Below are 288,358 nucleotides of genomic sequence, written 5' to 3' on the forward strand. Positions count from 1 at the left end.
CATACAACTAAACACAAAGTCGTAGGGATAGTTTAGCAGCATAAATAGATAGCACATATTCTAAGGGAGCATTCAAGGTGATGTGGACCTTTAACACTCCTGTAGTCTTAGGACACCACCCTACCTTCCTAGAGCCAGTAACTACCCCAAACACACCAAGAAATCTGTTATCTACAGCCAGGCATTTGGATACCACGGAATATGCACTGAGGATAAAGTCCAGGATGTTACACCTTAACATACCAAAAACAGCCTTCACCAAACAAGGACACTCCACCAGAGAAATGGATCACGTTGAGGAACAGGCCACCCAACTACCCTGAGAGAACCTTCTTCAATACATATCAACCCACACTGGAAAGTATATGGATATCATCAAACAACTACAACTCGCACTCAATGGGAAATCTATCCGGAAAGAAATTTTTCCTGAACCCCCCCCTTCTGGTCTTCAAACTACCCCCCAAGCTCTCCAAGCTCATCATCAGAAGCAAGCTCTCCACAGACCAGGATGCACCAACTCAAAGAAACACCAGACTCTGCCAGAACAATAGATGCAAAACCTGCAGACATATCTCTACTGCTACAGTGATCAACACACCTTTCAAGATCCATGGATCCTACACCAGCCTATCACAACATGTGGCGTACCTCATCCAGTGCACTAAATGCCCCTATAACAACCAAGTGGGTGAAACCAGATAAATGCTACACTCTTGAATGAACTCACACAGGAAAATGATGAAAGACAAAAACACCACATTACCTGTGGGTGAACACTTTTCACAAACAATTGCTCTATTAGTCCCCATCCTACAAGGAAACCTACACAACACTTTCAAAAGTTGAGTTTGGAAGCTTAAATTCATAACTTTGCTAGCCCCCACAAATCATGGTCTTAATAAAGACAGTGGATTTATGGCTTATTACAACAATCTGTAAGGCACTAACTCCCCCTTTTTGTGCTATGGCTACAGGTCGGTTAACAGGCCACTTGACCTTGAATGGTCCCTTAGAATATGTGCCAACTACTTATGCTAAACTATCTGTTCAAACTTGTATTTAGCTATAACAATCTGAGTACCTTTCCCAGACCTAAAGATTGGACAAATGACCAGGGATGAGTATAAAAATATTGCTCGAGAATGCAGGAGTGAAATTAGGAAGGCCAAATCACACCTGGAGTTGCAGCTAGCAAGAGATGTTAAGAGTAACAAGAAGGGTTTCTTCAGGTGTGTTAGCAACAAGAAGAAAGTCAACGAAAGTGTGGGCCCCTTACTGACTGAGGGAGGCAACCTAGTGACAGAGGATGTGGAAAAAGCTAATGTACTCAATGCTTTTTTTGCCTCTGTCTTCACGAACAAGATCAGCTCCCAGACTACTGCACTGGGCAGCACAGCATGGGGAGGAGGTGACCAGCCCTCTGTGGAGAAAGAAGTGGTTTGGGACTATTTAGAAAAGCTGGACGAGCACAAGTCCATGGGGCTGGATGCGCTGCATCCGAGAGTGCTAAAGGAGTTGGCGGATGTGATTGCACAGCCATTGGCCATTATCCTTGAAAACTCATGGCGATCGGGGGAAGTCCCTGACGACTGGAAAAAGGCTAATGTAGTACCCATCTTTCAAAAAGGGAAGAAGGAGGATCCTGGGAACTACAGACCAGTCAGCCTGCCCTCAGTCCCTGGAAAAATCATGCAGCAGGTCCTCAAGGAATCAACTCTGAAGCACTTAGAGGAGAGGAAAGTGATCAGAAACAGTCAGCATGGGTTCACCAAGGGCAAGTCATGCCTGACTAATCTAATTGCCTTCTATGACGAGATAACTAGTTCTGTGAATGAAGGGAAAGCAGTGGATGTGTTGTTCCTTGATTTAGCAAAGCTTTTGACACAGTCTCCCACAGCATTCTTGCCAGAAAGTTAAAGAAGTATGGGCTGGATGAATGGACTACAAGGTAGATAGAAAGCTGGCTAGATTGTCGGGCTCAACGGGTAGTGATCAATGGCTCCATGTCTAGTTGGCAGCCGGTATCAAGTGGAGTGCCCCAAGGGTCGGTCCTGGGGCCGATTTTGTTCAATATCTTCATAAATGGTCTGGAGAATGGTGTGGATTGCACCCTCAGTAAGTTTGCAGATGACACTAAACTGGGAGGAGAGGTAGATACGCTGGAGGGTAGGGGTAGGATACAGAGGGACCTAGACAAATTGGAGGATTGGGCCAAAAGAAATGTGATGAGGTTCAAGAAGGACAAGTGCAGAGTCCTGCACTTAGGACGGAAGAATCCAATGCACCGCTACAGACTAGGGACCGAATGGCTCGGCAGCAGTTCTGCAGAAAAGGACCTAGGGGTTACAGTGGACGAGAAGCTGGATATGAGTCAACAGTGTGCCCTTGTTGCCAAGAAGGCCAATGGCATTTTGGGATGTATAAGTAGGGGCATTGCCAGCAGATGGAGGGACGTGATCATTCCCTTCTATTAGACACTGGTTAGGCCTCATCTGGAGTACTGTGTCCAGTTTTGGGCCGCACACTACAAGAAGGATGTGGAAAAATTGGAAAGAGTCCAGCAGAGGGCAACAAAAATGATTAGGGGACTGGAACACATGACTTATGAGGAGAGGCTGAGGGAACTGGGGATGTTTAGTCTACGAAAGAGAAGAATGAGGGGGGATTTGATAGCTGCTTTCAACTACCTGAAAGGGGGTTCCAAAGAGGAGGGCTCTAGACTGTTCTCAGTGGTAGCAGATGACAGAACAAGGAGTAATGGTCTCAAGTTGCAGTGGGGGAGATTTAGGTTGGATATTAGGAAAAACTTTTTCACTAGGAGGGTGGTGAAACACTGGAATGCGTTACCTAAGGAGGTGGTGGAATCTCCTTCCTCAAAAGTTTTTAAGGTCAGGCTTGACAAAGCCCTGGCTGGGATGATTTAATTGGGGATCGGTCCTGCTGTGAGCAGGGGGTTGGACTAGATGACCTCCTGAGGTCCCTTCCAACCCTGATATTCTATGATTCTATGATAAAGAAGAGCTTGGTGTAGCTTGAAAGCTTGTCTCTCTCACCAACAAAGATTGGCTCAATAAAAGATATTACCTCACCTACCTTTTCTCTCTAATATCCTGGGACTGACATGGCTACAACAACACATTCTTCAAATTTAACACTTCTATACTTTTAAGTTATTGGAGGGACATAACAAAAGCTAAAAGACTTAATAAAAAATGAATAGAAAAACCATAGTACTGCAGGTACTAACAGAATAATACTTTCAACGTTATGGCCATACTGTGTCACCCTCCACACTGCTTAGTTTGTTGTTCTGTAGTTGAGAGAAAAGACTCTTACTTGGAACTATTTTAAAAATTCCAAAGATGCAAACAGCTCACCTGTTCTTGGCAAACATAGGTACAAAGTTTGATTGCAGTTTAGCTTACTACTGAATAATTTAGACACACAATAGTTGCTGATGGAGAGTTCAGGTAAGGGCCAAATTCTGCCCTGTGTAGTACTGTTGAAGTCAGTTGGATTCCAGGGGTGCAAATTAGGGCATATTTTTATCTCCTTTGGGAGGAAGGTGTGCTTTTGATAAATGCAAAGGTTGTGATACTTGTGTAGATGAGTGATATGTGAATTCCAAATCCCAGGATTCACCCCTTTCCCAGCTCTTTCTGCAGACTTGTTCTCCTGAATCTAAACTTTAATTTTTAAAAAGTTGTTTCTAGCCTTCATGTTTGTGAAGAGAGACACCTTAAAAACATGAACCAAGTGAAAACCAATCCAGCATTGTCTTCCTGAGTCTAGAGAGTCTGAAATGATAGTTCGAAGTCATGCAGACTCTTCCTTTCATCAGTTGGGGTGTTGACTCTGAACCTTTAGGATGATATTGTAAATATTCACTCTTAACTATTGTAGTGCTGATCATTTTAGCAGAAACATTCAGCAAATGTGCTTCCCTCACAATTGCCACCTTAGGTACCAAAAGTCCCAGCTGTCCCATATCCAGCTGCCTACTCATCAAGTTTCTTCCCTGGCAGCTTCTACAAGGAAGTTGTGTGTCATCAATACAAAAATTCCGTGGTATACTGGAATCTGAAAATGTGGACACAGCATGAAAAAAATTAAATTTAAAAAGAAAAATAAGTAACACTGGGATTGCGATTGTTCTTTTTATATTGAGGTAGTGCTCAGTGAGTCCCCATCACTAGGTGCTGTTCAAACACAGAGGAAGACATGTTTTCTTTCAGTCTAATTTGAGCGAAGACATAGTAAAGAAGTATGCCAAACACAAGAGAGAAAGGGTAGATGGGTGGGACAGATATTAAGGGGAACACCAATAAGATCATGTGCCTACATAAGCAAGCTAAGTATGTGACATGTTGGTTCTGAATCTTTTTTTTAATTTAAATGTATATATGGGGGTAGCAGTGGGTGAGGTTGAATGGCAGAATGGAGGAGTTAAAAGCAGGAGGAGGAAGGAACTGGGGAATGATGGAGGGAGAGAAGGGGACATGAGCCGAGGAAGGTGGGAAGGTTAAGATTGGTAGGAGGAGGAAGGCTAGCAGCAGAGGCACAGTGGAGGAGGAGTGCAGACCAAACAGCCAGTCAGCAGTTAGAAAAGAGTTCAACTAGAGTTCAGTTTACACAATGTATTCCACCGACATCATTGGTCCGTTGGTGCTGAAGGTGACTCTCCCTGCCCTGCTCATGCTGAAGCTGCTCCGGGATGTTTGTTGCTGGGGAGCAGCTGTGTCTGTCATGGACAAGATGGTTGGCATACCAGAGACATTATGAGGCTGATAACCCAAGGAGAGGCTGTTCTGTCCAAATCTGTGGTGGGCACACAGAGTGATTTGTATTATTCATTTTCATATTTCATTATAAAACCTTTAAGTTCATTTAAAATGAAGCTGATGCAGAATTTCCAGACTGCCACACTAGTGTACCACAGAAAATAGGGACTTTACCATAGAATATAGGTCCAGCGTGCTGCAGAATATATAGGACCTGGTGGATGGTAATACTGCTCTGCTCATATGTGATCTTTTGTTTTGAGTGCAGTGTGAGTGGCAGTTTCTCAGCTTGTGTCAGTTTTATGGCTACCCCGGAATCAATCAGCAACTCCATGCTTGTAGCTGCTAATTGCACAGTTGTTTGGCGGCTATCAGTGCTGCCAGCTTGATGGATTGTGTACACAAAAGTTTCTTCCTCCACCTCATGTGATGCATCTTGATCAGACTCAGTCACTATCTACACAGTCACCCTTTTAGAAATGGTGGTTACTGTTTGATTTTTGTCTTGTATGAAGTTCCGAAGTCTGTTGATTTGTAATGATATGGGACGAGACCTATGTGAATTACTGATTTTTTATTTTTTTTAATGCACGGGCTGGACAGAAAAATTAAAACAAACAGTTTTCATGGTCAACCCAAAACATTTTTTTTCAAATTTTTCATGAACAAAAAAAATTCTACACAAATTCATGAAATGTTTTTGTCAACCTGTATCTGCATTTTCAGTGGAAAAAAAGTTTAGCCCAAACAAATTTGCCCTGCTCTGCATGGACTGTCACTTGACTGACTTCATCCTCATGATCTTTTTTTTTTCCTCACAAAAGCCACAGGTATTTTTCCTTTTCATAGAGAGCCCCCTTACTTTTAAAGCTATGGTTAGCCACCCATATAGTCAGGATTTTGTCTTTCTAGTAATATTCTCTTTGTTACCCATTTGGAGCTTGTTCAGTTCACCCTTTATTTCTGGGGGCTGGTCTACAGTGCACCAAAGTGCGGACTATGGAGGTGTGAATTGCAGAGTGCATGGAAGTGTTGCACTGTAAGTGCCTCGTGTGGATGCACAAACTAAAAGGTACCTAGTTCATGTCAACATAGTTGTGTTTGAAAGAGGACTATGTTAGCACAAACTAGGTACATTTTAGTTCAAGCCAGCTCTTCATGGGACAGTTACAGGACAACACTGTGATATGCTCTGCAATTCAAACCTCCATAGTCCACACTGAGGCTCAGAGTAGATGTACCCTAGGTGATATAGCTCCATATTCAGTCCTCTGCCAGGTTACAAGAGTTCCATATGAGTGATATCCGTCCGTAGATATTGTCTTCATAATTTCATGGATTTTCAGAAAGCTAATCCTCTTTCATTTCATCATCTTGCTCATAAAATTTCAATATTTTGGCTGTGTCCTCCTATAATGTACATACTCATTCACTGATTAGCATTGTGTGGTTTTGTAGATATAAAGGATTATCTGGTTTGTGATAAAACTCCAGGCATGTTAATCTATACCTGATAATTTTGATTCTGTGCAACTAGCCCAGTATCACCTGTGACTGTTTATAGCAGGGCCACTGACATTAGGTTTGTTCTAAAACAATAGCGCAAACTGTTGTTGCGGAAGTTGTTTTGTTTTTTGATCTGTCCAGAGTGATTCAGTCATATATCACATTTCTTTGAATATACATTTCAAAAACACTGACACAGAGACACTTCACTCATTGTCTTTATTGTGGCATTACCATTTGTTAATTTCTATGCCTTACTTATATGATGTTAACTAGCAGCTCTATCATAAAAGAAATTGTTGCTCCTTTCTTCTGACTCATTGAGTAGAACCCTTTGAATATGCCTATGTGTGGATTAAGGTACTACTCATCAGGAATAAAGGTGGGAGAATTAGATCCTAATTGGGCCAGCTATTACTGGCCAAATTTACCAAACTATGATATCCCAGTTCTCGAACCTGGAGAGTTCCCAAACAGCCACCGCATCCAGCACCCAGTGTCTACTGAAACCTGGTGGGCCGAGAAGTTAGTAGGACTAGAGCCGCAGCCAAGGCACCACTCATGGAAGCCCTGATTGGAGGATTGCCCAGTTTCCACTGATTGGTCCAACCACGTTATTTAAGACTGAAGGAGGCACAGGAAGTTGTCTGAGCAACAAGGTGATTTTCTGTTTTGAATGCTTTGGACCCTGCTTGTGCCCACTCTGCTTCTGACTCCTGCCTTCTGCCTTACCCCTGCCTTTGCTCCTGTTCCCACTGTGTTCTTGCTCCGTGCTTGATCCTTGCCTCTCCCCCAGTTCTTGCCCTTCCCTCACTTCCACCATCAGTTATCAGTCTTGGCTCTGACCTCGACTTGCCCATTGGCTCTGGCATTTGGTTCTCACCGTAGCTCTGGCCTTCATCTTTGATTCCTGACTCTGACTTGACCTCTGGCTCTGGTAATTGACAGTTGACTCTGGTACCATCCCTTGGCTTTGTTCCCCAGCCTGGCTGCCTGGTCCACCCACTAGACCTGACTCCTGCTCTGACTACTAGGCCAGTCTATAACACAAACTTGGGTACCTTAATCCATATTTAGGCACTTAATTACTGTAAAAGTGCCCTATTTTTCACAGGCACTGCACATCACTACCATTCTCTTCTTAGTAAATTGCAGATGTTCAGCACCCCTGAAAATTGGGATCCCATAGTATTAGATGCCTAAATATGGATTTAGGTATTGAAATTTAGGCACTCACGTTTGAAAATATTGGCTCTTAGTTATACTTGCACTTTAGTCTCATAGGAACAGGCTTGGTCTTATTTCACCTAATATCTTGGCCCCAAAACAGGCACTGCAGGTTACATGGCAGCTCCAGGACCAGAGGAACTCTCAATGGTGATAGTATAATTCCTTGTGTTTTTCATAAACATGATACCACCCTCAACCCAGTAGCTTAGTGCTTCTGTAGTGAAGTCTGTATGAGAGACATTCTTCTGTTGGGTGCTAGCTCTGGGTGTCAACCTGTGTTTCCCACAGCAGAGTGGTTTGATGTGGACACAAGTAAAATGAGGACAGACACATACATGGAATGAAGCAGCAGGCCACAATTTTTATTAAACTTAAACACAGGGGAGGGGCACTACCTGCCCATCACCCACATTTTCCTATATCAGGCATTTAATCAGTTCCAGTGCAGGGGTTACAGGACTCCTTACCATATAACCCATAACATGGGGTAGGCTCTCTTCAGCCTCCCCCCACAAGCCTACTCCCTAGCCTCTCTCTGAGTTCTAGCACCCTCTCCTCCATGAGAAGGATAGAGGGTGCAGCAGGGTGGAGATCTCAGCCAGTGAGGGCCACAAGGTCTGACCTCCATTCATGAAGGCTACAAGGTCTCACCCTATCACATGTGCCCAAGGCCCATGACCAAAATTCCAGGTCTTTTATCTCCTGGAATCATTCATTCTGTTCTCTGAACCTCAATAGAAACGAACTGCAACTTGCAACGAATGAACAATTCCACTCCGGTACCTCAGTTAGCTCCTAAGTGCATTACTTAACCTACTGTGGCTTGAAAGTGCTGCAAGAAGGACAAAAAACTCCCTGGTCCTCTGCAGTTGGCTCACGGGGGAAAAAAATCCTTCCTAACTCCCTAAACAGGAAATCATTTAGATCTGTACCATCTGTCAGCTCGGGTTCCAATTCCTAGTCGGGGAGGGTGAGGTGGGCTGCTGAAACAGCTAAAAGAGACTCCACATGGCCCCCCGGATGGATTAAATCCTGGGAGTTGGGAAATGCTGGCCAATCAGTTTCCCTCTGGCCAATGGGGGCAAAAGAGTTTCAGTGGGGGAGAAGCTACCTATTGGCCCTTGTCAAGTGTCTCCCTCTCTTGCTGCTGGGGTTCTCCCCCCTTGCACCACCAGCCCCAACAAGTTCCCCAACCCGTTGATGCGGGTAGGTGGCATCTATCAAAGCTTTCACCTTCTCCTTTGAATGATTTCCACTTGCATTTAAATTTTCCAAGTCACTCCTTCAGTCCTTCACCGCACTGACAGAGTGCAGAAGCTTGTCTCACATTGTATCCTGTTTGTTAGCAGGATTCTCTTTAAAGTCCTGGCATAAACAGGAAGGATAGTGATTGATGATTGATTATACCAGCCCTTGATTTTTCTGGTGCATTAAAATTAATCTTCCTATTATTTGCAAGTGTGAACCCAGACTATGATACCACAACTATTGACCTGTGCTGAAGAGCAGCATGATGAATCATAAAGTACCTGATAATGGACTGTCTCCAAGTAAGTTTCTTTTTTTCTTAAGGAAATAAGGCAATATTCATTATAGGGGAAAGAATAAACTATAATTCCAACCATGTAAAAATATTCAGAGCATTCAGAGCAAAGGATGGCCCATTTTCTGTGTGAACATTTTTTTTTCTTTCTTTCTTTCGATTGGTACACTCATTCAATAAATGATTACTGGATTCATTCTCAATGCTCCTTAACTTTATTCAGAAGCTATTTAGTCACTAAGTAATTTTCCAGATTTGTCTAACAGACTTTTATATGTCAGGTGTGCAGTGTAAACACTGGCTCTTTGAGGAAGGAAAAAGAAAAACAGGAAAATCTCTGTCACAGACTTCACTCCTAAACCCTTGTCTAGTCAGCACTTTAACTGTTGCCCAATGTTACACCACAGTGGTGCAACATTTCTCAGATTATCTTGAGAAAGTCTTGGGTACTAGGGATAGATTTCAAAGACTGTCCTGTTTGTGCTGGCTAATGAGAAGTTAAAGATCTGCCCATACTAAGGGTATTTTGGTAACTCCTTCAAGAGGCCTACTCCATGTTTGTGTGAGATTTTAAGACAATGGATCACGCATGGTCTGGTATTGTTTTCTGCCTCCTTTTGTCTCTTTTACTTTCCCTCTAATTAGGGAGGTACAGTAGAGTCAGATGGCTGCTCTCTTCCAGACTTTCCCAATTAGTAGACTTTCCTGGCTGAAAACTGGAATTTCCACTAGAAAATTTTGATTTATTATTTTTTTTCGTAATTAGAATAAAAAGCCAAAATTTCCTGTAGAATACAAATTCTTAAATATTTAAATTTGGAATGATCAAAATTTTTTGTTTAAATTTTGAAAAGGTAAAAACATTATGTTTTAATAGTGTTGATTCATTGTAGCTTTTATATTATATTAAAATATAGGATGTGTTTTATATCTTAAATATTATATAAATATAATTGTGTAATTTTACTGTATTATAGAAGTTGTGACGGGGCAAGGCCAGATGGCTATAGAAAAGTAGTGGGAGATAGATATATTAGCTCCAGGCCAAACAAATCCCTGGTACCAGGTTAAGTGAAATGGAAGCTGCTCCAGGTCAATTAAGACACCTGGGGCCAATTAAGAACTTTCCAGAAGGTAGGGAGAATGCTAGGTTGATTGGGACACCTGAAGCCAATCGGGGGCTGGGTTAAACTAGTTAAAAGCCTCCCAGTCAGTCAGGTGGGGGTGCATGTCAGGAGCTGTGAGAGGAAGTTGTGCTGTTGGAGAGGCTGAGTAGTACACACCATATCAGGCACAAGGAAGGAGGCCCTGAGGTAAGGGTGAAGTGGAGCTTGAGGAAGTGAAGGCTGCTGTGGGGGAAGTAGCCCAGGGAATTGTACATGTCATGTTTCTAAAAGGTCAGCTACCATAGCTGATACTATTAGGGTCCCTGGGCTGGAGCCCGGAGTAGAGGGTGGGCCCGGGCTCCCCCCACACCTTTGCCCCCTGATTAATCACTGAGACTGGGAGACAACCGAGACTGTGGAAGGAAGGATAACTTCTCCTCACCTCCCTCGCTGGCTTATGATGAAAATGGCTTAGTAGACTGTGACCCTTGTCTCTAGAGAAAGAAGGGTTACGCGGAGGGTCACAGTAAGCCTCTGAGGCTAGCGAAATCCGCCAGGAAACGCAGGACCCACGGAGACAAGGACAGAGCTTTGTCACAAAGTCTAAACAAAATTAATCAAAGTGATAAAGTCAAAGTAAAGCCTTTATCTTGCTGAAATGAAACATTTAGTCATTATTAAAATCAAACAAGAAAGTTGGGGAAAAAAATCAACTTTCTCCCATCAAAAATGTAATCAAATTCACATGTTCCCATGATACATTTTGATTTTGACTAAACTTCATTTTTTGACAGAAAACTGTTTTGTCAAAAAAAAATTCAACCAGTTTTACTGATTAGTTAGTTTAGCATCTGCCCCATTTTCACCAAATACAATAGGAAAATTGTCATTTAATTGCAATTTGGGGCTTTTCATTCCCTCTGGGAGCTAAGTTTCCCCTCTATTTGTGGACTATAAACCTAATCTTTCCATATTAAATTTGTGTTTTGAGATAATGAAAGGTCCTGTTATCCCTTCATTTAAGTTTACATGGCTCATCCCAAATCTTTACTCAGCCCAGACCACTTAGGAGCAAAAAAAAAGCTTCCAATTTCACATGGAGTTTCCAATCTCTTAGATCCAGATTCTGACCCCCTGGCACATTTGAGTAGTATCATAGAGATCACCTTAAGTAGTCCAATTGTCATCAAAACAAGATATACCAGACAAACAAAATTGCAGTTAAAATAGCAGGAGAAAAACAGAAAATTCAGAACTTTCGCAATCACATTATTTATGCAACATCTGGGTGTTTTAATAAATTACTGTCTTTGATTTTTCTTCATTTTCAATTCCTGCTGATGAAAAAAAATTCTTAATAAAGTTATTTACATTCTGCCTCTTTAATCTTTCTTGGATCCAAAGCGCTATTTAAGAAGAAGAAGAAAAAAACCCTTTCCTCCTGCAGCTTTGCTCAATCAGCTTTTACCTTTTTAATTGATGAAACTTTTCATGTTGTGCAGTTCAGATTTCAACCTAGCAAGGGTCTCTGTTTTCTTAATCCTCTTTGCTTCTTTCTCAGGGTCCTTAGAGTGGAAAAAAAGTCTTAATATCACTTTTTAGTTAAAATAGATAGGAGCATTTCCTCTCCACTTCTAGCTGCAGGAAAAAGGTTTTCCCCTGGGTATTCTGACTCTCTTAATTATGCTCCAAAATTTGAGTCAGGTTTTTGCTGCTCAAACTAATTTTGCTTTCCAATAATTAGAGATAGCATGGTATCCAAGAAAGTGTTTGAAAATTGTTCTTGTGGTGTGTAGTCAAGAATGCATAACTGCTGCTGCCTAGTGAGGAAAAATGACAAATGCTCAGAATAGAAGATGAGAGAAGCTTAGCAGGAGCAAGATAAAGAGAGGGAACTGCTTTCTCACTCTAGGACTGACTGATCTGCTTCATTTGCAAATATCATGGAACTGCCAGCCATGCCTAGTAGCTATGTGCAGTAAGTGTAGATGTAGTATGTGGCATTTAGTGAAGATGAATTTGCAATAGCAGAGGTTCTCAGTCAAAATTCAGAGTTATTGAAAGATTTTTTTCTCTCTAATCTGACGTTTATGATCAGTAAAAGATGTTGATAATGTAATGGTGGATCTTCAGAGCTCCCTTCTTCAAAGTCCACCCTCCTTTTCTCAGCTCATCATCCATGTGAGAGGGTGCCTCATCTTTCAGTGTTCTCTGAGGTCTTCTGCAGCTCATCCCAATGATCTCACCTGAAGGGGACCCAGTGGAGCCAGCCAATGACCAATGAGTTTCCTGTCAGGGTCGAGAGGTAGTACAGGGAGTCACTACTAGCTGAAACTCATTAGGTGTAGGTGAGCCCATTTAGGCTCAGCACCCTGAAGAAAGGAATGCTGTTCTGAAGGTGTGCACTGCCCAGGAAAAGGAGATGTGGGAAAACGTACCCGCTCCCCAGGGTGGTTTGTACTCTTTGAATGTATTTCTTATAAAATTGCATGGAAGCTGGAGACTTTTGTCAAATTATAGTCAATTTTGGTTAACCAGAACTCCTGCCACAAAACCCTATCTGGACAGGGTGAGTTTGTGTTCCAGGTCAGTCTTATGAGTCAGAGATCACATGTATGAGGTGTTCCATGCTCTGAAAGAGACTTGTCTGGATGGAAGCAAGGAATGGCTAAGCCCTATTCTGTACTTGAGAACACTGGCTCTGGGGAGACTGCATGTAGTAGCTGCTGCTTGTGAGCACATTTGTTTAGCACAACTTGCATCTGCCTGATTTACTATTCTATAGGCAGAATCTTTCCAGCAACAGCTGTCCAGATAGTGTGTCTTGATGACCCCCTCCAAGCACTTCCCCAATATAACAGTGGTTTTAGATCACTTTAATTTTAATAACTATCAGGCCCTCCCAATTCCATCCTCCTTAGGCACAATCCAGCTATTCAGATCTGATTTAGAAAAAAATCTTTAATACAGTAAACCACATTCTGCTCTCAATTATCCAATTAATTCCATTAAATCTATTTTGATCTTATTTCTGTCAACAGTTCTAACATATTCTGTACCAGGTCAAACCAGCAAGGTAAACTGCAAAACTCAGATTCCTGACCGATAAAATATGCATTGGCTGATCAGCACAGGTCAAAGGTTACAACAGAACTCAGCAGTAGGGAACGATGCAAACAAGGCATTAAGCATTAGGAAGTTACTTTCATTACTAACTAGAGTAAATGTAATTTATGCAATTTGTAACACTTTTATTCCAATTGACAGTTTTCTAATCTGGGTCTGAAGACTGAGATGGGGATGGGAAGTGCTAAGCCAGAAGCCAGTGCAAAGAAACTTTATTTTAAAATATTTGGGAACTTAAAATAGAAATGTGAGGAGTGGGGAGAGGTTGGATACTGAGTTGGAATAAGGTAAAAATGTTAAGAATTTGTTTCACTTGACTCTCTTAGAATGATAAACTGAATGAATAATGACTTGAATTTGAATAGCACCTTTAATTTAGAAGGAACACAACGCTCTTCACAAATGTATCTAAGTCTGTTTTCAGGGAAAACACCATTGACTACTAAAATGCCATCTCTTCTGTAATATTATGCAATTGTTTAGGTCAGGAGATTGAAGGACTAACACCCTGAACCTGATTTGTTTATTGGTTGTGACAAGATTATCATCCACAAATCTGGACTCCCTAAACTCATGCAGACTTCCATTGACTTCAGTGGAACTCTGCACAGGCTCAGAGGTCTGCACGAGGGAGATTGTGGATGCAAGATCAAAGCCTAATACTGTATCCACCTGAAACAGCACAGGAAATTTAGGACCAATTTTACACTATCTGTCTGGTCGGGCTGCTGTATCTGCATGGAGCCCCGTTGATTTCATGAAGTTCAATGAGGGTGCAGTAGTCCACCTAAGCACCTCATGTTGCAAGAATGGGGCTTTAGATCAGCAGAATATAATTTCCCAAATTCACCTTTTGATGAGGAAATTGGGGTGAACACCCCTACTTTTGTAAAAAAGTACCATGGAAACTTCAGCTACCACAGATGTTCCTGAACTTGGTTTCTCCTGTCTTACAGATGATGTATCCAGTAGCATCGAAGGGCATTGGTTCTGTAGAACACCAGAAAGAAGACTGAGAACTTTCTAACTAATCATTGCCACTTCTACTGCACCTAGCTTCTCCAATATGGACTACCATCCAACTACTGACCAGGTCTGAACCTGATTTGTTTATTGGTTGTGACAAGATTACAGCCTAAGGTAACATAGCTAAAATAAATAGTTTAAAAGTGTTTATATCAAAACAATATCATTCCTGCAGTGCATATATGAATTAATAATTTTTCTTATTTGAAATCTTAGCTACTTAGTACTTTAGAGAACTGTAGTTTTCCAAAGCCACAGTTTAAGATGGTGTTATTTGCCTTTGAGTAGATAATGATTTGGCTGTTTCAGCAGATGGCTTTTCTTTATTTTTAGACAATTCTCTTTGTAGTTCTGTTTGGGAGGGGAAGGGGATAATTTCCCCCCTAGAAGTGTGTCATTTCAAATTATTGCTCCTTTTACAAATTGTGAGAAGGAACTTGAAAGGACTTAGGAAGATTCACTGAAAACATTTTTTTCCTTCTTCTGGCCTTCTTCAGTGTCTAGACAACACTGAAATTATTGTTTTAAATACATTTTTTCTCCTTGCTCCAGTCATGAAGAGGGGAAACACATTTATTCCTAAAATGAAATTGCTTTTAGGTAGCTAATCGCTCTCCCACAACCAATCTTCAGCTGAGAGAGACAGACAGTTTTGGAGATCTCTCTAAGGTAAATAGTCCCAATCTCTTCTCTCTTAGAAGATGAGTTTGTTCATGCTCTTAATCTTTCTCATTGCCCATGTCTGAACCCCTTCTAATTCTACTATATCTTTTTTGAGATAGGATGAAGTGAATATGGTATTCCAGGCAAGGAGGACTGATTTTATAAATATGGCATCATATTTTCCATAGTATTCCCCCATCCCATTACTTGTGCATCCTAACATTGTGTGTGTTTGTCACAGCTGCTGCACATTGGGCAGAGGTCTTGATTGAGCAATCCACTATGGTGCCAAGATCTTTTTTTCTGACTTGATACACTTAATTTAGAATCTTGCGTTGCAAAGGTTCAAATTATTCCCTCCACACTCAACCTGTGGAACTCTTTGCCAGAGGATGTAGTGAAGGCCAAGACTATAACAGGATTCAAAAAAGAGCTATAAGTTCATTGAGAATAGGTCCATCAATGGCTATTAGCCAGGATGGGCAGGATGCAAAACCATGCTCTGAAGTGTCCCTACCCTCTGTTTGCCAGAAGCTGGAAATGTGCGATAGATCACTTGATTACCTGTTCTGTTCATTCCCTCTGAAGCACCTGGCATTGGACACTATCAGAAGACAGGATACTGGGCTAGATGGACCATTGGTCTGATCCAGTGTGGCCATTTTTATGTCCAATGTGAAAAAAATTTAAAATTGGAAGCACTGAATTTCATCTGCCTTCATTTTGCTCATTCAGCTAGTTTGGTAAGGTCCCTGTGTAGTTCCTCATAGAGTTCCTCACACTTTGCGCTGGAGCTGTAAGTTCCAGCTCAAAGAGACATACTTGTGCTAGCTCTGATTGAACTAGTGCACTAAAAATAGAGTATAGCTGCAGCAGCGGGAAGAGCTAGCTGCCCAAGTATGTAGGCATCCAAGGTACTAGGCTACATTCTATTTTTAGCCCCCCAGCTTGATCAGATATAACACAGGTATGTCCCCTCAATCTGGAATTTACACCTTCAGGGACAGACATACCCATAGCCTTCTCTAGTCTTGGCTGTCCTCAATAATTGTGGTGATCTGTAAATTTTGCCATCTCACTGCTTTTCCCAATAATTGATTAAACAATATTCTTCCCTGTCCAGATCTTTGTGTCACTTCAATCTTCACCTTTTGCCATGATTTAAATTGACCATTTATTCCTATTCTTTGTTTTCTGTCTTTCTGCCAGTTCTATTCCATCACAGTAAATTGCCTCTCACCCCATGACTACTTAGTTTCTTTAGCAGTCTCTTTTGGGAAACTTTGTCAAAGATGATTTGAAAGTCTAAATAAATTATATCAACGAGTTCCCCTTTCCCTGAGATACGTTTTATTTGTTTTGTTGACACTTTTAAAGAATTCTGATAGGTTGGTGACACACTATCTTCCTTTACAAAAGTCTTGCTTGTTAAACTCTGTAATATCATGATCTTCTAGACACTGTATAATTTTGTTTTTAATTATCACTTTCACCAATTCACCAGTTCTGATTCTAGAGATAAGAATTATTCTAAAGAAAAGAATGATATTCAGAGGGTATTAAAACGTGTTTGGAAAAGAATAAAGTTTTTTTTTAAAAAAAAACAAGTCAATCTTCTGGTTTTTGGGGCAACAAATAATTTTCATATATTGCAGAATTTTATTGCATTTATATGGTGAACTTTTTCTCTGTGAATAACTCAAGCAACCAAAGTAACTGGAGTCTGGTGGCCTCCATCTCAGAAAATTACAAGGCAGTTATGTGTAGTTCAGTGTCACTAGCACTATTACTTACATGTGTAGAATTCTCCTGACATCCCATTTGGTGGAAAGGTACTTTGGTTAATAGTGAAGTGACCCCTGATGCTGAGCTGTAGGTCTCTATTTTTATTACACTCTCTGCGTATTAAAGTTTGTTAAAGGATTCTAGAAAATCAAGGGTGTCGGAGCCTTTCCAAAAGTGGGGGGAGGGCCCAGAGGCTCCTGCCCCCTGAGGCCCCACCCCAGCCTCCAAGGCCCTGACCCATCTCTTTCCCCCAAAGCCCTGCCCCTGGCCAAGCCAGAAGCCAGAGCTGGGGCAGGGAGTCTGCCCTCCCCATCTGTGGGGGTCCCTAATAGCAGCCCCCTGCCTGTGTCCCTGACCCCGGGCCCTCCATCCAGGGCAGGGGGAGGGACCTGCTCCCCATATCTGCCTGCACAGCTCTCCCCGACCAGGCTCCAGCAATGGTGGGGGAGCTTGGAGCTGCAGCCTGGCCATAATAAGATGCACGTAAGGCTGGGCAGCTGTGGGGAGCCAAGGCAGACCCTCCATCTGCTGCAGTGCAGGGGGCTCAAGGAGAGCAGCCCCCGGCCTATGTCCCCACCCCGCGCCCAGGGTAGAAGGAGGGGTCTGCGGTTCCTCATAGCTTACCATGGCCAGGTTGCAGCTCTGAGGGCCGCTCCCCCACTCACCCCAGCCACAGCTGGGTCAGGGAGAGCTGCATGGGCAGCTGTGGGGAGCCAGTGCAGAGTTAAGGACTCTCCACCTCCATCTGCGCTGGGGGATGGGACTTGGGGGAAAGAGGAGGGAAAGGGGGTGGGGTGCTCCCGGGCAAAAAGTGGATGGGCCTTGGCCCCTCCAGTTCTGGCGCCACTGTAGAAAACAGTTATAAAACCATGCATTATTGTGCTGGTGCTAAAAGACTTCCATATATTTATTTCTTTAGACAAACTATTTCATCAATCAACATAACTGTTGGTTTACTGAGCCTTGAAGGCCAATTTGGTTGAAATGTCAAATGACTAATGGAATGGTGTATCTGATGAAATAAATATATGCAAGACTTTTAAAATAACAAACAAAAATTCACTAGATCCCATATTTCCCTCCATCTCCTATTCCATAATGTTTGCCATTAAAATCTTTACCATTTTCTCTTTGTAAGTAGATAGTAACTGTGATATTCACAGTATTCCGTAAGTTAATTGGGCTAAACCCTTAGTCCTGCTATGTATTTTTCCAGAGGTTCTCTGCTCCCCTTTTCTCCACCTAACACTCCTCTTCCTGTTTGCAAATATCACAACCTCCACATATTACTAAGAACTCTGCCATTGACTCATTCCCTGGGTTTGTCCAAGAAATAATTCTCCATACCTCTTTTTCCCTTTCTCTTGAATGGGACTGGTAATACTTGCGCAAGATCTGTAAAGCTCTTTGACATCCTTAAATGGACCATAAGAACAGCCTTACCTGATCAGACCAGTGGTCCACCGAGCCCAGTATCCGGTCTTCTGACAGTGCCCAGTGACATATGCCTCAAAGGGAATGAACAAAACAAGGCAATTTCAAGTGATCCATCCAGTCCCAGCTTCTGGCATTTGAAGGTTCAGAGACAGCGAGAGCATGACGTTGTGTCCCTGACCATCTTGACTAATTCCCATTGATGGATCTATCCTCCAAAAACATATCATATCTTTTTTTTAACCCATTTATACTTTTGGACTTCACAACATCCTCTGGCAATGAGTTCCAAAGGTGGACTGTACATTGTGTGATTAAGTATTTCCTTTGGTTTGTTTTACACCTGCTACCTATTAATTTCATTGGGTGGCCATTAGTTCTTGAGTTATTTCCTATTCTTGTGAATTTCCCACTCACTTTCTCCACACCATTCATAATTTTATAGACTGCCGTCATATCCCCCTGTAGTTGTCTCTTTCTAAAATGAACAGCACCAGTCTTTTTATCTCTCCTCATATGGAAGCTATTCTGAACAATGCTGTTCATTGTGAGTAGTCATTGTCATCATCATTATGGTCATCCTCGCATTATGGACAGAGAGAAGCAAAGATGCTTGTCTTACAGCTGCTTTATCCTAAACTTACCTTTTACCATTGCAGCTAGGTTACATAACACTCTTACCAGGCTTTCTAAGGATCCACAGTGAGGCATTATGCATTTATTCCCTGTGTAATTTCTGTGTAATTTCACAGCTGTACCTTGAAACAAAATATGCATTTATTTTATCCAATCTGAATTCAATCAAGCTGCTGCACGTTGGGACATACTGCCTGTTATCTTTACTGAACATTGCATTATTTGTCTTTTATTTGTACGGAAAAATGGGAATTAATTGTTGAGTACTGGCCTGATAGAGAGAAGATACTGGTTCAGAGAGAGCAATCCCCACACAAATTATTCTGGTGTTGCCTACAAGTAGGCTGGATACTGAAAGAGGCAAAGATGAATAGGGCAAGGATAGGTTAACATTTGACAGAAAACATAGACAACTATAAAGGGTTAAAAGCTATACTTACCTCTTTGAATGGCAAAGGCCCTGATCCTTCATACACTTATGCATATGTTTAAATTTACTCAAGTGAGGAGTCTCATAGACTTCAGTGGAACAACTCACATGAATAAAGTTAACATGTGTTTAGTGTATTGGTATAAATAACAACGCTTTATGATCCTCTTGATAGTCAAAGGATACCAACAATTTATGATCTAGGCAGCGCGAAGACTGAGTTAAAAATCACAAAAGGGTTAAAACCCCTAAAAGCTGTAGACAAAACGCACATCTACATATAAGATATAGCTCCCAAGTCCATACTCAGAAACTAATGGGATCCAGATGCATTTTGCTTTTGGCATTATCCAGAAATAGCCACCGATTAATCTTTTGGCTACATACTATGCTGCAGCTTAGTGTATATGATGAGTATTTTAAAATTCAATAGCATCTAGTTCCACCATGCATCACCTTTAAGCTATTTTTGATAACAGCAGAAACACAGTTCCGATGTGAATTTAAGGTAGAAAGCGTACAGTATATTTCCCACTTAACTTTGAACTTTCATTAATCTAAAGATTTTTTCACTGATGTTACTGATGGCCTCTTTGCATCAATTTTCGTGTATTCCCCTTTCTTCCTCATAAAAATAATGTTATGGGCATATAAATTTGAACAGAAATATTTTTTACATTTAATGTAATCATAAAATCATTTTTCAAGACTGTTTTAATGTAATTACTATATGTATTTACTACAAAACTTTCAGCAAGTACAAGGATTTAATCTAAAATCAAACACACTGATGCCTCAAAATAATTCTTCTCAGTAACAGCTTTCATTCGTGCTTGATAGCATTATGGCAAACCCTTCTGATTTAAACAATACAAACCATGAGCTAAAATTCTAAGTTTCTTTATGCATTCTGTCCATATTAATGAATTTAATATGCAGGTTCTGTTTCAAGAAAACACAGTCTGAATAATCTGATTCTATATACCTTTTTTTTAAGAACATATTTTTGTGGGTAAAGATTTAATGTCAGACTCTTGAAGGAAGCCAAATTCCCATGGCAGCAGACCACAGGAGGAAAATCAATTAAAAGAATTACATTACTTTTAGCAACTTACTGCTACCACTCATAATGAAAATGGTAAATTATATTTTCAACATGGGTCACACATATCCAGTGACATCTTTAAATGCAGCAAGAGCTGCATCTAGTGTAATCTGCCCCCACATCAGCTACAGTTTTACCCAAAAGAAGGAAACTCAACTGCATGAGTTGCTTTCTGTATTTTCCTTGTTTTTTTTAAAGAATCAGTTGAGCTGTGTACTGAGCTGATATCAGAGTGTGTCTTTTGACTTTTGATTCACTATTCATGTGAATATAAATAAATATGACTAATGCTTCTGAAAAGCTGAATATATTATAAGCTGTGCTTTCAGTTTGTTTTCTTCTACATTTCTTCCTTGTCTGTTTTATTTGTTATGTGTAGTGCTGCATCTATGTTTTATAGGAACAAGGTGCATGAGGTAATCTCTTATTGGATCAACTTCTGTTAGTGAGAAAGACGAGCCTTCAAGAAATTGGTCCAATCAAAGATATAACCTCACCCACTTTATATCTCTAATATCCTGGGACCACAGCTACAATAACTTTACTTTTTATGTCCTTTTTAAGGTTTATTTTCCTAACCACACAACCCTTCCTTTGACAGGTTTCAGAGTAACAGCCGTGTTAGTCTGTATTCGCAAAAAGAAAAGGAGGACTTGTGGCACTTTAGAGACTAACCAATTTATTTGAGCATAAGCTTTTGTGAGCTACAGCTCACTTCATTGGATGCATACTGTGGAAACTGCTGTAGCTCACGAAAGCTTATGCTCAAATAAATTGGTTAGTCTCTAAGGTGCCACAAGTACTCCTTTCCAACCCTTCCTTTGCAGGTCTTTCCACAAAATGGTGAAATGACCATTTCTTTAATGTCTTGTCATTTATATACTGTAAGCCTATTGATTAAAAAAGCCCTCTAGTAATGATACCACAGCCAACAAATATGGCCTCTGTTGATATCCAAGTATGTCTGTCCCCTCTTCCCCCTCAGAAGCTGGCAGAAGATTTGTCTGTTTATAGGGCAAGATTTTAATGAAGTGAAGACTGAATATATTACACACCTATTTTTATATATGCAAATATCATAATCATATGTGCAAATCTGCATGCAAAAAGGAGCCTAAATGCAGAATTCCTTATGTAATTGTGAGCCTGTTTGTTCATTGAAATACCATAATTTTCCATTCAAATGGAAATTTGTATGCACAAAAACTCCATTTTATCAAGCAATTATGATCACTATACAGCTAAATATATGCCCAGTTTGGGCCTCTGTCCTGCCGTCACTAATGCACGTGCATAAATGTATACATATGAGTAGTCCCATTGAAGTAAGGTGTGACTACTACTTTGTGTAAAATTAAGCATGAGCCTACATGTTGGCAAGATCAGGTACATTTTCCATATTCTACTTTTAAAGAAATTACCCAAATAGCCCTACCACTCATAGTACAATGCATCCAGATCATTATTTGACTTGTGGATTACCACACCAAATAATGTTTCCTAATAACTTTCTTCTTCACTTTTTCCCTGCAATGTACTTTGTTAGTTTGTTCTACCCTTTTTGTTCTAGTTAATCTGGTTTTACATACTCTGGCGCTCTTCGCTCTATTGCCAGAGACTAGGCATATCTTGCCTAGTTTTTGGCATTTTCTGTCTTGTGATGTGCCACATCTTACATACTCCCCTGTTCTTTCTGAATGGCATCTCTACAAGTTTTGTTGCAGCACTGATTGCTTTCATGGCCTTTATATTCCTTCAGGAGAATATTTTTGTGTTTGTTTGCCTTTCATTCTTCTAACACTATTTACTTTTTTGTCTGCTCTGTCTTAAACTTCCATGTCTTGGGAAATTTCTTAAACTTGGAGCTATGGGAAAAATTCATCATATAAATTTAGCCTCTTTGTGCTCACAAAATATCCACAAACACAAACGTCTTTGATTTTGTCCTGTATTCATTTGACAAATTGTTCTGTAAATGTTTTTAACTCACAGGATTAATTGCAAATTTCCTATTTGAGTTGTGTTGCTTACTTGAGAGATTGGTCAGACAAGGCACATGGTTTTGTTTCTGTTCCCCAGTTAGATGACCAACACTCATGCATGTGAATGTAAGCTTCAGTACCTATGAATATTCATGGTCTAGTGTTGACATTTTGTTTCTGTGAACATTTGTGCCGCTATGCACTAATATTTCGTGAAAAGTGAATGCAAGTGCCATGAACATGAGTGAAGGAAATTCAATTAAAATTAAATTGAATTTTCACATAATATTGTTCGTTTTATCCACTGAGTTTTGCATATTTCTTTGCGGCCTTTAAAGCTGAGTCCAGCTCTGAAATACATTTGTGGGGATTTTCATCATTTTTGAATTTTGTGGCCTGACATTAGGAATCTCTCTTTTATCATGTTCTAAGAACTGTCAAATGAGCCAATTGACACTAGCAACCTTACCAGTGTGACTCACTCATCTACAGTTTATCTTCTCCTGGCACCTTCATAGAAGCTTTTCCTGAAAAACAACATGACAAAACAAAACATTTCCAAATGCTCGATTATTTTTTTGGGGGTCTGGTTTGTCTGCTTCAGTCCTCTCCTCATGTGAGTACCCACAGTTTGACTCAGCCTTCAACTTTTGACCAGCACAACTCAAACAGTGCTTTTTCCCTGCGCTTACCATTTGGAGCCTGCTGAGCCTGTTAATATTAGCTCCTTCCATCAAGCTCAGCTTTCTGTTACATCCCTTGATTCTAAATCCTTATCACTTTGTCAGTCTTCTTTCTTTTAGATGTCCTGCAGAGCAAGCATCCTGTGAGTAATCCTCTGTCACTGCTCTAGTGCTGCTTCCCTCATCCGATTCCTTGTCACTCTGGAAGACTTCCAATTGTATAGTATATATTGCTCTTCTACACTGTGAACGTGATGATGCCCTGGTACCAACACTATACAAAAGTTACCTAGTAGCTCTCCTGATTTTTAAATTCAGCTATCTTTATTTTATCTGTCTGTAGCTTTTAAAGACGGAAACCCAATCTCCTTGTTCAACCATTGGAACCATCTTTTAGGACTTGATCCTGTAAGCCTTTATGCAGTATACAACAGGTTGCCTGCATGCAAGTGGAGGTTAGTCCTGGGCACCAAAAAAGTTAGGCACTTGGTGTAATCTTCTACATTTAAAGAGCCGTAACCTTGGAAGCCTTTGTGCTCCAGGCCAAGTAAGCAGAGCCTACTCAAGGCTGCATATGAAGTTAAGCATTAGCCATCGTATTCTACACTTAAAAAAGATAATTCTCAAGAATACAGAGAAGAAAAGGTGATAGAGCTTAATTAGGATCCTCATTATTCCCATAAGATGCTTAGCTATGTATTGTTATGCTGGGGATTGGGTGAAACCCTTTTGAAGATAGTGGGCATAACTGTTGCCCTTCCTTTAGAATAAATGTAAAAAGCAATTAGGCTTCTTTATGGAATAGAAAGTTGAAACAATAGGCCATATGCAAGACTAGAGTCTTGAGCCGTGAGATTTTAATCCAAATTGAGGCGGGCTGGATATTGTTTAATGGAGCTCTGTGTTTGTGAGGGAGTGAAAAGTGGCAGAAACACCACAGTAGAAGACAGGGAAGGCAGATAGGAAGCCCCAGAGAAGCGTTTGTAGCATGACCCTGAGAAAACGCTAAGAGAGGGAACTTTTTGGACAGAGTGCTGACTGAAAGGGGTTTGGAGGTGTTAGCAAAGAAACCATTTCCCATTTCATTCCTCCTGTATTCAGGGAAACAGCACTTTGTACGCTGTTTGTAAATAAACAGGATTGCATCAGAGATACCTGACTCGATCATCACTCTTTCCCCCTAAAACCAAAACAACGCGCAGGCCCTGAATTTTGGTAACTGCTTGGGTCAAAGGGGATTACATGATTATTACAGCCTGGAATATAGTAGCTGTGCAATTCTTAATACTTTACACTGCTCCATCTTGTCTTGTGGAAATTGGGAATTTGTTGATCTGCGGGGCATGTGCCATGGCTCGTCTATTTTCCTGGTTGTTTAGGCAAGGTTGAGAAACAAGATAATTTCTTCAGGAGAGTTCTTCTTGTATTTGATTGCCTGGTTAGTTGATCAGGTAGTTATGTGGATTGGGGTTGTGATAATCTTAATTTGTATGGTTTATTTGTAAAGCGCGTTGAAGCACCTAGAGGTCTAGAATAGATACTTTTGGTATCAAAAGCAATAAAATAGTTTATATGAACATCATTTAGCCACTACTGACACCATTTCCTTTGATTTTCATTGATATTTCCTTTGATTTTTCCCTTATTAAGAAAGGGCCAGTTCTGCCTGGATGTAAATGAGCACAACAACACTGAGGTCAATGGAATTGTGTGAAGCTTGAATTTGGCGCAGAAAGCCTGATCTCTTGAGTTCGTTGTCTCAGAACTAAGTATTATGACAAACCATTGTTATGGAAATGGTCGCATTTCCCTTTCAGCTACACCAATGCAATCCCACTGGCAATGCAATCCCACTGAAGTCAACTGAGAGGAGAATTTAGCCTCTTATTGCCAAGGCAGCAATTTTTTCACTAAGCAATCTCAGTGTCTTCTGAACATCAGCTTGACTGAATTCTATTGGAGTACAATTACACGAATAAACTTTCTCTTTTAACATCTTTCTTTACAAAAAATTATTTTGGCTGGAGATTTGCAAAACAAACAAGTCTAGAACTGGCTTTAACTTACATCTGTACTTCTCCTAAAAGTGCAATTTCCTATCTTTGACTGAAAAATAACAGACTGGAACTGGCATAATTTAAGGTGCAAAACATTTCAGTGAGTGTGAAGTGCCCTCTAGGCATTCTGTGTTTGATAGAGGCAGTGGTTCTCAAACTGATTTGATCGCACCTCCCTTCTTTGCATCTGTAGCATTCCCCCACGCCCCCAAGAATATATACGTATTGCCACCCTTACTTCTCTGCTGCTTCTGGCCACGGTGCTGAGTTCAGAGATGGCTGCCTGGCCAGCAGCTGCTGCTTTTGCTCTCCACTCTGCCTTCAGAACTTAATGGCCAGACACCTACTGATCTGTCAGGAGGAATCAGCTTTGCTAGTTATTCGTTGCTGTGATTAAAATGTGTGCAGTATGTTTTTCCCCCTAAAGCTTCTCACACACACCCAGAATATATTCCACACCCCCTAGTTTGAGAGCCTCTGGGTTAAGGTATTGTGCTGTTGTTGTATTCCAAGCCTTAAGACGGTAAGATCTTTGAAACAGATGTTTAGAAAATCTCATCTATAATATTACAGCAGGATACACAGTGACAGCACTATTTAAATGATAATAATTGTAGATGCTTACAGCGAGTTTCATCCAAATGCAATATCGTATAAACAAGAATTTAAGCCATAAAAATGGGAGTTTAAAATAAACTATAATACACCCTTTAAAACAGCACTGCTATTGTTGCTGCTCTATTGTAGTTAATAGGGTATTAGCATTGTCAGTTTTCCAACTTGGATAGATTTTTATGGGTTATAGGAATATGTATATGTCAGAATCTATAGCAGCTTTAAAAAGTTTTTATTGAAGATCATTTTAGGCAGGTCGTGTAATGAACTCAGCTGCCTGCTATTGGAAGAGGTCAGAACTGCTCAATTGTGTACTGCCAGTAGAGTTACTGCTAAACTAGTAGAGTTTCTTCTTTACCCCAAATGGTAAGATTGCGTGCTTTTGGAGGAAGAAAATCTGAGTTCAAAACCTGTTGCCACGAAGTTCCAAGTGTTCATGGCGTGAAGTTTAGTGACAACAATGAAATCTCAGAAAACAACAGATTCGTTATAGTAGATTGGAGATCTGGGCATTTGAGGTTACAAGGATATAACTGAGAGCAGAATTTGGCCTTTTATTTAGGAAATTCTCACTAAAAGAAATACTCTGTGCAGTTAAGATTCTTTTTTTGGGGGGGGGAAATCATATTACAAAAACATGAAGTTCCTTTTAAGAAGTAATAAATAGGGCTGACTAGAAAAACTGCAACAAACCATTTTCCATTGGAAGATTCAGTTCTGTCAAAATTGTCAAAATTTGCAAAAGCATGGATTTTTCAGAAGATTCATGTTGGAGAAAATGAAAAAAGTCTGAATCAAAACATCTCATTCTGACACTTCCAGAACTAAACATTTTGATTTTTCCCTTTGAAGTAACTTTTTGGTTTGTTTGAATTTAGTATTTTATTATATATCATCAGGCAAAAAGGTAAAAAGTAAAACAGAATGATTCACCTTTGTCAGAACAAAACAATCTGAAATTATTTTTTTTTCTGACATGTTCATTCACAGAGAATTTCAGAATCTGTGGGTTCTGTTCTAAATCGAAATAAAACAAATTTTGAAATCTCAAATTCCTCCACAAAATGGATTTTTTTCATTTTCCACACAACTCTAGTCCCAATACGGGACACTGTAATAAAGGACTACCCATATATACTGGGAATGTTCATATCTGCTTTCCTGATTAAAGCCACCAACTGAAATCATGAATATTTCATCAATATCTATAAAATGGAGGCCAATCTAACAGTATTGGTGGGTGACATCATTACTGGGTGACATCATTACTGGGTCAGGACCTCTGGATATAGAACCCAGGTTTGCAGAGCTTGGGACCCCTGACATTGCCACCAGAAGGGTAGGTAGAACCACATCCAGGGAATACTGTGGAGATTGGGTACTACAGGAAGTACCGCCCAAAGGGTTCAAAGTGACAGTACCCTCTGATTGGTCAAGTACATTATTTAACCTTGGAGGGTACCCCAGGAAGTTGTCTGGGCGATCACACAGACTTCTGGCTTGCTATGACTCCTCACAATGTCTTGTCTTCTGATTGCCAGTCTCCACCCACGACCTGATTTTGACCCTGACTTTTGCTTATTGAACCAGGCTCTAGCAATTCCTCTGACATCTGCTCACAGACTGCCGTCGTGTGGCTGTCCTTGATGTGTGGACACAAACCCAGCAGTGAGCACTAGGCCAGGTGACCTACCCCCCAGTCCCATACATATTAGTTCAATGTTTCATTTTATTTCTCTTACGTGCACCATGCAACATGTAATTTTATAGTATGAGGTTTAGATGCACGTATTTTATGAGCTTTATATGTTGTGCTCCTATAATTATTATTTTGCACAAAATTTAGAAAAAGGCACTTAAAAAAGAAAAAAAAGGAAAATTTGGGAAATAGACTATTCCCTAGTATAGATAAAAAAAAATAAATGACAGGGACTGTAGGAATTGTTAACATGTTCCTGGTGACTTTTTTCCATTACCTTATTGCATTAGAAGAGAATATTTTCTCATTTTATGCTTGTTTTGTTTTTCTTTCAGTAGACACAGTCCTACCCATTAAAGTACCGTGGAAGCTCAAAGCTGGAACAGAGTTGCCTTCATCTCACTCAGTGAAAATGCTTTTGATGTATTTCGGTCTTTATTTGCCTTTAAAATGTCAAGCAAAGCTGTTGCTGCTGTCACTGTGCTTGTCCTTCGCCTCTTTGTTGACCAGCCTGTTCTAACATCCCTCTCTTGTACCTGATGTACATTTTGACCTATATTATCAAAACATAGTATGTGAGCTGCATGCATAAAATGTTTCAGATGCTTCATTGTTGCTCATTGAAATTGGAAGCATGTGAAGGACCAATGTCTGAAAAGTGGGTATAACAGATCTGTAAGTTATACTCCAACATATGAAATATGTGCCTGGTAACTCAGAAGGAGGAAATGGGATCTTGTGTTACACCTATTATAGCAATGACTAAAATGTGTAGGTATGGCTCTGCTATTATTATTTGTTTACCATAGCACCTAGAAGGCCTAGTCATGGGCTAGGATCCAATTGTGCTCAGTGCTGTACAAAACAGAGGACAAAAAACAGTCCCTGTCCAAAGTGCTTACAAAAAAAGTATAAGTCAAGCGACAGCACGTGGACACAGACAGATGGGGGAGTGAAGGGAAACAATGAGACTATATTGGTTAGCAGTAATCTTAGCACCCAAGCAGCCTAACCCTTGACCAGTTTTTTTTTTTGTAGGCATCATGGCAAAGAAAGTTTTGAGGAGGATTTTGAACGAAGAAAGAGATTTGGAAGAAAATATATTAAACTGGCAATGAAAATGAAGAAAAACTGAGAAGTGAAAAAAAAGCCCTAAAGCTGTAATAGTTAAAGTTTGTTTATTTAATTTCAGATATTTTTGTTAACATATTTTATGTGGTTTTTTTTAAATATCAGTGTTTGGTGTTGTATGCAGGGTAGTTGTACCTGTGTTGGTCCCAGGATATTAGAGAAACAAGGTGATGAGGTAATGTCTTTTACTGGACCAAAAGCTTATCTCTCCACCAACAGAAGTTGGTTCAATAAAAGATATCTCATTCACCTTGTCTCTCTAGTGTTTGCCGGACAGCCCCACAGCGCAGGAGCGGGAGAGACTGAGGGGAGCTCGCCCCAGCACACCCAAGGCAGCCCCCAGCCATGACACCAGCCGGCCCTGCCCAGCTTCTGGGGCAGAGGAGGCTGCTGCTGCCAAGGGCCTGGCTCCCCGGCCCTATGTGGTGCCCAATCACATGGTGCCTGATCTCCCTGCCCAGCACAGCCGGTCCTGCTTCTTGGGCCGAGCAGGAAGCAGCATGGAGCTCGGCCGTGGCTGCTGAGGTAGCATTGGATCAGCCTCTGTGCGCGGGGCCCTGGAGCGGCTGCCCGGATGGCTGTGCAGCGCAGGTACCAGCCGCAGCACGGCCCCTGCCCCAACACAGGATACAGGGCCCTGCAGTCCTTCCATAGCCCCGTACCCCCCCAACGGCGCTGCTCCATGCACCCCCCTCCATGCACCCCCTGAGCCCCTTCTCCAAAGGCGCTGGCTCTAGGATTTTTGCTGCCCCCAAGCAAAAAAAAAATGTTGACTGCTCCTGCTTCTTTTCATGCCAGCCCCTTGCTCTGCCCCTTCCCAACCCCTTCCCCAAATCCCTGGCCCCGCCTCCTCCCCCAAGCATGCCGCATTCCCTCCCTCCCTATTGCTTCCTAAGGCTTCCCCCCGCAACCTCCCCCCCTAGCTCACCTCCACTCCGCCTGCTTCCCTGAACACGCCACCACTCCGCTTTTGCCCCCTCCTTCTCAGGCGAGGGAGAGGTAGCATGTTCAGGGCATGCCTTCCAGCGGTGTCTGGGACAATGCTTCTTGGACTTAACAGTGCCTCAGTTAACATTACTCTACTTTGAAAATATTATTCTGTAATGCACATGTCAGTTTCCAAGAGTGAGTTCCATTAGCTGTCAGGATGTGTATATCCCTCTACGAATGTCATCCGATACAAACCTGACTGTGAGTTTCTGTTGTCTTTATTTTATTTTCTTCTTCCCAATATTATGATGAAGTTTGAATAAATAGACGTCTGTGTCAAACATTTCCATATTCTGTGCCTTTTCATGTGGTTACTCAATACTGTTTCCAGAGATGATGATAAAATCTGTATAACTACGGATGCTGAAAGATCATCACTGCAGGGGAAAAAATGATCATCTGACAAAGATTTCACTGTATACGGTCTCATTTTGGATTGCAGCCAACTCTTTGTTGGCAACGTCTACTCATTAAGAGATCGATCCTGCAAAATGTTTAGTGCTCTGGCCCTGATCCAGACAAGCACTTAAGCACGTGCTTGATTTTAAGCAGATGAATTGGCACATGGAAATCAATCTGTTTAAATACTATTCAGGTGTTATATTGAGTTTGTTTAAATCATTAATCAACAAGACATCAAGTGGTCAAGCTCAATTGGTTTATTAATTAAAGATTAGACATCTAAAATTAATCAGCACGATACAGAAAGAAAATACACTCACCAATCTGGGGTCCAGCACCTGAAGCCCACGATGATCTGAATTGCTTCACAGTTTTATGGGTATTATAGACCACTTATTTACTTGTTTCTACACTTTGTCATGAATTATGTAACTAACATTGTCCAATCAACAGCAAAATATGGTTGCTGGGTCTAGTGTGTGGGTGCTGTTGCTGGCCTGTGATATACAGTGGGTCAGACTAGATAATCTGGTGGTCCCTCCTGGCCTTAAATTCCATGACTTTATGACTCCCCTTTCCCCCTCCCCTCGCCCCTGGTTGAATTGATCTGGATGTGCAATACAATAATCAAAAGCTTATGATCTGTAGATGGCAAAAGTGGCTTTGTTTTATCAAATCAGCCAGCTGGTAACTAACTGGCATCACCAATGGAGGTCATTATGTCTTCTCACTGGAAGACTGTTTGCTTCATAAAGCTCACCAGAGCACAAGTTTCCTTAGCAAAACCATAAAAAGCTTCCATGTGACTTTTAATAAGTGAGATTTTATGTTATCTCATTCTATTTCCTTCTGTTAATTAATACAAATGGAATTTTATTTTCTCAAGTACACTGAGCTAAGAAAATTCAACAACAAATACTTTAAAACAGTCTCAATATTGGCATAAAAACAGGATGTGACAGAATAACCACAAATGACAAGAATTGTTAATCAAATAATTTAATATAAGACTAACTAGTTTGTTATAATGCCTTGGGGAAAATGCAAGACAATGTTTTAAGATTCATACTACACTAGTAGTTGCTGTACAAGTCTGGTGGTTTATAGCTTTGCTTTTTTTATGCCTCTTTGTTTTGTGGTAATTGGCTTATTGTTATTTACTGATGGCAGTTATAGGTTTTATAAATTTCCATTTTCCTATCTTCCTTAATTTACAGAGACTAACAAGACTTGTGTTCACTGAAGATAACACAAATACAAACAAATTAATATTATCCTATTTTAGGGTGGATAAAAATCAATGATTTTTTTTTAAAAAAAGCAAAAAAATCGTTTTTTATTTAAATTAGATTTTTTGATAAAATGCTTTTTGAGGGGAAAAACCTATCTAAAGATAATTTTAAGATACAATGTAAGATAAGATAATTATAAGATAGATAGTTATAAAATACATTATAGCTCAAAGATATCTCATCATGGAATAGGGATTATAAATTCTAATTCTATAGTATGAGACAATATATTAATGTAATGTTTAAGAAAAGTTTTGTAAATGAGTTCCAATAGTTCATTGATTAGGGACCCAATCTTATGGGGTTCTAGGGGCTTCTGTATAGATTATTTAGGTTAATCTTTCTATCTAGTCAATGGGACTCAGTGCTTAGTCTAGAAGATACCATCAGAGATGCTTACTTTTGCAGTTCTCAAACTGTGGATTTGTGTCTCCAGAGATAACCTGTTTGTTAAAAGCAAAAATGTTTTAACATAAATAATATAGAGAGGTGAGAAATAACAGACGTCAACCCTATTGTCCCTCTGCAAATTTGTGTACATAGAGTCAATCCCTTACCTCTCTCTGAAAGTGGAAAGCTTCAAAAAGTTTAATGAATAGAAGATGGTTGGGGGCAGAATAGATATGGACAAGGAGAAAAAGTCTGGAGGTAAATGTGAGAAGGGAGGGACAGGCAGTAGAAACAAAAGTGAAACTGTTTGAGCAGCATATTCCAGAAGTCTTGAGGTCTTTCTGAGTGTAGCCTTCATTGATTTGAGATCTACCATACCATTCTCTCACTAGAAGGGAAAAATCTATAATGGCAGCAGACTGTAAAAGAGACCCAGTTTGGGAATAAGAATTATTCAAGAAATCTATGTTTGCTGATGATGTTTTAAAGAAAGTCACACCAGTGAACTGGTGGAAGTCACTTAAGCATTTGGATTCAGAGACTGTTGAAGTGATAATCTCACTTTAAACAGCAGTAGCTTCTTCTGCCAGTGTAGATAGAATATTTTTCTTCTGTTGGACTAATTCATTCCAAATTGAGAAATCGTTTGGGACCTGAAAAAGCAGGAAAGGTTGTTTTTCTTTTCCAGATTATGAACAAAACAGGAAAATGAAGGTGAAGACAACTGAGTTAGCTGCAGAAGTCAGTATTTAAGTTTCTCATGTTGACCTGGCTGACATAGTTGATTTAATTTTTGTTTGTTTGTTTTTTTTTTCAATTTCATTTAACTAATTTTAGTTAAATACAATTTTAGCTAAAACAAATCTGAATTTAAAAAACTTGAATGTTTAATGAAATTCAAAAATTCATATGCTTGTTTTGTTAAAATATTATATATGTTTGCTGTTGAAGAAAAAATCCAGAATATGTAACGTTGTTGTTTTAGTTAAATAAAACAATTTAAATGTCTGTCTGGTGATGTTCTCCTCCTAATACAGAATGGCAAGAAAATCCTCCAAATATTAATGATTAACCTGTTGAATTGGAGATAGTTCACTTCCCAATGACTTCATAAATATCTGCTTCAATTACATTTGGTAAATGAAATAACCAAACAATCATTCATTTTCTGATATAGCTGTAAAACTAATCTGAAAAGTTTTCAAAATAAATCACTTTAAAAATGTATAGTGTGTACCTTCTAAAAATGAAACCTACATCTACCTGAGTCGTGAAGAATATGTATTAAGGTTATAACAAGCAACAAGAATGCACTTTTATGTAGAAATCCATGATTAAATCAAGTCTTCCCAACTAGTGATTTAAATCAAATCCACCCTGTCATATTTAAAATTTAGTGGCAACACAACATTTTAAATACATGAGAGGTACTCTGATACTACAGTGAGAGGGGGCAGATAAGTACCATGATTAGCGAAAACGAGAGAGATTAGATAAATTCATTTATCATTTAAATTATGATCCCAGTATTTTCTAAATTTTCCATATTTTTCTATTTAGATATTATGCATTTACTGAGTTGAATGATTGCATGGTTTATAAGCTACCTTTGATCACATCTTAAATTGACAGCGCTGCTGATTTTGTAAACGTGGCAACCTCTGCATCACCCCATCACATCCCGTCAGAGAAAGAGAAAGGGAAGAGAAGGGTGATCATACTTGTCCACTCATCAGCACTTCAAAGAATCTATACTGAGCTTATCCTGAAGTTTAGTTGAAGTTTGTTAGCTTAGAATAGCTATTAAAAGCTACACAACACACAGAAAATCATCCAGCTAGCTAGATTAAAATCCTTTATAGATGTCAAAATACTGAAAAAACACAACTGATTTAATAATCCCTTACCACCAGCGGGTCCTAGATGCTTGCCATGAAAATGTATTACCTTTGTTGCAGGAAATACCAGCCAGATCCTATTAGTGTTAAGTAAGTGAATTTCCAGGACTTTCAAAACATTTCATATCTATATCTTTGACTTTTTATTTTTTAATAAAAAATATTTTGCAGGCATTGAGAGAATTTCTCTAGAGTGAATTAGAAAAAATATTGGAACATAGGACATAAAAACTGATATGCTAACAAAAAAAAAGTGATAAACTGTTCCATCCCACTAGACATTGATGATTTGCTGCCCTTGTGGGACAAGGTATACAGAAAAGGGGCTTGGTTCACTTCCAGATGGTTTTTGCTGGTGAAACCCAGGGTGTAGGATTCCTGTGGCAAAAATTTTACCTAGAGGTGGGTTGCAGCTGGTCAATCCACCCATAACTCCTGCTTTGCTAGGTGTCCAGAACTGGACTCACTGTTATCTCAAAAAAGCACAGCAAGGATGAGACCAGCACAGTGCTTCTTTGGGCAGCTCCCACTAGCAGGGTTTTTCTGCAACCCTCATTCAAATTTAAAGAGACTTTTCACTGGCAGAATCACTCAGACGATGGGAGTGCAAACAAAGTCTGCCCTCTCTGGGGTACTCACTGACACAAAGGGTGCAATTCAAATCAACATGTGCTAGTAGTGATGACTGTATCTGTGGAGTGTGTAAATTCCAGTTTTTGAGCAGAGGGTTAACTGGAGTCTGGCATTGAAGAGCCTTGCCATTAAGGAATGGGGCTGGGCCCAGCTAGTGAGCTAAGGAACTGTATACAAAGGGAGAAATCTCTTTTGTATTTAGATATTTTGATTGCAAGAAGTATTATTTCTTGGTTTAGTTGGAATTCCTGCTGCAGAAAGCCATTTACTTTGCATTATTCTGTTGACACCTGAATCATTTTCAGTGCTCGTGAGTGATCATTTTAACTGTAGCCAATGGAATCAATAGATAAAGACCCTCTAATATAAATGGAGTATTAACCTTCTGAACACTGACACTGCTCATGTGACTGGAAAGCGATTTCCAGTTTCCTGCCAGCAATCATAGTCTAGCCATTCTTTCTTCTGTCTGCCTATGTGTGGGCCACACTGAAGTCAGTAGGAGCTGCTGGGTGCTCAGCACTTTTGAAAATCAGGCCATTCATTTAGGCACCTAATTATGGACTTGGGAGACTAATTTTAGGCAACCATTTTTGACAATCTTGGCAGAAGTGTGTTGACACCAGCACTGTAAAAACAATCTTTCTTATGGGTAACAGCAGTAATCCAAGCAACATTTGTGAAGGTTTCAGAGTAACAGCCGTGTTAGTCTGTATTCGCAAAAAGAAAAGGAGTACTTGTGGCACCTTAGAGACTAACAAATTTATTTGAGCATGAGCTTTCGTGAGCTACAGCTCACTTCATCGGATGCATACCGTGGAAACTGCAGAAGACGTTATATACACAGAGACCATGAAACAATACCTCCTCCCACCCCACTCTCTGCTGGTAACAGCTTATCTAAAGTGATCATCAAGTTGGGCCATTTCCAGCACAAATCCAGGTTTTCTCACCCTCTGCCCCATCTCCCCCCAACTCACTCTCCTGCTGGTAATAGCCCATCCAAAGTGAAGTAAATAATAATTGGGCAGGGCATGCAACAGTGTCAGTTGGTGGAACAGAAGTTTACTACAAAGTGTAATATGTCTGCTCTGAAGAAATACAAACACATGGGCACAATGGGAATGCAAGATATCAGCAAGGAGAGAGGGGTTTAGCATTTTTAGGGTTTCTCTACACATGAAAGTTAATCTGGAATAAGGTAAACTGTGAATTTAAAACAGATTTACTATTCCCAATTAAACCTCCATATGCTGATGCTCTTATTCTGGAATAAGAGTGTCTTAATTACAGATGAGTTTAATTCAAGTGAAGGGAAGACTGTCATTTTGTATAGAGGGACTTTGATACCACAGACGGGGAGGACTACAGTGACCTGGCTGGAGGGCTGAGTCACGAAAGAGCACCCTGATTCCCAAAGGAAAAGAGAGATCACAGGGAGAGGAACCGACAGAAGGAGGCATGGAACCTGTGAAGAGCTAATCCCCAAAGAAACCAGAAGGAGGTGCCCTAGTGGTGAGTGGGCCACATGACACAACCTAAAATCAAGATTGCAAGAGCTCAAAAAAACAAAGAGGAAAAGTCCAGAAAGGACCTGCCTTGACAGAAGGCCTCCTTGGCATTGTAGACATTTAGCTAATTACAGGACCATTTAACTGATTATCTTAAGCTATTTACATTTAATTCATCTGTTTTCTAATTCAAAGACTTCAGTAACAAGAAGTCAATGATACATCAAGTTATGAGAACAATGCATCAAAACTAACCTGCTTTAGCTGATTAAGTACACTGAAAGGAGAGTATCACAGCCTTCAGCATATCAAAAGAGATTAAGTCTTTTTTCATTTTCTCATCTCTGTAACATTGGGAAAAGAAAAAAGTTGACAGTTAACAAAACTTCTAACTTTGATAAAACTAGGATTAGAAAGAATATAGAAACATTTTGAAAATTAACATGTTAAGAATACGGTAACAAAGGCAGCCTTAGGTTTCATAGAATATCAGGGTTCGAAGGGACCTCAAGAGGTCTTCTAGTCCAACCCCCTGCTCAAAGCAGGACCAATCCCCAACTAAATCATCCCAGCCAGGGCTTTGTCAAGCCTGACCTTATAAACTTCTAAGGAAGGAGATTCCACCACCTCCCGAGGTAACCCATTCCAGTGCTTCACCACCCTCCAAGTGAAAAAGTTTTTCCTAATATCCAACCTAAATCTCCCCCACTGCAACTTGAGACCATTACTCCTTGTTCTGTCATCTGCTACCACTGAGAACAGTCTAGATTCATCCTCTTTGGAACCCCCTTTCAGGTAGTTGAAAGCAGCTATCAAATCCCCCCTCATTCTTCTCTTCCGCAGACTAAACAATCCCAGTTCCCTCAGCCTCTCCTCATAAATCATGTGTTCCAGTCCCCTAATAATTTTTATTGCCCTCTGCTGGACGTTTTCCAATTTTTCCACATCGTTCTTGTAGTGTGGGGCCCAAAACTGGACACAGTACTCCAGATGAGGCCTCACCAATGTCGAATAGAGGGGAATGATCACGTCCCTTGATCTGCTGGCAATGCCCCTACTTATACATCCCAAAATGCCATTGGCCTTCTTGGCAACAAGGGCACACTGTTGACTCATATCCAGCTTCTTGTAACCCCTAAGTCCCTTTCTGCAGAACTGCTGCCTAGCCATTCTGTCCCTAGTCTGTAGCGGTGCATGGGATTCTTCCGTCCTAAGTGCATGGGATTCTTCCGTCCACTGCACTTGTCCTTCTTGAACCTCATCAGATTTCTTTTGGCCCAATCCTCTAATTTGTCTAGGTCCCTCTGTATCCTATCCCTACCCTCCAGCATATCTACCTCTCCTACCAGTTTAGTGTCATCCGCAAATTTGCTGAGAGTGCAACCCACGCCATCCTCCAGATCATTAATGAAGATATAGAACAAAACCGGCCCGAGGACCGACCCTTGGGGCACTCCACTTGATACCGGCTGCCAACTAGACATTTAGCCATTGATCACTACCCGTTGATCCCGACAATCTACCCGGCTTTCTATCCACCTTATAGTCCATTCATCCAATCCATACTTCTTTAACTTTCTGGCAAAAATACTGTGGGAGACTGTGTCAAAAGCTTTATTTGCTGACTTTATTCGCTAAAGTCAAGGAACAACACGTCCACTGCTTTCTCCTCATCCACAGAGCCAGTTATCTCGTCATAGAAGGCAATTAGATTAGTCAGGCATGACTTGCCCTTGGTGAATTGAATTGATTTGCTTCAGAATTGATTCCTTGAGGACCTGCTCCATGATTTTTCCAGGGACTGAGGTGAGGCTGACTGGCCTGTAGTTCCCAGGATCCTCCTTCTTCCCTTTTTTAAAGATGGGCACTACATTAGCCTTTTTCCAGTCTCCGGGACCTCCCCTGATCGCCATGAGTTTTCAAAGATAATGGCCAATGGCTCTGCAATCATATCTGCCAACTCCTTTAGCACTCTCGGATGCAGCGCATCCAGCCCCATGGACTTGTGCTTGTTCAGATTTTCTAAATAGTCCCAAACCACTTCTTTCTTCACAGAGGGCTGGTCACCTCCTCCCCATGCTGTGCTGCCCAGTGCAGTAGTCTGGGAGCTGACCTTGTTCGTGAAGACAGAAGCAAAAAAAGCAGTGAGTACATTAGCTTTTTCCACATCCTCTGTCACTAGGTTTCATGTTAACATTTCTTTATTTTGATTATCAGTCTGTAATATTAGCAAATGTTGGAGGCTTGAACTACAAAGTAAGCTTCAGTCTAATCAGTCTTACTTAAGGTACCAACATTTGGGAAAAGGGACAAGTACAGGTGTTTGAACATTTCAAAGTCAGTGGAAGTGTGTGTGGGGAGAGGAAGGTGGAGGGGATGGTTTTTAGATTTACTGTGAAACAGTTATTCTCCTGTGAATTCTAAATTCCCTCTTTACTAAGGATTAAAGGCATAGGTAAATTCTGTATGTACAGCAGTTGACAGTTCAAATGCTTGGAAGCTACTCTCTCTGTGTGTTTACTTTTCATTCTGTGTGGGGAAAGCCAGCCATATGTGGTGCCTATCTGGAGAGCAAAGAGGGCTCAATCTAGCAGACTAGACCATTCCCCAAATAAAACCACGTTGCATGTCCTCTCCTTCCCTTCCAGGGGACTGCGAGGCAGCCAGCCAAGGAGACCAGGTGGAGTCCACACAGGCATAGTTTACCAACTATACCAGTCTGCCCATGCAATCTTTAAACTCTGGGGGAATTCCTGACACTGAACAGTCCGAAACCTTGTTCTTGAAAGGCAATTTCCCAGACTAACAACAGTCATTAAACAGGACTTAAAGCTGTAAACATTTATCAGTTATTTTGGGTGGGCAAGGGAGCTTCAGCAGAACATAGTGTATCAAATCCTGAAATCTTTGTTATCTTCTTATTTGGGCAAAATTCTACCTGAAACCAATAGTCCTGTATTTTTGAGCACACTAAGTTCTTTTAAAGTCCCCCACCCCATTTTTTTTAAAATATAGATACCTACCTTAACTCTAATTTAATGAGTTTTTACTTGGAAATTCAGGATATAATTTTCACTGAGACATTAAATGTTATAATGATTTAATTAATTGTATTGTGGTAGCACATAGGAGCCTCAGTCATAGACCAGGATCCCATTGTGCTGGGAGCTGTACAAACACAGAACAAAAGGCAGTCCCTGCCCCAAATAGCTTACAGTCGAAGTCGCACTGTTGAGCCCGATGATAAGGTTGAGCGAGTGCAGCTGAGAGGCAAGTCAGAGCCCAAAGGAAAATATGTATGTCATGATAGTTAAGTTTCTACATTTCCTAGAAAAAGAAAATGGCAACATCTTGCACTGTTAGCCTGCCACCATTGACCTCTAGTTTAGTTCTCATTCCAGACATGCCCCCAAATCTGAACAAATAAAATTGATGTTAAAAAATTCAGTGAGGAACTAAGATGTGTGTGTAATAGTAGTTCCCAAAAATCCCACTGGGTGCCTACCTGCAACTTTAAGCATCTAAATACCTTTAGAACTCTGTCCCAAAGAACCTGGTATCCAGACACACTAATCTTTCTGCACTATGGAAAAATAATTTTCAGTGAACTACTGAAAATGGAAGGCTTTTATTAACAGAAATCTGGCAAACCTGAATCTATACCTACATATTGTTTCTGGAACTTAACTGAAATATTTAACTGTGAGAAATAAAAACTGCTTGTTTGGCCCCCAAATCCTAAAAATATTTAGTATGTAAAAGTTACCATTTTTTTTCTTGTCCTTCATATTTAATGTGTCTAGAGAGAGAAATACACATAATCACTGTGACAGAATTTTGGTAATAATAGCAGCCTAGAGATGGCGATTTTTGTATACATTTAAAAATAAACAGAGCTGTATTAATACCCAGGGGTAAAAATAATAAGTGGACAACTTGTTCCTATCTTGAACTAGTTAATTATTAGATTTTATATACAGAAAGTTTTACAAAGTGTCCCCACCTTCTGATAAGTGTTTTTTTGGGATCACCCAATAGCCCCACTCAATACAAACAAGTTTTCTTGTAGTGAATGCCATGCAAGCAAAACCCTGCACCTGTGCAGAGCCCCAGTATAGTCAGCTGGACTCCCAAATGGTAGAAGGGTCAGTTTGCTCAGGACCCATTGTGCTATTAGGGCCTAATCTTTCATTTTATACTCTAATTCACTCTGTTCTACAAGGAATGTTGTGTTCTGTCAGGCAAATACCAACATAAAAATCATTCCTTTCCTGCACTGCAGAAGGACTCTTAAAGGGCCAGGACTTGAAGGCTGGGATTATCAGAAGTGCTCAGCATTAGCCTAACTCTGCTCCTACTGAAGTTAATGAGAGTTTTACCACTGACCTCAGTGTGAATGTAGCTAGGCCAACATTTAGCATTTCTGAAAATCACACCTCAAGTTTTTTTTTTTTTTTCAGTTTATGATTTTGAGTAATTTTCTGACTCACATCACTATTTTGCAAATTATCAGGAGTGAAAAATAAAGTGAAGGTAATTATTTGTTTAAGGCATACTTGCCTCTAATTACAGCCATCTGATTCCTTGTTGCAGCCAAATTTTGCTCTTCTCATCTTTCCAAGAGGAAATAATTTTGCCCTGGTATATATCTGAATCCTTCTGTTCCCAGCTAAATGCCCTCCCTTCTATCTTTTCATTAGGTCTCCCATCACTGTGGTAACTGACTGCTTACTACTTAATCTACAAGTCAAAAACTCAAACAGAAAAAAAAGAGGCTCGAGAAAAAAAAACTAGATTCTAATCAAATTAAAATATTAATTTTGGTGAGGTCTCTATTCTAAAAGACAATATGGCAGGAAAGGTCTTAATAGTCTAATAGTTTTAATATAAGCTATAAGTTCACCATGCAGAAAAAAATGGATTTGTGATTTTTAGAGAATCTAGTGAATGTAAAGAAATGTATAATAGATATTCCTGCCTCTAAAGCTTGTCCGTTTTATAAGTTAAATGTTATTTTTAATAAATTGAAATGCTACTTTTAATAAACATTATGATAGTGTCACTGTCAGAAAGCCATGAGAGATAAATCTGGATGTGCTAAATATGGCCATGAGCTTGCACTGGATCTGTTCAGACTAGCCCATGTCTTTAGTGGGCCTCTGTGGAGGTATAAGGGTCTACACATGGTTCCAGTTTAGAGGCTGCTGTTTGGAGGTGTTAGCTGGACTCCATTTAAACACACTTTCAATCTAAATTCTATTTTTAAAAGAAACTGTGGTTTGCAAATATTATACATCTTTAATTTTCCTATTAACCCACTGATGTAAAATAAATTCTTTCATTTTGCATTAATGCACTTAACAAGCCCAACAAAAAACAAAACAATATGAAGTTTGGAAGCCAAGCCATTTTGATAAGCCATTAACAAGAGTATCAAAAAGTCAGTAGCAAGTAAATGTTTTTAAAACATTATCATTCAAAGGTGTCTTCTGATTTTCCCCTCAAACTTCACTGAAAATTTCAACCTCGGTTATAATGTATCATGTGGAATTTCAGGAGGATCAGTTTGTTTGGGGAGAATTTTGGGGATCTACTTTGTAAATCCAGCTTGTAATGGGCAGCCAGCTTTGCCTCTAGCTATGAAGTGGTTACTGTAGCTCCATAATATTACTTTAATGCTAGCCAATGTTCAGCAACACCCAGTGCTCATTTGAGTCAATGGGAGTCTTTCCATTTATTTCAATGGGAAGTTGGAAGACTTCTAATGTCTGCTCCAAAGAGCTTAATTCTAAAAGAAGAAACATGTGAAAGACAGGTGACTGCATACAACATAGAAGCAATTTTTTTTTATACAACTTGTGAAAAAAATACTATGAAAAATAAATTTGTATAAGCTTAATAGTTGATACTAAGCCCTGGTCTACACTAGGAGTCGGGGTTGAATTTAGCAGTGTTAAATCGATTTAACCCTGCACCCGTCCAAACGATGAAGCCTTTTTTTCAACTTAAAGGGCTCTTAAAATCTATTTCCTTACTCCACCCCCGACAAGGGGATTAGCACTGAAATCGGCCTTGCTGGGTCGAATTTGGGGTACTGTGGACACAATTAGACGGTATTGGCCTCCGTGAGCTATCCCAGAGTGCTCCATTGTGACGGCTCTGGACAGCACTCTCAACTCAGATGCACTAGCCAGGTAAACAGAAAAAGGCCTGTGAACTTTTGAATTTTAATTTCCTGTTTGGCCAGCGTGGCAAGCTGCAGGTGACCATGCAGAGCTCATCAGCAGAGGGGACCATGATGGAGTCCCAGAATCACAAAAGAGCTCCAGCATGGACCAAACGGGAGGTACGGGATCTGATCGCTGTACGGGGAGAGGAATCCGTGCTATCAGAACACCGTTCCAGTTTTCGAAATGCCAAAACATTTGTCCAAATCTCCCAGGGTATGAAGGACAGAGGCCATAACAGGCACCCGAAGCAGTGCCGTGTGAAACTTAAGGAGCTGAGGTAAGCCTACCAGAAAACCAGAGAGGTGAATGGCCGCTCCGGGTCAGAGGCCAAAACATGATGCTTCTATGATGAGCTGCATGCCATTTTAGGGGTTCAGCCACCACTACCCCAGCCATGTTGTTTGATGCCTTCAATGGAGATGGAGGCAACCCGGAAGCAGGTTTTGGGGATGAGGAAGATGATGATGATGAGGTTGTAGATAGCTCACAGCAAGCAAGTGGAGAAACCGGTTTTCCCGACAGCCAGGTACTGTTTCTCACCCTGGACCTGGAGCCAATACCCCCCAAGCCCACCCAAGGCTGTCTTCCGGACCCGCCAGGCGGAGAAGGGACATCTGGTGAGTGTACCTTTTAAAATACTATATATGGTTTAAAAGCAAGCATGTTTAATGATTAATTTGCCCTGCCATTCGTGGCTCTCCTGGATATACTCCCAAAGCCTTTGCAAAAGGTTTCTGGGGAGGGCAGCCTTATTCCATCCACCATGGTAGGACACTTTACAACTCCAGGCCAGTAGAACGTACTCAGGAATCATTGTAGAACAAAGCATTGCAATGTATGTTTGCTGGTGTTCAAACAACATCTGTTCTTTATCTCTCTGTGTTATCCTCAGGAGAGTGATATCATTCATGGTCAGCTGGTTGAAATAGGGTGCTTTTCTTAAGGGGACATTCAGAGGTGCCCGTTCCTGCTGGGCTGTTTGCCTGTGGCTGAACACAAATGTACCCCGCTGTTAGCCACGGGGAGGGTGGAGGGGCTAGCCACGCGCTGGGGGGAGGCAAAATGCGACCTTGGAATGAAAGCACATGTGCTATGTATGTAATGTTTACAGCAAGGTTTACTGTGAGTGTACCCATTGTTCTATAAAATGTGTCTTTTTAAATACCACTGTCCCTTTTTTTCCCACCAGCTGCATGTGTTTCAAGGATCACAGGATCTTCTCCTTCCCAGAGGCTAGCGAAGATTAGAAGGCAAAAAAAACGCACTTGCGATGAAATGTTCTCTGAGCTCATGCTGTCCTCCCACACTGACAGAGCACAGACGAATGTGTGGAGGCAGATAATGTCAGAGTGCAGGAAAGCACAAAATGACCGGGAGGAGAGGTGGCGGGCTGAAGAGAGTCAGTGGCGGGCTGAAGAGAGGGCTGAAGCTGAAAGGTGGCAGCAGTGTGATGAGAGGAGGCAGGATTCAATGCTGAGGCTGCTGGAGGATCAAACCAATATGCTCCAGCGTATGGTTGAGCTGCAGGAAAGGCAGCAGGAGCACAGACCAACGCTACAGCCCCTGTGTAACCAACCGCCCTCCTCCCCAAGTTCCATAGCCTCCGCACCCAGATGCCCAAGAACGCGGTGGGGGGGCCTCCGGCCACCCAGCCACTCCACCCCAGAGGATTGCCCAAGCAACAGAAGGCTGGAATTCAATAAGTTTTAAAGTTCTAAACTTTTAAAGTGCTGTGTGGCCTTGTCCTTCCCTCCTCCACCACCCCTCCTGGGCTACCTTGGTACTTATCCCCCTATTTGTGTGATGAATTAATAAAGAATGCATGAATGTGAAGCAACAATTACTTTATTGCCTCTGCAAGTGGTGATCGAAGGGAGGAGGGGAGGGTGGTTAGCTCACAGGGAAGTAGAGTGAACCAAGTGTGTGTGTGTGGGGGGTTTCATCAAGGAGAAACAAACAGCCGTAGCCTGGCCAGTCATGAAACTGGTTTTCAAAGCTTCTCTGATGCGCACTGTGCCCTCCTGTGCTCTTCTAACCACCCTGGTATCTGGCTGCCCGTAACCCGCGGCCAGGCAATTTACCTCAACCTCCCACCCCGCCATAAACGTCTCCCCCTTACTCTCACAGATATTGTGGAGCACACAGCAAGCAGTAATAACAGTGGGAATATTGGTTTTGCTGAGGTCTAACCGAGTCAGTAAACTGCGCCAGCGCGCCTTTAAACGTCCAAATGCACATTCTACCACCATTCTGCACTTGCTCAGCCTGTGGTCGAACAGCTCCTGACTACTGTCCAGGCTGCCTGTGTATGGCTTCATGAGCCATGGCATTGAGGGATAGGCTGGGTCCCCAAGGCTAATTATAGGCATTTCAACATCCCCAACGGTTATTTTCTGGTCTGGGAAGAAAGTCCCTTCCTGCAGCTTTTGAAACAGACCAGAGTTCCTGAAGATGCGAGCGTCATGTACCTTTCCCGGCCATCCCACGTTGATGTTGGTGAAACGTCCCTTGTGATCCACCAGTGCTTGCAGCACTATTGAAAAGTACCCCTTGCGGTTTGGGTACTCGCCGGCTTGGTGCTCCGGTGCCAAGATAGGGATATGGGTTCCGTCTATGGCCCCACCACAGTTAGGGAATCCCATTGCAGCAAAGCCATCCACTATGACCTGCACATTTCCCAGGGTCACAACCCTTGATATCAGCAGATCTTTGATTGCTTTGGCTACTTGCATCACAGCAGCCCCCACAGTAGATTTGCCCACTCCAAATTGATTCCCGACTGACCGATAGCTGTCTGGCATTGCAAGCTTCCACAGGGCTATTGCCACTCACTTCTCAACTGTGAGGGCTGCTCTCATCTTGGTATTCTTGTGCCTCTGGGCAGGGGAAAGCCAGTCACAAAGTTCCATGAAAGTGCCCTTATGCATGCAAAAGTTTCACAGCCACTGGGAATCGTCCCAGACCTGCAACACTATGCGGTCCCACCAGTCTGTGCTTGTTTCCCGGGACCAGAATCGGCGTTCCTCCGCATGAGCCTACCCCATTAGCACCATGATGCCCACATTGCTAGGGCCTGTGCTTTGAGAGAAGTCTGTGTCCATGTCCTCATCACTCTCGTCACCACGCTGACGTTGCCTACTCGCCCGGTATCGCTTTGCCAGGTTCTGGTGCTGCATATACTGCTGGATAATGCGTGTGGTGTTTAATGTGCTCCTAATTGCCAAAGTGATCTGAGTGGGCTCCATGCTTGCCATGGTATGGCCTCTGCACAGAAAAAAGGCGCGGAACGATTGTCTGCCGTTGCCTTGACAGAGGGAGGGGCGACCGACGACATGGCTTACAGGGTTGGCTTACAGGGAATTAAAATCAACAAAGGGGGTGGCTTTGAGAGAAACTGAATGGCCCCCTCAAGGATAGAACTCAAAACCTCAAGGAGAGAACTCAAAACTGGGTTTAGCAGGCCATTGATTTCACAAAGGGAGGAGAAAATGAATACAAACCAAATCTGGTCTATTTCTTGTTTTGAGCCACTTCATCTATCTTTATACATCTTGCTGGCAGCAGACTGTGCAGTACAACTGCTAGCCATCGTCATCTCCTAGGTGCTCGGCAGAAGACGGTGCAGTATGAATATTGGCCATCGTCCTCTACTAGCTGCAGATTAAAAGACAGTGCACTGCCGGTAGGACTCCATCACCATGAGACGAAACAAGGGAAATGACCTGGCTGAGTCACTCCCATGTTTGCCCAGGCGCCTGGTTAAAAGAGCACCCAGGACTATGTCGACGACGGCTACTAGTCATACTGCACTGTCTCCTGCCAAAAGGCAATAAACTGCTGCTGTGTAGCAATGCAGTACCACGTCTGCCAGCACCCAGGAGACATATGGTGATGGTTCGCTGAGCGGGCTCCATGCTTGCCGTGGTATGGCGTCTGCACAGGTAACTCAAGAAAAAAGAGGCAAAACGATTGTCTGCCCTTGCTTTCACGGAGGGGGGGAGGGAACGGGAGCCTGACGATATGTACCCAGAACCACCCGTGACAATGTTTTAGCCCCATCAGGCACTGGGATTTCTACCCAGAATTCAAATGGGCGACGGGAACTGTGGGATAGCCACCCACAGTGCAACGCTCCGGAAGTCAACAGTTGCCTCGGTACTGTGGACACACTCTGCTGACTACATGCACTTAGAGCATTTGTGTGGGGACACACACAATCGACTGTATAAAAACGCTTTCTACAAAAGCGACTTCTATAAATTCGACCTAATTTCGTAGTGTAGACATACCCTCAGGAGCCACAATGGTGTGATCTGAGAATGCTGTGAGCAGCTGCTCTTCCTTCCCTGCTACATCTGCTCAGCGGGTCAGCTTCTGGGAGGGAGGAGAGGGAAGTTTTGTTTGCTCTATTGCCTGTCTCTCTGGTGGGCTGCAGGAGCCCCAGGAAGAGCAGGATAAGATCTTGACTGGCTCTGCCTGAGCCGAGGGAAAAAGTTAAAGCATAGATTGTGACTCCTTGACCTTTTTGAAATAGTATGATCAGCCCTCAGCTGGAAACGTTTGAACACCACTGAATTACAGTATGCTTTGTTTATCTCCTGATGCCAGTTGACAGGTTTGAAATTTGTTGGCCAGGCAACAAAAATGACTTCTAATTCCATGGCTTTTTATGGCAAACTGCTCCACTTCATCTTAAAAATGTTACCCAATCTGTTTAGATTAAATATTGCACTGAGAACACTAGCAGTATTTTATGAGCCTTGCTAGTACTCAGTGAGCATTTCGGAGTTTTTACCTCCTTCTTTGTGTATGCTGGACATAGAGAAACCTTTCTTTCTTTAGACTTTGAGAAGCTAAATTTTTGGCCATCTAATTCAATAACCATGTTTGACACCAGGAAAAACTAACTGATTATCTTAAGCTTAATAAATGTACTGACTTCAATTCAGATATGACAATTTACACCAGCTGAGAGTCTGCCCCACTATTTATAAGGATAAAGCAACAAAGTTTATGTAAAACAGTTCACTTTTTCAGAGTATCAACACTGAGAACTAAACTGGATCAAATGTTCATTCCACAGAAACAGGAATATGTAGCATCCAACTATACATGTGGGGGTGAAGAATGTAAAAACAGCCCCAAAGTGAGACCAGTTCTCTGGCTCTACTGTAAACAATGTGTAAAATCTTTCTTTCACCAGACGTGAATGTGTAACATGGACCTTTTATATCATGGGTTATCTATTTCATGGCTACTATTTCTTCCTTTCTGATTCTGAAATTTGTGTATGACTTTCATAGATTATAAAAAGAAGCTAAGAGCAATGGCAACTACTTTTATATATCCTTTATTTATTTTTATTTATTTTTTTTGCCGGAAGTTAGTTGTTTTGTATGGAGAGAATAAAATAATCCCCAAAAGTGTTTTGATATCTTTAGATTAGTGGTGAAATGTAAATACCATATTGTCCCATCCATTTTTAAGCAAAAGTCCCCAAAGAAGTCATCCTGACCACTTGCTGATATGTTTTTATGCTTTTCTTTCACCCTTACCAGTGTATTCCAGATTGTAAACTTTTAAGGCAGGGACCCTCTTTCTAGTATTAGTACAGTACCTAACATAATGGGGCCTTTTGGAATTATCAAATATAAACAATAATTATTTTATTAGCATAATAAGGATACAGAAGGTGCCAAAATGTAAATAAAGTATGATTAGATATCTGCCCAGGACAGAGTTTCACAATAACCAGTTGCAAGCTGTTACAAACAAAACACCCTCATAATATGTTTCTTTCACTTCTCCCAAAATTATGCTTACTTTCCCTGCCTTGCTTCTGAATGGGAGCTCTTTATTTTTCTGGCATCAGAAGTTGTAGTAGTATATTTCTTTTCTGTTCAGTTTTAGAATTGCATATTAAGATGGTCTAATACTTAGTTCTGTCTTGAGTTCAGGGAACTAGACTAGAAGACCTCTCCAGGTCCCTTCCAGTCCTACACTTCTATGGTTCTCTGTCTACTGGTGAATAACAATATCTTCTGTGTAAAAGACAACTTATATAAAGAATATCATTTCTGATCAAAGTTATCTTAGCTTCTTACTCCAGTTAGTGACTGAATGTCTTTAAGCTGGTAAGTTTTGATCACAGTTCTTAAAGCAAAGCACACATTTCTTATGCAGAGGTACATAAATGTTTTGAAGTTTTAAAAACAAAGCCGTTTTTGAGTTATCCAAACACAAGTGACTGAAAAATTATTTAAGTGAAAAATTCTTGTTAAAAGCTCTTTCTGTAATTAATAAATGACTTATGAATGTTTATGCAACCTATAGAGAAAATAATTTGGAATGAGGCCAAGTGTAAAATAGGGTATAAGTTTTGGGGTGAACTTTAGGTTGCTAAAAATAGGAGTGTAGAATGGAGCTATCCCCTTAATTATAGTGTTAATATTATGAAGCTATGACAAAGCTACACAATTATACAGCTGCTAATAGTTTATAATTGTGCCAGAATGTGAAACCACTAGTTCACCCCCTGTGGTTCCAGTCACCTCTCTCTTATTAGCATTATCTCTACCCTTTCATCTGTGTATCATGTCTTGCCATCTACAGTCCACTGATTGTCCAATTAGTTCAAACAGCTGGTCCCCAGTGTCCATAGGACACTGAAGTCAGGAGAGCTCTGCACCACTGAGCTAAATGCAGGTTTGGTGCCATGACTAGAATCTTCCAATGCCTGTCTGGAGAACTTGGGCATGATTTTTGCTCCCCTGGTACCTCAGAAGGAAAAGAAAATATCTGGGGAAGAGGATGGATGCCACTATGGGACAGCTCTGGAACTCTAGAGACATTAGTGGTGCTGTAAACTCTGGCTTCAGTAGCAAAGAAACAAAGTTGAGTAATATATTTATCTTTTAACAGAGGAGTGTGGGCCCAAACCTAAAGCTTGAGAGGTTCTTCCTCCCCAAAGCAAATAACTCCTGTGTCTATATCCTACCAACTCTACCAGCAGTGAGTTCATACCCTGCAATATTGTTTATTTGTACTACTGGACCAGGACCCCATTGTGCTGGGCACTGTAGAAACAGAACAAAATCATGGTGCCTGTTCCAAAGAGCTTTCAATCTCAGTATAAGAGAAGGGACAACAGCTGCACAGACAAACTGATGAGGGAGTAGGTACAGCTCAAGTTTAAGCAGGTCATCACTTGGAGAAGTGGGGTAGTCTGGTGTTAGATGCCCATTATAATATCTGTGTTAGCACCAAAATATTCTAAGCAGGGACATTTCACGTGACAAATAGGTACCTTGACTCCAGTGAGATAAACTAGATGAGTGGAAATCTGGTAACTGTTCCCCTTCAGAAACAGGTCTGGCCCACCGAAAGAGGTTGAGTTAGCCTATATGAAAATGTAAGAGGGGTTGGTGGGAGGTAAGGGAGGGTCTGGAAAAGAGCAGACCCAGGCACTGGCCATCTGGTATAGTGAGTGGTGTGGCAGCCGGGTCCCTACCAGAGCTGACTCCTGGCCAGGGGAGTAGCAGAGCAGGTGCGGGTGGGAGGGTGCTGCAGGTTTCCTGGATGCGGTTTGTAGGGGGGAGACAGAGAATGATATCCGGAGCGGCGTTGCCAAGTCCCTCGGCAGGCTTCACCGGTTAAAGGCAGAGCACAGTCAGCAGATCTGCAGGGTGGCCACCTATTCAGCGGGGTAACAGCGGGTTTGCACGGACAATAAGCCTCCAGTAGCGTCCCGCGCAGGGACCCGACACCGCGGGCAGCCCCGGGAGCCACCTCGCCGCCTGACCCTCTCCCGCGTGAGGGCTGCTCCCGGGTGCCGGCCGGCGGTGCCCTGCAGGGGGCCGCGTGCCCGAGCGAGGCGGGGGAGCGTGAGGGCGGCGGCGGCTCCTCGCCTCGAGGCCTTCGATGGAGCCGGCCGGCAGCGCGGGCGTCCCGGGCTCCTCTGTAGGTGGGTGTCTGCCGGAGGCGCCGGCGGGCGGTACCCGATTGCCGCCCTGAGGGGCGCAGCCCCGGCAGCCGGGCCCCGAGAGGAGCCGGGGCTGATGCCGGAAGGGCCGCGGGCGCCTCTTAGGCCTTGCAGACCAGCCGCCTGGCCTACCGCGGCCGCCGGCCCCGTGCGCTCCCGCCGGGGGCCGCCCGCGGCGCCGCTTCTGGGCTGGCTGGCCCCGGGGGAGCCTGAGCGCTGCCCAGTGCGGGCTCCCGCCGGCTCTGTCAGGGTCGGCGAGCTGCGCGCATGGCCGGGGTGGGTCCGCCCCTTTGGTGCTGGCAGTCCTGGACTCATGGGGGCTGCCCCTTTGCAGAGGGGATACAGCAGAGTTCTTAGCTGTGGTCAGTATCCGTGAAGAACCCATGACATATTTTCATAACATTAGGGTCTGTATCCTGTGTGTTAATCCCAGGCCTTCTGCTTGTAGAAATTCTCCGGGCCCTTTCAGTTGATAGAGCCCTGCAAATCTGTAGATAGCTGCTTTTTATCCAGGGACCATTTTTGATCGTCGGGTGCAGGTACAAATTTTCTATCCACACAGGGCTCTATCATTTGGGTACAGCATGCATCGCCATGTGTACTGATCTCTTGCTATGGGCTGCTGTTAACTGCCTCTTTTGATCCCAGTAATTGCTCTATTTAGGGTCTAGGTGAAGAAGTTCCTTAAATACCACACAAGGATGTTGAGAGGCCTAATTAATCTCTGTAAATGATATTCTTGAATGAAAGGTCTTATGGTAGTGCAAGGCATTGTAGATAGTAGAGATTCAGACATTTTAGTTCCGTGTATTCTTTGCTTATTTGCATACTGTAGGTAAATCTGCAGTCAAGGTCTCATTCTCCATCCCTTTGCACCAGTGTTAAACCTGAGCAATTTGCATCTGATCTCAAGACATCACTATTCTATCTGCCACAACATACACATTTCCAAAAATATCTCCAGCACACTCTTCAGTTATCCCTGTTTTGCCATTGCCACATGACATTTTCAGGACAGATTCTAGCCACTGTACATTAGTCACTGTAACAGATTCCCAGCACCCTTTTTCTCTCTCTTCTACAGATACTTCCTCATCTCCAAGCCTTCCTGTTTTACAGTTCTGTAGAGTTACACTGATATATAAAATGGGTGTAACAGAGTAGAGAATTATGGCCTTAAATTCTGACAAACTGTTTCTAGTAAGAGGAAACTCATTAACAGATGTTAATCTGGTAGATTTGTAATTGGTGGGACATAAGATTCTTGTTAAAATTTAAACTTTTATAAATTAATTATACAATCATATAACACTTGTCAGTGTTCACTTGCAGAATTATCTTTACAGCTGCTAATCTAATAATGCATGAATAATGGCAGTGTCCACCAGCTTATTTAAAATTTAAAATGGGAATTAATCCAGCAAAGTTCTGTTCCTTGTAACTTCATTAAAACAAAAAAGTTTCTGAACTGAAAATTGGCATGTGTGTTCTATACATAGGAGTGAATATCTTCATTCTCCTATGTAAAAATGTAAGCCAACAACTTTGTCATAAATTAGATAAGTACAAAAAAAACCTGGGGTGGAATTTTTAGTCTTAAACTGGAGCAGTTTTTCTAGAAATGAGACAGTCTTTGAAAGTAATAGGAGTAACAGAGACTAAATGCACTAAATAATTTTAATGTAAGCAGTGTCAGGATGAGCTCCACCCTGACATCTGGTGGTGAGGTGTGGCAAGTTGTGGAAAAGAACTTCAGGGGCCGATCTTATTTGCATAGGCACACCCACCCCGCCTAGAATGAGGCCATAGCTGCCCAAATGGTCACTTTGGCTGCTGTGGGATCCCCAGTGTCTCTGTTATTGGGGCAGGAAGAATAAATTGTTATTACCCTGATTATGGAAACTGTGCTTGGAACTGTAGTTGGCCTTTTGTTATGATGGAGGGACTCACCATCAACTAAGTAGCACTCGCTAGGCAAGGGTCATGGGTTTTAAAACTGTGAATTGAGAGAGGCTGGGGACAAGTATTAATACTTGGTGGCATAGGCCCCCCTGGTGAGGGCCTTACATGCTAATTGCACTTCCTCCTCTCTCTACTGTGGCATATGAGAGCTAATTTTGATTCTATTAGGAGTCTAGTTACAGGCTGCTGAGCTCACTTTGGGCTAATGGTGCACCAGCACTGAGGCTCCCCTACTACAAGCTGAATTCACCAAAGAGCTGAACTGACTAAGAGCTGAAATCACTGAGTGTAGTGCTAAGTAGTGGGGGAGCCTGAAGATATATTGTGGAGTAGTTTGCAGGAGGGCTGGAGTGCCTTGTGGACAGCCTGGTGGAGCAGTTTGTAGGATGGCAGGAGCCGCTGGTGGGACGCGGAACAGTTTGTGGGACGGTGGGAGCAGCTTGTGGGCCGCGGAGCTGAGTGAAGGAGTTCGTGGGGCGGCTGGCGGAGCGAAACGAAGGCCTATGGAGCTGTGGGGTGGTCAGCTTCAGATCATGTAAGGTGCCTCTTACCCCCGTCCCATCCCCACCCAGGTTGGGAGGTAAAGCTCCGCAGATAAAGTTTCGAACTCTGGGGCTGCCCTGACCAGGGACAGAGACTTTTGGGTCATTGGACTTTTGGGACTGTGGGTGATTTGGGGTTGCTGGACTCAAGAACCAAAGGGAAAGGGGCATGCCCCAATTTGCTTGGGGTGGGTTTTTTTGCTCATGGGTTGTGTTATGAATCCTGTTGGTGGGGTTTCCCCAACATAATGCCACATTGTTCCTCTCTGTTATTAAAAGGCTTTTTGCTACACTCAGACTATGTGCTTGCGAGAGGGGAAGTATTGCCTCTTGGAGGCGCCCAGCGGCGGTGGTATATATTTGTCCCAGGTCACTGGGTGGGGGCTCGAGCCGGTTTGCATTGTGTTATTGGAATGGATCCCCTAGATATTGAACCCGGCTCTTGTTGTTGCCAACTCTGACGGGCAGAAGGGTTACATTAGTATAGTCAAACAATCTATCACTGTCATAAAAATAAAGGGAAGGGTAAACCCTTTTGAAATCCCTCCTGGCCAGGGGAAAGCTCCTCTCACCTGTAAAGGGTTAAGAAGCTAAAGGTAACCTCGCTGGCACCTGACCAAAATGACCAATGAGGAGACAAGATACTTTCAAAAGCTGGGAGGAGGGAGAGAAACAAAAGGGTGTGTGTGTCTGTCTATATACTGGTTTTCTGCCGGGGATAGACCAGGAATGGAGCCTTAGAACTTTTAGTAAGTAATCTAGCTAGGTATGTGTTAGATTATGATTTCTTTAAATGGCTGAGAAAAGAATTGTGCTGAATAGAATAACTCTTTCTGTCTGTGTATCTTTTTTGTAACTTAAGGTTTTGCCTAGAGGGGTTCTCTATGTTTTTGAATCTAATTACCCTGTAAGATATCTACCATCCTGATTTTACAGGGGGGATTTCTTTATTTCTATTTACTTCTATTTTTTTTATTAAAAGTCTTCTTGTAAAACACTGAATGCTTTTTCATTGTTCTCAGATCCAAGGATTTGGGTCTGTGGTCACCTATGCAAATTGGTGAGGCTTTTTACCAAACCTTGTCCAGGAAGTGGGGTGCAGGGTTTTGGGAAGTATTTTGGGGGGAAGGACGCGTCCAAACAGCTCTTCCCCAGTAACCAGTATTAGTTTGGTGGTGGTAGCGGCCAGTCCAAGGACAACGGGGGGGAATATTTTGTACCTTGGGGAAGTTTTGACCTAAGCTGGTAAAGATAAGCTTAGGAGGTTTTTCATGCAGGTCCCCACATCTGTACCCTAGAGTTCAGAGTGGGGGAGGAACCTTGACAATCACACATCACAAATCCGATAACATTTATGTTAAAGATAAGTCAGTATATTGACACTGAGTGGGTTTGACTCTTTCGCTATTTATTATAGGCAGGTCTGGCAAGAAACTAATTGTTTCTTAAGTTTAAGGTGAAGATCAAGGCACATGGAAAGTTATATCATGGGAGGGAGAATGGAAAGTGAAGAGACACTTTTTAAAATATTCAAACAGGCATTGCTTGTATTTCGGGAAATAAATCTGGGCGACAGTTTGACACATTTGCTGATAAGACAGAAGGACAAACTAATATTTGGCATATTTACTGTTTTTATTTATTTCTATTACTGTTGTGTCCACAATATGCTAGGCCTCTCCAGAGATATAGTGAGGCACATCACTCCCCAAAAAGCTCACAACTGAAGAAAACAAGTAAAGGGGTGGATGGGGAAGAGAAGTGACAACATACTATCAATCCTTTTAGTATAAAAAAGGAAGAGACAGTTATCGCTAATTGCTGCTCCAGCTGATTTCTTGTAGGTGTTATGGAGGAAGTGATCGTAGTAGGGAGGGGTTGAAGGAGAAGAGGTTAGGGGCCTGTCTTGCAGACCAGCTCAGGAAGAGCATTCAGTGTAGAACTGTGGCTTAGAAAAAGAGGCTGAAGGACCAAGACTGGCATAATTGATGGGGCAGAAGGGTGGGGACAATGAGAAACGACACAAAATCAGGTAAGAAAGGAAACACAGACTGTCCAAGTTTCTCATCTTCACCTTCAAACCTTTAACATGATTTGTTGGAAGATGGGGAATCAATGGAGAAATTCAAATAGGGAGGTGACATAGTGAAAATGCTAGGTAAGGAAGAGATTAATGGGGTTTTGGTCAGTGTATTGATTTGGTATTGGAGAAGGAGAAATGCAGTGACTATCAGTTGCAGGTCTGTATCCTTATGTGAATAACCCTGAAGGCTGATCAAAGCACAGAAAGAGGTTAAGGAAGAATTGTAAAGATCTGCTGTAAGTGGAGTAGTTTCTTAAGCATGTGGAGCTTGGTATGTACCACAACATTCTCCTTCTAATATGGCACTATTCAAACAGAAATAGGGGATATTATTTCCCACAGTCCCAAGTGGCTTTTGTAAACTTAGTCTTTCTTTTTTCTTCTTTCAGATTCCACAGTGGCACTTTCTGTTTTACCTTCTCCAGTATTGACTTTCTCCATATTACTGTGTTTTCCTCCTTTCCCTAGATCTTGACTTTTAGTCATAGTGACCTCTGCTCACTTTTTATTTATCTATCAACAGAAACCTTCTTTGACTTTTAATTTTTGTCAGTCCAGATATATTTGCAAAGTTAATTGTAAAATGAACTAAAAAAGCATGTGTGAAGTTAATCCTAGGATCAATAATGTCTGTTACAGTCTTATATTTTATTATGGTGGAGTTATAGTTTATCCAAAAGAATATTAGCAGCAGGCTTGAAACTAGGCACATGACATAGGGCCTGTGTTATATGAACTGTCTTACAAAGCTATGATAAGAAATGTAATTTCATGTCTCCAAACAGAACCGGTTTTAGGCCATTTCAGTTTTTAAAAAAATGTTATGCCTTTAGAGAGAAATTCTAAAGGGTTAGATTAGAAACCTGCATCACTAAGTCATTCTTTAATTTCTGAATAGTGAACTTTTGGGACAAAGTCCCTGTGTAACTGTATTTGTGTGTAAAAACAACTAAGAGTACTTGTGGCACCTTAGAGACTAACAAATTCATTTGGGCATAAGCTTTCGTGGGCTAAAACCTACTTAATCAGATACATGGAGTGGAAAATACAGTAGGCAGGTATATATACACAGTACATGAAAAGATGGGAGTTGCCTTACCAAGTGGGGGCGGGGGTCGTCAGTACTAACGAGACAATTCAATTAAAGTGAAAGTGGGCTATTCTCAACAGTAGAATACCAATCACTTTTGTAGTGGTAATGAGGCCAATGTAATCAGGGTGGCCCATTTCAAACAGTTGACAAGAAGGTATGAGTAACAGTAGTGGGACATTAGTATGGGGAAATTAGTTTTTGTAGTGACCCATCCACTGTGTGTGTACAGGTGGGGCAGGGGAAATCTGTGGTAATGGTGCATGCCAGATTCAGTAGATATCATTCTAAATGACACAGCAAAGAGAGCTTGTCATGGAAGATAAAAGGAAGAACAGTTTGTATGGAGAATATATACATAATTTTAAATTGATTAGAAATCTCCAGCTTACACTAGGATTTTGATATTTGGTCTATTCTAATGGGAATCAAACTGAAAAAAAATCCTTTTATCTCTGTAAGGCTTCAGTAGTGCACACAGTCTCCCTTGCCTCAACACTTTTAAAAGTCTTTTCAATTATTGAGGGACTTGAACTCTTGAGTGACTACATATTCTTATATGTAAAATTTGGTATGATGTTTCTCTGGTGTATTGTGTTTAGTGACATGCCCACTAGAGATATGATAGCTAGGAAACCTGTCAGCTGAATCTGATCAAAAAGCACTGGGCCAAACCTGTCCAAACTTCTGGAGTTAATTCAAGATGTATCATAGAGTTGCAGTAGCAACATTATTTTTATGCATCTTAAAATAGGGGTTTATAAACTTTCTGATGGGGGAAAAAATCACCTTGAACTAAAATTTTCTCATATAACCTTTCAGTCCAAATGCATGTACCTTGTGCAAGTGGGGCAAAGTAAGGTGACCCATGCACTTTTAATTCTGTTTTTTTGGTAACTTTTAAATGCTTGATTTTTTAACCTTAACTTTCTTTTTCTTTTTGAGGGGGTTTTTGTGTGTGTGTGTATAATGATTCATTTATGGATTTGTATTTTTAGTTATTCAAGGTGTAGGTTAAAATGTTCAAAAGGGTGTGATTTTTGGAGTTCAAGTCTCATTTGGTAAAGGAGTAGCCACATTGCCACCTAAGTCTTATTGAAAGTCAGTGGCCTTTCTACCAATGTGATATGTGCCAGCAATGCCCCTCTGCCATGTACATTGGCCAAAACTGGACAGTCTTTATGTAAAAGAATAAATGGACACAAATCAGACGTCAAGAATTATAACATTCAAAAACTAGTCGGAGAACACTTCAATCTCCCTGGTCACTTGATTACAGACCTAAAAGTGGCAGTTCTTCAGCAAAAAAACTTCAAAAACAGACTCCAATGAGAGACTGCTGAATTGGAATTATTTGCAAACTGGATACAATTAACTTAGGCTTGAATAAAGACTGGGAGTGGATGTGTCATTACACAAAGTAAAACTATTCCCCCATGTTTATGCCCCCCCACCCCCCGGCTGTTCCTCAGACGTTTTTGTTAACGGCTGGAAATAGCCCACCTTGATTATCACTACAAAAGGTTTGCCACTCCCCCCCCGCCCCCCGCTCTCCTGCTGGTAATAACTCACCTTACAGTGTATATCGTAACACCCATTGTTTCATGTTCTCTGTGTGTATAAATCTCCCCACTGTATTTTCCACTGAATTCATCCAATGAAGTGAGCTGTAGGTCACGAAAGCTTATGCTTAAATAAATTTGTTAGTCTCTAAGGTGCCACAAGTCCTCCTTTTCTTTTCACTTAGAAAGTGTGTCATAGCCAGCCAGTGTGCTGTTTTTTGTGTTTTGTATTACTTTGTGAATAAACAGTACATGTCCAGATTATGAATGATTATAAACATGAATCTGATGAGGAACTATTGATTTGGAAGGTTGCATCTCTATTGTGAGGCGTGTAGCTGCCCCATAGCACCCCATCTTAGCAGAGTGTGGTTTTGGAGGTGCTCCCTGCCTCAATTTCCCTTCAACAGGCTTTTCAGTCTTAGGGATACATATGGCTCAGCCCTCTGGCTGGGTCCCTCTCACAGTTCAGTCCCCTTCCAGGGTAACAGAAGTCCAAACTATCAAAAGTTCTTCTCCTCCTCACTTGTGCTCCTCTTCAGCTTGTGCTCTGCGCTCAGTTCTTAGCTCCTTCCGGGTGACCTTTTCTTTCCTGCTCTGGGATAGAGCTCTGACTCCCCTGATTTTTCTTGACCCTGGTTTAGGGCCTGTTCATAGTAGCGCAACTTGCCAGCTGCAGTTCCTCTACCAAACTGAGTTCTCTGGCATTTTTTGAGGCCCAGGTGTTTATCAGGCTATCATCTGACCCCAGTTAGTCCTTCCCTGCTTAGCCTGAGAGGCAGCAAGTTATGGCACACATGGGCTTATTGAACAGGGCTGACTAGCCCCAGGCCTCCTGGTTCTTGAAGGGCCAGGCCACCCTATTCCAAAAACAAAATAAATCCTGGTTTTCACCACACAGAATTATTGCAAAGTAATAAGCAGACTATTAAAGATTAAAAAACAAAATGCAAGGTGCATTTTGCTTTGAGATGTATCTCAGCTCACTGTAGGTGCAAGTCATAGCAGTTTTTCCCCCTACTGGGGTTGAGTGGAGGAGATACTGTTGCAGGGAATGCTCGTGCCTTAAGTGGAGAGATGGATGGCTCAGGTCTCATGAAGGGGAAATTGTCCAGGCAATGTAATGGCTGCTGTGATGTTGGCCTTCAGAGGCTTTTCTCAATAATACTTCAGAGCATCTGAGTTTGCTGTCTGAGGATGATGTCTTTGTGCATTTCCTGATACACACCTTGGTCCTTCTGCCTTTCCTTCAGCATGTGCGCCCTCTATTCCCTGGCCTTGTGGGCTCAGAACTCTTGAGCCGGGCTCAGAACATGCCCTCCCTTAGCCATTTCTTTTCCTCCTTATCAAGGTCAGTCTTTCAGCTGGTGGGGTGAGAGTACCTCTCAAAGATGCCTCAGCTGAGGCCACTAATCAGTCAGAGAGCCCTTATTAGATTTAAGGGACTAGCAGACCTCAAATGAGTGTCACAACTACCTACACTTTTCCCCATGTATGAACAGGGTCACATTCACTACTGCTTGCTTTCAGGGATGTTCAGAACCATACAACATGGTAAATATATGGGGTTAGTTTTCAACACTCTAGCCAGGAGAGGTAGGAGGCTGGATGTAGAGTGTCCCAGGTAAATGTATAAATAGTTCAGTAAACACTACTAAGCTTATTACAGGCAGTGATGATCCTGGTGGGTATATTGCTTATGAGGGTGCCAAAGGCCCAGAGAAGGTAGATGGCGTGAGTTCACTGGAGCCATGTGCTACTGGCCTCTTCACAGCAATGGTGCCGCTGGAGCTGGTGGTAGAATGGTGTGGAGAAACAAGACCCCTAATCCACTCAGTGTGGTTGCAGTTGCTGGCACCTAGGGCTAAAGCAAAATCCATCAACAAGGTATAAAACTCTCTAATTTCCTAAACTGGTTTCCTCAGTTTAATATTCATGCATTTTACACAAACAAAGATGAGATCATCTATAAAGATTTGCACATTTTCTTTTTATCATATCCATATCTAAACATCACCAAAGTATACTTTGAGATCATCACGTTAATGAACGGATACACCCATTATTACTAGCTCAAAAAAGAGAAACTACAGACACCAAGGCACACCTACTTTTATCTCTGCAAATTTGGAACTAAAGGGCTTGTTAACATGAGAACAGGACATATAGCAGACAAAGGAGTGAGCAATCTATACTTGAAACTTTAATTAGAACGAAAACAAGGGACTCAAGATGCATCGGAAGTAAATGTATTCCAAGTTCAGTCCAGGAAGCAAAATGCTCTAATAGCCTCCTCCATCAGGCAAATCTCTGCCTTCAAGTATGGTTCTGCTCTGCAAAGTAACTTTGTAAAAATAGATTTTTTGGGAATCCATGCTTATTGTCTCAGTAATTTCCATATGAAATGTATTCAATTTAGAAGACAAGATGTTTTGTTGGTTTTTTTCCTATCTGCCAGCCTTGCAAATTCAGTTTTGGATCTGAAGACCAAGAGTTGCTCTTCCTTTGCGTCACCCTAGTCATAAAGATCCTTACCCTGCAAGGTGCTCTGCACAGACAGACCCCTATGTTGGTCCCCATTGGCTTCTAGAGTCCTGTGGAGATCCAGGCAGAGCAGTTTTCTGTATCACTGTAGAAGATTTTGCAATTGTAATTCTTGCCATCTGATACACCTGTGCAGCTGTATTGTTTCAGTGCAGTCACACAGATATAAATTAGGTCATAATTTTGAAAGCAGTGGAGTTGCACACACGGCCCTGCAATTGGAAAAAGAAAACGTCTGTTGATGAATGAATCGGGAAGGAATTCAGTTTGTTATCCCAGAACTGTGCTTAATTTTGTAGAACTGACAATAGTAAAACTTATTAAACTTTATTTTTTTTCTACCAAACTTGTCAGATATAACTGAAAACTTTCAGGGAGCAGATTGGTAAATAAGTTATGCAAAAATGACACCTCAAAGTGGAACCATGTTTTACTAAAATAATTCTAAGTATACCATGCATTTTTCAGTGAAGTATTCCACTCCTAAAAACCAGTTATTTTACTGGTCTCTTTAGCCATGGAAGAGAGGTTTCACTGTAAATGACAGTTAAATTCCAGTACAAAAACAAAAAAGTGTTAGAACAAAATGAAAAAAATAACTTTTACAGACTTCTTCTCAAACGTACTGTAGTCTTTTCCCTGTCTTTAACCATTTGGAGTTAAAACAAGCAAATTCATTATTGTTTGGAAAATATAATTCCAGCGTATAATGGCTGTACAAAGTTGGTTTTCATTTTGACAGAACTGTCAAGTCTTCCAGAAATGATTGATAAACATATTTATTTGAATCCTTAATATGCAGTAAAATTGCCCTAAATTGCCCTATTGCCCTAAGTAGATGATAAATTAGATAACATCATCCATTTTCCACAATGATTAAATTAACCCATTTAAATTAATTCAGTGTGCATTTCTTTGTTTTTACATTGTTAAATTACAGTGTTGTCATCTAAAATGTATGGCAAAATTAGGGCTCTCCAATGCAACTTGCAAAATATATATGTACTTTTTTGGGACCTGTACATGATCTTGGCTTTGAATTACCCAATTATGACAAACATAGCTATCAAAAAGAAGGGATTTTCTCAAGAAAGGAATGTCAGTAAATATGCATACCTTTCTATGTGCACATTTTCAATTTGTATCCGACCATCAGTGGTTTCTTTTACCATTGGTCTACAAACGTCTTGGGGAGTGAGAGTACAGCAGAGTGACACAACTTTCAGACTTCCTTCAACCTGCTTTGCTAATATTGACATGAAGGATGGTTGTTGGGCAAATTTTAGCTTCAGCATGCAATGTTTTAGCTGCATAACTCCCATTAATGTTAAAAGGAAGCTGTGTAGCTAAAATGTTTCAGTATTTTGAAAGTAAAACTAAGTATTTGTTAATGCCTGCTCGTTTTCATCTTCAGTTTTTACCTCTGTTTGGATTATTGGCTCCTAAAGTTGTTTTAGCTTTGATTATGTAGCAGTCTCTTGTATGCTATGTATTCGGCTATTTGCAAGGAAACAGATAACTCTGGGTCAGTGTCTGCAGTTTGCTGCTGCTGGGCTGCTGCTTTCCTATAGGTAGATCTAGAGCCGTGGATCTCAACCTATTTACCATTGTGGGCCACATATGCAGTTCTCTGTGTTAGGTGGGCAGCATCCACACATCTATATACTACATGTTTGGCACTGAGAATGTTACATGGACCGCAGCTGTGTGCAGATTGGGCCACAGATGGCCTTTGGGCTGCGAGTTGAGAACCACTGGTCTAGAGGCTTATTTTCTCAGTATCGGGTAAGCTAATCTTTTGTTGGATTGCTAGGGCAGAATGCATTTTATGCAAGTCCCTCGCCTGTTGCACCTTACTGGTTCATTGCTCAGTCCCGTGAAGTGCTGAACATTGACCCCAATCCAGTAAAGGACTTTAAGAATATACATAAATTACACCAACTTCAGCAAGACTACTCAGGTGCTTAAAGATAAGCATGTGCTCAAGTGCTTTTGCTATATGGAGGCCTGAGTACTCGATACCTCTCAGGATCAAGCTTTTTTATATCTTTGCTTGGTGTTAAAATTGACTGGAATATCTGAACTGAGGTTGTAAATGAAGGAACTGCCTATTTAATCCCTTGCTTTTTCTGAATTCCTTTTCAGGATCCCCACTTGATGAAGTATGTATTGTTACCCAAAGTACATTATGGGTGCTATTGCCAATTGGTAGCGCTTAATTATTTAAGTCCTAGATTTTAATCATGATTTAAATCAGCAAGCAAGAAACCTTGATTTAAATCATCAGTATTAATCATATTTTGCATTTGTACATTTTAGTTACTTTCCTATAGAGTGGTTGATTCTCATTGGTTGTTAACCATTAAAATATGTTGATTTGCAACTAAATATAGTTTATTATACTAAATTTGAAACTTCTTTTGCTAACCAGGGTGATACACTATTATCTATATACATTTATTTAAATAAATAAATAAATATAGCTTAACTTACATTAATTCAGTCTTTTTACATTTTTGTTATGTTAGAAAGGGCAAATTATGAATTTTTCATTTTATGTGATGATTTTTTTTACTTGTGATTTATGTCAAGTTTTATTTGGATGAAAATTCAAATTTAATTAATGTACAAAACCAACTTTTTAAAAATTAAATAAAACTACTTTATGTTAAATATGCTGGATATATAAAAATGTTTATCCAAACATCTTTTGCATTTGAAACTAACATTTATTAAACAAAGGAAGTGTCTGTAGTTAGTGAATTGAACTGATTGTTTCTGGTCACTGTCTTTCAAGTTTTTAGAAATAGCAGATCTCATCCTCACACCTCGTTTTTATTCATAGACTGGAAGAGGAAACAAGCTTCTCTGCTTTTTCAACTCCCAAATGGTTTCTTAACTATGAATGAACAAATCCCAGAATAAACTGAAATGAAGAAACTATTCTCTCTGCACCTGCAGAAGAGGTTGCTGCTATCAAAAGCTGGTTTAGCACTTCAACAAATTCTGGTTCCAAGTGTTTAGCCAGTGACTTCCACCGTTGAGGGGTTTGACTTTTTAAACTTGGTAGCACGTGTACTGCTTAATATTATTTTTTTTGTATTTAATTTAAATGATTTTAACAGACTGTAATAAGTTTAGGCCTTAACATAGATTTTCAACTTAAAAATGAATTTTAAATAGGTATATTTTAAAAAAATACCTTGTATTTTAATTTAAATTTTAAAAAAGTAAAAAAAAATCATTTTTAAAAAAGAGGAAAAATCTATTTTTATCCACTGCAAAGTTTAGATTTGGTTGACATTGGAGAGGTCATGTTTATTTTTAATAAATAAAAAATGAAATTCCTGCCATGATCTAATGTGGAAGTTCCCTGAAAAAAAAATCCAGTTGAATGGGTGAGGGCTTGCTAATAGTATTCCAGTCAGACCATCGTTATGAAGAGATTAAAGACTGCTTCCCTAACACCTCACCTCAAACTTCTCTGGCAGCTGATTAATCCAGAACAGTTGAGGGCACTCATTTAGGGACCTGTGGCTGCAAAGGCTGTTGAGTTCCCAGTTATATCTGGTTGAACAAAGGTCTCCAATATGTGGGGTGCGCCCCCTACCCCAGGGGGATGTGGAGGAACATCTGGGGGGCATGGAGGGGCCATCCCTAACCGGAGTGGGGAGAGAGCACCTTCCAGCTCCTCCATGCCTCCCACCCCCAGCAGCATTCCTAGCTCCTGGCCCTGTCCCCAATCTTGGCGTGGCTCTGCTCCTCGCTAGGGGCAGCCCCGGCTGCGGCCCCGCTCCCAGCCCCGGCTGCGGCCCCGCTCCCAGCCCCGGCTGCGGCCCCACTCCCAGCCCCGGCTGCGGCCCCACTCCCAGCCCCAGACATACCTCTGGCTGAGACCCTAGCTTCTACCCCCTTACCCCTGTCTGCGTCCCTGCTCCCGGCCCTGGTGGAGAAGGGGGAGTGCGGACAGGGGTAAAGGGGGGCATGACCCTCACGTTTGGGGACCTCTGGTGTAGAAGCTTCCATGCTGATGATGCTCATTTTAAAAAAAAAAGTGTTAATTAAATTTGTGACTGAACTTCTTGGGAGAATTGTATGTGTCCTGCTCTGCCATATATTTCATATTATGGCAGTCTTGGATGATGACCCAAGAACACTTTCACTGCAGATTTCACAAAACGTAAAGACGGTACTGTGAGATTTCTAAAAATAGCTACAGCACTTGACCTAAGATTTAAGAATCTGAAGTGCCTTCCAAAATCTGAGAGGGATGGGGTTTGGAGCATGCTTTCAGAAGTTTTAAAAGAGCAACACTCCAATGCAGAAACTACAGAACCTGAACAACCAAAAAAGAAAATCAACCTTCTGTTGGTGGCACCTGACTCCGATGATGAAAATAAATGTGCATCAGTCCACACTGCTTTGGATCATTATTGAGCAGAACCCATCATCAGCGTGGAAGCATGTCCTTTGGAATGGTGGCTGAAGAATGAAGGGGTTTATGAATGTTTAGCATATCTGGCATGTAAATACCTTTGCAATGCCAGCTACAAAAGTGCCATGTGAATGCCTGTTCTCACTTTCAGATGACACTAAATGAGAAGTGGGTAGTATTTTCTCCCATAAAAGTAAACAGACTTGTTTGTTTTTAGCAATTGGCTGAACAAGAAGTAGGACTGAGTGCACTTTTTTTTTTTGAGTGCAGTTACATAAAATTCTACTTTTGTAAATTGCATTTTCATAATAAAGAGATTGCACCACGGTGTTTGTATGATGTGAACTGAAAAATACTATTTTGTTTCTTTTTCACAGTGCAAATATTTGTAATAAAAACAATGATATAAAGTGAGCACTGTACACTTTGTATTCTGTGTTGTAATTGAAATCCATGTATTTGAAAATGTAGAAAATTATTTAAATAAATTATATTCTGTGATTAACAGTGCAATTCAAACTGCAATTAATCACATTTTTTAATCCTCTGATAGTCCTAATTTAGAATGCCCTAAAAATAAGAAAAGTTGAGCTAGCATGACTTGTGTTGTGTGTGAGAGGTTAGTGCAACTCAAAATTGTCTGCATGGAAGGCTGCAATATTACCATCTTGGTCAAGTGTTTGAGTCTTCTGAAGCAATGTTATTGCTCAGAAAGGAAACAGTAAGTAAATTGGTGGGGTTTTTATTTTTTTTTATTTTCAGAGAACTTTAATAATAATAATTGTGACAATACCCCCAATTTGCAGTTTTCTCAATTAACCGGGGGGGAAATTAGTTACCTGCATTGCTGTTTTTGGAATCAGTTTTGCTGAGACTAGTGTCAAATCTTAGAGAGCACTTGTTCAATATTCTGGCAGTAATAAATAAAATAAAAGCTACAGTGAAGCTACAGAATGAAAACCAGTTTTTAAAGAATTTCTAATTTAACTTATTGGAACACATCTGTCTGTCCTTTCTGTTAATTTTTTCCCAGCCTTCTTCCTTAACTCTCTGTTCACCCACCAAAAGCTTTGTCCATGCCTTAGTCATTTTGGCTCCTCACTAAAGCAACCTTCTTCTTTCTCTGACCCTCTGCCTCCCTTCTGCCTACTAAAAGTACTGCTGCCAAAATCTCTTTCCACAGAGACCAGGTTCCTCACCTTGAAATTCTTCTTTGGCTCTTTGTCTCCTCTTGTATCACATCTCTATTCTTTGTCCAGTGTGTCTTCGACAGTATCTCTGCTCTCATAGTTTGCCAAGGGAGAAAAGCTTTTGGTGAAAGCTTTTTCACCAGTTGGCATCACTACTGTAAGCCCCCTAGTAGTAGGGGCTTATTTGATGTTCATAAAGAGCAACATGCACTATGGGGCTGCATAAGTAATTAGAACAACTTGAGACATGTCAGATTCAGAGGATGTGTTTTGAGGATGCTGAAAGCAGGGATGTAAAAAATTAGGTTGTAACTAACTTTTTGGGTTCAATTTAAAACACAGATCCTGCAAGAGGACCTCTGTGCATGGATCCTCTTGCAGTATCTGGGCCTAAATTATGGAGTCACTGTCATTGGATCCAAATGTATCAAGTGTACAAAAAGACAAGCCAAGGGCATTTTATAAAGATCTTTATAAAATATTCCTTTATTTTTAACACTTTACAAAATATGTACAGTTTAAAGTATGTACAATCGAATACACATTCTGCAACCATGAGTTTAGAACTTAGTGTTGGGATAAAATGTTCATTAAAATATTTGCTAGAATATTTTTCCTCCTAAGGTAAGCCAGTTTGAGATGCATACTATTCACGCTATTACTTTCAAACTACCAAACTGAATTTGATTACTGACATTGCCTGCATGCTACTTTTGCATGTTTCATGTTCATGCTGTATGTGATTGTTTAGATTTGTGTTTCTGTTGATTGATCTAAGGCCACACGAGAAAAAGATAATTAGCCTGACTGTGGACTATAGCCCATCTGTAAAAAAGATACATAACATAACTCATTAAACAAAAAAAAACTTACTGTGACTTTTTCATTATACGATAGGAATAAAAGACAGAAAAGAACATCAAGCATGGTACTTGAAAATATCAAAACTGGCACTGGCTTTGGCAATTATCCACTCAAAGCCTCCAGAAAAAAGCAGCAAAGAATACACAGAGCATCTTGCTAAAATTATATCTGGACAGGATCTTAAATGGAGATCAAAAGTTGAAGCATTAGAAGCTGAAGTCCTTAGATTACGTCAGGAGCTTCTTTTGAACAAGATCTGTCCAAGATTCTGCTTGGAAAATAGTAAGTCTCTGAAGTTGTTTTTGAATAACATCTATGTGCACTGCACTAACATTTGAAAGACAAAATATCAGAGTGTTTTTGCTTAACAATAGTTTTTTTTTGTTTTTTTTTTAATGCATGGGTAAAGGTGTCTTAAATGCAGGAATCTTTATTTTTGTTTTTTTCCAAAAAGTGTACAGTGGTGAGACACTAGTTTTAGTTATAACAGGAATTAATGTAAAAATTTTGAGATCTACTTAGTGTTGTTAAAAAAAAAAACTTTATTCACTTTATTCTCTAACCACATTAAACAGGCTTAAAAATCAGAATTTGGGCCTAATATGTGATATATTGATCTATATGAAAAAAAATTGTAGAGGATAATATCCTAATTTTCTAATGTGTATCTAATCTAAGAAGTTCTGAGACCAGAAATTGTGACTGGGGTTGGTGAGGAGGAAGTCTGAGTTGCAAGGTGCTGCAGTCTTTAGTGAAATATGCTGGTAGATTTCTGTGCCCCTGTCTATGATTTGGCTTACAGGACAGTCTGTTTTAAAAAAAAAATGTGGTCAGGTTTTATCTAGTGGCATTATTTTTTTCACACCAGTGTTTTTGTTTAACTTTTGTCTACGGGAGGAGTTTCCTTCCCCTAATTTTTGAAATGAGGAGGAGGGGATGAATTTGATTTTTCAGCTACCAGCCTTAATGGTGAATAGTTATTTGGATGGATTGATGTACAGATATAGCCTCCACCATAAAAATAGGCAATTTTATACTGTTAATCTCTCATCTGCATTCAGTGTTATTTGGGGTCTCCATTATGGCAGTTTCTGGACTTTTGTCCCTTTTTTGGTATATCTCTGCTTTCCTTCCTGTTATATTCCCAGCCTCCTTTCTCCGTACCCCGATCCCATACACACTACTCTACTTTAAGCAGTATTTCAAGAAGAGGAACTCTCAAGCTCACAGATTGCCAGTGATTGACTTAGTATTCTGAAGAGCTGAAAGATATGAATGTGGGAGGCTTATTATCAGGGTAGACTGCTCCTCTGTACTGGCTACAAAGGATATTGGAATTGGGGATGTGGGGTCTGCAGAACATGTCAACCAACTGGAAATGAAACCAGTTCACCTGGAACTTCTGCATTTCAAGCTTTGTATTTTACAGTCTTGTCCAGAGAGGTGTCTTACCTCCTCAATCAACCAGGGGCGAGGAGTGAAGCTCTGCTTTGAGAGGCACTATTAATTCTGAGACAGAGAAGAGCAGATGTGTTCTGGGTGATGGAGTCTCTATCAAGAGATATTGAGTTTCTCAGCCCTAGTTTAGTCACTGTGAAGGTGGTTCACATACCTGACCCTGATGATTGTAGCCAAGTTAGCCTTTGTTTCGTCCTTACATGGACTTGTGTCTCTTGCAGAAGAGTAGTCCCTTAATCTCCGCAGATCAGGCATCCAACTCCAGGCATCCAACTGGGTCATCAATACGCTTTATGAAATCTCACTGACTAGTACAAAAAAGTCTGGAGTTTTCCTTCATTGTGCTGTGCAAATGGGGGCATTTCCCCTTTTCATATGCTACCTATGAATTTTCTACAGTTCAGCCAGAAAAGAAAAATTATGTCACAATACCTAAAGCAGGGTGGGCAAACTTTTTGGCCTAAGGGCCACATCTTGGTGGTAAAATTGTAGGGCCATGAATGTAGGGCTGGTGCAGGAGGGGGTGTGGAGTGCGGGAGGGGGCTCAGGGCAGGGGGTTGGCATGCAGAAGCGGTGCGGCAGGGAGCTCAGGGCAGGGGTTCAGGGTGCAGGAGGGGTTTGGGATACAGGCTCCAGCCCGATACCACTTACTTCAAGCAGCACCGGGGTGGCAGCAGTGTGCAGTGGAGCTAAGGCAGACTCCCTGCCTGCCCTGGCCCAGCGCCGCTCCCGGAAGTGGCCAGCATGTCCAGCAGGGGCTCCTGGGGATGGGATGGAGAAGGGCAGGTGGCTCCGCCGTGTGCTGTCCTCGCCTGCGGGTACTACCCCCCACCCCTCGAAAGCTCACATTGGCAGCTGTTCCCCGTTCCTGGCCAATGGGATCTGTGGGAGGTGATACCTGCAGGGTGAGGGCAGCGCACGGAGCCCTCTGCCCCCCCCCGGGGGGGGGCTGCAGGGATGTGGTGCTGGCTGCTTCCGGGAGTGGCGCAGGGCCAGGACAGGTAGGGAGCCGCAGGCCATAGTTTGCCCTCCCCTGACCTGAAGAGTCAAATTCCATCACTTACTACTACGGGAGGATCTATGGATGGCTTCTTTGTGGGATTTCATGCCTCAGTGTTTCTAAAAGCCATCAAACCCTGTATATATTTCCAAGGTGAAACAATTTCAGGGAATTCAGTCTAATATTCAAAACACTGTACCACTGTTCAATAGCCACTCTTTCTTTAGAACTGCTTTAATTCAAAGTGGCACTCCTAGTTGTGATGATCTGAGCTAGGCAAGAAATGAGCTAGCTGCCTCTTGTAATTTTCCATTTATTACCTTTTATCCTAACAGTTTTGTCCTGAAAACTGTGCCAAGCTTCATTTCATGGAAGAATTCTGGTTTCATATTAATCAAGAGGTTTTTTCGCCTTTCTTCTGCTCAAACCTGAAATATGACAGATGGGATTTCTGGCAATTTTCCAGGGAAAAGGACACAAAACATTCAGGTCAGCTGACGGTCTCTCTTTGGTTTGGAGAAGCACAAAAGACAAAGTGGCTACATTTAGCGATCCTCTGAGGCAGGTTTCCTTACCCATCATTAATAAGAGCTCATCAAATCCAAGGATCATATTGCTGCTTGGCAAGAAAGTGAGTCAGTCCTTGTAGCAGACCTCTGAAAAGCTCACACCTGATATTCCAGCTCAGGAAGGTATTGCTAATCTTGAAATGGACAGAAAATTGCAGATTGGCTCCAATCCTTCCAGCATACGGTGAATGGAGTATTAGAGGGCAGATGATGTTGTATTTGAAGGGCTGTAATTCAGTTAGCCAACATGTATCTTAGCAAAGGTCGTCAAGGGGTACATTTCTCCCATCTACATTTTCTAATTTGGTTCATCTTACTATTCAGAGTAAATTGATATGAATTACTAGACACACTTGCTGTATTAAAAGGAATTTTTCTGTACCTCTAAAACAGGTTTGTTCTTTCTGCTAAGGCCCACAGATCCATGAGTACTCCAGTCTGCTTATAGCTTGGGGGCAGAATGAGAAAGGAACCAGGTAGGATTAGGGAAAAAACTGACTTCAGGGCAACCAGCCCCTGCTCTCCCACTTCCATTAGGGGAGTGAAGCCAGATGGACAGCGTGTCAGATGGAGAGCTTTTTGCTTTTAAGCTTTACCATACAATTTTAGATGTGTGCTCTCTCCATAATCATGGTAGCAATAGTTCTGTCTTTAGGGAAGAAGGAAATTCATTTATCTCTTCCTGGACAAACTTTTTGATTTGGGCTCTGGTTAGTGAGAGCAAAAGCAAGCACAGAGTCGGATGGTTCCTGGAATATCTTGGATTTAGGACAAACCCAGACACATGATGCCAAGGAAGCCAATCACAGGCCTGGGCTGAGGATGAACACGCTATTGCTGACTCTCCTAGTGTGGTGTCTTTTGTTTTTTGTTTTTGTTTTTTTGGTGAGAGATGGGATTTAAGAGGGGACAGGCACTCTTCTTGTGATGATGCGAGAAGCTTCTGCTCCCTCTTGAAGTTCTGCCTTGCAGGAGGAGTCTGTCCCTTCACTTGCAGCACTCACGGGAGGTGAGAGTGGGGGGAGAGAGCAGAGAGCTCAGCAGCACAGCACAGTGCTGCTCTCCCTCCCCCTCCTTCCTTTCTGTGGGCAAACGGGATGATTCCTGTGCACCTCCTCTCCCCTCACTGCAACACCCACCTTGTGAAGAAGGGATGGGGACAAGCCCCATTGCAGCTCCCCCAGACTGGTGCAGCGGTGGTGGGTATGAAGAATCCCAGAAGCTGTAGAAGAAGTGTAAGTGGTGGGGGGTGCAAAACTGTTTGGGGGGAGGGTGGTTGGAGGCCTGGTAGATGTGGGTCTGGGGGTGAGGTAGATGTGGAGGCTGGGTGAGGCATTGGTATGGGTAGTGGGCAGATGTGAGGGCTGGAGGACAGACAGTTGCTGTGACAGGCAATTGTGGGGGTGGAACAGGCAGGGCAGAAAAGGTGGGGGAGTAGCACTGTATGTAAGGGAGCAGTATGACTGCTCAGAGCTCCGGTACGAAACTGCAGAAAAACCTGAGTGTCTCTGGATTAAGTTTAGAAGTGTGAGCAACAAGAGTGATGTAGTGGTGGGAGTCTGCTATAGACCACCGGACCAGGGGGATGAGGTGCGTAAGGCTTTCTTCCGGCAGCTCGCAGAAGCTACTAGATCGCACGCCCTGGTTCTCATGGGTGACTTTAATTTTCCTGATATCTTCTGGGAGAGCAATACAGAGGTGCATAGACAATCCAGGAAGTTTTTGGAAAGCGTAGGGGACAATTTCCTGGTGCAAGTGCTAGAGGAGCCAACTAAGGGGGGAGCTTTTCTTGACCTGCTGCTCACAAACCGGGAAGAATTAGTGGGAGAAGCAAAAGTGGATGTGAATCTGGGAGGCAGTGACCATGAGTTGGTTGAGTTTAGGATCCTGACACAGGGAAGAAAGGTAAGCAGCAGGATACGGACCCTGGACTTCAGGAAAGCAGACTTCGACTCCCTCAGGGAACGGATGGGTAGGATCCCCTGGAGGACTAACATGAAGGGGAAAGGAGTCCAGGAGAGCTGGCTGTATTTCAAGGAATCTCTGTTGAGGTTACAGGGACAAACCATCCCGATGTGTCGAAAGAATAGTAAATATGGCAGGCGACCAGCTTGGCTTAACGGTGAAGATCTTAAACGGATCTTAAACATAAAAAAGAAGCTTACAAGAAGTGGAAGGTTGGACATATGACAAGGGAAGAGTATAAAAATATTGCTCGGGCATGTAGGAATGAAATCAGGAGGGCCAAATCGCACCTGGAGCTGCAGCTAGCGAGAGATGTCAAGAGTAACAAGAAGGGTTTCTTCAGGTATGTTGGCAAGAAGAAGAAAGCCAAGGAAAGTGTGGGCCCCTTACTGAATGAGGGAGGCAACCTAGTGACAGAGGATGTGGAAAAAGCTAATGTACTCAATGCTTTTTTTCCCTCTATCTTCACTAACAAGGTCAGCTCCCAGACTGCTGCACTGGGCATCACAACATGGGGAATAGATGGCCAGCCCTCTGTGGAGAAAGAGGTGGTTAGGGACTATTTAGAAAAGCTGGACGTGCACAAGTCCATGGGGCTGGACGAGTTGCATCCGAGAGTGCTAAAGGAATTGGCGGCTGTGATTGCAGAGCCATTGGCCATTATCTTTGAAAACTTGTGGCGAACGGGGGAAGTCCCGGATGACTGGAAAAAGGCTAATGTAGTGCCAATCTTTAAAAAAGGGAAGAAGGAGGATCCTGGGAACTACAGGCCAGTCAGCCTCACCTCAGTCCCCAGAAAAATCATGGAGCAGGTCCTCAAAGAATCAATCCTGAAGCACTAACATGAGAGGAAAGTGATCAGGAACAGTCAGCATGGATTCACCAAGAGAAGGTCATGCCTGACTAATCTAATCGCCTTCTATGATGAGATTACTGGTTCTGTGGATGAAGGGAAAGCAGTGGATGTATTGTTTCTTGACTTTAGCAAAGCTTTTGACACGGTCTCCCACAGTATTCTTGTCAGCAAGTTAAAGAAGTATGGGCTGGATGAATGCACTATAAGGTGGGTAGAAAGTTGGCTAGATTGTCGGGCTCAACGGGTAGTGATCAATGGCTCCATGTCTAGTTGGCAGCCGGTATCAAGTGGAGTGCCCCAAGGGTCGGTCCTGGGGCCGGTTTTGTTCAATATCTTCATAAATGATCTGGAGGATGGTGTGGATTGCACTCTCAGCAAAATTGCAGATGATACTAAACTGGGAGGAGTGGTAGATACGCTGGAGGGGAGGGATAGGATACAGAGGGACGTAGACAAATTGGAGGATTGGGCCAAAACAAATCTGATGAGGTTCAAGAAGGATAAGTGCAGGGTCCTGCACTTAGAACGGAAGAACTCAATGCACAGCTACAGACTAGGGACCGAATGGCTAGGCAGCAGCTCTGCGGAAAAGGACCTAGGGGTGACAGTGGACAAGAAGCTGGATATGAGTCAACAGTGTGCCCTTGTTGCCAAGAAGGCCAATGGCATTTTGGGATGTATAAGTAGGGGCATAGCGAGCAGATCGAGGGACATGATCGTCCCCCTCTATTCGACATTGGTGAGGCCTCATCTGGAGTACTGTGTCCAGTTTTGGGTCCCACACTACATGAAGGATGTGGATAAATTGGAGAGAGTCCAGCGAAGGGCAACAAAAATGATTAGGGGTTTGGAACACATGACTTATGAGGAGAGGCTGAGGGAACTGGGATTGTTTAGTCTGCAGAAGAGAAGAATGAGAGGGGATTTGATAGCTGCTTTCAACTACCTGAGAGGTGGTTCCAGAGAGGATGGTTCTAGACTATTCTCAGTGGTAGAAGAGGACAGGACAAGGAGTAATGGTCTCAAGTTGCAGTGGGGGAGGTTTAGGTTGGATATTAGGAAAAACTTTTTTACTAGGAGGGTGGTGAAACACTGGAATGTGTTACCTAGGGAGGTGGTAGAATCTCGTTCCTTAGAAGTTTTTAAGGTCAGGCTTGACAAAGCCCTGGCTGGGATGATTTAATTGGGGATTGGTCCTGCTTTGAGCAGGAGGTTGGACTAGATGACCTCCTGAGGTCCCTTCCAACCCTGATATTCTATGATTCTATGAATTGATGTGGGAAGTAGGAGGACGGGATTGATTTGTGGGATTTGGGGGCAGAATTAATTGCTGGGCAAAGGTGTGCAGATGTGGGGGTCAGAGGTCCTGTGCAGGGGTGAGGGGTGGGACAAAAATCACCTTATTCAATAAATCTGGGAGAGTGGGCAACACTAACTGTCTCTTGTGTGCACACACACACACACTGGGAATGGGCATGAGGAGTTCAAAAATCAAAAGACAGAGCAAAAGCCACAATATAATCTGTTTCTTTTTTTTTTAAAAAAAGAAAAACCTAAGATTTTTGGACCCAATTTCATGATTTTTGGGGTCTGACTTTTGATCTCTTGATGTTGGAAATACTGTGAATACTATCAAGTACAAGGTCTTTAACAGAAGATGAAGATGGCCATAGTGGAAAACAATGGTGTCACAGAAATATAAACCCAGTTCTTATTAAAGCTTGTTGGGAATTCTGATCTCCTACTCAGCCATTGCTCAATAATCCAAAGTGCATATGTTTGTCCATTAATTGCAGGCATTAATTGTACCTATCCAGTAATATCCGCTACCTCTTCCATTGGCAAAGATCTAGCTCCAATTTTATATTCTCCCTTTCCACAACTGTTGAATGTGGAGAATTAGATGGATGTTTGTTTGGTTGGAAGAGATCTTCCTAATTTAGTTCAGGGAAGGAGACAGCATAGGATCTGCCAGCTGAAATGTAATTCATTGAGGTCTCAGACTCTTAGTGCACAGCTCCTTCCATGGATAACAGACCAGTTCTGGTCACAGCACATACTGTTCTGAAAATTAACTTTATCCCTCTGTACTCAAGTGGGGAAAAAAGCAGTGCTCTCAGCCACATGTCTCAAATGGGAGATTCCATCCCTCTTCTCCCCAAACAAACTTCTGTATAGAGAGTCTACTCAGTCAATGGCTCGACTGGTAGCAACCCCCTTGTTTCACAAGTGGAAAACCATTGAATAGTACTGGTCTATTATGGCTCTGTTATGGCTTTCCAGATATAACTTCCCCATTAAATGTCAAGTTTCTGCTACAAAATGGGTGACCTGAACTACGTGGCTGTTACAATTACAAATAGTATTCATAAAACTAAATGGAATTCATAACTGGACACAGATAAATACCCTATACCATCACACTGTCCACCATGGCTCGTCTGTCAAAGTCAGATTAACCACGGGGCTGCTGCACTCAGAAGTATCTCGCTCATCGTGTACCAGTTTGGTGGGCTGATGACTGAACTCTTTGCATCTGGAAATATTAGAAAAAGTGCCCTGCAGACTCTGTGTCAGGACCTGGGATGTGTGGTGGTGAGTGACATCCTCCAGAGTTGGGTAGGACCCTGTTGTATATATTTCCTCACACCTTTCATACTGGTCCCCTGGACGATATATGAGATAGGAATGAGAGCGCAGCAGTAATACTGTTTAGGCCTTTCTGGCTGAAGAGGCTATAGCTCTCAGGCTTGATTTAACCTAGTGTTGGATATTTGGATGTCTCTGTCTCACAGAGGAGGTCATCTAGTGCAAGACCAATCCTCCATCTGGGACCAGAAAGGTTTAAAATGAATACTTTAAAGTGATTGTTTTCCTAGACCCCAAAAGAGAAGTCAACAAATAGAGCATGTGCTACTGGTTAATGCAAAGTCAATATTTAATTACTGTGTTAAACCAGTAACACATAAACTTGAATTTCTCCCGGAAGGCTTTTGTCTGTTCAAGGGTGTCCAAGCAAAAAGATTGAATCTTTGTCATATAATGTTCTCTTCATGTTTAAGAAATGTATTTTTTTGTACAAATCCCAACATTAAATAGGGCATTGACCTTATTCTAACTTTGCAAGGAGAAAGAGCATGGCCTTGGAACCTCATTCTGCACTACCGAGATTGGACCTCTTCAGGAAGCATTGGTACGTTTCCTGTCCTGATGACTGTCTCCAATCAGCTGAGGCTTTACATTTAAAGTTGGGAGCATTCTCTAATGAGATGTTGTATAGTACTTTAAATTCAGACAGATAGCTCTGACAGTTATTATAGCATTCATTCGTAACTAAATTCAACAAATATTGCTTCTCCAGTTAAGCATCGAATTCCAGTCCTCAGGAGCACTGACAGTCTCAGGGCACAGTAGTTATGCCTTATAGATTGAGATCCATTAGCTGTCCATTATTCACCAAATTCTGCACATTGATTATCCAGTCTTACCCAATTGTTATGCTTATAAAAAACACACGGAATCTTTTTCAAGGGTATAAGGCAATACGCCGCTTTTATTGAGGGTACAGTTTAAGCATTAAAATCAGCATATGCTTCCATTCTCTTTCTCACATGCGTGTACTCCCCCACCCCCCCAAAAAAATTTCTGCCGCTCGATCTTATAGTTACCAATCCTTAGTGTGGTTTGGTCAGTTTCAGTGGCCAGCTGAAACTGCACACAAGGGAGGGGAGGAACTGAAGCTGGCTCTCTGTTGGCTGCGTCCGAAGCTCCAATGTTGATGCAGAATGAATCCAAAGTTCCATGGCAGTACACCCTACTTTTATAAGTTCCCATAAAGTCTATGGACCTTGCTGTGTCAAATCGGAGCTGTTAATCATGAGGTAGTCAAGGTTGCTCCCAATCAGCATTATTTTGGGTTATTACTGGGAGTATCCACAGCAATTTCTTATCTCATCCCTCTGGCTCACCTCTTTATCTTATCCTTGGGGTGTATGCCTTTGCTTTAGGGTCGTAAATCTGTCATCCAGGTGATTCTGATGATAAGGTTAGTTCCTCTCGACCATCCAGCCCATCAGTACTGGCGCCTCCTGTCTCTTCTCTGTTAGCATGCCATACATTCTTCATTCACACACAAAACAGTAAATAATTTCAAAAGCATGAATTACAGTCATAACACTTCTGTCCTTCTAAAAACAATCATTAACATGTAAAGCAAAAAATAAAACCAAAACAATTTCTTCTTAGTAATTCAAAGCTAACAAAATAAGCAAAATGGAGTACAATTTACTCAATAACTTCTCCCCATTAGGCTTTTTGCCTACACAATGCCATTTCCTTTCTTTTGGTAGAACTCTTCTTCATATCTTAATGCCTAGGTTTAAAGGTATATCTGCCTCGTTTCAGATGTTCTGTAAAAGGTGATCCTACTTCTCACACTGAAGGTAAACTGCTATGAAAATCCCACTATAGCAGATGTGTGGGGCTTAGCATAAAGAAGAATAAGAAAACTTACCTGTTCTTATTACTTGAAAAAGGAATTTTTAGATAAGACCTAGCTCACCCTGCAAATATGTGGATCATCCAGAATAGAGATAGAAATTGACATCCAAAGATTTGGGTTGTGCATTAAGTGGAATTTACCATGCTCTGCTGTAGGAGAAATTATTGTGTTCTTTCCTCAAAGTATATTTATCAGAATCTGTCATTTTAGGAAAGTGAATTTGAATTATTCTGACTTTGAGACTTGGGCAAATACCAAACAGTGAGTGTGTGCAGAATCAGAATTAGAATTTGGGAGTTCTGAATGCTTGATTCATGCTCATTTCTCAGAGTCTATTCTTAAACGGGAAATCTGTAGTATAATCAGTTTTCTTGAATTGCAGTCCTGTGTTTTTTAATCAGAAAAGACCATTCTTCCTTTAATTTTTGTAAAGGTCTGCTGAAGTATATAAGCAAACCCTAGAGTAATTGGTGTAAAAATCTCTCGAAAAAGAATGTGTTGCTTGCTCAATATAGAGAATCTTGTAAGCATTTACCATCTGCAGAACTATTCTGAAATAATACATAGAGGATGTAAATAGGTCCTGGGCAGAATTCATTTTATTGACTCAAAGAAATAAGGTCAAAAGCAGACCTTGTTTCCAAGGGACCATAACTGCCATAATCATATTAGTGTGTTAAACTTCTTGAAGTTGTGAAGGAGGTTTTTCTGCAAACCCAGCAGCTTAGCTTTTAATGAGTGCAATCGTTACAAAAAAGTAATGTGGTAGAGAGAGGCTTACATAATAAGCCAGTTAAAAAAAAAAAGCCACAAAAATAAATAGTTGAAAGGGTGGAAAAATGAAGTGAATAAACCTGATTCATCGTTCATGAAAGTCTACTTAGCAATATTTCAGTCGCTGAAGACTTAATGAAGGGTAACAAGGATGCATCGATGTGAAAAGAGACAGCAATAAAAACAAATACCCCAAACCAGAATGTTCTTTTATGCGGTTCCCCTCCCTTCTCTGAATGTATTGACTCGTGATTTTATGTTTGATTCACCAAGTCAGTATTGACAATTTGGATCTGTTTTTGTTCCTAAGTGTTTTTTATTATTAGCTTTATTAGATCTGATCCTTGCTCGCAACCATTTGATTATCAGGAGAAGTTGAGCTAACTTAGAGGCTCCCAAACTGCGGTTCATAGAGCCCAAGATGGTGGTAACAGTGCTAGCTATCACATGGTGCTGGATCTTCTTCCTCCTCCTTTCCAGCATTATAGACCAAAAATACATTCCTAACAGCTAAGCAACTGTTGTAATTGCCACAGGGATGACATGCCAAACATTGAAATTCAAGTATCTTATGATCCAGGACCCTTCTCTGATCAGCTATGATATTTACAGAACTAAAGCCTTTTACTGCTTACAACAGAGTTCCACCTCATCCCAGCTTTTAAAAAGAAGTAACTTGTAAGTGATGTTGTAAAGCTTAATTTATTGTAACAAACAAACAAAACCCAACTTTATTTAAAAAAATTATTTAATGTTCCTAACTGACAACATTGTATTTACCTATCATACCTTTTACAAAATACAAGCATTTACAAGTATGGATATGTATCTAAATACATAGATATAAAATTATCAAAACCACCTAAATTTCTTTTTATCAACTAAGGCACTTAGCGTCATAATGGTCATTGAAGGTCAATGGGATTTAGGCTCATTCTTGATTAAGGTGCTTTTGACAATTTTAGCATAAACAAATTGCCACATAATAAATATAAACACATTTTTATCAAGTTAAAAAGAATGGACATTTCAGCCCAGCCCAGCAATCTTAACTCTGACCCCTGTATTTTTTTAAAAAATATATTTTTTGTTATCTTGATTTTGGTATCAAAATATTTTCAAAGGATATTGTTTAGCGACAAATGTCAATAGATAAATATATACTATATTTTAAGAGATTGCTGATGAAAGAATAGTATTTATTTTGGGGCAGAGCTAAAGTTTGCACACTTTTCTTTAATTACCAAGGGGGGAAAAATGTGACTGTGGGTGTTTTTATATTCACAGTGTGCATCAGTCTTGAAATGTGGATACTCCACAGCAGCACATCTGTAAGCATTTATGGAGACTCGTCATCATGGGATAGAAGTGTTGGTGCGCAAATGATCAGGAACTGAGTCATGTGCCCAGTACTGTCTCTCAGTGATAAGAGCAGCTCACTGTACATGCTCTGCCTGTTTGTTTGGAGTGAGAAGGGGGATGGCCTCAAACTTGGCTCTAGCAGACCATTCCATATCTCGTCTCCTTCCTTCGGTATCTCTTCTGTTCCTCACCCCCCCACCCCCCTTTTTTTCCCTTCACCACTCTGCTGACCTCAGCAGGGGACTTATTTTGCCTTGGTCTTCATAGACAAGGTCAGTTACCACACTGCTGCACTGGGTAGCACAGTGTGGAGAGGAGGTAAGCAGTCCTCAGTGGTGAAAGAACAGGTTAAGGACTATTTAGAAAAGCTGGACATGCACATGTCCATGGGGCCAGATGCAATGCATCTGAAGGTGCTGAGGAAGTTGGTTGATGTGATTGCAGAGCCATTGGCCATTATCTTTGAAAACTCATGGCAATCCGGGGAGTTCCCGGATGACTGGAAAAAGGCAAACATAGTGCCCATCTTTAAAAAAGGGAAGAAGGAGAATCTGGGGAACTACAGATCGGTCAGCTTCACCTCAGTCCCTGGAAAAATCATGGAGCAGGTCCGCAAGGAATCCATTTTGAAGCACTTGAAGGAGACGAAGGTGATCAGGAACAGTCAACATGGATTCACCAAGGACAAGTCATGCCTGACCAACCTGATTGCCTTCTATGATGAGATAACTGGCTCTGTGGATATGGGGAATGCGGTGGACATGATATATCTTGACTTTAGCAAAGCTTTTGATATGGTCTCCCACAGTATTCTTGCTAGCTAGCTAAAGTATGGGTTAGTTGAATGGACTATAAGGTGGATAGAAAGCTAGCTAGATCGTCTGGCTCAATGGGTAGTGATCAACGGCTCAATGTCTACTTGGCAGCCAATATCAAGCAGAGTGCCCCAGGGATCTGTCCTGAGGCTGGTTTTGTTCAATATCTTCATTAATGATCTGGGATAGATAATAATGGGATAGATTGTGTCCTCAACAAGTTTGTTGATGACACTAAGCTGGGGGGAAAGGTAGATATGCTGGAAGATAGGGATAGGGTCCAGAGTGACCTAGAGAAATTGGAGGATTGGGCTAAAAGAAATCTAATGAGGTTCATCAAGGACAAATGCAGAGTCCTGCACTTAGGATGGAAGAATCCCATGCACTGCTACAGGCTGGGGACTGACTAGCTAAGTGGCAGTTCTGCAGAAAAGGTCCTGGGGATTATAGTGGATGAGAAGCTGGATATGAGTGAACAGCGTGCCCTTGTTGCCAAGAAAGCTAATGGCATATTGGGCTGCATTAGTCGGAGCATTGCCAGAAGATCGAGGGAAGTGATTATTCCCCTCTATTCAGCACTGTTGAGGCCACATCTGGAGTATTGTGTCCAGTTTTAGGGGGCCCCCACTACAGAAAGGATGTGGACAAATTGGAGACAGTTCAGCAGAGGGCAATAAAAATTATTAGGGGGCTGGGGCACATGACTTATGAGGAGAGGCTGAGGGAACTGGGCTTATTTAGTATGCGGAAGAGAAGAATGAGGGGGGATTTGATAGCAGCCTTCAGTTACCTGAAGGGGGGTTCCAAAGAGGATGGAGCTAGACTGTTATCAGTGGTGGCAGATGACAGAACAAGGCACAATGGTCTCAAGTTGTAGTGGGGGAGGTCTAGGTTGGATATTAGGAAAAAAACTATTTCACTAGGAGTGTGGTGAAGCACTGCAATGGGTTACCTAGGGAGGTGGTGGACTCTGGCCTTAAAAATCTCTAAGGATGGAAACTTGACGAAGCCCTGGCTGGGATGATTTAGTTGAGGTCGGTCCTGCTTTGAGCTGGGGGTTGGACTAGATGACCTCCTGAGGTCTCTGCCAACCCTAATCTTCTATGATTTTATGACTAGGCAAATGCATCTGTGCATCTGGACCCAATGCTCATCCCTCCTCTGGCTATGGGAGTAACTGCCTCCTTTTCCTCCTCTCCTGAGTTGACCTTAGATTTTTGTCCCATGAAAGTGAGAACTGAACAAAATAGTTTTTCAGTTATTCTTCTGGGATTAGAGAAGACTTATTTTCCTCAAACAGTGACAAAAACTTATATACAAGGATTTGAGCAGGAACACAAATTGTGGACTGTATGGAAGTAATAGCATGAGAAGTTGTGTGCTTAGGAGGTCCTCCCAGTAAATATTCAGAAAGCAGATTTTAGCTTTCAGATTTTAGCTGCACTAGACATCAGCCATGGAGGGCAACCACGATGTATTTGGTTGCATGCCTTACCCACAGTGCCAGTAATCTCTTTCTTGCCCATCTAATCCTTAATGTCCCAGCCAAATGGCAGTGTCCATGTCATTTAAATGCTTTCCATTGTCCCTAGAAAGCTCCTTGTGCACTGGATGTCCCTATGTGCGAACATTAAGCGTCTGCATCTGAAAAGACTCTGGCGACACCTCGGGTCACATTCTTCCAGGCCCTGTCCATGCAGACTGGCTCAATGACTCCCTGCCACACTTGTCTTGTTAGTATTTCTGACCAAGCTAATGTTATGCTGAAAAGGCCAGAGGCTTGAGCAGTGCAGGGAAAGATTTAAATTGGTTTGGTGGCAGTGTTCATGAGAGTCAGATAACTACCACTCTCCTCCTCTGATTGACCAATGGGATGCAGCAAACCTGTGGAGAGGCAGCTATGATATGAATCCTTCTCATTCCCCCTTTCTCCTTGGAGCAGTGCATCTCTTTCCTTTGCCAAACGAACCAACAACATTTTCCAGACCCCATGAGGAAGTGGGAAGGCTTTTTCTGGGCAGTCTCCTCCCTATCCCCACTTCCAGGGACAGTACATTTCACCTGCAGTCTAACAAAATGCCCCTGCTATTGAGACAGGAGCAGGGTTATTTCCCACAAATGAGCTCCATTATTCTCCTTTTCAGAAAATGTTGCTTGTCTCTGTAAGGATAAAATATTGTTTTGTACATATTGAATATAATTTTATATAGAGAGTTCTTAATAATTGATCTTTGGTGATTCTTTAAAAGTACAATGTTTTGATTAGATTTTTATCTAAGTCTTGGGAATCTTGCAAATGATGTAATAATTTGTAAAATTATTTTAATAGGATACATTGTCTCAAAAAATGACAGAGGCTTCCTAAAACAGTTGTTTTAACTAGTACAGTAATCTAGTTCTTCGTGTTGAAATAATGTAGGCTTTTGCAACTTCAAATCAGTTTTAGCTTTGCTACAGTTAGATTTGCATTTGAATGGTTTTGGGCAGTGTGAGTGAATAAGCTCTGTACAGGGCAGGGCCTTGAGTATTGTCCTCATTTTCTGTTCTATATAGGTTTATATACTGCGATCATCACTGTAATATCAGAGTGACTTGCAGTAGAGCATTAAGCAACGTGACTACACATCTGTCTCATATTGTTTTTTCTCTCATCCTCTCCCCAGAGGGAACAGTGTGTGCAGTGGAATGTCTTATGTCTTGTTTGGGTAGTGTATGTGTGTGGGTTTTATTAAAAAAGAAATATACCTGTTGCTGTTGCTATGTGTTTACATTCGAGAAAGTAACATAAAAAAACATACCTTGCACCTGCTGCAGACAATAGTGAGATTTATGATGATCCTTAGTTCCTGGGAAAGGTCAGATGACATTGGTCAGGGAATGGACAAGTTCACCCAGTGGTTCCATCTAGATGTTGAAAAGGACTGGAAAGAGAACTGATCTTTGTGAAACTCCACAAGTGAGAGGCCTAGTGGTGGAGGTGCAGTTTCCCATCACTACTTATTATGTGCATCCCTCCAGAAAGGACTCAACCCATTTTAGCACATTATCCTGGATGCCTGCCTCTCTCATGTGAGACACATCATGGATGATAGGTCCATCAGTGTCCATTAGCCAGGATGGGTAGTGATGGTGTCCTTAGCTTCTGTTTGCCAGAAGCTGGGAATGGGCGACAGGGGATGGATCGCTTGATAATTACCTCTTCATTCCCTCCGAGGCACCTGGCATTGGCCACTGTCAGAAGACAGGATACTTTGGTCTGACCCAGTATGGCCATTCTTATGTTCTTGAGACAGTATAATATCATGGTCAACACGTCCAGTGTTGCAGAGGGGTCCAGGAGGATGAGGATGGATGTCTGTCTTCTGTCCATTGACAGGAGGAGATCATGCATCAGTGCCACTAAGGTGGTTTCGGTTCTGTGTCCTGGCCTGAAAACAGATTAAGATGGGTCTAGAATGTTCACTTCAGTTAGAAGAGCTTGATGTGGCCATTTGCTAGCTTCTATACAATCTTGCTCAGGAACGGGAGGTTTGACATTGGGCAGTAGTTGGATAGGACTGATGTACGCAGGGCAGGTTTCTTCAGTGTTGGTTAGCGTATTATGTGTTTTTGAAGGAGGAAAGGAAAATTCCTTCTCTGGATGAGGTTGATGGCTATTTGAGGCCTGGTCTACACTTAAAAATTAGGTAGACATAGCTTTTTTGGTCAGCAGTATGAAAAATCCATACCACTGACTGATGTAGCTTAGCTGCATATATACTGGGGGTTCGGTCAGCAATGTTGATGAAAGAATGGTTCCTTCAGCATAGCTAGGGTTGCTCAAAAAGGTGGTGTTCCTATCCCAGTGGGAAAAACCATTATGTCAGCGTGGGCTGCGTTTACTTTATGGGATTATGACAGCATGGCTATGGAGATTTAGCTATGCTGGTATAGTCTCTGTAGTATAGACATACCCCCAGTCAGGAGGAGTAGCACCAATTGTTCCTGACTCTTGTGCTAGTACATGAGATAGGAAGTACATGGCATCAGAGACTAGTACTGTAGAGTGTTTTTTAAATGCACAAAGTAAAGTGGGGGGGAAAAAAACCCTGAGAAACGTTCTTCTCTAACCATTCCCCCCCCCTCAGTTCTCGTATTTAGGTGTTACTTATAACTGTAGATAACACATTGCAATCCAAAAATATTCTTTGACTTTTTTTTCCAAATTGAATGTTTCTCTTTAAGGGTTAATTGTGATCAAGTAACACATTTTTAACCAGTTGAATCTAGATTAGCTTCTAAATTGTTTAAGAACCTATTATTTAAAGCATGTTAACACATTCTAGAATGGTACGGTAATACAAATAAAAAGCATTTTTCCAGGCATAGACAAAACCCAAGATTTTTTTTTTCTAACAGCACCCATAATGTGATATCTGCATAGACTCATACTCATGAGCTGTCCTCCACTGCATAGTGCGGAAGAGAGTGGAGGAATACGCATGTGTTTTCCCATGCAGAGCATAATTTGATTTGCTTGAATGACAAAGTAAAGAGGTCACTTTCAGGGAGATCTGACAAAGAAAAAATTGGAAAGAAATGACTTAGTAGATACAATTGTTAATTAACTTTAAAATTTAGAAAAATACTATTCTTTAAGCGGAAAAAGAGTAGTGAAAAAGGCAGTGGGAGATGGGGAATGGCATACAGTTCTTTGCTTTGGAACTGATAGGAGTTCAAGTCTTATTGTACAACCAATTTATTTTACTATATGAAGTCTTTGAACCATCAAAATATTTAAAATCAGATTAAAACTGCTACTCCTAAAGTGCTCAAAGGATTTAATCAGAGATACAGGTTGGGCTACCTATTTAAGGCAGAATCTCAATAAGCATTGTTTTCAGAGATTTCTAACTTTATTAAAATGTGTTTTAAATTCCATTAGTATTAAAATTGATGACTGGAAAACAACCTATACTGTATTATTCATTTTTTGCACTTAAGATTTATGTAAAAAACATTGGATTAGATATGGTACATTCTTTGTGAAAGTGTCTCAGAAATATAAATATAACTTTCATGTTTGTATTTCAGGAAACCCAGATGCCTTTACTGAAATTCTGCTGGATCAGGAACAAATAAACCCTATAAATTGCTCAAGTCAGCTAGAAGATTCTGGGTGTGATGTATCTAGTGACTGTGTATTTGATACTGTAGACACATCGCACAACTTTGGGCACTCCAAGCATAGTTGTAACACTTCATCTTGTACATTTAATTCTGAAATACTTCCCATATTGAATACCCATTGTACTAGCAAGGAAAATACTCTGGCTGCTCACATGCAGTTCTTGCAACATCTCCTTGAACTAAGAAAACTGACAGAAGCAGGAGGTCTGAAAACAGTCTTCACAAAGCTTGAAAGCGACTGCTCCACAATATCAGATTCTGTCTCTCGATTGCTTGATGGCCTGCTTACTTTTTACAAGAATCCTAAATTTCCTGTCTCAAATTTTCTGACAGAAGCAGTTTCTGTTTTGATCAATTTAATAACTGATGCTAATTTATCTAATCATGTTCTGAAAAAGTGTTTTGAGAAGCTAGAAGAATTTAAGAAAAACCTAGTTCAGATTATTTTAAGCAACAGCAATATCAATAGGGTAAGTGAAATGACTTCCAACCTCATTATCTATATTAGCATGAAATCGAAATATACAGTTTACGATAAGAGCATTGTTAGTTAGAAATAAAATATTTTGCCTCCATGGAACTTTCAACAGAGACTATGAAAAAGTAAATATGTAAAAGAGTGGGCATGTTGTAGCACACATGTCTTGTTGTGTTGGCTAAGAATAGGATTTCAATGAGTATCAGCATTTGAATAAAATTTTATTTGAATGTATGCAAAGTTCTCCTACTCCACCCCCAAATTTAGAGATTATCCTCCCAACTAGCCGATTATATGCAGATGAAAACAAATTTGTGGAGACCAGAATAAATACTGTTTTTTGCTTTGCTGTGTGAGGCGATTGTGTAGGTTGACACAGGCTACTAAATGTGTCCAATATTTTTTTTTCATTTGCCTGCATTAAAGATGTGGGGTCAGATCTTCAGCCGGTGTAAATCAGCATACTTGCATTGAAGTCTGTGGAATTATACTGACTCACATTATCTGAGGATCCAGTCTCCTAAAGCTTGAAAATAATATTTAAAAATAAAACACAGGAATTAAGAAAGGAACATAGGAATTGAATGCCCACTATTATGAGAGTAAAGAGGAGTGCAAACTTTGCCTTTTGTATACCATACATTTTATATTTCTCTATCATGCTATTTCTGATTAGTTGTCTCTGTTACCTCAGAATTTGACATTCTTGCATGTACCCCAGAACTTAACAGTATTGTTGTCAGCCATTTTGTATGTTCAACCACTGCCAGCTAAAAAACAAATATCACATAGCGAAAAATAATCTTAGGCCTTTGTAAGGCAAGGTCAAACAACTGCATACTTTGTTTGCTAATGAAAATATTTTTTGTAAATTTTGTTTTATTTTTTGCTTAAAAAATAAATAACCTTAATTTTAAATACTCTTAACATATTATTATTTATTATTATAACTAAAATACTAAAACATTTTTAAATAATAAATTTATTAAATATAACCCAATAAAAATTACTATACTAAAATCACTCGAAATTATATATTTTTTGTTAAAAATAACTATAAAAAATTAAATTTGCTTTAAAACAGTCCAAAAAGCATTTCTAAAAGCAAAAAGCTAACATGTAAATTCCCCATCAGCTAAACTAAAAAAAAAACCCAGCTATTAAAAGCCTGGCTAATAATCACTCAAAACTATCTCAAACTATAAATAACTATATCTAAAATATCCTAAACCTATTGCATGCCTCTGTGTGTGTGTATAATGCTTAAAATCTAATAAATAATAACTTTAAATAAAAGCACACTTGCTTGTACAGTATCACATGTCAAACAAATAAGCTACGCTCCTTATTAATTTATTCCTAACATTCCCTAAAAAACCTCAATTAAATTACCACTGCTTTAAATTCTTTAAAAAAAAAAATGGTAACAATCTCTTCCAAATTAAATAGTCCCAGTCTTTCTCCAGGTGGAAGTTTTTTCCAATGCCTGCCCTTGAACTTTCCATTTCTGCTCTGTTCTTTTGAGTAATGAAAACTGAACACAATATGTAGATTTTATTAAGTATTTTAAGTACATACAAAACCCCACATGAATATAAATGAAAGGGGAAGGGCCTAATTATTGTACAGGTATGTTTTACTGAGGGGAAAAGAGTTAGTGGGATTATTCATGTGCAGAAATCTTTCCATGATCAGAGCCTTAAATGTCTAATTTCAAGACGTTCTCATAATTGGATTTCTTTGTTGTGTTCTATTTAGCTAGTAAATACATGGGATGCTGGCCAGTAGTTTGGAAGGGCTTGAGAATTTCAACTACTCTATACTTGTGACATAAGGAATAGAGCAGCATAAGCCTGACTACACTGGGGCTTTCTTAAAGCAGCTGACTCCTCTTTTCTCTGCTGCTGGTCACTCCACTCTCGGCTCTTGGTGCAGAGCAAAGTATCAGAACGCTGTACCTCCGAGCAGAGGAGCCAACAGCAAAAATAATGAGGGTAGTTTAGAGATGGCAGAAGAGCAGATATTGAGTGATTTTCAAGGGCTTCTTGAGGATCAATTTGCATCCAGAATTTCCCTATTTGGATGTTGGTGGATGAGGAGAATAAGTGGACTTTTACAGGGGGGAAAAAAAACCTGAAAAAATGACACATCACAACAGAACACCAAAGAAACAAAAACAATCTGTGGAAACTAGGTGGCATTTATGAATAGAATCAGGAGGACGTGGGAGGGAATCCAGGAAGAGGGATTCATTGTTGGTGGGATGGGGAGGAAGAAGAGAGAAGGACCCATGGCTCGGCTGGGAGGTGGGGTTAGCATATTTTACATAGGAAGGAAGCTGGGGGTGGGATTGGAAGCAGTGTTTCCCGTTGGAGAAACCCAGAAAGAAGCCTCATGAGTTGCAAGACAACTTCATCTCTATTATTTAACTATGTTGAAATAGACAACTTTTTGCCAAATTGCAATGATATAAGCTCTACAGTGTATTAAGAGAACTCATTACTGCATTCAAATAGTTTGAGTGAACATCTGTTTAAACATATATTAATTAACCATGCTGTAGTAATTGCTAAGTTTCTGAAAAACTATTTCAATTGATATAGTTAATATCCGTAATGATGTTTTTAGTGATACTTTAAAAATAAACTGTTTAGTTTTTTTTCTACTTAGTTTCAGTTTCAGCCTCAGCTTTGGAAAAAAAATTAAGTATAATGGAGTGTAGAATTTTTAATAGAAGTTGTATGACTAATATGCCTTTTATCTAATATCACCCAGGGACATTTTTGCTTAGTTTTTTAATTATTGCTATTTACCCAAACAGTGATTGAAATATGGAGGATATTGATTTAAAACAAGATATCTAGTAATTACAGTGCTGTCAGCTGTGTAGGTGGGTGAGTGGGGGGAAAACAGGCAGCTGTTGAAAATTCAGATCACGTGAACACCTTCAGAATAAAGTAGGATTAGACATTAAAAAAAAGTTTCTAATGTTTGTGAGGATGACTTTGAAAATGTGAACCCAGTACAAACCAGTGCAGCATTCTCTCTTTGATGTTGCAGACAGCCTGAAATGATAGTTGTAAAAGGTGTGAACTTTCCATTAGTTTCAACAGAGAATAACTGAAACCTAGTGATGAGTGGTGGCAATTTAGAGTAACACTTAGCTATTTCACTGATGATCATGTTAGTAGAAGTATCCAGCCATTCTTCTTCAAGTGCTGGTCCCCATGTGTAATCCACTGTGGGTATGAATGCACTCCATGCGCCCAGAGTGCCACAGAATCCAAAGACCTGCTTCAGAAATTTGGTCCATCTTGCTGTGGATTATATTAATTGTAACTGCTTAGAGCACCAAAGGATCTCAGCAGTTTACAAATAGTGACTTAAATACTTTAAAAAATTGCTGAAAGGTGGGGAAGAAATATCCCCATAGTATAGATAGAGAGAAAAAAATGAGGCGGAGACATTTGATGTAACTTACAAAAATCCTATTACTTGAGTTATTCATCACTAGGTTGGACAAAGCACCAGAAAATATAGTATAGGAACCAATAAGACCACTTATTCAAGGTTCCTAATTTTGAATTTGGGACCCTAGGGTTAGGCACTTCAATTAAAAAATTTTGGTCTGAAATTCTAAATTCACATTTAATTTTCTTTAAAGAAAAAATTGCTTGCTCTTCAGTATGAGGTAGTTAGAATTAAGGGAAATACTTCTAATTTTAAAATATAAAAACCCCTTTGTCTTGTAAAACTTCAAAATACAGTAGCTACTGTCATTTCCTTTTTCTTCGGCAGATAGTTCATAAGTGCATAATTTTCAGAGAGATGCACAGGTTTTTTTGAAGGTATCCTATAGATCAATTCCAGAGTATCTATGTAACCATAAAGTTGGTAATCTGCAGGGTTACTTTGTCTTCTTCCACCTAAGGTATTTACAAATTCCTTAAAATCTGTTTGGATTGGCATTAGTCTTCTCTAGGTAAACTTCTTAAGTCTTTGTGTCCTCCCTGACGTTCTCAGTGATTACAGTCTACAGTGAGTTGTACTTCAAGGGCTTTGCTGGCCTTCTTGTTTGAAGGCAGTTGTGTTGTTTGTTTCATTTTTTTGTTGGTGGTGTTTTTATTTCTTCCATTTTAAGATAAGGGACAGTATCCCACAAAACTCTAGGACGCTTTCAAAACTGAATAATTCTGTTCCATGCAATTCATTTTCAGGATTATATACAATAGTTCTGTAGCGGAGCTTTTTTTGCTGTGCCTCTTATCTGGCTGTTGCCAAAACCTATCCCGAAGGACTTTTTTTTTTTTTTTTAAACTAGGTCACAATGTAATTGCATGTTACATACAGTAACTGTTTTTTAATTTTTAAGTGTTTATGAAGTTGGAATATGCTTAAAGTTAAGATTCAGTGAAACTATAGTTAAAAATATCAAATTGTCTGTCTGTATAAACTTACATTTAAATGATGTATTTCTTTGGGGATAGAGAACTACTTCACAGTGGAACTATCTTACAGTATTTATTTTCAAAAATTTGATAACTAGAAAGCAATTTTTGGTGGCAATTTCAGCCTACTCAAGTACGGTAGGTTAGCAGCATTTCACTGACATAAAATAGTATATATAGTCAGGTCCATCTCAGAGAAGTCAGTGGGCGGCAAAGGTTTTTTTTAGTTACATCATCTACTATGCTTTGGTAGTAGTCAATTATAGAATTGTACATAATTACAAAAAGGGCCCTGATCTACTTTCCTTTTATGTCTCCTCATAATTAGAATTGAAAATAGCAGATGTCATTCAAAATCAACAACGAAAGTCCAACATAGTAAAATAATCCTTTTTCGAGCATACACTAGACATAAACTGAGGATTTTACTGTTTAACTATTGGGTGCAATTATAGACGACAATCCACTTGCTGTAAATGTCTCCACTCTGCCTTTGACAGTTCTGAACCATGAAAATAATTGAACAGTCATTTAGCTTACAATGGAACCTGCTGTTTCCAAATTATTGTTGAAGGGAGAAACTCACTCCCATGCCACAAGTCTGTCACATCAGTTACTTCAATGATGGCATAAATTATTAATAATTATGGTAATTCCCTGGTGCTTGGAATCTGACTTTTTTCCCACCTGTGTGAAGTCTATCGTCCATAATAGATGTTTCATATATTGGCAACACTGAATTCAGTAAGCATGATTGATAGGGCATGATTTTTAAATAAGTATGATTGTTAGGGCACTTAAAGTAGTACTTAAACAAAGCTAACTGAAAAATCCATTGAGGAATAACAGAAGACACGTAGTGAAGTGTATCACCATTCTGTGATGAATGAATGATTTATTTTATTTTATTTTTATTTTTTTTGGAAGCTGATGGTAGCTGCAAGATTGTGGATGGGGGAGATAGTCCAAAGAGGTACCAGGATGCTACTCCTCCCTTCATTGTTCCTGTGAATAGGATTTACAATACCTATTTTCCCTCCCTTGGAATCCATAAGTAAGGTCGAAATAGCCTGGCTCTATTGATCTGCAGGACCTGCTGTAAAATGTATTTATTTATTCCACACATGGCAGGGGAAACTGTTTGACTGTGCCTGAGGTTTTTATGAAAGCAGAGTTTGTGGGAGTCTTGGAGTTGAGCTGTGTAGGTTGTATAGTTAAATATTTATTATTTATCTTGTTTCTGTAATTTGTTGAACATAGTCTCAGGTACCTTCTTAAACTTACTATAAATTCTCTACACATGGCAAAATAATTGGCCTTTTCTCTACATTGTCTAGAGGATTTATTGTTTCATCTGGACGTTCAGAAATTTTGGAAAGATGGATTGTCATGGGGCCCTGCTGTCCTTAGGTTTTTAAATTAGGGATCCTTCTATATTAATGGGTGACTTGGCTTGTAGGTCTGGATCAGTGTTTCCCAAACTTGGGACGCCGCTTGTTCAGGGAAAGCCCCTGGTGGGATGGGGACGGTTTGTTTACCTGCCACATCCACAGGTTTGGCCGATCGCGGCTGCCATTGGCCACGGTTCGCCGCTCCAGGCCAACGGGGGCCGTGGGTAGTGGTACGGGCCGAGGATAAACTAGAGTTTATCAGGAACGAATGTCCACAAAATCCAGCATACAGTTTAGTTCTTCATTTTTGGAGTTGCTGTAAATCATGTTTTTGGTTTTAACTTGACCTATCTTCTAGCTTGCTACATTTTTGTTCAAGTTTCTCGTCCCTGCAAAGAAGGAATGTATGAAATGTTTTTTTCCTTATAACACCATTATCCTCTCCAGTGCTTTGTTCCACAGCTCTTTGTTAGTTTGAAGAGAGATGACTGTCTCTTTAAAATCAGACAGTGATAGTCCTCTCTTTTAACCCCCTGTTGTTTGAAGAGGAGAATATTTGCTCTCAGGAGCTTTACCTCTTTGTGAGGGGTATACACACACACACACACACAGTTGCAAGGGAAGGGTGGACAAATATGCTCTTTATGGTTTTGCGAAGTAATTGGGGTTTGGGAAAAATTGGAAACTTTTCAAGTTGGGGATAAGTTTGATCCACACCTGCAGAATGGGTTACCTAGTTACCTTTTGCCACTGCCCAGCAAAAACTTAAGTATTGTTTCTAAATATATAGTGTTCCATGAGACAACAGGAGTTCAATAGAGATTCCTTTTATGTAAGTGTGAGTCATGAATTTCAATTGTAGGGTGTGTTGCACTTTCAGAAAGTCCAACAGTTGCATAACTTACTGGTAAAAAACAGAAATATCTCATACATAGAGTATATGACACAGCAAGAGAATAATTTCAGGATAAGGTCAAGACTATTATGGATTTTACAGAGAGCCAACTAGTAGAATCTGTTTTTCCTAAATTTGCAAAAAGCTTGCTAGAGTGCTATAAAAAAAGGTTAAAACCTATATGCAATTATGTCAGAAAGTGTCTCCAAAAAAGATTTGTAGTACTCTATAAAAGTATGAATCGATATTTCAAAATAAGTATGGAGGTAAACGTTTTTTCTAGAAAATATTATGAAATGTGAGCAAGCAACATAAATGGAACTTAAAAGTGAATTCTGTATTATTCATCACATTTTAATTCTAGATAATGTAAATTAACACCATAGGGAAATGTAATAAAATTATTGTCTTAACTATCTTTTCTGCTCAGCTTTAAAGTAGATGGGCTGTATGCAAGATTTTAATACAAGCCAGCATGTGACTGATAATGGGTTTAACAGGAATGCAGATGCAAGAATTGCGAGCATGGGATTAATGTCTTTATCACTAAGGGGCTTGACAACACAGTAGCCTGAATACTTTGCGAAACATCATTATGTTGAAATATAGCATAATGAAAAACACAAAACAGAATTTTGAATAACTCAAGAACAGGCAACTAAATTATGAATTGTGTGTGTTTATATATAAAAATACACCTTAAAGTAGTCAAAAACAGTGCCTGAAAGATCATGAATGTGTGTCAATTCAGGTATAATTACATGCATGACCAAGGATTAAGATTTTCAAATAACAAAATGTTATGGTTCTTTCAAAAGTTTACAATTGAACATTGATTTAATACAGCTTTGAAACTTTACTATGCAGAAGAAAAATGCTGCTTTTAACGGTCTTAATTTAAATGAAACTTGAACAGAAAGTTTCCTTACCTTGTCAAATCTTTCATTTTTTTAAACTTTCCCTGTATCTTTTAGTAATTTATGTTTAACATAGTATTGTACTGTATTTGGCTTTTTTGTTGGTTTGGTTGTTTGTGTTGTCAGCAGTCACATTAACATTACCTAACTCCTCAATATACAAGAGCCTCCCTATTCAGGGACAGACAATATTTAAAAATAGATTAAGGTTATCCTGTTTCTCCAGTTCCTTTCAAGTACAGTAGAAGGTTAGAGTTACGAACACCAGAGTTACAAACTGACTGGTCAACCACACACCTCATTTGGAACAGGAAGTACACAATCAGGCAACAGCAGAGACCAAAAAAACAACCAAACCAACAAAAAAGCCAAATACAGTAAAATACTGTGTTAAACATAAATTACTAAAAGATACAGGGAAAGTTTAAAAAAATGAAAGATTTGACAAGCTAAGGAAACTTTCTGTTCAAGTTTCATTTAAATTAAGATGGTTAAAAGCAACATTTTTCTTCTGCATAGTAAAGTTTCAAAGCTGTATTAAATCAATGTTCAATTGTAAACTTTTGAAAGAACCATAACATTTTGTTCAGAGTTATGAACATTTCAGACTTACGAACTATCTCCATTCCCAAGGTATTTGTAACTCTAAGGTTCTACTGTATACAGATAAAAAGAAAAGGAGTACTTGTGGCACCTTAGAGACTAGCATCTCATGAAGTGAGCTGTAGCTCACGAAAGCTTATGCTCAAATAAATTTGTTAGTCTCTAAGGTGCCACAAGTACTCCTTTTTCTTTTTGCGGATACAGACTAACACGGCTGCTACTCTGAAACCTGTATACAGACAGTGAGCTTCAGTTCTTCTTTGAGTGATGGTCTTCACTGTGGGGTTACGCATGCGCACCATCCATCTGGAGCTGGAGAATTTGAAAATCGTATGTGTCTGTCAATCTGTGCATGCACCCTGGCTCACCTCGTGCCACCGATCGGCAGGATAAACAGAGGAGCAGACAAATTACCTCTCCAGTTTCTTCTCACTGTGTGTCTTCATCTCTTAAGATAAGATTTAGCTTTGTAAATAACTTTAGCATTTTATACAGTTTATAGTTCTAGTGTTTTCATAGTTTTAGTATTAGATTACTAATGGCGAACCGGGGAAGTCCCGGATGACTGGAAAAAGGCTAATGTAGTGCCAATCTTTAAAAAAGGGAAGAAGGAGGATCCTGGGAACTACAGGCCAGTCAGCCTCACCTCAGTCCCTGGAAAAATCATGGAGCAGGTCATCAAAGAATCAATCCTGAAGCACTCGCATGAGAGGAAAGTGATCAGGAACAGCCAGCATGGATTCACCAAGGGAAGGTCATGCCTGACTAATCTAATCGCCTTTTATGATGAGATTACTGGTTCTGTGGATGAAGGGAAAGCAGTGGATGTATTGTTTCTTGACTTTAGCAAAGCTTTTGACACGGTCTCCCACAGTATTCTTGTCAGCAAGTTAAGGAAGTATGGGCTGGATGAATGCACTATAAGGTGGGTAGAAAGCTGGCTAGATTGTCGGGCTCAACGGGTAGTGATCAATGGCTCCATGTCTAGTTGGCAGCCGGTATCAAGTGGAGTGCCCCAAGGGTCGGTTCTGGGGCCGGTTTTATTCAATATCTTCATAAATGATCTGGAGGATGGTGTGGATTGCACTCTCAGCAAATTTGCGGATGATACTAAATTGGGAGGAGTGGTAGATACGCTGGAGGGGAGGGATAGGATACAGAAGGACCTAGACAAATTGGAGGATTGGGCCAAAAGAAATCTGATGAGGTTCAATAAGGATAAGTGCAGGGTCCTGCACTTAGGACGGAAGAACCCAATGCACAGCTACAGACTAGGGACCGAATGGCTAGGCAGCAGTTCTGCGGAAAAGGACCTAGGGGTGACAGTGGACGAGAAGCTGGATATGAGTCAACAGTGTGCCCTTGTTGCCAAGAAGGCCAATGGCATTTTGGGATGTATAAGTAGGGGCATAGCGAGCAGATCGAGGGACGTGATCGTTCCCCTCTATTCGACATTGGTGAGGCCTCATCTGGAGTACTGTGTCCAGTTTTGGGCCCCACACTACAAGAAGGATGTGGATAAATTCGAGAGAGTCCAGCGAAGGGCAACAAAAATGATTAGGGGTCTAGAACACATGACTTATGAGGAGAGGCTGAGGGAGCTGGGATTGTTTAGCCTGCAGAAGAGAAGAATGAGGGGGGATTTGATAGCTGCTTTCAACTACCTGAAAGGGGGTTCCAAAGAGGATGGTTCTAGACTGTTCTCAATGGTAGCAGATGACAGAACGAGGAGTAATGGTCTCAAGTTGCAGTGGGGGAGGTTTAGATTGGATATTAGGAAAAACTTTTTCACTATGAGGGTGGTGAAACACTGGAATGCGTTACCTAGGGAGGTGGTAGAATCTCCTTCCTTAGAAGTTTTTAAGGTCAGGCTTGACAAAGCCCTGGCTGGGATGATTTAACTGGGAATTGGTCCTGCTTCGAGCAGGGGGTTGGACTAGATGACCTTCTGGGGTCCCTTCCAACCCTGATATTCTATGATTCTGTGATTCTATGATTTGGGGGAACTCCCTCCCCCATACCCTTTGTGGGTACTGGATGATTCCCTACACTCCAGGCTTCAAACTCTGTGCTTCCTGCCCATGATCCTTCTCGGTCAGTAATGACCACCAATGCTGCCTACGCTGCCTCAGAGAAGCTCACATTGCAGTGAGGTGCAGTATCTGCTGCTCATTCCCCAGCTGTACTCAAGAAGGGCTAGCACTCTGTATCCAAAACCACCTCATGGACAAAGCCAGGAAACTTTAATTGGACCCAGGCCAAGGAACCCTCCTCCCCTATACATTGGCCTGCCTCAGGAAGGAATGAGCTTCCTGCTGGTAAGTCTGACACTGGTGCCAGAGAATCGACTCTCATAGACTCCCTGGTGGGATTTTCTCAGGAAGCACTCGTACACATGAAACTAAGTCTTACTTGAAATACACTTTGACGCTTTCAGATTAATCTCTGAGCAAGCCCAGTACCTCTGCCCAAGAAGGCTTAGGTTGGTCCTGCTTTGAGCAGGGGGTTGGACTACATGACCTCATGAGGTCTCTTCCAACCCTAATCTTCTATGATAAGTCCCAGTGGCTTGACAAGAAAGCCCAAAAACATCAGGCTCCATTGGTACTGGAACATGATCTGTTGGTACTGTCATCCTTGGCACCTCCGAAACCTTGGGATTCCATCGGCATTGGCAAAAGACTGTTCACAACCTATCCATGGCACCGCCTTTGACAGCACCCTTTTCCAGCTCCACTGGTCTGGGCACAGACAACCCCTCTCACTCCATGGGGGAGCTGGGTCTCATGCTTCCCCACAGGATATCTCCTCATTCCTGGATCTGGATTCCTTTCCAGGGATGTCACAACACCACCTATTGAGTCAACTGCTTGGAGAAGTTTATCGTCCATTCCTTTCTTGAAATACAACTTCCCTCCAATGGCTCTGGTGGTACCACCTCTAGAACAGGAATCTGCTTTCTCCTGACTGGGAGACTGCAATCAAGAGGAGCATAAGTTTTGTATCTTATGTATCCTCTGCCACCCAAAAGACTTACATCACTGTGAGACTAACCTCCACATTTAGCTTGGAGCTGCTGGCACCCCATGCCAGGTGGGCCTCTGCATCCCCCTTTGACCCTTCCTACTGGCCATATTGGGGGCCCTGAAACCAGAGTCAATCAGGTCAGCTAGTGTCACCCCTCCCCTTGAAAGAGGCACTCGGACCCCCTGCTCCCGATCCTTCCAAACAGGAAGAGCAAGGTGCACCGGATCCAGTGGCTCTGCCAGAACCAGCAAAACTGCCATCTTCATCTCTGGATGAGGTGGTAACCCCTGTGTCTCCATCTCCCACGCCATTTTTTCATGCAGTCCCAGGATCATTTTTGTAGAGTTGCTGGTGAACTTCTTGAAGAGGCTCAGGAATCCCGGCACAAACTCTTAGACATTCTCCAGGCAAAATAGTGCTCCCCATTAATGAGGCTATTATGGAGCCAGCGAGGGCTGTGTGGCTGAGATCCGCTACCTGTGCTCCATTATAGCCTCATGTGGACTCCCTGTTAGATTGAGGAGTGATAGAACATGTCCCTCCTCAATACCAAGGGAGTGGATTTTACTTGGCTTACTTCCTTATACCCAAAAAGAAGGATGGATGGAGACCAATTCTTGACCTCAGCCACTTCATTTTAAACTCAAGTTTTGTATGGTCATCCTGGCCTCTATAATACTATTCCTAGAAAAGAACATGGTGTACAGCTCTCGATATGAAGGATGCATACTTCCATGTCGATGTTCATCCTGCTCTCAGATGCTTCCTCAGGTACGTGGTGGGCTCCAACTATTTTCAGTACAGAGCACTCCCTTTTGGGCTAGCAACTGCCTCCAGAGTCTTCACCGAAGTATTAGCGATAGTGTCAGCTCCCCCCAGATGTCTTGGTCTCTCTTTTCTTCCCCTGCCTTGACTACTGGCTCCTTGTTGCCATGTGACACCAGGAGGTCCATGTGTCAACTCTAAAGATGCTACATCTCCATTCTTCCCTGAGGATCAGTATAAACACCAAAAAAACTGTTCTCGCACACACACTGTCTCTGGACTTTATCATGGCCACCCTGGATTCAGTCACTGCAAAAGCTTACTTGCCCACAGGCAGGTTTCAAACCATGAGCAACATTATAGCCCAGATCACAAACAATCTTTGAGTACCAGTCAGGACATGCCTATCTCTCCTAGGTCATATGGCCTCATGCACTCATGTCATGCCAGTCACAAGACTCCACCTTCATTACCTTCAAGCGTGGCTTGATAGTGTTGGCGAACACGGTGACCATCTTCTACATCAACAGGCAGGAGGAATGAAATCTGTTTCCCTGCGTGTGACAGCGGTCAGCTTGTGGAACTAGTGTGAGTTGGTTGCTGACACACCATCAGCAGCCTACCTTCCCAGGAAATGAAATACACTCATGAAGTCCTTCAGCAGACCTATTGCTCTCGACCATGAGCGATAACTCCATGATTTGGTGCTGCACAACATCTTCAGTCTATGGGGAACCCCATCCAGAGATCTGTTCACCTCTATCGCGAACTGAATGCATCACATACTGCTCCAGAGGAGCTCTAAATCGCCACTTGCAGAGTGATGCTGTACTTCTTGGTCAGATAACCTGAACTGTGGATTTCCCTCCATTACTGCTTCTGCCATGAATTCTACACAAAATCTGGCAGGACAGGGCACAGGTTATACTGATCACTCTCCACTGGCCCCAACAATTTTGGTTCCCAAATCTCCTGTGCCTGTCATGCAGAGTACCAATCATCCTCCTGACATTTCCTGAGCTCCTGATACAGCAGAACAGTAAGATAAATCAGCCTGTTCGGCATTTGCTTCACCTCAGGGCTTGATTTTTGGATGGGCACCATCTTTAGAGTGCTCATGTTCTGCATACTTTCCAGCTGTAGGAAGGATTCCCAAAGGCAGTATTCCCTGGCTCAGTGGAAATGTTTTTCTTCTTGGGCACATCAAAAGAACGTTCTTCCAGTATATACAGATATCACTCTCATTTTAGACTGTATCCTTTTCTCTAAAGACATCAGGCCTATCCATCAGCTCCTTACAAGTCCACCTGGCAGCACTCAGTGCGTACTATCCTCCTTCTCAGGGGCACTCGGTCTTCATTCACGCACTGATCTCAAGATTTTGGAAGGGCCTAATCAGAACTTTCCTGCCTATTCACAAGCCTACCCGTCAGTAGGACTTGAACCTTGTTCTCTCTGAACTCACAAGGCCACCCTTTGAACTCCTAGCTTCCTGCTCCATGTCCCTTCTCATCAGAAAGGTCACATTCCATGTAGCCATTATCTCAGCCGCAAGGTTGGTGAGCTTGGAGCAATGATGACAGATCCTCCTTACACTGTATTCCTTAAAGATAAGGTTTAATTACGTTTACACCCCAAATTCACCCGCAAGGTTGTTTCAAAAATTTCCTTGAACCGATCCACTTACCTATGTTCTTCCCTAAACAGCATGCTTTCTTACTGGAACAGACTCCATGCCCTTAGTGTCCGGTGAGCCTTGGCATTTTAGTTACACAGAACAAAACCAATCAGGAAGTCACCAAGACTGTTCATCACTATAACAGAAAGAATCAGGGGACAAGCACTCTCCACCCAGAGGATCTCCAAATGGTTCTCTGGCTGCACTCTACTTTATCAACTATTGAACCTCCCCCCACCCCCATGGAGTAAGAGCTCATTCCGTGAGAGCACAAGGAGCGACTATGGCATTGCTTCATGAGGTATATCCCTCCATGAGATCTGTAAAGCAGCCACGTGGGCTCTGTTCACACGTTTACGAGACACTGTGCCCTAGTCTACAACTCCTGTGCTGATGCCTCCTTTGGAATGACTGTCCTTCATTCAGCCCTACTGTCTACGTGCTCACACTCTGCTCCTGCTTAGGTCCTTCTTGTCAGTCACCCACAATGGAATATAATAAGGGTCATCACTCCAATAATAAGAGGAGGTTACTTACCTGTAATTGGAGGTTCTTTGAAATCCATGGTCTCTATCTGTATCCCACTGCCCACTCTCCTTCCCCTCTGCTTCGGACAGTCTCTGATTCACAGTGGAAAAAAAACTGGAGAGGCAGTCAGTCCACCCCACCCTTTATACCCTGTATTGGATGCTTGATGTAAGCCAGGGTGCATGCATGGACCAACTGACACTATTTTCAAATTTTCCGGCTCCGAATGTATGGTGCATATGCATAACTCCACAGATAGGGGCCACACATCTCAAAGAACTTCCAGTTACAGGTAAGTAAACTTCTCTTTCCTTGAATTAATTGAGACCCAAGTGGATTTACAGTTGAGAAGCAGCACATTTTGACTGGTTTTAGAACATCAGTTATATGACAGAACAACAGTTAAGTCACAGGAATATTGAGAGGTCTTGCCAGACTTGTGATCTAGTACGAGAGAGGTAATGGCTGAGTCTGCTAACTTTTAAATTCAGTTAAATTTTCTAAGCAATCTGCTCTCCTTTGGAGATAGCTATTCAAGTCAAATAGTAACTGTTTATGAAAAACACGACAGTCTAAAAACACTCACCAAATCCAGTGAGGTGGTCCAGAGGAGATTACCTAAACAGACAAATGGATGGATTAGAATTTTAAGCACAAGCGTTGTCTCATTGCACCTTCTCTTGCCTTCCCTTCCTCTGACTTATATGTCCCATACATTAGGACTAAGGTGATCATGGAGGGAGGGCGTAGAATAGAGCCCTGACTGTTGACCATGGAGCAGCTGCCGATCTCTCCCTCTACAAAGCCTGCAGTGGCCCAGGGCTACCCCTTGCCAGCAATGTCAGCCAAGCACTGTCTCCTAGTGCAGCAGTGTGTATTTTGCTGCATTTTAGTATGTTTTATTCGAAGCAGTGCAGAATAGTAACAAAAGACCACACCAATAAAGCAAAAAGTAACAACAAAACGCATGAACAGGTAGTCCTGGGGGAGAATAAAATATTGTGTTAATAGAAAAGATGTAATGTTTGAGGTCTCTTCTCTTCAAGAAGGAGCTTTAAAAAGGGGGAGGGAGAGAGGTCTTGAGATGAGTGTTAGAGTGTTGAAGAATTGAGCAAAACGGAGTAAAGTATGCCAAGGAGTTGAAGCTTAGAGGAGAAATAGCGTAATCTTTAAAATGACAATAGAAGAATGAGTTAGAAGATGAAGAGAAAATTAATAAAGGAAGCAGATAGCAAGGTGGAGGGTAATAAAAGAATAAAGGTAGGAAAGAACAGTTACAATGAATACCATCCACATAAGAGTGAGAATTTTAAAATGACAACACAAGTGGATCGAAGTGAGTGAAGTGGAGAAAACAAAAAAAGATGAATGGAAAATTAAGTGTTAAAATTAGTGTTTAGGAATACCAACATAGCTAGTCATTTAGATGCTGCATCTCCAAGGACCCTAGTCCCTTTTGAAAGAAGTGAATCATCAAGGTATTAAAGGTGTATATCAGTCAAACATACAAGTATGCACACAATCCCTTAGTTTTTGATGTAGTGCATTTGTTTTTGGATAACCATGCAGAGTTGAAACATGAATTGTGCTGGTACTCAGAGAATTTGCCTTTATAAACTTGCTACTGGTTAATATTTCTGAGTTTCAGATAACCCCTTTTCAGAAAGAGGTGTCTTAATACAGCCTGATCAAGCTAATTCTAAAATGAATAATTCATATCTTGGGATTTTTCCAGTGGTAAAGATATATACCAAGAAGTCCAATAACTTTTTTGCCAGTACATTTAAAAAAACAAAAAACAGATTCCTAACAGCATAGATTTTATTGGATACAAACCATTAATCCAGCCCAAGAATAGGCTAAACGGATTCTTGTTTAGCTTTTTTTTTAACTTTTACTGTATATTTTTGTGAGCTCAATATATTTTATATTTTGTTACTAATAAAAGACATGTAATATTTTTAATTTTACTGTATATCAATTTGAATATTTAAGAACAAATTCATTTTGCCATTATTTCCAGACAAAACTAAAAGATGATCCATGAATAGGCCACTGAGAGATGAAATTGTATTTATGTTCACTGTTTGTAGATAACTTTATTATTTAGACAATGCTGTTTGCATTTGTAGCCGTGTTGGTCCCAGGATGTTAGAGAGACAAAGTGGGTGAGGTAGTATCTTTTTGTGGGCCAACTTCTGTTGCTGAAAGCTTGTGTCTCTCTCACCAAAAGAAGTTGGTCCAATAAAATATATTACTTCACCCCTCTGGTCTCTCTTACACTGTCTAAGTAAGATTAGCCTGTATGCAATTAATGATGAAGCTGACTTGTAAATACTAAACATCCTCCTGTACCAGTTCAGGTAAGTGGGTTTACTGCATCTCTGTCAGCTAATAGAGACATTAATAAATATGTAAAATGCTCAATATTTACAATTTGTATCATGCACTTACTTATTCATAAAACTGAATGTTTTTACTATTGTCTTCAGCCAATGGAGGCAATTGTGTGTTAGGTAGCTAGATTTAAATATAATTCAAGCTTCATGATTAATCCAAGCTTATGCAATTTTATCGTAACTGGCACCCTGGGATACAAATTATTATTCGAGTCTCTTTCAAAGAGGGAGGGATTCGTTGGCACATTGGCATCATCCAGTATAGCAATACAAGTGATCCATCTAGTTCAGTAGTGTTTCTGACTGTGAATTATACTAGATGTTTCAGAGGATTTTGCAAAAATACAAACTCAGTCCATAATGAACAGGCAGAATAGTCTGCCTGAAAGAGAAGTTTTTCCCCAAGCAAATAGTGGTTGGATTGTTCCCTAAAGTGATTTCCATAGGTTAATTGTGATGTTAAAAATACATTTTAAAAAATTTCCTTTTCTGTTTTAAATGTGTCTTTTTAAATGTGTTGGATGTCTCCTGGTTATAGTATTGTAAGAGGTGAGAAGAAGTGTCTGATTGACTTTCTCTAGTCCTATACCTCTATCATGTCATCTCTTATTTGTCTGCTTTTGAATTTCAATAGTTCTAACCTTCATATACCTTTCACATATGAAAGTTTTTCCAAACATCTATTTTGCTGTCCTCTAAACCCTTTCTATTTCTAGTAAATGTTTTTTGAGATGTAGTGACCAAAATTGAATATAGTGTTACCACAATTAACATAGAATTATAGTACCACCAATTTATATAATATTTCCAGTGTTTTTCTATCCCCTTCTTAATACAACAGAACAGTTTGTTTGCTCTCTGATTATTCTGCTGTGTACTGAGCAGATGTTTTCATTGAGCTGTCGAGAGGAACTCAGATTTTTTTCCTCAGTGGTTCCAGTTAATTTAAAACCCACTTAGAGGATATACTCACTAGGTTTTAGGAGGGACCTGAACCTGGAAAGCCTTAGTTAATCTTAGGCTTTTTGCAGGCAGGAGCTCAAAGAACAACTCTATTTTGAAATATTCTCAAAGAAGGTTAGTTTCTTGTTTTGCTGCTCTGTAATAGAAGCCATGTTCTTTCCCACCCAGAGCCTGAGGTGTCCCAAAGAGACTTTATAGGGAGGTCAGAGAATGGGGGGTTCAAAACTTCCAGTACAGTAACCATTGAGAAGTGGATGATGGAGAGGACTTAATTGCTGGACTTCTCTGTTGCCCTCTTATTTCATGGCAAAGGAGCATTTACTGTTTGTTTCATTTTGGATCAATTTGAAATAAGGTTTCTGTTTGGCATCTGAGACACTTGATTCCTTCGAGGTCTACAGGAAACTCAAGTTGCAGTGGGGGAGATTTAGATTGGATATTAGGAAAAACTTTTTCACTATGAGGGTGGTGAAACACTGGAATGCATTACCTAGGGAGGTGGTAGAATCTCCTTCCTTAGAGGTTTTTAAGGTCATGCTTGACAAAGCCCTGGCTGGGATGGTTTAAGTGGGAATTGGTCCTGCTTCGAGCAGGGGGTTGGACTAGATGACCTTCTGGGGTCCCTTCCAACCCTGATATTCTATGATTCTATGATTCTAAGCTACATAGATCTCTGCATCATGTGACAAAGCCCTTTTGGATGGTGGTAAAGTCCAACGTTATTAGGTCAGCCAGACCCATTTGAACTATACTAAGATCCACGGCAGCTCATGTGGATGTTAAAAAGTCTGCAGTCAGGAAAATCTGGGACTGGGCACAGGAATCAAGATATGGAACTGAGAGAGTAGGAAAGAAGGAGATGCTATCCCAAGGAAGCCAGTTGTGAGTCATGGACCTAAAAGGATATGAGAGCTCTACAGTGTTCACCTGGCCCTCAGGAGCTCTTCAGGCATGCTGATCTGAGGGTAGAGGGAAATCTCTGAGCTTCTAGGATATCGGATTATGGGATCGGAGAGGTCAGTCAGTCTGCCTCTCAGTCTCAGCTAATGTGCTGCTTCTGGTGGCTTCCTTCTCACAAGTAATCTGTATGAATAGTTCTGGAATGTAATGGTGCTCGTACAAGTCACATGGTCCATGGTTCTGTCTTTTTCTTTAGCGCCGCTATTTTCTCTTTCACCCGTTGATATGTGTGGTATGTGGTTGCTGGTGAGTATTCGCTTCAGGCTGGGGGGCTGTCTGTAGGCAAGGACTGGCCTGTCTAGGAGTTTTAGTTGGGGGCTGAAGGTGACGGCTAGTGGCGTTCTGTTATTTTCTTTGTTAGGCCTGTCCTGTAGTAGGTGACTTCTGGGAACTCTTCTGGCTCTATCAATGTGTTTCTTCACTTCCGCAGGTGGGTATTGTAGTTGTAAGAATGCTTGATAGAGATCTTGTTTGTCTCTGTCTGAGGGGTTGGAGCAAATGCAGTTGTATTGCAGAGCTTGGCTGTAGACAATGGATTGTGTGGTGTGGTCAGGGTGAAAGCTGGAGGCATGAAGGTAGGAATAGCGCCCCATGTAGGTAGGAATAGCATGTAGGTAGACAGCCCCTCAACCTGAAGCGAATACTCACCAGCAACCACATACCACACCACAGAACCACTAACCCAGGAACCTATCCTTGCAACAAAGCCCGTTGCCAACTGTGCCCACATATCTATTCAGGGGACACCATCACAGGGCCTAATAACATCAGCCACTCTATCAGATGCTCGTTCACCTGCACATCTACCAATGTGATATATGCCATTATGTGCCAGCAATGCCCCTCTGCCATGTACATTGGTCAAACTGGACAGTCTCTACATAAAAGAATAAATGGACACAAATCAGATGTCAAGAATTATAACATTCATAAACCAGTCGGAGAACACGTCAATCTCTTTGGTCACGCGATTACAGACATGAAAGTTGTGACATTACAACAGAAAAACTTCAAATTCAGACTCCAGCGAGAGACTGCTGAACTGGAATTCATTTGCAAATTGGCTTGAATGGAGACTGGGAGTGTCTAAGTCATTATGCAAGGTAATCTATTTCCCCTTATTTTTTCCTACCCACCCCCCCGCAGACGTTCTTGTTAAACCCTGGATTTGTGCTGGAAATGGCCCACCTTGATTATCATACACATTGTAAGGAGAGTCATCACTTTACATAAGCTATTACCAGCAGGAGAGTGGGGTGGGGGCAGAGAGAACCTTTTGTAGTGATGATCACCCATTTTTTCATGGTTTGTGTGTATAAAAACATCTTCTGTATTTTCCACAGTATGCATCCGATGAAGTGAGCTGTATTATGATACAGCGATTGCACTATAGCAGAGGTTCTCAAACTGTGGTCCGCGGATAGTTCCTTCTAAGGGTATGTCTACACTACGGAATAAGGTCGAATTTATAGAAGTCGGTTATTTAGAAATCGGTTTTATATATTCGAGTGTGTGTGTCCCCACAGAAAATGCTCTCAGTGCATTAACTCGGCGGAGTGCTTCCACAGTACCGAGGCTAGAGTCGACTTCCGGAGCGTTGCACTGTGGATAGCTATCCCACAGTTCCCGCAGTCTCCGCTGCTCATTGGAATTCTGGGTTGAGATCCCAATGCCTGATGGGGCTAAAACATTGTCGCAGGTGGTTCTCGGTACATATTGTCAGACCCCCGTTCCCTCCCTCCCTCCGTGAAAGCAAGGGCAGACAATCGTTTCGCGCCTTTTTTCCTGAGTTACCTGTGCAGATGCCATACCATGGCAAGCATGGAGCCCGCTCAGGTAACCGTCAGCCTATGTCTCCTGGGTGCTGGCAGACGCGGTATGGCTTTGCTACACAGTAGCAGCAACCCATTGCCTTCTGGCAGCAGACGGTGCAGTATGACTGGTAGTCGTCCTCGTCGTGTCCGAGGTGCTCCTGGCCACGTCGGCTGGGAGCGCCTGGGCAGACATGGGCGCAGGGACTAAATTTGGAGTGACTTGACCAGGTCATTCTCTTTAGTCCTGCAGTCAGTCCTATTGAACCGTCTTATGGTGAGCAGGCAGGCGATACGGATTGCTAGCAGTCGTACTGTACCATCTTCTGACAGGCAGGCAAGAGATGAGGATGGCATGCAGTCCTTCTGCACCGTCTGTTGCCAGCCAAAGATGTAAAAGATAGATGGAGTGGATCAAAACAAGAAATAGACCAGATTTGTTTTGTACTCATTTGCTTCCCCCCATCCCCTGTCTAGGGGACTCATTCCTCTAGGTCACACTGCAATCACTCACAGAGAAGGTGCAGCGAGGTAAATCTAGCCATGTATCAATCAGAGGCCAGGCTAACCTCCTTGTTCCAATAAGAACAATAACTTAGGTGCACCATTTCTTATTGGAACCCTCCGTGAAGTCCTGCCTGAAATACTCCTTGATATAAAGACACCCCCTTTGTTGATTTTAGCTCCCTGAAGCCAACCCTGTAAGCCGTGTTGTCAGTCGCCCCTCCCTCCATCAGAGCAACAGCAGACAATCGTTCCGCGCCTTTTTTCTGTGCGGACGCCATACCAAGGCAAGCATGGACGCCGCTCAGCTCACTTTGGCAATTAGGAGCACATTAAACACCACACGCATTATCCAGCAGTATATGCAGCACCGGAACCTGGCAAAGCGATACCGGGCGAGGAGGCGACGTCAGCGCGGTCACGTGAGTGATCAGGACATGGACACAGATTTCTCTGAAAGCATGGGCCCTGCGAATGCATCAGGATGCTAAGGGGGCAGGTTCATGCTGTGGAACGCCGATTCTGGGCTCGGGAAACAAGCACAGACTGGTGGGACCGCATAGTGTTGCAGGTCTGGGACGATTCCCAGTGGCTGTGAAACTTTCGCATGCGTAAAGGCACTTTCATGGAACTTTGTGACTTGCTTTCCCCTGCCCTGAGGCGCATGAATACCAAGATGAGAGCAGCCCTCACAGTTGAGAAGCGACTGGCGATAGCCCTGTGGAAGCTTGCAACGCCAGACAGCTACCGGTCAGTTGGGAATCAATTTGCAGTGGGCAAATCTACTGTGGGGGCTGCTGTGATGCAAGTAGCCCACGCAATCAAAGATTTGCTGATATCAAGGGTAGTGACCCTGGGAAATGTGCAGGTCATAGTGGATGGCTTTGCTGCAATGGGATTCCCTAACTGTGGTGGGGCCATAGACAGAACCCATATCCCTATCTTGGCACCGGAGCACCAAGCCGCCGAGTACATAAACCGCAAGGGGTACTTTTCAATAGTGCTGCAAGCTCTGGTGGATCACAAGGGACGTTTCACCAACATCAACGTGGGATGGCCGGGAAAGGTGCATGATGCTCACATCTTCAGGAACTCTGGTCTGTTTCAAAAGCTGCAGGAAGGGACTTTATTCCCAGACCAGAAAATAACTGTTGGGGATGTTGAAATGCCTATATGTATCCTTGGGGACCCAGCCTACCCCTTAATGCCATGGCTCATGAAGCCGTACACAGGCAGCCTGGATAGTAGTCAGGAGCTGTTCAACTACAGGCTGAGCAAGTGCAGAATGGTGGTAGAATGTGCATTTGGACGTTTAAAGGCGCGCTGGCGCAGTTTACTGACTCGCTTAGACCTCAGCAAAACCAATATTCCCACTGTTATTACTGCTTGCTGTGTGCTCCACAATATCTGTGAGAGTAAGGGGGAGACGTTTATGGCGGGGTGGGAGGTTGAGGCAAATCGCCTGGCTGCTGGTTACGCACAGCCAGACACCAGGGCAGTTAGAAGAGCACAGGAGGGCGCGGTACGCATCAGAGAAGCTTTGAAAACCAGTTTCATGACTGGCCAGGCTACGGTGTGAAAGTTCTGTTTGTTTCTCCTTGATGAAACCCGCTGCCCCTTGGTTCACTCTACTTCCCTGTAAGCTAACCACCCACCCCTCCTCCCTTCAATCACCGCTTGCAGAGGCAATAAAGTCATTGTTGCTTCACATTCATGCAGTCTTTATTCATTCATCACACAAATAGGGGGATGACTACCAAGGTAGCCCAGGTGGGGTGGTGAAGGAAGGAAGGAAAATGCCGCACAGCACTTCAAAAGTTTACAACTTTAAAATGTATTGAATGACAGCCTTCTTTTTTTTGGGCAATCCTCTGGGGTGGAGTGGCTGGTTGGCCGGAGGCCCCCCCACCGCGTTCTTGGGCATCTGGGTGTGGAGGGTATGGAACTTGGGGAGGAGGGCAGTTGGTTACAGAGGGGCTGCAGTGGCAGTCTGTGCTCCAGCTGCCTTTGCTGCAGCTCAACCATACACTGGAGCATACTGGTTTGGTCCTCCAGCAGCCTCAGCATTGAATCCTGCCTCCTCTCATCACACTGCCGCCACATTTGAACTTCAGCCCTCTCTTCAGCCCGCCACTTACTTTCTTCAGCCCGCCACCTCTCCTCCCGGTCATTTTGTGCTTTCCTGCACTCTGACATTATTTGCCTCCACGCATTCGTCTGTGCTCTGTCAGTGTGGGAGGACAGCATGAGCTCGGAGAACATTTCATCACAAGTGCGTTTTTTTTTCTTTCTAAGCTTCACTAGCCTCTGGGAAGGAGAAGATCCTGTGATCATTGAAACACATGCAGCTGGTGGAGGAAAAAAAAGGGACAGCGGTATTTAAAAAGACACATTTTATAAAACAGTGGCTACGCTCTTTCAGGGTAATCCTTGCTGTTAACATTACATACATAGCACATGTGCTTTCGTTACAAGGTCGCATTTTGCCTCCCCCCACCGCGTGGCTACCCACTCAACCTTCCCCCCTCCCTGTGGCTAACAGCGGGGAACATTTCTGTTTAGCCACAGGCAAACAGCCCAGCAGGAATGGGCTCCTCTGAGTGTCCCCTGAAGAAAAGCACTCTATTTCAACCAGGTGACCATGAATTATATCTCACTCTCCTGAGGATAACACAGAGAGATAAAGAACGGATGTTGTTTGAATGCCAGCAAACATACACTGCAATGCTTTGTTCTACAATGATTCCCGAGTACGTGTTACTGGCCTGGAGTGGTAAAGTGTCCTACCATGAAGGACACAATAAGGCTGCCCTTCCCAGAAACCTTTTGCAAAGGCTTTAGGAGTACATCTAGGAGAACCGCAAATGCCAGGGCAAAGTAATCCTTTCACATGCTTGCTTTTAAACCATGTATAGTATTTTAAAAGGTACACTCACCAGAGGTCCCTTCTCCGCCTGCTGGGTCCAGGAGGCAGCCTTGGGTGGGTTCAGGGGGTACTGGCTCCAGGTCTAGGGTGAGAAACAGTTCCTGGCTGTCGGGAAAACCGGTTTCTCCACTTGCTTGCTGTGAGCTATCTACAACCTCCTCCTCCTCATCTTCTTCTTCGTCCCCAAAACCTGCTTCCGTATTGCCTCCATCTCCATTGAAGGAGTCAAACAACATGGCTGGGGTAGTGGTGGCTGAACCCCCTAAAATGGCATGCAGCTCATCATAGAAGCGGCATGTTTGGGGCTCTGACCCGGAGCGGCTGTTCGCCTCTCTGGTTTTCTGGTAGGCTTGCCTCAGCTCCTTCAGTTTCACGCGGCACTGCTTCGGGTCCCTGTTATGGCCTCTGTCCTTCATGCCCTGGGAGATTTTCACAAAGGTTTTGGCATTTCGAAAACTGGAACGGAGTTCTGATAGCACGGATTCCTCTCCCCAAACAGCGATCAGATCCCGTACCTCCCGTTTGGTCCATGCTGGAGCTCTTTTGCGATTCTGGGACTCCATCATGGTCACCTGTGCTGATGAGCTCTGCATGGTCACCTGCAGCTTGCCACGCTGGCCAAACAGGAAATGAGATTCAAAAGTTCGCGGTTCTTTTCCTGTCTACCTGGCCAGTGCATCTGAGTTGAGAGTGCTGTCCAGAGCGGTCAGAATGGAGCACTCTGGGATAGCTCCCGGAGGCCAATACCATCAAATTGTGTCCACAGTACCCCAAATTCGAGCCGGCAAGGTCGATTTAAGCGCTAATCCACTTGTCAGGAGTGGAGTAAGGAAATCGATTTTAAGAGCCCTTTAAGTCGAAATAAAGGGCTTCATTGTGTGGACGGGTGCAGGTTTACATCGATTTAATGCTGCTAAATTCGACCTGAAGTCCTAGTGTAGACCAGGGCTAAGGTGCATGCCTGGGCGGCTGCACATGAGAGAATGAAGGGCCACCCACCTAATTAGTGGAGCCGTGCAGGCGTGGCTCCGCCAATTAGGTGCCTGGACCTTGGAGAAGACGCAGATACAAGGTGAGGTGGTAGCCTTGTGGGGGATAGGAGGCAGGTGGGAGGGGGCATTCGGGTGAAAAGAGGGTGTGGGGGAAATTTGGGACATGCAGGGCTGCAGCAGCCAGAGAAAGAGGCGACTTTCCCCAGCTCCAGGGCTGCGGCTCCTGGGGAGAGACAGCCTTCCTTCCTAGCCCCAGCTTGGGGGCTGCTGCAGTGCGGGAGAGAGGGCACATCGATTGCATTAGAAAGGTAAGACTACTGATATTAAAATATGAGTTGTGTGCTTTTATTTGTAGAACAAAAAACCATTTATTATTGTTATTTTATATAGCGCTTTTATCCAAAGCGCGTTACAATAGTTAGCTAATGGTGTAAACAACATTTGGAAAGATCATTAAGTGGTCCGCCGAGACCCTCAGCAATTTTCAAGTGATCCGCGGGAAAAAAAATTTGAGAACCACTGCACTACAGTACTTGTATTAGGTGAATTGAAAAATATTATTTCTTTTGTTTCTTTTTACAGCGCAAATATTTGTAATAAAAATAATGTAAAGTGAGCACTATACGCTTTGTATTCTGTGTTGTAATTCAAATTGATATATTCAAATATATCAATATTTGAAAATGTAGGAAAAACATCCACAAACATTTAATACATTTCAATTGATATTCTATTGTTTAACAGTGCAATTAATCGCGATTAATATTTTTAATTTTTTTGAGTTAATCATGTGAGTTAACTGCGATTAATCAATAACCCTAGAATTTTGCTACATTGGTAACAGGATTCATTGAAGTCTGGGAGCTGTGGGTGTCCAATGCCTCTGGAAATTTCTCAAAACATTTTGCATAGATTTAATATTTTATTTCAGTGGCTTTTATATACTCTGGAAAAAATCTATAAGGTAAAAATAAGAAGGGAGAAAGTGGAAGGGGAAAAAAGATATCATTAACATGTTAATTGTTTTAAAAAATGTGCCTATATATTCTTTGGAGAAAGACAACATCAGAGGTCTAGTCCTATGCTCCTAACATAGGTCAAATGCTCATTGAAATCCTGTTTCTCAATTTTCACTGTTTCAGGTGGCATTTTCATTAAGAGGTATGTGGTATTACCTTAAGTCCATGATGTATGGAATTATTTTGAAGGGTATGAAATCTGTTCTGTAAGACAACTTTTAATTAGCGTTGTAAACTTTGCTTGTGCTGCTCACATAGTAGAGCCCAATATATTGTAGAATTATCTGGGACAAACAGTAGCAAAATCTGCTTTATTCCAAGTATAGTCCCTTTCCAACTTTCCAAGGGTTTTAAATAAGAACAGTGGAGTGAATTAAACTTTATTTAATATGATCGGACCTGAGGTTTTGTGTAGAATTATTAGTGACCAGTGTCAGGAAAAAAATTAGCAAATAGGTGATGGTCTTTGCTGTTTAATTTAAGCAGTAATTGCAGATTTTTCTCATAGAACATTTGACACTACTTGCTGAATACAACAGCTACTTGTGCGACCTGCAACAACATAAAAAGCTATTGTTTATGAATATTATTTTGTTAATAAATTTAAGAAAGTGTGACTTCCTAGACCAGCTACAGATTTGTATGAATTTAGATCTGAATTCTGTATAATGTTTACATTACCTCTGCTTCGACTAACCATATCGAATAGTATATAAGGAAATTATCATATAACTTCATATACAACTTTTCATTGTAACTACAAGTCATGCATTAGTGTGCTGCTCTAAACTCTGCAAGCTGTCAATGGTCCCAGAGATCACAGGGGCTCACTAACTGTTCACTCCATTCCCGAGCCATGAGAGCTGCACCAGGCACAGGAGTTGCTATAGTGGCTCTTCCCTACATTGTGGGGAGTCCTCCTTTGGCCAGTCACTCTGGTTTTGAGTCTGTTTTGTACTGGAATGCTAGCTCAAAGCCAGCTTAATAAATCGGAGGATTATGGTCAAATTTCACTTTGAAGGTGGCCACTTTAGTGAAACCTCTAAATACAGCATTGGCAATGACTAATTATTTAAAGCAAAGTGGCTCGAATCCTGTACTAAGGCTAGAAATGAAATGCTGGGTAGTATTTGAGGTGGCTATAATTGTAGGTAATTTTTTAAAATAAAATTTCTTACATATTTTTTCCATCCCAAGAAATATTTGCTAGGCTGATAGAAAATGTTGTGTAAATAATACAGAAATTGACTTTTTACAGCCTAAATAAATGACACTGGAAATCATGGTGGTTTGGTATTCCTGACTCCAAAGGCAAGTTAGTTTGCTAACATGCTCAAGGTTATTCTCTAAAAGATGTAGAATTTGTAAAATATGTATCCAGCCTTAATGCATAAAAAGGAGAAATGAAGTCAGTAAAGATGACTTGCATTCGTATAATATGAAACATGCTTGTTTGTGGCATTGCCTAAACCTCTGTGTAACAATTTGCAACTTACTTAACCTTATCTAGATCTACAGGGACTATGCAGGCTGTCTAGAAGGCAGAATGATCCACATACAACAAGTGCTGCTCCAGTTATATATTATTAGTGGATACATCAGAAAATCTTTCAAACTTGTAGTTGTCTAAATTATTCCTGCAAAGAGCAACCATAACATAGTGAATGATGTCTTGTACAAATGCCACATATCATTGTGTCCTGGTTTAAGGCCATATAAGATCAACATGCCTGTGATCTCCAATTACAATTACATAGACTTTATTCAGAGTAGCAGCCATGTTAGTCTGTATTCACAAAAAGAAAAGGAGTACTTGTGGCACCTTAGAGACTAACAGATTTATTTGAGCATAAGCTTTATTGTTAATGCAAATTGAATCATTTGTCTTGCATGAAGTAGACATACACTAGCTTTCTGGTGTACTCGTACTCTATCTTAGCATGGAGGTACTCTTTTGCTGTTCAACTAGTGATAGTATTATTTATAGTTTGGGATGTGTGTGGGGTGTTTGTTTTAAAAAAACAAACAAAAAAAAAAAACCTTCCATGTGTATGCCCTGCTTTGGGACAGTTGAGAAAACAATGGATGGTTACTTCAGTAAATGTGTGTGTAAAGTAATATGGTGTGATGGGACATCCTGAAGGAGTCAAGATAGACTTGTCATAAAATGACATCTCCTATAACTCTGAAGACTGCTTGCAGTCAACTCCACACATGCTTTATAAAGCTTTAACATAATATTGTTGCGTGTTTTATATGATCTATCTCTTAATATTATGATAAAGTTCCAAGTAATTTTTAATTGTTTGGAGGTTTATTTACCTTTTCCTTACATACATTTCATGTTTATACTGTTTCCGTTTGGTATCTGTGAAAATGTAATCATATTAGAGGACCTTACAGTATATTTCCTACTGTCATGATGATGATGATGATACATTGCTTGGACTCTAGCGACCGTAGAAGTGACTTTACTGAATGAATCTGTGAAGGGTTTTGCATACAGTAGAACCTCAGAGTTACAAACACCTCAAATATGGAGGTTGTTCATGCCTCTGAAATGTTCATAACTCTGAACAAACTGTTACGGTTCTTTCAAAAGTTTACAACTGAACATTGAGTTAATACAGCTTTGAAACTTTACTATGCAAAAGAAAAATGCTGCTTTCCCTTTATTTTTTTTTTAGTAGTTTACATTTAACAAAGTACTGTGCATGCTGCTTTTTTTGTGTGTGTGTGTGTGGCGGGGTTGTTCCTTTGCAGTTGCCTGATTGTGTACTATCACTTCCAGATGAAGTGTGTGGTTGACTGGTCAGTTCATAACTATAGTGCTCATAACTCTGAGGTTCTATTGTACTATGACAACCAGGTTTTGTTGGATCTGGAAATACACAGATGAGAATTTGTTGCCTCCCTCCCCTGATTGTCCTCCCTCCATTCCTGTGTTGATCCTTTTAGGTAATCCCCTGCCTTAACCGCCTTTTTGTCCTATAATTGGTTGAATGTAATAAAATGAAAAATAAACAACCCCCCAAAATAATATGTAAACCAAACAAACAATTAGGTCACTCATATGCTGGCTGTGAACCATCGCTCTGTTTGTATGTGTATATTTCTTTCTACTTGCTATGTGCCTGTCATGTCTATTTAGGCTGCGAGTGCTTTTTCCTTAAGAAAGGGACTGTCATGTACTGTTTTGCACAATGGGACCCCAATCTTGGTTAGGTGCTCTAGATGCTATTGTTCCTTCACTGGTTTCTGTGCATCTGTTTGTTTTTTAAAAAAAAAAAACAGATTTTGCGGATGATACTAAACTGGGAGGAGTGGTAGATACGCTGGAGGGGAGGGATAGGATACAGAAGGACCTAGACAAATTGGAGGATTGGGCCAAAAGAAATCTGATGAGGTTCAATAAGGATAAGTGCAGGGTCCTGCACTTAGGACGGGAGAATCCAGTGCACCGCTACAGACTAGGGGCCGAATGGCTAGGCAGCAGTTCTGCGGAAAAGGACCTAGGGGTGACAGTGGATGAGAAGCTGGATATGAGTCAGCAGTGTGCCCTTGTTGCCAAGAAGGCCAATGGCATTTTGGGATGTATAAGTAGGGGCATAGCGAGCAGATCGAGGGATGTGATCGTTCCCCTCTATTCGACATTGGTGAGGCCTCATCTGGAGTACTGTGTCCAGTTTTGGGCCCCACACTACAAGAAGGATGTGGATAAATTGGAGAGAGTCCAGCGAAGGGCAACAAAAATGATTAGGGGTCTAGAACACATGACTTATGAGGAGAGGCTGAGGGAGCTGGGATTGTTTAGTCTGCAGAAGAGAAGAATGAGGGGGGATTTGATAGCTGCTTTCAACTACCTGAAAGGGGGTTCCAAAGAGGATGGCTCGAGACTGTTCTCAATGGTAGCAGATGACAGAACGAGGAGTAATGGTCTCAAGTTGCAGTGGGGGAGGTTTAGATTGGATATTAGGAAAAACTTTTTCACTATGAGGGTGGTGAAACACTGGAATGCGTTACCTAGGGAGGTGGTAGAATCTCCTTCCTTAGAGGTTTTTAAGGTCAGGCTTGACAAAGCCCTGGCTGGGATGGTTTAACTGGGAATTGGTCCTGCTTCAAGCAGGGGGTTGGACTAGATGACCTTCTGGGGTCCCTTCCAACCCTGATATTCTATGATTCTATGAAAATATGCTGGGGTGAACACAATTATAAATGTATGTTCCATTCTCTTCTACTTCCATAAATTTTCTCTTCTATTAAGTAGAGGTTCATTGTTTCCTTCATGACCATCCATTTCTGAAGGTTTTATAAGAAGTCATGTTCATATATTATGTTGTCTAGCATAAGGCAGTAAGATTAAGGTGATTTAAGTGTGCTTTTGATAGGCACAGAGGGCACATAGCCGTTCTGGGTTTAGTGAGGATATGTCCTGCACGGCTTTGTGTTTAAGGAACACGAGGTGAATTGGGAGGGCTGAGTTTTCTTCTTTGCTCTGCCACACTTTCTGGTAGGATCTTAAGCTCTGTGCCTCTTGTTTCCTCTTCTATAAAATCTTAAATACTAACTCATGGGGAAGTAAAGGCTAATTTTGTTAATGTTTGTAATGCTGTTTGAGAGCTTGAGATGGAAAGTGTGATTAGAAATGCAAATTACTATTTTCTGCCCACAGTGAACTAATGTGTATGACCTCTTCCTGTCCCCACTCAACATTTTTAGACTGATTTGTCAGCAACTTGTTCTGAGCGTTCTGCCATTGATAATTGTTGGTGATAGTGTGCTTTGCACTATATAAGGTACTGAAGACGTGACTGTGCTCCAAGGAGCTTACAGTTTCCTAATGGACAGCACACAAACCTGTTGAGACAGCCAGAAGTGAGATACTAAATGTGAGAAACTTGAGTGTATTGGTTGGGTGCTGGGGGCGGGGCTGAGCCTGGGCACACTAGCACCCAATCATTTCCAAAAAACACCAAGATCCTCACATTTAAAACCTGTGTGTGTATATGTGTGTGTTTTAATTGCTGTAGTTTTTAGCTGTCAGAAGTAAGGTGTGTTTTTTTTAATATCTTCATTTTTCCATGTCTTCCTTTTTACATATTTATTTTTTTAATTTAAAAGTCTCTGTGTATTTGTGTGTGTATATATAAGTAAAGAGTAAAGTAAAGGTTGGGACAGATGTTGAAAAGATAGAACTCACAGCTACTTATATTTAGTTTCAGGTGCAGTATCCCGTGTCCCAAACCCTTGTTTTGCTGGGAAGGTGCAACATATTAAGAAAGTCTATAATATCTCTGCTGTTATCTGAAGTAAATCAATTTGCTGATGAGTTGCAGCAAGCCCACCAGGTACTATTCTGTTGAAAATTTTATATTGTCATGAAGCAAACTAAACCATAATACTTATTTAAATGGTACAGCTTTTTAACACTAGAGCTCTGTTTCAATCTCTTAATTTAAAATAACAAAAAGATCCACAAAAGTTGTTGACTTTCAGATTTAAACGTATCTTCTATCAAGTTTTAGATACTTTTGAAAGTTAAATTTTTCATTCTACAAAAATAGCATGTGATTTCCTTTTAAGTGAAAGATCAGCAAACTGAAGAAATTTCCAAACAAGGACCAGGTCTCAAAATATCTTATATTCAAATACATGCACAATAGACCTCTGATCTGTTTGACATCTGTTTTGATCTGTAGAAACTGCACTGGTGGTGGCTGAGGTTGATCTTTTCCTAGTGATTCATGGAGTTTAGGCATTCATGTTTAGATTGATCAGGTATCTTTTATACGTTGAGTACACAATATTATGTGTTTACTGACCCTCATTAGAGCTGACTGGGTTGTTCTTGAGTCGCTTTCTTTCTGGGAGATCCCAAAGGGCAATTTGTTTATCTGAGGCTATTGTTCTTGTATGTTGTCCCACAGATGCCATCTTTTTACCCTTTCTGTTAAATATATGTATGGGGCTTATAGAGGGTTACTGAGGAAGAATGTCTTGAGAAGCCTTCAGAATGTTAACACTGAAATTTATATCTCTTTTTCTGTCCCTGCTGGTGCAGTGGTGCAGTTTTATAATTGGCTAACAGAAATTATAGACATGGACTGTGAGGAGAGGTACCTAGCTGTAGAGCAAGTAGCTAATACAAAACTGAGATGATGCTTACAGGATTTGAGAAGCAACCGAAAGATATGGTAAACATTGTATTAGCATCCCTCAATGTTGGGGTATGCAGACATGCAACCTGGGGAGTTTCTTGGATACCCAAGGAGCTATGTGCTTATCATGATGTGCTTACCATGATCTGGCAAAGACAGGGAAGCTACATTCTTTCCTTTCAGAGATTGCTTTTGCCTTGGTTATCTAGCTATAAAAATATTTATACCAGGCAAATTGCCCTTATCCCTTCCCTTGTTACCACTAGATTAGATTATTGCAATGAATGAGGTATGGAGAGCAGAATGGAATAGAGGTTGTGGCTTGGGCAGGGCTCATTTCATAGGAGATTAATTTAAGATTTCTTGTGCTGGCTGTATTTTGAAATAAAATGATTGTATACTTGGGATAAGCATATTTTTTCAAGTATGAAACAAGTGTTTAAAAAAATTACCTCCAGGGGAAAATATATATACCATTAGTATCTGCTGAACAGATGTGAGATCAGGGAAATCTAGTAGATCCCAAGGCATTATTGTAGTTGCATGCAGAAACACAGACGCTCCACTGTACTTCTAGTGACCCCTAAACTCCTCTTATACACTGCTCTGGAAAATTCTACAGACAAAACACACATAACAAGAACATCGTATCTGGAGAAAAAGGAAAGCCCAAGGTATTGAAAAGAATCTAAATGACTCATTAAAGTCAAGTAGAAAAATATTCTAATAGAGTTGATTCTGAAAATTGATCACAAAAATTGCCTCAAATGTGCACAATTAGCAAGCAGTGTTTCAATAAAATGTCCCTATGATCACTTATAAACATAAGTATATATTTTTTCCTACATGTAATAAGTATTTTGGGAAATTATGCTTAAGAAAAGTATCATAGTTCAGAAAAGGATTAAAATAGTTAATATAAATCCTGTATACTATTCTGCTCAAAGTAAAAATATAAAATGCATAGAATTCATGTTAAAGATCTTCCTCCATCAACATTTAAATTACAGTGTGCAGAAAGACGATACTCTGTACCAAATGTCACTAACTGACAAATGGCCAGATCCTGCTTCATTTATCAAAACTATCATTGACTTCAGAGGACATTTTGCTTGATTGCAGGATCAGGCTCCAATAGGCATTTCAGATATCCTGTTTAAACAGAACGAAATTGAGGATCTGAATCTTAATTATGATCCGTTCAGGTTTATAGTGTGTGACAGGTTTTGACATAAGAATTCCAAAATACCTAAAAAGAATGGAGCTGTGTCAGTTGAGCCTAGACCTATGTCTCTGTCTTTTTCAAAGCTGTATGTTGAACTTGAATTTTACAGACTTAAAAAATAGATTCTGTATAGGAGAATCAAATCAAATGAAACAAGAAAGAAGTAATTGTTACCAGAAATTATTATACTGATATTTTAGAAACCCCCTGAATAGTTAAATCCTGTGGTCTTACAGGCCACAAATGAAAGAGAAATGTATGAATAATGAAGGTTTGCCTAACATTTTATAACACCTCTCCATATTTTAATATAGAAAATAAAAGCAGCTAAGATACTTATATAGCAATAAACCACTTTTAAAAATTTTACAAAAGGCTTGGGTGTCAGTGCACAAGGAAAATTGAGGCAAGGTCTGCTTGCAGGGCGACCCTGAGGCCACAAGAGAGCTTACTGGAGATGACCATCCTATGACAATCCCCTTTAAGAAGGCCTTGAAACTGACCCTAACCATCAAAGATCCTAGTTCTCATTGTTCTAGGAGTCAGGCAGGTTGTCTCCCTTTCCCTTAGATGTCTGACTGGGGAAGGAGCAGCGTAACCAAGTTCATAAGGCCTTTATGACTGAGCCTAGTGTCACAGCAACCAAACTTACAGTCAGAAAACAGTTTCTAAGGCCCAGGGCAGGCTAGCGTCCTGGGTCCTGCAACCCATAACAGCCAGCATGGCTTCTGTTCCCTTCTCTTTCTTGCTCAGCTTCCTTTTCCTGTTTAGATGCAACCCCAACCTCAGGGCAAAGCAGGGTTTTTCTTGACTGTGCCCAGACTGTTTTGGCTGGAGGTTTCAGACTGTACCTTTAAAGGGATAGTGCACCCCACTACATACTCTCCCATCACCCATAGGAGGAGAAGGGTTCTTATCTGAAATTCTGCCCCTCTTCAATCAAAACTTGATACCGGTGACAAGTGCCATAAATGTTGCAGACTGGGGATCTAGTTTTACTGCTAATACCTTTCTGCAATTCCAGGTTAGATTGCAAGATGCATACAAAATGTGGCATGCCAGACAAATAGGGAAGTGATAAATGGACCATACAACCGCGCAGTTTGCCCTGACCCTCTCATGGAATCTAGTAAGGAAAGAGGAATTTAAAGTATTCTTAGGCAGCTGAGAAGTAACATTGCTTTGGCTATACTTAGGTATAGTGCAAAATTGAAGATGACACATAATCAGAAAACTCAGGTGCTTTTTGCGAATAGAAGAAGCCCAGATATCGATTTCATGAAGAGAGAAGGCTTCTCTTTATTACTGTTGACTAAAGAATTATTAGCTGGAAGAGTTCAATGTTGGTGAGTCATCTCGTTCACTAGAGAATAAGTGATGGAGGGGCAGGAAAGCCATCATTGTAAAAATCAGAATGTACTGTATCGTAACAGACAAATGGGTTTGTGTTATTGGAAGCCTTTGTGCTTATATTTTATGTATGATTTGAAAAAGACACACCATACTATGATAATAAATTACTCTAAATAAGTTTAATTCTTGCAACAGGGAAAAGGAATGAGATTAACATCTAGCTAGATGCTACTTTCTGGCTTTTTCATACTGTGTGTTAATTACTTCGTTTTTTTCCCTCTGACTACTGCTTGCTTCATCTCAGTAATTCCTCTGTGTGATGGATAGTTGAATGAAAACAAGACAGAATTCTCTCTCCTGTACATTGATCTGTACATAGTCTGGTTTGGTGGATGTACAATATATGCTATCAGTCTCTTGTTGTTTACTATGTCTGTTAAGGCTATCTATAATACTCCTTTTAACCTGCTTTGTTCACTGGGCATTCCTGCTTGTTTACAAAAAGAAATGTACTAGAGAAAAATAAGCACTGCTTCCTTCACACTTTGATTAGATTTTGAAACCCTTACTTGCATTGAGTAGCATTCAAGGAGTCAGTGTAAGTAAGGGTATTATAAAGGGAAATATTGTGCATTTGTGGTCATTAAAATATTTTAAGTTACGACTGATATATTTTTTAAAAACATAGCTATCTCTAGATTTGTTTAATATTACACTTGGAATTAACAAAATTGAAAAAAATCTGAGATTTGATTATTTTAATGATATTTTTAAAAGATTGTTAATCTTTTGTTTGTTTAAGACAGCCCTCATTGAAATATTTTTTAGAAACCAGTATCAATACACAGTCGCTACCTCAAAGACATTGTCATTGAAATGTAGATATGAAACATGATAGCAAATCGTATGGAGGTAGTGGGGGGAGGAAAGACCAGGAATGCATCACACAGCTTTATTAGAAGGGTATTTCTTAGGTTTTTATAGCCAAACCAATCTGTGTGGTTACAAATACTTACACAATAGATTTACAATACGCGTTTATACTTTTATAAACGCGCTATTTGTTACTTTTTTGATTCTTTAAAATTTATTTCATTAATATAGTGAACAAACTATTTAACTGTTCCCACTTCTATGGGAAAAGGTTGCTGGTATTAATGCATACGTCATAAAATCTGTATCTCTACCATTAATTATGGTTGTTTAGCATAGCTAATTATTAAATTGCCCGCAATTAACAATTTTGTTAAGTATATTAAAATACAAAATATAGAACTAATGAAAGATTGCCAACCAGATCTTAATTTCATTTTTCATTTTAAAAGTGTTGTTGCTTTTACAGTACAGGATTTCTTATTCATTCTCTCTCTAAATGTTTGGAAAAATGCTGCACATAATAAACAGTACCTGTACCTGCCAAGTGTCCCACATTGGGGACACAATTCCTACTAAAAATGCTGCTGAAGAGAGAACTTTTAAACATACTGCATTATATTTATTCACCTGTAGAGTTTATGAATAACTCTCACTACCTAGACACCTCAACAGGGTGTTATGAGGAGTAGCTGATGATTGTGCAATGCTTGGAAAAATGTGAATTGTTGTATAACTAAGGCTTGATATTAAACATAAACTGGTACAAAACCTGATAACTAAGCACTGTAAAGTATCATCATCATAGCACAGGGCTGAGTGGACTCTTAAATACACAAGATGACACTTGTACTCATTTTATTTACAACCACATTATGTGCTTAAATTACTCTTCTGAAAATATTGCCACTTACATGCTCAAATATGCACTGAGAAGGTCACTGTTGAGTTGAAATGCAATTACAGTAGAACCTCAGAATCACAAACACCTTGGAAATGGAGGTTGTTCATAACTCTGAAATGTTCGTATCTCTGAACAAAATGTTATGGTTCTTTCAAAGTTTACAACTGAACACTGACTTAGTACAGCTTTGAAACTTTACTATGAAGAAGAAAAATGCTGTTTTCCCTTTATATTTTTTAGTAGTTTACATTTACAACAGTACTGTACTATATTTGCTGTTTTTTCTCTCTGCTGCTGCCTGATTATGTACTTCTGGTTCCAAATGAGTTGTGTGGTTGACTGGTCAGTTCATAACTTTGGTGTTCGTAACTCTGAGGTTCTACTGTAGTTCAAAAATAAATAAATAAAATCGAGTTAAACTAATTCCAGGGAGTACCTGTACATCTGTCATAAATATAAAGGGAAGGGTAAACCCCTTTGAAATCCCTCCTGGCCAGGGGAAAGCTCCTCTCACCTGTAAAGGGTTAAGAAGCTAAAGGTAACCTCGCTGGCACCTGACCAAAATGACCAATGAGGAGACAAGATACTTTCAAAAGCTGGGAGGAGGGAGAGAAACAAAAGGGTCTGTGTGTCTGTCTATATACTGGTTTTCTGCCGGGGATAGACCAGGAATGGAGTCTTAGAACTTTTAGTAAGTAATCTAGCTAGGTATGTGTTAGATTATGATTTCTTTAAATGGCTGAGAAAAGAATTGTGCTGAATAGAATAACTATTTCTGTCTGTGTATCTTTTTTGTAACTTAAGGTTTTGCCTAGAGGGGTTCTCTATGTTTTTGAATCTAATTACCCTGCAAGATATCTACCATCCTGATTTTACAGGGGGGATTTCTTTATTTCTATTTACTTCTATTTTTATTAAAAGTCTTCTTGTAAGAAAACTGAATGCTTTTTCATTGTTCTCAGATCCAAGGATTTGGGTCTGTGGTCACCTATGCAAATTGGTGAGGCTTTTTATCCAACATTTCCCAGGAAAAGGGGGGTGCAAGTGTTGGGAGGATTGTTCATTGTTCTTAAGATCCAAGGGTCTGGGTCTGTAGTCACCTAGGCAAATTGGTGAGGCTTTTTACCAAACCTTGTCCGGGAAGTGGGGTGCAAGGTTTTGGGAAGTATTTTGGGGGGAAAGACGCGTCCAAACAGCTCTTCCCCAGTAACCAGTATTAGTTTGGTGGTGGTAGCGGCCAATCCAAGGACGACGGGTGGAATATTTTGTACCTTGGGGAAGTTTTGACCTAAGCTGGTAAAGAGAAGCTTAGGAGGTTTTTCATGCAGGTCCCCACATCTGTACCCTAGAGTTCAGAGTGGGGGAGGAACCTTGACAACATCTGAATCCATATCAGGTGTTCCAATCACATATTTACAATAGGGTTTGTCTCCCTGATACAGTATAAAGAAAAGGAGTACTTGTGGCACCTTAGAGACTAACCAGTTTATTTCAGCATAAGCTTTCGTGAGCTACAGCTCACTTCATTGGATGCATACTTGTGGATAATACAGAAGATGTTTTTATACACATAGACCATGAAAAAATGGGTGTTTATCACTGAAAAAGGTTTTCTCTCCCCCCACCCCACTCTCCTGCTAGTAATTACCTTTTGTAGTGATAAACACCCATTTTTTCATTGTCTGTGTGTATAAAAACATCTTCTGTATTATCCACAAGTATGCATCCAATGAAGTGAGCTGTAGCTCACGAAAGCTTATGCTGAAATAAATTGGTTAGTCTCTAAGGTGCCACAAGTACTCCTCTTCTTTTTGCGAATACAGACTAACATGGCTGTTACTCTGAAAGCTGGTACAGTATAGAAAATCCAGACAAACAGGAGAATTGGACTACATACAGAGCACTGTCAAAGGCACAAATTAGAGACAAATATTATTATCCTTTATTTTTCTCCAATTTGTGTAATTTCTTTCATATATAGTAACCTTAGGTGCTACTCTATAAAATAGTATGTAAATGATATTTAGGCAGCCATTTTTTTTTCTTTCAAAGTTAAGTATGTCCCTGGTACATGCTTAAAGAGCAATGTTTGAAAATTTAACTTACATGTTTTGTAGTTGTTGGCATCTGCTACCCCTTGAACTGAGTTGGTCGAAAATCCTATTGTATCTCTAGGATTCTTGTTTTGAAACAAGATTTGTTTGGCTCAGTACCTTCTTTAAAATTTAATTCCTTTAATGAAAGTTACTTTTAGTTGGTAAAACTAAAAACTTTATCTGGGTTTTCAGAGTAGGTATATAGCTCAAGTTCCAATTGTAAAGAACCCTTTTTGATTACCAGTTCCCTTATTTATTTACAATTTTGAATTACATATGTTTCCAGTAATTTATCTCAAAGTAACACTAGGAGGTTAATTGCAGAACATTAAAGCTATTTTAGATTTCCTAAAGTGATTTCCAAGATTAACTGGAAATAAGCCCATAGTAAATCTATATAAATCGTTAAGATCTGAGCAGAGGGAGAACTTAAGCTCATACTGTTTTATAATAAGAAGGCTTTTGTCCTTATTTCAGCCTTCACAATTAACCCTCCAAGTCATATCAGGCCAAAAAAATTATTCCTATTTCCCCCCTCCCCCCGCCCCCCAGTATAGATACCATTGTATATGTCAGTGAAAAAAAGTTACATTTAACTTTCAGTGGAAGTAAAATGCCGCAAACTTCTTCAAGAATACTTGATTTAAAGTTTAAAGAAAAGGAACAGGATCTTAGCTGCTGTACTGGTTTTTGAAGACTGTATATGGAAATTAAATAAATATCATTCTTTTATTTTCTAGAATATTTTGTCACATTAGGTCATCATTTGATGTCTGTGTAGTGTACTTACTATATAAGTAGCAAGTCTCATCACTTTTTTTCCTAAGCTCATCTATTTTCCATGCAGATAATGTTAGGGAATATGCAAAACTGTGTGAGGTGGCTTAATGACATGGAGTGTTGTCTATCGTTCATTAAAACTCATTTTAGTTTATGGCTAGACTAGACTTGATGTATAGACTCCACTGATATAAGTGAGTGTTTTCAATTTACCAAAAATAGTGACATGTAGTTTCCATATTTTTATTTCTTCACTTTTATGGTCACTCTTCACCCATTTGATATTTTAAAAAAAAAAACCTGTACGTACAGGAAATACAGCACTTTCCATCATTAATAGGAACCTTGCACATGATTTTCCATATATTCAACTTCTATCAATATATTTCTAAGGAGGAACAAAAAGAGAACCTAGTTGTTCAGTGTTATAATGTCAACTTACCAAACTAAAGTCTTTTTATTGTTTTGTAGTATTGTTCTGTGCATACCTAGGAGTTGTACTTGGATGACAGTTGCTGCTTTGTGTATATCAGTCATTAGTAGAGATATTGTGTGAACTTCTGCTCTAAGGGTCTAATCCAAAGCCGATTGAATTCAATGGAAAGGCACCATTAGTATCAGCTAAGGCCCTTATTGGAGTTATACCTTATACTGATTTCAGTAGAGTTTCAGGAATGTAACTGTGAGTGGAATTGATTTGATTTATCTCTGAAGTTAACAGAGTACAACAATCCACAAGTGGAAATTTTTAATACTTTGAAATGGTTTTATTAATATTGTTAACTTTATATGGAGCCTTGGATATTAGCTTGGTGAAACCCAAGGCTTTTTTGTGGTGGGTTTTTTTTTTGTTTTTTGGCGGGGGGGGGGCAGCAGGGCTTTGCATTGTGCTGAACATTGACATAAGGCTAAGTAAGAATGTTTTTATACTGCCATGGTAATGGAGAAGGGCATAGCAAAAATGTAAGAATTTTTCACATGTAAGTTGGAAAAGGATTGGCAGGCCTGTAAATCGGGTTTTGTGAAACACGGGAGACTCAAACTCCCTTCTCCTTCAAGCAGTTGTGCAGTTCAGCTGTGGAATAGATTGGTGGAGGGGAACACCATAGCTGGGTAATCTTGCTTCTGAATGTCAATTCTGCTGCAGAGCAAGCATCTCTCAGTTTTCTGGATTTCTGTGATTTGGAGTCCTGTGAATAGTGTGTTCTGAAGCAGCTTCTCTGTGTTAATTCAGCCTATACTCAGTTCTCTGTAAGACTTGTCTGTCATATAATTACTGATTTCTGTAACTCTGTACGTGTAATATAATATACATACAATAGTATTATATTTTAAACATGTGATAACATATATCACTGAAAAACTGGCAGAAACGTTAGCTGGCAGCTAGTTGGAGTGTTGATTGTAATGTGGTGTTTACAGTGGTGAAGGCTGTCAATATAAGATACTTTATAAATATCAATTCATAACAGCTGAGTACAATTAAACAGTATTTTAAATTATACTGTGATTTTTGGCTGATCACAGAATTCACCATATTGAAATTCTTCTTTTTTGCTATTTATAGCATACTGTTCATCTTAACTTTAAATATTATGTTCGATCAGAACCGTGTCATTCTAAATATACATGAGTGACACAATAAAGAAAATAAATCTTTATGTTCAGTATGCTCTGTTTGAAATATATAGTGTACAACAAAATTTCAGATCGTCTTAATGTGATTGCATACAGTTTTAAACCTATATTTGAAAGACAAAATAAATAAGGTATCTAATTTATTGATGCTTTCCATTGTTTATAATGATTATTTTCTTCCCAGCTTAATAGCAGCTCACAATGTCTGACTTTCTAGCCCTAAAATGTATTTATTTTATTTCTTTCAATTTAGGTAATAGTAAAAAAAAAATCCTTTACGAAAGCTCTAGGGTGCCCTGACAGTGACTTAAATATTACAGCTGCGTAAGACACCAAGCAACGTTCTTTTTAAAATGTGAACAGGAACAAATTAATTCTGCCAGCCAGCGAATCAGACACAACAAAGCTTTGTTTGTACTCTTGCTTCATCTCCAGGAATATACCATTACCCTTCTTTAAAAACTCTTTCAAATTACACACCATTTGTTCTTTTGTGGCAAGAATGTGACTTAGCATTCCGCCTATGCATCACTTACACATTAAAATCTTAAGTTTAACGCATGGACTTATTGCTTTGGCAGATGTGGTTCAGTTGAAATGTTAGAAAATGCGGTTTAAAAGGGTGAAAAAAAATCAATTAAAACAAGTAAAGGTTATGAAGCAGCTTACAAAGCAGCTAAAACTTTATAGAGGAACTTGAGTCAATAAAATTAACACAAGCATGGGGGGGGATTATTATTAAAAGAGCCTTTAGTTTAGAAAAGTTAGCTACTGATAACAGAAATGTTAGTATAATGAGTTCATGAATGTGTGTTCTCGCATATTTTAGGATATTCACAAAGACACACAGTATAACCAAAATATGTTAGTTTGCATTTCTGCCATGTTTTATATGCATTCTATATGCTGCTAAGCTTGTACTAACTCAGAGGTTACATAGTTGGGGCCCTGATTCAAAGCCTGCCATTAATGGAGGGACTCCCACTTATTTCAGTGGGGATTGGATAGAGCCTTTGATCCAATGGTTTGATATGTTTTTGTGAGGGAGCTACATGTAAAATAATAGGTTGATAAGTATTTAAAATGATAGACTCAGGGTTTAGTTACAGAAATATAAATCAGTTACCTTTTATTAATTTGAGTGTTCACCATATTCACTTTTGAGTTTTCTTCCCCTTAGTTACACTGTGGCTAAGAAGCATGAGTGTGCTGTGACACTTGTGGAGAACTGGGAACGTATCATTTATTTTTATGAAAAGTTATGTGACTCAGTTTTCCCTCAGATTGAATTGTTAAAAGAAAAGGAGTACTTGTGGCACCTCAGACTAACAAATTTATTTGACCATAAGCATTCGTGAGCTACAGCTCACTTCATCAGATGCATGCAGTGGAAAATACAATGGGGAGATTTTATATACACAGAGAACATGAAACAATGCATGTTACCATACACACTGTAAGGTGAGTGATCAGGTAAGGTGAGCTATTACCAGCGGGGGGGGGGGAATAACCTTTTATAGTGATAATCAAAGTGGGCCATTTCCAGCAGTTGACAAGAACATGTGAGGAACAGTAGCAGAGGAAAATAAATATGGGGAAATAGTTTTATTTTGTGTAATGACACATCCATACATATATGTCATCTGGGTTTTTAGATGGGGTAAGATCCAAGTTACCCGGGAAAGAATTTTCTGTAGTATCTGGCTGATGAATCTTGCCCATATGCTCAGGGTTTAGCTGATCGCCATATTTGGGGTCGGGAAGGAATTTTCCTCCAGGGCAGATTGGAAGGCCCTGGAGGTTTTTCGCCTTCCTCTGTAGCATGGGGCATGGGTCACTTGCTGGAGGATTCTCTGCTCCTTGAGGTCTTCAAACTACAATTTGAGGACTTCAATAGCACAGATATAGGTGTGAGGTCTTTTTTAGGAGTGGTGGGTGAAGTTCTGTGGCCTGCATTGTGCAGGAGGTCAGACTAGATGATCATAATGGTCCCTTCTGACCTAAATATCTATGAATCTATGAATCTATGAATCCACTCCCAGTCTTTATTCAAGCCTAATTTAATGGTGTCCAGTTTGCAAATTAATTCCAATTCAGCAGTTTCTCGTTGGAGTCTGTTTTTGAAGTTTTTTTGTTGAATTGCCACTTTGAGGTCTGTAATCGAGTGATCAGAGAGATTGAAGTGTTCTCCAACTGGTTTTTGAATGTTTTATAATTCTTGATGTCTGATTTGTGTCCATTTATTCTTTTACGTAGAGACTGTCCGGTTTAGCCAATATACATGGCAGAGGGGCATTGCTGGCACATGATGGCATATATCACATTGGTAGATGTGCAGGTGAACGAGCCTCTGTTACCTGCTAGCTGTAAAGAAGTTAATTTCTTTCTTGAAACAGGACAAGCAATGCAGTGACTGTGGAGAGGTTATGTGAGCATGAATGAGGTATCAGGAACTGTGAACCTGGGAAGTAAGCTATAGAATCATAGGATATTCAAAGACCATTCCCAGCAGTTAACAAGAAGCTGTGAGTATTAACAGAGGGAAAATTTATTTTTTGTAGTGACTCAGCCACTCCCAGTCTTTATTCAGGCCTAATTTGATGGTGTCCAGTTCTGCAGTTTCTCATTGGAGTCTGGTTTGGAAGTTTTTTTGGTGAAGAATGGCGACTTTTAAGTCTGTTATTGAGTGTCCAGGGAGATTGAAGTGTTCTCCGACTGGTTTTTGAATGTTACAATTCTTGATGTCTTATTTGTGTCCATTTATTCTTTTGCTTAGAGACTGTCCGGTTTGGCCAATGTACATGGCAGAGGGGCATTGCTGGCACATGATGGCATATATCCCATTGTTGTGCAGGTGAACAAGCCCTTGATGTTGTGGCTGATGTGGTTGGGTCCTATGATGAAGTCCCTTGAATAGATATGTGGACAGAGTTAGCAATAGGGTTTGTTGCAAGGGTTGGTTCCTGGGTTAGTGTTTATGTTGTGTGGTGTGTGGTTGCTGGTGAGTATTTGGTTCAGGTTGGAGGGCTGTCTGTAAGGGAGGACTGGCCTGTCTCTCAAGGTCTGTGAAAGTGAGAGATCGTCTTTCAGGATAGGTTATAGATCTTCGATGATGCGCTGGAGAGGTTTTACTTGGGGGGCCTTATGTGACTGCAAGTGGCATTCTGTTATTATCTTTGTTGGACCTGTCCTGTAGTAGGTGATTTCTTGGTACCCTTCTGGCTCTGTCAATCTGTTTCTTCACTTGACCAGTTGGGTATTGTAGTATTCAGTCTACTGCCTGATAGAGATCCTGTAGGTGTTTGTCTGTGTCTGAGGGATTGGAGTAAATGTGGTTGTAGCTGAGGGCTTGGCTGTAGACAATGGGTCGTGTGATGTGGTCTGGATGAAAGCTGGAGGCATGTAGGTAAGTATAGCGGACAGTAGGTTTCCAGTATAGGGTGGTGTTTATGTGACCATTGCTTATTTGTACTGTAGTGTCCAGGAAGTGGATCTCTTGTGTGGACTGGTCCAGGCTGAGATTGATGGTGGGGTGGAAATTGATGAAATCCAGGTGAAATTCCTCAAGGGCCTCCTTCCCATGGGTCCAGATGATGAAGATGTCATCAATGTACCGCAAGTAGAGTAGGGGCACTAGGGGACAAGAGCCGAGGAAGCGTTGTTCTAAGTCAGCCATAGAAATGTTGGCATATTGTGGGGCCATGCGGGTACTCATAGCAGTGCTGCAGACTTAAAGGTATAAATCGTCCCCAAATGTGAAATAGTTACGGGTGAGGACAAAGTCACAAAGCTCAGCCACCAGGTTTGCCGTGACATTATTGGTGATACTATTCCTGATGGCTTGTAGTCTATCTTTTTGTGGAATGTTAGTGTAGAGAGCTTCTACATCCATAGTAGCTAGGATGGTGTTTTCTGGAAGATCACCAATGGATTGTAGTTTCCTGAGGAAGTCGGCGGTGTCTCAAAGATAGCTGGGAGTGCTGGTAGCATAGGGCCTGAGGAGAGAGTCCACGTAGCCAAACAGTCCTGCTGTCAGGGTGCCAATGCCTGAGATGATGGGGCATCCAGGATTCCCAGGTTTATGGATCTTGGGTAGCAGATAGAATACCCCTTGTTCCTGTGCTTCTTCAGGTCTACACAAACACACCCCTAGAGCCCTGACCAGTGGTATTCTATCTGCTACCCAAGATCCATCCTGGGAATCCTGGATGCCCCATTTGTCTCAAAATGAATTAAGTTTTTTGCACCCATAACTCCTTTGGGGAGGTGGTTCCAGAACCTCACCCTTCTGATGTTTAGAAACCTTCTTCTGATTTCCAGACTGAATTTGTACATAACCAGTTTATATCCATTTGTTGTTGTGCCAACCATTGTTCTTTAGCTTAAATAGCTCTTGGTTCTCTGTGGGGTTTATCTTTACCCCAATATATTTATAGAGAACAATCATATCCCCTCTCAGCCTTCATTTTGCTAGACTAAACAAGCCAAGTTCTCCCAGTCTTCTCTCATAAGACAGACCCTCCATTCCCCTGATCATTCTTGTATTTCTTCTCTGCACCTGTTCCAGTTTTAATTAAACTTTCTTGAACATGGGTGCCCAGAATTGTACATGGTATTCCAAATAAGATCTTACCAGTGCATTGTGCAATGGCATTAATGCTTCTCTATCGCTACTGGAAGTGCCCTGCCTGATACACTCTGTATCGCATTTGCCTTTTTTTCCACGGCTGTATCACATTACCATAGTAATCCTGTTATCAACCCACAGTGCAGGTCTCCCTGCTCCTCCGTTGCTGATAAGCCCCCAGTTTATAACAGAAATTCTTATTATTAGTCCATAAGTTCATGATCTTGCTCCTTGCACTATTGAGTTTCCTCCCATTTCTGTCACTCCACTCTTTAAGGTCATCCAGATCTTCCTGCAGAATGTTTTGATCCTCCTCTGAATTCACAGTGCCTCTCAGCTTTGTATCATCAGCTAATGGCATTAGCACCCTCCTACTTTTTGTGCTAACTTAATTAATAAAAATATTGAATAAGATTGGTTCCAAGACCAATCCTTGTGGAACTCTGCTAGTAACTTCCCTCCCATATGATGATTCACCTTTCAGCACAAATGGTTGCCTTCTCCCATTTGCCCAATTCCTTATCCACTATACAGTTCTAGTACTCATCCCCATCATCTCTAATTTAACTAATAATATCCCATGTAGTACCATGCCAAATGTTTTACTGAAGCGCAGCTATATTAGATCTACTACACTTCCTTTATCTAAAAAATCAGTTATTTTCTCAAAGATGGAAATCTGATTAGTCTAGCATAGTCTACTTTTGGTAAACCCATATTGCATTACAACGAGGGCTGTCAAGTGATTAAAAAAAATTAATCGTGATTCATTGTGCGATTAAAAAAAAATTAATATTGTGATTAATCGCACTGTTAAACAATAATATAATACAATTTAAATATGTTTGAATGTTTTGTACATTTTCAAATATATTGATTTGAATTACAATACAGAGATAAAGTGTACAGTGCTCACTATATTTTTGATTACAAATATTTGCACTGTAAAAAACAAAAGAAATAGTATTTTTCAGTTCACCTAATACAAGTACTGTAGTGCAATTTCTTTATTATAAAAGTTAAACTTACAAACGTAGAATTATGTACAAAAAAAACCTGCGTTCAAAAATAAAACAAGGTAATTTTTTTAGAACCTGCAAGTCTACTCAATCCTACTTCTTGTTCCGCCAATCGCTTAGACAAACATGTTTGTTTACATTTGCAGGAGATAATGCTGCCTGCTTCTTGTTTACAATGTCACCTGAAAATGAGAACAGGCATTCACATGGCACTGCTGAAGTCAGCATTGCAAGATATTTATGTGCCAGATGCACTAAAGATTCATATATCCCTCCATGCTTCAACCACCGTTCCAGGGAACATGCATCCATGCTGATGATGGGTTCTGCTTGATAACAGTCCAAAGAAGTGTGGACTGATGCATGTTCATTTTCATTATGTAAGTCAGATGCCACCAGCAGAAGGCTGATTTTCTTTTTTGGTGGTTCGGGTTCTGTAGTTTCCGCATCAGTGTGTTACTCTTTTAAGACTTCTGAAAGCATGCTCCACACCTCGTCCCTCTCATATTTTGGAAGGCACTTTAGAGTCTTAAACCTGGGGTTGAGTGCTGTAGCTGTGTTTAGAAATCTCACATTTGTACCTTCTTTGCATTTTGTGAAATCTGCAGTGAAAGTGTTCTTAAAATGAACAACATGTGCTGGGTCATCACCTGAGGCTGCTACAACATGAAATATATGGCAGAATGTGGGTAAAACAGAGGAGGAGGCATATAATTCTCCCCCAAGGAATTCAGTCACAAATTTAATTAATGAATTTTTTTAACAAGCGTCGTCAGCATGGAAGCATGTCCTCTGGAATGGTGGTGGAGCATGAAGGGGAATACAAATATTTAGCATAGCTGGCATGTAAATATCTTGCAATGCCAGCTACAAAAGTGCCAGGCAAATGCCTGTTCTCACTTTCTGGTGTCTCTGTAAACAAGAATAGGGCAGTATTATCTCCTGTATATGTAAACAAACTTGTTTGTCTTAGTGACTGATTAAACAAGATGTAGGACTGAGTGGACTTTTAGGCTATAAAGTTTTATATTGTTTTGTTTTTGGGTGCAGTTATGTAACAAAACAAAATGTACATTTGTAAGTTTCACTTTCACAGCAAAGAGATTGCACTGAGGTGAATTGAAAAATACTTCTTTCGTTTATCATTTTTACAGTGCAAATATTTCTAATAAAAATAATATACACTTTGATTTCAATTATAACACTGAATTCAATATACATGAAAATGTAGAAAAACATCCAAAATATTTAATACATTTCAGCTGGTATTCTATTGTTTAACAGTGCGATTAAAATTGCAATTAATTACAATTTTTTAATCATGATTAATTTTTTTAGTTAATCACATGAGTTAACTGCGATTGACAGCCCTAATTACAACCCCTTTACCATTTACCTCGATGAATTAAATTATTTCCTTCACAATTTGTTCTAAAATCTTCCATGCTACTGAAGTCAGACTAAGAGCTCTTTAATTGCACAGATTGCTTTTTCCCCCTTACTTAAATATAGATATGACAGTAGCTATTCTCCAGTCGCTGTATTATCCCCAAATAGATAAATTTATTAAAAATCCTTTCTATAAGACTAGCAATCTCATATGCCTGTTCTTTCAGTATTCTGGGATGGAAATTATCCGATCCTGTTGATCAGAGTGCATTAAACTGTTTGTTTTTCTGAGATGGAAGATGATGTGGTAATTTCCATTTCTAGACACTCATTTTTGTCAGCCGTACTGCCTTCATGCATGTTTCATGTTATCATTCATATTGAAAACCGAGGCAAAACATTCATTTAGCTATGGGCCACACCTAGATTATCTTTAATTTCTTTCCCACCCACACTTCATAGAGGGCCAATAACATCCTTCCTTATCCTATTCATATAACCAAAAAGCCCTCGTATTATTTATTTTAACTTCCTTGGCAAGAGGTAATTTAGCTTAGCTTTTAACAATTTTGACTTTACTCCTACAATTTCTAACCTACACAGTGTAGCTTTCTTTGCTGATCAGCCCCCTTTTCCATTCCCTCTGGGCTCTTTGCTTATTCCAGATAACCTTTCTGAGGTGGTTATTCATCCGGCTGGAGCCTTTCCCTACAATTTTCCTCCCCTTTCTTGGAATGCAGATTTCAGATAGTTTGTGTTTGCTAGTCACTAACTTTTAAATATAGCCAAACTAGGTCAACGCTACCTCTTTGCTAAAGGATATCAGCAAGCACTGAATCAAGCCACATACCTGGAATAAATCACTCCCAAAAAATCCCCTGCACCTTCAGAACAGAACACAAAATATCAGGGTTGGAAGGGACCTCAGGAAATCATCTAGTCTCATCCCCTGGACCAATCCCCAATTTTTGCCGCAGATCCCTAAATGGTCCCCTCAAGGATTGAACTCACAACCCTGGGTTTAGCGGGCCAATGCTCAAACCACTGAACTATCCCTACTCCCATCTTTCCTCTCTGGCCAAACTCCCACAGAAACTCCTCTGTTAGCTTTTGGCTGGCAGGGTGTTAGCCATTCATTAGAAAGGTGTAAGAAAGCAGGTCCCTCTAGAACTCTACTTTTCTTATTACATCTCCTCGTTTTGCCCTGGGTGTGCACTACAATTTACCTTAGTTGACTAGATGAGCAAGAAAGAGAATAAATCTTAGATTGCTCTGTAGCAGGGAGCCACAGAGCTTCTCTGTAGAGTGGATGTAAATGAAATTCTTATCCCTCCACCCCTCTGTTTTCCCCTCTTGTGCGCATCAGGCTAAGCAGAATAAATGTTGTTCTGAGGTTTATTCAGAAAGCGCTGCAATATTTTTTTGACTGATTTGTGGATCAATAGTAGCAGATCCAGGTGGACAACCCTATTGAAAGAACATTAAAAGTAGGCCATATATGAAACCCTTAGCTATTGCTGAATTCTTAAATGGGTGACACTTATCTATAATGAACACATCCATTGCTAGATAACCAAGAACTTCAGTAAAGTTTATGCTGAAATATTACTGCATTGCTTTAATGAGTGCTACTTTCATCTAGAAACTTCAATCAAAATGTTTGTTCTGAAAAATATATATGGGTATGATGTACATGTTTCGTTTATTTTTCCACACTTCTTATTTACAACTGTATCTCCTGTCAAGGATGATTAAAATAGCTACCATTAAATAGTTTGACCCTCTACAAATGGAAAAGTAAAGTAACTATCTATCTCACAAGATGTACAAGAAGCTTCAGAATGGATTTAGGACTAAGCTGGGAAACTGCAAACAAGGGTACTGTTTTTGTGTTATACATTACATGGAATTATAGCCTTAATTACAGTGCATTGGATGATGAAAATATATTGCATTCTAATGTGAAAGTACAATGTAATAGCATCTATTCCATTACCAACTTAAAGAGATACCATTTACAAGCGTTGTTCAGTAGACATTCTTCTGGTCACCTTACGATCTATTTTTACTAGATTTCTAAACTAAAAAATAACTATTTATAGAGCCATATCAAACCTGTGATTGCCTCTCATCCTGTGTTCCTGTTTGATAGCTGCCATCTAAGGCTGAGACGTAGAAAGGATTTTCTAAGTAGGATGAACTCTCACTTGGAGGGAGGTTAATCAGAGTCCCTTATCAATGCCTCTGTGCCATGTGCAAGTATCTATTATACTTGGCTATTTTTAATCCCTTCCCTACTACCCTTTGCAACCTTCTCGTCTTCTTTTTTAACTGGGAATTTTTAACTGTGTCAACTGATGATGTGGCTTGCTTGAAAGCTGTTATGTTTCCTTATACTAGATCCTTTGGTTTGGTTGTATGTTTGGGCTGATTTGTTCTTCGTCTTGATTTTAAATATTCTGTATTGTTCTTATCAGTAGGTGCCCCATAATTGTATATAATATAATAAATAGCAATAATTCTTTATAGAATAAGGCTAAATTACAAATGGCTTCAGGTAGTTAGTTCTGAGGGTGGGGGTGAAACTGGAAATAAGAGGAAGTTCAGTTCAATGTGCGTGGTCATCTCGGCATTTGTGTAAATTTCAGTTGTTTCAAGAGTTTGGGAAAGAACTGTCGCTCCTTTTTCCTAATTATATTGTATGTGTACCATTTAAATTTATGAAAAAAAGTCATACCTATACTCATTTGGGGTTAGAATAAACATAAAACAAGAAAAGCTTTGTTGCTGCAGAATGATGCCTGTCATTCAGTCACTACTTTCTCAAAGGAGTGTAATAGAGAGAGGCAGGGGGAGCATTCAGAAAGACTAGATAATTGACTGAGATTCAAAACTGCTTACAGACATAAATATTATACAGCCAGCATAACAGCAATTGCACTCTGTTTAGCATCTTAATATGCTACTTTACATGAGATAGATCTTTGTTATAAGCTCATTTTTATTGATAAACAATTGTAATTTGTTTTCAGTATGAATCATGACATACATTTGCATTAATAAACTTGTTTCACATACTGTATTGTCTTGACATGCTGTTAAGTACATTTCTGAAACAGCTCAAATAAATTGTACTGCAGAGCAACTGTATTACATTAAAAATCACTGTAAGCATAGTACAATTTTGTGCCATTAGCCTTTCATCAATTAGTGTAGGAAGTTTATGTAAGCTCTCGTAAATTTAAGTCTGAAGAGGTTATTAGTAACTGTAAGTGTGGTATGATTATTTTGTTTCATACTTGAACAGGTTGAACTTGTTCCTGAAGATAAATTTAATTTATTGTCATTTAACAAGTACAGAAAACAGATCTTGAGCTAGTTTTATTTAAATGCAAAGCAACTGTATTAAGATATCATTAAGATTATGAGATATACCTATAAAGTAAGAAATTCTGAGTTAGGGAGATTTGGCCTGTTGTGGTGATCTCATCTCAAGGGGAAAAAAGTGGTAGAAATAAGTGGTTTCAGATATGGACAACAAAAATTAGAGACATCAAAAGGCTTCCTTGTTAGCTAAGATTGAAAAGATTGGGACTGCTCATTTAAAGAGGAGACGGATAAGAGGGTTATTGATGGAAATATACAATCAGTGAATGGTATAGAGAAAGTAAATTGGGCACTCCTATTAACCCTTTTTTGTGATAGAAGACTTAGGGGGTATTCATTGAAATGGAGAGGCAGCAAATTTAATCTGATAAAAGGGTATTTTTCTCTAAACAAATCACCTGGCAGATCCTCCGTTTCAGATCGCTCGCATGAGACTGGTAGAACTCACTAAGGACAATAGTAGCAGGATGGAGCATTTGCCAGTTCCCCTACTGGTGGTAGTGCACCAGCCGCGGGACTTAAAAACTGCCTCTGAAACTTCCCAGTAAATCTCTCCTTAACGGCGCTCTGTGAAGCTGCTCTGTAAAGGAGCTAATCCTCTGCAGTCGCTGCTTTTCTTTTTTGCTTCGTCTTTCCTTCCTGGATTGCTCAGATCACATCAGCTATCTTTTCCAGTCCCTTTCCTCCATTTGGGTCCAGGTATGTTTTACGTTATCTTAGTGAGGTTTTTTGCCTTGGGCACTTTGGCTGGTTTTCAGATGCTGCACTTTCATGCCTATTTTTCTCTCTGGTTCCCTTGTTCAGGTTTTTGTTAACGCTTCAGTGCCTTACCTCAGTGATTCAGGTCCCACTTCGTTGCTTTTTGTCAGTAGGAGAGCCTGCTTTGGAACTTCATTGCCTCTATTTACAGTACTTCTGCTGCTGCCTCAGTGCCTGTATTTTTGGCGCGTTGATGCCTGCATTAGCACCAGTGGTTTTTGGAGCATATCTCAGCACTCTAGCGCCAGTGATGGCAGCAATGTAGTGTTGGCTGCTGTGTTCTGTGGTTCTCCTGCAGCTTTGGAGCCTGTTCTTCATTGAAGCTAGAGCATCTACCCTGAAACTTCAGTATCTGAGTGTAGCCAGACAGCCAGCCCCCCCGCCCCCTCAGACCAGCATTGCTGGAAACACAGGAGGAAGCCGGAACAGGGCACTTAACATATATTCCAGCACAGCCTTTGAAGCTGTGAAAGCACAGGTGTGCTGCTACAATGTGCCTCTGGGAACAGATACTACGATTAAGCTCACAGCAGGCAGAGGCCCTGTGACAGACATGGCTCTTAGCCCCTACTAAATAGCGTGATGCACACACACCAACATCCTAGGTGGGAAAATATTTACCCTGATGAAAGAAATGTCCAGTAGTTGAAACTTATTGTTTCTCTCCCTTGCAAGTGTAAACTACTCTTGCGAAAGCTGGCGTCACCCCGACAGACCAGCCTCAATTTGGCATAAGAAAGGAGAGAGAGAATAAAGGAGTACAGAGGTATAAGTAGGGGACCTACAGCACCATGATTTTTGAGTGCTTTTCACTATCTATCTGCTGGTCAGATAAGTGACAGCCTCCCAAGGCTTCTGCAGCTAAGAGGGTCCCTACGCCTTGTCCCTTATTCGTCTTTCTGTGGAATTGAGTGACCGATCCTGGCTTGGCACCGCTGGAATCGAGAGATGCAAGGAGGGTAAGAAGCACCCACACCTGATCTCCTATCTTTAGTGTACACATATTTTGAAATAGAGCTCTATACTTTGTTTTCTTTCTTTGGGATTGTGGCTTCAGTTTTGTAACTTGTTTGTGTGTGTAACATCTCTACATTTAAATAAGTAGGCACTAGCAATTTTGTAACCACATGATTAGAATCTAGCTTAATAAATTTTGGTAACCATTTATGCATAAGCCTGACTTGTTTTCTCTGGTTTACTGTAAAGCAGCCAACACAATTAAAGAACCTCAGCCGTTTTGGCTCTAAAGCCTGGCCATTAGGTGAGAGTACTAAGAGCCTAGCGTTGAGTTGTGCCGCCTCCACGGGGCAAACTCTTGGGGCACCTGTCAGTCAATCCTGGCTGCCCGCTGCGAAGGAGCTCTGAGCTCTAGCAGTTAAAGTCACGGGTGTGGAGAGGCTCTTAGTGCTGCCATTGGGGCACCTGTCAGTCAGTATTGACTGCCCGCTGCGAAGGAGCTCTGAGCTCTAGCAGTTAAAGTCACGGATGGTTAGGACCTTGGGGCATCCGTCAGCCTAGCCCGGGCTGCCCGCCGCGAAGGGACAGTGCGTCCTAGTGGTTAAAGTCACGGATGGTATAAACGGGCATAGCTGGCACCTCACCAAACATCCTTGGCCGTCGGCTAACACTGAGGCACTCGCACACTTTGCTTCTGTGCTTCAGTGCACCAACTTTGACTCAAAGCCATGCTTTGCTCTTTTCTTTTCTTTCTTTTTTTCCCCTTTTGGTGACATTTTCTGTGACTGTTACAACGTCATCAACAGCTAAGCAGGAAGGAAGGCTACTCAGTATCTTCATACAATGTCCTTGAAGTAGGACTGTCTGTCGTGGAAAGTTGACCATATACATCACATCCTTAACTTTGGAGACAGCCACAAAGTCAAGGGATGCTGGATTGGTTTGCATGTTTTGCCCTTCTAAGAAAAATGAGGACTATCTCCAAGCCCTGCTCGAGGCCCCCTCACAAGATTTTCATAAATGTATAATGAGGTTGGCTGAACAAGCTTCAAAGGATAGACTGCAGCAGTGGAATCCGTTGCATGCTCGTGCACTGTCTGCACCCTGCTGTACCATGCTAGAGTTTTTCCATCTGCCATGATGTACACTTGAATTGCACTTCTTTCTGCGGCCACGGGGGACCTTAAACAGCCACAGATACAGGGGCAGAATTTCCCCCTAGTAAAAAATTATCGCTTTTGACTTTTTATATTGCTTTTTATGCCATGCACTTCATTTTATTAGCTGTTCTGATTATTATTCCTCATGAGTGTTTAACCTTATTAGAACCAGTAATTTATTAGGTGTCAACTGGAATCTAGCAAGGCAGCTTTGTGTTTCTTAATTTTGATGGGGTTTGACTTTGTTTAATCCCTTTCTGTTTAATGATTTAATTTATGGTGACTTCCTGTCACATGTTTCTTATTATGCTTTCAGCATTCAGCTGAAATCATTCTGAAGACATAGGTGGTCTGTATTTTTAGCTTGATTTGTTAATATGAACTTTTACACTATTGCAATTTTGCAATACTAATTTATTGAGAATAGAGTGGCTTTAATCCTGCTTATCAATTTAAGAAATTGTGAAATTTATTACATTTGATAGTTCTGCAATATCTGTCTATAACAAAGCATAATGCATGAGCAGAGAAGACTGTTCATGTGCACTTAAAAGCATTGTAAAGGAAGCCTTAGTTATTTACGCATCTACAACGTTTAACAGTGAAATTACAGATAGCAAATACTTAATTATTGAATAGAATTACCTACTCACAAGCAATGAGCATGGGCAGAATTGAGTAGCATATATTTCTAATTTAGCACATTTTTAATATCTTGGGTCTCTTGTTTCTGTATGGCAAGGTGTAAGGATTTCTTTTAGTTAAGAATGCACTTTAGCAAAAGTAAACCACCTCCTCTTTCATGAGGTTCAGATATTATTTCGGAAGGTTTGTCATTCTCTGCAGTTCTTAAAGATTTTTTCTAACCTTATCAATACAAAATAATCACAATTTGTATATTCTAAACCTAACTAACACTTCCCATTTTGTCCTCACACATTGTAAATCCATTACAAGCTATTACTTTTTAGCCTGTGTCCATCTAATACAGTTTGAAGAAGGTTGCACTGTTGCTTATGCAAAAAGGAACAAATCTTTTGTGAGAAGCCATTCTTCATACCAAACACCTGTAACTCCTCTATTCTCATGCTATGACATTTTATTTATTTTTTACTGTAGTGAGGTGTTGTCTGGAGTGAGGCCTGTCTCCAGACTTGGTAGTGAGGGATCACTATGCTCTCCCTGTGAGCAGAGTCAAACCCACCCCGCTCTGCCCCCTTGGCCAGAAGTTCTGGAGTGGGGCAGGAAGTAAAAAGGGAGGGCCCCGCACCTCAGTTGAGCAAGACAGGGAAGGAGGCAGATGTCTCCTGCCTACTGCAGAACTCCAGAGCTGAGCCTGCACTGCGCAGTGCCCTCCCCACAGGAGACTGACCCTGGAGAGGAGTTGCAGGGACTGTCATCTGCTGTGTACCCCGAGGGGAGAGAGGACCCTTGGACTGCAGGAACAACTCCCCCCCCCCCACCCCCCCCCCACACACACACACATCCAGACTGTGGTAGGAAGTAGCCCAGGAAAACCAGACTTCAGTTTTGTGGCCAGAGCACAGGTCAGCATGTTTTGGTAAGATCTTTGCTAACCTGGGGATGGAATCTTTTGCCACTGTTAGTACCCTGGACTGGGATCCGGTGGAGTAGGGTGAGTCTGGGGTCCCCCTACAATCTGCTGTCAACCTCACCCTTGGGGCAGCAGCCTATGCACCCCAGCCAGAAGGCCTGTTCATTGATTTTGGTCTGCCCAGCCAGTAGACAGTGAGCCCCAGTCTGCTTGCTTGCAGGCTGCCTTAGCCAGGAGGCTTAGGCAAAAAGCTTGCTCCCTGCTCTGCCCCACCCAAAGGCCAGAGTTTCCCTTCTAGACTCTTAAGCACTGTCTGCCCCATCCAGGAGGCTGTGGGGTAAAGACTGCTTCTGCTCTAGTGTCAGAGCCCTGGATTGTTGATTTGGCAGCAGCTCTAACCGGGAGATGCTGGGCTAAAGACTGTGTACTGCTCTGCCCTTCCTAAGAGGGATAGAACTCTGGACAGGGACAATGAGCTATAGATTGCTTGCCGCTCGGCCCTGCCAGCGGGGCCCAAATTGAGTGCTGCTGCCTGATGCAAGCACCCTGAGAGTGAGGGACCATTACATTTACATAAAGTTTAACATTATTGGTAGGGAACAAGGGATCTCTAAAGCTGAATATCAGTAATGTTTCCTTACCTAATCTCCACAAAGCTCTGTGTAGTTCTGAAACTGTTCGGATAAGCACCCATGCCCAGTTCCATTTTCAAAACCCACTTTTCACTGCAGCAGCAAGTATCTGTCTGTCTAGATTCTTAAATCTAGCACTAATTATGGTGTCTCAGCTCCTCCAAGAGTTATAAAGCATAGGCATAAAGATAATTCTTTCTTTTGTTTATCTTTTATATTTTGAGATATATTAAAACTAATGGCATTATGGGAAGACTAGATCAGGATTCATAGACTTTAAAGGCAGTAAGGGACCATGATGATCATCTAAGTCTGATCACCTACATAACCCAGACCTTACATCTTCACCCAGTAATTCCCTCACTGAGCCCAACAATTTGCAGTTGAATGGCAGCGTATCTTTTAGTAACACTCCATATCTTGATATAAAAACTTCAGGTGATGATAAATCTATCACAAATTTCGGAAGCTTTTCCAGTGGTAATTATCCTAATTGATTATGCATTTTAAATCATCTTATTTTCAGTTTGATTAATAGATTCCAAGGCCAGAAGGGACCATTGTGGTCATCTAGTCCAGGGCACGGCAACCTTTCAGAAGTGGTGTGCCAAGTCTTCATTTATTCACTGTAATTTTAAGGTTTCGCGTGCCAGTAATACATTTTAATGTTTTTAGAAGGTCTCTCTCTGTAAGTCTATATTAGATAACTAAACTATTGTTGTATGTAAAGTAAATAAGGTTTTTAAATGTTTAAGAAGCTTCATTTAAAATGCAGATCTTATCAGTTTAGTGTGATCCTTGCCCTTGGTTTTCCTTGCTGAGTTTTCCAATGTCTGGCACGTATTTGGATACTTTAAGCTGCACACAGGCTTCTGAGTGATCAGTTGTTAACTGGCTCTGAGAGGAACAGAGGATGGATTTCATGTGTGAAAATATCTGTTCACACAGGTATGTGAATCCAAATGCTGAAAGCATTGCAAACGCATTTTTCTTCAGTTAAATTTCACTGGCAGGGATGTACAGTAGTTCAGAATAGAGGCCCTGTGATCTCTCCCAGTAGCTTCGAGTGCACTCCACAGATCTCCAAACTTTGATGCCAACAATTCTGAGCTTTTTAACTGAATGAGCTGCATTTCAAAATCTTCAACACCCATCCACTGGAATACAGACAAGTCCAAGTCGCTTTCATTGAACTTTTCAAGTTCAATTAGAAAAGAAAGCATTGGGCCAAATCGCTTGAAATCTGTCAGAAAATTTTGATTCCAGTTCTTTCATGTACATTCCAATCTCATCAACACTGACAGTGCAACATGTCGATAGCTCTTTTATATGTTGGAAGTACCGGAAAGTCGAAGTTCAAATATCCCGAGAAAAAACTGCTAGTTTGGCAACAAATGCCTTCCAGGCTTCATAAAGGTCCAGAACCATTTGCCATGCACCCTGGAGACAAAGGTTGAGTTCATTTAGGGGAGTGGTGATGTCAGTTAGAAACATGAGCTTACTCAGCCATTTGTCATCATCCACTTCGGGGTAGCTTTGTCCTTTTTCTGACAAAAAGGCCTCGATTGCATCAAAACAGTTTAAAAAGCCCACCAAAACCTTGCCACGACTTAGCCACTGAATGTTGCTGTGAAGTGGAATGTCATTATAAGTATTGTCCATCTCTTCTAGCAGTGCTTGAAATGGTCTGTGAGTCAAAACAGATTGAGCAACAAGGAAATTTACAGTTCTCACCATTATATTCATCCCATTATTAAGCTCTGAAATTTTAGCACACAGGGTTTCTTGATGGATGATACAGTGTAATTTGACTGTCAGGCGGCCAGTTTGATCTTCAAGTAACTTTACAAATCCCTTCTGTTTTCTGACCAGGGCAGGAGCACCATCTGTTGTCACACAATATTTTTCTGATGTCAGCTCCTCATTCTTCAAAATGGTTTACAAAACTTTCCACAAGATCTTCCCCCTTTGTTGTGCCATACAGGGGTTTTAGGCAACAAAGTTCCTCCTAGATTTCATCGGAAGCACAATATCTTGCAACAACTGCCAAATGTGGAACATCGTTTATATCCATGCTCTCATCAACTGCAACACAAAACACTGCTGTGTCTTAATGCAGTTGTCTGCTTTTCGTTAATGTTTTCTGCCATTTCGCTTATGCATCTCTCAACTGTTCTAGCAGAGATAGGCAGTTCTTTTATTCTAGATATGATCGTATCTTTATTTGGCAAATCATTGAACAAAACCTCCAAGCTGCTGAGAAATTTTTTATATATTTCCCATCAGTAAACGGTTTTCCTTTTTTTTTTCAATGCACTGTGCAATCTTGTAACTTCCTCTGTAGCTTGATTTTTACTTACACATAAGCATTTAAAAACACTGCTTTCCTGCTACCACCTTTTTGATCAATTTCAGTCTTGTCTGCTTTGTCAAGAAAGGTTTTCTCCTGCTTCATTTCAAAATGTTGTCAAACACTTGATGTGCGACAAACAACACTTCCACAACAAAGCACGAACAGCACAGTCCTTCTTTTGAATAAATCCAAATGTCTGTCTGAGAAGGCTGAAGTGAATGGACATCTAACTTTGCTTTCTTAGGAGCTGACATTTTGTCAAATGTAGCCCGCAACTCACAGTGGGGGAAAAAATGGTGACAAAAGGCACGCACAACGTCAAACACAGTGCGCTGTTCCACGTGTGTTGCGGTCCAAATACAAGACAGAACAAGGCTTTAAGCAAGCAAGGAGGCTGGTCTGCCGACGGGCTGGTCTGCCTGTCAGCTTTCCACCCTCTCTTTTATTTCTCTCCCTCCTCCTGCGCATTGCATACTCCAACAGATAAAAGGAATACACTGGCTTTGTTTAATATTCTTATTTACCAATTTCTGTCTACCGCATTCCTTGCTCTCGGGCCTTGAGCCCAGTCCTGGGAGGCTTCCCACGGTTCATGTCATCTGGGCGAGTTTCCAAGGTTCATGCCCTTGAGAGGAGCCGTGTGTGCACTGCTCCTACACAACACTCCGGGTGTGCCCTGAATGTTGCCAAGTGCATGAACCCTGCATGAATCCTACACACGTGGCCTGATATAAGCAGCAAATCAAGACTTGAAAATATCCCAGTGGCGCTGGAACAATTTTTAAGCTGAGCTGTGCCCCCTCTTGCCCCTGTGTGCACCCCTCATTGCCACAGGCTGGGGTCAGCTGCAGAGCCAGGCCGAGGCTAGGAGCAGAGCCCTGGGCCGGTGGCCAGGACCCTGGGCCGGCAGCGGAGCCCCACGGACCTGTGGCCGGGACAGGCAGTGGGCTGAGCAAGGCCGGCAGCCAGAACCCCAGCTGGCAGGGGGCCAGCGGCCAGTATCCCAGGCTGGCAGCAGGCAGAGCGGGGCTGGCGGCTGGGACCCCGGCTGGCAGAAGGCAGAGTGGGGCCAGAGGTCGGGACCCCAGCTGGCAGGGGCCAGCAGACGGAACCCCAGATCGGCAGCGGAGGGCCACTGAAAATCAGCTTGCGTGCTGCCTTTGGTATGCATACCATAGGTTACTGACCCCTGATCTAGTCTTACCTTCTATATAATGCAGGCCATAGAACTTTCCCAAAGTAATTCCTGGAGCATATCTTTTAGAAAAACATCCAATCTTGGTCTTAAAATTCAGTGATGGGAGAATCCACCACTACCCTTGGTAATCTGTTCTAATGGTTAATTACCCTCATTGTTAAAAATTTACACCTTATTTCCAATCTGAATTTGTCTAGCTTCAACTCCTACCCATTAGATCATGTTATACTTTTCTCTGCTAGATTGAAGAGACCATTATCATGTACCATGTAGGTATAGTACTGTAATCAAGTCACCCTTTCACCTTTTCTTTGTTAAGTTAGACTCGAGGATCTCCATCTATTTATCACTGTAAGGCATGTTTTCTAAATCTTCAATCATTCTCATGACTCTTCTCTGGGCCCTCTGCAATTCATCAACATCCTTCTTGAATTTGTGGACATCAGGACTGGAAACAGTACTCCAGCAGCAGTTGCCCCAGTACCAAATATAGAGGTAAAATAACCTCTCTGCTCCTACTCGAGATACCCCTGTTTATCCATCTAAGCATTGCAATAAGACCTGTTGGCAACAGTGTCTCACTGGGAGCTCATGCTCAGTTGATTATCCACCACAATCCGCAAATATTTTTCACATCTGGGGGTCATGGTGGATTTGAATTTGAAGTTTTATATCTTCAGTTCCAAGCCATTGGGTCTTCCATGTTTTTGTCTGCTAGATTATAGTTGTCTTGTATCAGGCACCTTTTTCCTGGCTATAAATTCTTAGAGACTATAGTTAACTTGTTTCTGAACCATCACTTAGATAAAGTAAACAGAACTGTTTCCACAAGTCTCTCATTTTAAGTGATGTTTTCAGACCTTGAATTATTCTTGTAGCTCTTTTCTGAACCCTTTCAGTTTTTCCTATTTTGTTACAGTCATGCCTAGAGGTCCTAGTGTGCTAGGCACTGTACAAACATATAGTTAGAGACAGTCCATGTGCCAAGGAGATTACAGTTGAAATAGATAAGAGTTGGAGGAGAAACAAGCACAGAGAGCTGAATTGATGTACCTTAAGTCGCAGATCCAGGAATTAGAACCCGGGTCTCCCAAGTCCCTCTTGAATACCCTATCTACTAGACCGCATTGTCTCTCGAATGTATGCTTCAGAACTACACCGAGTATTCCAGTAGTAGTCATACTAATGCAGTATACACTCCCTGCTCATACTTGATATGCCACGATTTATACATCCAGTTTATCATCCTGATCTCTTATTTGAATAACTTCCAGATTTGTGGGCCAGCTGCCAAGAAAACTGGCTCTCTTGCAGATATGAATTTCATTTTTGAAATTAACAAGCAACACATATGTCATGTAAATTAGTTTATGATCATGTAGGGTGAGACAATCCTTTATGTAGCTTGGGTTCACTCCATGGAAGGCTTTGAAGATAAGTACCAAAACCTTGAGCTTGACCTCCTATTCAGAAAGGGGAGCCTGGGGTGCTAGCTCTCTGTAGTCTGTGTTGCTGAGTAGCGGGGATGCTGTGTTCTGAATCAGTTGTACCTTTTTTGTATGGTTGGCAGTTGATAGTCTTAAAATACCAGGTGTCTGAATTTCATTATTGCATTCAGGATCCCCTTTCTCACCAGAATGTTGATGTGCAGTTGTTAATGGACAGACAACATTCCCTGGTTCTGATGTTCTTCTACATGGGATCATCAGTCGAGGTTGGATACAACAGTCCATTGCTACATTCTGAGTTCCAGTGGGGCAGTGGGAAAGAGAGATAAAGAGTAGCAGCCAACAGATATAAAACACTCAACACAAATTTTATCTTCCTCTGTTAGAATCAGATCACTAACACCAGCATGCTTTTCTTACCATACACAAACCTTGAACCTGTCTGAGCCAGGTCAAAAAAATCAGAGGAACTCAAATTCTACTGGAGTTGCTTCATCACAACCGTCTCAATTAATTTGCCCCAGAGCTGGAGATTTGTCAGAGATTGATAACCATTTGTAAAAGCTAAGACTGTGTAAGGCTTGCAGAATATGGTCCTTCATTTATTATAATATTTGTTTATACTATTTTAAATTCTTTATTTTGTTACCAATAATATTTTAACTTACTAAAAGTGGAGGAATTCTAAATATATATTTTTGCTACATAATGCTGTCTAATTTTTGCGCTTCTTTCAGCTTGGATACTGAAGAAAGGTTCTAGTTTTAATCCCCATTCAAGTTAATTTTGCTTTCTCTGGCACTAGCATGATGATGCAGTGTTTACCCATCACTGCAGAAGGCTGGTTCCAATAGTAGCCAGCCCTGGCAGAGATTTGCACATTGTTCTCTCCTAAGGAGTGGCAGGGGAGTTGTGCTTCCCAGGAGCTGTGGAATGCCTCCTGGAATTGCAAGAGAGTGCACATTGTTGTTCAAAAATACTATGAAGCTCAAAGAAAAGGAGGACTTGTGGCACCTTAGAGACTAACCAATTTATTTGAGCATGAGCTTTTGTGAGCTACAGCTCACTTCATCGGATGCATACCTGTCTTTCTACAATACTATGTTGATATGAAAAAATTGAAAACACCTAGAAGTTTCTCTTTGAGATGTAGGAGATCTATAATGAAACGATTAATGGCAAAGTAAAGTTGTAGAAGAAACTCTACTCTATCACAGTCAGACCATTTTAGTTTATAGAAAGTCCAGAATAAACATTAGAAACAAATCTATTGACTTTTCCATCAATGTCATGTTGTAGTAGGAGTAAATTGCATCCAAAATTAAGCTTTACAGCATGTTTTAATCTTTCAGATGTACTATTTTATGGTATTCCATGCCTCATAGGCTTTGCAATCAAATATTCTGTTCATATTTTTCATTTTTCACAGATTTGGGCGAAACTGCTAAGTCATTTTAACTGTTGAATACTAATACTCTATTCAGAATTTGATTTTTCACACATGCAGGTTTTTATTCTTCAGAGACTTACACCCTGCATATCTTTTGCATAAACTAAACAAGAAAAGCAGCACAGCTTGATTTTCTTCTCTAATTTACATTAAATTATATATTTGCACCATGCCCCTTTAGCTTTCCCACTGAAATCCAGTACTCGGTATTAGTGTCAGAAACTTGTTAGAAAATAATGGCTGTTTGGTGGACTAGTTGAAATAAGTTTAATGGACTTAGTCCAGTGGATAGATGTCCACATCACAAAAACCATCACATTTTGTACCTTTCTTTGCAATCTTAGCTGAGAGACCAAGAACTGAACTGACGTGGAGAATTAACTGCTTTCTCCATCCTGAATTTGTTCCCTGCAGGTCGGGTTTGAACCATATTGGCTGGGCAGTTTCGGTAAGCTTGTATTTACACTGCCCATATTTTATCTCTTCTGTGGATAAATAGAGGACTTGACTCTCCAGATTGTCAATCCAGCCCTTACAGGAGTGTTTAAATTCATATTAAAAGCTTAGTCATACTTTTAAGGAATTATTTTGCTGTGGAATGGGATATTTGGCCAAAATAGGAAAGAATAAATATAAGTGGATATGCTACAAATAATAATACCCTTCCTAAACTCAGGAAAAAAGATGAAAGCAGCCTTAGTGGTTTGGTTGAGTATGTTGCCCCTTGGTCTGAACAGTTAATCAATATGTGGGGCCTTGCTGGGTTGTTTTCTTTAGGAGGAGAAATTGATTATAATCTTTTGTGCAATTCTGTTTATTTACAAAGAATGTACACAGAGTTCTGTTTCCCTGAAGGCAGCAGGAACAAACAGCAGGTAGTCTCGTTGCTCAGAAATCCAAACCTGCCTTTTCAGACAGTCCTGTGCCAAGGAGCTTTGTCACTGTTGCCTCTGTTGAGGTCAGGACTGCTTCTCTTGCTGTCTGTGGGCTCTTTTGACTTTCTGGTTGTTTTCTTTCAGAGTAGCAGCCGTGTAAGTCTGTATTCACAAAAAGAAAAGGAGTACTAGTGGCACCTTAGAGACTAACCAATTTATTTGATCATAAGCTTTCATGAGCTACAGCTCACTTCATCGGATGCATACAGTGAGGAGATTTATATACACACAGAACATGGAAAAAATGGGTGTTATCGTACACATTGTAAGGAGAGTGATCACTTAAGATGAGCAATTACCAGCAGGAGAGCCGGGGGGAGGGAGGGGAGAAAACCTTTTGTAGTGATAATCAAGGTGGGCCATGTCCACACAACAGATCCACTTCCTGGACACTACTGTGCTAATTAGCGATGGTCACATAAACACCACCCTATACCAGAAACCTACTGACCGCTATTCCTACCTACATGCCTGCAGCTTTCACCCTGACCACACCACACGATCCATTGTCTACAGCCAAGCTCTAAGATACTACCGCATTTGCTCCAACCCCTCAGACAGGAACAAACACCTACAAGATCTCTATCAAGCATTCTTACAACTACAATACCCACCTGCTTAAGAGAAGAAACAAATTGACAGAGCCAGAAGAGTACCCAGAAGTCACCTACTACAGGACAGGCCCAACAAAGATAATAACAGAACGCCACTAGCCATCACCTACAGCCCCCAACTAAAACCTCTCCAACGCATCATCAAGGATTTACAACCTATCCTGAAGGACGACCCATCACTCTCACAAATCTTGGGAGACAGGCCAGTCCTTGCTTACAGACAGCCCCCTAACCTGAAGCAAATACTCACCAGCAACCGCACACCACACAACAGAACCATTAACCCAGGAACCTATCCTTGCAACAAAGCCCGTTGCCAACTGTGTCCACATATCTATTCAGGGGACACCATCATAGGGCCTAATCACATCAACCACACTATCAGAGGCTCGTTAACCTGCACATCTACCAATGTGATATATGCCATCATGTGCCAGCAATGCCCCTCTGCCATGTACATTGGTCAAACTGGACAGTCTCTACATAAAAGAGTAAATGGACACAAATCAGATGTCAAGAATTATAACATTCATAAACCAGTCAGAGAACACTTCAATTTCTCTGGTCACGCTATTACAGACCTAAAAGTCGCAATATTACAACAAAAAGTCTTCAAAAACAGGCTCCAACGAGAGACTGCTGAATTGGAATTAATTTGCAAACTGGATACAATTAACTTAGGCTTGAATAGAGACTGGGAGTGGATGTGTCATTACACAAAGTAAACTATTTCCCCATGTTTATTTCCCCCCCCCCACCCGCCACTGCTCCTCAGACGTTCCTGTTAACTGCTGGCAATAGCCCACCTTGATTATCACTACAAAAGGTTTTCTTCCCCCCTCCCCGCTCCACTCCCCCCCCCACCCGCTCTCCTGCTGGTAATAGCTCATTTTAAGTCATCACTCTCTTTACAGTGTGTATGATAACACTCATCTTTTCATGTTCTGTGTGTATAAAAATCTCCTCACTGTATTTTCCACTGAATGCATCTGGTGAAGTGAGCTGTAACTCATGAAAGCTTATGCTCAAATAAATTGGTTAGTCTCTAAGGTGCCACTAGTACTCCTTTTCTTTTGGTTGTTTTCTGCTCCTCACTTGCACAAAGCCACACACACGGCTCCAACCAATCAATATCCCACCCCCTCCATTTGCAATCAGTCCCTAGGGAACCGCTCTTTTTCTCTCTGTGTGAGTGATTGCTCAGGTCTTCCTCTGTGGCCCAGTGCCTTGGGTAATGGTTTCTAATGTTTCAGGCTGAATGAAAGGTGGGGTGGCAAGCCTATCAGTTTTAAGGAGGTCTGTGATTTCCTCTAGATGAAAGACGGCCATTAAAACCTTCCAGCATAACAAGCAATTTAGGAGCCTTTTAAGTGGAAAATGTTCAAAAGAAGTGGGGGCACAAATACATTACAGTTAGATAGCACATTCCATGTAAGATAATGCTATCAATGCTTGACCCATAAATGGTTCTATCCGCTTGGTGTTGAGCAGGGGGTAGGATATGTGACAGACCCTGACCACTGGGGTACAGGAGGCAAATATACAGGCCACTGGATGAATAGTTTTCTGTTCCCTCAGTGACCAGAGTAGGGGCTGTGCTAGAGCAATCAGGAACCTGCTAGAACCAATTAAGACAGGCAAGCTAATTAAGACACCTGGAGCCAATTAAGAACATACTAGAATCAATTATGGCAGGCAGACTAATCAGGACACCTGGTTTACAAAGGACCTCCCATCAGTTAGTGGGGGGTGTGCAAGGAGCAGTGAGTGAGAAGGTGTGCTGCTGATACAGGAGACGTAGACAGCTGCTATCCACAGGGCCCTGGGCTGGAACCCAGTGTAGAGGGCGGATCCGGGTTTCCCCCCATCCCACCAACTCCTGATTGGACACAGGAGGAGTTGACCTGGTCTGTGAGCAACACCAGAAGGGAAGGTCTAATTTGGAAAGGGATCTGTCCTGTCCCCGACCCACTAGGTGTGACAACAGAGACTGCAGAGATTGTTCTCCGTTTTCCCCCATGCTGGCCAGTGATGAGGTTAGCTGAGTGAATGGCAGGTTTGAGCCTCTAGCAGAAGCGGCCAAACTGAGGGCTGCTGTGAACCTCTGAGGCACGCAAATCTGCCAAAAAGCACAGGATCCACCAAGGCAGAGGAGGAACTCTGTCACAATATCCAATCTCTAAAAATTAAGTATGTATGTGCTTACTATGAATCAGCTATCCTAGATGAGAAAGTACAGCACTCAGAATGGAACTCAGCATATTTGTTAGATGACCTGCCACTAGTGGCAGCTTCACACTAGCTAGAAGTTGAGCCTCAAAAGGGTTAATTCCCTAAGGAAATACTGTTTCCCTACTGTCTGCCAATGAGGATGGAGCACAACTTGCTTGTGATCCTAAAAGCCTCTTTATGCCAACTGGCAAAGGGTATACACAGCACATTGTTGTCAGAGTATTTAGTCAAACAGTGTCTTGTAAGGTATCATACAACAATTGCTGACACTCTGGTCATAATATCATTGTGTGATGTATGTGCAGTTGTCTATAAAGAATTATGTATGTGTGCTGGAAATATGTTATGTTTTGGAGGTAGTGAATAAATCAAGCCTGCCTTAGATAAAGGAATGTGGATTTGTCTGCCTGCCTGGCTCAATTACAAGCAGAGGACAATGAAAGTATGTTTACTTATAAGGTAAACAAAGCAATCAAGCTATCACGTGGTAGAGGAAACAGTCTGGTGAGCACACTGGGAGACACTGGAGTCTAACCCCCCCATGAGCAGAGGCTCCAATTTTCTATTGTGCCATGGAGTGCTTGACCCCCTGCTGTGTCCCAGGCCTCTCCCCCACTCCACCGCTTCCCTCAAGGCCCCACCCCTTCCTGCCTCTTCCTGGCCCTGCTCCACCCACACCCTGTTCCGCCCCCTCCTCCTGAGTGCATCCTGCTCTTGCTCCTCTGCCTCCCCCCAGCCGCCGCCTGCATGCCATGGAACAGCTGATTGCAGTGGGTGGGAATAACCTACAGAGGGACCAAATGCACCACTCACTAAATCCCACTACTTCCAAGTAAAGAGTCTGCGGCTGCTTCCTCCAAAGCTCCCATTACTGTCTCTGTTCACAGCAAGATTCAAGAAAAACTTGTTCAAAATAGAGCTCTTGTCAGAAACAACAGCCTCCTATCCCTTCCAGGGACACTTGACCATAAAGGAGAAACAGCAGATGCCCCTGTAGCCCTTTCTTCGCTTCCTCAGAGCCAGCAGCTGGGGAGGGGAGGAGAAGAGGGTCACAAAGACTTTTCCCTGTTTACAGGCCTTTCTTCTGTATGAGAAGAGTAAGGATTTCACTCTTAAACTTCATATTAAAAAACCCTGATGTTAAAGCTATTTACATTTTTACCCATTATCTCTGATAACAAGAGCATGTAGAAACTTACTCAGATGAATTTACTTAAGGAGAGCCACATCTGAATTATCATCAACCCTCCCTGTCTTGACCATATGAAAGCTCCTCCACCAAAACTTTATAGAGTCGGTGACCCACAGGACTTTGAGGAGTGGGATGGAAAAGCACACAGTGGTACCATCCCTTGCTGCCCCAGGTTCTTATGTATCCAGGGGTGCTTTTGAAGTAGCGTTAATGTACTCCAAAGGGAAATGTGCTGCTAGGGGGACCAACAGATCTGTCTTGAAGGTCTGCAGACCTCCTTTTTCTCTCTCTATGCAGGATTACAATTTCTGTCCTCTGTGGGCTTCCAGGAGTGGGAAGCTGTTCTCCCTGCCCCCCTCCCAAAAACCCACTGTCCAATCTGAGGGCACCCTAATTAAGAATTTCCATGAAATCAACCTTAGAGTTTCCAGGTCCTTTTGCTTCTTTCCCTAAGATCTCCACTGGATTGAATAAACCAGCACTAAATAAATTAAACCTTTTCAACTAGGAATATTCCTCAATGATTCCCTCTAGTTTGGAGAGAAAGTATTTTAGCAGCCAGTTTTACACTATTTCAGCTTTTCTGTGATAAAATGTATTTCAGGTATCAGCTGTGAAGAATTATATTGATTCTTCTAGGCATACATCATACAAATAACAACATAATGGAACGTCAGATCTGACAGTTGAGGTTTTTGCATCATAAAATAGAGGGAGATTGGTATATACATTTAGTCCTGTTGCCACAGGGACATAAAGGTGGGCTTATACATTCACTTTAAGTATGCTTCTCTCTAAATGAGATTTCTTAGTGACTCATATTTTAGCTGTCTTTTAAAAGCATAATGCGGATTTGAATTTGTATTGTTAATCTTTTTGTTCCCTGGTCAGGTTGCTTCCAAGGTGATTACTATTCCAAAGTGAAAGTGTTAATGTGTTTTTGCTAGTATATGTAATGTCCCACAATATATCCAGGAAATCGTATTAGAAATAAGAGTAATACTGCTTAAGAAGGTTTAAGAATTTCATGGAATTCACAACATAGATTTATATGTTAGATATTAGTAATAGATAACTCTGCTTAATGACCTGGGGGGAATACAATCCACAGATGTGCTCTTCTTATATTTCTGTAGAAATAGCATCTTTGCTTTTCTTGGGTAGGATTTTAAAAGTGCCTGTTTCCTTTGCTACCAAAAGTGTCTTCCAGTGTTTGTCAGAATATTGTTATTTTATATATGCTATTAGCACAGTATTCTTACTCTTGGTCCTCAAGCCTCCAAAGTGAGACTGGCTGGAACTTCTGAAATTTTGTTGCCAAAATTTTGCTTAGATTTGTAATTGTGAAACACTCTGCTGCAACAGATTCATGTCTTGTGTGACCTTTTTCCTGGAATGGATTGAAACTGTCAGATATATTAATTTAGAGCATGATCCAACCATCCTTACGCTAAATGAGTTTTACCTGATCCTGCAAGTAGTCCCTGTGAGGAGAAAGTGCTACTCATTGTGGGTAAGGATGGCAGAATCAGGCCCCTAGTGCCCATTGAGTCAGATAAAAATGTTTTACAGGGTTTCTGTACATTTTATAAAAATGAATACTTGGGGATGTGACATTTGTCTAAACATTGAAATGTAGAATTGATCACTTCAAATTTTCCTGGCTAGTGAATATTAGTATTGTTAATTAGCATTAGTGGCAAAGATGTCAGACCAGACCAGATATAGAAATCTGAATTGAAAAAACAGAAAACAAAAAAAAAATGCATTCAGTGAGGTTTGCTCTTAAAAGAAATGCTAATTAGTAAAGTGATAAATCCTGAAGCATGATGATTTGTAGGGTAATTACCTTTTAACTGAAGACAATGGCTTCAGTTAAAAGACAGTTACAGTCAGAAAAAGTAGACATTCTGTGTATTCTTTCATGACTGCCTGTCTTGGCTATTTCTGAGGTACTGATCACCATGGTATCTAAGCCCCAGACAACAATTAAGGATAGCAGTAAGCATGCTATAAAGGGTACATTATATTCTCAGTCTCTCCCCACTGGTGCTCCCCCACCCCTGTTTCAAGTATTTTTGTTTGTTTTTGTAAGTTTTAATTATCGAGATAAATATTCACATGCCATTGGAACATTCAGTTTGAAAACATTCCCTGTTGCTTTAAAATAAGACACAAGTTACCTGAACTTCTCTACAGCATTGTAAAAAGTCAATTTGTAGTGTCTTTATAACTGCCACATATTGATGAGGAGACTGAAATAATTTCTGAGAGAAAAAACAAAGGTGTTGGGGTGAAAGGCCCCTGGAAGGAAAAAAATATACATTGGCCATATGAATGGTAGAGAAAATTATCACTATCTGAAGAAACAAATGGTCATTCTCAAATCATTTCCAGTATCCTCTGAATTAGAACTGGGGGAAGAGGAGAGAATCTAATATGCCTCCTGGATGTACATTACTGTAGAAGGGAGGGAAAGAATAACTTCCTGACCACTGTGACAATCAGTTTACACTTGAAACATGATATGTACAAAATGTACTCCTGGGGGCATTCTGCACCAAAAATTTAAAAATTCTGTGCATAATATTTTAAATTCTGTAAAGTTCTGCAAATTTTATTTGTCAAAATAACACTATATAATCACACCAGTTTCAATTATTCTGGTAATTTATTTCAAAATACCAGTCAGCAAGTATGTCTGTAACAATACAGACACACAAATATTCCCCCAGGAGTAGAGAGTTAAAGAAATCACTATGACAACCCAGTTCCTGTTTCTCTGCCCTCTTACTCCCACAGAGCCCAGCTGGGGGGCCAGACTCCCACAATCCCTCCCTCCCGATTCCATCTGGGCCCCCCCCCAGCCCAGCTACAACCCCCCACCCCAGCAGTTGGGCCCCTGGCCAAGATATCTGCACCCCCTCCCCTCCCAGAGCCCAGCTGCGGGGCTCCCCTTTACCCCTCCTTGCCCAGACACCCATCCCCCTTCCCCTTCCCCCCTGAGCCCAGGGATCCAGAGGGAGAAACAGATGAGATGAAATAAGAAAAAATGAAGGTTAAGGAAAGACGTAAGGGTTGATAATCAATTAACTATCTGAAGAAATAACATTCACTTAAGTCTCTTGCTTAAAATCCAATTTATTAAGTCAGGGAGCAAAAAAGAAGTTTCTCTGGCACTGCTCAGATGTGTAGAATCAGAGTTCTAAATAAAGAAAAATAGATAAGAACTTTCAGTTCCAGTAGAGATCCTTTGCTCTTTTATACAGCGTATATTACACTTCAAACAACTCCTCTTGCTTCAGCAAGGCTTTCTTCTCAGTGTTTTTTCTTGTTTCATAGCTTGTTAGTCTTAGTATAGTTGTAGTGTATATATTGTAAATAGTACTGGTATAGTTAGAACCCCACCCCTTATCGTTGCGGGGCTCCCTTTGCCCCTGGGACCAGGCATGCCCCAGTCTCCAGGCTTCAAACCTTGTGCCTACTATGCCCTTGAGCGACCCACACTCCACTTCTCTGAAGTGTCTGAGAGAATCTCACATGAGAGACCACTGTCAAATTTGTCGCACGAAGAAGGTAAGAGAGATCAGACTGAAGGCTATCCTAATGGAAGCCACCCTTAGACTGGCTTCGGAGCCAAGCCATTCAGATTCTGCACAGAGCATTTCAGCCTTGGGGTGAAGTGCTCCTCCAGCATCACATGCATCCTGGCACTTGTCTCCATCTCCATAAAAAGAAGTACACTGACAGAGGGTGCTCACCCATGCCGAAGAAAGGCAAGCAAGGGGAAGACAGTGGACTGCGACCTACATCGGGTCACTCCTCCACCGCCAGTCCCATGGAAGTCAACTCCGCCCAGAATGTTGATTCCGGTGCGGTACGCACCGCCAACACTGGGAAGCCATTGTGGCCCCAACGGAATTCCAGTGCCTTCAACCCTGGAGTCCTTTGCAGTGATCAGGGACTTATTGACGCTCCCGGTTCTGCGGACCCCAATGGGACAGCCACCAGCTCTGACAACCATGAGCAGGAAAGAGGCCATCCCCAGTCTGCCACTGGTCATCAGATCCTCTGCACTGAATGGAGGCATGAGGGGTAATGCTCTCCTGTGATTACCTTGGGAGGACTCTTCATCTGAGTCTGAGATGGAAACCTACATCCAAACCTACACATCACTGGTACCCGTCCTATGCACTGCCGGAGCTTGGTGCAGGTCCCCTGGCCAGGTGGACAGTGGCCTATGCAGTGGCCATTCTGGAACCCTTGGGGGTTTCCCCCACTCTCAGGTTCATCATCTTATTGGTCATACTCTGTTGCTTCCGAGAGATGGGCTCCCACTTCACCCCTTTCAGCGCTGCACCCTTACTGTGCTACTGCCCGGTATGAATATACAGGACATGGTCCCCATGGATGGAATTGAGTCTGAAGAAGAAGAAGAAGCCCCTGCACCTCTAGTATAGGCCTCTTCCTCCTCCTCCTCCTCCTCCTCCCCAGACAAGGCCATTTCAGGGCCAAGTAGCTCGCTTCCTTAGGATGATTTTAGGGCCCATCAGGAGCTTCTAAGGTGGATCACAGCTGACCTGGAGACTAGAGAATGGGGAGGTCGAGGAATTGTCTCACAGCATCATTGACATTCTGGCTGCAGCAGCACCATGTAAGGTGGCTCTATCCATTAATGAGGCAGAGCAGATGGACATGAAACTCCACGGTCTGAAGGACTCAAGGGCCACCCTCAGGTCCCTGGGCCTTTATGCTCCGTCCACTTTGAGGAAGCACTTCAGGCCTCAACAACTGACCTGCTCGTCAGCCCCACCTCCAAGACAGGACACCTACAAGGGAAAGAGCAGAGATTACAAGTGCTGTCAACTACTTCAATCCATCTCAGTCTCACTGCCTGGGTCACATAGGTACTCTGGTTCAACCAAGCAGGCCTCTGAAGGTGCGACCGAGGGTGCTATACCAGTTCCCACTTCAGACCCTGACTCTCCCTTATCTTTTGGTCCAATTGTCCCACTTCAGCCCAGTGTGATCCTGCATTACATCAGACCACTGAGTTCTAAATACAGTGGTGGATGGTTATACCCTTCAGTTTTCATCCACCCCTTCCTCCACTCCCCAGCTCCATCCCTCTTTAGGGATCCTTCTCATGAGCAATTCCTAGCCCAGGAGGTACAGTCTCCCCTACAGGTGGGGGCTGTGGAGAAGGTACCTAAATATTTGAGAGGGAAAGGGTTTTACTCCCAATATTTCCTAATCCCAAAGGCCAAAGTGGGCCTAAAATCCATCCTGAACCTATGTCACATCAACAATTATTTTGCAGAACTGAGGTTCCATATGGTCTCCCTGTCCTCCATCGCTAATAAGTCACCATTCTTTCCTTTGTCCTGTTCAAAACCCCCTGGGTTTTCACAAAGTGCATGGGAGTGGTAACTGCCTTCCTCAGATGGCAAGGCATTCAAGTCTACCCATAGCTCAATGACTGGCTGATCAAGGGCAGTTCAGAGGCTTACGTAAAGAGCAGCATCAGTGTGGTCCAAGACACCTTCCAAGTGCTGGGCCTGTTTATAAACAAGCACAAGTCAACTCTTATTCCAGTCCAGAGAATAGAGTTTATCAGGGCGGTACTCGCTCAACGCAGGCCAGAGCCTTCCTTCCAGAGACCCGATTCCAGAATATGCTGGACCTGATATCCAAGGTCATGACTCACCAGATCACAATAGCCAGGATTTGCCACAAGTTCATGGGACACCCGACTGCGTGCACTCATGTGGTCTGGCATGCAAGGTTCAACCTCAGGCCCCTGCTGATGAAGTTAGCTTCAGTCTACTCCCTGAATAGACACCACTTGGATTCATTGCTTACTATTCCAGTCCCATCCTTGCCTCCCTCAATTAGCGGAAGGTCAGTAATGGTTGGTGTTCCCTTTGTCACCCCCTAGACATCAGCATCCCTAGTCTCTGATGGTTCAGACCTAGGTTGGGAAGCCCACTTCGGCTGCCTCAGGATGCAGGGCCTGTGGTCCCAGGAAATGTTCTCCCCGCACATAAATGTCAGGGAGCTCAGGGCAGGTTCCTTCCCCAGATCACAGGTAAGGTAGTGCAGATACTGACTAACAAAACCACGGCCATGTTCTTCATCAATAAGCTGGGAGGAGCTTGTTCCTCCACCCTGTGTCGGGAGACCATCTGTCTATGGGACTTCTGCGTGAAGCACTCCATTCACCTCAAGATTTCACATCTAGCAGGAGCCTGGAACACCCTGGCAGATAACCTCAGCAGATCCTTCTCTAACTACGAGTGGTCTCTTCACCGAGAGGTCACCAGGTTCATCTCCCAAAGGTGGGGATCTCCCCAGATAGATCTTGTCATGAACAAGCAGAACAAGAAATGCCATCAGTTTTGCTCGTGCCGTGGGCACAGCCTGGGCTCCCTCTCTATCGTCTTCCCGCTTCCATTCACAGAGCTTCTACTCTGCGCATTCCCTCCGGTTCCCCTGGTTCACAATGTCCTCCTGAAGATCAAGCAGGAGAAGGCAAGAGCTATTCTTATAGCCCCCTCGTGGCTGCGGCTCGCTGGTAGGTCTATCAGTAGCACCCCTGCTACTGCTCTGCCCGGACCTGATCTCACAAAACTATGGTCAGTTACTCCACCCAAACCAACGCTTCCTTCATCTAACTGCATGGAAGTTGCATGGCTAAACACAGAGGAGCAGGCCTGTTCAGAACAAGTTTGATAGATCTTGCTGGGCAGTGGGAAGCTGTCCACTAGGGCTACCTACCTCTCCAAACGGAAGCATTTTTCAGTATTGTTGTCCCAATGAGACATCTGACCAGCTCAGTTTTCCCTTCAGTTTATCCTGGGCTACTTGCTCCATCTAAAGCAACAAAGTCTGGCCCTCACATCCATCAAGGTGTATCTAACAGCAATTCTGGCCTTCCACCTGACAGTGGGCAGTAGGTCAGTGTTCTGTCACAAGATGACAGTGTGTGTGGTGTTTTGTTTGTTTTTGTTTTTTAAAGGATTGGCGAGACTTTACTCTCAGGTTTGAAAGCCGATCGCCCCATGGGTCTTAAACCTGATCCTGTCAAGGCTCACAAGCTATTTGTCAGAGCTCTGTAGTCTAAAGAGAAGAAGCTACCTGGTGGTGAAACTTGCAGGTCACAAAAGAAATAAAGATGAAAAAGAGACTGATAATGAATATGGAAATAGGTGAAGAAAATGTAATTTATTAAAACATACCTTTTTTAAACAGTAGCTCATTTCTGACCATTATATACTGCTAGCATCAACTACTATAATCATGATTATTTTGATCTTGGGCTCTCATGTAATCGTCAACACTATCTTCAAAGTGGTGGCATTTCTTTGCCCTCATAAAACTTATTTTGGGTTTCTTCCCTTTGAAGCACTATCACGGCACAATTTCTCAGAAGTCTTCAGCACTTAACATTTGTTTTGGCTTGTTTTTAATGAGTTTAGTTTAAAGTGCTGTAATGTCAAGTCTTCTTAAGTACATTTTTTAAAAAATAGATTAATTTATCCCAATGGTAGTTTTCTAAATAAAATAAACTCATCATTGCACTGTTTTAGCAGTAAAGAAAAGGAGTCAAAATTGGATAGACTAATTTATTTAGGATGAAGAATTGCTGGTACTTCACCAGTGAAGGACCGACATATTGACTATTATTAAAAGTGGATTTATGATCTGAATTTAGTCAACTATCTAAACACATGAAAATGTCATGCTGTTTTCATTGACTGCTGCTTGTCTTTGTATCTGCTGTTTGTACAGACTGCATTTCATGCTGCTTCTGGCAAATTTATCTAAGCTTTGGCTGAGCACCCTTTAACGCTGCTCTGGGTAATTTTTATTTCGCCTCTGGCTTTTGTGTGACTGGGCAGTCACTGATGCTGCTCCAGGAAATTTTTATCTAGTCTTTTCCTTCTGCCTGGTTGAACAGATTTTGATGCTGTGTTGGGTAATCTTCGACCAGAAGTCTTATGAGAGCAGCTTTTGCTGATTTCGCTTCACTGAATATTTGGAAATATTTCCTATTATTAATGGGCCTCTTGTAGATCCTTATGTTTTGAAGCTAACATTTTCAGTGTTTTTCTCAAGTTGCTTTGACTTCTTTCACCAATTAAATGTTTCAAGCCTGAATCACTATTATTCAGTGACAGGTTTCAGAGTAACAGCCGTGTTAGTCTGTATTCGCAAAAAGAAAAGGAGGACTTGTGGCACCTTAGAGACTAACCAATTTATTTGAGCATGAGCTTTCGTGAGCTACAGCTCACTTCATCGGATGCATGCCGTGGAAACTGCAGCAGACTTTATATAAACACAGAGAATATGAAACAATACCTCCTCCCACCCCACTGTCCTGCTGGTAATAGCTTATCTAAAGTGATCATCAAGTTGGGCCATTTCCAGCACAAATCCAGGTTTTCTCGCCCTCCACCCCCCCACACAAATTCCCTCTCCTGCTGGTGATAGCCCATCCAAAGTGACAGCTCTCCACACAATGTGCATGACAATCAAGTTGGGCCATTTCCTGCACAAATCCAGGTTCCCGCTGGCAATAGCTCATGCAAAGTGACTGTCACTTTGGATGAGCTATTGCCAGCGGGATAGTGAGTTTGTGTGTGTGGTTTTTGGGAGGGGGGTGGGGGGGTGAGAGAACCTGGATTTGTGCAGGAAATGGCCCAACTTGATTGTCATGCACATTGTGTGGAGAGTTGTCACTTTGGATGGGCTATCACCAGCAGGAGAGGGAATTTGTGTGGGGGGGTGGAGGGCGAGAAAACCTGGATTTGTGCTGGAAATGGCCCAACTTGATGATCACTTTAGATAAGCTATTACCAGCAGGACAGTGGGGTGGGAGGAGGTATTGTTTCATATTCTCTGTGTATATATAAAGTCTGCTGCAGTTTCCACGGTATGCATCCGATGAAGTGAGCTGTAGCTCACGAAAGCTCATGCTCAAATAAATTGGTTAGTCTCCAACGTGCCACAAGTCCTCCTTTTCTTATTATTCAGTGATAATTCAGTAAATAAACCATTTAATTATTTAAATTTATGAGATAAGATTGAAACATGATTTACTTGTGAAAAAAATAATCTAGTGCCCAGCACTTATTAGCTACTCCTCATTCACATATTTCTATCACCAGGTCCAAAATGTTGATTGTGCACCAAACTTTTAGGCTTAAATAAGTAATTTATTTATTGGTACTAGCATAGCACTTGGGGCCCCAGTGATAAACTAGGACCCCATTGTGCTAGGCACTGTACAAACAAAAAGATGGTCTCTGTCCCAAAAGGCTTATAATCTAATTTATACTGATAAATATAGACAGAGAAGTACAGGTAAACAATGAAACAAACAATATTCGTTCTAGGGGTTCTGGAACAATTTTTATAGTGGGGGTGCTGAGAACCATTGAACCAAACTGTAAACCCTCTATATAATGGAAACCACTTCAAGCCAGGAGGTGTGGCAACACCCCTAGTTCCAGCACCTATGATTCATCCGCCTCAGAGGCAGTGCTCTTTTTTCCCATCTTACAAAGGCTCCATCTAGCAGCAAGCTGTGTTGTTCAATAATTTGAAAACAAGGTAAATTAATTAGCGGTCGATTGTATATAAATCCTTCCTGCTTCCCTCTTAGCTAAGTCTGCTATTTTACCTGCACCTTCTGAAAAAGAAGTGTTTGCAGTTTCTGGCTGATCATATCTTTCCTCTTCCCAGTACTGCCTTTAGGGGAAAATAGTGTTATGCCAAAAGAAACTGCTAAAGATTCCAGACAGTAACTGCACTCAATGAGTCAATAATTGTGTGGAGTTAAAGCAATTTTTTCCACACACGTGGACTTTTCTGAGGTTCGTCTGTATGCAAAGCAGTGCACAAAAAGTAGGCAAATGCCCAGGTACAACTTTCCAGGATACATGATCTTAATGACCAGCCTTGCCGTTGAGGTTTCCCAGGTACAAAGTGGAAGGGTTTAGGGAGGAAAAGAGGCATGAGGTAAGCAGAGAGACAGGTTCCAGACAGCTGCTTCTGGGACAGGACAGAGATACCTTATCTGAAGTTTCCACAAGAGGGAGTCTCCTGTGTGCCATTTGTTATCACCCTTATTCACAGAAACAGGACATGTGAACATTTTGTAAAAAAAACAAAATTCCTGACTGTGTCACCTATTTGGGCTCCAAATGAGAAACTTATGTATAAGGTCCCAAATTCTGCTGTCATCATTAACTTTAATGGGACAACAATAAGAATATGAGGCAGCTTCCAAGAGAGAACAACGAAGAGAGACAGACAAAAGGTGACCTACTCACACAGACAGTTCTGCAATAATATAAGGAACATTTGGTATACTGTTGCCAAATACTGGCGATACTGGCAAGCTTTGTCTGGCACAGTTCTTGTTCCAGACTATCAGAATTCCTTTCTGTGCTGGTGTGGTTCTGCATGGATTTCTGTTCTCCTGCAGCTGAAATAAGTTGCACTTCAGGAGTCTGTGAACATGACTATGAGAGGCCATAAAACCCCTGAAAATACCCTAAAATAGCATTCTGTACATAGTCTTGACATTTTTTATCTCAGATCCTTACTGGGTTAAAAGTCGGTACCATAAATTACTGGGAATTTCCCTTTTCCAGTATTATAAAGTTCAATTTTCTAATCCGATAGGAGCCCAAGATAACACATTTTTGTATTCATAATATTTTAATGTATGGAAAAAGCTATCCTAGGACTCAGTCTTGCACATTATGGTTTCTGCTGGAATATTTTTTTTGGGGGGGAGGGGAGGGAACTCCACATTTGGGAGGAAAATGAAATATTCATCTAACAGATAAACATATACATTTTTAAAAGATTCTTTGCTTGAAGTTGCTCACTGAGTCAGAGTATTGGAATGAGTGCCAGGGCAATGGATCAATGGGCTGAGATGGTCAAAAGTGCATGATCAGTCTATTGCATGAATCTGCACTGTTTCACATGATTAAAACATCTAGGCATGCCTGTGTGCATGTGTATGTATGTATATTACATGTGCATTCTGTATCTGTGTGTATAATGTTGTTTCCCCTTTTGACCCAAGTGGCTAGTTATACAAAGCTCTATGGGTTGTTTCCACTAGGAGAATAAACCGATGATAGAGCCAAGTATTTTCTTTAATGCAGTGCTGTTTATTTACATAGTTTATACATAAAGTCCTGTTTCAGAGTAATGGCCGTGTTAGTCTGTACTCGCAAAAAGAAAAGGAGTACTTGTGGCACCTTAGAGACTAACCAATTTATTTGAGCATAAGCTTTCGTGAGCTACAGCTCACTTCATCGGATGCATACTGTGGAAAGTGTAGAAGATCTTTTTATGTACACACAAAGCATAAAAAATACCTCCTCCCACCCCACTCTCCTGCTGCTAATAGCTTATCTAAAGTGATCACTCTCCTTACAATAAGAAAAGGAGTACTTGTGGCACCTTAGAGACTAACCAATTTATTTGAGCAGAGCTGTAGCTCACGAAAGCTTATGCTCAAATAAATTGGTTAGTCTCTAAGGTGCCACAAGTACTCCTTTTCTTTTTGCGAATACAGACTAACACGGCTGTTACTCTGAAACCTCCTTACAATTACTTTGTTATCCTTACAATGTGTATGATAATCAAGTTGGGCCATTTCCAGCACAGGTTTCCAGGTTTTCTCACACACACACACACACACACCCACACCCACAAACCTACTCTCCTGCTGGTAATAGCTTATCTAAAGTGACCACTCTCCTTATAATGTGTATGATAATCAAGGTGGGCCATTTCCAGCACAAATCCAGGGTTTAACAAGAACGTCGGGGGGGGGGGTAGGAAAGAACAAGGGGAAATAGGTTACCTTGCATAATGACTTAGCCACTCCCAGTCTCTATTCAAGCCTAAGTTAATTGTATCCAATTTGTAAATGAATTCTAATTCAACAGTTTCTCGCTGGAGTCTGGATTTGAAGTTTTTTTGTTGTAATATCACAACTTTCATGTCTGTAATCGCGTGACCAGAGAGATTGAAGTGTTCTCCGACTGGTTTATGAATGTTATAATTCTTAACATCTGATTTGTGTCCATTTATTCTTTTACATAGAGACTGTCCAGTTTGACCAATGTACCTGGCAGAGGGGCATTGCTGGCACATGATGGCATATATCACATTGGTAGATGTGCAGGTGAACGAGCCTCTGATAGTGTGGCTGATGTTATTAGGCCCTGTGATGGTGTCCCCTGAATAGATATGTGGGCACAGTTGGCAACGGGCTTTGTTGCAAGGATAGGTTGCTGGGTTAGTGGTTCTGTTGTGTGATATGTGGTTGCTGGTGAGTATTTGCTTCAGGTTGGGGGGCTGTCTGTAGGCAAATACTGGCCCGTCTCCCAAGATTTGTGAGAGTGTTGGGTCATCCTTCAGGATAGGTTGTAGATCCTTAATAATGCGTTGGAGGGGTTTTAGTTGGGGGCTGAAGGTGACGGCTAGTGGCATTCTGTTATTTTCTTTGTTGGGCCTGTCCTGTAGTAGGAGACTTCTGGGAACTCTTCTGGCTCTATCAATCTGTTTCTTCACTTCCGCAGGTGGGTATTGTAGTTGTAAGAATGCTTGATAGAGCTCTTGTAGGTGTTTGTCTCTGTCTGAGGGGTTGGAGCAAATGCGGTTGTATCACAGAGCTTGGCTGTAGACGATGGATCGTGTGGTGTGGTCAGGGTGAGAGCTGGAGGCATGTAGGTAGGAATAGCGGTCAGTAGGTTTCCGGTATAAGGTGGTGTTTACGTGACCATCGTTTATTAGCACTGTAGTGTCCAGGAAGTGGATCTCTTGTGTGGACTGGACCAGGCTGAGGTTGATGGTGGGATGGAAATTGTTGAAATCATGGTGGAATTCCTCAAGGGCTTCTTTTCCATGGGTCCAGATGATGAAAATGTCATCAATATAGCGCAAGTAGAGTAGGGGCGTTAGGAGACGAGAGCTGAGGAAGCGTTGTTCTAAGTCAGCCATAAAAATGTTGGCATACTGTGGGGCCATAGAATCATAGAATATCAGGGTTGGAAGGGACCTCAGGAGCTCATCTAGTCCAACCCCCTGCTCAAAGCAGGACCAATCCCCAATTAAATCATCCCAGCCAGGGCTTTGTCAAGCTTGACCTTAAAAACTTCTAAGGAAGGAGATTCTACCACCTCCCTAGGTAACGCATTCCAGTGCTTCACCACCCTCATAGTGAAAAAGTTTTTCCTAATATCCAACCTAAACCTCCCCCACTGCAACTTGAGACCATTACTCCTTGTCCTGTCCTCTTCTACCACTGAGAATAGTCTAGAACCATCCTCTCTGGAACCACCTCTCAGGTAGTTGAAAGCAGCTGTCAAATCCCCCCCCTCATTCTTCTCTTCTGCAGACTAAACAGTCCCAGTTCCCTCAGCCTCTCCTCATAAGTCATGTGTTCCAGACCCTAATCATTTTTGTTGCCCTTCACTGGACTCTCTCCAATTTATCCACATCCTTCTTGTAGTGTGGGGCCCAAAACTGGACACAGTACTCTAGATGGGGCCTCACCAATGTCGAATAGAGGGGGACGATCACGTCCCTTGATCTGCTCGCTATGCCCCTACTTATACATCTCAAAATGCCATTGGCCTTCTTGGCAACAAGAGCACACTGCTGACTCATATCCAGCTTCTCGTCCATAGTCACCCCTAGGTCCTTTTCCGCAGAACTGCTGCCTAGCCATTCGGTCCCTAGTCTGCAGCGGTGTATTGGGTTCTTCCGTCCTAAGTGCAGGACCCTGCACTTATCCTTCTTGAACCTCATCAGATTTGTTTTGGCTCAATCCTTCAATTTGTCTACGTCCCTCTGTATCCTATCCCTGCCCTCCAGCGTATCTACCACTCCTCCTAGTTTAGTATCATCCGCAAATTTGCTGAGAGTGCAATCCACACCATCCTCCAGATCATTTATGAAGATATTGAACAAAACCGACCCCTGGGGCACTCCACTTGACACCGTCTGCCAACTAGACATGGAGCCATTGATCACTACCCATTTAGCCCGACAATCTAGCCAACTTTCTACCCACCTTATAGTGCATTCATCCAGCCCGTACTTCTTTAACTTGCTGACAAGAATACTGTGGGAGACCGTGTCAAAAGCTTTGCTAAAGTCAAGAAACAATAAATCCACTGCTTTCCCTTCATCCACAGAACCAGTAATCTCATCATAGAAGGCAATTAGATTAGTCAGGCATGGGTATGCCTGGGTACCATGCGGGTACCCATAGCAGTGCCGCTGATCTGAAGGTATACATTGTCCCCAAATGTAAAATAGTTATGGGTAAGGACAAAGTCACAAAGTTCAGCCACCAGGTTAGCTATGACATTATCGGGGATAGTGTTCTTGACGGCTTGTAGTCCATCTTTGTGTGGAATGTTGGTGTAGAGGGCTTCTACATCCATAGTGGCCAGGATGGTGTTATCAGGAAGATCACCGATGGATTGTAGTTTCCTCAGGAAGTCAGTGGTGTCTTGAAGGTAGCTGGGAGTGCTGGTAGCGCAGGGCCTGAGGAGGGAGTCTAGATAGCCAGACAATCCTGCTGTCAGGTGCCAATGCCTGAGATGATGGGGCGCCCAAGATTTCTAGGTTTATGGATCTTGGGTAATAGATAGAATATCCCAGGTCGGGGTTCCAGGGGTGTGTCTGTGCGGATTTGATCTTGTGCTTTTTCAGGGAGTTTCTTGAGCAAATGCTGTAGTTTCTTTTGGTAACTCTCAGTGGGATCAGAGGGTAATGGCAGAGACAGAAGAGTTCCCAGAAGTCTCCTACTACAGGACAGGCCTAACAAAGAAAATAACAGAATGCCACTAGCCGTCACCTTCAGCCCCCAACTAAAACCCCTCCAACGCATTATTAAGGATCTACAACCTATCCTGAAGGATGACCCAACACTCTCACAAATCTTGGGAGACGGGCCAGTATTTGCCTACAGACAGCCCCCCAACCTGAAGCAAATACTCACCAGCAACCACATATCACACAACAGAACCACTAACCCAGCAACCTATCCTTGCAACAAAGCCCGTTGCCAACTGTGCCCACATATCTATTCAGGGGACACATCACAGGGCCTAATAACATCAGCCACACTATCAGAGGCTCGTTCACCTGCACATCTACCAATGTGATATATGCCATCATGTGCCAACAATGCCCCTCTGCCATGTACATTGGTCAAACTGGACAGTCTCTACGTAAAAGAATAAATGGACATAAATCAGATGTCAAGAATTATAACATTCATAAACCAGTCGGAGAACACTTCAATCTCTCTGGTCACGTGATTACAGACATGAAAGTTGTGATATTACACCAAGAAAACTTCAAATCCAGACTCCAGCGAGAAACTGTTGAATTGGAATTCATTTACAAATTGGATACAATTAACTTAGGCTTGAATAGAGACTGGGAGTGGCTAAGTCATTATGCAAGGTAACCTATTTCCCCTTGTTTTTTCCTACCCTCCCCCCCCCCGACGTTCTTGTTAAACCCTGGATTTGTGCTGGAAATGGCCCACCTTGATTATCATACATATTATAAGGAGAGTGATCACTTTAGATAAGCTATTAGCAGCAGGAGAGTGGGGTGGGAGAAGGTATTTTTTCATGCTTTGTGTGTATATAAAAAGATCTTCTACACTTTTCACAGTATGCATCCGATGAAGTGAGCTGTAGCTCACGAAAGCTCATGCTCAAATAAATTGGTTAGTCTCTAAGGTGCCACAAGTACTCCTTTTCTTTTTACATAAGGTCCTGTTTCCTTGAACACAATAAGAGTCAAATAGCAGGATACAGTTCATGTGCTTGCTCTTCCCAATGTGCCTTTCCAGCCAGCTCCCTGTACCCCAAAAGCTTTCCCTGGGGGCCACATTACCAACGCTTCTGTTACTGTCTGCTTGACTTTCTGGCCAATTCTGTCTCCCTTCTGTCACATATGCCCAGACAAAAACAGTTCCAACAATCAAAGCCCTAACCCCTGTGTTTGAAACCCCTTGGGCCACCTGGTTCAGCTTCTACTCAAGCTTTTCCATATGCCGATGTTTTGGGGGCTGCTGCTTTAGTTTCAGCCACTACTTTACAGTTACCCTGAATGAAAGGTGGCAATTGTGCCCAACCCATAACAACAAAGGTAGGACCCAATTTACATATATATAATGAAAAACATTTACAGGGATGTTGTAATTAGCCCATACCAAGAATTACATGGGGTAATACTGTGAAATAACCTTACAATTATGATGAAGATATTTTAGCGTGTGTAGTCTCAGGTTAGATGAAACTGAGATTAAGGTTTTTTTCATATTTTTCCTCTTATGGTGTCACTACAGGACAGAGATAAGGTAGTTCAGGTGTCTTAAATGTGTATTTCCATACCTTAATATGTTTGAATTTTGTTTACGTAAAAGTAGATTAGTTTCAGTTCAGAGGAAGCTAAGCAGTCAGAGGGTGACTGTCACGGTGAGGCAACTCACCCCTGCAGTGCCTCCTGCCGGTTGTCCAGGGAATTAGCATTCCAGCCTTGCCTCTGGCCCCCCGTGTCCCTCTCGGACCCCAGTGCCCCTTTTACCCAGGGTGCTGCCCCCTGACAGTACTCCACAGATCTGGGTCTTCCCCTAGGGAACCCCCACCCTCTATCCCCACCTCGCATCAGTCTTTGGCTACTGCTAGTCACCATCTAGCTCCTGCTCCCTGGGGCGGATTGCAGTATAATCTCCACTCATCATCGGCAAGGAGGTTCTGGACCTGCGGCTTCTGCCTACCCTTGGGCTGCCCTCTGCAACCCCAGTACCCTTTTCCTAGGCCTTCATCAAAGCGTGCAGCCTGGGGGGTTTCTCAAGCCGGTCTTCCCAGCTCCTCTGGCCTTAGCCCAGCCCAGCAGTCAGGTCCCTCCCTCTCAACATCTAGAGAGAGACTCTGTGTGCTCCTGGCCCACTGCCCTCTTATAAGGGCCAGCTGTGCCATGATTAAGCCAGCTGCGGCCTGATTGGGACGTGGCCCCCAGCTGAGGCTGCTTCTCCCAATCAGCCCCGCTTTTCCTTCCCTACCACAGCCCTCTCCCCAGGCTGTTTTAAGCCTTTGAAGGCAGGAGCAGGTGACCACCCTGCTACAGTGACACACACAGTATGGTCCAGAATGAAAAAGTGGTTGGAAGCCAGGAAACAAAGAATTAAGAAGTCAATTTTCATCGTGGTGAAAGGTTAACAACAATATGGCATCCAGTATTTAATATATTTATTAAAGACCTAGAAAAGGAGGTGAGTAGTGAGGTGGAAAAGTTAGCAGATGATTCAAAGTTATTAAGGATAGTGAAGACCAAGAAGGATTGTAAGGAACTTCAGAGGGATTTAACCAATCACAGAGAAAGGGCAACTGATTGCGTTTATCAAAACTGAACTAAATTGGCTAAGAAATACACATTGTAGAGAAAAAATAATCTTTTTGTGCACCTTACAGGTTCCTGAATTAACCATGGGGCTCATTAAAGGGACCTGAGCAACACTGTATACAGCTCAGTGAAGACCTCAGCTCCATATGCAGCAGCAGCAGTGGAAAAAAAGCAAATGAGATGTTAGTCTGTATAAGGAATGGGATGGAGAATAATGAAAATATACCATTATACAAATCATGGTGCAGCCTCATCTGGAATTCTGGTGTGAAAAACTGGTCACCTCATCTGAAAAATATATTATAGAATTAGAGGGTGTTCAGAGTAGACCATCATGAATGATTTGAAGCCTGAAAAACACTCATATAAAGAGAAATAGGAAACGACGGGGATTGTTTAATTTAGAAGGGAGACAAAAAAGATGGGACACAATAAAACTATAAAATAACGAATTTTATAGAGAAGGTAGATTAGGAGCTTCTATTCATTCTGCTCATAACACAGTACATGGGGATATTCAGTGACGTTAGAGTGGCAAATTCAAAATTTTAAAGGTAATATTTTTTCATACAACATGTAGTTGGACTGTTGGAGTCTTGTCACAGGATGTTATTGAGACCAGGAATGTAGCAAGATTTAGGAAGGGCTTGGATACGTCTATGGATATGATGAATATTCAGAGTTGTTAATAGTTAATCCCCTTTTGGAAAATATATTAAACCTCACGCTTTAGGGTTTAAACCAAGCTCTGATAAATAGGGGTTAGGATGAGACTCATTGCTGGAGGCAGATTATTCCATATCTGCATACTGCAGGGTTTTTACATCTTCTGTCTGAAGCATCTGGCACTGGGCACTGTCCAGAACACTACACTGATCCAGTGCAGTGCTTCCTATGAAGTTCCTGGGCCAAATAATCTATCCAGGAAAACATTTGACACACATCCAGTCTCTGTTATACTACTGAATCATTACTTCCATGCACATTTCTTGTAGAAAAAAGGTGTTGATTGTTACCTCTTAATGTCTCAATATCCCTATTGAAAAGTTAGCTGCGTGGATGAACTGACCCTGTCCATAGCCTGTGTAGTCATTACATGAATACAGGGTTCCTGTTAGTGTGCATCACAGAGAATGCACAGGAGTCTGACAGAGATTTCCCTGTTTCTAGAATACTGCTAAGCAAACCATGATTACTTGTTCTGAAACACAGTTTGCTACTACTTGTGCCATGGTACCCGCTCCTTACCCCAGTCCACGCTGCTCTGTAGAATGGGTACAGGGCTAAGCCACAGCAGAGGCATGTACATACATACCCACACCCCTTATGCATGCTAACTTTCACACAGAAGACTGTCCTTCAGAAATATGCTTCAGATGTGAACATAGGGAATTCTGGCACAAGAATGCACATGTATCCATATACAGTTGAAAGTGTAGACACACCCTAAAGGTTTATGTCCCCTCCTTTGCCACCCAGTTATCCAAAACTTTATACAATGTAGACTTGCTAAAATATATTGTCCCAGGTCACTTTGTATCTTCTAGTACAATTCTGGAAAAGGCTTATCTGTGAGCCCTCAAGCACTAGTAATTTGAGTGGGTGGGGGGAATACTTTTTTATCAAAATGAGTGAAAGTGTTTGCTTGGATGTGGAGGAAAATTTCGGGGCGGGGGGGGGGAATTACTCAGGGATTCCAGGTCAAGAAATTTAATCACCACTGAATGCAGGTGCTAGATTCATTTATACTGGATGTCAGGATTCTGGCTGTCGGATGGAGTATAACTGTACATCAGTGAAATTCTAATTTAATATTTTAGGTATTTTGCCATGCTCTGTGACTTCATTTTATATTACGTAACATTCTAATTTCCTCCTTCCGTGATCTCTTGCTTTTGTAGTATTTAAAAAAAAAGTGATTGAAGTTGTATTTAACATTTTTTGCCACACTGTATTTATTTCAAAGTGATTTCTTGCATTTTAAACGTTCTCCTTTTGCAGTTTCTGAATTCTCGATAGTGTTCTTTGTATGTTTTATGGCTATCATTTATCATAAAAAGGAACCTGTGGTCTCGGTGCTGCAAAGGTTCCTATCAACTGCCATACCAAGAAGACCACAACATTCAGTCACACCACAGTGATAACTTCTCCCTTGCCCATTTTGCTGTGGGGAGCAATGTGGGGATGTTTGGCCAATTCATCAAGTTTTGAAAAAGCCAGTCAATGAGGTGAGAAATTTAAATTGGAAGAGGATGATTACAATAAGAGGTATATTTTCTGGAAGTGGCCAAATTACATTTTTAATTATGGTTCCTGGATGGGAGCAGCAAGCAAGGTTAGGGCCATAAACCACTGTTTAATTACAGAAGAACTTGTACTGCCATCAGTAGGAGTTTTCACAAAGAACATGAAAAAACTGTTATCCTCTTTTAGGTCACAATTTTCATAAAATTGGAACCTAAAGTTATAGGATCCTAAATCCACATATACACACTTTCCCGGTGTTTCAAAAATGATGAGTGACCAATAGTTCTTCGAGTGCTGTTCTTGTGGGTGCTCCACTACCGGTGACGGTGCGTCCCGGCACCGTTGATCGGAGATCTTCGGTAGCAGTGCTTGGTCGGGACGCACGTGCTCAGGTGATATCTTGCGTCATCATTCGGGTCTGCCTGAGCACGCACGTCCCCAACCGTCCTCAGTTCCTTCTTAACCATCCTCGGCTGAAGACGAGACTTGGGGCAGTGCTTGTCTCTTCCCTCGTTACTGTAGGAAATAAGTAAAGAAAAATAGAAATAGTTAGCTAGCCATTTCCCAGGTCTCCCTTTCCTTTAGTTTTGAGGGACAATATAGCATGCATGTTTTACATTAACAGGCAGGGAGGAGCACGATCTCACTCCCTATGCACGATCTCACTCCCTATGCGGATGAAGAAGCCGACTATGGAATTGGTGCATACAACATCACATAGAAATCACCACTTCTGACCTGCCTGGGTGTCACAACACTACTGCTGACACTCAGCAGACACTTCTCCGAGGAACATGAATGGGAATTACATCCGATGATACTTCGACAGCTCTTCTCCCACTGGGGTACTCCATTGATAGACCCATTTGCCACACCTGAAAACCGTAAATGCCACCTGTTTTGCTACAGAGCAGGACTCGGAAATGCATCTCTAGGGGATGTGTTCCTCATTCCTTGGAACAACTCCCTCATGTATGCTTTTCCACCAATTCCACTGATACACAGGGTTCTACGCAAGATCACAGAGGACAAGGCCCGGGTCATACTTATTGCCCCAGCTTGTCCCAAACAGACAGACATGGTATCCTTACCTGCTGTGCATGTCCATCTGTCCTCCCCGGACTCTCCCCGACAGACCAGATCTCCTCTCCCAGAATTGCTGTCAGCTTCTTCATCCGCAGCTCCGGAAACTCCATTTGATGACGTGGTTCCTTCATGGTTTCAATCCCACGAATTAGCTTGCTCAGAACAGGTCCAACATGTCTTCCTGCACAGTAGAAGGGACTCCACTCGTAAGACTTACCTGCAAAAGTGGAAACGCTTCTCCATCTGGTGCTTCCACAGACACCTGACACCACAGACTACAACCCTCCCTGACATCTTAGACTATCTTTTCGAACTAAAACAGGACGGGCTTTCACTCAGTTCTATCAGTTCTATCAGTTCACTCAGTTCTATCTCGTGGCCCTTACCACCTTCCATGATGCTCTGGATGGCTATTGACTTTTCGCCCACACAACCATGAAACTCATCCTCACAGGCCTGCAAAATCTCTACCCTGAGATTCATTCACCAGTAGCCTCCTGGAGTCTCAACCTAGTTCTCTGCACTCTTATGAAACCCCCTTTGGAGCCCCTGGCCACCTCATCCCTGCCCCACATGTCCACAAAAGTGACTTTCTTGGTTGCCATAACGTCATCGAGAAGGGTTGGTGAAATAAGCGCCCTGATGGCCTACCCTCCCTACACCATTTTCTCGAAAGACAAGGTTACTATGTGACCCCACCCCAAATTCCTTCCCAAGGTGGTGTCTACCTTCCACCTTTAAGCAGCCAATACACTTACGTGTATTCCATCCCGAGCCTCACTCAACTCCATGGGAAATGGCATTACATACCCTCGATGTCCAATGGGCTCTTGCATTCTATCTTGACAGAACTAAACCATTTCGTAAATCCCCTAGATTATTTGTTTCTACTACCGAGAGATCAAAGGGTGAGGCTGTCTCTAAGCAAAGACTCTCCAAGTGGATCTCTGACGGCGTCAGATCCTGCTACTGGACCCAGAATGTTCAACCACCAGAGAGTGTTAGGAGTCATTCTACTAGAGTAATGTCAATATCCATTGCCTTCCTCTACAATGTACATGTTATAGACATATGCAGAGCGGCCAAGTGGACATCTGACCACACATTTGCCAAACATTATGCTATGACACGGGATACCACGGCAGACACCACAGTCGGCCATATGGTACTGTCTACCGTTGTTCCTCACGCAACCCCAAAATCCCACCAACCATCATGCATACTGCTTCACATTCACTTGAAGTTAAGCACCCACAGGGACAGCACTCAAAGAAGACGAGAAAGTTACTCACCTTGCAGTACCTGAGGTTCTTCGAGATGTGTCCCCCTGTGGGTGCTCCACTACCCACCCTCCTCTCCTCTACTTTGGAGTACTAATCAGACAACTCTACGGTAGAGAAGGAACTGAGGGGGGTGCGGGACGCATGTGCTCAGGCAGACCCTAACGACGCCATGAGACAGCAGCTGAGCACGTGCATCCCAACCAGTCACTGCTACCGAAGATCTCCGATCAACAGCGCCGGGACACACCATTACTGGGAGTGGAGCACCCACGGGGGACACATCTCGAAGAACCTCAGTTACTGCAAGGTGAGTAACTTTCTCTTCTCATTGAAGTATTATTTCACACTATTTATTGCTGCATGATCTGTGCCATTATGAAATTTGGTGCTACAGCCCAAACAGTCAGAAATTAGAGGTTGAGGTCTGCTTGTATGCATATGAACATCTGGATAGCCAGAGATCCAAACCATTTTTTCCACCCTTACTAAACATATTTCTATACTTTCTCATGTATAAAGTTGGTTTCCTACTGGCTATTGTTTTAGCTAGAAGAATCAGCTAGCTAGGAACTTCATTCATCTAACTACCATAATTATGGTCTTTTCAGGACAAGATAGTACTGAAAAAAACAATGGGTTTTGCTACTAAGCAGGACGCTGCCTTTTCATTTTCTTTTATAGTTTCTTTTTGTTCCTGACAGCCTAATACCAAATGGAAAGGCAACTCCACATGCTGGTCATAAGAAGGGTTTAAAATTTTACTTTAATAAACCCAGTGCCTAAGGATTTCAGATACTCTAATATATAATGATCCTAAGAAGGCCCTCAATGAATTGAAAACTGCAATTTGCATATAGAGATAATTGTATATCAGATACAGTTGTCGTGCTTGTAACAAATCACCACCTTGGTATATGACCTCATTCAACAAAGATGACTTCCCTCGCTATTTAGTAATGGCAAAAAATTTGGATTTTTTCATTTAAGAATCTGTTTTGATTACGAATTTATCTTTCTGCTTTTACTTTCTAGTAGTGTCATCCCAGCTGGTGATTGTCATATAGGAGAGAGGAAATGTTTCTTTCTTGTAATTTTGGTTTCCCATAATAGAGACATCCGCCAGTTTGGATTAAGCAACTGCATAAAAATAAACAATCAAAACCTTTGCTTTATTAATTAAACTAAATAGGAATTATTTTGCAGAAGCTCAATGGCTTGCATTATGGTGGAGGCCAGTCTAGATGATCACAATGGTTCCTTCTGGCCTTAGACTCTACAAATCTGTAAAGAATCCTCATTTTATAGTTGTTAGAAGTTTTAATTGGTTAGGTTTGGGCAGGTTTCTGAGTATGTGCCATTAACAGTAATAGTTTATTAAACAAATTTGGACTGTTTCTCCTGAGGGTTTGTAGCGTGCAATAGGGAGAGACTACCCAGCTTACCTGTCTCCTTGGGTGGGCCAAATCTGGTATGATCTCCAGGTTGGTGGCTAACTCTTTTATGAGAAACCACAAAAGTTTTCTCTGTCACTCTTTTAGGTTGTGATCCTTCAATACTTGTCTTGCAACTGACTGCAGTAAGAGCAGGATTGGATTCATCATCCTCAGAAACAGAATTCAATTGTATGATAAACTGCCTATAAATCTGTATATAATTATTCATTTGTATTTAATTAGTGATGGCCTCGGGTTAATATGTTTGCCAACATGATACAATAACAAACATGTAATTGTACAATAAAATTGATATTTCCATTATAGCTCATTTAAATTGTTATATGTTTTGTAATGTAATAGAAAATGCAATTACTAAAACATTACCATATTATGTATATTATGGGCTGAGTTTTCAAAAGTGAAAATTGATTTGTGGAGACTTCATTTTTGATACACCTAAAAAGGGTCTGATTTTCAAAGCGCAGGTACACCCAACATTTTCTGATAATTGGGTCCATTTAAGTTGGACACTCAAATAGAGCCACCTAAAGTTATTAGTCACTCTTGAAAATTGTACAAAATATCTCAAGAATACCAGTGTTTTCTGCTCTAGAATTTCAGTACATTTACAAATGAACATATTTTTACAATATATTGTTAAGGATGTTTTTGGAAACACCTCCAGGATTAAAACATGAATGGAAACTATCCGACCACATATGATGAATATGAATAGCAGGTACCTGTTCTCTTTTCCACAGCAGAGGAAAAGAGTTGTAAATAATGTTCGGAGTGAAGAAAACCTTACTATGAGAGTGGTCCCTCAAGAAAGACAGCATTCTGTGGATATAGGTCACAAGATTTTACATACTGCACTTCATGTCTATATTGTCATGCTCTTTTACACAAGCATCTTGTATAAAATTCAAGGAAATGGCGTCTTGAAGAGACTTGACTCCATATATGTTTGTTGTATTGCATACAACCTAGATCATGCTAAAGAAAGAAATACAAAAACTCCTTTAAAATAGATTGAATCACCTTCCATTTTGTTACATCTGTGAACCCCTCTACTCCAGTATTCTGTTTAGGTGGTTAGATGTGTTCCAACATCATAGTATCTGAGTGCCCCACAAACATTAATGAATTTATCCTGAGAACACCCGTATGACAATGGGAAGTATTCTCTCCATTTTACCAATGGGGAACTGTGGCATTGAGACATTAAGGGTAGGATTTTCTAAAAACTGAAAGGTTTCAGAGTGGGTAGCTGTGTTAGTCTGTATCAGCACCTTAGTTAGTCTGTATCAGCACTCTTGTAGCACCTTAGAGACTAACAAAGTTATTTGGTTGTAAGCTTTCATGGGCTAAAACCCACTTCATCAGATGCATGGTGTGGAAAATACAGTAGGCAAGTATAAATACACAGCACATGAAAAGATGGGAGTTGCCTTTCCAAGTGGAGGGTGAGTGCTAACGAGCCAATTCAATTAAGGTGGAAGTGGGCTATTCTCAACAGTTGACAAGAAGGGGTGAATACCAAGGGAGGGGGGGAAATCACTTTTGTAATGCTAATGAGGCCAATGTAATCAACCTGGCCCATTTCAAACAGTTGATGAAAAGGTCTGAGTTTCAGCAGGAGGAAATTTAATTTTGTAGTGACCCAGCCACTCCCAGTCTTTATTCAGGCCTAATTTGATGGTGTCCAGTTTGCAAATTAATTCCAGTTCTGTAGTTTCTAGTTGGAGTCTATCTTTGAAGTTTTTTTGTTGAAGAATTGCCACTTTTAAGTCTGTTATTGAGTGTCCGGGGAGACTGAAGTGCTCTCCTACTGGTTTTTGAATGTTCTAATTCTTGATATCTGATTTGTGTCCATTTATTCATTTGTGTAGAGACTGTCCAGTTTGGCCAATGTACATGGCAGAGGGGCATTGCTGCCACATGATAGCATATATCACATTGATAGATGTGCAGGTGAATGAGCCGCTGATGGTGTGGCTGATGTGGTTGGGTCCTATGATGATGTCCCTTGAATAGATATGCGGATAGAGTTGGCAATGGGGTTTGTTGCAAGGATTTGTTCCTGGGTTAGTGTTTTTGTTTTGTGGTGTGTAGTTGCTGGTGAGTATTTGCTTCAAGTTGCGGGGCTCTCTGTAAGGGAGGACTGGCCTGTCTCCCAAGGTCTGTGAGAGTGAGGGATCGTCTTTCAGGATAGGTTGTAGATCCTTGATGATGCGCTGGAGAGGTTTTAGTTGGGGCTGGAAGTGATGACTAGTGGCGTTCTGTTACTTTCTTTGTTGGGCCTGTTCTGTAGTAGGTGACTTCTGGGTACCCTTCTGGCTCTGTCAGTCTGTTTCTTCACTTCACCAGGTGGGTATTGTAGTTTTAAGAATGCTATTAGAGATCTTGTAGGTGTTTGTCTCTGTCTGAGGGATTGGCTGTAGACCATGGATCGTGTGATGTGGTCTGGAGGAAAGTTGGAGGCATGTAGGTAAGTATAGCAGTCAGTAGGTTTGCAGTATAGGGTGGTGTTTATGTGACCATCGCTTACTTGCACTGTAGTGTCCAGGAAGTGGATCTCTTGTGTGGACTCGTCCAGGCTGAGATTGATGGTGGGGTGGAAATTGTTGAAATCCTGGTGGAATTCCTCAAGCGCCTCCTTCCCATGGGTCCAGATGATGAAGATGTCATCAATGTAGCATAAGTAGAGTAAGGGCGTGTAACAGTGGTGAGACTTACCCCTGTGGTGCCTCCTGCTGGTCGTCTCGGGAATTAGCTCTCCAGCTCTGGATCGTCCTCTTCGGGCCTATGTCTCACTACTGCTGGGACCGTATGTCCCTCCTGGACCCCAGTGCCCTTTTCCACTGGGTTTCTGCCCCTTGCAGTACCCCTGCAGTCTTGGTGCGTCTCCCCTCCCCGGGAAACCCCACTGCCCCCATCCCCACCTTGCCTCAGTCTTGGCTACTGCCAGTCATCTAGCCCCCGTTCACTGATGCGGACTGCAGTATAATTGCCACTCATCACCGGCAAGGAGGGCTTGGACCTGCTGCCTCTGCGTACCCTTGGGCTGCCCCCTGAAACCCCAGCACCTGTTTGGCCTAACGCTAGGTCTTCAGCCTGCTGGGTTCCAGGTCAGAGCTCCCCAGCTCCTCTGGCTTTCCCCCACCCCTGCTCCACCTCAGGTACCTTGGTACGCTCCGCAGCAGCCAGGTCCCTCCCTCTCCAAAGGCTAGAGAGAGAGTGTCTGTCTGCTCCTAGCCCGCTGCCCTCTTACAAGGGCCAGCTGGGCCCTGATTGGGGCGTGGCCACAGTTGAGGCTGCTTCCTCAATCAGCCTGGGAGCTGCTTGCCCCCAGCCACAACGCTCTCCTGTTAGGAGACAAGAGCCGAGGAAGCATTGTTCTAAGTCAGCCATAAAAATGTTGGTATACTGTGGGGCAATGCAGGTACCCATAGCAGGCCCACTGACTTGAAGGTATAAATTGTCAAAGTGATTTTGGAGTACTAATCCAATTGAAAGCAATGGTACTGGTGCCCCTTACTCACTTAGATGCTTTTGAAAATTCCATCCTAAGTAACTTGGCTAAGGTCACACAGAAAATATTTGGAATAATTGGAGTTGAACACAGACCTCCAAAGTACCTTAACTACACATTCATTTTCCTTAGTTCATCATTCTGTAACATTTCTTTTCATTTGTCTTGGGGTGGGGGGAGGGGGATGACCACACTTGTAATAAATCACAGGTCATTTTTTTAAAATTATACAACCAATTAAATCTGTGTCCCCATTCCCCTCACTAAATCAATGACTGTGATATCCCAAATCCGCAGTAGGAAAACTCCATGAGTTCACGCTTGTGGAGTTTCCAAGGTATCAGCAAACAGAGGTCAAAGTTTTTCTCACCAATCCTGCAGATGTCCCATGGAGAGCTTTGGTATTAGAAGAAAAACAGTGAACAATATATTCAAGATATAGTCCTGACTATGCAACTCCCAGGACAATAACTGGGAGTTATGGTTGAGAATGTATTATCCTTTTATAACACTAATATAATGTTATATTAGAGTGGGGTGGGAGGGAGAAACTAAATGCGAGAAACTGAGAGAATTTGAACTTAAGATTCCTGCACAAACTTGAGTAAGGTTCCAACACAAACCTTGACTGTAACTCCATGTACCCACCTATCCTTTGTGCCTCAGGTTTATCTCGTATAGTTTCACATTCTGTGATGTTTCAATCCTTTTGTTTTCCCCTTTATGCCCTTGGCTTTTTAATCTTGCCGGGTCTGAAGAAGCAGTGTTGAGCTTCGTAGATTCCAAGGGTCAGAAAGGATCATAGAGATCATATAGTATGATCTCCTTTATAACACCAGCCATAGAACTGCCCCAAAATAATTCCTAGAACATATCTCTTAAACAAATATAAAATCTTAATTTAAAAAGTGTCTGTGATGGAGAATCCACCACAGCCCTTGGTAAGTTGTTCTAATGGTTAATTACACTTCCTGTTAAAAATTTGTGCCTTATTTCCAATCTGAATGTGTCTATCTTCAACTTCCAGCCAAAGGATCATGTTATACTTTTCTTTGATAAACTGAAGAGCCCATTATTCAATATTTGTTCCCCATATAGGTACCTGTAGCCTGTAATAATGTCACCCTTTAGTCTTTCTTTTGTTAAGCTATTTTAATTAAAGATGACACTACCACTGCATACTCCATGAAAAGTGTGTATGTAGACGTTGAATAATAAGTGAGAGAAAGTCAAAGGCTTTTGGAGGAGGATGGACAGTTGGTATAATAAATTTCAGGGTTCAGTCTGAGAGGAACCATTCTATTTAAGGCCATTTCTGCCCTCAAGATAGATTCTGAATAGCTTAGTGATCAGTGGTATCAAATGCCAGCTAGAGGTCCAGGAGAACGAGTGGTAATGTCTCAATGGACATCAAGAAATAATCCATCATAACAACTGGTGGTGTCTTTCCATGTCCAATCTTGTAGCCTGAGAGAGATTCAGTAGCCTTCAAGACTAGTTTTTCCATGGAAAAACCAATTGTGCATTATTATGTCTAATTCCTTGGTGCTAAATTGCCTCATTTCTCATGTAAAACTAGGAGTGCTTAACACTATGTTATTTGGTATCTGAGGGTTTAAGGAAAGATTTATTCAGTTTATAATGTATTTGTTTTAAAAAGCTGATCTGAAGGTACCACTGCATTGATTTTGATTGGTACATCCATGTATCATAGTATGTCATGGTCTTTCTGTGGCTAAGTGGAAAAATAAGCTTTCTCAAACTGTTTACCATGGAAAATGGTAAGCTTTGGATTTTAAAATATATTTAATTGCTTGGAGGGTGGCATGTATAATAAAAAGGCTATTTTTTGTGGGGAAATGTAACTAATTGTAGGTTTATCCTCAATTATATCAAAATAAACATTGCTAAAAATTTTAACAACATTCTCTGGAGTACCTTCTGTGTTGATGGACTGTAAAAGCATTTTCAGTTTATGCTTATGCACTTCTTTCTTTATTTCTAGATCGAGGCCAAGTATAATATTACCCAATATGAGAATATTTTTTCTCTCTGCATGATTTTGGAACAGCTTCTTCAGAAGGGGACAGGAGAAGGTAACATTTCAAGCTCAGACTATGATGGAGAAGAAAAAAGCAAATTTCTGCAGAACCTTGATCAAATTATTCTTCATCTTGCTGATGAATTCCCATTGTTTTCTGTTTATATGTGGAGACTGGGTGCTCTTTTGAACTCATCTCAAATGCAAATTGTTTAAAACAGCCAGGCTTCTTTTTAGCAGTATATTCATTACAGCTGTGGAAAAACCAGAGCATGAAAATGGTCACTATTGAAAGACTTTCAATGATTATACTAAACAACAATATCTAAGATAATGTGGTTGTTTTTCCATTCTTCATATAGAAAAGAGTGATATCTTGAATGCCCCTGTGTGTAGTAACTGTGGGTAAATGTTGGGTTTTATTATGGAAACTCCTGTGTATTACATTGTCTACATGAATGGAATTTGAGCAGCAAAGTCCTTTTATGTGATATTTAGAATAAGTAAGTAAAATGAACTTTTAGATTAAGTCCAAGATTTAAAAAAATTTAATGCTCCAGTTAGGCTCATGAATCCATATTTAGGCACATAAATAAGTGGCATGACTTTCAAAAGCGCTGCTCATCCAGCAGTTTCTGTATGTTTCAGTAGGAGCTATTGAATACTCAGCACTTTTGACAATCAGATCATTTATTTAGGTGCCTAAATATGGACTCACAAGCCTAACTGTAGGCATCCATGTTTTTATTTTATTACTGTTTTAAATCTTGGCCAATATGTTAAGGTTAAATTGTGTATAGCGAAGATTTCAATGCTGTGGTGCAAATACAAATATATATTCATATGCAGAAGCCTTGTTATTTTCAGAAAAAATAATTTTAGCTAAGTACCGCTATACTATACATGATGCCTACTACCATTCTCTTAGGTCAGTTGTAGTCTCTGACTTAACCAAAATATTTCTTTTATGTCTGATTTAACCAATGTTTGATTTACGTCTATTTTTATCCTTTTCTCATTTTCACCAAACATTGCATATACACTAATAGTACGTGCATAAACACTGAGCCAAATTACCTCTGAAGTAACTCAACTGATGTTAGCAGAGTTGCACCTGTATTAATTTAGCTCATTTTGTAATTGCTTGAACCTAAAAATCCTAAGGTAAGACAGATAAAATTCCATTTAAATGTTCATACATTATATCTAATTTTTGGATTTTCATTTCTTTATACAGGATTTACATAACTATTTACCTACTTTAATAGGAATCTTCTTAAACATGAAAACTTTAAAATATGGGCCCAATAGTTATTCCAGTGATCCAGAATTTTTGATATATTTGGAGGGTAATTACTAAAATGTATTACAATTTTCTCAGGGAGATCAAATAATATTAATATCATTGTGAGTTCTATTAGTGAGATTCACTTATAAATTACATATTTTTAATATTTGTACAGTTTCTTCCCATCACAAAGTTTACTTCATATCGATTTTAATCTGTTTTTATCTGTTACTAAAATTCAGTGAAACACATCTTCAGTAACATTGGAAAGACGTTTGTATTAAATGGTAATACATATTATTTTAATGATCATAACTGTATTTTCTATATTGCTAAAATATATTAGTATTATGTTGCAACAGAACAACACTGCTGTTATATAGGTATAACTGGGCCATTAAGGAAATTGTCTTGTAATTTCTGTTTTACCACTCTGTAGTATTATGTTCGAGTTATTAAACGTGGGTTTTGGTTATAGCATGGGGTACCATTTTTTCATGTTTTATATTAATAAATTTCAACAAAACTCCATTTGCTGTATAAATCAGATGAACTACTATTCCTGAATAGCCACATCAGAAAATCAGCTAATTCCACCCATACTGACAAGTTACAGATATAAAATTTAGTAGATATTTACTTAAGCTTGTCAACCACTTGTCCCCTAGCATGGTAACTTTTTGGGGGGTTGCTTTTGGATTGTTGTTTTTTTTCTTTTCTTGGTCAACGCTTCTACTTACTGTGTTGGAGGAGAAAGGTAAAAGTGACTTTGACACACAGGGTGGTGGAAAAAGAGGCGAGATACACAAAGTGAACAAAACTAAGAACATAAGAACAGCCATACTGGGTCAGACCAAAGGTCCATCTAGCCCAGTATCCTGTCTTCCAACAGTGGCCAAGTGCCCCAGAGGGAATGAACAGAACAGGTAATCATCAAGTGATCCATCCCCTGTCGCCCATTCCCAGCTTCTGGCAAACAGAGGCTAGGGACATCATCCCTGCCCATCCTAGCTAATAGCCATTGATGGACCTATCCTCCATGAATTTGTCTAGTTCTTTTTTGATCCCTGTTATAGTCTTGGCCTTCACAACATCCTCTGGCAAGGAGTTCCACAGGTTGACTGTGTGTTATATGAAAAAAAACTTCCTTTTTGTTTGTTTTAAACCCGATGCCTATTAATTTCATTTGGTGACCCTTAGTTCTCATGTTATGAGAAGGAGTAGATAACATTTCCTTATTTGCTTTCTCCACACTACTCATGATTTTATAGACCTCTATCATATCCCCCTTAAAAAGAAAAGGAGTACTTGTGGCACCTTAGAGACTAACCAATTTATTAGAGCATAAGCTTTCGTGAGCTACAGCTCACTTCCTCAGATGCATATTGTGGAAACTGCAGCAGGCTTTATATATACACAGAGAATATGAAACAATACCTCCTCCCACCCCACTGTCCTGCTGGTAATAGCTTATCTAAAGTGATCATCAGGTGGGCCATTTCCAGCACAAATCCAGGTTTTCTCACCCTCCACCCCCCCCCACACACAAATTCACTCTCCTGCTGGTGATAGCCCATCCAAAGTGACAACTCTCCACACAATGTGCATGACAATCAAGTTGGGCTATTTCCTGCACAAATCCAGGTTTTCTCACATCCCCCCCACCCCCATACACACACAAACTCACTCTCCTGCTGGTAATAGCTCATCCAAACTGATCACTCTCCAAGTTTAAATCCAAGTTAAACCAGAACATCTGGGGGGGGGTAGGAAAAAACAAGAGGACACAGGCTACCTTGCATAATGACTTAGCCACTCCCAGTCTCTATTTAAGCCTAAATTAATAGTATCCAATTTGCAAATGAATTCCAATTCAGCAGTTTCTCGCTGGAGTCTGGATTTGAAGTTTTTTTTGTTTTAAGATAGCGACCTTCATGTCTGTGATTGCGTGACCAGAGAGATTGAAGTGTTCTCCGACTGGTTTATGAATGTTATAATTCTTGACATCTGATTTGTGTCCATTTATTCTTTTACATAGAGACTGTCCAGTTTGACCAATGTACATGGCAGAGGGGCATTGCTGGCACACGATAGCATATATCACATTGGTGGATGTGCAGGTGAACGAGCCTCTGATAGTGTGGCTGATGTTATTAGGCCCTGTGATGGTGTCCCCTGAATAGATATGTGGACACAGTTGGCAACGGGCTTTGTTGCAAGGATAAGTTCCTGGGTTAGTGGTTCTGTTGTGTGGTATGTGGTTGTTGGTGAGTATTTGCTTCAGGTTGCGGGGCTGTCTGTAGGCAAGGACTGGCCTGTCTCCCAAGATTTGTGAGAGTGCTGGGTCATCCTTTAGGATAAGTTGTAGATCCTTAATAATGCGTTGGAGGGGTTTTAGTTGGGGGCTGAAGGTGACGGCTAGTGGCGTTCTGTTATTTTCTTTGTTAGGCCTGTCCTGTAGTAGGTAACTTCTGGGAACTCTTCTGGCTCTATCAATCTGTTTCTTTACTTCTGCAGGTGGGTATTGTAGTTGTAAGAAAGCTTGACAGAGATCTTGTAGGTGTTTGTCTCTGTCTGAGGGGTTGGAGCAAATGCGGTTGTATCACAGAGCTTGGCTGTAGACGATGGATCGTGTGGTGTAGTCAGGGTGAAAGCTGGAGGCATGCAGGTAGGAATAGCGGTCAGTAGGTTTCCGGTATAGGGTGGTGTTTATGTGACCATTGTTTATTAGCACTGTAGTGTCCAGGAAGTGGATCTCTTGTGTGGACTGGACCAGGCTGAGGTTGGTGGTGGGATGGAAATTGTTGAAATCATGGTGGAATTCCTCAAGGGCTTCTTTTCCATGGGTCCAGATGATGAAGATGTCATCAATATAGCGCAAGTAGAGTAGGGGCTTTAGGGGACGAGAGCTGAGGAAGCGTTGTTCTAAATCAGCCATAAAAATGTTGGCATACTGTGGGGCCATAGCAGTGCCGCTGATCTGAAGGTATACATTGTCCCCAAATGTGAAATAGTTATGGGTAAGGACAAAGTCACAAAGTTCAGCCACCAGGTTAGCCGTGACATTATCGGGGATAGTGTTCTTGACGGCTTGTAGTCCATCTTTGTGTGGAATGTTGGTGTAGAGGGCTTCTACATCCATAGTGGCCAGGATGGTGTTATCAGGAAGATCACCGATGGATTGAAGTTTCCTCAGGAAGTCAGTGGTGTCTCGAAGGTAGCTGGGAGTGCTGGTAGCGTAGGGCCTGAGGAGGGAGTCTACATAGCCAGACAATCCTGCTGTCAGGGTGCCAATGCCTGAGATGATGGGGCACCCAGGATTTCCAGGTTTATGGATCTTGGGTAGTAGATAGAATATCCCAGGTCGGGGTTCCAGGGGTGTGTCTGTGCGGATTTGATCTTGTGCTTTTTCAGGAATTTCTTGAGCAAATGCTGTAGTTGCTTTTGGTAACTCTCAGTGGGATCATAGGGTAATGGCTTGTAGAAACTCGTGTTGGAGAGCTGCCGAGCAGCCTCTTGTTCATATTCCGACCTATTCATGATGACGCCAGCACCTCCTTTGTCAGCCTTTTTGATTATGATGTCAGAGTTGTTTCTGAGGCTGTGGATGGTCAAACTGGACAGTCTCTACGTAAGCTATTACCAGCAGGACAGTGGGGTGGGAGGAGGTATTGTTTCATATTCTCTGTGTATATATAAAGTCTGCTGCAGTTTCCACGGTATGCATCCGATGAAGTGAGCTGTAGCTCATGAAAGCTTATGCTCAAATAAATTGGTTAGTCTCTAAGGTGCCACAAGTACTCCTTTTCTTTTTGCGAATACAGACTAATACGGCTGTTACTCTGAAACATATCCCCCTTAGTCGTCTCTTTTCCAAGCTGAAAAGTCCCAGTCTTATTAATCTCTCCTCATATGGCAGCAATTCCACACCCCTAATAATTTTTGTTGCCCTTTTCTAAACCTTTTCCAATTCCAATATACCTTTTTGAGATGGGGCAACCACATCTGCATACAGTATTCAAGATGTGGGCATAACATAGGTTTATATAGAGGCAATATGATATTTTCTGTCCTATTATCTATCCGTTTCTTAATGATTCCCAACATTCTGTTTGCTTTTTTGACTGCCGCTGCACATTTAGTGGATGTTTTCAGAAAACTATCCACAGTGACTCTAAGATCTCTTTCTTGAGTGATAGCAGCTAATTTAGATCCCATCATTTGACATGTATAGTTTGACATGTATAGTTTTCCAATGTGCATTATTTTGCATTTATCAACACTGAATTTCATCTGTCATTTTGTTGCCCAGTCACCCAGTTTTGTGAGATCCTTGTGTAGCTCTTCGCAATCTGCTTGGGATTCAACAAAGCAAAAGGGAGTTGGTATAAACTTTTTAAAGATCTCCACTCCCCCCATGAGCAGAAAAGAAAGAATAAATTGCTAAAAAATCACACCCAATAATTGATCAGTTTTCTCAAGAAATAGTATTTTCCTCAAAATGCTTTTGCTTCAGTGAAAAAATGGGGACAATTTAAGAAAATTAGAGTTTGAAAAATGGCAAAATGCAAGTCATCTCAGTACTTCAAGCTGTAATTGAGAGAGAGTGTGCGGATTCAGCAGTTGGGCAACTACCAGTTCAAGATGCTACCTTTCACTCCACTTACTGAGTGTTTGTAAAAAATGCCATTAGCTGCATCTTGTCTCACAAAGGACAGGATACATATTTTCTCCTTCCAGTCGCATATAAGACAGAGGAGATGGAAGCAATTTTCTATTGCTGCCCTGTGTAGCCACTGACCTGTTCTATCTGCTGTTGCATGCCCACCGAGCCAAGAGACTAAAGAGGTTGTACTGGGAAGGAGCTTTGATCCCTGTTTTCCTTTCCATCACTAGGGAATAATCCCATACACCTGCCATGATACAATCTTTCCTCCCCCTTCTCCCGCCCCCTGCACATTAGGGGAGTTCACCAGCCAGGTTTGACCTACCCAGCTCAAGAACCAAAGTGCACTCATTCCCCAAACAGCACTGTCTACCTGACAATCCACCCCCCAGCCAGAGCCTGGATGGCAAAATTTTGAAGTTGATGGGTTATGAATAGGTTGAGTGTGAATTTGTTTTCTGGGGAGTGGGAATTACTATGGAATTGATGGATTTTTACAGCAGTAGGAGTGTTGAGTTGATGGATATTTGGGAGTGGGGAAAGGTATTTCAACTAGGGTCTGTCACATGTCACCACTTGAGGCAGAACTTTATTTTTTGTTGTTATGGAGTCCTTTGTTAAAAACTTGTGGTAGCACATCACTGATCTCTAGCTATGTCTTCACTATTAGGGTTACTAGCTGTCTCCTTTGCCAGGAGAAGAGGCATTTCTTCTTGCCTGATAATTTTTCTTCTATAAAAAAAGCACATGGGTGCCTGTGATGGGGCATAAATCCCACATTGATGCTGAGTTACCAGGAGCCTTAGAGGACAATTAACCCACCTCCTGGCACCTAGAGGGGTATTAAGCCGGTCAGTTATCAGGTCAATCTGGAAAGGAGTCAGGTTTCCTTAAAAGAACTGAAACCGCTCACTTAGGGAGAGAGGAGATTGGGAGTTCCTGACTGCTAAGAGTGGCCTGATAGGAAAAAGATAGTTCACTTCTGTGGTGGGTCTCAAAATAGGAGTAAGACTCCAGGGAGGCAGCCCTAAGATGTCATCATTCCGCTGAGGAGCAGAGTATTAGGGAAGACTTGTGAAGAACTAAAGTTCAAGTCTGGGATAGATGGAAGTGGTTTAAGTTGGTACTTTTCATTTGGGATTTCTTGGAGATCTCCAGTGGGGAATCCTGTGAGCCACTGCCCTGAAGGAAGGAGGGAGCCTGAGAGGAACTCAGATATGCAATGAGCCCAGGAAGAGGCTAGAGGGAAAAGGCCTGTAGACAGGCTGAGGTAGAAAAAAGACCCGGAAGGAAGCAGTGGGCCTGAATAGACAGACCTTGCCTGCTTCTTACAGGGTCCCTGCGTGCTGGACCCAGAGAGGAGAGTCTGGGTTTCCTTACTGGCCACTGGAAAAGGTAGTCTGAAGATCCCAGAGACCAGTCATGGAAGGGCTATAGTGTTGGGACTTGGGCCAAAGACTCTGACTGAGGCTACAGAACTATTGTTTGTTGGACTTTGTTGCCTCAGAAAGGTCAGACTTTAAAGTGAGGTGTCTGGAGGGCTGAGACATGAGAAGAGGCGGACCACAGCAGGGCTGGAGCAGCTGTCAACAGGTGATCGATGAGGAGAACCTGCTATCGCTGCGCACAGCCATGGAGGGGTGTGCCAGTGGTGAGTCCACTCCTCTACTATGACAATCTGCCCTTCCTTATGTATGGGAAGATTTTATTATAAATATTGTAATTTGCAGCTTGGTAAACTGTATTTCTAACAGTTCAATATATTCAGAGTTATTTTATAGCACGGAGTTAGTGGTAACATAAAAGCCTAATAGTTTAATATACAGCTGTTTAGAGGTTTGAAATTGTGGTTCTCCAGAATTCATGGACACTGTGATCCATCCAATAGCCACCTAGTTGGCTGACAGTTTTGTGTATCTCTCCATCTGGCAAGGAAGGAGACACTCCAGTATTAGAATTAATGGCTGTGTCCTGTTTTACAGGAGAGAAATTATTACTAAAGAAAAAACTCCCTTTTCACTGTTGCTGAAATGGCATCTGCTTCTTCTCCAAAGACTATTTCATTGACCAGAAAGTTTTACCTACAATGCCAGTTATGGTCATTGGTGTTATCTTGTTGTTAACAGTCTTGTCAGTGTTGTGGTTTAGTATATTTTCATATTTTTCACATGATCTACATGATTTGTTTTTCTTGAACTGCAGTTATGGCTAACACTCCAATCTATTGTATGTCCTGGCATACAATACAAGGGGAAATTCTACCTTACCAATTAATTGCTTAGTAAGCTTTCTCTCTCCCTTTCAGTAGATAATGGATTACTACTCATTATCAAAATGAAAAAAATGCTTTATAATTTACTATCGCACAGTACCAGAAGCCAGGAATAGATAGATCACTCCATAATTGCCCTGTTCTGTATGCTCCCTCTGAAGCTGTGGTACAGGTCATTGTCTGAGACAGAATACTGGGCAAGATTGACCATGGTATGATCCAGTAGGGCAACTCTTAATCATGTTCTCATGAGGAGACTAGATCCTTAAATATCACTTGCTTAAAAGACATCAGTGAAAGATCATGATCTAGGCTATTTGGCAACTTACCAGTGATGAACTGATTCTGGTTTCTTCACTGTTCCAAAATAACTAGGTTTGCAAAATCAGTATTAATATCAGATATCTGTAAAAAGATTATTTAATCCAAAATCCAGTTTGCTTTAGCTAGTTTTAAAAAGCCACAGTATCTGAAGTGGCTAATTCATTTTTCGTATCTTATTGATGTAGACAGGAAAGTATAAATAAATAAGGCTTTAAAATTCTTTTATCTGGTTTGGGAACTGTGGACTAATGGATGATTTTACTTCTGCTTTATAAGGAAAAATATTAACTGCTGGGATTCTTATTTACTCATATTTATCAGTTCATTCAAGACCTTATTCAATTATTCTGAACTCAGTAAGCAGCCAATTTGGGACATAAATATCTAAGACAGGAATTACAGTTGGGTAAATAATTAATTAAAGGACTGATTTAACATCAGAAATCTTATCTTGGTTGAAACTATTTTAAAGCAACTGTAAGAGTTTGACAATATTTTCAATTCATATTTTTTTAAAAGAGGCTTGTGACACACTATTTAAAAAAAGAGAAGAATCAACAATCTTTATATCTGTGTTCTTTAAAATTACCCTGATCTTGGTTTGAACTCTACTCCAAGGGGTTTGTTCTCCCATACATGCACAGGGGACTTGCTGAACATAACCTCGGTTAGCATTAATGGTTGATTCTACTGTAAATCCTTCATTAAAATAATGAGAAAAAATCATCCTTAATAGGGTGTATGGTGAATTCCTATAAAAGATTATAGTCTAGGGTAAGGCTGAGCAAGCTGTTATGACAAATTTAGTTGAACTTATTAACTTTAAAAAAAAATCTTCATCTGAAAATGTTGCTCTTGAGATTAAAATATCCTGAAATTACCTATTTAAAAGACAGATTATACAGTTAAAGTACTGAGCTGTACTGGATACAGTGCAAAGCTTCCCTTATCTCAGGATCTCTCTTGAGGTTTCAAGGGTTACCTTCACAACTTTAAGAACTCAGAAAAAATTAAAGAATGCTTTCATCCTGTAGAATCTGCCTCTCTGGCCCCTAGCATAGTGTCTGAGTGCTTTAACAATAAAAATAATCTGAATCTGAATCTTGGGTGCCACAGAAAAACATCAAATAGCCAGGCCCAGTGTGCAAACTGAAAGTTTGACCCCCTCATCTAAAGATTTCTAATGTGACTCTCAGCGCAACATCTACCTGCCTTGTGCACAAATTGAGGAATATTAATTCTGTCAAAATTCTATTCCCTTTATTCAGGTAGCAGATGTCTGAATAAATCCCAGAAGGTGGTCATCCAAGCAGTCATGTTATGCAAGTTACTATGTTAATTTGGTCTAAAATACCTATCTCCATATGATGATTCTATACTCACAGAGTTGATTGTGTTTTGCAGTCCTGGAGCAACATTTTTAACATGAAGCACTTATATTTTCCCTGGCTATGGCACCAACAATTTTTACTTCAGCTCTGCAAAACTATTTGCTCACACACCCCAGCCAAGAAATTATGTTTATTGTTAATGAGTGCAATAACTTAGCTTTTCATTATCAATCATAACAAAGGAGATGTGAGTAGATTTTGTGCGTGGTTTGGTAAATTTTCATGACTATTATATACTATATATTTGCATGCACTTTATGTGCAGTTCAGGGATATACCATAAAAGACAGAAATTTGGCCAGGTGTTACTGCATGATCTTTTTGCAAGAGGGATATCAATGAGTGATACTCATGCCTTAAATAGTATACTGGTATATTAGCTAATAGAAGCAGAAGAAAATTCCTGCATGGTATGAATACTATCTGATTCCAAATTCTTATGTCGTTTAAACTAAGGTACAGTTATAAGCATTTTCACATATATTTTATATTTTTGTGCAGAATACTCCATTTCACATTTTTTCCCAAGTAACTATATAAAATAAAATTGACATCCTAAGCTGCAAGCAGTGAATTGACTCCAGTATAAACTTGAGGATTGTGTTTGACATTTCTAATTCTTACCTCAAAATGAGAAGGAAAATCTGTTTAAGCAAATTTGTACCATAGCATGAGAATCACTTTAGGCAATAATTCAAGCAAGCAGTATAAAGAAGTACATGTCAGTCATGTATATCACTGTAAATGTTTTTGACACTTCTTGTTTACTCATTCATTAGTTTCCAATAATGCTGGAAAGAATAGCAAGAACCACACGTCACTGCTAAGCTAATGATCCTGTTTCATTCAAAGTGCCCTGATGGTTTTTAACAGAAAAGAAAGTTAGCATTTCTTGGGTTTTGGTGAGCTCTGTGACAAGACCAAATACAAATGCCTCATCCAACACCTATCACCAGCATTAACTTCTTCTGCTACTTGTGCAGCTGTATTCATATAGATCATTCAGTGAGTTTGATTGTACCTGTTTAACATGTAAACATTCACCTATACACTGATTCTACACAATTGTAGAACTAGGGAGAAACACTGTGAATGCATGATCAGCTTAAAGTGAACCATCCAAGAGTCCACCCTATCTGCTTCAGTTTTTCATGATGGTTCACCTTTATACAACCTGCTATTGTGTGTGCTCCCTCCCCCCCATAATTAAGGGACATATCCTGCACTCCTTACTCAGGCTAACTTAATGAGAGTTGTGCCTCGTAGGTAATGTAGGATTCAGGAGGAAGATGGATATTGAGGGTCCCACAGGAGCAAATATGACAGAAACCAAGAGAAGAGCATCTGCAAGAACTCCACTAAAGATTTGAACTCTGGTGAACAAGCTCCTATAAGTGCTTTCACCTCTTTATTTTGCTTCTGAGTTTACTTTGCTTCTTCACCTCAGTTGATCTGGTTGCATTAATTGTTGACAGTTGGAAGGAACAAAGAGGCAGCAAGGAGACCTACTACCCTTCTCAGCTATGTGTCTTTATTCTCACTTCTCATGAAATTGTTGCCAAAACCTGTTGTCTTTTGAAGGACCATTTTGTGAAAAACAACATTTGGAAGCACATCTGTGGCTGCCAAATCACTGAAGCTGCCGTTAGGCTCAGGGACAAAAAAAATCCGGAGACAATTGGAAGCACTTTAATGAAGATTAGAATTTAGAAAGCATTTCTTAATCATTTTGCAACTAATGAATAGCACATTGTTACTACATATTTTCAAGATGTACAGATGATATTCTGATCCATTAAAAAGCCCTGATAAATAGGAGTACATGCCCATTATTATTTTATGTCCCTTCTCACGTCTTACATTTTTTACTTTATTAGCCATTTGAATTTTTCCATGAAAGTCAGCCACCCATTAATTTTTGCTGCTTTTCTATGCACCAATTTGTTAATATATTTCTGGTAAAGTGGTGATTAAAACTGAATGCAACATTCCAGCTCTGGGAGCACTTGAACTGCACTGTGTTTAGTGATGCCTTTCTTCTCCACATCATGATGTTTTGCATATTCAGCCCAAAATTGTGCAAACAGCCCAATTACATTGCAAACTCTGATTTGCTGTCCACTATCACCAATAGGTCTCTTTTTGCATTACAGGTTCCCTGGGTTCTCCCTCCCATTGATTGTTTGAGGTTGTCCCCCCTCCCTGATGTATTTTTGAAGAAGGTGGGAGATGTCTGTATTTTATGAATATTTTGTCGCTGTTTGCTTATTATCCTGCTGTCTGCTACATGGGTGCAAAGAGTTAACTTGGTCCTGAGGGGTTGCAGGAAGGCAGAGAATGCTTACAGATAGCCCAATCACTGATACTTAACCAAAGAGTACAAGTGTCAAGAGCTGCTGTTGTTTCGTCAAGCCCAAGAAGGGCACAACCACATTCATCATAGGATGGATCCAGGGGCCTAGTTGCGCACTGAAGACTAGTGCCCCAAAACTATTGACTAGCTAATGACTCTTGTCCACTGTAACAAACACAGAGGATTGGTGAATGGAAAAACCTGTGGGGAAGGATGGGAAGAGACAAAGTTGTTAGAAACTGCTGTTAAAAGGGAGGGTCTCTCTAGCAAGGAGAAACTGGACCAGAACCAGAAGACAAGACTGGGCAGGAGGAGAGGCTGTTGCAGAAAGGTCCTGGAGGACACTGACTAAGACCCTAAAAGCTCTCAGGAGGGCTGAAAAAACTGAAAGCAGGGTCTTGTATGCAGCTGTTGGTTGTTGTTTTCCATAGATCTGTATATCTCTTGTGCTTTGTCTGAGGAGAGAGTATCTGGTTTATAAATTCCTTTGCAAAGTCTGTGTCCCTTGCTTTAACTGTGACATAGTTCTCAAAGAGTTAAATAGCAAACTAAGGCTCCTCAAAGGGTGGAGCTCTTCAGGGGTCATGCATGCATGACTCGGAAGTCGTGATGTGTAGGGCAGCTGGGCTCCACGTACCAAGAGGAGGTACCAGCACAGAAGTGGAAAATGCCTGAAAGACCAAATATAGAGTCAGAGTCTAGAACTGCTCAGACATAGTAAGCTTAAAAAGGCTGTGTCCCATGTAGCATCCTGGTGACCATCGAAATAGGGAACCTTAGCCAGAGCTATAACAGCGAGTATGTTTGAGATTATTTTCTTCCCAGATGGATTAACTTTAATTTGCTCAGTGACTGAATATCTTTGTGTTCTATGGCTCCAGTCACTCTGTCCCCATTGGTATAGCTGTGCACTTACTTATGTTTGTAACTCCTCCCAGGATATTATCATCGGTGTCACTAATACGCTCTTTACTCCCACTACATAAGACCAGTCCTAGCAGCCTCTTCAGACCACAAGATAGCTGCCCAGTCAATCCATTGCCATTTGTCACTACCCTTTATTTATGCTCCTGTAGACAATTTTCAGTCCACATGGAGTATTGCATGTATCAGGCAGCGGACGCCTTCAGAGTGCATGCAGTTTGAATGGAGCAGTCAGCCTAAGGCCTGGAGGAGAGTGAGCCAGACCCCTGGGATGGGATCATCAAAGGTAGAGTGCCAGTTATATGTATATATTCAAGTTCCATCTTCAGCACCTGTTTAAATCTTTAATAAGTACCAATGATCGGATCTTTTATCAACTCTGATGTTTATCATCTGTCCTAAATGAAATAGTTACTACGGTAAGTGGGAACAACTGAAAGTAAAATAGTTAAAACCTTTGGGAATGTGCAATAGCTCAGAAAAGTAAGACTCTTGTAGCTTTGCCCCTTTGTAGAGGACACTTTTTTAGTTGGAATTGGGCCTCAAAGCAGATTTTGTAAAAGCAGACTTTTATAAAACCTGAGGTGGTTTTAAGTTACAGTGGAAACAGCTGTTTTTAAACAGTCATTCTCCTGAAGTGTTTCCAACCGAAATATTGCAGCACAGAGAGCCTGCAAGTAAAGTGGAGTGAGTTCATTGATTTCCTTAGATCAGTCTGAGAGGCAAACAAACATAATAAATAATGACCAGTAAAATCAATTTTTATTTTTCCTAGCCTTAGTGTATGGGAGGGTCGTGTTAGTAGCATAGGTAAAGAATGTGTTTGTTTCTAATCGGTGACTGTGTTGACACTGCAACTAACGTTATTACTTTTTACCATTTACAACACTCTAAGACTATGTAATTTTTATAGGACATGGTCCCATTAATGGAGTTTGAACAGAGAATGAAGCATATTTATTTACAATTCTTAAGACGATGGTTAATAACACAAGTGTTGTGCTGCTGTGTAGGTTTTTTTTTAAAGCTACATGTTATTTTTCTGTCAAATTCCATCATCTCTGATTAAATAGGCTGCATCAGAACCATCGGTGATGGGGTATTCATCCCACACCAACCCTAAAAGGATTAAAGAAGTTCAGAAAGGGCCAGTTAGTGTGCTTGGCTCCACATGAGGAAATAGGCTGAAGGCACAACCTCTCACTGGAAGACAAAGCTCACCTGAACAAGTATGGGCTGGGCTAATGTAAAGCCAGGAAGCTGGCAAAAGAAAGGGTGGCAGTGAGGAAATCTGAAGCCACCTTCTGTGTATTAGAGAGGGAGGGAGGTAACCCAGGAAAAGAGTAGGACCCTAGGAGCCTGGCCTGAGGAAAGGGCATACCCCGAAGGGGAAACCATATAGTAACCTGGCCAGAGGGCCAAGTCATGAAGAGGAAGCTGTACCTCCTGGAGTGAAAAAGAGGACAACAGGTGGCGAGACCACACGGGAAGGCATTGGTCCTGGAAGAGAGCTAATCCTCCTGAGCAGCCAGGAGGAGGTGGCACTTGTGGTGAGTGAGAACCCCATTACATGACTATTTTAATTTTCACTTCTAAGAACTAAAAGCTATTTTTAAAAGGAATTATTTGCCTTGTTAAATGGAAGAGCTCTACTATTATCCCAGAGACAAGAGTAGGCCATAAACTTCATAACTAGATTTTTTTTAACACCTAGAAATTCAGCGGTGTTCGGGTGTGGTTCAGCCCAATATAAAAACAAGAGGTATTTGTATGCTGGATCAACTTTCCCACACCCAAGGTTTGGGGTTGTTTAGAGCCAAGATTTAGGGTCAAGCCATTTTCTAGCATATACAGTATATGTATGTTGAATTACAAAATGTATTGAAATGTCTGTGAGTCATTCCAAGTAGAACATCCACAGAATGAGCCAATTTTCTTTTAGTGATGAGAGAACTTCAAGAGACTGAAAGATTCTTTGTGGTTCAGAAAAATCACTGCAATTACAGTTTAACGAAATCGCTGTAATCTGAAACTCAGGAATATAAAAATGGCATTTTTTTTAAACACAGCTCTTGGCTCTTCATTGTGCATAGTGAGAATCCTTTATGTAGTAAAAAAAAATCGTATTTGGGTGTTTTGTTTCTAATTTCCCTCTCTGCCTATTAGCACTGCAGAGTCCCCACAAGTATGGGACAGTATACTGAATTCTGTCCTTTCTTGGGTTATATATCTCTGGCACCCTGCTGAGGAGAGGCCAGGTATCGCTCTTGTGTCAGAGTCTGGAGGATTGTGCTGTTCAGGTTGCCTGCTCCCCTTATAGGGGGAGGAATAAAACAGTCCAAATAAAAAAAGTCAGAATGCTTCCGCAACCCACAAAAGCCCTTTGGAAAACCAAGGAGAAAATAAAATGAGAAAAGAAATGGACCCTCTCCTTTCATGAGGCACCTGGTCAGCCAATGCTCTCAAGAGGTTTCCCCAGTCAGAAATTCCAGGTTTCTGGAGCTGGGGAGCTCTGAGTTCCAGTCTTGCTCCTTCATAGTGGCACCCCACACTCAGCAGGGACCTGCCATTTAAGGACCCACCCATCTCCAGGCTTGACAAGCCTAACCAGTGTGTTGGGTTGTGGCTGATTGTGCCCAGAGGAGGATCCCTTCCTGGCTGGTGTGGGGTTCACTACATGTACCTACAAAATTGTGACCTTCAGTTCCAGTTCTGCAATTTACAAGATGTACAGATCTCCACTGCCTTCCCTGGGGTTTTGTGTGGTCCGGGGGACCATCTGCACATTGGAGACTGCAAACTGTCAGAGCCTACATTATTTTAAAGTCAATCAATTAAAGCTTTGCCATCTCTCTGAAAACAAAGAGGTGTCATAGGTGCAACCAAATGCAGAATCTTCTTCTACAGAATCTTTATTACCGGTAGTGATGTGAAGAAAAGACATTAACTGCATTTTCAGATCCCAGGGGGAGTTTGCAAGATTGGCAGTCTATTCTTAAAAAAACTTTGATGTATAAACTGAGCAAGAATGGGGGGAACCACTCTTTAAGGGCTGGTCTACACACAAACTTGCACCAAAATAAGTAACTCAGATTTAATTCAGATCATTGGCTATTCTGGTGCAAATTTGAATGTGGACACTTACTTTGAAATAAGCCTTCTACTTCAGTTTTGTTTATGTATCCCCCAGTTTTGCTTATGTAACCCATATCCTCAAGAAGGGAGGAATAAGGAGTCCTACCACCCTGAAAGATCAGATTGGCCTCAGGAGTTGGGAACATTTGGTTGGTCTGTTTGTCAGATGGACTCCTGGTTTTGCCCCCACAGAGGGACTTGGCAGGCAGTCTCTTATTCAGTTCCCCCGGCCTCTGTGTCGCTGTCTGTGGGAACTGCTAAGAACTGCTCTTCTCACACCCTCAAGCAGGGCGGGGGGAAGCTACACTAAACCAGCAGAGTTGCTGAAACAATTTGTATAGTAGTGGTGCTGAGAGCCATTGAAACAACTGTAAACCCTGTATATGATGGAAACCACTTCAAGCCAAGGGGTGCAGGAACACCCCTAGCAATCCTAGTTCCAGCACCTATGTAAGACAACAAAAATTTATTTATGTTGGTAAAAATTTGAGATATTTTCTCTTCAGATATCCTATACTAGTTTCTAGATTTGGAATACACAGGAAAAGTTACTCGTGCAGTTATTTTGATAGTATTTCTGTTCATTGCGAAAAGCAGGAAGCAGAGAAGCATGCAAAGTGAGGTAAGGAATTATTAACAGACATTTTTCAAATTTGATTTCCATTTGGGCTCAGGGACCTTGTTTATCTGAACCAGTTCTCATCCATAGTACTCATCTAGTTGTTTCAGAAAGCCTTCGGGAGCAAATTTAAAGGACACAGATAGCAGTCAAGCACCTAACTCCCTGACTCAATGGAAGTTAGGTGCCTAACTATCATTTGTGCTTTTGAAAATTTCCTTATTTTCCACAGAGGATTTGGCATGTTGTATCAGGTTAAGGTTTATCCCTAATTAAAACCCTGATTCAGCAAGTCCTTTTAATGGGACCACTCATTTCCTTAAATTTAGGCCTGTGCATGCTACCTTGAAGAATCAGGGCCACTCTGTCTCGAGAAGAGGCCAATATCTCACAATTCAGAAAGTTAAAAAATGTAAAAAGGAAAAAAAAATTCACATCTAATAATACCTAGCTCTCCATCAGTAAGTCTCAAATTGTTTTACAAAGGAGGTGAACTTCATTGTCCCCATTTTGCAGACGGAAAAACTGAGTCACAGAAAGAAAGTGACTTGCCAGAAGGATGAGAAGCTGGATATGAGTCAACAGTAAGCCTTCCTGGCAACAAGGGCAAACGGCATTTTTGGGCTGTATAAGTAGGAGCATTGCCAGCAGATTGAGGGACGTGATCATTCCCTTCAATTCAGCAATGGTGAGGCCTCATCTGGAGTTCTGTGTCCAGTTTTGGGCCCCACATTACAAGAAAAATGTGGAAAAATTCGAAAGAGTCCAGCGGAGGGCAACAAAAATGATTAAGGAGCTGGAGCATATGACTTATGAGGAGAGGCTGAGGGAACTGGGATTATTTAGACTGCAGAAGAGAAGAATGAGGGGGAATTTGATAGCTACTTTCAACTACCTGAAAGGGGGTTCCAAAGAGGATGGATCTAGACTGTTCTCAGTGGTACCAGATGACAGAACAAGGAGTAATGGTCTCAAGTTGCAGTGGGGGAGGTTTAGGTTAGATATTAGGAAAAACTTTTTCACTTGGAGGGTGGTGAAGCACTGGAATGGGTTATCTAGGGAGGTGGTGGAATCTCCTTCCTTAGAGGTTTTTAAGGTCAGACTTGACAAAGCCCTGGCTGGGATGATTTTTTGGGGATTGGTCCTGCTTTGAGCAGGGGGTTGGACTAGATGACCTCCTGAGGTCCCTTCCAATCCTGATATTCTATGATTCTATGAAGTCAACCAGCAGGCCAGTGGCAGAGCTGGGAATTGAACGCAGGTCTCTCAAGACCCAATCCAGTATTCTGTTCACTGAGCCCCACTGCATCCTTTATCAGCCATCTTTTATTATTTCACAAACAAAACATTGCCATGTAAGAATGAAGGTAGTTGTAGAGAGGCAGGCACTGAAGAAGCAGCTGTTCACAGCCATGTCCTGATTACTTTGTACCAAAATTTCCCTTTTGTGTTCTAGAGGAGAACCTGATACAAAACCATCCTTTAACTTCTCTGCTGTTTTATCACTCTTTTCTGTTGCTGTTTTCCCCTTGCTGGTGTAATAGGAGGAAACCATCCATATTGTTTTGATAGGTTGAGAGATAATGTTTACCTTGATTGCTGAGGACACCTATATTTATTGTCTCTCATTTACTTCAATTTCCAGTTTGAACCTTAGCTGCACTGTTTGCATTTCAGTCTATTAATGTCGTTCAGAACCTAGCTATACATACCTTATATCTCACAAACACTCAATCTACTATAAAGCAAGACTATTTCAATACTTTATATTCAAAAAAGCCCTAGCCTGAGAATGTCTCAGTGGAGTAATAGTATTAAATATTTCATTCAACATATCAGATTCCATTATCTGCAGCTCCTAGTTGTTTAGACAAATGTCAGCAATGAGCTCTGTTGAAACAAATTCTACTCAGTAATGAGCTGGAACCCATTAATATACAAATCTTTGTAGGAATAAGCAAGTGGTACAGTTTTAGCAGGAAATATTGCAATGTCCATACAGCCTAGTTTGGCATGCAGTAAAAGTCAGCATAATCCTCTGATGGGGCCGTGAAAAAGCTTTCCTAATGCCTCACTGGTTCCCATTTCCCACTCAATAAATTATGATTTCCCAGTGACCCTAGTGCTTGATTAGGCAGGAGCAGTTGCCACACTTTAAAAAAACTTAATCTGCTTTTTTGTTGCATATTTCTATTTGCCTTTAAGGGAGTTTATTTTAAAATAATGCCATTGGGAATAGAAGTTGCCACTCCATTTACGGTTGTACAATGCAGAAGTGATGAGGGGCAAGGAAATTACTATAATTATGCACCTACATAAGCATTTACTGATTGCCTTTTGCAGCTGCCCAAAGATTGTTTAAAGATAGGGCTGGCCAGAAGACAAGTATTCTATGTCATGAAAAATGTTGAGGTTTTGAAATTTGTCACCATTCTGATGTGGAACGAGACAGAGAATGAACACACCCCAGAACAGCCAGTAGTCCAGTGGCTAGAGCATATACCTGGGTGGTGGGAGACCCAGATTCGAATCCCTTTTCTGCCAGAGTCCAAGAAGGTAGTTGAATCTGAGTCTCCTGCCTCCTAGATGAGTGGTCTGACCACCCCACTGTTGGCTATTCAGGGGTAAGGTTCTCCCTAGTTTGACTAGAAATTCCCCCATGGACCCGAGAAACGTTCCTAACAAAAGTTTTCTCACAGCCTAAGTAAGAGCTCTTACCACTGGGTTCTATAGTCTGTCTCTGTGGTATAATTACTATTTAAGTATTTATGCAGAGTGGAAAGAATCCAATGGATGTAGGGGAGGGAAAAGGAAAGAGAAAGAGAGAGAGACCATAGCCACATTGTTGGGAGACTCTCATTCAAGTTCTGGATCTTAGTCGGGCAGAACAGAGATTTGAATCTTTGTCTCCTACAACCCAGGAGCCTGCTCTAACCACTGAGCTATAGGCTTTTTTGGAGTGGTCTCACTCTGCACCAGAAATTCCATCCTGGGCCTGAGAAAAGTTTCTTGACAAATTTCATCAAAATCTACCCTTTCCTGAAAAAAGCTTCAGTTTTGATAAATCAGCATTTTCCAACAGGAAGAACTTTAACAAAAAGTTCCCAACCAGATCTATTTAATGACCTAACAGACACTAGGGTGCAAAGTCTGAGGGTAATTTCCAAAGGGGACAAAGCTGTTTGATACCACATGTTGTGTAGCATTCAAAGAGCATTTGTGGCACAATTAAAATAGCTAGTAAGAGTTTATGCTTTGTAATTACATTTCTTCTTTCAGAACATCATTAGGAGGAAATATTGTAAATAAAGCTTGATTAAACTTGAAGGGGTCAGAAAAACATGGCGTACGAGAGCTAAGGAAAAGATGAAATGCACAAGCAATTCTTTATTAATGCCCTCTTCATGCTCATTTTGAGTTTCTCAAGCCTTCTACAGAATCAGAATGCAAAGCCCCACAATCCTATTGAAAGTTATATTCCTACTAGTTACAAATATAAAATTTTAATTAGCAATAATTTCAGAAATAGCACATTGCATTTAAATAAGAAGGGAAACATTAAACATAAAGATTGCTTTTAAAATGATAATGGTATGACATTCACCTGTTTCTTTATATTTTCAGCTGCCTCCAAAATGTGCCCATATGCCCCACTTGTATATGCAACTGGTTTATAGTAGATTACTGCCTATTTTCTGTATGTGAAAATTCAAGTATTTGCAGGTGTATCTGGGCTCTGATTCAGGAACATACTTAAGCACATAGCTAATTTTAAGCATATGAGTATTTACATTGATTTCCAAAGGACTTCTGCTAAGCTTAAAGTCAGACTCCTGCTTCTGTGTTTTCTGAATCAGGATTTTGAGGAGAATAGTGTAAAATTTTGGATCCAATTCTGCAACCCTCGCTAATATGAATAATCTTCCAAAATCAGTGGGGCTGCTCACCTCAGTAAGGGCTACTTGTATTAGTCAGCATTGCAGAAGTGAGCTGTTGAACTCAGCGTCTTCACGCTGAACCACCTCCCAAACACCCATTTTCTCCACATCTCCAGACAAAGCGGTTATGCCTCCACAACCTTCCATGGCTGACAATTTTCATCAATTTCAAGACCCTATAAAGAGGGTAGCTGACATTCTTCAGATTCCAATAAAGAGGTCAAGGATTCACAGCACAAGCTGTTGGATCTTCTGCAGTCAGGAACGCCCTCCATGCATTACCCATCAATGAGGCATTCCTGGATCCAGCTAAGACTGTTTGACAAACACCTGCTACTATTCCACCGACATGTAAAACGGTGGATAAAAAGTATTACATTCCCCTGATTTCATGTTCTCCCAATCTCCACTTAACTCCCTAGTCGTGGATGGGGTAAACGAGTGGGGCAGGCAACACTTTTCCACATCTACTCCACATGACAAGGACCAAAAGAGACTGGATTGGTTTGGACAGAAGTCCTATGTGCCAGCAACCCTGCAGTTCAGGACCACGAACTGTTAGGTGGTCATGGCCAAATACAATTTCACAGTTGACGGCCTTTATTAAACACCTGCCACAGGAATATAGGGAGCAATTCCAGTCCATCATTTGAGTGCCAATTATTGGCCAGGACTGCTCTGCAAGCATCCCTGGATGCTGGAGACACTGCTGCCAAGTCCATCTTCACAGTGATAGTCATATACAGGACATCATGGCTTCAGCTCTTCATCTATGAAGATGGCCTTTTTAGTAGCCATCACGTCATCCCATAGAGTTGGGGAGACTGGGTGCCTTGATGGCAGATCACCCTTTACAGTATTCTTCAAGGATAAAGTTTCTTTATGCCCACATCCTAAATGCTTACCTAAGGTTCTCTTGGAGTTCCACTGTGACCAATCTATTCACCTACCAGTTTTTTTCCCAATGCCACATAACTCTCTGCAGGAGTCATGTTTTCATACCCTAGATGATAGAAGGGCTCTGACCTTCTACTTGGATAGGACCAAGCAATTTCGAAGGTTGCCCAAGTTGTTCATCTCCTTTGCGGATAGATTCATGGGATCCATGAGCTGTGCTTAGAGACTATCAAGATGGATATCTGGAAGGATTGTGACTTGTTAGGAAACTACAGGCGCTCCTCCTCCTCAAAGGGTGCTAGCACATTCCAGCAGGTTACAAGCAATATGCACAGCATTGCTTAAGAACATACCAGTGTCTGAGAGATGTAGGGCCACTACATGGGCTTTGGTACATATATTTTCAAAGCACTACACTTTAATCCATGTCATCGGATCTGATGCAGCTCTGGGCACTGCAGTACTGCCTTCTGTTCTGGACTCAGTTCTGAAGCACTCTCCTCCCTCTAGGGAAACTGCTTGGAAGTCACCTGATGTGGAGCACCAATGGGGACACTACTGGAGTAAGAAGAGGATACTCACCTTATACAGTAATTGCAGTTCTTGGAGATGTATGTCCCTTTGGGTGTTTTACTACCTGCACTTCCTCATGCTTTGCTCCAGAGTGTTCTCATTGGAGACATTTGAGTGGTGAAGGAACTGAGAGCCGTTCACCTATGCATCCCTATATAGCCTCAGTGTCCAGCATGACAAGGCATAGGGCATATGTGTGGGGTGAACAGGCACAGCTAGTGGAAAAATCACCAATCAAGAGCTCAAGAGGTGCATCACCTGAAGTGGAGCACCCATAGCGGGACTCATCTTGAAGAACTGTAGTTACTCCACAGGATGAGTAAACTCTTCTTTTTAAACAAGGAAATAAAACCACATTAATTTTGAGTTACTACAGGAACAAACTTCAGGGTAAATCTGGGTAATTGGCTGGACATGATACCAGGTGCTGAAACAATGTAACTTTGTGGTGGTGTTCTTCAGACATACTATTCCTAGCATGATAGACAATATAGCTGAAGGTACAAAAATGTAGTGAAATTAAATTGGATTTTCATGAAATTATCCATGCAAGGAAATCTTGGTATGAACGAGAGAGCACAATTTGCACTTCAGTTTTAATACATGCTTTGATCCTTTATTTTTGTATTCAGTGTACAGTCATTTTCAAAAGTTTCATGTTCAATATTTTAGTCATGCTCAGTTGTTTTGATACAAAAATATAGAAGCCTTATGGTGTCTAAAATACCACAAATTTATGTAGTTATTTGCTCAGCAGGGGCCCAATTCTGTAGTAAATGGGACATTCTGGTTTTAGTAGGAGCAAGGGGAAAAAGTATTTATATTTCAAGTTTATCACAGAAATGAGACCTAGAGAAGGCCTTCTTTTATGTTGTGACTTCACGTCCTGAACAGGGATTGCTTTCTGCTGGTGCTGCTGAGCTCTGGTCACTCAAAGTAGAATAAGGAAGAGGGTACATGACTATGCATTTTCTCTCCATCAGTCAGTGGAGCTCTACCTACTAGAAGGGAGACACACATTGCAATTCTGAGGGAGTCATACAACCACTGTGCTCCCCAGAAGCACCATGAGGCATTATGCACCAGTTTCAATGGAACCCAGTGCCATAGAGGCATGGTTTAGTCCAGGGGTGGGCAAACTTTTTTTGGCCTGAGGGCCACATGGGGGTTCCAAAACTGTATGGAGAGCAGGGTAGGGAAGGCTGTGCCTCCCCTAACCCTACCCACCCCCTCCCACTTCCCGCCTCCTGACTGCCCCCCTCAGAACGTCCCACCCATCCAACCCCCCTACTCCTGGGCCCCTGACCACCCCCCACCAGACCCCCTATCCAACCCCCCCGACTGCCCCGACCCCTATCCACACCCCGACCCCCTGAAAGGCCCCCCAAGATCCCACCCCCTATCCAACCCCCCCTCTAAAGCCCCTTTCAGAGTGCGGCCCTGCGAACAAGGGCGGAGGACTCAGGAGGAGCAGGGGCAGCTGCGCAGCTGGAGAATCACTGAATATCAGGGTTGGAAGGGACCTCAGGAGGTCATCTAGTCCAACCCCCTGCTCAAAGCAGGACCGATCCCCAATTAAATCATCCCAGCCAGGGCTTTGTCAAGCCTGACCTTAAAAACTTCTAAGGAAGGAGATTCTACCACCTCCCTAGGTAACGCATTCCAGTGTTTCACCACCCTCCTAGTGAAAAAGTTTTTCCTAATATTCAACCTAAATCTCCCCCACTGTAACTTGAGACCATTACTCCTTGTCCTGTCATCCGCTACCACTGAGAAGAGTCTAGAGAGAAGCGGCGGTTTCCCCTTCAAAGCACCGCTTCTCTCCGGCTGGCTGCACGGCCACCCGGTGCTCCTCCTGGGTCCTCCGGCCACGTTCACCGCTCTCCCGCCACCCTCACCGCCCGCCTGCTCCCCTGAGGCTGAAGGTGAGCCTCCCTTCCTGCTCTTCCCTGCCCCCTCCCGTGCTGGCTGCATGGTGCGCTGAGGCTGCGGGGGAGGGGGGATAACGGGGAGGGGCCGGGGCTAGCCTTCCCGGTCGGGAGCTCAAGGGCCAGGCAGGTCGGTCCCGCGGGCCGGATGTGGCCTGCGGGCCTTAGTTTGCCCACCTCTGGTCTAGTCTCAAGCTTTCATATTTCAAACGTAACTTAATATCATTTTCTATTGAAAAGATAAATAGTAGCTATAGTAATAATTGTGGCTTTACGTGCCTGCATTGTGCGTGTTGCTCTATACAACACAAAGACGGACACAGTCCCAGCTCCAAAGAACCTACAGGTAAACACTCAGATACCAGAGAAAATGAACTGGGAAACAGAGGAATCCATGCTAAAGCATTGTATATTTAATAAATAGAGAGTATGTAGGTGTGGGGAGGAGAGAGAAACTAAACTAAAACAGATGTAAAATTATTGCAAAACTGGTTTTAGTGTTTTATAAAGAAAATGTTCTGGTATTAAGGGACATAAACTATTGGAGGGCCAAAGGGAATAAGAAACAAAGCTTACATTTCATGTAAGTAAATATGTGAGAACATTAGAAGGCAATGCAAAATGAACATATTGATGATATTCTTATTCCTGTAATCTAAAAAAAATCTGCCTGGCTTTTGTGATTGATTCCTTTAAATTACAGTAATGCCAGGGGTTTGGAGTTTGACAGATTGTGTTATCTGTTAGTTAAGCAGTTTAATAAGGTTTTTATTATTGCAGGAATGAATTCAGGACCAATAACAATGTCATCAGTACTGTCTGACTAAGTGTGCATCTAGTACATTCCTAACGGTCAAGACTTGCCATTTGCTTCTTGAGATACCACTTAAATGGTCTGAATGAAGTTTGGGGTGGTGGAATTTTTTCTTTAAAGACAAGATCTAGATAGTGTATGTCTGCAATCTATTTCTATGGCTTGTTTATATTCTAGCAGTATACTATCAACAAAACTTATCCACCTATTTTACTATTTCTCATTACATTAAAGATACTGAAGCTAAATTAATTTAATATGCCTTTCTTGGCTCATAGTTGGAAACTTGTTTTTATAGTAAAATATGATCAGGGACTTATGTAGCAAATTTGTAGCAATTAAACACCACAAACAAACCTCTGTTTCATACAGTATAGAATATGATTCTTTAACAACTAATATTTACTAGATTCCTACTTTGGTATAAAGAAAAGGAGTACTTGTGGCACCTTAGAGACTAACCAATTTATTTGAGCATGAGCTTTCGTGAGCTACAGCTCACTTCATCGGATGCATACCGTGGAAACTGCAGCAGACTTTATATACACACAGAGAATATGAAACAATGGTATAGTCTGTTTCCTAATACAAGATATACCAGACATCTCTAGCTCTTAAAGATTTTTGACAGTCAAGCAGTTCAGGTCTGTTATGCCAGTACCACTAACACATTTTGTTTCTGCTCCTTTCTGAAGGTGTTAGCTGAGGACCTCTCATCCTTATGTCTGTCAGGAGTGCGGCCAGGGACATAACCATATGTTCCTGTAGCAGGGCGACAACTCACTGGTGTGGCTCCTCCTGCTGGTCGTCCTGGACCCCGGTGTCCCTCTACATCAGGGTTCTACCCCGAGCAGTAACCCACAGTCTGGGTCTCCCCATCCAGGGGAACCCCCAACACTCTATACCCACCTTGCCTCAGTGGCTACTGCCAGTCACCATCTAGCCCTCACTCACTGGGGCAGACTGCAAACCACTCACCATCGGCAAGGGGGGTTTGGACCAGCTGCTTCTACCTATTCCCAGGCTACACCTCTGTAGCCCCAGTACCTTTCCTGACCTTTACCAAGGCCTTCAGCCTGGCGGTTTTCCAGGCTGGAGTTCCCTAGCTTCTCTGGCCTTCCCCCAGCCCTGCTCCACTCCAGGTATCTCTCTCTCTCTCCTCTTCGCTCACTCGCTCGCCTGCCTGCCTCTCTCTCAAAAGCTAGAGAGAGTGTCTCTCTTTGAGCTCCTGGCTCACAGCCCTTTCATAGGGCCAGCTGTGGCCTGATTGCGGCATGGCCCCATCTGTGGCTGCATTCCCAATCAGCCTAGCCTTTTCTCTCAGCCCCAGCCCTCTCCAGGGGCTTGCTTTAACCCTTTCTGAGCTGGAGCGGGGTAACCACCCCTCTACAGTTCCCCACAACTTTCAGCTCCTTGTACAAGGTCAAGAAGAGAGAAATTTGGGGAGGGAAAAGAGGAGTCCAGCAGCTGAGCCTACTTAGTCTCTGTGGCTTCCAGCTGACCCACCAATCAGCTGACGTTAAATAGAGAGGATGAGCTCCTGGTCAACAGTATAGAAAAAAAGCTGAACCACAAGCGACCAGCAGGGTCAGTGATAGCTGCTTTCCCCCTTCTAGTCAGGCCCCAACACAATTTGAAGGGAGACAGGAGAAGAGAGACACTGCCCTCTCAAGAACATTGAGAAAAGGTACTGCTGCCTGGGGTGGAGACAGAGGGAATCTGGGGAGAAGGTTGTGTGGGGAATAGAATATGAGGAGCCAGACATGGGAGAACAGAGGGAGTCTGGCCAAGAGGGGAAAGCAGAAGGCAATTAGGGATGGGGAGTGCAGTGGCAGAAAAGGAATCTTATGGGAAGTAGGGAAATGAGGGAGATAAGAGGAGTTTCGTGGTGGGAGGAGAAGGGATTGGGGGCCATGGTTGGAATGAGGACATCATCTGAGTGGTGGATGGAGGAAAAGGGAACCTTAGGTAAAGAAGACACAAGAAGGAACTTAGGATAAATAAGTTGAAAGTGTAAAGTTGTTAGGAGCAGCTAAATGAAGGTGTTATGCCACATACTAATACCCTGAGATGGAAGCAAATCTGCCATCTCTTCCTGAAAACACCTACCATCCACCCCAGCAAATTTCCATAGGGAAAAGCAGATCATTAGGGCTAGCTCCCATCCCTTAAGAAGGGAATAATAGGTCAAATAAGAGTCGTTCGCTGAAGGTGGAGGGAGACCTATGGGTTGTGTAAAGGGGTCAGGTCTTGGTGAAGCCTCCAGGGTATCTAATTCTTCATCCTCCTGCACTGTCAAGTGCATGGGTGTCCATCAGTTCTTCTTCGAGTAGACGTGCATTCCGCTTAATTGTGTGTGCGCCCAGTGCACGGGAGCTGGAGACTTTTGCCTTGCAGTATCCACAGAGCCTCATGGCTGTGGCACCTCCCCTGGCTATATGAGGCAGCGCCACCCCAACCCCCCTCAGTTCCTTCTCACTGTGGGTGGCTGAAGTTGGAGCTCTGTGTGGATGTAGTCTCACAAGTTCGCATTTAGTCTTAGCCTAGTTTATTGTATATAATTAATTAGTAGTTAAATAGTGTTAGTAGACAGCTAGTGTTGCCCGGTGATGTCCTCACTGGGATTTAAACACTGTCCTTCATGTTGCTTCTGTCAAGGTTCCTCCCCAACTCTGAACTCTAGGGTACAGATGTGGGGACCTGCATGAAAAACCTCCTAAGCTTATCTTTACCAGCTTAGGTCAAAACTTCCCCAAGGTACAAAATATTCCACCCGTTGTCCTTGGACTGGCCGCTACCACCACCAAACTAATACTGGTTACTGGGGAAGAGCTGTTTGGACGCGTCCTTCCCCCAAAAATACTTCCCAAAACCTTGCACCCCACTTCCTGGACAAGGTTTGGTAAAAAGCCTCACCAATTTGCCTAGGTGACTACAGACCCAGACCCTTGGATCTTAAGAACAATGAACAATCCTCCCAACACTTGCACCCCCCTTTTCCTGGGAAATGTTGGATAAAAAGCCTCACCAATTTGCATAGGTGACCACAGACCCAAATCCTTGGATCTGAGAACAATGAAAAAGCATTCAGTTTTCTTACAAGAAGACTTTTAATAAAAATAGAAGTAAATAGAAATAAAGAAATCCCCCCTGTAAAATCAGGATGGTAGATATCTTGCAGGGTAATTAGATTCAAAAACATAGAGAACCCCTCTAGGCAAAACCTTAAGTTACAAAAAAGATACACAGACAGAAATAGTTATTCTATTCAGCACAATTCTTTTCTCAGCCATTTAAAGAAATCATAATCTAACACATACCTAGCTAGATTACTTACTAAAAGTTCTAAGACTCCATTCCTGGTCTATCCCCGGCAGAAAACCAGTATATAGACAGACACACAGACCCTTTTGTTTCTCTCCCTCCTCCCAGCTTTTGAAAGTATCTTGTCTCCTCATTGGTCATTTTGGTCAGGTGCCAGCGAGGTTACCTTTAGCTTCTTAACCCTTTACAGGTGAGAGGAGCTTTCCCCTGGCCAGGAGGGATTTCAAAGGGGTTTACCCTTCCCTTTATATTTATGACACGCCCCCCAAATCTCAGCTAGGGTGAAACACTGGCTGGGATTTCTTCCTGGAGCTCTAGGAAAAACAGAGTTAATAAGACACATGCATCTCTAAATATACTACCAAGTACATAAAGACTAACAATATTTTCCACATCTCAAGGACGATTTTAACCAGTTGATTCTGGGAAACTTTCACGGGAGAGTGCATCAGCCACTTTGTTAGAAGCTCCTGAGATGTGTTGGATGTCGAAATCAAAATCTTGGAGAGCTAAACTCCACCGAAGAAGTTTTTTGTTAGTTTCCTTGACGGTGTGAAGCCACTTCAGTGCAGCATGGTCGGTTTGCAGGTGGAAACACCGTCCCCAAACATATGGGCGTAGCTTTTCGAGAGAATAGACAATGGCGTAACATTCTTTTTCAGTGACTGACCAGTTGCTTTCCCTCTCAGACAGTTTTTTGCTGAGAAACACTACAGGGTGGAATTCTTGATCAGGTCCTTTCTGCATTAAAACTGCTCCCACACCACGCTCGGACGCATCTGTGGTTACTAGGAACGGTTTGTCAAAGTCTGGGGCCCTTAGTACCGGGTCAGACATGAGTGTCGCTTTAAGCTTGTTAAAGGCCTTCTGACACTTTTTGGTCCACTGAACAGCATTTGGCTGTTTCTTTTTGGTTAGGTCTGTCAGTGGGGCAGTGATTTGGCTGTAGTGCGGTACAAATCGTCTGTAATAACCGGCCAAGCCTAAGAAGGATTGAACCTGTTTCTTTGACTTTGGGACAGGCCACTTTTGGATAGCCTCCACTTTGGCCTGTAGGGGGCTGATAGTTCCTTGACCCACCTGGTGTCCAAGCTAAGTCACTCTGTTTAGGCCTATTTGACACTTCTTAGCCTTAACAGTTAGTCCTGCCTCCCTTATGCGCTCAAGGACTTTGTGTAGATGTTCCAGGTGGTCTGCCCAGGAATCCGAAAATATGGCCACATCGTCAAGATAGACGACTGCATATTCTCCTAATCCCGCTAGGAGACCATCTACAAGTCTTTGAAAAATGGCGGGTGCATTTTGCAGCCCGAAAGGGAGTACATTAAATTCATACAGCCCGAGATGTGTGATGAAGGCTGACCTTTCCTTGGCAGATTCATCTAGCGGTACCTGCCAGTACCCCTTGGTTAAGTCCAAGGTAGAGATGAACTGGGCCCGTCCCAGTTTCTCTAATAGTTCATCTGTGCGTGGCATTGGATAGTTGTCTGGGCGAGTTACAGCATTTAGTTTACGGTAGTCCACGCAAAAACGTATTTCCCCATTTCCCCAAGTGAGTCCAGTACTACCAAGGGAGATGCCGGAACTGACTGGGTGCATGTTGTTGCTGGACCTCCTCTGCCTCCCGATCTCTCAGTTGATCCAGGATTTTTCCAGGACTGCACCAGCTATAGCTATTCCGATGAACTGAGCCACTGAATCTATATGTCTGTTGGCACTGCAACCAGATGCTCTTCTTGTGATGAAGATGGAGAGGGTACCAGGATCAGTATAGGGCATCTCAGCACCGGAACTCTCTTTGGCCCCATCACATTTTACGCCACAAGTACTCCCATGGTGGCTCTCACCACTATCAACAACTACACTTTTGGGTGCGCCGGTACCAACGTTTGTGCTAAGAACTATGCTACCTGTGGCACTGCCTTCATTGGGGGTGCCAATTTCTGCCTCGTTCTGGGTCATGGATGAATCAGATCACCTGTTGACTTCCTTGGGCATCATTCTTCCCGCGTCGTTGAGATTCCAGGGCTCTGATTCTCAGTCAGTCATCATCCTCCCACTCCTCATCACCCAATGAACTCAAAGGACCACTAATGCGCCAGTTTGGCTCCCAGGGTTGGCATGTGCCCCATGGCCAGGATGGAGGTCCTTGGCCCAGCCCCTACTGACCACCAATGCCTTACCCATATCAGTGGCCTTGGACTCAGTGGGATGCTCCTTGTTCACGGAGATTCCTCTCGTCATCCTACTCGAAGCCAAAGTCACCCATGGCATGATTTTCCCAGGCACTGAGAGTAACATGGATTCCTTGCAGTTTACTGCAGTTAGTAAGGGGTGTGTGTGTGTGTGTGTGTTTATTAGGAGGCCTCTTTTCCACTCCAGGAAAGTCTGGAGGTCTATTTTGTCACTTGCTTTAAGCATCTCTCCAGTAATATCCTCTCCAGCTGCTTTCCAAATTGTAAGTTTACTGATGGCTTTTCTAACTTCTTCCATTGTAATATATCCTAAATCAATATCAAGCTCCATTGGTAGAGCTGCATCACATATTTCTAGTAGTTCGCTTGGCTTGGTCTATTTAAAGCAGCCTGAAAATGTTCTACCCATTGTTTCCTTTGTTCTTCTGTACTAAGAGTCTTTCCATTTGCAGCTTTACTAGGGTCTCCAGTACCACTATTAGCTGTTTGATTGTCTACAAGGTTGTAAGGTCACTTCTTTGGCAAGCATCTTCAGCCTCTCGACATTTCTGTCAATATATGCCTTTACATCTCTGCTAGCACTCCTTTTTGTATCTCTATCTAGAGCTCTGTATTCTTCTTGCCACTTGTTTTTCATTCATGAGTTTTTGCTTTATGCTTCTCTTTCCCACCGCTACCTGAGTAGCGTTACTAATCCATTCTTCTCTTTAGATTTTGTTTTTATTAGGACTAACTTTCTAGATAGCAGTCTCTGATGTTTTTCCACAGAGTATCAATGTCTTGGTTTTCTTCAGCTGACTTCATTAGAACACTGAACTTGTTCTTCAGTTCAAGCTGAAAAACACCTTTTGTGACTGGGTCTTTTAACTACGCACTGTTGGTGCATCTTCTTTTAATCTTCTTCATCTTCTTTAACTGGATTTTTAGTTCAGCAATACAAAGGTCTTTGACCATGTCTGCTCCCCTGTACACACATACCTCTGCCAACTACAAAACTTTCAATATGTGCAGATGTGATCGATCTGGTTCTTTGTAGTATCATTTTGGGAGTTGTGTCACTTTATGGATTTCTTTAAGAGGGAATATTGTTCCACCTATCACTAGGCTGTTCTCACCACAAATTTCTACTAATCATTCACCATTTTGATTCATGTCCACACCCCTGCCGTACTTGCCCATAACTTTGTCCAAACTATCAGTGTTACTTCCAACCGTTGTGTTAAAATCACCCAGTCACTATGATATAATGTGTTGCGACCTTCATTAACACATTCTGTAACAAATCAAAAAAGGTATTTTGTTCCTCAGCTGACTTTTTGTTGCTTGGTGGATAGGTGTATGACTGTTAGTTTGAAGAATCTAATTTGAAAGCAAGCTCTAATAACTCTTTCATTTACTGACTCACACTCAGTCTGTGTCTTCTCGGCTTCACTCAACATTAGAATTGTTATATGAGTTTAATGTCTATCATCCACATTCCTGGAGTACATGATGGTCTTATTTGTTTCCCTGAACTGTAGTTAGTTTGAACCTGTTCTGTTCCAAGGACATCAAGATGGTATCTGTACATTTCTTGAATTATTTGAGCAGTTTTTGTAGTTTCATACATTGTTCTCACATTCCAAAATCTGATTTTCCTTACTGATCTGGCCTTAAGCAAGTGACTTTTCAAAACATGGGCTTCCTTATGGGTTTGACCAATGGCTGTTATATTCTTCACATGAAGTTGATCTCTTGTTTAGGACTGCTGAACACCACAATGGATCCTGGTATTCATTTCCATAGTAAGTTTGTTTTACGTGATGCCATTAATAGCCCCATGTACATTCTTAGGGCCATAGTTTCTTATTCATTATTTGGAGCTGTCCACATATGGTAGAGGGAAGAGGGGACGGGCAAGGATGAACCTGGCGGTTAAGTAAGAGGGGGAGGGGTGTGACAGGCTGCTGGGTACAGCCCTCTGGCATGCCAGCTCCAAATAAGGGAGGCAGATTGGAGCTTCCTAGAGAAACCTGTGCCTGATTGGCAAAGGGGAAAACAGCTGCCAGCCTAATTAGCCTGGGACTGCACAAAAGCCTCAGAGGAAGGAAGCTAGGGTGGGTAGAAAAGGGGAAGCCAGAGAGTGGAAAGAGAGGGGTTGCTCTTCCCTCCTGGCTGGAGAGATGGAGAAGCCCTTAGGGATGAAACCCCCAAGTTGTAGATGGTGAGAAGGTGGTGGGATTGCATGCTGTAAATAAACTGCACTAGTGATTGCTGAACCTGAGGGTCTCTGAGTGGTTTCTGGAGCAGAGGAGAGGCAGGACCAAGGAGGGTCCTGTTATGCCCCGTTACACTCTGATTGTAGATATATAGTTTGAGATATTCTGTGGACATGGGTAAAGACCTTTGTATTGCTAAACTGAAAATCAAGTTAAAGAAGATGAAGGTTAAAAGACCATGTAATTGTCTTTTATACTTAGACCTTGATGGACTCTCTGCTTCCTGTTTATCAGGAAACCAAACCCGAATGTTCCAGAAAGAGGATTCAAAGCCTGCAGTCCAGAGTGTCATTCAGGGCCGTCCCTAGCTATTCTGGGGCCCTACACAGCCTCTGCCCCATGCGGGGGGGGCTGGCCTCTATGGGGGGGGCTGGCTTGGGGGGCAAGGGTGAACCACCCCTCAGCACTCACCGGCGGCGTGGCTGGGGTCGATTGCTGCACTTGACCGCCAGTGAGTGCAGGCCCGGCCCTACTGTAGTCCTCAGGGGCAGGAAGAGGCAGGGCTGGGGCGGAGCAGGGTGGGGGCTTTGGGGAAGGGGCAGTGGCTTTGGGGAAGGGGTGGAGTGGGGGTGGGGCTGGGGCGGAGCAGGGGCCCTCAGGAAGAGGTGGGGCAGGGGCTGGAGTAGCATGCAGCTGTACAGGGCACCAGGAAATTTGATGCCCCAAATTTCCTGGTGCCCTACGCAGCTGCATACTTTGTGTATGGATAGGGACAGCCCTGGTGTCATTTAGCTATAGAGCAGGGGGGCAATTGGTTTGTGCTCCCAGATGTTTCATAGATTTATATACTCCATTATGTCTTCCACTCCCCACCCACCCACCCCAGATTTTGCAGGATATAATAAAAATCACATAAAACATTCTATATGGACACAATACCCTGAATTTTTCTGAAATGATGCTCCTGCTGTCAATTGATGTCAGAAGGGAGCTGCATTACCACTGCCTCAATGAGCCCAATGTTTTTGAGAGCTCATGGTGATCTGTGTCTTTGTGTCACATTAGGGAGCTGAGACCCAAAAAGTAGGAATCCAGTCAAAGAATATCTTCAGAGAAGCAGAACTACAGGTGAACAATTACCCCTTAGAATACCTTTTTGGTGGGGAAATAATGAAAAACCTTGCTGCGCCTTCACCTACAAAAGCGAGTCCAAACAAATAAAACTGTTGCTATAATCTCCATGCCCTTTAAGGGTATGTGTGTTTTCACATTTCAAAAATGGATAGGTTTTCTGCCAGATTTTAAATGATTTTAAAACTTAATTTCCTGGGAAAAACATTTTCTCTGAATTTATTCTGGTGCTATGAGTATAAAAGTAAATAATTGTATAAATGATGCATATTTAATATTCTGAGTCATCATAAGCCATCGTTTCATAAGAGAAATTTTACTCTGTGTGGGAATGAATACTCTGAGATTTGATCATTAACATGCTGTGCAACTTGGAAGATAATACCATGGAAAGTACGCACAAACTCTCCAGATTAATTTTAGAACTCAGACCTCAGCATCAGATTTTTAGGTAGAGAACCAGCTGTGCCATAAAAGACCTGACCTTGCATTTATTGTATACCCAAAATTTCCACTGAAGCCACTGGGAATGGATCAAGGAGTACAGGATTAGGCCTAGAGTAACTAAATAATGGTTGTGAAATAAATTGAAATTCATTTTACAATGCTGTTATGTATTCCTACATAATATACCCTAGAATTTTAATTAACACCCCCATAAAGGAGGAACAGTATGTATTTCTGTCTAAATTAAATGCAGCTGTTGAGAAACACAGTTCAGCTAGTCCAGGCACATTGTACCTATTAATTGATACTCCAGTGTTACAGATAATTCATACAGCTTTGACTGGTGAGTTGTGTCATTTCTTCTGATGTGGTGATTTATAGTAGTGATTTGTAATAGCAAATGACCCCGGGATTTACTATCCCCCATTATCCTTTTCAAGAAGGCCAACGAGAATAAAAGAATGAGAGGAAATAACCTGAGTAATAACACAAAAAGAGGCACGACAACAAACTCTATGTTTCCCATCCATAATAAAAGGTGATACAATACAAGTCCATCTAGTTTTATCTAGTGCCCTTTGTGTAGAATACAATACAGGAAGAGGTGCATTAGGGAGTTGATGCATCACTGAGCTGTGAACAGCAAGTCTTACATCAGCAGAGAAGTCAAACCAATTCATGGAAATGGCAAGGACTAAAAGGAAAGAAGACTGAAATTTAAAAGCTGCAATGATGCAAATAATTGAAACTTCTGGAATCTAACTAGTCTGAGGAGAATTCAAGAATGTAGTAATGATAGAGAGAAGGAAAGTGGATCCTGATTTAGTAGGAAAGGACCAGATCCAACTTAGGGACCTAAGACCCATTTTTAGGCACCACAGTGATCCACAGAACCCCTGTTCGACTTCCACCTAAGCCTCGAGGTGCCTAAATTCACTCAGCACATAAATTTTCTGCCGTAAAAGTCACCTCGGTGCCTATGTTTCTGCCTTTCAGCATGTGCACTGCTGCCTAACTAGGTGCCTGGACACCTATCTCCTGCCCCAGAGCGATTCCCAAACAAGGCGCTTGTCTGCCTAACTTGATGTGTGGGGTCTGACTGGGTAGGAATACTCAGAGGCTGCCTCACTCCACCCAAATCATCTGAGGAGGGGGGAGTGGAACAAGGCAGACAAGGACATTCCCCTTATATCCAGGCTTGGCAGGATTCAACTGAAATCGATAACTGTCATTTGATATTGATTTCAGCTGACACAGTGAAATAAATGACAAAAATACTGGTCAGTAACAGTCAGCGGGAGTGCATCCTCCCCTCCATGCCTGTCCAGCAGAGCCGTCCCTAGGGTATGGCAAATCGGGGTGACCCCCCAGGCAGTGCGCTTTGGGGGACCCTCAAGTGGGGCGAGGAGGCAAACAGGGAGGCGAGTGGCTGGCAGGCAGGTGGGGGGGCGAGGAGGAGCCCCTCTACCAGAACCTCCCCCAGTGCCTCCTGCCCACCAGCGGGCCCCACCAATCAGCCCCTCTCACGGTAGGCACTGGGAGGGAGTGGATCAGATGTTTCACCCATGGCATCGGGAGGCTCTGGGGGGGAGGGGAGAGGAGTGAGGGCATAGCATGCTCAGGGGAGGGGGCGAAACTGGGGAGGGGAGGGAAGAGGTGGGGCCCTGGAGGAAGGGGTGGAGTGAGGGAGGGGCCTACACAGAGCCAGGGGTGAGCACTCCCATCAGATTAGAAACTCAGTGCCTGTGTCCCAGGCCCCGCACACATCTACGGGGACAGCCCTGCATCCAGAGATTGGGTACAATAAGCCCTGCAGCATCATAGAGAGCCCTCTCACTGTCAGGGCTACAGAGAGCTCCCAGCATGACCACAGGGCCGGTGACATCCAGTCACCCAGCTTAGACAGCTCCCTGCATAGTGTGCTAGCTTCATGTATCACATTCTCAGGCACCTATCTCTCCCCCATTCATTGTATCGGGATCCTCATTGCCTAACGTGGGCTTTGTGGATCAGTGTTGTTCCTGTGATTTTTCTAGACATCTAAAAGTCATAATGCCTAAGTTCTTTTGTGGATCCAGGCCTAAGGCTAAAGTGAAAAGGACAATTTTAAGACAATCTGGTGGCTCAGCTAGTAGGAAAATCTTCCAGCTATATAGAGTAGCACCAATAAAAGACCATCTGAGAAGACAAAGAGGAGGACAAGAACAGAAGCACAAAGTAGGTTGGGAAGGTCAGAGAGTCCACTGAGAACTTTGAAAAGTAGGAGGAAAACTTGATTTGGAAATGGCTAAAATGCCAAGGAGGTGTAAGGAAAGTGGATGATAAGGTCCAGGCCCTTGAGCAGTGTCCGTAGACACCAGTATTTTGGAGCCCTTGACATGTAGAGTGTAAGAACTTATGAAGACCTTAGCAGAGGATGACTAATAGTCAAAATGAGAAGTGCTTGAGGCATGAAAATGGATAAGCATTTTAGCAGACACAGGGGCAATGCAAGAATAAATTCTAGAAAGGTTTCAAAGATGGTGACAGAAAATGAGGATGTGGGAGGAAAGTATGTTCAGACTTAAGGAGGAATCTAGGGTCATCCTAATAATAGGTGAGCTTGGGAGCACAGTTAATGTCTGAGATAATGCACCTGAAATATTTTGTTTCTCTATATCAATAAATAAAACATGCTGAGATGAAATACTATGGGCTGAATGGTTACATCGACTCTGGGGTACAGAGAGTCACAAAAATATGCTAATTTTGTAATGTGAGCCTGAAAGTAGTGAAAAAGGAGAGTAGAACCTATAGACAGCCAGACAGGCACTGAAAAGCATTGAGGTTTGGTGTGGGGAATCATTGGGCTGGAGAGAGAGAGAGAGACTGATTCTTTATATATGTGGATGACCCAGGTTCCAGTCCCCTTCCTCCAACAAATATTTAATTATTTCTACCCAGTGAAACAACTTCAACAGGAGAAACTGAGCAAAAGCTGCTCCAGAATACCCCAATACTCAGTGATTAGGGCACTCTCCTAGATGGTGAGACCCAAATTAAAATATCTGCTCCCTATCAAGCAGCCTCAGGGAAGTGAACCTGAGTGTCCCACATGCTGGTCAAGTGCTCTACACTGGGCTAAAGGTTATAAGGGGGCACTGCCTCCTTTTTTACCTTGAAAAATGACTGATTTGGATTATGTGTCTCACTCCTGGAGAGGGATCATGGCTATAGAGGTTGGCATCTAACTCCCTTTGACAGGCAGGGCCTAGGGCACACACCTCTCCTTGACATTTCCTACTGGCTGGTGTAGGGGCTCCCCACTTAGCTTTCTGACTTCTGTGAATCCCATTTGTAGGTGACTAACTAACCCCAGGCATTGTGTGCAGATCCTGGGCACCTAACTCAGGGTTGTGCATTCCACTAATGTATAGAGTGTTAAAAAGTTAGGCTCAGCAATGCAGCACATAAGTCCCCCTTGTGAATGCCCAGACCTCTTTCACCACCACTCACCCACTACTCTGACAAATGGTTAAGATATTCTTCAGTGTTACTTTTTCCTCTTCCATGTAGAATGGGAGGAATACCAGCAAGAACAGCTGCGGGATGTGTGCATTGAAGAGACAACACTGAAAACACAGGATGAGGGAACATCAGAAACTGTGGAGAATCTGTGGGAGAATGGAGGTACAGCAAAGTTCTATATGAAATAACTGTGTTCAGTAGGTTCCAGATACTGGCTGGAATTGATTGCAATTCAATGTAAGTTGTAGCACAATTTAATGGATTGATAAAAGTAAAGGTATGATGTATTTTTTGTTCAGGACCATTTCTGCAAAAGTAGGATGAGCTAACAGGAGAGTGATGAGTTATCCAGACACAAAAGGTATAGATGTTAGTGAAAACAAAAGACTGATCAATTAGTCTGATGAAACAGGGATGAGCCTGTTGTACATATTGACATAAATGTTACCTAGTAACAACTACAAATATAAAAGGTTGAGACACTTCAATAGGTGTAAATATACTTGCAATTTGTCTGGCACTTCCTTGGTTAAACCTTTGTCAAAACCTTCTCAAGAGGTGTGGTGACCAGGTCCACCTATAAGCAATTCAGCATTCCTCTGCAGAACTGTTTAATACAAGACTGTAACGGTATCAGGGTTAATGATCTTTAAAAATTAGAGTGACCCTTTTACTATTAATTAACTACAGGTGTTTAGGTAGAAATGGTGAAGGTTTGTGCCACAGAGCTACGGCCTGTTCTTACAGACTAAATCTTACTTTCATGTAGCCTAGTATGTGCAAGATCCAGAGCACAGAATAAATAAATACAGTATGATCAGTGTATTTTTAAGCTAAAATGTCAATCTTTGCTTTAGATGTGAACAGAAATTTTAAGTTTGAAAAAACGCACTACTCATACATCATATAATAGATTCTAATTTCTGGTAGTATTAGCAGCAACATCAAGGCTTCCTTTCATGCAAAGCTTATGTAGGTTATAAGGGATGCATTAACCAATGGGCACACAAACACTGACTAACGACATTAAAAGTTTTCATTTGCATTAGTATTTAGTGTTCTGGCATAGCAAGGAAGGAGTGAGTATGTGTGGGGGGATCACCTTATTCTCATTTTCACTGAGATGCATGTCATAAATATAAAGGGAAGGGTAACCACCTTTCTGTAAACAGTGCTATAAAATCCCTTCTGGCCATAGGCAAAACCCTTTCACCTGTAAAGGGTTAAGAAGCTAAGATAACCTCAGTGGCACCTGACCCAAAATGACCAATGAGGGGACAAGATACTTTCAAATCTGGAGGGGTGGGGAACAAAAGGTTTTGTCTGTCTGTCTGATGCTTTTGCCGGGAACAGATCAGAAATGCAAGCCTTCCCACTCCTGTAAAGTTAGTAAGTAATCTAGCTAGAAAATGCATTAGATTTTCTTTTGTTTAATGGCTGGTAAAATAAGCTGTGCTGGAGGGAATGTATATACCTGTTTTTGTGTCTTTTTATAACTTAAGGTTTTGCCTAGAGGGATTCTCTATGTTTTTAATCTGATTACCCTGTAAGGTATTTATCATCCTGATTTTACAGAGGTGATTCTTTTACCTTTTCTTTAACTAAAATTCTTCTTTTAAGAACCTGATTGATTTTTCATTGTTCTTAAGATTCAAGGGTTTGGGTCTGTGTTCACCTGTACCAGTTGGTGAGGATTATTATCAAGCCTTCCCCAGGAAAGGGGGTGTAGGGCTTGGGGGGATATTTTGGGGGAAGATGTCTCCAAATGGTCTCTTTCCCCATTCTTTGTTTAAAATGCTTTGTGGTGGCAGCATACTGTTCAAGGACAAGGCAAAGTTTGTACCTTGGGGAAGTTTTTAACTTAAGCTGGTAAGAATAAGCGTAGGGGGTCTTTCATGCAGGTCCCCACATCTGTACCCTTGAGTTCAGAGTGGGGAAGGAACCTTGACAATGCAGAGTTCATGTCTTTCAACAAACCACCTAATCTGTTGTGGAGGGAATTATCTTTTTCTAAAGGTGCTCCATTAATTTGCCAGGTGAAAGAGGACCTAAATGACCTTATGGAGATTTTTTTCAGATTGTCAGATCTTTCTGTGATATTGCAAGATGTCAACATTGGTGCTATTAAGAAGATGCATCTGCCACAAACAGATATTGTCATACGGTAAATAAGGAGATTGATGCATCTTTGTTAAGTAGAAGAATGGGTGACATTAATCACCAGATATTAAAATACAGCTGGTATCACTAGTCATACTGCCTGCATGGCGTATAATTAAATTGCAAATGTCATGATGTCTTCCTAGAAAACTTCTGGGATTTTTTAATTATTATTATATTTTATAATTTCACTTTCTGATTTGTGTTTAAGAATTTTATAAAAGCTCTCCATTCTTATGCTCTTGCAGTGGAGGGAGAAGTGAAATCATTGTATTAAATCTGCTCTATCCTATAACTTTAGTTTCCCGTTATCTTTTTTAGTGAACCAGATTTCCTTACGATTACTCTCTCTTGCGAGATTTATCCCTAAATGATACAGTGCTTGTTCATGACACTAGTCTTACTAGGTTAGGCCCAGCATAATCTCTGATCATGAGCAGTAGATGGTGTAAGTTGCCAGGGTGTGGGTGTCCTACCTAATGGGTGGAAAAGGACTTTGACTGGTGGTTGTGGTGGCAGTTTGGAGCACTGGTGAGCATAGGTCCAAGAAGCAGGTACCAGTCCAAGGATGAAGCCGGAGTCAGGATCTAAGAGCCATGCCATAAGGTTAGAACCAGAGTCAGGATTCAGAACATGCTGTTAGCCCCCTGCAGCCCCACTGTCAGCACTGCTCTAACCCTAACCCTAACCCCAACCTTATCCCCTCCTTAATTTCCCGCAACTGTAAAAATAAAAGTAGTTAAAAGTAATTACAAAATTTTAAAAATAAAAATCTATATTAATCGTTGAAATTGCAAATAAAAAAGAGAGAGAAAAAAAGAAAAAAAGAATTGGCCCAGTTCCAGTCCCTCCTCTCTGCCTGATGAGTAAGGATTGAATAGAGATCTGCTACCAAAAGTTCCTTGTCCAAGTTTTGCTTCACTGGAGTCCGTTTCTGGGAGAAAAAGTAACTGGGTGAGACCTGCAAGCTGGTAAAGGACTGAGCCTGCTGAAACGTCTGAAGCATCAGTTTCAATGATGAAGGCCTCAGTGTGTCTGAGTGGACTAGGATGGGGGGCAGATGTGAAGGTTCTTTTCAGGTCATTGAATGCAGCCTGCACACTGGCAGACCAGGCGAATCTGACCCCCTTCTTGAGGAGGGACTTTAAGGGGGCAACCAGGCTGGAAAAGTCTTCAAGAATCACTTGTAAACATTTGCAGAGCACAGGAATTGCTATACCCCATGCATATCTGAGAGCGCCTTCCATGCTGTGATTGCCACTACCTTGCAGGGGCCCATGGTGAGCCCTGCCGGGGAAGTGATGTAACTCAGGAACTCCACTGTGTCCATGTCAAAGTCTCACTTTTTGGGCTAGACATAAAGTTGATCCTAGCAAAACCAATCTAGAATAATAGGTATGTGGTGGTCATGGAGCTCTGGTTCTCAGAGAAGATGAGAATGTTGTCTAGATAGATGACCACTAACTGATCAAGAATATCCCTGAAGATGCCGTTCATAAAGTGTTGGAAGGTAGTGGCTCTGGAACAATTTGTATAGTGACCTTTAGTCTTTAAAGGTTTTGGTCTAGAGAAATAAACACAAATAATTTTGTTACTCAGGACATCTGACTCAGGACATCTGTCTTTGGGGAAATATCTAATTCACTAAGGAAATTTAAGTGGCTTCCTACAAACATAAGAATTCTGCAGATAATATTACAAATATTGAAGATACTGTAATTAAAATAAACCATCTCTATATGAAAACAATAGGTGGAGAACTTTCAGAAAGACAAGCACTTTAGTGTGGAGAAGAATTAAATGATCTGTAAATATGAAGTGATACAAGTTAGAAGGATAACTAGGAGCAAATATGACAGGTTTCAGAGTAACAGCCGTGTTAGTCTGTATTCGCAAAAAGAAAAGGAGTAGAGTAGGGGCGTTAGGGGATGAGAGCTGAGGAAGCGTTGTTCTAAGTCAGCCATAAAAATGTTGGCATACTGTGGGGCCATGCGGGTACCCATAGCAGTGCCGCTGATTTGAAGGTATACATTGTGCTGGAAATGGCCCATCTTGATTATCATACACATTGTAAGGAGAGTGATCACCTTATACAAGCTATTACCAACAGGAGAGTGGGTTTGGGGGATGGGGGTGGGGAGAAGGCCCACCTTGATTATCATACACATTGTAAGGAGAGTGATCACTTTAGATAAGCTATTACCAGCAGGAGAGTGGGGTGGGGGAGAGAAAACCTTTTGTAGTGATAAACACCCATTATTTCATGGTCTGTGTGTATAAAAGCATCTTCTCTATTTTCCACAATATGCATCTGATGAAGTGAGCTGTAGCTCATGAAAGCTTATGCTCAAATAAATTGGTTAGTCTCTAAGGTGCCACAAGTACTCCTTTTCTTTTTAGGAGCAAATATATACATATTTACTGTTTAAACTACAAAAAATACCCTAAACTAACAATAAAAGTTTATTCAAAAAGACTGAAGTGATGATAAGGAAAATTGGTGCACTAAAAAGATAATGGGAGAACTGGAGTCCTAGGACAAGGATATCGCTGATTTAGTAAACTGATTTTGCTTCTCCCATCATTGTAAAGGCATAAGAATAGAATCAGTTTGGGGGAACAATTTTGGTAGGATTGAACACTTCGAAGGGCATAACTCATTAGGCAAGGAAGATTTCACAGAAGGAAACCTCACGTAATCTTTACAGTGCTAATCCCAAGCCCTCTAAGCTGAGGGCCTAATGGGGGCTAAACTAGTTTCCACAATATCTTTCATATCCCCTTCCCCCCAGCAGGAGCCTCTAACTCTTCCTTCCTGCTTGCTCCCTCCTGGAGTAAAATAATCCCTCTCCCTTAACCCTGCTGTCTGTGACAGCTTGTGCTGACTCCAATCCCTTCTTTTTGTGGCTCATGTTTTCTCTATTCCTCACATCCTTTGTCTGCCAACCTCATCTTATTCTTCTCACATGCTCTTCTCCCAAGAATCTTGACCTCCCAAGAGCCAGAAATCTTCCTGGCGTAAGAACCATACTCTACAAAAATGGTCAATATGTGAAGATCAGCCAGTTTCCTGTGAGTTCGTTAGTTAGTGGGAGTTCTTTAGAGATGTTACATGATATATCCAATAGGATATATCCTATTCGATGAACTGGATGAGCCTGTCAAATATAAGATATACTGTTAGAGTCAACTGAGATGTAATACACAGTGATGCTACCAGATTCAGAGAGACTTGAATCTTTTAGGAGACGGGGATTAATAAATTTTTGCTTTTACTGTGGACACATGTAAATAACCACCTGCATGCTACTGAAAGTATCTGGTACATGGGGGGTGTTGGGGAAAAACCCTTTTATCTGTTTTAAATATATTACCTTTCATTTTTATTAGCAGTCATCTTGCTGTTGTATTATGAGTGGGCATAAGTCCCCGTGCTGAACTGACTTTCTCTGAGTGTTTTATATAGCTGTATCCTGTTCCCTCTTATTTGTTTCCTTTTAGGGCTGTCAAGCGATTTTTAAAAAAAATTAATTGTGATTAATCGCGCTGTTAAACAACAATAGACTACCATTTATTTTAAATATTTTTGGATGTTTACTACATTTTCAAATACATTAATTTCAATTACAATGCAGAATACAAAGTGTACAATGATCACTTTATATTTATTTTTGATTACAAATATTTGCACTGTAAAAAACAAAAACATTGTATTTTTCAGTTCACCTCATACAAGTACTGTAGTGCAATCTCTTTATCATGAAAGTCGAACTTACAAATGTAGAATTATGTACAAAAAAAACCTGCACTCAAAAATAAAACAATGTAAAACTTCAGAGCCTACAAGTCCACTCAGTCCTACTTCTTGGTCAGTCAATCACTCAGACAAGCAAGGATGGTTACAATTTGCAGGAGATAATGCTTCCTGCTTCTTGTTTACAATGTCACCTGAAAGTGAGAACAGGCTTTTGAATGGCACTGTTGTAGCTGTTGCAAGATATTTAGGTGCCAGATGCGCTAAAGATTCATATGTCCCTTCATGCTTCAACCACCATTCCAGAGGACATGCTTACATGCAAATGATGGGTTCTGCTTGATAATAATCCAGAGCAGTGCGGAGCGACGCATGTTCATTTTCATCATGTGAGTCAGGTGCCACCAGCAGAAGGTTGATTTTCTTTTTTGGTGGTTTGAGTTCTGTAGTTTCCGCCTCCGAGTGTTGCTCTTTTAAGATTTAAAGAATGCTCCACCCCTCATCCCTCTCAGATTTTGGATGGCACTTCAGATTCTTAAACCTTGGGTCGAGTGCTGTAGCTATTTTTAGAAATCTTACATTGGTACCTTCTTTGTTGTGAAAGTGTTCTTAAAACGAACATGTGCTGGGTCATCATCCAAGACTGCTATAACATAAAATATATGCAGAATGCGGGTAAAACAGAGCAGGAGACATACAATTCTCCCCCCAAGGAGTACAGTCACAAATTTAATTGATGCATTATTTTTTTAACAAGCATGATCAGCATAGAAGCATGTCCTCTGGAATGGTGGCCGAAGCATGAAGGGACATACGAATGTTTAGCATATCTGGCATGTAAATACCTTGCAACGTCAGCTACACAAGTGCCATGCAAATGCCTGTTCTCACTTTCAGGTGACATTGTAAATAAAAACCAGGCAGCAGTATCTCCTGTCAATGTAAAGAAACTTGTTTGTCTTAGCGATTGGCAGAATAAGAAGTAGGACTGAGCGGACTTGTAGGCTCTAAAGTTTTACACTGTTTTGTTTTTGAGTGCAGTTATATAACAAACAAAAAATCTGCACTTGTAAGTTACACTTTCATGATAAAGAGATTACACTATAATACTTGTATGAGGTAAATTGAAAAATAGTATTTATTTTGTTTATCATTTTTACAGTGCATATATTTGTAATAAAAAATAATATAAAGTGAGCACTGTGCACTTTGTATTCTGTGTTGTAATTGAAATCAATATTGAAAATGTAGAAAAGCATCCAAAAATATATAATACATTTCAATTGGTATTCTATTGTTATAAGTGCGATTAATGGCAATTCATATTTTTTAGTTTATCGCATGAGTTAACTGCAATTAATTGACAGCCCTATTTCCTTCATAAACTAAACAGTCTCTATTTTTGTGGTATCTTCTCACATGGAAGTCTTTCCTTGCCTCTAATCATTTTTATTGCACATTTCTAGGAAGAATGAAGTACATTTACATGAGAAAAAGTACCCTGTCCTTTACTATATGGAGCTATTCCTTCCAGAAAATTACCATCTGCTGAAATAGCAAAAGCAAAATTGGATTTTTTCCTACTACACTTTTTAGAAGCCACTTCAAGTTCAAACCCATATATTTAAGTCGATTCATTTCAGCATCATTCGGTAGCAACCTTAATCTATTACTTCCATTCACTATAAGTAAGTGATTACCTTTGCATAATAAAACCATAAATCATGCAGATGAAATTCCTTAGTAATAAGGGGAATCTATAATAGGTTTTAGGAAGTAATTTAATCTCTTTGGTAATTAATAAATGCCTTAGATGGCAGCAACTACTTTGATGAACTGTCTTATATTTTAAGAATAGAAAAATATGTAGAACACAAGAACAGCCATACTGAGTCAGACCAATGGTCTATCTAGCCCAATATCCTGTCTTCCAACAGTGGCTGTGCCAGATGCTTCAGAGGGAGTGAACAGAACTGAGCAATTCCCAGTGATCCGTCCCCTGTCACCCCGTCTCAGTATCTGGCAGTCAGAAATTTAGGGTTTATGTGGAAACCATTTTCTCACTTTACCCAGCTGAAATAATTTGTCAAGACTACAGAGCTCTAAATATACCCATATTATACAGTAACTGTCGAGTTTAAACAGCCAGACTTTCATCTAAAGTCAATATTGTTGCACCTGTGTAAGTCAGGTGAGAATTTGAATAACAGAGGGTATTCACTGGGTTAAATTCTGCCTTATTGTGCATCTGTGCATTGAAGTCAGTCGGTTTGCATGAGTAGAACCAAGAGCAGAGAGTTTTGAGGAGTTTGGTGTGGTGTTTTTTTGGTTCTCTCTTTCCCACTCCTTAATCTCCAAGAAACAGCAGGCAATGATTTCCTTACACTGGAGACTGTTTCCTGAAATTGCATGGGATTGTGTACTTGATTTTCTGTTTTGGCTACCAATCTTAAAGCAAAGATGTGTTAGATGTTTTTTGTAATTTGTACAATGTAACAGTCCAATATTCTTATAGCCCAAAATGGCTTCCAGTTTTCAGCCTCAAAGCACTGAACTTCAACTGACTTTAGGAAACAGTGAGTCAGTGGAGTTCTTTTTGTGCTTTTCCTGTGTTGGCATCAGTGCCTAGCACACATGCCAGTTAAAGAACTGGAAGCTCTTAGGCCTGGTTCCCCAAAGATACTTGGGTGCCCAAGTCCTTTTGACACCACTGTAACAAAACTTCTGCTCCGCTCCCACCTAACCCTGTACGTGCCTAAACTTACTTGACATCTAAGTTTTTGCAGTAAAAGTTCCCTATGTGCCTATGTTCCTGCCTCTGAGCATGAGCATTGCTGCCTCACTGTAGGTGCCTGGGTGCTTCTCTCCCACCTAAGCCCCAAAGTGATCCACAAACCAGGGAAAGATAGGCGCTCCTCTGCCTAATTCAGATGCAGGGCCCAATCCGGTAGGCTCAGAAGCCCCATAATTCCACACAAAACACAGGGGGATGGCGGAGAAAGCCCTCCCCTTTATTACCTTTAGCCAGTGTTTAGAGTACTCATCTGGTTCAAGTCCCCATCTTTTCCTGGTGAGGAGAAGAGATCTGAATGGGGATCTGCCACCTCTCAGGTATGTGCTCTAACCACTGTGTTGTAGAGTGAATTTCACTCTCTTGGCCCAATTAATATTTAATTATTCAATTATTTATTTCAAGCGGAACAACTTCAACAGTACAGAACGAGGGAGATGCATATCAGAATATCTCACAGCTCAGTGGTGAGAGCACTCACCATAGAGGTGGCAGATCCCTGTTCAAATCCCTTCTCCTCAGGCAGAGGGAGGAATTGAACAGGTACGTACCCTAACCACTGAGCTAACGGTAATAAGGGGAAGTCCTCTCTCCCCCTCACTGTCTGTTTTAGTGGCATTAGGTAGCACACCTATCAGATCAGACCCCACACAGAGTTGAGTGGATTGAGTGTCTAGGTTGCCCTGGTTCACGAATCACTAGAGGAGATAGACACCTGCCTGCAACCTGGATTTAGTCACCTATCTCCATGAGAGAGACAGGGCTTAGGGTCAGAGAAGGATTAAGGTCTCCTGGGGCCCTAGGCCAGAGGAAGTGGGGGGGGGCCCAGCACTGGAACCCTGGTCTTGCCCTACCCTTTCTGCCTGCAGACTCACCCACAGCCCCACCCCATTCTGCCCCTTCCCCTGCTGCCCCTCCCTGTTCTACCCATGGCCCCACCCCATTCCATCCCTTTCTCCTGCCCCCGTTCTGCTCAATTTGGCTCAATTGCACTGGTATAAGTCCAGAGTTACTCTACTGGTTTCAGTCATATTACCTCAGATTTATACTGGTGTAATTGATGCAGAATGTGGCCCATCTGTGTGGTCCCCCAAATGATAAACATTTACATTATTTTGACACAGTTAAAAATGATAGAAATCATAGTATGCTGGGGGAGGGGGCAGTTAACAACTAAATGTTAATTTCTGTCTTGTTGGCATTGAAAATGCCAAGATTGCAAGCAAACTCTGAGCACTTTTTATTTCTCTCTAAAGCTTAGTATTTTTGCATTTAAAAGGTGAGCCAATTCTGGTTTTCTTGTTATCAGAATTCTAAATTAAAAATGGTTTCAAAAGTGAGTGAAGTAATTCCTATAAGCATAGCATGTAGAGTTGGATCTTACCAGTTTGCTGCATACAGAACTTTTATTGAAATTATTTTCAAAGGAAATGAAGCCTCATGGAATTATGGAGCTAGATGAGTGCAACTCAGAAACGTTAAGATTTCAAATCCTTTGGCCTGTCCTCCTTTCTGAAGATATGATATTTAGAAACCCCCGTTAGTAATTTACAGTAAGCATTAAGGGGCTTGATAATACTCCATTGAAGTCAACTGTAGTTTTTTCATTACCTTTGTGATGGTGGCAGAGCAGGTGTCAGCTCATGTCAGAGTCCCCCGGCCAATTCACTTGTGTATTAGTGTAGATCAAAGTGATTGTTAAATGTATAAGAGTGTATTTGGTGTTTAAACTTCATGAAAACTAGTGGGTTGTTACTTGCATTGTTTTCACTTATCTGTATCCCATTATAATGTAGGAGCAGACATTTACTTTGTGTGTACACCTGTAATTAAATAACCCAACAAACAAGCCATCAAACAAGAAAGAAGCCTTGTTTAAATAAAGGACTTTAACAGAAAAGTGCTAATTTCAAAGCAAGTGGTCATTGTGTGCGATGATCGGAGGTCACAATGCATTCCTCATTCTTGTCATTAAAGGAAAAGTGCACATAGGCAGTGACACTGTACGCTTGTTTTCTGTGAGAAGAAGCTGTAAGTATGGGTTCAAGGAAAGATCCTACATCTCTGGACTGTTTGGACTCTTACAGGGAAATGTACCAGATCCAAAGCAGAGGTCCCCAGGGACAATGTAGGTACCCTGAAAAGACTTTTGGGAAACTGGCAGTTTATTACACCACTGCCACCATCTGGAATGACAAACTGTGACTCACCTGTGCATATATTTTACCTGCTTGAACCTCTCAATAACTCTTATATTCTTTTCTTATCTAATAAACCTTTAGTTAGTTTACTATAGAATTGGTTGCCAACATTGTCTTTGGTGTAAGATCTAGAGTACCAGTTGGTTTGGGGAAATGACTGGTCTCTTGGGTCTGGAAGCAACCTGATGTGGTCTGATTTTGGTTTAAGTGACCTTTTATCACATAGTCCGGTTTGTCTGGATGGCAAGATAGACTGGAGATTCTATGGGGACTGTGTATGACTCCATAGTAAGACTGGTATAGTGATCCAGGAGTTCACATTTGTCACTGGCTTGGTGAAATCTAATTATGGTATTTTCTCTGTGTTTCTGACAATCTGCCCTGAGGTAGGCACTCACAGTTGTGAGCCACTCCAGACAGTGTGACAACCTTCAATAGGATCACGGTCAAACGCTAGTACTTTACTTTTACGTTTTGATTTTATGTTAAGTCGAAATAAATATTGTTCACATCAGCCAGTGATCTAATCTAACTGGGAAAAATGGCATGTGCCATAATTCAAAATCCCCAGCAATTTACTTAGAATGATCTTGTCTCACATAAATATGCACATGTCCATTTAAGGATTTGGTAAAAGTGCTTTAATAGAGTGCTTTTCTTCTCTTTCCTTTTCTGACAATATGTTTGCATTCCAGATGTCAGAAGAACTATATTTAACCTGGAGATGCCTGGATAGATGTGTGTGCTGTCATCTTTTTTTCCCCTGTACTAATTTATTTCAGTTGTACATCACTTGTACAATGTGAAGGACCAGCTTTAGAAAAGTAATTTTGTAATAAATTAATAGGTTCACTTAATATCATGTCTGTGTGAAAAGAATCTATTAATATTGTGCAGGGAACATTTTTATTGTATCCTACTGAATATATTATTCATTTTGTTTTAAATTATATTCCACTGACAAGTGAAATGATCCTTTGTCGACAGTTGTTATACTCTAATCAGACAGTGCTAATCTTGTTACTACTGTGTCAGCCCTTCTACTGCAGGAGATAATGGCCAAGTCAAGCTGGCAAGCTAGAAGGCACAAGGGTGTGAGAAGGAAACAGCAGGTCCCAGTGAAATTTAAACTGAAATGAGTGACTGGTAAAGCTATATGTAGGCTGGAAGAGTGCTGTGTGTAATTTCCAGATGCATTCCCAGCCAGTTGAGGTAGAGCATAGTTGTCTTTTATACCTTGCCTCTAGGGCTGACATTCTGGTGTGCAGTTGAGCTGCTGTTGAATTCTAGATAGACATGAAGTGTTGAAAGTACTCGGTGCTCACCAATGTTCAAATTAGAGCTGAACAGGCCAATCTACAGCTGCTTGTGCAACAATAAATAGTTTTTCATTTCAGGATCACTTTGGAGAATATTTTCACCCTCTAAAGCTCTCTTGTGTATGAAAGTGTTGTCTCTAAAGGCCGATTCCGATTGATCAGAGACAGAGAGGAGAGAGGTACAAATCCTCAGTTTATGTAAATCAGCGATAGCTCTGGTGAAGTAATGGAGCTACTACTGATTTACCCCAGTTGATCTAGTTCATAATGCTCCTAAGTTAACATCCTTGCTGGGGAAGTTTTGGAACATAAGAAGTTGGAATGCACCACTGTAGTTCAAAGTGCGTCTCCTGTTGAGAGAATATTTCACCTCTGTAGTCTTCTCCTGTATTTGAATTAAGATCCATAGTAAAAAATTTTCCTCTTTTTCTAATTCACCTCAAGACTTTTATATTTTTTGTATACTTTTTATCATGAAACTATATTATCCAGCCTGAAAGTCCTTCCGGGGCTGTAAAGCCTGCAGACGTACTAAGCTTCACAGTGACAGTGACAGCTTATTCCTCTGAGGAGAATTACCCTTTCTGCTGCAGCTATGTAAATGCTATTTTCTGGCCTTATGCACAAGTCCACTATCTTCTGTGATGCCCTCTTGTCTGATTACCCTGTCAAGAAACCAGGCTGTAGGCAGAGGAGTGTTTGTACGTGCACATTTGTACATGCTAGGTAAAGCAACAGAGACCGAATCCTGCCAGTGAGCCAGGATAAAATGACACCACATAATTAAATGTAGCTAACTCAGAATTGGAGCACAGCTAAACACAGCTGACACCCTAGGGCCTGTACTATAAAATTATCTTTGTCTACGTCCTGACTTTACATTCTGCCTCCCCAGCCCTAAGTGTTGAGAACACTGAAGCCTCCTTTCCTTGATCAGCCCAGCATCCAAAACCTCAAACACAGAGAACAGTCCCAACATATGCAGCAAGCACATCAGTGATCTCCACAGTTAGGCCATACTTTTAAATGGTTCCTTTCTCCTTTTGATGCCTGCAGAGCTTCAGCTAGCACTACGGTTTATTCATACATGGAGGGGAGACCAATACTCCCTTTGTACATTGGTGAATATTTGGCATATGTCAATGGCCTGATGATGAATAAACATTTCTCTCTCTCTTTCTCTCTCAAAATCTGTCTTAGCAAGATGTGCTGTTACTATCCAAACAGCTTGAAATCTTTCTATGAAAAATATCTACAGTCGGTTCCTTGTCCCTGTAATAATATGCAGGTTTTGGTTAATAATTTACAAAGAAAAAATTGTAGTTTTTAGTCTACAGGAAATTCTAGTAGAGAGATGAAGGGATTATTCATGATTCAGAGTGGAACATAGTGCTTGCTTACTTGTGAGAAGCAAAAGAAAGTCAGAAGCTTGTACAGGGTGCCAAATATCTCCTTCAAATTCTGAATGAAGCCAAAATCCTTCTATCAATCAGGTAGCAGATCATCTAAATTCCTTTCTCTGCCCAGTGGGTTAAATGAAAATACAGTTTCCTAGTTTCCTCTGCAGGGATTTTTGGATTAAATGTCAGTGAAATCTAAAATTAGTACTTCATCTTGAAATATGCACTTTTCTCTCCACTCCCACTGCCGGCCTTGGCTTCGTCTTTGGCCCCTGCCCTAATTCTTGCAGCCCTCCTCTCTGACTTCCTTTCCTCAGACTTCATTCCCCCTGTCAGTACCTCCCAAATGCTGCTGCCAAAATCATCTTCCTCATGCAGATGACATTGTGTTCTCTCGCTCTGGCTTCCACTAGCTTTCCAAATCAGGTTCAAACTTTTCATCCTCTACGGTGTCTTACAAAGCAATGCACAACATTGTCCTCAGCTCTGCACTTATCTCTTCTCATAGCCCTTCTAGTCCCCCTCTCTAGTCATTTTGCTTCATATCCTTCTCCTATTTTGTTTTCATGCCTTTCTCCATGGTGGGCCTTAAATAGCATGTGATCTTGTGGACAGTAAACCACAATGATAATCACTCAGTGTGCTGGGCACTTTACAGACATAGTCTAAAGAGCTTCCAATGTAACTGGAGACATAACATTGTAAGTGAAGTCAAAGATAAGAATTGCCGGGCAGGTAGAGGATAAGATTTACAACTTCAAGAGCATGATGTTAGTGTTGTGGATTCTCTGATTAGAAAACTAGAATGATATAAAATTAACATGGCTCACATTACATGGATTAAAAACTCTTTAGCTGATAGGTTTCAAAATGTAAGTGTAAATGGGGAATCATCATCGAGTGGGTATGTTTCCAGTGGGGTCCCACAGGCCTCAGTTCTTGGCCCTCCTCTATTTAACATTTTTATCAGTGACCTGGAAGAAAACATAAAATCATCACTGATAAAGTTTGCAGATAACACAAAAACTGGGGGAGTGGTAAATAATGAAGAGGACAGGTCACTGATTCAGAGCAATCTGGATCGCTTGGTAAACTGGGTGCAAGCAAAAAGTATGTGTTTTATCTGGGAACAAAGAACATAGACCATACTTGTAGGATGCCAGACTCTATCCTGGGAAGCAGTGACTCTGAAAAGGATTTAAGATGGGGAAGGATAATCAGCTGAACATGAGTTAGCAGTCTGATTCTGTGGCCAAAAGACCAAATGTGATCCTGGAATGCATAAACAGGGGACTCTCAAGTAGGAGTAGAGAGGGTATTTTGCCACTATATTAGGCACTGGTGTGACCACTACTGGAATACTGAGGGCGGGGAGTGATCTGGGCAATGACAGAGCACTTAGTCAGACCTCAGTAGTATGAAAGAACAAATTGTTTGATGAAAAGAATAATTAAAGAAGTGGAAGTAAAAAGAAAATACAGCATGGGTTTACCAAAGGTAGATTGTCTTAGCTAAAAGAAAAGGAGTACTTGTGGCACCTTAGAGACTAACCAATTTATTTGAGCATGAGCTTTCGTGAGCTACAGCTCAGCTCACGAAAGCTCATGCTCAAATAAATTGGTTAGTCTCTAAGGTGCCACAAGTACTCCTTTTCTTTTTGCGAATACAGACTAACACGGCTGTTACTCTGAAACCTGTCTTAGCTAACTGATACCAATTTGTTGATAAAATAGATGGTTTTCTTTAAGACAAGGGAAATGTGGGAGATCTAACCTCTCTGGATTTGAGAAACCCATTTAATACAGTACCACATGGGAAATGTTAATTAAATGAGGGAAGCTGGGGATTAATACAAGAATTATAAGGTGTGTAAGGAAATGGCTAATGGGAAGATTGGAAATGGTTATGCTGAAAAGAGAACTGGATGACCAGTTGGACTGGAGTGATAAAAATCAGATGAAATTTAAAAATACAAAGTGCAAGTCATTCACTTGGGCACTAACAGCGAGAACATCTGCTATAAATTAGGGATTCAGCAGTTGAAAATGAGAGGAGGAGAGAAACCTCTGTGTATTAGTCAATCACAGAATGAGTATGAGTCACCAGTATAACACAACTGGGGCTGGGGGACGGAAGAAAATGCAATCCTAGGATGTATCAGGTGAGGTATTTCCACTAAAGATAGGGAAATATTAATTCCATTGTACAAGGCACTGATAAGACCTCATCTAGGATACTATGTACAGTTCTCACCACCCATGTTGCAGAAAGAGGAATTTAAATTGGAACAGGTGCAGAGAAGAGCTGCTAGGATGATCACAGGAGTGGAGAGCCTGTCTTATGGGAGGAGATTGAAAGAGATTGGCTTATTTAGCCTAGCAAATTGAAGGCTGAGAGGGAATATGATTGCTGTCTATGAATACGTGAGGGAAGTAAACACCAGGGAGGGAGATGAGCTATTTAAGCTAAAGGACAATGTTGGCACATGAACAAATGGGTACAACTGGTCATGAACAAATTCAGCCAGGAATTAAAAGAAAGTTTCTAATCATCAGAGGAGTGAGGTTCTGGAACAGCATTACAATAGTAGTAGGGGCAAAAAACCTAGCTAGTCCTGCAGTGGACTGTGATATGTTTATGAATGGGATTATAGGATTGCTTGTGATAGCGGGGACTGGACTCAAGACTCAGGAGGTCCCTTCGAGTCCTATGTCTCCGTGACAAATGTTGTCTTAAATAGCAACTACTGTCCGAACAAAAATTTTCAATTGAGGAAAATTCACCAGGGGAATTAAAAGTCCATTGGATGTTGCACAGCCTACAATGATGCTTATATCTAGTCTAGCAGGCATTGTAAATATTATGCTACTGTGTACTAAAAGAATCAGACATAACTAGCTGGGGTGGGGAAAATTAAACGAACAAACAGCACAACACATGAAGTTCTGCAGTGAGGCTTCTGTCCCTCTCCAGACACTGGAAGCATCACTCCTTTCACTTCTATTCGTTCATTGATCCTTACCTCTCTGGCTGTCCCATGTTAGCTCTAACTAAACATTGCTTTATATTCCTCTTGAGTGTTAATGTCATTACCACTTCATTTCTGTAATTCTTTTAATCAATGAAAACATCCTGCATGATCTCTCAAGGAATTATTCTGTTTTATAATAGATAAGTGGCATGTATGAATTTTGATGGCTGAATATGTTTAAAGATGAGGCATTTTTCTTTTTAAAAATGCAAATGGTTATATAGTCTCCTCTAAACCCTTTACTGCCCAGTGGAGCAGTGGATGAAGTGACAGATATAAAGATGTGATCTCCACTACATGCAAGAATACAGGATACCTCCAAACCTGCAGATTGTTTAACTAGGTATAGGATAACCTCTAGCTGTTTTTAAAAGGCTGTGAATGTTCTTAGTTGAACTTTCTTACCCATTTGCAGTCAGTTGATTGATACCATTAGGATATTCTGCTTATTTCTACTGGCTCATTCTTAGGAGGTGTTAAGGTTCCTCCCCCACTCTGAACTCTAGGGTACAGATGTGGGGATCTGCATGAAAACCTCCTAAGCTTACTTTCACCAGCTTAGGTTAAAACTTCCCCAAGGTACAAATTAATGTTATCCTTTGTCCCTGGATCTCCACTGCCACCACCAAACTCTAACTGGGTTTACTGGGAAACGTAGTTTGGACACATCTTTCCCCCCAAAATCCTCCCAACCCTTGCACCCCACTGGGGAAGGTTTGGTAAAAATCCTCACCAATTTGCATAGGTGACCACAGACCCAAACCCTTGGATCTGAGAACAATGAAAAAGCATTCAGTTTTCTTACAAGAAGACTTTTAATAGGAGTAAAGAAATCACCTCTGTAAAATCACAATGGTAGATACCTTACAGGGTAATTAGATTCAAAACATAGAGAATCCCTCTAGGCAAAACCTTAAGTTACAAAAAGGACACACAGACAGGAATAGTCATTCTATTCAGCACAGTTCTTTTCTCAGCCATTTAAAGAAATCATAATCTAACACATACCTAGCTAGATTACTTACTAAAGTTCTAAGACTCCATTCCTGGTCTATCCCCGGCAAAAGCAGCATACAGACAGACCCAGACCCTTTGTTTCTCTCCCTTCTCCCAGCTTTTGAAAGTATCTTGTCTCCTCATTGGTCATTTTGGTCAGATGCCATTGAGGTTACCTTTAGCTTCTTAACCCTTTACATGTGAGAGGATTTTTCCTCTGGCCAGGAGGGATTTTAAAGGGGTTTACCCTTCCCTTTATATTTATGACAGGAGGGAAATGTGTCTTTTTCTATGGCTGGGGAATACAGAATTAGGGCATTCTACAATATCCCTTTTCCAAGGTCAGAATCTGGGACTACTGCCCTATACTTGTATATGGGAGTTCAAGTTGGAGAAAATAGGTTTGAGTGAAAGAGAAGAAGGCTCCCAGCAAGAGAAACATGTCATGTGAGCTGTAGCTCACGAAAGCTTATGCTCAAATAAATTGGTTAGTCTCTAAGGTGCCACAAGTACTCCTTTTCTTTTTGCGAATACAGACTAACATGGCTGTTACTCTGAAACATGTCATCCCTTGTTTCATTATTTTTTAAAAAGCCAAAGAAAGGATCCAAACTGCTTGTCCTCACAAGAGAGTCACAGACTACAGCTGGCTTCTGTGCCACTAGCTTTATGGGGGTAAGTTTGAGTGACCAGAAGTCTGGAGAATTGTGACTAGTGTAAAACAGGGTGTTATCTGCTTATGTTCTTTGGACTGGATTGTGGCATGTGGCCACAGCCTTTCTATTTTTGCAGGGGAGGAAGTGGATATAGGTGCACTATCCTTGCAGGGTCCTTTCATTCCCTGAGCCCAAGGATTCTCATTCTGCTCGCTCTCTGTGGGAGTTCAGAGTAGGGGAACAGAGATGGAAAGGACACAATTTGGAAAGGTCCTTGCATTCCCGTGCAGGGTTCCTTTTCTTCTTGAGTGGATCCATAGCTCTCAGCCACGACTTAGCTGGTTTGTTACTTTTTGGGACTGCCCAGTTGGGCTGATCTTTTCAATGATTCTAGTTTTCCTTATAATGGTTTCCATATAATACAATCATTTTCTTTAGCATACTTACGGGATAACTTGCTTAGGCATTGTCTATTTTCTTTGCCCTTGTCTTGGTGACAGCTGAGTGGTATCATGAATCACTGTTTGCTCATCATCAAGGACACATCATCTTTGAAAATTCATGGCAATCGGGGGAAGTCCCAGATGACTGGAAAAAGGCTAATGCAGTGCCCATCTTTAAAAAAGGGAAGGAAGAGGATCCTGGAAATTACAGGCCAGTCAGCCTCACCTCAGTCCCTGGAAAAGTCATGGAGCAGGTCCTCAAGGAATCAATTCTGAAGCACCTAGAGGAGAGGAAAGTGATCAGGAATAGTCAGCATGGATTCACCAAGGGCAAGTCATGCCTGACTAATCTAATTGCCTTCTATGACGAGATAACTGGCTCTGTGGATGAGGGGAAAGCAGTGGACATGTTATTCCTTGACATTAGCAAAGCTTTTGACGCGGTCTCCCACAGGATTCTTGCCAGTAAGTTAAAGAAGTATGGGCTGGATGAATGGACTATAAGGTGGATATAAAGTTGGCTAGATTGTCGGGCTCAACGGGTAGTGATCAATGGCTCCATGTCTAGTTGGCAGCTGGTATCAAATGGAGTGCCCCAAGGGTCGGTCCTCAGGCCGGTTTTGTTCAATATCTTCATAAATGATCTGGAGGATGGTGTGGGTTGCACCCTCAGCAAGTTTGCAGATGATACTAAACTGGGAGGAGAGGTAGATATGCTGGAGGGTAGGGATAGAATACAGAGGGCCCTAGACAAATTAGAGGATTGGACCAAAAGAAATCTGATGAGGTTCAACAAGGACAAGTGTAGAGTCCTGCACTTAGGACGGAAGAACCCAATGCACCGCTACAGACTAGGGACAGAATGGCTCGGCAGCAGTTCTGCAGAAAAGGACCTAGGGGTTACAGTGGACGAGAAGCTGGATATGAGTCAACAGTGTGCCCTTGTTGCCAAGAAGGCCAATGGCATTTTGGGGTGTATAAGTAGGGGCATTGCCAGCAGATGGAGGGACGTGATCGTTCCCCTCTATTCGACATTGGTGAGGCCTCATCCGGAGTACTGTGTCCAGTTTTGGGCCCCACACTACAAGAGGATGTGGAAAAATTGGAAAACGTCCAGCGGAGAGCAACAAAAATTATTAGGGGACTGGAACACATGACTTATGAGGACAGGCTGAGGGAACTGGGATTGTTTAGTCTGCGGAAGGGAAGAATGAGGGGGAATTTGATAGCTGCTTTCAACTACCTGAAAAGGGGTTCCAAAGAGGATGGATCTAGACTGTTCTCAGTGGTAGCAGATGACAGAACAAGGAGTAATGGTCTCAAGTTGCAGTGGGGGAGGTTTAAGCTGGATATTAGGAAAAACTTTTTCACTAGGAGGGTAGTGAAACACTGGAATGTGTTACCTAGGGAGGTGATGGAATCTCCTTCCTCAGAAGTTTTTAAGGTCAGGTTTCACAAAGCCCTGGCTGGGATGATTTAGTTGGGGATTGGTCCTGCTTTGAGCAGGGGGTTGGACTAGATGACCTCCTGAGGTCCCTTCCAACCCTTATATTCTATGATTCTATGACACTCAGGTAATCCATGTTTCACTTCTGATTTTTAAAAAACCTACACTTCCTGCCTAGTTTGAAACCCTTTTGTTAAATCGGAGAAAATCATTTTCTGAAAGCCCTACACATGCTGGACTGTGCAAAGCTATATCACTTGGTCAACTTTGTAAAGGTTATTTAAGGAATATCTCTATTGATTTGTCGCATTCAAAGTCATAAGAAACACTGAAACAGATTAATAGATTAAATGCTTCAGTTTCATATAATCAATCTCAAAGGCCACTTTATGGAAGTATATTACAAAGTTACAGTTGCTATTTTACAATGAGCCATAACAGGAAGAAAGAAGAATATACATAATTTCCTTCTCTTACATGTGCCCTGGGAGTGCTACATTCTCATTCTTAGGTGACCACAATACTCTTAATTGTGTCCTTTACAACTTAACCATTTTAATTATCTGATATATTTCTGACATAACGGTGTTTATAAGCATCCTGAACTAGTCAGTCCTTGCATAGGTGTACACAGCTCTAACTTAAGTCCAGGGGAATTGTGCCTGCTTCTCCCGGGGCTAAATTTAGCTCAATACCTGTATAAGGCTGATCTGTTTGTTTGTTTTTCGTAGTTTGTCTTCTTAACATATCGTATGTTTTGAGTCCAAAAGAGCTGGTTTCCACTTTTGGCTTTCAAAAACTGTTAAAGAACTGATGATTCCTTTTAACTTGTGCTGACATCCTACTGTTTCATTTGGGATGGAGGGTAGAATTCAGGTGAATACGAGATCACGTATGCTAGTCAACTACATTGTGTTCCGGTGAGAGTGACTCCTAGCCACCTAACACAGCAGACAAGGTGTCGAGTGGAGTGGCTCCTGAGCTCCCTGTAGCTGTTTCTTCAACCCCTGTGTTGGAATAGGAATTGTGCCCTACTGTACTCCTGGGCTTTTTATAACCACTGCCTCTGCGCATGGGCCAGTCCCCACTCCTGCCCACCCCCAGTCTCCGCTCTGTGCTGGCCTGGGCAGAGCTGATGTAAAGCCAGCTGTGTTGAGCACAGGTAGAGTGAAGTCTTTTTTTTTTTTTTTTCTTGCTTGCTTGCTTGGCAGTTACCCACTCACTCTGTAGTCGAACCAGGGAGGCTTCACTGTGTTTGAAGGCCTCTTCACTAGAAGATGAATTTGCCCTCTAAACTAATATGAGGTAAAGATATTTCTTATAAAAGTATAGTTCTGAGGATTTGAGTTTCCTGTCTGTGCAATACAAAACAGGTGCTTTACTTTCTAGGTCTGTGAATTTTCACTTATGGGAATACAGAAATGTTAAGTTGGCCCAAAAGACATCCTTGCTCTTTGAATGGAAAAAAATAATAAAAATTATGAGAAAATCATCTATAAAGTCTAGAGTTCAAATAGATTCCCTACCATAGTACACACAAAGAACACCACACTGCAAATTGATTGCAAATCAGACATAATTGTGTCATCAATATTTTTGATAAAGCAAGAAGATTTTTTCTACTTTTGTCTTCTTCATAAGTGGTGTGTTTGTCTATTTAAATGCTTTTGTAAATGCAGTGTTAGTGATTAAATGTGTAAAAAGTGCAAAGTTTCAAAGTTACACATTGTCAGGGCACTATCCCGAGAATTCAGTCCTGTGTAGATAGAAATAGTTGTTCTACTTCAAACTTGGCAAGTCATTACTGTGACTCAGTCTGCTACATTTCTGTTGTTTTGTTTTCTTTTTCAGTGGTACCAGTTTCTCTCTAGTCTTGGCGAAGGGTCTCAGTAGAATACTACATCGTTTTCCTCCAATCCCTGCTTTGAATACCGTGTTTCCAACTGTGCTACGGTTGTATGTCTGTTCAACATGTCTTATTAGCATTTCTTTCGTGCTTCTAAAACCTAAGGTACTTAAACTTGGTATTTTTGACATGTGAAAGGAAAACAATAGGCTAAAGGTTGAGATTCAGATTTCTTCAGATGCAGTCAGAGGTAATCAAGACCTCAGCCTGGTCTGGGGTGCATAAAATAAATGTCAAATCCACTCCAAATGTGGCATGCTGAGTTTTCATATGTCATTTCAGACCAGCCGCCAGTGTTTTCTTTTCCTGTGCTAAGAACCAGATTCTGCAAGCAGCTGCGGGCCTCCTGAGGGGTCTTCAGGTCCCTCAATGACAGCTGAAAGTCAATGGGAGTTGTGGGTGCTCAGCAGTCCTCTCAAGATCCTATGACCTCCCTTCCCCACCAATACACAGCTAAATCTCTAAGCAGAGGGACATGGCAAACAGTTTTTCTCTGATTTTTTCACCACTAACTGCATCCAAAGCACAGCTAATCACTGAGGACTGCAACTTTCTTTGAACATGGAAGCAAATATCCACTGTTTCACTCATGTTGGAGGAGAGGTGATTTTGCATGTCTTTTTTTGGTTGTGGGTTAAAATGCACAAATCAAACTGTAATGACTCCTTTTCGGAAACCATGTCACATCAAAGGAAGTAAAGTCTGAGAGTCCCTTTCTCCTGGCAAAGACTTCACTGAAGACAATAGGAGTTACTCACATTCTGTGGCAGAAGAGTAGGGCCTTTGGAAAACAAACTGAACTCTAGGTTGTAATAAAGCTCAGCAGTGAGAAACAGAGGATGTTTCTGAAATCTATGCAGCTGCTTTACCTTCTCATGAGTGTATCTGTCTTTCAAACACCAAAAATCCTTCCGTAGCAATTCCCACTCTGTTTTCCTGACTTTCTGAATTATCCCCCTTTCAGACAGAGTTGGCTATGAGAGATGTTTGGAATGACAGCCTCAAGTTTTACTGCTCAAGCTATTTTTTCTGGTGTTTTGAAACTTTCCTGTTAGTGCTGGAATTGATAAGAATTCTCTGTAGATGAACTGCACATATAAGTTTGCATTCTTGATGTATGCTCTTAAAATTTCAGTTTTAGAGTACTAGGAAAAATCTACAGATTGACAGAATCTTTAATTTAGGGCTAGATTATATGCTGACAGGCACAGCTGCTTCTACCCCATATTATGGGGTGCAATCCTGTGCTCAGTTCCCTTTCATTTTTCCTTCTGAAATTCCTCACAAGCTTCTCTAATCTTGATTAACTTAATTATTTGGTGGTTTCTGCAAATTTTCTCACCTTACTGGTGATACCCCTTTTCTCCACATCACTAATAGATTTATCTTCATCAGTCCTAAGGCTGGAACATTGGGCACCTGGAAATTGGCTATTTATTCCTCCTTTGGTTCCTGGCTCTTAGCTAGTTTCTGATCCAGGGCAGTACTGTTGCTTCTTCCCGGTTACTATTAAATGTATGTCTTCTCTGCAGAGTTAGCTCGAGTTAATTGCACTTGAGGTGACTCCTCCCAAGTTATCTTAGCCTGAGTGAGTGCGGCCACACTGCAGAACAACACTTAAGCAACACAAGGTGTTTGGATTAGCAGCGCAGAGTAGCTCTATCCCCATTGCAATGCCAGCTTGAGTGTCAGCAGCACTCAGCACTCAGTCTTCAACATGTATCCCCTGATGGGCCAGTTAGCTTACGTTTTAAAGTATCACCTAACTCAAGCTACAGATTTTTGTGTTTGGACGGGAATTGGGCTGGGGCAAACCTCAAATTATACCTCAAGCTAACACTGCAGTGAAGGCAAGCCCTGAGATTCCTGACTAGTCTCTTGTGAGGACAGCGGCCCCTTACAAATACCGCCCCACACCCACTCTGACATACTTCATCTCCCTGGGATGCATCTAACCCCGGTGCAGGAGCATACACAGGAGTGGCTGGGTATGGGTGTGCTGTTTGCACCATCTGTTCTGGCTTATGGAGCAACCTGTTGGCAGCTGTGAGAAGCCACCCTTATGACAGAGCAGGCCCTGAAGCTACTCTGTCTTACACCAGAAGCCATGACAGACCCTAGCCCATCTCACAATGGTGGAGGTGCAAAGACTGTATAAAGTCTCCATTGTCCGACACAGCACACAGGCTGTGCTTCCAGTGCTGTATCGCAGAATCTGGCCATAGGCTCAGAAGCATACTACACATAGAAATCATTTACAAAAGAAAAGGAGTACTTGTGGCACCTGAGGGACTAACAACTTTATTTGAGCATAAGCTTTCATGAGCTACAGCTCACTTCATCGGAAAGCTTATGCTCAAATAGATTTGTTAGTCTCTAAGGTGCCACAAGTACTCCTTTTCTTTTGCGAATACAGACTAACATGGCTGCTACTCTGAAACCTGTCATTATGCAAGAGTTTCTTTAATGTCTTTGTCCTCGCTATTTGCTCCCTTTGCATAGGGTGAAAGAATAAAATCTAAAGTGAAATGTCTTCTGTCTATAATATTCTAAATGTACAGTAAATATTTTAGTTGTCAGCTGGTGTGTAAATATTGTAGATACAGTATTTAGTGTAAGAGAAAGTTCTCAGAGAAAGTTTCTTCACTCTGCCTTCCCTGTCCAAAATTTAATCAGGGAAAAAACATGCACCAGTCAATCATCCATGAACTTCTTATCGAAAACTATTACTGGTCTGAAAAGAATCCTGCAGCTTATGTTAGTTTGAAGCATGCTGATATTTCATTGTAACAAAACAAGAATGACAGTGATTGCAGTCAGAGGGACATATTTCAGAGCACTTTTCAGCGTGATTTTGCTGAATGACACTAAATTAGCATAGTTTTATTAACCCTATGGGTACAACAGTAAATAGTTTTCACTGTGCGCTTGGTGAGCCACAGGTCCCTGGGTGATCAGGAACAGTCAACATGGATTCACCAAGGGCAAGTCATGCCTGACCAACCTGATTGCCTTCTATGATAAGATAATTGGCTCTGTGGATATGGGGAAAGCGCTGAATGTGATGTATCTTGAGTTTAGCAAAGCTTTAGATACAGTCTCCCACAGTATTCTTGCCAGCAAGTTAAAAAAGTATGAATTGGATGAATGGACTATAAGGTGGATAGAAAGCTGGCTAGATTATCAGGCTCAACGGGTAGTGAGTAACGGCTCGATGTCTAGTTGGCAGCTGGTATCAAGCAGAGTGCCCCAGGGGTCGGTCCTGGAGCCGGTTTTGTTCAACATCTTTATCAATTATCTGGATGATGGGATTAATTGCACCCTCAGCATGTTTACAGATGACACTAAACTGGGGGAGAGGTAGATACGCTGGAGGGTAGGGATAGGGTCCAGAGTGACCTAGACAAGTTGAAGGATTGGGCCAAAAGAAATCTGATGAGGTTCAACAAGGACAAGTGCAGAGTCCTGCACTGAGGAAGGAAGAATCCCATCACCACTACAGGCTGGGGACCAACTGGCTAAGAAGCAGTTCTGCAGAAAAGGACCTGGGGATTACAGTGGACAAGAAGCAGGATATGAGTCAGCAGTGTGCCCTTGTTGCCAAGAAGGCCAACAGCATATTGGGCTGCATTAGTAGGAGCATTGCCAGAAGATCAAGGGAAGTGATTATTTCCCTCTATTTGGCACTGCTGAGGCCACATCTGGAGTACTGTGTCCAGTTTTGGTCCCCCCCCCCCCCCCCACACCACCACCACTACAGAAGGGATGTGGACAAATTGGAGAGAGTCCAGTGGAGGGCAATGAAAATTTATTAGGAGGCTGGGGCACATGACTTACGAGGAGAACTGCAGTTATTTAGTCTGCAGAATAGATGAGTGAGGGGGCATTTGATAGCAGCCTTCAACTACCTGAAAGGGGGCTCCAAAGGGGCTGGAGCTAGGCTGTTCTCAGTGGTGGCAGATGACAGAACAAGAAACAATGGTCTCAAGTTGCAGTGGGGGAGGTCTAGGTTGGATATTAGGAAACACTTTCACTAGGAGGGTGGTGAAGCACTGGAATGAGTTACCTAGGGAGGTGGTGGAACCTCCATCCTTAGAGGTTTTTAAGGCCCGGCTTGACAAAGCCCTGACTGGGATGATTTAGTTGGGGATTGGTCCTACTTTGAGCAGGGGATTGGACTAGATGACCTCCTGAGGTCTCTTCCAACCCTAATATTCTATGAAAGTACTACAGCCAGTTTTAGTGTAGAGAAGAGAACTCCTTGATCTGTCTGTGGAAATATAGATCTCTGGTTAAACCTAAAAATGAGTTAAAGCACATTGTAATTACCAAGTATGGTCACATGATGAGTTATTAATGGGAAAAGAGAGTGAGATACATGTGTAAAGACTGGAGGAACTGCTGATGTGATTCTCTGCTGACACAACTCTCCTGTCTCTATAGGACAAGTTTCACTCCCATGGACACAGCTTGAGAGATGCTCTAAATCACTGGGTAGGCCTCTCCCTAGCTGGTATCAGTGATGGAACTAATAGAGGGTTGGAGGTGGGGGGTGACTGTCTCCCCAGCTGCTTTTAAGTGTGTGTGTGGCACCTTTTCAAGCCAATAGGTATAATTAAAGGTGGCACCACTAATGACCCATCACCACTGCTCAAAACTTGGCTCTAATACTGCCTGAGCCCATCCACTTCGTGGATTGTGCCAGGCAGCTCCAGGACTCTCAGTGAAGCAAGGCTTGTGGTCAGTATGCACCCCTGTGACCGTTCCCATGCAGATTTACTACCACCGGAGAGCCTTCAGACAAACCCAGGTAAAAAAATCTATCCCATTATATTCAAGGTGGAAAGGAGTTCAAGGTGTTAATTTATATTACTGTTTACAGTGTTGTTTTAGCCATGCTGATCCCAGGATATGACAATCTGTCCCAACTCGTATTTAGCTGTGACATTCTTGTTTTCTTCCTGTGACAGGGTGGACCAGGCCCTGAGGCCCCCTGCTGAAGGACTTATGGCACTGCCACACCCCACCCCACCCCAGGAAAAGGGCAGTAGAGAGGTCCTCCAAGCTGCCCAGAGCGACTGTGTGGGAAACAGCCAATCAGAGGCTGCAGGGAGCAGCCACTCGTGCCCAGCAGGCTAGTATAAGAAGAGCTGCAGGGCCAGCATGAGATCAGTCCCTTGCTAGACCTAGATGAGAGTAGATAGTGTGCCTGGCTGGCTGATGGAGCTACAGGACATCAGATAGAGAGGTGCTGGCAGAGGCCAAGGGGAACAGGAAGGAGCTCCGGGCTGCCTGTTAGGACTCCAGTAGGACAAGGCTTTGAGATAAGGGTGAATAATGTGCTGGAGCCACTGGGAAGTGGCCTAGGGAATTCGTGTAGTAGTGCAGCTTAGATAAAGGGACACAGCACTACTGCTCTCTATATGGTCCCTAGGCTGGGACCTGGCACAGACGGCGGGTCTGGGTCCCCCCACAAGCCACTGGGAAAGTGGCCGGGACTTTGATACACTCCAGGATGAGAACTAAACTTCAGTGGCCCAGCTGGAGAGCTGCAGTCAGAAAAACCCTGAGAGGGTAAAGACATTGCCTCCTGGGAGGGAGTCCTGGGGGACTGCTTTATATCAGAGCAGGGACAATTTGAGAGATGTTACAGAGGGCACTGAGAGAGGTCCCTGTTGGACTTGTACCCCAGAAGGAGTTGGGTTTGCTTTGCTTTTATCTCACAGACAGTCTGTGTATGACTTGACTGGAGGGCTGAGTCAGTGAAGATCCACCATAAACAGAGAGAGCGAGAGAGAGGGTAGGCACACACACTTGACCAGGGGGCGCCCATGAGGTGAATGCACCACATTATTCTTCTGCAGACCTGATGAAGAGCTCTGTGAAGCTTAAAAGCTTGTCCCCTCCACCAACAGAAATTGGCTCAATAAAATATATTACCTCACCCACCTTGTCTCAGTTTACATTAATATAAATCCAGCCTCTAACTCTGACACCCCTTTGAATTTACTGTTCTGCCACATCTTCTCTCTAAGAAATCATTCTTCTTCCTACCCATACTACTACTTTCTCATGAGCCTTTGGAAATTTTTTATTACCACCATTCAGCTCTACCCCTAAACATAGCCCAAAAAATTAAATACAGTCCCTTCTGCCTTTTCATGGAAGTGGGACAGTCTTTACCCTCTTCCCATTAGAGGGAACAATCTAGTTCAGTACAGTAAATAACAAGGTCCATTTCCAGAACATGCTAAAGGAAAGTAGTACTCCACCTGCCCATCAGGGTGTTGAGGATCTTGGGCACCAATTTTAGAGCTAACAGGAGGATTATAGTTCAAAAGTGGCAACTTTTGAGGGTTCAAAAATTATTTTTGTTCTGCACTGAAACAAAACCGAAACCTTTCAAACATTTTTATGAAAACCAAATTATGTCAATATCCCTGTTTTAAATTGAAAACCTGAGGTGGTTTTATTCAAGAAGAGGGTCTAAGTAATGTGGTGACTAGGGTACTGGTCTGGGGTGTGGGAGACCTAGATTCAAGTCCTTGTTCTGCCTCATTCAAAGCAGCATTCATCCCACATCATGCTGATTTAGACAGAGCAGAGACGTGAACGTAGGTCTTCTAACCAGCAGGCTATAAAATGCGAGAGTCACTTCCTACCTCTGCCCCGAGAGACAAAAAAACATTTTGTTGAAAATATTTTGACCAGTTCTGACCATCATCATCTTACTCTAGCCCCAAATAGTGACAGTCTGACCTCTACATGGCTGCTCCTTCCCCCATTGTCTACCCAAAAGCTCCTTGGTTTTTGGATAACCTTCACTGTTTGAAAATGAGAGGGACAGATGCTTGAGTGCTGGTGGCAGAAAATGAAGACTGAAATAGACCGGCTGAAACATAAAGGATTTATCCAAGCTTATGCCACGTTTGTATTACAACACCACAGAGCTTACTCCTTTGGCCTCTGTAACAGCCACCAAATCATATCAGAGCAATAAACCACTTCATCAACCCTGATGACCTTCAGTCCACAGTAGAATGCAGAGTCAAATATTCCAAAGAATTATCCTCCTTCATGGAAATGATCTCCTGCATTCAGAAAGACTTCTCGGGATCTGATTCCCCTAGGCTAGCATACTTAATTTTTTTGTATTTACAATAGAAAGTAATATTTTGAAAATATCCATACAGAATTGTCCCCTTGGGGGAGGAGATAAGGAAATTATCACACATGACAGATGTTAGTCACATAATTTAGTACAGTTCTGGAAGGCTCTCAGGTATGACAGTAATGGGCACATTATGTGAATCTGAATAGAGTAGAATGGATTCTGGACAGGTAATGTTATATGAAGCCTGTACTTATAAATCATTAGATTGAATATGTCTCAGATACTGACCAAATGTTCTTGCCATCTGATGTCTATTTTACACTTTGCTTGATGATTTAAAAGTGAATAGACAGGAATATTTCTGGAATTTGGGAATCTTCTCTATCTGTGATCTGTTGTGGGTGCAGCAAGTACAGAAACTGAAAGCTGAGGTGAGGTGGAAGGTGGAAGCAGGTGGCTGAAGGAGGGAGAATAGGTGAAGAGTGATAAAGGGAGGCTGAGGTGGTGAGGCTGAGGTGGAAGCAGGTGGCTGAAGGAGGGATAAAGGGAGGCTGAGGTGGTGAGGCTGAGGTGGAAACAGGTGGCTGAAGGAGTGATAAAGGGAGGCTGAGGTGGTGAGGCTGAGGTGGAAGCAGGTGGCTGAAGGAGGGAGAATAGGTGAAGAGTGATAAAGGGAGGGACTGAGAGAGAAAACATTTTCAAGAAAAAAGGGAAGTGAAAACCCAGAGCGGAAAAAGTCTGTAGGAAGGAGGGAGCAAGAAAACAAGTCGATGAGAGAAACAAGGAAATGAGAAGAGTTGATAGGAGTGAATAAGTTAGAAATGCAGAGTAACTATTGTGGCTTTTTAATGGCTAAGAGAAATGTGTAGGTGCTAAGCATATCGCTAAAAACAGAGAACAAATAATTGTTACCTTTATTTTTTGGAAGTTGCCACACATTTTTGAGATCTCCTAATACAGCTGACATTTAGGTGTCTGACAGGTGTGAGTCCTGCTAAGAAGACCACATGCACTATTTGTTGGTTCTGTTTTTACCTTCTCTGTTAGAATGACATGCATTTAGACACTAAGCACTTCAGAGCAGGCTTTCTGTTATTTGTTTGGCATGTTTGCTCATTGTAGAATACTGTGTACATCTACTGATCTATAGAAATAATAAAGCTGGGCCCAAATCAAACTGGAGATCATATTAAGTTAAATTAAGGTAAGCTGGAGTGTGTCATTGTGTGGCCATCATCACACTGTCAAAGGTTGAAGTAGTACCTTCCAGCCAGTATTTCAGATAAACAAAGGTGTTTTAAAATTCATGTTGACTTAATTCCAACCAAATAATATATTAACTACCAGATCTATCTCTATTTTCTCATCTAGACTCACATCTAAAGAAATCAGATAATTGGGAAAAGTTACCTTTCTATCTATTAGTAAACATTTTTGAGATTGGAGAAAGATCATTAATATTGTTACAAAAAGCAATGCAAAAAGGCATTTCTCACCTTTCTAAGAAAGAAAGGGAAGTGACAATATTGTTATCAAGAGATGCAGTGTTCTTGGTTCCAGTAAGATAAACAATGTATTTTTCTAAGTGTAGCAGTGTATGTATTATAAAGATACAAATATAATTACATAGCACCAAGGGGCATGTTTCTAGCAGTTTTTGTCGATCCAAAATAAATTATTGCTAGGAAAAAAACAGTAATTCAAAATACTTGTAATACCCTTAAGGTATATGAGGCATTGTGCAGTAGGCTTTACAAACTTTCAACAGTTACCATCCTATTAAATTTCTTCTGTTGGCTTTTGCTTTCTTAGAAAATGTTTTGCTTTTAGTTTTAAGGGACTTCCTTGTAATTTGTAGGAAAAGACACACTACATAGTCAAAAAGTTGTTGTTCATTTTGTATTTACAATACAGTAGACACCAGTCTCTGCTGTCCTGCAACTTGTACATAGAAGCGATAAAACACTACCATTCTGAGTGGGTAGCATTTTGTGGCCACTTTGAACTGTTGTAAAATGGTTGCACAAGTGCAAGACAAGAGGAAATTAGGTTCAGTATGTATTAAATTAGATGACTGATTAGATTAAGGCATTATACAATAGCTCTACTTCAGCCCCCAACTTCGTTCTGTGTTGCCCCTTACATGTGACTTGATCTCTGTGAATTAATCCACAAGACTTCTGTTTTCTCTTTCAAATCTTTATTCAATAACCATTTGGCACCTAAAAGACATCAGCCAAAGAATGTTGGCTAGATGGAGTGGCATTTGGTGATAGCAGATTTCAGTGTGTCTATACACCACTTTTTTTCTTCACTATGCTAGTATAACATAGTATAAGATGATATTTATATAAAATGGTTGCAAATCTTTGCAACCATTTTATATAAATATTGTTTTATATTTTCTGGCTATTTGAATCAATAAAACATATCTTCATTACTTTGACCAGTCACGTAATAACACCCATGTTTCCTTACAGATCTGCAGTGTCCAACGAGACTGAAATATTTCTTAAACAAGATCCCCTTTTCTAAAAGAAACCAGTAAGAATAACTTTCCTCTTCCATGGAATTCTCTATACTAGGTTAAAGAACTTCTATAATTTATATAGGCAGTCAACAATTAACATTTTCAGCTTGTCACGTGATGCTAATATTCTTTTTAATGTTTCTCTAAACTAGAGTTGGATGAATAAAAAAATAAAACCTAAAGGATTTTTTAACTAAATATAATTGTTTCTGCCATGTTCACAGCCCATTTTGCATTCACTTTCTGTAAAACTTTGTGAAGTTGGGTTCTGCTAGCAGAAATGCTCTCAAAACTCAAACGTTAAGCTTTTGTTCAGGAACAATAATTTAACATTTTGATTCCCTGAGTGCCGATACCTGCACTTCTTCAGTCTGTCCCTCTTTAGCAACACACACAGACTCGTAGTTTGAGTGCTTTTCTGAATCAGGGCAGTTGGGTTTTGCTAGCAGAAATGTTCTCACAAACTAAATGTTAAGTTCATGTTAGAATCCTTAAGGAACAATAATCAAAAATTTTCATTCTGCTCATTCGCTGTCAGGGGTTGGGCGTGGGTGGGTGCTTTTCAGAATCAGAGCCCTGGGCTCCAATTCTCCACCCACTTATGTCAGTTGAAGCTTTGTCAACAACTTCAAGGACAGCAGCATCAGTCCCCTTAAGTTTAATTAATAAAAGGACTATTTAAAGTTAAACTCTTTGAATTACTTTGTTACCTTCTGGTTGTCAATAACTTGTTCTACTCCTACCCTTCAGAAATGTTTCACATTGTAATTCTTCACTGTTTTTGTCTCCTGATACATTTAAGTACAGAATTGGAGCACTGTTTCATTAGAGTCCTTTTATTTGCCCTTTAGGCCCTGATTCTGCAATCTTATACGTGCTGGTGGATTCTTTGTTTTGCAGGGGCCACACTGAAGTCAGTAGTGCTCCATGCAGTCATACAATGCCTCAGCACTTTAGTAATTTGTCCATCACTATTATATACAATGCTCTCTGGGTCCACTCAGCCTCTGAGTACTGAGCGTCTCTCTCCCATAACTGCTGTGTACCATTTTTCCCAGCTGATAAAACTGCTTATACAAGTCTTTTAAGTGTTCTTTTACACTAACAGTAAAACAAGGAAATGTTTTTCTTCTGTTTGTAAATTCAGTATCCTGTTTCTCAAGTTGGAGTAACAATGTTGCATTTTCTTTTAACCCTTATTGAGACCTGAGTGAGGAAAGCACTTAAGCACATGTTTAAAGATAAACATATGCTTAAGTCCCATTGACTTCAGTGCTTCTCTGAATGGGATGTTTTCCTTAATCAGGGTCAAAAGGGTACCATGGTTGTTTGGTTAGGCTTCACCTACACATCCGCAAGCGAAGAATTGGGTCCCAAATGGGTTTGTGTGCCATATCCCAAAGTACTAAAAGTATAAACACTATTATCTTTAACTTCCATATTTCTGAGAGTAGATATTTCACTTACTGCTCAGAGAACTTAGTGCTTCAAAAAAAATTATTTTAAAAAGCAATTACTTTTTGAGTTAATCTGCTGTATTTGTTTAATATGTAAATCAGATCACAGTGCATATTGGCTCTTATAAATGCCGGATCAAAAAACTGGCTTAATCTAGGACTGAGCTCTCTTTTTTCAATAATTTTCCAATTACCTAAAAAGTCTAAGTTATCCATTTTATCACTAATATTTTGCCAAGACAAGCCATAGTTTTATACTAGCCTTTATATAGTATTGTTCATTCCCATAGTAGCTATATAGCAGCATTTTCAGTGCTGGCATAATTAATAGTGCTTTTAGAATATTTAATAACAAATTTGCTTATTTTAAGAAGATCCAAGGTCACTGCAGTTGTTGAATTAACCCTTCATATCACAGTTAGACTGATGGTTTTAACATGTGAATTTCTTCTTCAACATCTATTTCAATTAATTTTCATGGATAGTCTATAGTTTTCATTCTAAGTGTGTCTTTTATTCAAATTTTAGAAAGAGAATGAGGTTAGGCTGGGTTTAATAGAAGTACAATGAACAGTTATACATTGCAGCATGATTGCACCATTTGAACTCATGAGACATATTAAAATGTTAAACAATATTTTGTTTCCTGATGTTGAAATTAACTGATTTCTAGTTACTACAATTTTTAAATATAAACAGAATTATTCATGGAACAAAATATTCTCTTGGATTATTATTAATACAGAGTGACAATGACAAATATGGCAGTTGAGGTAGTACAAGTTATGAGTTACAATAGTGTTTAATTGTTTTCATAAATATAATATCAATAGTATTTTCTCTCTTTATTCCATGTGGCCCATCATTCCTAAAACAGTTCCAATGCTAATCCCATACAGGCACTCAGGGGATCCATTTTTCTGAATTATATTTTTCTGGCAAACCACACTTCTATAGACAGAATTTACAACCACACAAATAAAATGTGTGCTGGCTGCAGTCTCTGAACAGAGATCTGTCTCTTTATAGTCAGCAGATCAGGGCATTTTCCTCATGCCATATCTCATGGGACTCGGGGTGATAATCCAGACCAGTAAGGGGTTTTGTCACCATCTGCCTGTAACCCTGGGTGCCTTGCTCTGCAACTGTAGCTCCCAGTCTGGGATGCTCACAGTCAGCAACAACATGTTGGTCACACTTAAGTGTCTGTGTGTTATGCAGCCAGCCCTGGTTCAGCAGTTCTGACCCCAACAACCTGTTTACAGCCCCAGAGCCACACTCTGGCTTCCACCAGCCTTGTTTACAACCAGCAAGGTGATCCCAACACACACCCAGCGCCCAATTTCCCCAAACCATATGCCCTGAAGTGTCCAGCCCTGCCACAGACCACTCAAAGAAATAATAAGGTTAATTTGCTCCTTTAAAGAGACAAAAGCACATCACAGCTTATTCACTGGGGAAAATACACTTCTCCCTTCAAACACAGCACTGAGCTGGTTTATAGTTTTTTTAAAAAAAAGATTAACATTGGGACATAAGCTAAGTGGTGCCAAGTAAATGAAATAAAAGTAGAGATGGTTACAAGAAAATAAAATTGAAAACAAACATGTAGAAGTTTAAAATGAATCTAACAAGGTACAGGCTTTGTTCAAGATGGGTTCACTTACTTATATTCCTTCTTCCCAATCATGGCTGACTTTCTGTGTCAAGACCTTCCACAGGAGCCTGGCTTCCCTGGTCTTCCTGGGTGAAAGATCTTTGCTGAAGCATGTTTCTCACCTACATTCAGTTCCCAGGGTCTTTAAATCCTCCCACCTTGTGTGAAGGACCCATCTTTCTCAGCTCACATGAGCTTTGACCTGTGGTGTCTGTCTAGTGATAGATGCCAAAGATGGCTTCTGTCTTTGCTTACATCTTCCAAAGATCAATGACCTTGCTTCAAGAGTCAGGATGACCTCATGCCATTCTTTCTTTCCTATGGACTTCTCATTCCCTTACTGATTTTCTGTGTCAATGAGGCTTCCATTGTTTTGGTCACACCTTGCTTAATTTATATAGATGTCATGTAGATAGCTGTCTTCTCTCCCATCTGAGAGCGAACCTGTTTCTCTCTGTTTGGCTGCAGACTTTAAAGTATAATGGCATTGTTTCCATATTTCCTCATATAGTGCTAATACACACATTACACAATAATGTTAATCACCAGTGTGTCATTGGATTTCAGAAAAACCCTCACTCAATATACTTTTATAGTACAGTAATATTGTGTACAATGAGTTAATTCAATTGCTTATCACTTAAGGTTCAGCCCCCCTATCTTTATCGACCAGTAAACCATTGAAATCTTGGAATCTTCTGAGGGTTATCCCTCAAAGTAAAGTTTATTCAACCTGTGAGGAAGGTGACATGGAGTCTGGTGGTGAGGAAAGCTCCATGCTCTTTCTTCCCTCCTGCTGGTGTTTGCTGAAATGCAAATTGTTCTGTTTCCTGCAATCTCTCCCTGCCCCCACCCTTACCCCGTTTACTGCATATATGTAAATTGAGGCAAACCCACATTTCTTTGTCTAAGGTAGGCTGTGCTTATGAGTTGTTTGCCAAACACATTTTAATAATATAATTCTAACACATACCCATAACTTTTGGTACATGCCCTGTGCATACATCATACAAGAACATAAATGAAGAGTGAGCTATTAGTTTTCCAATAATATCTCACAAGACCTATTTTGTACAAAGATTATTACAACAGTGTGTAGGGTGTGAATAGAGGAATGCTTAGAACCATAGTAATAGGAATTTGAGGGACATATTGCTTCAATAACTCCTATATCAATTTTCTAACATCAGACTAGAAACCTTTCAATTTGGGACAATCCCAGAAGAAATGAAGATAATACCACGGTACCCCCTCCAATATTTTGCTGTGAATTTTGCATCTTTTTAATTTTGCAAGATTGGTATGTGAAAATATCTAATCATAATTTTCTATTAGTATCCTCTCCATGAGGGGAAACTTCTAGTACACACATTGGCTTGCACCATATCTTTTAAATCCTCTGGAAAGATTTTCTGATTCAATTTGCTTTTCCCAACCTAACCTCCTATCCTCAGTATTGCCCTGTAGAAAAGAGTGCATACTCATTCATTTTAACCAGAGATCTGATTTGCTAGTAATTTCCTTCCATAGTTCTCTATTGTGAAACAATCAGGTTCTATTCATCCTTATTTTTTATGATATTGAAAATAGCATCTTAACCATACGAAGATATGCATTTCTGCCTACTCACATTGCTCTTGCCGTTGTGTGAAGGACTGTAGCTCACTTGTGTCACAGAAATTATGTGTATAATTTAGTCTCCTATTTTTGTCCCCCTTTTTCTCTTTTTTTTTTTTTTTGTAAAAGTAGATATAACATCTGGACTATTAGAAATGATACATTTTGCAGTATCCTTTGAAAATACTAGTCATTTTCCAATATAGATCACAGATATTTAGCGATTATGGATCTTGGCAAACAACAAACATCTAATGTGTTTACAGATGAAATGAAGAAAAGTGTTAAAATAGCTTCAAAAGCAGTGAGTAACATAGTGAAGTCCTCTCATCAGGGTTCCAAGAATCCTTTGTGCTATGTGGGAATCTTGGAATAATATGCTGAATTTACTCATCTGGCATCCTTGTTATGTTGCTTTAGGCTTGCTTTAGCAACCAGGGGCTGGCTTTGTGTCAGAGGAAACAAGTCTGGCACTATCAGCAGTACTCTGATCCTTGACATTGCTGCACCCAGAAGAAGGTCGCAGGCCCAGCTAGTGGGAGTTGACCTTTTTGTTGGGGGATTATGAGCACCTGCATAGTAATTACTGGGCTAATTATATAATTGGGATGATATAAGTGGAAGCAATAGGAAGCAAGGGGGAGCCCAGAAGGGGAGCCTAGGCTGGAAAGTGAAGACTGTGGGGGAGTTGCCCCTTGCTGTAAGCTTGCATTACAGTGTTACATTTTAAGCAAAGTCTAAATACATGCCTTAGTGAAAGATGATAACCTGCTGTGTGTTACCGTGAGACCACATGAACTGGCCAGGCAGTTGAATACACTGAGTAGTGGTGAAGATGCCCTGTGACTGTCCCCTCTATGTCTTCCCAGCTCTCAACCCATCTAGCCCCCTAAGAACTGGATTGGACCTGAGTGTATTATTATATTGGTGATTAAAGAACTTCTCTATACATAATGACTGTACATGCACTGATAATACTATTTGTGAAGTTCCTTTAAAAATACATATAGAAATTCAGTAACTTTCACTATAATGTAGCGTAAAATTCCAGATTCAATAACATAAATTGGAAACATTTATTTGTTAAAACTGGAAAAGCAGCAAATGTCAGCTTGATGTATCCATTTTGTCCTTTTCATGCTCCTAACCATTGTATCAATTAGTGTGGCTGTTAGTTTAGATTCTATGATAAATTATTTTTTTAATATTTATTTATTTTATTACTGTAGCACCTATGGGCCCTGGTCATGGAGCAGGACCACTTTGTGCTTGGAGCTGTACAAACACAGAACAAAAAGACAGTCCTTGCCCCAAGGAGCATTCAATCTAAGACAATAGATGGATACAGATAGGGAATACAAGTAAGCAATAGTAATAGCAGTAGGGATAAAGTATATTTTTCCTAGGTGACTTAGGAGCCTCAGCCCCATTTTCAAAGGACAAGATTTTCAAAGTTGTTTAGATGTCTAAAAATTCAGATAGGTGTCTAGTGGCATTTTTCAAAAGCCCCGAAAATCAGTGGGGGTTAGGCAGCTAAACTGCTTAGGTGCTTTGAAAAATCTCACTAGGTTCTTATCTGCATTTTTAGCTGCCTACATATCTAAAAATCGGCCTTAAATTTCCAGGTTGCTTTTGAAAATGGGACTTAGGCTCCTAAAACACCTAAACATTTTTGAAAATTTTACCCAAATATCAAATTAACCAAACATTTGCTTGTATGAAACAAGATTTAATATAAATGTTTGCAAAGTTGCATATTTTAGGAAATATAGGGACTGATTCTGGTGTAACTCCACTGGTGTGCTAAGGTAGTGCTGGGAGCTTGCACTAGTCTTTGCACTTGGGAATGTTTAGAAAAATTAGGAAAATATCTACCACTTATCCTTGTAAGGAATCAGATCTAATAAATATGATTTGAAAATGAGTGGATAGGACTTGGCTAAACAAAATTAACCAGTTTTTCACCTGATCTTATTTAAATAGCATTGCTGTGCAGGAGCAATTTAATGACCAGACTGGCAGTCTCAAAAAATGAAACCACCACAGTAGGCAATACTTTCCAGGACATGAACTGAGAATGAGTGAGGGAGAAAAATCAGTCAGCAAAGTGAGAAAAGGTTCTTATTTTAACACTATTTTTTAAAATGTTGACCATAAAATGAATGAAAACAGAAATGCAGTTGGAGAGTAGATTGCATTGTGCTGAAATATTTCAGTCTAGAGCTTAAATGAAATAAATGATACAAAAAAATCTGACCCTTGTTTGCACTTTGGGGACTATGAATCTTCAGTAGCCATTAATTACTGTATCACCACTTTGCTATCTGCCACTTAAGATGCTAAAGCAGACAACTAATTATCAGAATTCTTTACCCCGCAGCAGAACTTGCTGTGACATGCCGTGCACTTTGCTTCTGCTAATACTTGAACCAAGATGCTCATGGGGCCTGATCCAAAGCCTACTGATGTCAATGGAAAGACTCTACTGGCATAAATAAATAGGTTTTGGATAGGTTCTCAGTCTGTAGCCTGCAACTCTATGTGTGAGACCATCTCTATCAAGCCTGAATGAGCTGTACTAAGAATGTCTCAGCTGGAAGTTAGGCTTACATATTGCTCATTATTATTATTATTAATATTTATTTATTAAAAAGAACAGGAGTACTTGTGGCACCTTAAAGACTAACAAGTACTCCTGTTCTTTTTGTGGCTACGGACTAACACAGCTGCTACTCTGAAACCTACAATTTATTTATTAGGCATCTCTTTTCAAAAACAGGTTGAACTACTCTCATGAGCAGTAGTTGGCACTAGCTTTAACAGTGTTTTGGAACCTAATGTATGGCAGTTGGTCATGGATGGTGCCATAGTGAAGAGTTTACATTTTCAGATACAGAACATTTGGCATGGTTATCCAAACTGTGCCTCTCATTAAATCTAGTGTATCTGAGTACAGATTTTCTATTTGTCTGTTTGGAGCATTGTTGGCATTACCCAGGTTTTGCTGAACCCAAAGCTCTTGGCACTTTACTCTTTGTGAGGCAGTGGCAGAAGATAAATCAATGGGACCATGCCCTGTCCGGCCAATAGATAGTTGGTGCAAACAGGCTATGAATGCAAAAGTGCATTCACTCAAAGCTTCTACTTTATTTAGTCTCCAGCACTTACACATGTCTGCAACAGGCGAGTATAGCACCCCAAATTAACCCCAGATTAAACTATTTACCCAAGTTCTTGAGGAGGTCTTGAGTGGATATCTGTAGATGTCCAGTGGCTAATCTTCTGTTTTCAGGGGAACTTCGGAGGGGTGCAAGTGTCCACTGAGCTCAGATCGCTTCCTCCTTTTAAACTCAATGTGTTAGTATTACATAGCTTGTTCATCAAAAAACTGCGGAGCAGAAATTAAGTGTGGAGCTTTCCAGTCTGTCAAGCAGGGAACATTCCATCAGTTAACCAGCTGTATTTCACATAGCAATCGTTATCTATTGCCAGACTTCCCATCTTGCAAAATCACATGCTTCAACAAAAAGCTCAACTAAGGAGGGCACAGTTTCATGCTTACTCTTCATGGTCACTCACTTCCCACCTCCCAGTCTGTTAGTTGTGCTAAGGTTTCAGAAAGCCTTCCTTTTAGCTGCTTTCAGAAATAAGCATAACAATTGGTATGCCAGCTACTGGCAGTGATCTACGCATGTTACTGGGCTCTGGGCTACCAAAACTCCCACCCCACCTCCAAGTCAGTAGTTAGAATCAATATCTCACAAGCATAGCAGGGGCAGGAATGGTCTGAAAGACTGAATCAGTTGTGTCTCATTATTAGTGACCTTCATTGTTCCTGTAATACTGGAGCTATTGCTCCAATTTATAAGACGGCTGAGTCTTGGGCATACAAGGATGAGAAATGAAGGTGCCAAGAAGGCTTTGCCTATGTGGAGCCTCTCTCCACAGATCAGTAGCAGTGCTATGAATGCTGGCTCTGACTCTAGAGCCCGATTGGCAAGGGAAGGAACAAACAGAAGCATCTGGTTTCTCTACCCTTACAGAGCTCTGACTGGCTAGAGACCTGGCAAGAAATCTGTCCCCAACTTCCAGTTGCCAGCTCCCCTCGGATAGAACAATGAACTCCATGGGCTGCTGGAGAGCATGTGTGGTGGCTACTTCAGGGACACAGGAGACTAAAGAATCTGAGCTCCTGGCTAGGGGAGCAGCCTGAGTGTGTTACCCTATGAGCCTGCCCCATACTGTATGTGAAGATCAATCAGAGCTCTGATGAGTAAAACCCTGCCCGGATACAAATTTATACCTGCGGATGAGGATATCCATGGTATCCACTGAACCACAGGGCTCTCCTGGGAACTGCAGCGGCGAAAGGAGCAGAACATGGGGCTACCACTCCCAGGAGCCAGTGCCCCATGCCAGCAGCTCCCCCAGCTCAGCTGTACTGCTCCCAGCCCCACCCCCAGCCCTTCCACGCAGCTGTGTTTCCTGTCTGGGGTCTGTACAGCCCTCTGGAGGACAGGGCTGGGGGTGGTCCAGCTGTGATGGAGGAGCTGCCAGCACAGGGCGCTGGCTCCTGGGAGCGACGGCCCCACATTCTGCTCCTTTCGTTGGTGTGGTTCCTGGGAGAGCCCTGCAGTTCAGCAGATATTGATTTCTGTCCGCGGCTATCCGCATCAGCGACTAACTGGGATTGTGTTTTGCTGATGAAGGGGACTGTTACTGATACAGCTGATTGTTACAGAAGACCATGTTGGAGTGATTTTTGAGCAAATTCCTGCCTCCCCAAATATGGAAGGGGAGTCATTTCCATCCCAAGGCAAGGGGTGGGAGTTTGGAATTTACAACCAGCATGAGTAGCACCCTGCACACTTACACCGACACTCATGAAAGGGCCAAAAGAATTTTTGGAAAGAACCTTAACCTTGCATTTTATATAGTCTAGTTTGAAGATAAACTCTTTCCAATACTGAGAGAGTCTGTATTTTCTTCTATTAAAATACTACACCCCATCCCCCAAAAAACCTCTCTGAAAGCAAGCGGTCATCTAAATTGGCGTAGGTAAACAGAAGTATTTGTCATCGGGGGAGCAAGACTGTGACTCAGATTTGTGTACTCATTAACTGAGCATCTCGTTTCTAAACGTTGAAAATCAGCCATATCAATTTTTGCTTTCCGTCAAACAACCCATCTGTGATAAAGTGAAGTCTTTGATAGGGCATTGTGCATTGGGGTGAAGATAATCAGCATGTTTACAAGAAGTAGGAGTGGTGGGTCAGATCCTCAGTTGCAGTAAATTGTCACAGCTCCATTGAAAACAATGGAGCTACACCAATTTATCTCAGCTGAGGATCAGAACTACTGTTCAGACTCATTAGCATATCTTTCAATTTAGAGAATGTTTGTAAACTTTTTTAAAAAGTAATTAGGTTTGAAAGTGTGTTTCAATGGAATAAGAAAATAACAGTGAAGGGATCCTCATTGCCATGTAAACCTTCCTCAATACACTACTCAATAGCCACCTCTAACACTACATCTTAGTTTTATTCTATAAAGGAAATCTGCTTTTGGATTTATACAGTAGATTTGAGATATTATTGTACACTAATTTGATTTACAAAGTTCTAGTAACAGTCATATGACATAGTTTCCTCCTGCCCTTTCATAAAATTCACTTTCAAACACAAGAAGACACCCTGGCAGAAACCTTTGACCAGAAGCATAACCAGCACTGAATTCTGACTTGGACTGAACTCTTAGAGTCTTTGTTTCTGCTTGGTTCCACCTCTCAATCTTCCCCCACTGTATTTTTTTAAAACTGTGTATACTTTTCTCATGGAAATACTTTCCACCTTACTTTTACTGGCTGGCCAAAGGAAGTAATTGTTCCAATGGATAATTTGCTGAGGGTTGTGGTGGATTTTCCGTGACTAACAATTCTTAAATCAAGATTGGATACTTTTCTGAAAGACATGCTCTAGGAATTATTTTGGGGAAGTTCTATGGCCTGTGTTATATAGGAAGTCAGACTACATGATCAAAATGGTCCCTTCTGGCCTTGGAATCTATGTTTCTAAATTTGATTTCATCTTGAAGTGGAACAAAATGTCAGAACATCGCAAATTTTTGCAGAATGTAAAGTTTCAAAAAATTCAGTTGGGATTTTCAAAACATTCCTGAATGACTGAAACATAATATTTAGACACCCCAGAATTAAAATCATAGAATCATAGAATATCAGAGTTGGAAGGGACCTCTGGAGGTCATCTAGTCCAACACCCTGCTCAAAGCAGGACCAATCCCCAACTAAATCATCCCAGCCAGGGCTTTGTCAAGCCTGACCTTAAAAACTTTTGAGGAAGGAGATTCCACCACCTCCTTAGGTAACGCATTCCAGTGTTTCACCACCCTCCTAGTGAAAAAGTTTTTCCTAATATCCAACCTAAATCTCCCCCACTGCAACTTGAGACCATTACTCCTTGTTCTGTCATCTGCTACCACTGAGAATAGTCTAGATCCATCTTCTTTGGATCCACCTTTCAGGTAGTTAAAAGCAGCTATCAAATCCCCCCTCATTCTTCTCTTCCGTAGACTAAACAATCCCAGTTCCCTCAGCCTCTCCTCATAAGTCATGTGTTCCAGACCCCTAATCATTTTTGTTGCCCTTCGCTGGACTCTCTCCAATTTCTCCACATCCTTCTTGTAGTGTGGGGTCCAAAACTGGACACAGTACTCGAGATGAGGCCTCACCAATCTCGAATAGAGGGGAACGATCATGTTCCTCCATCTGCTGGCAATGCCCCTACTTATACACCCCAAGATGCCATTGGTCTTCTTGGCAACAAGGGCACACTGTTGACTCATATCCAGCTTCTCGTCCACTGTCACCCCTAGGTCCTTCTCTGCAGAACTGCTGCCTAGCCATTCGGTCCCTAGTCTGTAGCGGTGCATTGGATTCTTCCGTCCTAAGTGCAGGACTCTGCACTTGTCCTTGTTGAACCTCATCAGATTTCTTTTGGCCCAATCCTCCAATTTGTCTAGGTCCATCTGTATCCTATCCCTACCCTCCAGCATATCTACCACTCCGCACATATTTCTTTAACTTGCTGACAAGAATATTTTGTTTCAGTTTGTTGAACTAAATAAAGACTTTGGTTTTGGCTTGATTCAACAATAATTTGTGTCCCTCTGATTTATCATGTAGTCCATCCAGGGAGCCCAGTCCATTGAGAAGAATGGGACAGTGGCAACTAAACTACACCTCTTATGAGGCACCACAGCCGCTCAGACAAATCCAGTCTTTATCTCGCACATGATTTTGGTTCAGTTTGGCATTAGCTTGCAGTCAAACATTTTGTTTCAGTTTGATAAACCGGCATGTTTCAGCTGGGCTCAATCCAATCAGAAATGAAGCATTTCTCTTCAGTTTTCCCAAAGGAAAATTTTAAAAAAATCAACAAAATTGATTTTTTTCTGTGGAAATTTTTGATTTAATGGCAACTGAATTTTTGGACAAAAAAACATTTATGGAAATTCCCACCCAGCTCTAACTCCAAGTACTTTGCTCTCTCTAAGGCAGGGTACTGACTGAGCTGCAATGTTAGTTCCATTAAGCTCCTCACTGTTAATTCTCTTCAACTACACTAAATGAAAGCAGGAAATTAACTGATATAGTAGTTGTTGTATTTCTGAAGAGAGTCTCCTTTTCACCAACAAGAGGAGGAAGTGAAAAAACTGCTTCTCTAAAAGACCAGTATACTTGATGATTCTGATAGCTACATTTTCCTATTTCATAGAATATCAGGGTTGGAAGGGACCTCAGAAGGGCATCTACTCCAACCCCCTCCTCAAAGCAGGACCAATCCCCAATTTTTGCCCCCAGATCCCTAAATGGTCCCCTCAAGGATTGAACTCACAACCCCGGGGTTTAGCAGGCCAACACTCAAACCTCTGAACTATCCCTCCCCTCTAAACTATCCCTCCCCTCCAGTGTTTAACAGAACGAAGAGGTGTAGTAGCCCTCGGCAGCAACTTCTGGTCCACTTCATTCCCTAACCTAGAGGTTTTTAAAAACTATTGTTCTTACCCGTTTTTGCATTTTGTGCACGTTAGCACAAAGTTTATCATTTTTGCGTGTATATTTTTTTAAGAGAGTGGGCTTTTAACTTTTAGATCCTCTATTTGTGTCTACTCAGAACTGGAATTTAAGTTTTACTGAAGAGGCACTTAGGAGACTATCCTTGCTGATTGCTGGACAGGAAAAGTCTAGAGTTACATTGTCTGCCAACATAAAAAGGGACATGCCGCTGCTCCTTATTTGCTATTAATCAAAGTAGCTCCAGTGACTTCAGGTGAAATTGACTTAAATAGAACTATACTGATTTACACTAGAGTTATGGAAATATACCAGCTGCAGTTTGAGAGTAAACACTGAGCAGTGCTTCCATCAGTTCCAGTACGACCAGTTGCACTGAGTTTCCATGAGTGAATGAGCTACATGTCAGGCTACGGTCAGTGCTTTTGAAAGAATGGAAATTTTGAGTGATCAGGAAAAAGTGTCACATGGCTCAATAACAATAACTTGGGTGGTTTTGGTCTTTCTAAGAAAGTATCCACTGTTCTATAGCTGTGTTTATCCCTATACAATTCAGAGGGAGGAATTTGGAAAAAGTAGAATTAATAAAGGGTGAAAAAAAGATGAAAATTCTAGGCCTAAATCATCCCCTCCTGTGGGAGGCAAGTATGGGCAAAATACTCAGAAAACAGTTTGATCTCAAACAGTGTTGAAGGTGTTCCTCATTAGGGGGATGCATTAGGACTGTCAGAGGGGAACCTGTGTGGCTGTCTAGCCACTGGAGCCAAAGGAAGTAACTATAGAAACTCTTGGACCCAACCCCGTGGATTTTGAAGCATCCTCACAAAACAGAAGGCCCTTACCAAAGCTAGCTCTGAGCTCATGCTTCTCTTGGCTAACAGATCACTACCTCATGCCAAGGGACTAGAAGCCACAGATCATAAATTACAGTTGCTCTAAGCAGCAAAAAAAATCTGAGGTAATCCATTAGACAATGCACTACTTTCCAAGGGAACAACTCTGCTTTGAGTTGATGCGCCCAGCTTTTGTCCTGCTACCAGTCAGCCATGAATTCCCACAAACCTGCAGAGCCACAGCCAAGCACTGTTCACATGGAGGGAGTTCCTGGGCTGAAAGTTGCAGTAGTTGCTCTACAATTTAAATTCCTAATCCCCATACTTACTGCCCTAATTTGGGTAGCATTTGAACTAACTCAATTCCCTCCATGGAGTGGTGGGGATGTAATGGCCTCTAGAACCCAAACAAAATGGTCAGATAATTAGCATTTAATCACAAGAAAAGCTAAAACCTAGAATTTTGGCAACAGTAGTTTATTAATTATAATTATTAATTAACAAACACCCAGATTCTTAAAAAAAAGCTCTGTGAAGATTAATAGCAATGGTAGAGCACAGGACCATTTCAACTTCACAGATTTTCTCTTCACAAATCCTGTAAGCTCCCTCTTATGTTAAATTACCACTGACTGATATCTTGAAAAGCAATGTCAAAAAGACCACAGCAATCCTACTATAGAAGATTCGCCAGGTTTTATATTTTAAAAAAAATCAATGCTGTAGTGACAAAGGGGATGAAGAAGCTAATGTTGATATCTCAATCCATGTCCTTCCTTAAATTTTACACCAAGATATACATTTTTCCTTTTAGTTTGTCAGCCAAACTCCAAAGGACCACTCGTCGTGGTTACTTGTTATGGCTTTTTACTTTTTAATCACAACCTCAAACAAAATAACAAAAAATTAACTTTTCCAATTTCTTATTGGATTTTTCCCACCAAGGCAGTGGGCCAAAAAGCCAAAATTGTACCTCCAGCCTTGGATTTTTTTTCCCCCAATATGTTTTTTTAATGGGTAGCAAACTGAAAAAGAAAACCCATATCTTTATACCTTTATAAAACCAAAGCTCAAGTAGCTTTAGCTTTTTCTTAAAATTTATTTACTGTTTCATCGCTAGTCTCATGTGGATTGCAGGCCTGCAGCCTACTGATTCTGCCACCAGACATGCGGTGTTTAGAACTAAATGATTAATTACTTTTCTGTTGCCGTTTGCTCAGCCATTGTGTAACTGATGCTGCAGCTGGCTGACAGGGAACAGTGGTAAACAAGACATTGAATCTCACAGTTTTCTTTTTAGCCCTTAGATAGTTTACATTGTATCATATGGGACATAAGATGATAGTTTTAGTTCAAATTCCAGTGAGTAAGTGTCTGGAATGGTAGGGATCCGATTCAAAATGCTTTCCCCCCTTCTACCTCTGATACACACACACACTTTTGTGCATGCAACATCATGCATCATCCCAGTCCTTTTGTGTCATATTTGATTGCATTAAATTGCTGTATTTGATCAGTGACATAACTAATTAGATGTTTGACAGAACAATGCATCCTCTGTGAGATAAAATACTTATTTCAGACCAATCATGTAGGTATTACGTGGTAATTTTATAAATGTGTCTGGGCATCTTGTTGCCTACCCCAGCACTCTACAGGAACCAAAGCGGCAAGGTGTGTTGCAGCTTGGCTAACCCCAAATCCAACACTTGGATGATAATCCTTCAAGAACAATCCAGGTGCTACAGGAAGTGGTGTTGATTTGGTAGAAGGAATATCTGCCTCTGACTCACTATTGAACCAAAATCCTAATATTGTGTTAGGGATTGTTATGAGATGTTTGGACTCTGTCCTGTATTTGGCAAGGAGATAGTTAAAACCTTCTTACTGAGCTGACAACAACTGGCTTTTCCTCATTGTTGGACGTATACAGGAGCCAAGCCACAAGTAGTGGGAGAAGGTAGCTGGGTGGAACTGTGGATAATTGGCACCCGAGCCGAACCCATGGCGGTGTAACACAGCATTACCAAATTCAATTTAAATAAATAAAAGGCAACACCATACAAAAGTGGTGAACATGGGGTACAGAGTGTCATAGTTAGGTAGACATAATATTAGGGCTGTCAAGTGATTAAAAAAAATTAATCGTGATTAATCATGTGATTAATTGCACTGTTAATAATAGAATGCCATTTATATAAATATTTTTGGATGTTTTCCACATTTTCAAATATATTGATTTCAATTACAGCACAGAATACAAAGTGTACAGTGCTCACTTTATTTTTTTATTACAAATATTTGCATTGTAAAAAAGAAACAGTATTTCAATTCACTTAATACAAGTGCAATCTCTTTATTATAAAAGTTGAACTTACAAATGTAGAATTATGTACAACAAATAACTGCATTCAAAAATAAAACAACGTAAAACTTCAGAGCCTACAAGTCCACTCAGTCCTACTTCTTGTTCAGCCAGTCGCTCGGACAAACGAGTTTGTTTATATTTGCAGGAGTTAATGCTGCCCGCATCTTGTTTACTATATCACCTGAAAGTGAGCACAGGCGTTCACATTGCACTGTTTTAACTGGCATTGCAAGATATTTACATGCCAGGTGCACTAAAGATTCATATAACCCTTCATGCTTCAACCCCCATTCCAGAGGACATGCGTCCATGCTGATGATGAGTTCTGCTCAATGATGATCCAAAGCAATGCAGACCTACGCATATCCATTTTCATCATCTGAATCAGATGCCACCAGCAGAAGGCTGGTTTTCTTTTTTGGTGATTTGGTTTCCATAGTTTCTGCATCAGAATGTTGCTCTTTTAAGACTTCTGAAAGCATGCTCAACACCTCATCACTCTCAGATTTTGGAAGGCACTTCAGATTCTTAAACCCTGGGTTGAGTGCTGTAGCTATCTTTAGAAATCTCACATTGGAACCTTTTCTGTGTTTTGTCAAATCTGCAGTGAAAGTGTTCTTAAAACGAACAACATGCTGGGTCATCATCTGAGACTGCAATAACATGAAATATATGGCAGAATGCAGGAAAAACAGAGCAGGAGACATACAATTTTCCCCCAAGGAGTTCAGTCACAAATTTAATTAACGCATTGTTTTTTTAACGAGTGTCATCAGCATGGAAGCATGTCCTCTGGAATGGTGGCCGAAGCATGAAGGGGCATATGAATGCTTAGCCTATCTGGCATGTAAATACCTTGCAATGCTGGCTACAAAAATACCATGTGAATGTCTGTTCTCACTTTCAGGTGACATTATAAATAAGAAGCGGGCAGCATTATCTCCTGTAAATGTAAATAAACTTGTTTGTCTTAGCATTTGGCTGCACAGGAAGCAGGACTGAGTGTACTTGTAGGCTCTAAAGTTTTACATTTTTTTTTAAGTCCAGTTATGTAACAAAAAAAATCGACGTTTGTAAGTTGTGCTTTCACGACAAAGAAATTGCACCACAATACTTGTATGAGGTGAATTGAAAAAAACTATTTCTTTTGTTTATCATTTTTACAGTGCAAATATTTGTAATAGGAATGATATAAAATGAGCAGTGTACACTTTGAATTCTGTATTGTAATTGAAATCAATATATTTGAAAATGTAGAAAAACATCCAAAATATTTAATAAACGTCAATTGGTATTCTATTATTTAACAATGTGGTTAAAACTGAGATTAATTGTGATTAATTTTTTTAATCGCAATTAATTTTTTTTAGTTAATTGCATGAATTAAATCTCTTCCCCAAAGGAGGAAGCTGGTTGAACAGTCACTCAGACTGCCAAAAGACTCTAGGGAAAGGGGTATTTGTCCCCAACAAAGAGGATAGAGGGATGTCAGGAGACCACTCTCCTTCTTCCACCCTGCAGTAGACAATGTAAAGTTAGGTCTGAAACCTGGGAGTAGGATTACTATTCAAGGAATAGGTAGAGTTTCCTTGGAGGTTTGGGATTTGCTCGCTCCAAGCACCTGTGGGAGTGGGAGAGAGGGACAAAAACTGGAGGCTCTGGTTCATTTAACACACACAACCCATACCCTCAGGGTTTGTTCAGCTCCAAATTATAATTATTGTAGGGAAAATAATGTATTGTTTGGGCTTTTGCATCATACTGCTTACAGACATGCCTGCACTGCACATTCCATTCCAAGAGTGAGGGGAAATATCAGGCTGTCATTAAATCTTGTTATTTTTAACAGCAATTTCCCCCAGAGAATTCAAGTGATAGGCCCCCTACTTAGATCAGCAAAAAGTGTTTTTGCTACAGTCGTGAGTCTCTGCATCCCAACTGTCCTGATGTTGACTCCTGGGTGGAGAGAGATTGAAACCTCCTCACTTGTATAGTTCACTGCACTCTCATTCATTAAATTGCCTTTTGCACTTGTTATGCGTACTGATACAGAGCCCCTCTACAGCCTAAAGTCAAGAGGTGACAATATTTTCCAGAGATCCCACTTTGGTGGAAACATGACTACCAAGGTGAAGAGGTAACTAGAAACAAGAAGTTAAAGGGGGTTACATGGTAAAAAGTCATTCTGAAATAATAACTCTAAGTAATATTGGGGGTGGGGGGAAGGGAGGCAGAAGGCCCAGGCAGACCCATTCTGGGCTCTGTTTACAATGAGATGTGATACATAACACAGTACAATTGCTATAAGATGGGTTGACACATGGAGTTAGTGTTGATTCATAGACATAGTGAATCACATAGTATTCATAGAATCATAGAATCATAGAATATCAGGGTTGGAAGGGACCCCAGAAGGTCATCTAGTCCAACCCCCTGCTCAAAGCAGGACCAATTCCCAGTTAAATCATCCCAGCCACGGCTTTGTCAAGCCTGACCTTAAAAACCTCTAAGGAAGGAGATTCTACCACCACCCTAGGTAACGCATTCCAGTGTTTCACCACCCTCTTAGTGAAAAAGTTTTTCCTAATATCCAATCTAAACCTCCCCCACTGCAACTTGAGACCATTACTCCTCGTTCTGTCATCTGCTACCATTGAGAACAGTCTAGAGCCATCCTCTTTGGAACCCCCTTTCAGGTAGTTGAAAGCAGCTATCAAATCCCCCCTCATTCTTCTCTTCTGCAGGCTAAACAATCCCAGCTCCCTCAGCCTCTCCTCATAACTCATGTGTTCTAGACCCCTAATCATTTTTGTTGCCCTTCGCTGGACTCTCTCCAATTTATCCACATCCTTCTTGAAGTGTGGGGCCCAAAACTGGACACAGTACTCCAGATGAGGCCTCACTGGAGTTATTCTGATTGTAACTGGTTAAGTCTCTTGACTAGCATCAGGTAGTCAGTATAGAATTGTTTGTTTTGTGTTTAGTTTGTTAAAATTTCTGTATGCCAATATGTTGCACTGCACCCTGTCATAAGGGGCACTAATGGTGAACCATCATATTCTGAATCACCGCTTTTCAAGTAGATAGCTGATACTCACTGCACTGTGTTGGGGATATGTGTGTCAGCAGCTTGGCTGATATCTGAGAGTCAGGGCTATAATTTGGAGTTGCTGCAGACAGCATGAATTTGCAGATCATTCAATCTCTGCACACATCTCCGTTGTTCTCAGCCAGTGCATTGTGGATAGTGTGCTCCTCCTTAAAATCTTCTGAGATCTTTCTGCAAAAGTAGTTCTTTAGGATTAACTACGGATAAACTTGATAAAATTGTTGGAGATTGGGGGAAAAAACTAAATGAATATACATTAGTCCTTTGGATGCTATTTTCATTAAAATTATCTTTGCATTCACAGTAAAAGACAGCATATTCTGGCATTCAGTGGGTTTTAGACACAGTAAGCATATAAATATATAGAATCACTGAACTCTGTTTAATATTTTTCGTACATCATTAACATGTGAGAGTCTGTAATTTGAATTTGTGTCATATTTTAAATATTGGACTTTCAGTGTTCTCCCAAGCTGTTGTTTGGACAGAGACCAGTAAAAAAATCATGTTTAATATAAATGCTATGATTTCCCTTGACATGGCTTCTTGATTAAAGTGTCTGTTTATACAACTGCAGAAGAATGAGATGGTATATTTCAGACCATTCAGTGGGATAAGAAAAAACTGATGATCAAGTTGAAATTTTGTGTAATTTTCCAGGATAAATGAACTGATGACAGCCAAGGATCAGTATGTCTGTTTTTTTCCTGCTTTGTGGAATAGACTAGCATTTTCACTGAGATAGTCTTCGTTATGGGAATGTAATTCATATTTAATCCCAACCAAAGTTTCACCCATTGTAATATTTAATTTGCTCTATTTTTCTCTCCTTAGCAACTGAAATTAAAAGAATCTCCAAAATAGTCGTCAGGAGGAGTCCTTGCTTTGTTCTTCACTGTTATTAAAAGAAAATGCTATTCAACATATACACAAGGGAGAGCCAGGAAAGAACAAATGCAAAAGTAAGGGCCCATTTGAGGCTCGTAAACTATAGTTATACCATTTTTTTCTATTTTACACAGAGTTTTTCAGTTAAATGAATTAGCAATTAATAAGCATTCACAGATATGAGCCAGGGGCGGGGGGAAGCGTGCTTAAATCTCTCAACCGTAGGAGCTTTCCAGTTTTTCATCTTGTGAATGGAAATCAATGTCACTTTCTTGAGATCAGTTATTGGTTTCATAAACTGGAGTGTGTGACGCATTTCTAGGCAGCTTAGCTAGGCTTGTGTGTGTGTGTTCATGCAGAAGCAAACAATAGGAAAGCTGATAGGATAGATAAATGGATTTGTAGAGTAGGAGTGATAGATGTAGCTTGGCTGTCTGCAGACTTAATTGTTATACTTTTCAATATGTCAGTTAGTAGTAATAGTGCAGCCTTTCAAAACTTCTGTCATCATATGTCAAGACAGTATTACCTATAAGTAAGAAACATTGTATAAACAAGCTCCATGATTTTAAAATCGAACCAAAGCAAAAAATGACTAAAGAATTTGTATTTCATGGCCTATTCTTTTTCTTTTTTTTAATAGCCTGGGAAAAAACAAAAATTCTCTCTTTTGTGTTAATTTCTTTTTCTTTTGAGATAGTTGAGCAAACATATTCTGTAGTTGTTTCTGAAGGCAAAAGAAGGTGTGCCTCTAGGATTGGAATACTGCTGCTGTGGGAGACAAAGATGTTTGTGGGAAGTGATCTGGAGTTCAGTGGAAAAACTCAGGGCTTTTCTACAAGGTGAGGAGATGCACATTACCGGGGTGTGATTTCTAAAGTGGACTGTATAGCGCATTAATTAGTCCATGTATATTAAAGCTCACTAGGGAACATTTTGTGCACACCAGCAGGGTCTGCACAGATCAATTAATGTGTAATACATTGGTGTGTTTTAAACTCACACCTCTGTAGTGCACATTGTCATGCCATGTAGACAAACCCTCAGACTGTCAGCTCTATTTTGGCTCAGAGAGCCATGGTCCATGTACAAAGTAGGATGGAACGCTCCTCTCCTCTCAGTGGTCAGACTGGTGCCATGTGATCTCAACAAGCCCCTCTCCCTCAGAATCAGGAGAGAAGGGCACACCATGAGGTCTAGTCCCCAGATTTATGTAACCTGAAATATCATCTGAGGTTTTGGCAAGGTCTGCTGGGAAGGGGGCTTTGTATGTCGATTTTAAGGTCAGAAGGGACCTTTAGATCAGCTCATCTGATCTCCTGTATAACACAAACAAACTATAATTTTATTCAGTTACCCTTGTATAGAGCACAAAAACTTGTGTTTGGCTAATACAGATGTAAGCAGAGTCAGGATGAGCTCCACCCTGACATCTGATGGTGAGTTGTGGCAAGTTGTGGAAAAAAACTTCAAGGGCTGATCTCATTTGCATAGGCACACCCACCCTGCCTCGCATGAGCCCATAGCTGCCCAAATGGTCACTTTGGCTGCTGTGGGATCCCCAGTTTCTCTGTTATTGGGGCAGGAAGAATAAATTGTTATTATCCTGATTATATGAATCAAGGACAGTGGAACTGTACTTGGCCTTTTGTTATGATGGAGGGACTCGCCATCAACAAAGCAACACTTGCTAGGCAAGGGACATGGGTTCCAAAACTGAGTGAATTGAGAGAGGTTGGGACAGATATTAATACCTGGTGGCATGGGCCCCCTGGTGAGAGCCCTGTATGCTAATTGCACTTCCTCCTCTCTCCACTGTGGAATATTAGAGCTAATTTTGATTCCATGAGGAGTCTAGTTACAGGCTGCTGAGCTGAATTCACTTTGGGCCAATGGTGCACCAGGACTGAGGCTCCCCTGCTACAAGCTGAAATCACAAAAGAGCTAAACCTACTAAGAGCTGAAATCACTGAGTGTTGTGTTAAGTAGTGGGGGAGCCTGAAGATATATGGTGGAGCAGTTTGCGGGATGGCGAGCAGAGCAGCTTGTGGAGCAGAGTGGCTGGTGGAGCAGAGCAGTTTGTCGGATGCCTGGAGCAGCTCATGGGGTGGCTGGCAGAGCAGAGCGATACGTGGGATGGCTGGTGGCGCAGAGCGAAGCCCTATGGGGAGGTGGGGCAATCGGCTTCGGACCATGTAAGGTGCCCCTTAACCCCCCATCTCCACCCAGGTCGGGAGGTAAAACTCTGCAGATAAACTTTCGAACTCTGGCGCTGCACCAACCAGGGACAGAGACTTTTGGGTTGTTGGACTTTTGGGACTTCGGGTGACTTTTGGGTTGCTGGACTCAAGAACCAAAGGGAAAGGACACAGTCCAGTCTGCTTGGGGTGGGTATTTTTGCTCATGGGTTGTGTTATAATAATGCCACACTGTTTCTCTCTGTTATTAAAAGGCTTTTGCTACACTCAGACTCTGTGCTTGCGAGAGGGGAAGTATTGCCTCTTAGAGGTGCCCAGTAGGGGTGGTATATATTTGTCCCAGGTCACTGGGTCGGGGCTTGAGCCGGTTTTGCATTGTGTTATTGGAATGGAACCCCTAGATTCTGAACCCGGCCCTTGTTGCTGCCAACTCTGACGGGCAGAAGGGTTACACATATCTTCTAGAAAGGCATTCAGTATTGATTTAATGACAGCAAGAGATGGGGAATCCATCACTTCCCTTGGTAGTTTGTTCCAGTGGTTAATCACCCTCACAGTTACAAATTTGTGTCTTATTTCTAATTTTACTTTGTCTGGCCTCAGCTTCCAGCCACTGGTTCTCATTATGCCTTTCTCTGCAATACTAAACAGCTCTTTAGTACCTAATATTTTCTACCTGGGAAGGCACTTACATGCTGTAATCAAGTCACTTCTCAATCGTCTTTAGGATATGCTAAACAGATTGATAGTTCAAATCTCTCACATTTTCCACAGCCCTTGAATCATTTTTGTGGCTTTTTTCTGCACCGTCTCCAGTTTTTCAACATTCTTTTAAGAATGTGAATCCCATAACTGGATGCTTTATTCCAGTGTCAGCCTCACCTACATCCTATACAGAGGTAAAATCAGCTCTATGAAGAAGCATACCAACCCCATGCTGAGCCAGCAAGGGTTAATGAGCTGCTGTGGGTTCACTCAGCCCCACTCTGTTACCCCTGCACTTGCTCTCAGGTAATGAAGGGGCAGTTAAACAGGGAAGAGGAGAGCATGGTAGATGGCTGACTAGGGAGGAGAAGAGACTTCCTGTCTCTTGCTTCCTGAGGAAGAGACCAGCCCAGGGCCCCTCTGGAGAAAGGAAAACTTGGCACAGGACTATTGAGTTTTTCTTCATAGGACAGTCTCTTTATTATAGACTGTTGGGTGACCAGTGCTGGTGGGGAGAGGCCTGAGACGTGAATGTGACTGTTGTATGGAACTCCCCTCCAGGGTGGGTGTGGGGAAGTGCCTGAAGCTATTGGAATTCTGTGTAGTTGGGCTTGCGCTGTAGTTTGTCTTGGCACCTGAAGAGCATGGTCACAACTTCCCTACTCCCTTGTATTTTTCTTTATGCCACTGGATTGTTTAAATTGGTGGCTGAGATGAAATTCCCTCTGAAGCAGTGCTGAGTTGAATTTGGAAGAACTGGGACATAAGCCCTACAATAACGACTTCCTAAATCTGCAGCTGGAATGCTGCAGTGCCCATGCTGAGCCCAGGTGCAGCAGAGTTAAAACTGACCAGCGTGAAGAGAACCGTTGAGGAATCTGGGAGAGGAATGGAGTAGCAAGGACCTTGCCATCCTCACAGCAGCCAGCATATGTACTTACAATGTTTAAGACATGGACTAGCTAGAGGTTAATAACAAAGATTTTGTGCCAGTGTTCTGGTAGCAATCCCTGTGTTTGTTTATTAGTACCTAGAGAGGCCCTACATGAGTGCTAGGCATTGTACATAGTAAGAGACATTCCCTTCCCTGAAGAGTTTACAACCTAAATAGACAAGACACAGGCCGGGGAAAGGAAGTATTTTCCCTATTTTAGTGATGGGGAACTGAGGCAATGAGAACTGAGATACTTACCCATCCGATGCATCCGATGAAGTGAGCTGTAGCTCACGAAAGCTTACGCTCAAATACATTTGTTAGTCTCTAAGGTGCCACAAGTACTCCTTTTCTTTTTACATTACCTTACGTATTTCATGACATCTATTCATTACCTCCCCTTGTTCCTGATATCTTGGACAAAACATCCCTATTCATTGTATTGTCAAACTATCTTATCTTGTACTAGATTGGGATGTATCTGTACTAGCTGGAATATATTTGTGCAAATATCTAGTGCCTAGTACACTAGCAACAACTTTGCCAAGTTCATATACTGGACACTGAACTTGTAAGCATCTGCTTTAATACGTGGCCTGACTTTGGTTCACAGACTTGAGCCAGACCCAGTGCCCCAGGGTCTCTCTACTACAGTGTGTTCCAAGGTCTGTACAGTAGAGGTGTTTGTACACAATGTGGTTCAGAATATTCTCTTGAGGCTATTTGTACTGGGTCTTTCAAAAGTCCAATATCACCAAATTCTTTGAGTTCTTCCACCTTTCTCACTAGGCCCAGGCTGCTGCTGAGAAGCACATGCATGCACTCTGAACATAAAGTTTTTGTCTTTGTAAGTTTCTGTGGTGAACTAGCCCATGTGGCTCAGAATACTTTCAGGGTTAGTAAAGACTATGTCAGGTGATTACAGCTCTGGGAATTGTTGAAAGTGATTGTAAGCCCCTTCTGCAGTGACACTCACATCTGCTCCTGAGTCAATTTTGAAGTCAACAGTCTTTCCATGAATATTCAGTTTCACTCTCCAAGCAGGCTCTGTGTCATCACACATGATAGATCCCAGAAAGAGTGGATCATGATGTCTGCATTCATAGCACACTCAGTGCCTTAGTGTGGCAAAACAATTGCAAAATGTCCATATTTTGTGTATTTATTGTATCTTTCACCTTTAGCTGGACACATGTATTGAGCACTGAAACTTTCCACACCTTGTGCATTTATTCTAAAAGGCTTTGTCATTTGCCTGCAATTTTTTTATAGCTTTAGGACTTTTATGGTAATGACTATCAGCACTCAGGCTGTGTCTTTTCACAGCTTTTAAGCTAGCTTCAGGGTTTTGGGGGGTTTTTTTCCAAGTTGCTCCTGCCTTTTTGTTTTGCTGTCTGACTAGTTCAGACAGCTTTGCTATCTGTGTGTCTGTGGAGAGATCTAAATCTGTCTTTAATTGTAGTCGCGATGAGAGATTCTTGTCTGTTTCTTATATTTTCATGTTTTGCAGTCCCAAAATAAAAAAATCAAAATTTTCAGCCAACACATGCAAAAGATCTTATAAAAGTCAACATTTTCTCCTGGTTCTTGAATTCTTTGCTGAAAACATGCTCTTTCATATACCACATTTCTAGATATAAAGTATGCATGAAACACAGCCAGAACCCTTTTGTGGTCATCATTGTGACTGTCTTCAGTAAAAGCTTAAAGATCTGCTCTGCCTGCTTCTCCATAGCATAAATTAACCCCCTGAATATCTCTAGGTTCCTGGGAAAGTTTTGTAGCAATGTGAAATATTGCAAAATACTGCTTCCAGTCTGTTGATTCTGGTGCATTGAAGAGTGGCGTGTTTGAGATTGAGCTTACCACTTTTGTTGCAGTTTCATTCTGTTTCTGCTCTCCTTGGGCACCAGTTAGGATACCTTTATTTCTGACACCATGTTATGTATTTCTTGTACACAGGAGGTTGCAGGTGTGCTACTAGCAGATATGGGCTGGCTAAAGAGCCTCCTTTGTAGAGAGAGACACCAGAGATGTGATTATTTAATGCACGCCCAGGAATGGCTGTTGTGAGCTTATGCTGCACATGCTGCCACTGAGTGGCTAAACAGTATAAAAGTTTAGCATTCCACTACGAAGGTAACAGAAAAATCCACCAAGACCTATTCTACGAGAAAAGAGTGAAAATGAATTGAAGCCTGAGAGGAGGGAAAGGGTGCAGTGGCATAATAAAACCAAGCAGTGTAATTACTAACCTTGTTCAACTTTCCATTAATAATGTTCCTGTTAAGTACAGTAAATATTAATCAATTCACAACCATTTTTTTCTTTAAAATTCAGGGGATGTGGCTTTAAGAGGTTCAGGATTGGATGGTGGTCAGCAGTACAGCTATTTTCAAACCTCTCTAAAAGTCTTAGAGCTTGGTCTGGTGTAAATCTTTCCAGCTCTTGCTTTACTTCTCTATCACTTACTGGTTTTATAATACAATTTACAAAACATTTGAACAGATTAAGTTGAAATGTTGTTGTCATCATCTGTATAGGATCTAGTTTATGTTTAAGACACAATTGCTACATACAGTGGAGGCTGGTTATTATAAGATGCCTATAGGTAAAGGAGTTCCTGGCTCACCAATGTAAACAGTGATGAGATTGAAAACAGCACCTGATCAGTATGGAAAGCAGCATGTGAGAGAACTGGAAGAGTCAAATAACCGGTTTAAGATTACTTAGCCATCAGTAGCACAACTGAAAAATGCAGCTAAATTTAAGCAATGGCTTTATTCCATGTGTTATGGCCTACAGCGTTGAATATTTCAATATATTTCACTGGGATTAAGATAAAATGGATCTTATGAAAATACCCAAGTTGCTTGAAGATACTGAAATCCAAAGAAATATTTTATTACAAGCATACCTATCATACAAAAAAGAAGGGGCCATGTGAATGTATAATACATATACAACAGGTCTGAAAAAGTAAGCTTCTGTGAATTTGGACAAGTTATGATTCATCGGAATACAAAATAAGAAAAAAGAGTGTCTTGGGTCAGTAAAGCAGAGTGTTGAAGCACGTAGTCACTATTTGCAGAGCTTTGGAGGTTCGTGAGCATTATATTAAAATACGAAACCCTTGAATTATGACTTTATGAAGAAAATGTATGAACGAGTATCAGTAACAATTTCCCCACTGCATGAAGACTATAAAAATGAATATAGACACACACAAGTTTATGTCCAGAATCCCTCTCACTGCACAGAGAAAACTGATCATAAGAACAATCTCAAATCAAAGACGTGATTAAAAACTCAAGACGCTATCAGATTTAATCTTGAAAAAAGTAAATAATACATTCTTATTCAGCATTAGATTTAGCAAAGCCATCTGCTACAGCCAATAACATAAGTGAAAGAAAGATCATAAAAACACTATCATGGTGGTTATTTTAATGAAAAGACTAACTGGGAGGGCACACGGAGGGACAATTACTTCTCAAAATGGAAATGCTGTCATGGAGTGTGGGAAAAGTGCAAATGAAACGAGATCTGAACAGTCATCAAAAACTAAAACTGCGACGTATTGAGATTCAGAAATAAGCGGGATAACTCTTAAAACTTCTTTGCTTTTGGTGTCCCATTGAATTTACCTTCATGAATAAGGGCAAGAGTTGAAATATCACAAAAGAGACTGAGACTTCTGGCTCAGAAGAAGAAAATTGCAGAAATCTCATGAAAATTCCTTGTTCTTCTCTTCGCTCTGCCCCAGAGTCACAGCCTATTTTTTCAGAGCCAAGAGAGGTGGCTAGGTAACCAAGCCTCTGGATGATTCTGTAAACCAAACTTCTGAACTTTGAGGCTCAAAGCAGTTGATATGAAAGACATTTAGAGGATATTCATAATTGCATAAATTATGTATTGTATTATGTATTATATAATTGAATTATGTATTGTATAAGTAGGGGCATAGCGAGCAGATTGAGGGACGTGATCGTTCCCCTCTATTCGACATTGGTGTGGCCTCATCTGGAGTACTGTGTCCAGTTTTGGGCCCCACACTTCAAGAAGGATGTGGATAAATTGGAGAGAGTCCAGCGAAGGGCAACAAAAATGATTAGGGGACTGGAACACATGAGTTATGAGGAGAGGCTGAGGGAGCTGGGATTGTTTAGCCTGCAGAAGAGAAGAATGAGGGGGGATTTGATAGCTGCTTTCAACTACCTGAAAGGGGGTTCCAAAGAGGATGGCTCTAGACTGTTCTCAATGGTAGCAGATGACAGAACGAGGAGTAATGGTCTCAAGTTGCAGTGGGGGAGGTTTAGATTGGATATTAGGAAAAACTTTTTCACTAAGAGGGTGGTGAAACACTGGAATGCGTTACCTAGGGAGGTGGTAGAATCTCCTTCCTTAGAGGTTTTTAAGGTCAGGCTTGACAAAGCCCTGGCTGGGATTATTTAACTGGGAATTGGTCCTGCTTTGAGCAGGGGGTTGGACTAGATGACCTTCTGGGGTCCCTTCCAACCCTGATATTCTATGATTCTATGTACCGATTCTGGATACTAGGACAAGTGGTCTTGGCCCATCCAGAGCTAAAGGCCTGACCCTCAACTAAGGGAGAAGAACTACTGAGCTCAGGCCACAAGCATTTACCACAGGGTGACCATCACACTCCCAGTCTGAGATTTTTCCTCAGAAACTTATGTTTTGTACTGCACAACCCTCTTCTAGAGAGTACAAAAATCCTGGGTCCATTATTTCATTAAAGCAGTGGTTCCCAAACTTGTTCCGCCGCTTGTGCAGGGAAAGCCTCTGGCGGGCCAGGTCAATTTGTTTACCTGCCGCATCCGCAGTTTTGGCTGATCGCGGCTCCCAGTGAGTGCGGTTCGCTGCTCCAGGCCAATTGGAGCCTCTGGAAGCGGCGCAGGCCGAGGGACGTACTGGCCACCGCTTCCAGCAGCTCCCTTTGGCCTGGAGCAGCGAACCACGGCCAGTGGGAGCCATGATCAGCTGAACCTGCGGATGTGGCAGGTAAACAAACCAGCCCAGCCCAGCAGGGGCTTTCCCTTCACAAGCGGCGGAATGAGTTTGGGAACCACTGCCTTAAAGGAATAATATGCACACAGTTTGTTACCCCCAAACAGAGTTACCCAGATACTTCATCTTGAACACACTGGATTAGATAAAACCATAAAATTATTAACTACAAAGATTTTAAGTGAGTACAAGTAATGAAGTAGGACAGTCAGAAATGGTTACAAGAAAAATAAAGAGAAAAGATAACTGGTCCCTAACTTAACAAACGATGTTAAATTCAAAGCAAAGTTTTCTCCCCAAATGCTTTTAGCAGTCCGACTGACCAAACTCTCTAGTCAGTGCCCTTTCTCCAGAGTCCAACATCTACATCCTTTGTCTCTTCAGGTGCAGTGAACGCAATAGGCAGGGGGTGCCTTGGGGTGTTCGTCCCTCCTTTTTATAGTTTCAGTCTCCCTCTTGAAAAACATTTCCAGCTGAGACCCTGGAGACTAAGAGTCTATATGGAAGGCTAGTCCCTGTCTTTTTTTTCACCTGTTTGAACTTCCTTTGTCTTCTCTGCCTCCTTGATGCCTCTATTTACTGCTTAAATGCAAATTAAGCAGAGCACACATTTCTTTGTTTGGGAGAGACCTGTTTGCCAACTTCAGTTTATTTGTTTGGGCAGGGCTGTGAGGTTGGAATATGTGTTAATAATACCTTACAGGAGAATCTTAACTTCACGTACAGTATTGCCACACATTTTACCAGGACAATACTGACCAGCAAATTGTGTGTTTGTACAAAGATTGTAAGGCTTGATTTGAAAGGATTATTACAATAGTGTGCAGGGTGTGCAAAGAGGGGTGTATTCTATCAGTGTCTTAAAAATAATCAGATTACATAGTCATACACTGTTTTTTGGATAACTGAAACATCCCCTTAATTGGATTTTACCTGATAGTTTTTGTTAAGAAATTTTAATTTGATTTTTTTGCACATCCTGCTTGCTGCTACCATCTGAAAAATGATTATTTTTTTTAGACTGATTATGCACTTCTGAGGCCAAACTTCTGTTTCTCCAGTTAGTGGGAGATTGACCAAATAAGGAATTCATAATCAGACCTAAGAATAACAGAGTCCAGTGACAGATCATAAACTAACTTCCATCATTCTTCAATACAATTTAATAATCAAAGTGTTAACCGTACTGTTCAAACATCTTACACTTTAAATATTAAAGAGTAATGTTCTTACTCTATTGACATTAGGTTGCTGTCTTAAAGTAATTCATGTGAGAGATTTGACAGCTGTTCATTACATAAAACCTGTTGTCAATACATAATCTCTAATGGCTGTAACAATGGCAGTTCCACACGCATATTTACTGCAGGTTAATAAGCAAGGATTACAAAGTGTTATTTGGGAGGCACTTCAAAATGGGAAGTTGTCATAAACATACAGCTAAGGGTAGCATAAAATCCCTCCTTTACCTGTAAAGGGTTAAGAAGCTCAGGTAACCTGGTTGGCACCTGACCAAAAGAACCAATAAGGGGAGAAGATACTTTCAAATCTGTGGGGGAAGGTTTTTGTTTTGTGTTTCTTTGTGTTCTCTTGGGAGGCAGAGAGGCACCAGGTCAGGGAAATCCATCTCCTCCAAACAATCCTGAAACAAGTCTCTGATATTACAAAAAGTGTAAGTAAACAAGGCAAGGCGCCTTGGCAAGGCAAGGTTATCTTTTGTTTCAGCTTGTGAATTTCCCCTTTGCTAGGGGGAGGTGTATTCCTGTTTTTTGTAACTTTGAAGTTAAACCTAGAGGGGCATTCCTCTGTTTTAAATCTTTTGTTACCCTGTAAAGTTACCTTCCATCCTGATTTTACAGAGGTGATTCTTTTACCTTTTTTTAAATAAAATTCTTCTTTTAAGAACCTGATTGATTTTCAGTGTCCTAAAAACCCAGGGGTTTGGGTCTGTACTCACTTTGTAACCAACTGGTTAGGATATTATTCTCAAGCCTCCCCAGGAAAAGGGGGGGAAGGAGCTTGGGGGGATATTTTAGGGAAACAGGAACTCCAAGTGGTCTTTTTCCTGAATGTTTGTTTAAATCACTTGGTGGTGACAGCAGTACCCATCCAAGGACGAGGAAGGATTTGTGCCTCGGGGAAGTTTTTAACCTAAGCTGGTAAAAATCTTGCTAGGCATTCCCAATCAAAATAACACACACGTATGCACTGAAATAACAGCAACCTCTGGGAGAAATGGTAGGCAGCAGGTAGAAACAGTGGCAAGAAATGTTTTCTGCTCTCATCTTGCCAGAAGATTATGCTTACCTCTCTCAGGCACGACATAGCTACTGTAGCTTACATATTCTTTACATCTATTGTGCTTTAAGAGGTGACTGGAAACTCCAGCTTGTGCTAAACGCAACAGCCCACGGTTTAACCAGAACAGCTCACTAAGCATGTACGACATTGGTTCTCTGATCTCTATGAAATGTAGATTCTAGATCTTCATTTCTTGTTCCAGTTTCTAATGGGACTGGGGCCTCTGCTTTCAGGCAGTGATAAATATTGCAAAGCCTTCTCACTTTGTTTGGCATATGTGGTGTTCTTGGACAGAAGCACTATACCTGCTCAAGTGTTGATCCTTTTGTAAAGCTCTCCATTTCAAGTGCGTAGGTAACAAACATTCAGCCAGTGGGCCAGATCTAGCCGGCTTGGTGTGTCGATGCAACACATCTAGATTTGCCCCAACTCTCATGTTTGGGAATATAGCCTTCCACATGTAACTAGAGTGTAACCAAATGCAGTCCGCAATCATGAAGCAATAGCTTTGAGAAGTGTGAACCATGCTGACACACCAATTAAGATTAATTAATACTGAACCCTGATAACACATTTGACATCACAGGTAAAGTCATCTCAACAGCCTAGGAGTTTTGCCTGGGGCATGTCTACATGTGTCTGACAAGAGACTTACTATACAGCTACATGGTACTAGTGTCAAAGAGAAAAGAAATATTTCTTCTGAGCATGGGATCATTTGGGACAGTGTATGGAACACAATGACCCCTGGAAGGAGGATATGGTTAAATCCACACTTCTTTCACTGTCCCATACCCAAGGGCTAAATAGTTTTATTAATTGAAAACAATTAAATGGAGACCGTTCTCCCTACCTGAAGTCAAAATACAACTGTTGAAGTAGGATCTGAGAGATTGGGGGGTAAAATTTTAAAAAGTGTCTAAATTGCTGATGGGAAGTACCATCAGTATATACAGTACCAACCCCTCCACTCCCGCCCACCCTCCACCTCCCCCCAAAAAAACCCACACAGCAGCAAGTCTCAGAGCCCTCGTCAATTGATTCTGGCTTGCTGCAGGGCTGAAAATATCAACAGAGACATCCTGGCTCAGGCTGGAGCCCATGCTCTGAAATCTGGTGAGTGGGGAAGGTCTCAAAGCTGAAGCTCCAACCTCAGCCCAAATGTTTACATAGCTATTTTTAGTCTCAAAGCAGGAGCTCCACAAGCCAGGATCAGTTGACCTGGGCTCTGAGACTTGCTGCTGAGGGTCTCTCTTTTTTAGCTGTGTAGACATACCCTTAGGTTCCTAAGTCATATTTTCAAAAGTGACTAAATATCATTGAAAGTCAATGGGTATTAAGTTCCTACACCTCATATGTACTTTTCAAAATGTTCCTCTGGGTATCAGTTGATTTGATAGGAAAGAATACCATTTCTCAATGCTTTTTTTTAATAGCATATTTTATTATAGGAATAATAGAAAACTTAAATAAAAAGCAGTCAGTTTATTGATGTAAAAAGACAGGAAAAATACAGAAATAGAACTTTTATGCATAGCTTAATTTTGGAAGTCTCTAAAGTTGAAAAAAGTATTCCCTCACTATGCATGGTTATAATATCTAATCTGCAGTTATTTAAACAGCTGGAATGAGATTTTAACTAAAGGTCACCTAATATCTTCATAAAGCTGTGCAGAATATAAAAGGTTCCTTCATTTTCTCATATCATCTGTTGTTTACGGTATTCCTGAGAATTCAGGGATGCTCCTTGTGGGCAGTAAAAGGCAAAGAGTTGAATATTAGTTTAGTAACTTCTACACCTCTTTTATATTTATATATAGCCATTGCTTCTAATTAGTGGTATTGAATGTAACTGAGGGATCTCAGTCCTGTAACCCCCTGCCCCCGCCCAGTGCGGCAGGCTGCCATGGAACTCCCGTTCCAGCCTGTTTCCCTTGTGTGGTACATAAATTAAACCTGTCATCTTCTGTAACTCCAGTCCTTTGGCTGGGTTACTTGTGTCTCTGCCCTTTCCAGACTGGAAAGAGTCTGGCCTCACTCAAAGTTCTACCACCCCCCTTGATGGATCTTTTGCTCATAGTCCCAGGAGTTTGGGCTTTCATGTCAGCACAGGCGCTGACTCCATGGGTCCTCTGGCGTTCAGTCACCCACTGGGAAAGGAAAAAAGAGTGGGTGTGTTGGGGGAAGGGGGGTGTGCTCAGCACCCATGAGCCACAAGTAGGTGGCAGGAGCATATACATGGTGCACAGTGAAACTGGATGGCAGCAGGCACCCACCAGCAATAGCAAAAGTCAGTGCCTTTGCATCTCAGGGCCTCTTCTAACCACTTTTCTGGTGTTGCTGCTTTACACGTTTCTTCCTTTACTTTATTGTAGCCCTGTTAAGAAAAGTTCAAGCAGGAACATATAAAAGCAAAGTCCAATATTCCTGTTATTGTTGCCACCCCGGACAGGGTTCTTAGCAGTCTCTTTCCTTGTCTGAGACCCAGGCCCATCCTCTCCTTTGGGTCCCTCCTCTCTGGGTGGTGCAGTCAGGGACTCATTTGGGACGCTTCCTACCTTGAGGTCTTGCAGGTTTCTCCTGCTTCTTAATCTTCTCTCATCCCTTCTGGCAGAGCACTGGTTTCTCTGGGCAGCTTCCTCTGGTCTGACCTTCTGGAGCCCCTTCGCTGTGGCTCTTTCCCCAATAGCTACCCTGTTCTGCCTCCTATCCTTGTTGCTGTTAGCCTGCCCATAGGCTGCAGCTCAGGAGGTGATTGTTCCTTTTTTAAATACTTCAGTGTTTGTTCCCTGCTAGGTCTATATACTCCCCATTACACTGAAATATGCTGGTAGTACAACTAATGCAACTAGGATTAAAATATAGTGTAGTGTGCTTTAGGCTGTAAAAATAGGACCAAATAAACAGTAAGATGCACATGTATACAATGGGGAAATTCTGGCCCTAGTACTGTGAGGAAATGTAAAATAAGACAACAATGAGTTTTGTCAACCCAACTGAATTTTCTCCATCTCTCCATAACCTCAGAAACAAAACTCTTATATTACAAGTCTCGGGTAAAATGAGATGTGACAATTATGCCACATTCTTTGGCACTGGATAGTCTAGAGCTTATTTGGAATATTACCATCAGTATGGGGGACCCACTCTTCAAAAGAAGACAAACCGGGGAGTTCAAAAGCTTGATCTAAGAGCAAAGATAAAGCATGTTTAATCTTCAGAGAAGACCATGAGAGAAGATAATGCTCTACAAATATGTAAAAGGATATTTAGAACAGAGACAAAACATTTCTATTAGTCAGAAGGGACGGAAGAGTTAGTAACTGGCTTAAATTGCAGCAGAAAGCATTCAAGTTGAATACTAAAAACTTGTGGAATTGCTAACTTTGGTGCCCAGTGTAGCCTGGAGTGTTTCCAGTCAATGGGATGGGACTACTAGAGATTCCTTTCAGCACTGATGATTCATTGTCCTTAGCCTCCTTCCTGAAATTATCAAGTGTACCACTTAATGTTGGCTATGATATGATGATAGCTGAGAACTAGAAATTGAATGGATGCTACCCAGAATAGTTATGTAAATAACTTGGAAATAGTAATTTACTCAACAATCTTTTTTTAATTATTTTTTCCTTCTTTTGGAATGTCTGCAAGCACTTAGAGATTTCCTAGAAGCCCAATTTGTGTGTACATGTGAGTCAGTTGGAATTTTTTAATTTTTTTTTTTATTTAAATTTTTTAATCTTGATTGTGAACAGATTGATTACAGTATTCCATACTCGATGTTGAAAACCTGAGTTGTGTGGGATACTTGTGATTGGTCTTGTAAACCACACAGCATTCTTTCTGTTTTCTAATAGGATGATTGCCGGGCATGGATCAAGCATTCATTAGTGCTTCCTGTCAGTACCCGGCCCAGGCCAGGGAAGCTAATGATCCAATCAGCAGACCAAATTCAGTGATGAATCCTGGTCACATGCCACCTGAGGCATGTTGCACATACATGAAGATAAGAAGATTATTTGATGAAGCTGCTAGAACCTGGATTCTCTTGGAGATGTAGCTGTACATGGAACTGGGGAATTTTTAGAACATGTTAAATCTTTCTTTCTAGAACAGAAATGTCCTTGCCTCATTAATGGTGTCTTGGGCTATTATGAGATTTACTAGCTTGGTGTAGAGTGTTTCCTCTCATTGCATCCAGAGTAACTGCACTGTCCTAGTTACACTGAACATGGTAAGATCCTTGTTATTCCCTTTTGAGTTTTCTGTGCCAGGGCTCTAGTGTGTAGCTTGGGTATCTCTGCCCCCCTGCTATGCCAAGTGGTGTCCTACTGTCTTGCACAGATACTCTCAAATATAATTTTTAAGGTTTGCTATCCATGGCCATTCATGCAAGTTAAACTCCATCACTAAAATGATCGAGAAAGCAAACAGAAAAGGATTATGAGCACAGCCAAAGCAAACTCATTTTTAAATTCAGGTGAATACTAATGGAAAATCTTCTTGCAATATTTGCCCAGCTCTACTCCCAACTCACTTCACTCAGAGTAGACTACCAAAAAGCAGTCAGAAGGTGATTGCTGTCATTCATTACTACTGATGTCTCATTCATTGCTTTTGAAGAAGAGCAGCCAGGGAGCAGGGATTGATTAATTACACAAGGCTCAGCTGGACAGGCAGAGGCAGGACCTATATAAGCTAGAAAGCTAGCAACAGAAATGGGCTACTGGGGATGTGGTACTGAACAGGCAGAGGACAGTGGACTGCCTGATTTGTTCCAGAAAGACTTCATTATATGGGAACATTATATGGGAACATGTATGGTGACCTGGCCAGAGGGCTGAATCATGAAGAGGAAGCTGCAGTTCCTGGAGCAAGAGGGGCTGCAGGGCAAGACAGAACAAGTGAAGACACTGCCAGAGGAGGGTGCAACATGTGGCAGAGGTAATTCCCAGGGGGAGACGCCACCTGTGGTGAGTGAACCCTGTCACACATGTATGAGGGCTTGTCAAGGCTAATTCCCCACTCTGTCACTCCGAGTGCAGAAGGTGGGGGCCTGCAAGGATTCTAAAATTTAATACTGGCCATTCCAGGCTTGTATTAAGCTACCAAGGTTACAGCTTTTCTCTGACCTTGGATTGGTAGATGCTTCCACCGCCCAAGTGCAGAACCCCTTTGAGAGCCCAGGAAGGTGCACTTGGGAATTCCTTCCTGCGGGGTACCCTCAAGCCCTTTCATCTCCCCCCACCCCTGGGGAAGAGCTGAGAAAGAAGAAGAAGAAAAAAGGGAAATCAGCTGTTGCCACCAGCTAATCAGACAACATGTGCACAAACCTCTTAAGATGCACAAATCCAATTCTGTTCTTAAAAAAGGTAAATTTTATTAATAAAAAAAGAGAAAATATATCTGGGAACTCAGGCTATTGCTAGATTTTAAAAGAGTGACTACAAGGATTAAGCACTAAGAATAGCTTTCCTACGGTCCAACGTGAAGGTTACAAGCAAAACAAAAGCATCTGGGGTTAGCACAGAGGAATCCACAAGCCAAAAAGA

At 41.5% G+C, this 288,358-nt stretch overlaps 1 protein-coding gene across 1 annotated transcript; it reads left to right on the plus strand.

Annotated features, from left to right (window-relative positions):
• The first annotated feature begins 49,762 nt into the window (after positions 1 to 49,762).
• On the plus strand, positions 49,763 to 182,192 carry MEI4 (meiotic double-stranded break formation protein 4). Its single transcript, XM_073336649.1, has 5 exons — positions 49,763 to 49,850; positions 66,174 to 66,422; positions 84,514 to 85,079; positions 116,130 to 116,261; positions 181,909 to 182,192. Exons 1-5 carry the CDS (start codon positions 49,808 to 49,810, stop codon positions 182,158 to 182,160), a joined length of 1,242 nt encoding a protein of 413 aa, XP_073192750.1. The 5' UTR covers positions 49,763 to 49,807; the 3' UTR covers positions 182,161 to 182,192.
• The last annotated feature ends 106,166 nt before the right edge of the window (positions 182,193 to 288,358 follow it).

Source organism: Lepidochelys kempii, chromosome 3 (genome assembly GCF_965140265.1).
Source record: "Lepidochelys kempii isolate rLepKem1 chromosome 3, rLepKem1.hap2, whole genome shotgun sequence".
Classification (NCBI taxonomy): domain Eukaryota; kingdom Metazoa; phylum Chordata; order Testudines; family Cheloniidae; genus Lepidochelys; species Lepidochelys kempii.

Excerpts from the sequence above, each read along its gene's own strand:
- MEI4 (XM_073336649.1), top strand. The coding sequence starts at position 49,808 with ATGGAGCCGGCCGGCAGCGCGGGCGTCCCGGGCTCCTCTGTAG. Across the intron at positions 49,851-66,173 it reads CGTCCCGGGCTCCTCTGTAG|GAATAAAAGACAGAAAAGAA; the intron begins GTGGGTGTCTGC and ends ATTATACGATAG. Across the intron at positions 85,080-116,129 it reads GCAACAGCAATATCAATAGG|TTTCAGGTGCAGTATCCCGT; the intron begins GTAAGTGAAATG and ends ACTTATATTTAG.